Below are 229,978 nucleotides of genomic sequence, written 5' to 3'. Positions count from 1 at the left end.
AAGCGACTTGAATAAGGTCATAAAGAGAGAACATTACCCAATGCGAACAATCGAAGAGGTAGTCTCTGCAATGCCTGGTGCTAAAGTGTTCTCGGTCTTGGATGCAAAATCTGGTTTCCTACAAATAGAACTAGATGAAGCATCATCATTTTTGACAACCTTTAACACGCCCATTGGTAGATTTAGGTGGCTTAGGTTACCTTTTGGCCTAAAATGCGCACCGGAGATCTTTCAGCGTATTATGGATGAGATGCTTGAGGGTGTCAGCGGAGCAATAAGTGTCATGGACGACATTCTCATCGCAGCACCCTCAGTAAAGGAACATGATGAGACCCTCCGCAAAGTTATTCAGAGAGCAACAAGCTATAATCTGAGCCTCAATTTCGGCAAATGCCATATCAGGCAGTCTTCGGTGCCCTACGTAGGCCACCTAATAACATCAGAAGGTCTGAAGGCAGACCCAGCGAAAATAGAGGCTGTCAAGTCCATGCCAACACCGACGGACAAGGATGGTGTTCGTCGTTTCCTAGGTTTTGTCACCTATCTGTCAAAATTCCTGCCAAACCTCAGCGAAGTCGACGCTCCTCTAAGACAGCTCCTGAAAGCGGATGTTGAATTTGCATGGCAACCAGCACAACAGCAAGCGTTTGACAAACTCAAGGACTTGTGCACAAGGTCCCCCGTACTGCATTTTTTCGATCCATCCAAGCCTGTTGAGATATTCTGTGATGCCAGCAGCAATGGCCTCGGTGCTGTCTTACTTCAGGACAGCCATCCAGTGGCTTTCCCGTCCAGGTCTCTGACAGATACAGAAACGCGCTATGCGCAAATTGAGAAGGAAATGCTCTCCATAGTTCATGCATGTGTCAAGTTCCACAATTACATATTTGGAAACCACGTCACAGTGTACAACGACCATAAGCCCCTGGAAGATATTTTTAGAAAACCACTGCTCTCTACCCCCATGCGAATACAAAGAATGCGCCTCCGCCTGCAGTGGTATGATCTGTCTGTAAAGTACAGACGAGGAAAGGATATGGAACTGCCTGACACACTGTCTAGAGCTCAGTTGCCTGAAAACAAGCCAGAGATGGATGGCTTTGACTGTGTCTCCATGCTCAACTTTGTTTCGGTGAGTTAGCAGAAATATTCAGAGCTCCAGGACTGCACAAAGAAGGAGCTCAGCGGTCTTCAACACATAATCCGACAAGGTTGGCCAGACCACAGGCGTGATGTACCTACTGCAGTTCAGCCGTTTTGGGACTCACGAAGCCAACTTGTCGTTGCTGATGGTGTTGTCTATAAAGGCCTTCGTATAGTTGTACCTCCTTCCATGCGAGAACATATGCTGAAGCTTATACATCAGTCTCACTTAGGTATAGTGAAGAGCAAGCAGAGAGCTCGCGAGGTCCTATACTGGCCAGGCATGAGTTCGGATATTGAGCAAATGGTGAAGAACTGCGGCAAGTGTGCAGACTTTCAGAATCGGTTACCTAGACAACCGCTCAAACCAACAGAAACGCCTGATCTTCCATTCGAAGAAGTAGCTTCTGACCTGTTTGAGTTTGAAGGAAACCATTATGTTCTGTTGGTGGATTACTACTCAAAATTCATCGAAGTGGAGAAGCTGAAGGGCTTACACTGTCGTGCTGTAATAGAAAAGCTCAAGGCTCAATTCAGCAGACATGGAATCCCAATTATCCTTCGAACAGACAATGGGCCACAATATTCAGCGGATGAGTTTAAGGATTTCTGCCGAAGTTATGGAATCATTCACAAAACATCATCCCCACATACGCCACACTCTAATGGTGAGGCAGAGCGCGCAGTCCAGACTGTTAAAAAACTTTGGTGTAAGGCACCAGACAAGCATCTTGCACTGCTTGGCTACAGAACGACGCCACTGGAGTCAGTCGGCCTTTCACCAGCTCAGTTGCTGATGGCCAGGCGTCCCCGCAACAACCTGCCTGCTGCCCGTCTGCTGCTCACACCAACAGCGTACGACCCCCTTAAAGTCAAACGGCAACTAGACAAAAACAAAAGTGTTCAGAAGTTTTACTACGACCGAAAAAGGGCAAGCCGCCCTCGTGCTGCGCTGAGCCCTGGAGATGAAGTAAGGATGCAACCACATCCTGGCAGTCACACATGGTCTCCTGGAGTAGTTGTGAGATCACACTGTGCCCCAAGATCTTATGTTGTTGACTGTGGAAGCAGAGAGTTCCGTCGCAACATTCAGCATCTTCGCAAGAGCACAGCAGCTGCTAACGAGTCTCGTCACAGGCTTAACGGTGATCAGTGGACAGAGACACCAGAGTCAGTGAGTGTCGAGGAGCCAAAGTCTGTGGATCATCCTAATCCATCCCAAGCATCACCTGCAGAACTAAGGGCTGCTAAGCAGACATTGTCAACTGGGCAATATACTACTAGACGAGGCAGAGTGGTGAAGCTTCCAGACAGGCTCTGCTTGTAGTTAGGGAAAGGCGTGGTAAAGAGGCTTGTGGAAGTGATGTGCTAGCAACCTCTCCTTCCTAGTTACATCTGTTTGTGTTCAACAGTTCATTGTTTGATAGATTGTGTTTTGACGAGGATGTCTGCATGTTGTGTTAAAATCCCTTTTATATGTGAACATGCAAGTTTCAGATTTAAAGAGTAAACGCCGCAATGTCTAATTCTTGCGATGTCTGTGTATGTACACAAGTGATTATTTTAGCATGGTTTTGTTTCATGCTTAGGAGGGGAGATGTAATGTATTGTCATTTTGGCAGTGTTTCTTTAAGTGCTACTTAGGCCTCCGTAGTTGATGTTATGACTCCTCCTACTTTTGCATATGCGCGGCAGTACTGAATAAAGAACCAAACACGTCTTATTACTGAAACTGCGTGTCAGTAGCATTACTTTACATTCATAAACTGTAAATCGATTTATTTACCGTGGGAATTCTCATTCATTCTGATCAGAGTTTACATCACACCACAGGCCAACGTGCGTTATGCACTTCAAAACCTGCCACACCAAATATTTGGCTTGGAACAAAATAATCCGTATTCTCTTTTTATTATTTAACTGGGCAAAACTAACACTTGAACTTCCATAATACAGACAGCATATAAATTGTCCCACAAGGGAGAAAAATACACTGGATCTGTTACACAATTCTTAAGGACGCATATCTCTCTGTACCCAGGGCAGCTTTGAGGAACTCTGATCACTGTTTGGTCCATCTTATTCCAACATACAGGCAGAAACTAAAATATACTAAGCCTGTAGTCAAAACAGTGAAGAGATGGACCAGTGAGGCAAAGCATGAATTGTTTTGACTGCACCAATTGGAGTATCTTTCAGGCTGGAACTGACAGCCTGGATGAACTGACTGACACTGTGACATCGTACATCAGTTTTTGTGGAGACGTTTGTGTACCAACCAAAACCTTCTGCAAATACAGTAACAGCTGGTTCACAGCCAAACTGAAAAAACTTCGACAAGCCAAGGAAGATGCCTACAGAGGGGAGGACAAGATACATTTTGGGTGCTGTGGCATTATAAATATATGATAAATAGTAAGTTTTTCTGCGTGGCAAATGTGTGGCGGGAGTGCGTGACAAAAGACCCAAATGAGTGTCTGTCACACTCAATGCGTGATACTTGAGAGCTCTGCTCCCTCTAAAAGTGTAGAAATAAACACAATTATTTAAGAGTTATTTTTTTTTTTATTTGTTATTTTTAAGTGAGAATGATGTTATTCTAGAAAATATCTTTTAAGTGGACAGAAACAACCAGACAATACTGAAATCAAAGCTTTATCCTAGTTATGAATTGTGACATGTTTAGAAATACTCGTCACTGTGTATCAAAAGCTGACTTAACTAACACTTACCTAAGAAATGTAAGTCAAAACCTGTTGCTTTAGGACTTTGGATCATCATTCAATCCAGGTTTCAGGATCTCCACTGTACGGCAAATGTTAATTCCGTGATCTCAACACCTGCACCTCAAAATAGGTTAAACATTTTATTCAATTAACTTTACCAGTCAAATCTTCTTCTACTTTCGGCTTTTCCCTTTCATCAGCAAATCATCTGTTTCCGCCTGTCTGTTCTTTGCATCCTCTAATCTCACACCAATTACCTTCATGTCTTTATTTAACACATCCACATATCTCCTCTTTGGCCTTCTTCTTGACCTCTTACCTGGCAGATCCATCTCCAACATCCTTCTACCTATATAATTTCCCTTCATCGTCTGCACATGTCCAAATCATCTCAATCTAGGCTCTCTGACCTTGTCAATGCCAACCTGAAAAGCTCTGCATATAGACTCTCTGGAGAGAAAAGCGGTCAGGGGAAAAAGAGAAGAGAAAAAAGAAGGTACAGATAGAGACTAAGACAAAACAGCCTTTTGACCCACAGACTGTCTACATTAAACTAAGATAGTCATGGGAAACAGTAAATCTAATAGCAAACTCAGTAAAAACACTGAGAGTGTCACTGGACCTAATGTGAATTTTATGAGAAATAATTATGGTCCTGATTCTGTATCACAACTTATGTGGTGGGTGACGGAGTGTGGCTTTGGTGTCGCTAAAAGGTAATCTAGCCCAAATTGAAAAAGGTAGTCGCAGGAAGAACAAGAAGCACAGGTTAAATGTAAACTGGACAGCTTTTCATATGTGGAAATTGGAGGCAGAGAAAAGGTCAAGAAAAGCACAATCTACTCCAAAGAGGTTATCTACACAATATGTACAGAATACCCCCGGCAGCATCTGTACCATCTGAGACGCTAACAGCACCATGCAGGACAGACGAGCCCTCCAGAGAGTGGTGCAGTCAGCTGAACGTACCATCCACAAACAGCTGCCTGACCTGTAGGACATCTACAGCACACGGTGCTGGACCAGGGCCAGGAAGATTGCAAATGACCTCAGCCATCCCTGGTACACAGGTATTCATGGACAGGCTTTAAGTTGGTTTAGATCCTACCTGTCTGATCGATACCATTTTGTTGAATTAAATGGTGAATCCGCCAGTTTATTACCAGTTAATCATGGGGTCCCTCAAGGATCAGTTCTAGGACCTCTACTTTTCGCAATATACATGCTTCCATTAGGGAACATTATTAGAAGACATGGGATTAGTTTCCACTGCTATGCTGACGATACACAGTTATATATCTCATCAAAACCAGATGAAATAGCCAAAGTGTCCAAATTAACTAAATGCCTTAGAGAGATAAAAGACTGGATGAGCTGCAATTTTCTGTTGTTAAACTCTGATAACACAGAAATACTACTTATAGGTCCAAAAACCAGTACACAGAAACTCTCACAATTTAACTTTCACTTAGAGGGATGTACTGTTACTAGTAGCTCCACAGTGAAAGACCTGGGTGTCATACTAGACAGCAACCTGTCTTTTGAAAATCATATCGCCCATACTACCAAAACAGCCTTCTTCCACCTTAGAAATATTGCCAAGCTGAGAAACATCCTGTCTGTATCTGATGCCGAGAAGCTAGTTCATGCATTCATGACCTCTAGACTGGACTATTGTAATGCATTACTAGGTGGTTGTCCTGCATCTTTAATAAGTAGGTTACAGTTAGTCCAAAATGCAGCTGCCAGAGTTCTCACTAGGACAAGAAAGTATGATCTTATAACCCCAATTTTATCATCTCTACACTGGCTACCTGTTAAGTTTAGAATTGATTACAAACTGCTGCTACTTACGTACAAGGCTCTTAATGGTTTAGCTCCCATGTATCTAACTAGTCTTCTAACACGTTACAATCCTTCATGCTATCTGAGATCACAAAACTCAGGACTTCTGGTAGTTCCCAGAATATCTAAGTCTACTAAAGGTGGTAGAGCATTTTCTTATTTGGCTCCCAAACTTTGGAATAGTCGTCCTGATAGTGTTCGGGGCTCAGACACACTTTCCCAGTTCAAAAGCAGATTAAAATCTCACCTCTTTAGTCAGGCGTACACACACATAATACATCCCATAAAATTATACACCAATACTTTTTCACCTTTTTTATGAACAGCAGATATGTTAATCCCTCTACACTGCTTTTCTCTTTCTACCCATCCCGAGGCATCCAGACATTGTACCAGCTCCGATCGTCTTCCGTGCGATGAAGATTTTGGACCGCCACTGAGATGAGGCTGACTCTATGAGAATCCTGAGACATCTACAGATCTACCAGCTCCAGTTGGACTCTGACACCAAGAAAAGATCTGAACTCTATGTGATCTTTACACCAATTCAACACTTGTTTGACTGTATACTTGTAATCACACCACCAGTGCCACCCATATGAGGTTGGGTTCCCCTTTGAGTCTGGTTCCTCTCAAGGTTTCTTCCTTACCAATTTAAGGGAGTTTTTCCTTGCCACTGCTGCCTGAGTCTCCTCAGACTTGCTCATTGGGGATAAATACATACATACATACATACATACATACATAAATACATATACACTGTGAACTATATATCTTAATTTTTTACTATTTTAATTCTTTGCTTTGACTGCTGCCCCCGCGACCCGGCCCCGGATAAGCGGTAGAAAATGGATGGATGGATGGATGTATTTCTCCTTATGTTTAACTTCTGTTCTATGTTTTTGTTCTGTAAAGCTGCTTTGAGACAAAGCTCATTGTAAAAAGCGCTATACAAATAAACTTGAATTGAATTGAATTGAATCCCAAAAGTGGACTCTTTTCTTTGGGAAATGCTTCTGCTCCCTGAAAGCAAACACAGAGAGAATGAGGAGAAGCTTCTTCCAGCAGGCCATTCGGTGGTTAAACCAGAAAAACACCCTAGTACTGGTGTTAGTGGTGTGGTGTGGTCTAGTACTGGACCTCTCCCCTTCAATGTTTTTCTGCACACCTTTTTTTGCACTGACACTTTAACTCTGGACTGTCACTTTAACTCTAGACTTGCACAGCACAGTATCACTTTACACACTTTATACACACCATACTGCACATGGACACTTTAAGGACAATAATTAAAACCATAGGCATTTATGTATATTTATGTATATATATATACATCATTTTTCACTTATATTTTCATATTTTATATATATATTTTTTAAATAGCTTATACCTTTTTATTTATCTACCCCCTTTTGGTTTTATATATAAAGGAATTTAAGTCATACTCTGTATGTATGTGTATGTGACCAAATAAAATTTGATTTGATACACAGAGTATAATGAGAAGCTCACAAAGTCTCCAGTGTCTTAAGTCTTTTTCAGATGATCCTGGCCTCTTCGACTCCGTCTGGGAGCAGCTGTGCCATGTCGACAGGTGTTCATGGTTACAGAGCCAACGCAAAAGAGTCCGTCCTCCCCACCAATCATGGATCTTACATTCCAGAGGGAAAAGCAAAAGAAGAATTCTGATTTTTAACCTGTCAAAGAAGAGGCTTCAAACTCAGACGACATCAGAGCGTGGATACAATGCTCATGGTGGAAGTAGCAGGGCCGGATGGGGAGCCCATGCTAGTACACCATCCCTGGACACTAAAGGACACTGAGCATGCCCATGAGCACCTCCCTGACCTGAGATAATTCGGGGCGAAAAAGGTTTGGCATGGAGTTTGAACGTTTTTTTGCAATGAATTTTGTCCCACCTCACTGAACTGTGAAACTGCTCACATATGTCTGCAGCAGGAAAAAGAGATTCACAAAGTTCATCAGCACCTCAGGTCGGGGTCGAGAAGGGCAGTCTTGAAGCGATGAGTGAGTCAAAATTTTTAATGTTTTGCAATGAAGAAATGCTTCAACTAACCCCTGATTCAGACTTAAATGGTTTTGAATGCTATTGATTTCATATAGAAGAAATACATTTGCCAAAAAGACACATGTGCAAAGTACAGTTTAGATGCCTATAAGCACATTGTTGTAAGAATAGGTGAGGATGGAGTTGTAGGATTCATAAATTCCCCTCGACCCAAAGCTAAAACTCAACCCAAATACACTTTAGGAGACATTCCTGGCCAAAAGCAAAGTGAACAAAAACAAATGAGAGAGGTAAAAAAGAAGAAGCTTAGAGAAGCTAAACGGGATAAGAAAGAGGAACAAAAGCAACTGATGTTTGCTAAAAAAAACTTCTGAAAGTAGAAAACTTGGTTACAGAAATGAAACAATATGTATTAAATACAATTTCAATTACAATTGCCATAAATGCTACTACAAGATTGCAGACGTACCTAGAAAGCTGGAAGAAGATTTCAAATGACTAAGAAGATTTATGCGATACGACGTTTTACTTATCAGAAGTTCAAGAGAGCTCTGATTGCTTTTTATTTACATTTATATGTATAATTTTTTCTATAATTGAAATATATATTTTAAATGTTGAATGTGGAAAGAAGAAAATATAACAAGCTGTTCCATATAACTACAGGATTTTGTGAGCCTGGCTCATGTAAATCTTTGATGTGACGCGTTGCATAGGCACTGCAGGGGCATATGTGTTGCATGAACAAGGGAGATTTAAGTAAGTCAACCACAAAATGATGTAACCAAATGATTTCCTAATAGACACTGGGGTCTTTCATTCTTTTTCAAGAGACAAATGCAAGGGAAGTGCAGGGCAGATGCTTCGTAAGTGCCCAGCCCTAAAAAGATTATAAAAAGCTTGCTGTATTGATTAATGGGTGTGCATTCTACTTTAGGCAAGCTTATGCTTAGTTACTGTACTACATTTGCATTGCATTGTATTGTGCATCGGAGAACAAACACAGGATAACACTTGGATAGTATCTTAGCATTTTAATTACTTTTACTTATGCTAGAATTGTTTGATTATTTGAAGGTTTCATTTGTAATTTTATTTTATTTTATTTACATATGCAGTGATATAAAACAAATGATAAATGGTGTCCAAATATATATCTGTACATTGTGGTGTGCATTTGTATTCAGCCCCAATGAGTCAATAATTTCTAGAACCACCTTTTGCTGCAATTACAGCTATGTCTCTACCAGCTTTGCACATCTAGAGAGTGAAATTTTTGCCGAGTCTTCTTTGCAAAATAGCTCAAGCTCAGTCAGATTGGATGGCGAGTGTCTGTGAACAGCGATTTTCAAGTCTCGCCACTGATTCTCAATCTTATTTAGGTCTGGACTTGACTGGGCCATTCTAACACATGAATATGCTTTGATCTAAACCACTCCATTGTAGCTCTGGCTGTATGTTTAGGGTCATTGTCTTGCTGGAAGGTGAACCTCCACCCCAGTCTCAAGTCTTTTGCAGACTCTAACAGGTTTTCATCTAAGATTGCCCTGTATTTGGCTCCATCCATCTTCCCATCAACTCTAACCAGCTTCTTTGTCCATGCTGAAGAAAAGCATCCCCACAACATGATGCTGCCACAACCATGTTTCACGGTGGGGATGGTGTGTTCAGGGTGATGTGCAGTGTTGGGTTTCTGCCACACATAACGTTTTGAATTTTGGCCAAAAAGTTCAATTTTGGTCTCATCTGACCAGAGCAACTTCTTCCACATGCTTTCTTTGTCCCCCACATGGCTTGTCGCAAACTGCAAACGGGATTTCTTATGGCTTTCTTTCAACAATGGCTTTTTTCTTGCCAGTCTTCCATAAAGACCAGATTTGTGGAGTGCACGACTAATAGTTGTCCTGTGGACAGATTCTCCCACCTGGATCTCTGTAGCTTCTCCAGAATTACCATGGGCCTCTTGGCTTCTTTGATTAATACTCTCCTTGCAAGGCCTGTCAGTTTAGGTGGACGGCCATGTCTTGGTAGGCTTGCAGGTGTGCCATACTCTTTCCATTTCCGGATGATGGATTGTACAGTGCTCTGTGAGATTTTCAAGGCTTGGGATATTAAATCATAACCTAACCCTGCTTTAAAACTTCATAACCTAACCCTGCTTTAAAACTTCAACTTTATCCCTGACCTGTCTGGTGTGTTCTTTGGTCTTCATGATGTTGTTTGTTCATTAATGTTCTCTAACACACTTCTGAGGGCTTCATGGAACAGCTGTATTTATACTGAGATTAAATTACACACAGGTGCACTCTATTTACTAATTAGGTGACTTCTGTAGGCAGTTGGTTTCACTGGATTTTAGTTAGGGGTATCAGAGTAAAGGGGGCTGAATACAAATGCACACAACACTTTTCAGATATTTATTTGTTAAAAAAATTAGACACCATTTGTAATTTTCACTCCACTTCACAATTATGTGCCACCTTCTTTCAGTCTATTTCATAAAATCTCAATAAAATACATTTTTCTTTGTGGTTGTAACATGTCAAAATGTGGAAAAGTTCAGTGGGTATGAATACTTTTACAAGGTACTGTATTAAATACACCTATTTGAATTACATTGCTTTAAATAAAAACAAGGCCTTCCATTGTGAGGACCCTGAAAAGGCAAGAAGGTCTAAGTCTGACTCCTTCATCTAAAATTTAGACTAGGTAGAAGAACTTGAAGAGGATCCTTTGAAGACACTGAGGCTTTAAAGGACAACCCACTCCAAGGTAAGACCAGTCTTGATTTATACTGTCTTCCGTGATAGTAGCTTACTCGTGCAAAACATAGGACGCACTCCTTAGTGGGTCTGTCGAAGCTTTGTTTAGGCAGGCCAGGAACATTTGTCACTAAGGGACATGCAGGTCAGCACAATTACTTTAACATGCAAGTACACACATTAAATGTAGAAGGGAAATACATTGTGTTTTTAGGGAACTCTGTGATGAATAAGTTTAATGAGGTGCCAAAAATGAGTGGCAGATCCCTGATTTCAGTAAGAGCACCTGGGACTCTTTATGGCACCCTTAAGGTGTGTTGGGAATGATCAGTGGTCATTCAAATGTTAATTTCTGCTATCTGGATGTTGCCTCATTAACCTGATGAGCAGAGATTTTATTTGGAAATTGGGAATAAGCCTGAATGGATTGAACCCTGAATGGATTAAAAGTGTGTACAAGTCAAATAGTGGAATTTCAGCTTGTTAATTGGGACCCATGACTACTGTATGTGTATGAGTGGGAACTCAGCACCTCTGCTGTGAATTTAGTGAATCGAGCACTCATAGATAAGGCCCATGCCAAGAGTTCTCTTTCCTCAGGTTAGAAGATGCCAATGAAAGACAGAGAGAAAGCAGAAGTGGGGCAAGCAAGCCGGCTTTTGTGTGAGACTGAACATGGACCTGTATAGACCAAGTCGAAGGTCTATCGAAGTCGATTACAAATTAATGAGTTTCAAAGTGAGGACTGTGCATCACTGTGTAAACATTGTAACACAGACCTGGTTCGACAATAACATCTCCATCACAGCCAGTAAGCTGGAGGACTCTGGAATGAGCAGAGGAGATGGCAGGGGAGTGTGTTTGTAAACAACAGCTGGTGCACAGTCACAAACATTGTAAACAAATCTAAGGCAAAGCTAGCACTGGAGAAGATGAGATGAGACCATTAACACAGTTTAATGGTGCACATACTGTAGACAGCATGCAAATTGTAGCAGGAGACTTCAACCAAACCGATCTCAGACTGGTCATGCCTAAGCTACACAAAAATGTAAAATTACTGTACTCGAGCAAGTCTATAAACATCCTAGTAGCATTTATAGCAACTACATCTCTGATAACAGCTTACAAACCACTGGTCCAGGAAGATAAAACCAACTATCAGGACAATAAACTTGTGGACTGAGGAAGCCATCTTAATGGTAAGATGGCTTATATATCATTGTATATATCAATGATGTGTATATATCATATATATCATATATGATATATGTATATATCATTGTACACAGTTTTAATATTGCTAACAAAAAAGGTACTAGGCGTTCTTCTGAATATCCAGTTAACTGTGTGAGTTGGAATGTTAAATCCCTCAACAGTCCCTTAAAATTTAGAAAAGTTATAGCGCATTTAAAAGAGCTTGATACAGACATTGCATTTGTACAGTAGACCCATGTATGTTTAGTGGATAGTCTACGTCTAGGTAAAAAAATGGTCTGGTCAGGTGTTTCAATCAAATTTTCACTCTTGATCAAGAGGAGTGGCCATCATGATTGGTAAACACACACAATTCACAGCTTCTAGTGTACATACGGACGATATGTTCTTGTAGTAGGGACATTGTACACACTTCCAGTTGTCTTAGTCTCAGTTTATGCACAAAACTGGGATGACCTTTTTTAACACATTATTTTCAAATATGCCAGATAATGTCAACACACAGGCCATTAATTGGTGGAGATACTAATTGTGTACCCTCATCTCTAGATGGGAGTGCAGCTGGAAAAACAACCCTTACTAAGTCTGCTCAGTCATTCAAATTATTTCTGGAAACGGATGGTGTGGCTGATGTGTGGTGCTTTTGCAATCCTACCTCGAGGGCATATTCATTCTTCTCCTCTTTTCATAAGACTTACTCCCGAGTTGATTATTTTTTCATCGACAATCGAAGTCTACACTTGGTGAGTGTGTGACTATGGCGTCATAGTCATTTCAGACCATGGGCCCCTCTGTGTTTTTCAGATTCTCAATCAATATACCGCCCATGGCGATTTAACAGAAGATTTTTTCAGAAGAGAATTTGAGAAATTCTCCGAAAGAGAAATTCTTCCTTGAAGTTGATAACGTTCACTAGAATTAGAATCCAAATAGTTTGACACCCTAGCAGTGGTGCAGCTGTTCTCTTCTGAATGATGAGAAACTGTCAGGGTCGTTTTTAAAAGTAAGGAATGTGACTGGATGCCACCTTTGAGTGATTATTGATTGCAGATGGTAGCCAAATTTTAGTGTTCATAAGTGCTAGGAATACACATTTGGATACAGTGATGAAATGCTAAAGGCATTGCTCTGAATTAAATTAATCCTGCATTTGTCAATTTAAAATTACTGACATACCTAAACGAATGAGTAAAAAATCCAGATCAATTCAGTGAATCCATGCACTCCAAATCATTTGTGAAAAAAGGGGTTTCATTTGAGAAACCAAACACAGTAAAAAGATTCTGTATGATAAGTGAGTTTTACACAATTCTCTTACAACTCTCCTTTATAGGCATTAAGACTGTGTGTGTGTGTGCGTGTGTGTGTGTGTGTGTGTGTGTGTGTGTGTGTGTGTGTGTGTGTATAGTTTATTAAGGGGTCAAGCCCCGAAGGGGCGAAGACACCTATTGTTATTGTCGGTTTTTTGGGGTCAAGCCCTGAAGGGGCGTAGACACCTATTGTTATTGTCGGTTTTCTTATTATTAGGGGTCAAGCCCCGAAGGGGCGTAGACACCTATTGTTATTGTTGGTTTTCTTCTTCGTATTATTAGGGGTCAAGCCCCGAAGGGGCGTAGACACCTATTGTTATTGTCGGTTTTCTTATTATTAGGGGTCAAGCCCCGAAGGGGCGTAGATACCTATTGTTATTGTCGGTTTTCTTCTTCTTATTATTATTATTAGGGGTCAAGCCCCGAAGGGGCGAAGACACCTATTGTTATTGTCGGTTTTCTTACTAGGGTCAAGCCCTGAAGGGGCGTAGACACGTATTGTTATTGTCGATTTTCTTCTTCTTATTATTATTATTATTAGGGGTCAAGCCCCGAAGGGGCGTAGGCACCTATTGTTATTGTCGGTTTTCTTATTAGGGGTCAAGCCCCGAAGGGGCGTAGACACCTATTGTTATTGTCGGTTTTCTTCTTCTTATTATTATTATTAGAGGTCAAGCCCTGAAGGGGCGTAGACACCTATTGTTATTGTCAGTTTTCTTCTTAATATTATTATTATTAGGGGTCAAGCCCCGAAGGGGCGTAGACACCTATTGTTATTGTCGGTTTTCTTATTATTAGGTGTCAAGCCTCGAAGGGGCGAAGACACCTATTGTTATTGTCGGTTTTCTTATTATTATTAGGGGTCAAGCCCAGAAGGGGAGAAGACACCTATTGTTATTGTCGGTTTTCTTATTATTAGGGGTCAAGCCCCGAAGGGGCGAAGACACCTATTGTTCTTATCGGTTTTCTTATTATTAGGGGACAAGCCCCGAAGGGGCATAGACACCTATTGTTATTGTCGGTTTTCTTCTTATTATTATTAGGGGTAAAGCCCCGAAGGGGCGTAGACACCTATTGTTATTGTCGGTTTTCTTATTATTATTATTAGGGGTCAAGCCCCGAAGGGGCGTAGACACCTAATGTTATTGTCAGTTTTCTTATTATTAGGGGTCAAGCCCTGAAGGGGCGAAGACACCTATTATTGTCGGTTTTCTTATTGGGGTCAAGCCCCGAAGGGGCATAGACACCTATTGTTATTGTCGGTTTTCTTATTATTATTATTAGCAGTCAAGCCCCGAAGGGGCGTAGACACCTATTGTTATTGTCGGTTTTCTTATTATTAGGGGTCAAGCCCCGAAGGGGCGAAGACACCTATTATTATTGTCGGTTTTCTTCTTATTAGGGGTCAAGCCCCGAAGGGGCGTAGACACCTATTGTTATTGTCGGTTTTCTTATTATTATTATTATTAGGGGTCAAGCCCCGAAGGGGCGTAGACACCTATTGTTATTGTCGGTTTTCTTCTTCTTCTTCTTCTTCTTCTTCTTATTAATGTGCTTGCAAAGCACATTCTTATTCTCATGCATTCTTATTATGTTGGCTTTGTAGAACATGTATTATTATTATTATTATTATTATTATTATTATTATTATTATTATTATTATTATGTTGGCTTTGTAGAATGCACCAAATTCGGATATGTCGTAGACCCTGGTCTGAAGTTTGTTGCTTCTATTTTTCTAAGCGATCGGAATTCCGGCATTCCCGGTACGGAAGCTCAAAGTGGCCTTTTTTCCCTTAGACTTCCATTATAAACTTTTGAGGTTCATAACTCGGCAAGTTTTCGAGCGATTTACACCGAACTCGGACAGGTTCTTTAGGACCTTACTCTGGACCAAATTTTTATTCCGGAGTTACACACACACAATACATCCAACATTAAGAATTGCATGTACTGTTCTATGCAGTATAATAAGTAGAATCCCATAATGACTGCAGTATTGACATGAAATGTCCAAACCCTCAGTAGCCACTTTTTGCCAAAAGTATTGGCACCCCACCGGGTATTCAGGTGATGTCACTCGACACCACATGACGTCACGTGTAGCCCCGCCCCCAAAACAAGCAAAATCTAAAATTTGCACAACATGGACATGTGACATATCAAAACACTCAGCACAATGTGGGGAACTGCCCCATGGGTATTCTGGTCACGTCACGTGACGTCACGTGTAGCCCCGCCCCAAAAACAAGCAAAATCAAAAATTTACCAACATGGACATGTGACATATCAAAACACTCAGCACAATGAAGGGAACTGCCCCAAGGGTATTCGGATCACGTCACATGCTCATGGCAGATCACCTCCAAAAGTATTGGCACCCTAGCGGTCCAGTAGCTTTCACAATCTTTCTGTCCACTCACCTCCAAAATGCACCGGCCTTTGCGAATACTTGCACAGTCAAAGCCAACATCAAAGTTTGTCGCGACGAACTTTACAAATCTAGTTATTATGTTGGCTTTGTAGAAGCCAACATTCTGATTTCCGTTATAAGCTTATTATTATTATTATTATTATTATTATTATTATTATTATTATTATTATTAGACAAAAATTTATTAAAAAATTCTGTATTTTGTGTAGCTTAGGCATGACCAGTCTGAGATCGGTTTGGTTGAAGTCTCCTGCTACAATTTGCATGCTGTCTACAGTATGTGCACCATTAAACTGTGTTAATGGTCTCATCTCATCTTCTTCAGTGCTAGCTTTGCCTTAGATTTGTTTACAATGTTTGTGACTGTGCACCAGCTGTTGTTCACAAACACACTCCCCTGCCATCTTCTCTGCTCATTCCAGAGTCCTCCAGCTTACTGGCTGTGATGGAGATGTTATTGTCGAACCAGGTCTGTGTTACAATGTTTACACAGTGATGCACAGTCCTCACTTTGAAACTCATTAATTTGTAATCGACTTCGATAGACCTTCGACTTGGTCTATACAGGTCCATGTTCAGTCTCACACAAAAGCCGGCTTGCTTGCCCCACTTCTGCTTTCTCTCTGTCTTTCATTGGCATCTTCTAACCTGAGGAAAGAGAACTCTTGGCATGGGCCTTATCTATGAGTGCTCGATTCACTAAATTCACAGCAGAGGTGCTGAGTTCCCACTCATACACATACAGTAGTCTTGGGTCCCAATTAACAAGCTGAAATTCCACTATTTGACTTGTACACACTTTTAATCCATTCAGGGTGCTAATGAGGCTTATTCCCAATTTCCAAATAAAATCTCTGCTCATCAGGTTAATGAGGCAACATCCAGATAGCAGAAATTAACATTTGAATGACCACTGATCATTCCCAACACACCTTAAGGGTGCCATAAAGAGTCCCAGGTGCTCTTACTGAATTCAGGGATCTGCCACTCATTTTTGGCACCTTCGCAAAACTTATGCGTGTCAACATGAAACTTGGTATATGTCATTATAGTCAGGACCTGAGGGTGCATGCAACGTTTCGTGACAGCGCCACCTAGTGGTCACGAGATTTTTAAAACAGCTATTTTCGCTTATAACTACTGCAAACTTTAGTCTAAAATCATGAAGGAGGTGTTGTTAGTCTCCTAGAGGCATGCTGAGTCAAACAATACCAAACCGTGGCAACATACATGGCGGCGAGCACGCCAAAACAGACGTGAGGCTGTATGTTCGCAAAAATTATGCGTGTCGACACAAAACTTATGTCATTATAGTCATGACCTGAGGGTGCATGCAACGTTTTGTAACAGCGCCACATAGTGGAAACGAGATTTTTAAAACAATGCCATATCGCTACAAAACTTGGTTTGGTTCATCAGCGACATATTCTGAGTGCATGTGATCGGCTTGACCCCGGAATGGCTGCTTGCAGCTATATTTAGGGGTCAAGCCCCGAAGGGGCGTAGACACCTATTGTTATTGTCGGTTTTCTTCTTCTTCTTCTTCTTCTTCTTATTATTATTATTATTATTATTAATGTGCTTGCAAAGCACATTCTTATTCTGTTGCATACTTATTATTATTATTATTATTATTATTATTATTATTATTATTATTATTATTAATGTGCTTGCTAAAGCACATTCTTATTCTCTTGCATACTTCTTCTTCTTCTTCTTCTTCTTCTTCTTCTTCTTCTTCTTCTTCTTCTTCTTCTTCTTCTTCCGGACACTTTTTCGGCGCGTAACTTGTCCCGCAGCTTGTCCTAGACCCATAAATGAGGTGTCAAATCGACCGGCTCATTGAGGAGAGGTGTGCTATCTATTTTGTAAGCGATCAGAATTCCCAGTATGGAAGTTCAAAGGGGTGTTTTTTCCCCATAAACTTGAATGGGGAATCTCTCTGTAGATGTGCTAACATCCAAAAGAGGGCAGCAGACACCAGTGAATCTGTCAGATCACACAACGTTGGAAGAAAAAGATCAAGGACGGAAGTACATTTTTTGGTCAGAAACGCGTTTTGGATTAAAGCGTTTTGGGTTAAAAGACTTACATATTCCAGTTCCTTAGACTCTTGGGGATTTTTTACAAGCATTTGTTTTGGAAAATAAAGTGAGAGCCGAAAACAAAGGACGGACGTGGATTGTTGTTTACACATTTCGGCCAGAAACGCGTTTTGGATTAAAGCGTTTTGGATTAAAAGGCTTACATATTCCAGTTCCTTAGACTCTTGGGGATTTTTTTACAAGCATTTGTTTTGGAAAATATGGCGGTCACATATGTTGTTGTTTCTCGACGGTCACATATGTTGTTGTTTCTCGGCGGTCACTATGTTGTTGTTTCTGCCATTTGTATAACTTTTTGTTGTTTTCAACTATCAGTGTAGTTTTTATAATTTTTTATTTCACTTTAAACTAATATCCTTTTAAGAACAGTAACGGCTCTTTTAAGAGCCACCCATTAATTAAAATTAAGCGCATTTTTTCTTTGTCTCCTCACATTACATAATTATTTTTTAAACATATGACACGTATATCACAAAGAATGATAAGAATGACTTTAATATAATAAAGCTTGGGTATTGTTAGACGCGCCATTCTTCACATTAGTGAATTAATATATAAAACCGCAAGGGCTCTCTCGTGTTCTTAGATGGCGTTTAGCAAGCAGAGATTTGGGGCTCGAATCTACCGTTGGACAGTTTTTTTTTTCTAAAACTTTATAATAAAGGTTCATTAGTTGACATTAGTTACCACATTACTTAACATGAACTAATAATGAACTGCACTTCTACAGCATTTATTCATTTTGTTCATGTTAATTTCAACATTTACTAATACATTATTAACACCGTGTTAACATTACTTAATATACTGTTAACTAACATGAACAAAGAATAACTGACGTCACGTGTAGCCCCGCCCCCCAAAATAAGCGAAATCAAAAATTTAGCACAACATGGACATGTCATATATCAAAACACTCAGCACGATGAGGGGAACTGACGTCACGTGCAAGCACATTCACATTTTCTTTAGGAAATGTACCGTTCTAGTTATTATTCATCCTCTTCGGGGAAAACACAGACAGACACATTACAGAGCCCCCCCCCCCCCTACGAGCGGCTTCCAGACGCTCCCAAGTCCACAAAACCCAGTTCAGGCGGGTGGAGCGAAGGCGCAACCAGGGTGGGAGGGCGGGTAGGGTTTCTTGTAGTGGTGGCGCCCGCATGTGCAGGAGGCCGGGTTGGCGCCAGCCGAGCCGGAGGCCAGGGCGGCGCCGGCAGAGCAGGAGGCCAGGGCGGCGCCGGCAGAGCAGGAGGCCAGGGCGGCGCCGGCAGAGCAGGAGGCCAGGGTGGCGCCGGGTGAACAGGAGGCCAGGGCGGCGCCGGGAGAACAGGAGGCCAGGGCGGCGCCGGGAGAACAGGAGGCCAGGGCGGAGCCGGGGGCAGAGCCAGAGACCAGAGCAGGACCGGAGACCAGGGCGGTGCCGGAGGAGGAGCCAGAGACCAGAGCAGGACCAGAGACCAGGGTGGTGCCGAAGGAGGAGCCAGAGACCAGAGCAGGACCAGAGACCAGGGTGGTGCTGGAGGCGGAGCCAGAGACCAGAGCAGGACCGGCGACCAGGGTGGTGCTGGAGGCGGAGCCAGAGACCAGAGCAGGACCGGGGACCAGGGTGGTGCTGGAGGCGGAGCCAGAGACTAGAGCAGGACCGGAGACCAGGGTGGTGCTGGAGGCGGAGCCAGAGACCAGAACGGAGTTGGCAGCCAGGGTGGTGCTCTGGGCCTGTGAACAGGGACAGGAGGTAGAAGGGCTGGCAAGTCGACCTGGTTGGTTCGGCAGGTTCCATCGACCCGGCAGGTTCCGTCGACCCGGTCGGTTCCGTCGACCCGGTCGGTTCAGCAGGTTCCGTCGACCCGGTCGGTTCTGGCGACCCGGCTGGTTCCGGCGACCCGGCTGGTCCAGCTGACGGCTTAGGGATTCCGGCCGCCCGAGCCGACCTCATCGGGGTATCCGCCAGTTTGGAGACCAGCCGGTCAGCACGGACCTCAGCCGAGCTCGTCGGTACGGTAGCCATGGGAACTGGCTCAATCACGGGTGTGCACGGGACTGGTCTGGGCGGAGGCACTGTGGAGCATTCGGGCGTCCGTGGCTGATTCCACTCTGTGGCCCACGGACCCCGATGCTTGCTGCCCCCCCAAAAAAAATACTTACGGCCGGCTTCCGTCTCTACACTGCTCACGCTCAGCGTGGACCCGTCCAGGAGCAACGCCAAGTTCACGAACTCTGAGAATGTTTTTATCTCTCGAGTAGATGGCATCAGATACCGCAGGATGTCCCTTAGTCCGTACTTAAAAATGTCCTTGAGAGCCTTCTCCCCAAAGTTGACCTCGTTGCACAGGTCCAAGAATACCTCCGTGTATTCCTCAACTGGGGCGTCCTCCTGACGTAGACAAAACAGGATTTCTGCTGGATCCATGTGGTTGGTCGTTCTGTCACGCTGTGACACGCTGAGACAAAGGCGATTGAGGATCCAAGTGCAGTTTAAGGATTTAATAAACAAAACACAAACAAACAGTAGGCAGGCAAAACAGATCGGGACACTGAACAGGAACAGAGAACGACACAGACCAAATACAAGCACAAGCACAAACACAAACACAAACAACGACCAACAACAGGGAAGTGAACAGACAGAGTAGATATAGTGGACAGGAGCCAATAACAAAGCAGAGACGATTAGAGACAAAGACAAGACACCTGGGGAAGAGATGGAATGTGATTAGTGTCCATGGTGAGCAATGAGTGGGCGGAGCAAAACAATTAATACCAGGGAGAGACGGCAGACAGAAACAAGGGGAAAACACAGACAGACACATTACAGGTAAGGCATAGAGACACAGTTCTTGCATATTTTGGATCCTTTGCTCATGCCGATTCGAATGCACCATATGACATCATTTCCGTCATGGATACCTTTCCGCTATTTTGAATTTTCCGTTAAACCTAATTTTTCAAACTCCTCCTAGACCATTTGTCCGATTTGCATGTCCTTTGGTATCTAGCATCTAGAGACACCCTAGACAAATAGTTATCAAAAGTTTTTTGATAGACCCATGCCTTCTCATATACCGAGGCAACATACATGGTGGCGAGCACGCCAAAACGGACGTGAGGCCGTATCTTCGCAAAACTTATGCGTGTCGACACGAAACTTGGTATATGTCATTATAGTCATGACCTGAGGGTGCATGCAACGTTTTGTGACAGCACCACCTAGTGGCATCGAGATTTTAAAAACAATGCCATATCGCTACGAAACTTGGTATGTTTCATCAGCGACATGTTTTGAGCGCATGTGATCGGCTTGACCCTGGAATGGCTGCTTGCAGCTATATTTATTATTATTATTATTCTTTCTCTTCTTCCATTGAAGTCAATGGCAGCCCATAGAACCGTATGTAGGAAAGTTATGTAATTTGGCACACATGTAGAGGCTAGTCATAGAAGTTATTCTAGCAACTTTGGTGTGTCTAGCTCAAACCCTTTAGCGCCACCAACAGTCCAAACATCCAATTATGTTCATGTTCATAACTGCTGACTCATAAGGCCTAGAGACACAGTTCTTGCATATTTTGGATCCTTTGCTCATGCCGAATCGAATGCACCACATGACATCATTTCTGTCATGAATACCTTTCCGCCATTTTGAATTTTTCGTGATACATATTTTGGTCGAACTCCTCCTAGACCGTTTGTCCGATTTGCATGTCCTTTGGTATCTAGCATCTAGAGACACCCTAGACAAAAAGTTATCAAAAGTTTTTTGATAGACCAATGCCTTCTCGTATACAGTGGCAACATACATGGTGGCGAGCACGCCAAAACAGACGTGAGGCCATATCTTCGCAAAACTTATGTGTGTTGACACAAAATTTGGTATATGTCATTATAGTCATGACCTGAGGGTGTATGCAACGTTTCGTGACAGCACCACCTAGTGGCCACGAGATTTTAAAAACAGCTATTTTTGCTTATAACTACTGCAAACGTGAGTCTAAAATCATGAAGGATGTGTTGTTAGACTTCTTGAGGCATGTGCATGCATTATTTCGTGACAGCACCACCTAGTGGTGACGAGATTTTAAAAACAATGCCATATCGCTACGAAACTTGGTATGGTTCATCAGCGACATGTTCTGAGCGCATGTGATCGGCTTGACCCCGGAATGGCTGCTTGCAGCTATATTTATTATTATTCCTCTTCTTCCATTGAAGTCAATAGCAGCCCATAGAACCGTATGTAGGAAAGTTATGTAATTTGGCACACATGTAGAGGCAAGTCTTAGAAGTTATTCTAGCAACTTTGGTGTGTCTAGCTCAAACCCTTTAGCGCCAACAACAGTCCAAACATCCAATTATGTTCATGTTCATAACTGCTGACTGGTAAGGCATAGAGACACAGTTCTTGCATATTTTGGATCAACGCCAAGTTCACGAACTCTGAGAATGTTTTTATCTCTCGAGTAGACGGCATCAGATACCGCAGGATGTCCCTTAGTCCGTACTTAAAAATGTCCTTGAGAGACTTCTCCCCAAAGTTGACCTCGTTGCACAGGTCCAAGAATACCTCCGTGTATTCCTCAGCTGGGGCGTCCTCCTGACGTAGACAAAACAGGATTTCTGCTGGATCCATGTGGTTGGTCGTTCTGTCACGCTGTGACACGCTGAGACAAAGGCGATTGAGGATCCAAGTGCAGTTTAAGGATTTAATAAACAAAACACAAACAAACAGTAGGCAGGCAAAACAGATCTGTTTGTCGACTCTGTTTGTCGACTCGAAACTTGCTATATGTCATTATAGTCATGACCTGAGGGTGCATGCAACGTTTCGTGACAGCACCACCTAGTGGCCACGAGATTTGAAAAATAGCTATTTTCACTTATAACTACTGCAAACTTGAGTCTAAAATGATGAAGGGAGTGTTGTTAGACTACTTGAGGCATGCTGAGTCAAAGGATACCAAATGGTTTTCGGACAGCCTTTTTGTGTGGTGGCGAGCACGCCAAAACAGACGTGAGCCTGTATCTTCGCAAAACTTATGCGTGTTGACACGAAACTTGGTATATGTCATTATAGTCATGACCTGAGGGTGCATGCAACGTTTCGTGACAGCCCCACGTAGTGGTCACAAGATTTTAAAATAGGCTATTTTCGCTTATAACTACTTCAATCTTTAGTCTAAAATCATGAAGGAGGTTTTGTTAGACTCCTTGAGGCATGCTGAGTCAAACAATACCAAACCGTCGCAACATACATGGCGGCGAGCACACAAAAACAGACGTGAGGCTGTATGTTCTCAAAACTTATGCGTGTTGACACGAAACTTGGGATATGTCATTATAGTCATGACCTGAGGGTGCATGCAACGTTTTGTGACAGTGCCACTTGGTATGAAACTTGGTAACTTGGTATGGTTCATCAGCGACATGTTCTGAGCCCATGTGATCGGCTTGACCCCGGAATGGCTGCTTGCAGCTATATTTAGGGTTCAAGCCCCAAAGGGGCGTAGACACCTATTGATATTGTCGTTTTTTTCTTCTTCTTCTTCTTCTTCTTCTTCTTCTTCTTCTTCTTATTATTATTATTATTATTATTATTATTATTATTATTAGGGGTCAAGCCCCGAAGGGGCATAGACACCTATTGTTATTGTCGGTTTTCTTATTATTATTAGGGGTCAAGCCCCGAAGGGGCGTAGACACCTATTGTTATTGTCGGTTTTCTTATTATTATTATTATTATTAGGGGTCAAGCCCCGAAGGGGCGTAGACACATATTGTTATTGTCGGTTTTCTTCTGTTTCTTCTTCTTCTTATTATTATTATTCTTCCTCTTCTTCCATTGAAGTCAATGGCAGCCCATAGAACCGTATGTAGGAAAGTTATGTAATTTGGCACACATGTATAGGCCAGTCTAAGAAGTTACTATAGCAAATTTGGTGGGTCTAGCTCAAACCCTTTAGCGCCACCAACAGTCCAAACATCCAATTATGTTCATGTTCATAACTGCTGACTGGTAAGGCCTAGAGACACAGTTCTTGCATATTTTGGATCCTATGCTCATGCCGAATCGAATGTACCACATGACATCATTTCTGTCATGAATACCTTTCCGCCATTTTGAATTTTCCGTAATACCTACTTTGTTGAACTCCTCCTAGACCGTTTGTCCGATTTGCATGTCCTTTGGTATCTAGCATCTAGAGACACCCTAGACAAAAAGTTATCAAAAGCTTTTTGATAGACCTATGCCTTCTCGTATACCGTGGCAACATACATGGTGGCGAGCACGCCAAAACAGATGTGAGGCTGTATCTTCGCAAAACTTATGCGTGTCGACACAAAACTTGGTATATGTCATTATAGTCATGACCTGAGGGTGTATGCAACGTTTCGTGACAGCGCCACCTAGTGGCCACGAGATTTTAAAAACAGCTATTTTCGCTTATAACTACTGCAAACGTGAGTCTAAAATCATGAAGGGAGTGTTGTTAGACTCCTTGAGGCATGCCGACTCAAACGATACCAAACGGTTTTCGGACGGCCATTTTGTGTGTTGGCGAGGACGCCAAAACAGACGTGAGGCTGTATCTTCGCAAAACTTATGCGTGTTGACACGAAACTTGGTGTATGTCATTATAGTCATGACCTGATGGTGCATGCAACGTTTCGTGACAACGCCACCTAGTGGTCACAAGATTTTAAAAACAGCTATTTTCGCTTATAACTACTGCAAACTTTAGTCTAAAAGCATGAAGGAGGTGTCGTTAGACTCCTTGAGGCATGCTGAGTTAAACGATACCAAACCGTCGCAACTTACATGGTGGCGAGCACACCAAAACAGACATGAGGCTGTATCTTCGCAAAACTTATGCGTGTTGACACGAAACTTGGTATATGTCATTATAGTCAGGACCTGAGGGTGCATGCAACGTTTCGTGACAGCACCACCTAGTGGCCACAAGATTTTAAAAACAGCTATTTTCGCTTATAACTACTGCAAACTTGAGTCTAAAATCATGAAGGAGGTGTTGTTAGGCTACTTGAGGCATGCCCAGTCAAACCAGACCAAACCTTGGCAACATACATGGTGGCGAGCTCGCCAAAACAGACGTGAGGCTGTATGTTCCCAAAACTTATGCGTGTCGACATGAAACTTGGTATATGTCATTATAGTCATGACCTGACGGTACATGCAATGTTTCGTGACAGCGCCACCTAGTGGCAACGAGATTTTAAAAACAATGCCATATCGCTCTTAAATCATGAAGGTGGTGTTGTTAGACTCCTTGAGGCATGCTGAGTCAAACGATACCAAACCGCATCATACGTGGCGGCGAGCACGCCAAAACAGACGTGAGGCTGTATGTTTGGAAAACTTATGCGTGTCGACACGAAACTTGGGACATGTCATTATAGTCATGACCTGAGAGTGCATGCAACGTTTTGTGACAGCGCCACCTAGTGACAATGAGATTTTAAAAACAATGCCATATCGCTACGAAACTTGGTATGGTTCATCAGCGACATGTTCTGAGCTCAAATGATCGGCTTGACCCCGGAATGGCTGCTTGCAGCTATATTTATCATTATTATTATTATTCCTCTTCTTCCCCTGAAGTCAATGGCAGCCCATAGAACCGTATGTGGGAAAGTTATGTAATTTGGCACACATGTAGAGGTCTGTCTTAGAAGTTACTCTAGCACCTTTGGTGTGTCTACCTCAAACCCTTTGGCGCCACCAACAGTCCAAACTTCCAATTATGTCCATGTTCATAACTGCTGACTCGTAAGGCCTAGAGACACAGTTCTTGCATGATTTGGATCCTTTGCTCATGCCGATTCGAATGCACCATATAACATAATTTCTGTCATGAATACCTCTCCGCCATTTTAAATTTTCCGTAATACCTACTTTTTGAACTCCTCCTAGACCGTATATTATAAATAATTTAGATATATTAGAAATATTAGGTATGCTTGTAATCATGTGATGGCTAAATATAGTGACAAAATATAGACAAAATATAGTGTTTTATAATCAATGTGATATTTAACTAGGAGACAATGAAGTGTGGATAGGATAGGAATGATGTGTTCATATCTTCATAAAAAGAGAGGTGTTGAGTATTTTTAGAATGAAATTGGGATTTCCTTTCTTCTGATTCATTTTAATCCTCACATTGACGGCATTCAGTCTGAAAAAAAGCACTGAGCTGGGGATCGGGTAAATATGCACAATTGTGAGTTTAGTATTTCTTGAGTTGTGTGCTCAGCAGACAGGTGACATTTTTACAGAAAAATATTTATTTTACAATTCTGCCAAGCAACACATTTTCTGTCAACATGAACTGTAAAAATTGGACTCAGATATAGTTCTACTGCAGTCATCAAAACTTGTAATGCCTTTAAATGCTGGAGTTCTCAAAGTGCCAGAATAACAATCTTAAAATGCTGCAGCAATAAACAAGCGGAGTTTCAACAAATGCGCTAGAGCAATCAAGTATTAAAATTGTTAAAAACAAAACATGAAAGTCATAAAACCTTACACTACAACTCAAAACTGACTTTGGCATATGTTGCACTGTTATACAGCTCCTAGACCGTTTCTTGTATACCGTGGCAACATACATGGTGGCGAGCACACCAGAATGGACGTGAGGCCGTATCTTCCCAAAACTTATGCGGGTCAACACGAAATTTGGTATATGTCATTATGGTCATGACCTGAGGGTGCATGCAACGTTTCATGACAGCACCACCTAGTGGCCACAAGATTTTAAAAACAGCTATTTTCGCTTATAACTACTGCAAACTTGAGTCTAAAATCATGAAGGAGGTGTTGTTAGACTACTTGAGGCATGCCCAGTCAAACCAGACCAAACCTTGACAACATACATGGTGGCGAGCTCGCCAAAACAGACGTGAGGCTGTATGTTCCCAAAACTTATGCGTGTCGACATGAAACTTGGTATATGTCATTATAGTCATGACCTGACGGTACATGCAATGTTTCGTGACAGCGCCACCTAGTGGCAATGAGATTTTAAAAACAATGCCATATCGCTCTAAAATCATGAAGGTGGTGTTGTTAGACTCCTTGAGGCATGCTGAGTCAAACGATACCAAACCGTCGCATCATACGTGGCGGCGAGATTTTAAAAACAATGCCATATCACTACGAAACTTGGTATGGTTCATCAGCGACATGTTCTGAGCGCATATGATCGGCTTGACCCTGGAATTGCTGCTTGCAGCTATATATTTTTTTTGTTTCTGTTGTTTTGATTTATTCATGGAAAATATTAATGTGGCTGCTTTTGATGCCAGGATGCAACTACTGTTTTCAAAACAAAACAAACTTATTGGTAATTGACTACAATGGAATCTGTCAGTAAAAATGCAAAGTACAAAAATATATCCATCATTGATCAGTATCAGTATGAGATAAATAATGCTCAGAAAGCTGCACAAAAACCAACTGCATGGGTCTTTTTAAAAACCCTAGAGACAAATTAGACATCAGTGTAATACGCAAATATATCCAGTTAACAGCATTCCCTTTTTATTGAATGTTTCCAAGATCCACCGCATCTTTGTTGACCTGAAAGCACAAACAACCGAAGAACTCCATCTCTGGTCAAGGTTGTTTCCACAAGAAAAACCTTCTGTGTACGCTCTGAAAAAGAAGAGAAAACTTTAAAGTATTGTTAACAGTGTATTTGACTTTAAATATCCCTCCCTTTGTTGCCAACAATACATAGGTGTAACCCTAGTCGAAGCGAATGATGAAACAGTACAAAGATTTAAAAAAAAACAAATAAAGGGGATCAAACTTTTTGTGGATGAACGAGCATATGTAGAAACAAAAGAAAACTTATTAAGCAATCTGGAAGATTTTTCTTTCCTTTACTCATGGCCGTTCCTTTTATAAGTAGCTTAACTGTGTGCCGTAACAATGAACATGGAGACTGCTGAGAAAATGTATTTATTTGCTCAACACCAGCTTGTTAAACTCCAATAAATCACCACAAATAAATTAAGTTCAAGAAAGACTGCTGAAAACAATATGACACATTTTGTCAAGGACTGATCTGAATGATTATGAGAAGGCAAAAACGTACACATCAACCCTGCAAACGGTTTTAAACTTGGTTAAATTAGAAATTATTTGTTAACTAAATTTTTTCTGCCTAATTAACCTGAATGCAACCGTGACTGAAGGTGAACCGTAACTAATCCCATGGGTCATGCACTGTCTGTGCAGATCTATCACAGCAGAGTTCACCACTAAGCACTAACCCTGTCCTATAGGGGATCAAGATGGATCAGGCAGGTACAGAAAGAAGCGTTGGTCACACTGGGAACTCCTTTGTGGCTTGTTTAGCAGAGAAAGAGAGAGAAAGAAATATTAGGTATGCTTGTAATCATGTGATGGCTAAATATAGTGACAAAATATAGACAAAATATAGTGTTTTATAATCAATGTGATATTTAACTAGGAGACAATGAAGTGTGGATAGGATAGGAATGATGTGTTCATATAAAAAGAGAGGTGTTGAGTATTTTTAGAATGAAATTGGGATTTCCTTTCTTCTGATTCATTTTAATCCTCACATTGACGGCATTCAGTCTGAAAAAAATCGGGTAAATCGGGTAAAGCTGGGGATCGGGTAAATATGCACAATTGTGAGTTTAGTATTTCTTGAGTTGTGTGCTCAGCAGACAGGTGACATTTTTACAGAAAAATATTTATTTTACAATTCTGCCAAGCAACACATTTTCTGTCAACATGAACTGTAAAAATTGGACTCAGATATAGTTCTACTGCAGTCATCAAAACTTGTAATGCCTTTAAATGCTGGAGTTCTCAAAGTGCCAGAATAACAATCTTAAAATGCTGCAGCAATAAACAAAACAAACATGAACAAATCAGAACTTGCATTTTTGATTGGCCATATGAACTGCAGCAAATTTAACAATTTGTTTTAGAAGGACTGGACTTTTTGGATATACTCCATGTTGCCAAAAGTATTGGGACACCCCCTTCTAATGAACAGGTTTGACTACTTTAGTAATTTCCATGAATAAAAATCTTAATATTTAAGCATATAATAATATTTGATCGAATTGTGTGCTTCTAATTTTATAGGAAGTGTTTGAACAGGACCCTTTTCTATTCTAAAATAGCAATGCCGCTTTGTGTAAGGAAAGATTTAAAAAGAAATTACCGATTCAGTCAGTGTGGGAGAACTTGACTGGTCTGCAGAAAGCAAAGGCTTAATCCCAGCTGAATACCTCTGGTGGGAATTTAAATGCAGACCTTGAGCCAAAAACATCACCAAACACCAATGACTTAATGCGCAGTGACAGGAAATGAAACGCTTGAATTAAGAAATCAAAATATTACGTTTTCCCAATTTAATTGTTTATTTTCATTGGACGAAATTGCAGTAAACATGCAGTTAAATCTTTTTTATGAGTAAACTCAACACTGTGCTCGAACATTTGTCCACCTAACTATAATTTTAAAGTGAATTAACAATTTGCAAGTTGGATATTTTACAGTGTATGTAAATGAAAGAAATAAAGACAGTGCATTAGTTCTCCAGAGTTTTGTCCACTTACCTTCTTCTGGCTGCTGAGCTTTGTTCTCCGCTGTGTTTCCCAGCCGAATGGTGAGTGACACAGCAGCAGTTTTTGCCAGGAATTTGGCCGCCCTGCCTTGCACGCTATAACAGTGGTGCTGATTGTGGTGCTGAAGTCTTTGTGCACGTTGTCATCGGCACTGTCCGTGGTGCTGAACCGCACCTTTTTCCCCCTCCGGTATCAGTTTTCTGAGAGTGAAGAACGGTTTTCTTACTGCAACACTCAGAGGCCATTTCCATCCTGACTGACATAATCTAATGTTCTACCGCTGCCTAGAGTCTTGTCACCTTGCCAGGGATTGATCGGCATGATCAGCCAGGTCTCATGGGTTTGTTGTGTATTAAGCCGCCTGGAGACTGTCATGCATTCTTTTGAACCAATCATGTGTCAGTCAGCTGTATGGTCTGGTCTTTATCAGGTCTGTGCTGAACTCAGAGTTTACAATGACCCATTAGTTCCTTAGGAGCTCCCGGTTTCACTATTATAAACTGTTGTAGAAAGGACATTATTTAAATGTACACTTTTCACTGTAGAGTGTCACCCAAATGAGAATGGGTTCCCTTCTATACCTGGATCCTCTCAAGATTTCTTTTATGTATGTACAGTGGGAAAATGTGCAAATCAAAATATAAATGTGCAAATTGAAATATAGATGTGCAAATTGAAATATAAATAAGTAAGTATTTGCAAATATTGTAAGAATAGAGTTTGTTCTGTGTATGTTAAGAGTTCATCAGATGGATTTGCCTGAGGGAAGAAACTGTTCCTATGTCTGGTCGTTTTGGTGCTCAGGGCTCTGTAGTGTTGACCAGATGGCAACAGTTCGAAGACAGTTCGAAGAGTGAAATTTTAGCTTATGAACTAACAATAAAATTCTTATTTTGGCAAGTCTTATCAGAGAGATAGAGTCTACACAGCAGCATTAATTGTTCCTCTTTTAAAGTTGAAGTTAGTGTCAAGGTCAGGTAGATTGCTCAGAGCAGTGTTGTTCCTGTGGACACCTGCAGCTGAAGTCTAAAAGAATCCATTTATTTCTGAAGCACCCCAGGTCAAAGCTAAAATTGTAATTCAAAATGCATTAATTAGCCATGAGTTTAGAATAATTAACATGGAAAAGGAATGGTGACTCTGACATACCTATTGTTGTAAACCTTTTCCAGAGAAGACCAGGAGACTTGGATATCCTTGTGCAGTAGTCTTTATTGTAGATACAAGATGAAATGAGTCTGCAAGTCAGAGCGTACTGGCACGGGCACTGCAGTCATCAAGTCTGACTTAAAGTTGTATTACATTGTAAATATACACATTTTAGGGGGCAGTCCCATCAGATAGAGGCAAAACACTCAGGTGACAATCGAAGCATGAAAGGATGTAACAGCCCCCACACCAGATCCTGGACTTTCACCCTTAACCCCATTAACATTAACAGTCTTTCTCAGACCCCTTCATTAACATAGAAACGAGTTCACCTCTAATGCTTGGCATTCCTTCTTGACTCGGACCTTGAATCAAATGGCCTACTTAAACAACGGGACAAATGGCACAAAAAGACAAATGATAACCTGAGTTACCTTGCCCCTTTCCTTTCATATTAATGAGATACAGGAACCACAAGTCTAATGTAAAGTTTGAATTTAACTAGCATTGTAACTTGATTTGGCTTCTACATGATCCACAAAAATATGCTAGAACTAAAAGGAAATAAAACAATGACTTAAAATTATTTTCCCACAATTCCCCCTTTGAGAGTTCTAATAACTCTCACAATAGAGAAGTCAATAATAAAAAATAAATTAAAGTCATGCTCAATTTTCTATTTACATAAAATATATCTGGCCTGAGTGCTTTAACATAGAGCCAGTATTCTTGCAACTCTAAGATGCAGGCAAAAGAAAACATTTTAAGGGTAATAGTTCTTTGTTGTTTTCTGGAGTCCAAAGCTTCTGCAGTGCAAATTGTAGCTTCATATATGATTTCCCTTTTGTCATCAGGTAAGTGAAGACAGTAAGAATTTATGTTGCCTGCCAGTCCTAAGCAGTTGTTCTGCAGATGTTTTCAGATGTCAGTGCTTTGGTGCTTCTGTTGCCTTGGTTGTCGCAGTGCTTTTCAGTCCTTGTATCTGTAAGACAAACATAAGAAGGCGAGCAAGAGAGAAGCAGGAGAGCAATATTTCCATACTACAGTTTATATTCAGAATATATGTGATCGTATATATATATATATATATATTGTAGCGTCTGGTACCAGTCATTTTAGATTTCATGTCCCAGGCACCCTAAATTTCAACATCTACTCCTCAATTAACCGATGACCACTCCGTTTTATGATTTTATTGAGGCCTACACTCCACAGCGTCACACACCCCACCTGGCTCAAGAATGTCTGGAGCCTCCACAAAGACCAGATAACCCCATGCGGCTCATTGGGGCCCGCAAACAGAACACACACACACACACACACACACAACACAATGAGACATTCCTTTTACTAATAAAACCCGAAGATAAGGTACTCTAAGGTTCTCATTCTTATAACCCTTTTTGTAATGTGTTTCTTCTTGGCTTGCCTGACTTAAAATTATTTGCTCCTTAATTTCCTGACAAGGGTGTATTTTATTCATGTGTCAGAAAACAACATTGTATTTTAAAATCCGTTGTACTCTATCATCATATCTTACTGATCATGGCATGTTAATGTATACCTGTTCTAATGCCGTATGCCCCTTTAAGGTCTGATGTCAGAATGTATACGTAGCTATAGTTTTCTTTTTACTTCCCTAATGAAAGTGCATCTTGTTTTATGTTTCATTTTTGTTTCTTTGCCTTTATAAGAACACATCGTATTAACCTCAGTTACCCTTTGATTAATGATCTATGTATGTAATGTACCGCTGCCTTCATACCGTCATTACCCTTCATGTTTAGTATCCAAATGACCACAAAATTATCGGTTACTCATTTTTCAAGCACTGGTGTATTTTATTTGAGCACGAAAGGCGCCATACCATCTTAATACACCCTGGATCAAACTTTAAAGTCATCTAAAAGTTTGATAGCTAAACCACGCCCACAGACACCTGAAACAAAGGGAGTTTTTCCCTCCAAAATCCTGACCGAAGTATTGGTCATCTCCCCAAAGATGGGTGGAGTTTGCAACCTTTAAATTGTCACAAACACCACTAATCCATGGTCAGACTTCTGGAACAGCTTCAAGACGACTCCATCTTCCTTCAAAGAAGTTCCAGCAAGCTTCACTTCCAAGAACGACAACTGCTCTGATCTTCAGGAGAACTTGGAAGAACGTCTGACCCCACCCTAACTGACTTTTCAGAGATTTCTCTGTTGCATCCGGACTCTTGTGCAGTAAGCCAATGCAAGTAACCGTTTCCTTTACCAACCAATTTAGATGCGTAATTTTAAGTAGGAATCTTTCATTGAATCTTAAGGTGAATTTAAGTTTCTGTGACGATTTCCCAGTTAGGGTTTGATTAATTTTTGAGTCTAAGCTTGCCATTCCTTTCCTTCCTTTCTCTAGTTTCTTCTTTCCAGTCTCTTCCTCCCTTTCCCCAATTTTAATTTCTTTTGTTTTATTTTATTTTCATTTTCATTTCCCTATTTCTTTTGTTTGTTTGTGTAGTTAGTTTTATGTTGTGTTTGTCTCATTCATTAAATGTCATAATTTTGAGCCACAGGTGATTTGTCTCTGAGTATCGCTCACAAATTAAGGTACCTGCAATATCTGGTCTGAACTACATGCTCTATTAAGTTAATTTAATTTAAATTACGGTATACAGTAAAAGGAGAGCGAATCTTTCTTGGCCGGGAAGATACCGCCTTCATAGAATTAATAAAGGTTACACGGCCTGTTCAGCGGACGAACAGACCAAATAAGCGTAACGTTAATTCCAGTACCGTCAATTTCAACTTAGGTTAAAATATTTAGAAGTCACTATAACACGTTATAGTTGCTTATAAATATTTACCTTGCTTCGCGAGCCAAAATTGCTACTATATATATATATATATATATATATATATATATATATATATATATATATATATATAGTTTGTTTACTTGCCCTAAGCTGTAGTATTATGACACCTAAGGACCAGTAAGGTGGGGATAAAAAGGGGAATTCTATGAGAAAGTCTTCACCACCGGGTTGATCCCCGAGGACTATTGCCTTCGGTTCCTCCGTGGGCTCCTCACTGGTCTATGTGTCCTAGTCTATCACTGCAGGTGGTGGAACGACTTTACAGTGTGATACATGAGTCCAAGTTCTTTTTCCTTTACACAGAACTGCAGCATCAGTCACTACTAATACTTGATATGGTCCCTGCCACCTAGGTTCTAAGGGTTTGCTTTTGAGTGATTGTATCATTACCAATTGTCCTGGGATTATATAATTCTGCTGGCAGCGCTTCAACCCATGGTACACTCTCCTGGTGCATTTTTCTGAGCCTTGTCTTAATTGTCTGGTTTGCTCTTTCTACTTGACCTGAAGCTTGTGGCCTATATGGGCAATGAAGTTTCCACTTAATTTTAAGCATTCTGGCAACTTCCTTTACTACTTCTCCTGTAAAATGCGTACCTTGATCTGAGTCAATTGAATCAGGCAAACCCCATCTAGGGATAAAATCATTAATCAGACATTTGGCTGTGTGTGAGGCAGTGGCTCGTCCTGTAGGATAGGCTTCTATCCATCTAGAGAATTTATCTACAATTACCAAGACATCAGTCTTTCCCTTACATGGTGGCATTGAGATGTAATCTACCAGTAAGTGTCGAAAAGGCCCTGGTGGGGCTGGGGTATGTGCTGCTGCTGTGACAGTTGACGGGATATTATTATTCTGTTGGCATATGACACAACGCTTGGCTGTCTCTGTAGCTATGCCTCTAAAAGCCAGATTCCACCACTGATTTGAAAAATGGTGGATCATTGCTGCTGAACTAATGTGACCTAAGTTATGTAGCGGCTGGGCCAAATACGGCAGAAGTGATTCGGGTGCCACATATTTTCCCCCTTTGGTCCAGCAGCTGATGAATAAGGCCTGATGAATTAACTACAGCTCCCTTATCTAACCATTCCCATGCTTCATACAGTGGAACATCTTTGTACAGATCAGTAAGGGACTCTGGAGTCTTAATAACATCGGTTGTTGTCATACCAGCACACACATGCACCATACTGTATGAACAGGCTTTTTTTGCAGCTATGTCTGCAAGAGCATTACCCTGAGATTATGCAGTGTTAGGTTTAAGATGTGCTTTGACCTTCATCACTGCTAACTGTTTTGGAAGAGTCATGGCAAACATTAGGTCTCTCACTAATTCAACATGTTTAATAGGGGATCCTGATGATGTTAGGAACTGACGACTCTGACATATTACACCAAAATCATGAATAACTCCAAAAGCATATCTAGAGTCTGTGTAAATGTTCGCAGTTGAACCTGATGCCAGTGTACATGCTCGCCTTAATGCAATTAGTTCTGCTGCTTGTGCCGAGAGGTGATCTGGGAGATGTCCAGAAGCTACATCGGATGCAGGTGTCACTGCATATCCTGCTCGCCTATTCCCTTCAATGACTTGAGCTGAACCGTCAATAAACAATTCAAAATCAGCATTCTCTAGTGGAGTCTCTGCAATAGCACTTGAAGATGAGTGCGTAAGGATAAAACAGTCATGAGTCATTTCTTCATCCTCTAAAGAAACAACAGTCATTGCAGACATCATACACAAGGATGGGTTAGTGACGGGGGCACGCTGCAAAACAATGTTGAGGGCTGTGAGCGTGGTTAACCAATTTCCCCAACAGGAGGAGGTGATTTTAGCTTGATTCTTTGATGTGGATACTGAATTTGGGCACCTGACTTTTATTGTTTGGCCTAAAACTGCATTTGTACAGGCCTGAACAAGCTGTCCTATGGTTTCACTAGAAAGAGGATGGACTGCCTCTGGGTTATAAGCAGGCTGGGTGGGTGAGGGGTTATGTTGTAAATTTCTTCTGCTATCTTGCTGCATTTTCCTACAATCTTTTACCCAGTGCCCTGATTTTCCACAATAGTTACATGTTCCCTCTCTCTTAGGGACCCTGGATTCTTGCCTAGTCTCTGCATAGGAATTATTTAACGATTCTGCGGCTGTTCTGACTTTTATCTTAACATCAGAATCCCTTTCCCAGATGGCTAACCTGTCCAAGTTGCTTATCAGTGTTTGAATAGACCAAGTAAGGTCTAAGAAAGGCAGAGCATTCCTGTACTCTGATGAAAGGCCATCAAACCATGCCCTGACTAATGGTCCCTTATCATTTAATACATCATCTAGACTGTTCGCTATTCCACTGTATGGAACAGCTGATTGACAAACTCTTTCTGTGTATTCACTTACAGTTTCTTCCTTTTTCTGCACACAGCTAGTGACTCTGGCCCAGTCAATCTTTGGCCCAATAATATCCTTCAGTATCCTAAGGACTCCTTCAAAATGGTGATTCTCAAAATTTCTCAAAAATAGAATGTGCTGATGGCAAACTTTGAGAAAGTCTCTCTATTGCTCCAGGCCCTAAAGCTTTAATGACAGTTTGCACTTGTAATACTGGAGATAGGCAAGGAGTATTTTCTACCTCTTCTATTCTACTTTGAACCCTTTTTCGAGCTCCACACACAAGGGCATTGACTGGCTGATCAGTAAGGTCATTTAAGGACACATTATCTCCCTCTTGGTTAGACAAGGAATGCAAGTCAGGATATACATTAATGATGGAAGATACTCGTGCACGTAATTCTTTGTTTTGCTCTTCTAGCTCTGCAATACACTGGGCATGCTCTTGTGCTGAGGTAACACAAAATTCCATGTGGCAACAGATAATTCCTTTGACATTTTTCTTTCTGATACAAGCACCTAGCACATTTTTGCACTCTTCAATAGACCACACTTCATCTGGATGAATGCCATATTTCTTTGTCAAATTCTGTTTGACTGAGTCTGTCACTATAACATTCATTTGCTCATCTAACACCGATTTGAACTCTCCACTAGTCCACAAAGGGGTAGCTAATCCACCTTTTTCAGTAGTGGGGATCAGTCTTGCATTCTTTTTAAACATTTTGATTGCTATGGGATTTCTCTTTTTAGACAATCTACTGCTAGTTTCTCTAAATTAGGGAATAGCCCATAAACTGTTTCTGATTTCTAGATGATAACACACAATTCTTCCCTGGTGTACAGGGGATAAACCAAAACTCTTCCCCGATAAACAGAGGGTAACGTTGGGTTACTTAACGTAATCCCTGGTTCTTTGATAACAGAGTGAGGTGTTTCACTATGGGAATCGCTTTGGGCGTGACCAACTACGGAAGCTCTTATGACACCACGTCTGTCTTTGACAGACAGGTCGACCTGCGACCAGACTCCCCCCTGTCTTTATCAGCCAGTTTGATCCCTGTCTACGTCATTAACGAGATTTCTTCCCGTCCAAGTGCAAGGAGGGAAGTGCTGGTGAAACACCTCACTCTGTTATCAATGAACCGGGGATTACGTTAAGTAACCCAACGTTCTTTTTCTAACTTTGCTCGGTGTTTCACTATGGGAGATATAGACAGCTCCCGGATTGCACCCACATTACTGTTTCCAAACGGGTACAGTAGTCCCGGCACCCAGCACTGCGTGTGCTAAGGACGGTTCCGCAAGGTCTAGCCTATAGAACCGCACAAATGTATGCGGCGTTGCCCAACTCGCCGCCGAGCAAATGTCCGAAACGGAAACCCCTCTGAGTAAAGCCCACGACGTGGCCATACCCCTAGTGGAGTGGGCTCTCAACCCCTCAGGGGGCTGAAGACCCCTGCAACCATAAGCCACAGATATCGCCTCCACAATCCAGTGGGATAGCCGCTGTCGAGATAACGGCTTCCCTGTGTGAGGAGTAGCCCAAGACACAAACAGCTGTTCACAAGTTCTGAAACCAGCTGTCCTGTTCACATACGCATGAAGAGCCCGCACCGGGCATAATGTATGAAGTCTCCGCTCCTCCGGAGAACAAAACGGTGGAGGCTGAAAAGCCGCCAGTTCGGTAGACGGACACCTATATGTCGGCTCCAAAACCTTGAGCACAAAAGCAGGGTTAGGACGAAAAGTAACTTTAGTGAGCCCCGGAGCGAATTGTAAGCAAGACGGGCTAACCGACAAAGCATGTAAATCACTCACACGCTTGGCTGTCACCAAAGCCAGGAGCAGTGCCATCTTAAGAGAGAGATACTTAAGACTCACTGCCTCTATTGGCTCGAAAGGATGTCGAGACAAGGCTTCTAAGACGATGGGAAAATCCCACAAAGGAACCAACCGCCTAGACACCGGCCGTAAGCGGCGCGCCCCCTTCATTAAAGGGTGCTGGCCTGCCGACTTTGTCACCAAAACCTACATGGCAGGCTGAAATAGCTGCCAGGTACACCTTAATGGTGGAGAAAGCCTTCCTTTTATCAAGCAGATCTTGGAGGAAGCATAATATATCCCTAACAGAGCACTGAAAAGGGATAATCACTCTCCGCCCACACCATTCTTCAACACACGCCATTTATTGCTATAAAGAGCGCGGGTAGAGGAGGCTCTCGCACTCTGTATAGTATGTATAATTGACGAGGGCAAGCCCGCCGCATTCAGATTCCACCTCTCACGGGCCAAGCGCAGAGGGCTAACAAGTCCGGATGAGGATGGTAAATCTCCCCTCCCGCCTGAGACAGAAGGTCCCATCGTTGGGGGAGGGGTCACGGCCGCCCCGACAATAGTTGGACTATCTCCGCCACCCAATGTCGGGATGGCCAGCGTGGGGCTATCAGAATCAATGACAGGCACTGCTTCCTCACTCTGGCTAAAGTGGGGGAGATTAAGCTCAGAGGGGGAAATGCATACAGAAGCACGTCCGGCCACCGATGGGCCAGAGCATCCACACCCAACGGTGCATTTTCGTCCACCAGAGAGAAATACAGAGGGCAATGACCGTTTTCTCGTGAGGCGAAGAGATCGACGGCAGCCTGACCGTACCTCTGCCATACCTGGCTCACCACCTGAGGATGGAGTTTCCACTCCCCGTAAAGGGGATTTCCCCTGGACAGTAAGTCTGCCCCTCTGTTCAAGATCCCCGGAACGTGAGTCGCCCGGAGAGACAGAAGCCGTGTGTCGCTCCACACGGTCAGCTTTGTCGCCAACCGATGCAGCCGAAGGGAGCGTGTGCCCCCCTGACGGTTGATGTAAGCAACCACTGTGGTGTCTGTTTTCACTAAAACATGCCAACCACTGAGGAAACTCAGAAAATGTTTCCGTGCCAGCCACACCGCCAATAGCTCCAAATAATTTACATGTTCCTGCATCAGCTGTGGCGGCCACACGCCGTTCACAGCCCTGCCCATTAGGGTTGCTTCCCAACCCTTTAAGGACGCGTCCGTTGTCATAGTTACTCTCGATGACACCACCCCCAAGGGAATCCCCAATCTGAGCGTCACAGGGGCTTTCCAGTGTCTGAGCACTTCGACACACGCATGATTTACCCTCACCGGTCGGCTGAGATGCCGGCGAGAGCACAGACGCAAGCGCGCAATCCAGCGCTGAAAATCCCTCATTTTGAGTAGCCCCAAACGCACCACCGCGACCACCGAAGCCATAAGCCCCAGCATTCGTAAGCACAGCTTGTACGGGACCACTCGTCCCCTCTGAAAACGAGCGAGACATTGTGTGAAAGACGCTACTCTCTCTTCCGCCAATGTGACTCGATACGACAGGGAGTCCAAGTTGAGCCCTAAATACTCTGTATGTTGAGAGGGCACCAGCCGGCTCTTCATCATATTTATCCTGAAACCCAGGTCTCTGAGGTGATTTAGGACAATTTCTGCGTCTTTTATGGCTTGCCCCCTCGACGACGAGCATATCAGATAATCGTCTATGTAAGATAATATCCTTATGCCCTTGTCCCTCAACGGGAACAGGGCTGCCTCCACACATTTGGTAAAAACCCTCAGAGCTAACGACAGCCCGAACGGTATAGTCTGAAATTCATATGCTGTGCCCCGGTATGCAAACCTGAGGAATTTCCTGTGAGAGGGATAAATATCTATGTGAAAATACGCGTCCGCCAGATCTATCGTCACAAACCAATCGCCCGGACGAATCGATCGACACAGCACCTTGTGTGTCAGCATCTTGAATGAATACTTTCTGAGGTGCCTGTTTAATACACGCAGATCAAAAATGGGACGGAGGGCTGCGCCGCCCTTCTTTGGAACTACGAAATAACAGGAATAGAAGCCCTGACGGCTCTCCCCCCCGTGTACCACTCTGATTGCCTGCTTGTGCAGGAGGGTTTCTATTTTGGCCGTCAACACACGAGCCGATTCTCCCTCGGCCACCGACATGATCAGCCCGTTGAAACGAGGCGGTTTCATGGCAAATTGGAGCCTGTATCCCCGTGAAACTGTTGCTAAAACCCACCGGTGAACCACGCAGCTGGCTACGTGGGTCGAGAGAAGGCCCCCGTACACTTCCGCCCCACTATCGTCGCGCAGTGATGACGTCATCACATGCGCCGAGTGGGCTCCCTTTGACGGGGAAGTGAGCACTGCCCCAGTGGTGGGACTGGGGGAGCGCCTTTCATGTCTTTGCATTTTCCGGGATTTTTTAAACATATCGCCCTCGGCTGTTTGCCTGGCTGCGATAGTGCGACATTTATTGTCATGTGTCTTGAACTTGGGGAGCATATCGCCCTCAGCCCGTGGCTTGGCTGTGATAATGCATGTTTTAATGTCAATTCCCCTGTGTGTGTGAGGGCTTGGTGACACTGCACATGGCTCTGACCTCCCTCTCTTCGCTGAACTGGAGGAGAGCGAACATAATGAGCCCCTAACAAACTCAGAACAGAAGGGCTGAACTCCCGCCTTCTTCTCTTCGCCGGGGGAGAGAAAAGGACCGGGGAAAAACTGTGCGTCAGGTCGCACGCTTCTTCTTCCTTTCCTCGGGGTGGGGCGGACGGTTCCTAGCCGCCGCGGCCGCAAAAGAATGCTTTCCCCAAGGTCCGGAGCCATCCGGACGCGGTCTCTGACCGACCTGTCCGCTGTGAGCAGGTCTCACAGCTCTCGCGGTCATCGGCCTCCCTCTCGATGCTGCGGCTGCTGCGAAGCTCTGCCGCGTAGGCTGAGAGGGTGGTCGCGCCGCCTGCTTGCGTGGCAAACAGAGGTGAAAAGCCTCATCCTCCTGTTTCCTGAGGGTGCTGGTTTCTCTCATTTTCTCGAGAGCGGGCCCGAATAAGCCCTTAGTCGGGTCGTAAGGGGCATCCATCACCTCCGCCTTCTGAGTGTCGCCCAGGCCTGACAGGTTTAACCACAGCGCTCTCTCACCTGACACGGCCAGGCCCATGACGTGGCCGCAGCCCTGAACCGCACCGCGTGAGGAGCGCAAAATCAGGTCGTTCACAACACAGATTTCGTCCCAGAGTGCCGGGTTCGGTACACCTGAGTCCAACTGCCGCCCCATCTCCTCCAAAATCTCCGCTTGATATGCCGACAGTAAAGTCACAGCATTCAGCGAACATACGGACTGCCCCGCGTACTTGTACATCCTCTGAAAAGTCGCAGCGGTCAAACGGTCCTTCTTGCTTGGCAGTGAAAACTGCGATGAGGAGGAAACAGATGGTCGATTCAGGTGGAGGTGATACACCACCGAAGGCTCCACTGCTGGGGGTCCGGCCAACCCCAGCTCCTCCATCCCCTGAATCTCCAACATCGAGTGTCCCTTAGTGGGGAGCTTACTCTTAAAGGGGCTAGACCAATATCGAGACATCTCTTTCATGCACGGAGGCACGGCAGGCAAGAGCTGTCTCGCTGCCGAGTGGGTCGGCAGCAGCCTTTTCCCATCGTAGAGGTCTCTCACGGCACCCTCAGCAGCTTTGGCGGCTGGCCAGGCCAGACCCAGCTTCGTCGCGGCCCGTTTGCACACTTCGTGCAGGCTGCTGTAAGCATGAAAGGATGTAACAGCCCCCACACCAGATCCTGGACTTTCACCCTTAATCCCATTAACATTAACAGTCTTTCTCAGACCCCTTCATTAACATAGAAACGAGTTCACCTCTAATGCTTGGCATTCCTTCTTGACTTGGACCTTGAATCAAATGGCTACAACGGGACAAATGGCACAAAGAGACAAATGATAACCTGAGTTACCTTGCCCTTTTCCTTTCATATTAATGAGATACAGGAATCACAAGTCTAATGTAAAGTTTGAATTTAACTAGCATTGTAACTTGATTTGGCTTCTACATGATCCACAAAAATATGCTAGATCTAAAAGGAAATAAAACAGTGACTTAAAATTATTTTCCCACACTATGATGTCTTCTCAATACAAATTAAGAATGTTTCACTGTGCATTTTTTTTAAATATATGTTTTATATTAAAGAATTTATATTAGAGATTTCTGTTGTGGATGGAGTCTGTGTGGTGAGTCATGTCTATTGTTAGAATGCACATCTAACCAACCTATCTAACCAACCTATCTATCTATCTATCTATCTATCTATCTATCTATCTATCTATCTATCTATCTATCTATCTATCTATCTATGGTGTGGGTATTGCATCATACTTTTTTGTTTTGGTATTGTTTGTTTGTTATTTCCTCTTTCTTCTCTCCACCTATTTTGTTCATTTCTAATTAGTTAGGTCATGGCTGCCACCTGACAAGAATGATTGAACCTCAGCTCTGATTGGAAGAAGAGAGGAAGCAGATAATATCTAAACTGCATTGTCCTGCTAGAACAGTTTGTGTTATTGTGTGTGGAAGCTGTGCTCTCTTTTCTTGGAGGCTTTTGTTAGAATTTTTGCTGCTGGTGTGGGAAATGTTCTTGAAAGAATGAAGTAGGGAGAAGGAAAGGAAAGGCATATGGTATAGGGTAGTTAAACATTATAAGGTAAGCAAGCCATTAAGTTTGTGGAGGCTCCAGAAGAACATAGGTAAAGTCATGAATATGGAAATGTAAAATACACTTACACACATTTAGGAATAAAAACACATACATACACAGGAATAAGACTCAATGCTGAGCATAAATACAGCATTTTACATTTAGTACATTCATTGATAACTGTTAGCAACAGCACTAAAGGCTATCTTAAGAAACAGGACAGTGGAAGGAAGGAGAACTATATAGGAAAGAATGTTGGTAATCATAAAACTTCCAAAGTTCAAGGGAGAACATAAATACCCATGGCAGAATGAGAGTTGTGTTGGAAAAAGGCTCAGAGAAAGAATAATGATTACAGCACAAAAGATGACTTATAAACACCATGGCCTGATGATGTAGAAATGAGCCTTTAGCCTGATGATGGGCCTATAATTTGAAAGATAATAGAAAATATAGGTATATTTAGGTATAACAAGGTATACAGGTAAAGCAGAGACCATTTAGAGACAATGGAAAATTTCTGAATGCCACTGGAATGAGTACATAAGCTGAATTTTAGTAAGGAGAAGGTGGGAGTGGAAAAAAGGAGGAATGTCTAAACTGTATATAAGACCAGAGAAGCCAGCGGTATTTCAGTTCAAGTAACGTCTACTGGAAAAACTTGTATCTCTGTTACTAGCTGGTTAGTCTGCTGTCTTTGTAACTGGAAATAAATCTACCTCAACTGAATCCAGTCTTCCTGAGTTTGGCTGATTGGATCATTTCTTCTGTGATCTTCAACTTAGAATTATTGTTTAAACTTATAGTCAGATTGCAGAGCTAGCCTGGGTAAATGTAGGTTGGAGACAAGTTTCTCCTACACTGGATTTGATAACCATGCAACAGGATATTTTTTCTTTTTGATTTTAAGTAAATATTTGTAATACCTATTTTTCATTCTTTGTGTTTGAGTTCTACTCTTAATTTGGAAAGGGGTTGGTAGAGAGGGGGTGCTGGGGTTTTTTTTTGGGTCATGTTTTCTCTTGTTTGTTAGTAAGGGAGTTTGTGTATTTTGTTGTAATTCTTCTTTCATTTGTGTGTGTGTGTGTGTGTGTGTGTGTGTGTGTGTGTGTGTGTGTGTGTGTAGCTTCTTTAGTTCATTTGTAATTAGTTAGATGGGTTATGTTTATTGTTTTAGCCTGAGCCCCTCTTAAAGTTCTCAAACTCAGATTTCTTTTTTTAATTCTGGGAATGTATCAAGGCCAAAGCTTGCCAACTTTATAAACCTCCAAAATTTGAATGAATTCTATGAAAAAAACAAAGCCAATTTTGAGCTTCCGTACCAGGAAAACCGTAGTTCTGATCACTTAGAAACGTAAAAAGCAGCAAACAACAAACAAGGAGGAACAAATTCTAGGGGAAGTAGCATTTAATAATAATAATAAGTATAATAATAATTTATATATAGTTTGTACAATGAATGCTGAAACATATGGACAATGATAATGCTAAGGAGCTACTGGGGCTGTTATATTTGACTTGTAAGCCTACCTAATTCCTTTTTTATGAAACATACAGAGAAATCAAAACAGACAGTAATAGACAGAAATGTGTTTTATTTGAAATAAATGGTAGAAACAATTAAAAAAAAGGTTGACCGTTCATACACCATAGCTAATTGTGAAATTGTAAGTCCATCTAAACAGATTCCCCCATTTGTAAGTATATTTATGTCAGTTGAAAAGATGAAAAAATATGTCTAAAAATATTAAATATACAATGACAGTAAGCACCAGGCACCAATCCATTAGGGAATTCAATACCAAACCAGTGCTTTTCAATCTTAATCTATAACAATAATTAATCTATCAACAATTAGCTACGTCTAAAATAGCAATTTGTATAAACTACCAAAATTGTAATTACATTCAACATTTTCTAAAAACAGAAGAATCTAACTAACAAAATCAACAACAACAACAAAAAACAACCAACCAAAAAAATCTAGCAGCATCCAAATGTTGGAATAGAAAAAAAGAAAAAAATATACTCAACACAGCCCTGATGAAACATCCACATTTCACTCCAGCCTTATCAGAGCCTCTTCAATTCCAAGTTCAATAGCAAATATATCTTTATAAATGAAATAAACAAAATTAGATATTAAATAACCACAAATAGCTGTTAGACACAAGCCAGTTCAACTGAGGCACAAATATAATACACATTTTGGCATTGTGAGTTTGGTTCACTGTCTCACAGAGTAATGAAAATTCTATAAAAACCACTGAAATAACAAAAAAAAAAAATAAAATACACAAAGACCCAGACAGGCACACACTGGAATTTAGTGAGCCATAGACAGGTTCATATTCATATGCACACTGCAGATAATGATAAATCAAATAAGAGATAAATAATTTATATAAACACGCCTAGCCTTTTTTAGGCATAAGAATTAAATACTAAACATTTGCAACTGTAATAGGAACTACATCACTTCTACTACATCATTGCTTGGATGTATCTCATATCTGTGGTTATAAACTTTTTTCTTGAAAAATGCCTATAAAATTCTGATCCAAATTTATGACAGTGCTAGTGCCATAACAGCAGCACTTCATCTTACAATGCTGAATGTCAACAAAAAAAAACAAAAAAAAAAACAAAGAAAATAAAGGGTCAGATATATGAATAATCTGGCAAGGAAAAGTAGGTCTTGAGTGAATTACATTCATTTTCTTTTTCATTTAAATTTCCAAGCATTCACCTTTACTAATTGAACAGTATTAATAATGTTTCTTTCAAAACCCTCATTCCATTTTCCATTTCCAGAAAATCCAGCAGTCTGTTAGAATAGACACAAAGTGCTCAACTTCAGCTTAACTACCCTGCCAACAGGTTCTCTTTAACATTTGAACAGTCACACTTATACACACACTTATAGGGTCACCTATTTACTTAGCTAAGACAATAGGCTCAGTTGTTCTCAGGGGTCTTTTCAATAGTATTAAAGAACCATTCTGTGAATTTCCTGAGTTGGGTAGCTGCTGTTTGACTTGCCTCCTGCAGACGGATATTATCTTGTCGAAGATGTTGTACCTCCACCTGCAAGACGGCTTTATCCTCTTTCTCCTAAGTTAAATCAGCAAGATACATTCATGAAAACCAAGAATAAGTCTAGAGAATGTAAAGTACATTTAAGCAATAATTGTGTAGAAACAATAAAATTTCTCACATGCAACACACTACACCATGATCATAATTAGATTTTAAAAAAAGGTTAAATGGTTGCAAAGCTACTTTAAAATGCTTGGGGAATCCAGCAAACCTTTGTGAGAGCCATTTTTCCCAAAGGAGGGAACTGTGAACATTCATACTGTGCATACAGGAAGTCACAAAAGAAAGATACACTATATGGCCAGATTTTTGCGAACATTTCCCCCATTCCACATTTAGTTCCCAACCGGTCTGCAACAACATCATTAGTCTGATGTTCAACGAAGAACCTGGAGGTGAACTAAGCCATTTAATGACTCTATAATATCCTATACATCTTTGTGGCAACATTTTGAGAAACATTAGACATGGCTTCTGCTAAAAAAAATTTCTGCAATATTTTTCTGAGTCATGTCTGTAATCAATGTCTATAGATCCTCAGAATTTCACGATTTATCTTGAACTTTTGTGTCAGTAAGCATTTCTTTTTTATCTTGGCAGGGTTGGATGTGCATGACCTCTGAATTCACTGAACTGTCAAAATGTTTCCATAGGCATAGTCTCCAACATAACTGTTATGTTTCTTAATTGGTTCAAAACAAATACATTGAGCATACAAATCTTGTTTGTTGTGTTTGGCTGTAGGAGATTCAGGCACTGGCTGCAAGAGCATAGGGCCATGTCAGGCCAAGCAAACACCTGAGGATAAATGTGAGTCCTCAAACCAAATACAGAGTATGAGTTGTTTCTTGTTTGGTAATAAGTTGTTTCCTGGACAATAAGGTAATGATTTGACTTTCTTCTGACATATGAACATTATTAGCAGTAATTATGTGAGGGGGGAAAAGCAAGCAAGCAGCATTTTAAAACCAGTATAGCCAAATTGGCAATTTGATTCATAATAAACTAGCATTAGGCAAGGGGGGGAGCACATGCCATGCACAATGCCAATAGTTTAGAATGGTAGGTTGAAGTCACAAGCTGCAAATGATAAATCTGAACGTTAAAATATCCCAGGCACCGACTAGTCAAGTAGAGAAAATCAACAGTTCCTGATATTTCTCAATAGTACCAAAACAGTGACTTTTCTCACCTTTCTTAAGTCATGTTGGAGCTGCTTCAAGATGTCTTCTAGTTGGTTGACTTTACCAGTCAGAGTGGCAGATGAACCATTTCTAAAGAATAGCATATCAATCATAACCCCATTCTCAGAAAAAAATGCTTGCAGGAGCATGCCAGACAACAAACAATATTCTTCTGAATAAAAGCTAACGGCTATAAAGTAAAATTTTATTTCTTCTTTTACATAGTATTTATTTGCCATTCTATTAATTTTTTTTCTATTTACAGCTTTTGTAAATGGTAAGGTTTTTCAACATATATGTTTATATAACTTCCATTTATTAATTATTACATTTAATGCATACAGAAAACCTGTAGTGAAAAACTCACCCAGGCTGTAGCATAGCTCCTTCCATTACAGTGAGGGGCTCTTGAGTGATCTTTACAGGTTTAGCTCCTTGCCTGTCAGTCATGTTGTAAACAGAAGCCATATTCTGATCTATCAGCAAAATACACAAATAATGTGCTTTTTGTGTTTTATAATTGAAAACAGCAGTCTTATATTTGTCACAGTCTATACTTTTCGACTTTGGGATATTTGCTGTCACTATTTGATCACTTGCTAGAGAAACAGATGAAGGATGATTTCTTATCCTTATTTGGTTACGTTGCCTCAAACAAAGAAATGTTCTAATGCAATATATAGGTGACTGTGATTCCAGCTTCTTTCAGCAAGCACAGTGGGAAAATATGAGTTAAAAATATTGAATATCTAAGCTTAACACAGCTCAAATCTGTTAAAAATCAGATTTTACATATAGATTTTGCAGTTTAGAACTCTAGTTTCTGAATCTTGTCATTTTCCAGAAATAGATGACTATACCAACTGTTTATTACTTGTTATTACTATAACTATTACTAACCAGTAGTGTTTAACAGAAATGTGGATTAAACCAAATGAGTAGCTAGCATTCAATTCAGTTAAATTTTATTTGTAAAGCATTTTTTACAGTGGATGTTGTCTTTAAGAACCATTAGACAAATATTAATATATAAAATGAAAATGACAAAAATTAAATTTAATGTACAAAAAATATATGAAAAATGTAATTAACATGCATGGGCATGGTGGCTTAGTATTTAGCACGTTTGCCTCACACCTCCAGGGTTGGGGGCTCGATTCCCACCTCCGCCTTGTGTGTGTGGAGGTTGCATGTTCTCCCCGTGCCTCGGGGGTTTCCTCCATGTACTCCGGTTTCCTCCCCCTGTCCAAAGACATGCATGGTAGGTAGACTGGGAGCCTGTGCTTATCTCAGGAGTCATCGGGCATCGAGGCAGGATACACCCTGGACGGAGTGCCAACCCATCGCAGTGCACACACACTCTCGTTCACACACTCACACACTACGGACAATTTTCCAGAGATGCCAATCAACCTACCATGCATGTCTTTGGACTGGGGAAGGAAACCAGAGTACCTGGAGGAAACCCCCGAGGCACGCGGAGAACATGCAAACTCCACACACACAAGGCGGAGGCAGGAATCAAACCCCCAACCCTGGAAGTGTGAGACAAACGTGCTAACCACTAAGCCACCATGCCCCCCGGTGTACAGAGTCAATTTATATAATTTTTATTTACATATCTTCAAGGCCTTGTCCTCTGTGAACTTGCAGATTTCAAACCTAACTGTTTCTCTAGACTAATCATTAATTGTTGGAAACTTTAATAATAATTTTGATCATTCAAAAACCATCTGAGAGCAATAGTTTTGTACATCCTAGATTCAGTAGTCGTTTAACATAATATAATAGGACCTATATATAAATGTGGTGAAATTCTTGATCTCTTTCTAAGACCTCATAAGTGTTAGGTGATCTAAAAATCTCATTTGTATAATCAAGCATTTTAAGAATAGTTTTTCTTAGGTAAAGAAGTAGATCTGGAGGGTTCATGGACATAAACTGTTTTGGTGAAATGGGAGGTTTGGATGTTATGTAAATAATACATAGAAATTGTGCAGTACCACCAAGTAAGGTACAAAACAGTACCAATAATTATGTAGTCTAAGTATTTTAGCACATTTCAAAATGTTATGTATAGAGTCATATTGCAGTTGTGGTCTGCAGAAAGTTTGTATTACAGTTAGGTAGAAACTATTCTTAAGAATATTGGTTCTTGATTGGATACTCTGGTACCCCCCGTCAGACAGCATTTTGTTGAATTGGTTGCATGTTGGTTTGTAGCAGAGCCACATAAGGTGACAATGGCTTAATGCCGAAATGTTGTATAAAGTAAGCATTACCTGATTGTGTACACCGTTAATATATTCTGTTGCATTTGTCTTGCCCCGTTTACCGCTTTTATGAGACCGCGCCAATGATGTCACGCGACATCGCTTCACTCCCCCCCCCCCCCCCATAAGGAAGCGGGCCGACGGCGTTCGGGGTGGCGAGGTTAATGGCGATTGGTGCACCAGCTGATACTGTAAGGAGGGTTCGCGGTTTCGGTGTGGATTATTCGGGGGGTTGTTTAGCGCGGAGAGACTCATTGTGGAATATTCCTCCCTTTATCGGATTATTCACCGATGAGGACGCTAGTACACCCATCCACAAGCCGTACTTCCTATCACGTCACTACATCCGGTGAGTTTGCGCCATATAAGGACATTTATACTCACCGAGGCCTTAAAGGACACTACACACCTACGCGCACACGCACACACCTCATTGCTTTGGTTTTTTGTGTGTATATATTTGTTTTTGTATATATGGGTAGATATAAATTTTGTATAATACACTTGGGTTGGTTTATATTGGTCTATATCCGTTACATAGTGGTGGCCCGTACAGGGCGCTCCATTTATTTAGCATTTTTTTGTAATATTTTGTTTATTATTACTATTATTGCTATTATTATTTGTAATGTTATTTTTTTACTATGGATTCAGAACAGACCACACCACTCACTGGTATAGATGCTGACGTGGTTAGTGCTAACAACACTCCTGTTAATGAACAAAACACGGCTAATGCCATTCCTGATGCAGATTTTACTGCAGGCCCATTTGTAACTAGACGTAATCCAACAGCTGAAATAACATCTATGTTTAGTTCTTTGTATATTTCTGATGGTGATGAGTCGGAGGATAATAATGAGGAAAGCTGTGTGATGAATGTTGAGTTGATACAAACAATGCAAACTGATATTGCGCAGCTTAAGGTGGATTTATTGGCCCTTAGCTCACAGGTACACTCATTGAATCACGATTTCAAGCAGTCTGTTGAGAGTACCCTAAATCGGGAAACCAGTTTCAGGGAGGCAGTGGACGCTGGCTTAGCAGAGTTGCAGGAGGGTTTCCAGATGTCCCTGGAGAAGCTGGAAAGAGCGGTGACAGACTGTTTTCTAAGGAGGGATGCAAAATGGGAAAGTCAGATGAAGAAATTGCGACTGACAAGCACTCCCACTCTCGCCAGACTACAGGCCTACACTCCAGCTAGTTCTCCCGTTACGCCCACCTTCCCAAGACACCGGTTCCAGCTACCAGAGCTAAAGTGCCTCCACCCAAGCCTACCAATACCACCTATAGCATTGCGACTCCTACTGCCACGCAACCCTCTAGTGAGCTTACCCCTCCGGCAGCAGCCAATATATCGTCCTTCTGTGCTCGTCCTCCCATCCGCCTGGAATTTCCCACATTTGGTGATGCCTGTGAAACGGCAGATGTATTAAACTTCATCAAGCAATGTGAAAACTATTTGGACATCAGACCAGTGTGGAACTAATTGGTACTCTGAGCACTGTATTGAGAGGATCGGCTTTGAGCTGGTGGAAGGCTGAAAAAACAAAGGTCACGGACTGGCAGTCTTTCAAAGAGGCTTTTATGGCGGCGTTCCTACCAGATGACTACCTCACGGAGGTGGAAGACAAACTCCGATCACTGGTACAGCAACCCCGACAACGCCTGAGAGACTTCGCCTATGACTACAGAGCCCTCTGCCTCAAGTGGAAGCCCGACATCACAGAGGACGAATTAGTGACTCGTATCCTCAACAACATCAACCCGAGAGTTGCAGGCTGCCTGAGGGGAACGATAACCACCGTGGAACAACTGGTGAAGGTTGGGTCCATGGTGGAGAAGGATTGCCTTGGGGCGAAAGACTACTGGCAGAAGGTGGGGCAGAACGGGAAGGAAAGGAGCAGCAAGAGGCCGACTGATCGCTCTTCCCCCAAAAACCTGGCAGGGGTCTCCATCGCTCAACCCCAGGTGCTGTCATCACTTCTGCTGGTACCAGTAACGGTGAAAGGGAAAGAGGTGAGAGCTGTACTGGACACAGGGAGCACTTATACTTTAATGCAAGAGAATCTCTGGCTACAACTAACCGGAGAGACCCCCACAAGCACCTCCACACCGAGATTCATCATGGCGGATGGAAAGATACACCAAGCTGTGGAGAAAAGGACGGTCAGCTATAAATGGCATGAAAAAGAGTGTGGAGTGGACACTTACATAATGAAGGATGCCCACCTGGCCTTCCCACTTATAGCGGGGTTGGACTTTCTAACGGCTACCGGAGCCATCCTAGAGGTGGGACGATGCCGGTATGCTCTCAACACAGAAAAGGGTTACATATACCACCCCTTCCTTCCATCCCATGGCATTCCCGGGCCGAACACCACGACCGCCCCTACGCAGTCTGATCCAACAGCTGTACTGAGTCTGTACTACGCCTTACCTCCCACGTTGATCCACCCAGCATTAGCTCCCCTGCATCCTGTTATTAACCCTACCTGGGACACTGGAAATCAGGAAGAGCTACAAAGGTTGATGTCCAACTGGCCTCACACCACCTCCGGTAACCTGGGAAAAACAGCAGTGCTTCGACACAACATTCACATGACCGACAACATCCCCATTAAGTCCAGAGCATACAGAGTCTCTCCTTTCAAGAAACAGATCATTGAAGACCAAGTCGACCAGATGCTCAAAGACCACATTATCGAGCCTTCTTTCTCTCCATGGTCGTCCCCAGTCGTCCTCGTGCCTAAACCTGATGGTTCCCACAGGTTCTGTGTGGACTATCGCCGGCTAAACAGCAAGACCATTCCTGATGCCTATCCAATGCCGCTCATCCACGACATCTTGGAATCCATGGAAGGCGCCTCCTGGTTCAGTACTTTGGATTTGCAATCAGGTTACTGGCAAGTGGAAATGGAGAAGGAGAGCAAAGAAAAAACTGCTTTTATCACCACCAAGGGGCTGTACCAATTCCGCTCCATGCCATTTGGGCTTAAGAACGCGACTGCCACATTCCAGAGGCTCATGGAGAAGGTCCTGGCTGATCTGAGGGGGAAGATCTGCTTCGTATACATTGATGACATCATAGTATACTCGCCGTCCTTGAAACACCATTCTCAACATCTAAATGCCATATTACAAAGACTGAGTCAAGCTAACCTTACATTGAATATGAAGAAATGTCATTTCTTCAAACGACAGCTGAAATTTCTGGGCCATATCGTCTCTGAGAGGGGAGTGGAGGTCGACCCAGAAAAAACGCAGGCCGTTGCACACTATCCCTCCCTTGCTGACCTCAAGGCACTGCAACGTTTTCTGGGTTTGGCTGGCTGGTACCATAAATTCATCCCTCACTTTGCAGACATCACTCCTCCATTGAATCGACTAAAAAAGAAAGGAGTGAAGTGGGAATGGACCCCTGAATGCCAGAAAGCTATGGATGACTTGAAACAGGCCTTACAAAACCCACCCGTTCTGGTGCAGCCTGACCTCAACCTGCCATTCCAAGTCCATACAGATGCCAGCGACGTTGGCCTGGGAGCTATACTTAGCCAGAGTTCAGCGGAAGGAGAGAAGGTGGTGGCCTATGCCTCGAGGACCCTGAGAGGAGCAGAGTTGAATTACTCCACCTCAGAAAAAGAATGTTTAGCCGTGGTCTGGGCCGTGGAAAAATGGAGACATTACCTGGAAGGAAGGCAGTGTGACATTTTTACAGATCATGCAGCTCTGGCTTGGGCCTTCAACTGCCCCAAGACCTCCTCACGTCTGACCCGCTGGACGCTCCGCCTACAACAGTTCTGCTTCCAGGTACACCACAGGAAAGGCTGTCTTAACCTAGGGCCTGATGCATTGTCCAGAGCTTTCCTACCTGGAAAGGGTAAAGAGGTACCCTGTCTAGTCATGTCACCTCTCAGATATACCTCCGACATCCCTCACACCCTAGACGAAATAGCTACTGCACAAGGCAGCGACAGTAACATCACCCATCTACAAGCAGATAGCAAAGACAGAAAGGTCCAGGGTAAGCAAATCAACTTTGAGGTCCACCAGGGGGTGTTATACCGCCGGATTCCTTTGAAGAACCAGGGGGAGAAGTTCCAGTTGGTGGTCCCTCAATCATTAGTACCTGGTTTCCTGCATTACTTCCATGACAACCCTTTAGGAGGACACCTGGGTAGGCTGAAAACTCTGCTAAGGCTGTTGGATGTAGCTTGGTGGCCTTCTGTCCGGAAAGACGTCTGGCAGTACGTCAAGGGCTGTGAGGTGTGTCAGAAATACAAGCCAGAAAACTCAAAACCCAGCGGCTTTCTGCAAAGCACCCAGGTCCAAGAACCAGGCCACATGCTGGGGATGGATTTAATGGGGCCCTTCCCAGTGAGCAAGAAGCAGAATACTTACCTCCTGGTAATAGTGGACTATTTCAATAAGTGGGTAGAGATGTTTCCCCTTAGAAATGGTAAAACTCAGAAATTAATCAAAATTCTCAGGGAAGACATATTTACCCGTTGGGGGGTTCCCAAATATCTGGTATCGGACCGAGGCCCTCAATTCACCTCCGGTGTCCTCTCTGAACTCTGTAAGGCCTGGGGAAGCATCCAGAAACTCACCACCAGCTATCACCCACAAACTAATCTAACTGAGAGGATAAACCGGACATTAAAAACAATGATTGCCTCCTATGTGGGAATATACCACCAAAACTGGGACCAGTGGTTACCTGAGTTCCGCTTTGCCCTTAACACGGCCCATCAAGAGACCACCGGCAAAACACCAGCAGAGCTCATGATTGGCCGGCAGTTACAAGGTCCGCTGGAACGGCTTATCCATAAACCACCTTCACCCGACCAAGCCGCATACAACATGATTGAAAGGCAAACCATCATGGCAGAGGAGGTAAAGCGTAGAGTGGCAGCACAACAATCTAGACACGCTAGATATTATAATGCTCGACGGAAGGATGCGCAGTTCCAGCCGGGCGATTTAGTCTGGATTAAAACGCACCCACTCTCTTCGGCCTCAAATAAATTCTCTGCTAAGCTAGCGCCCAAGTGGGAGGGACCAGCTGAAATTAAAAAAGAATGGGGCCAGTAAATTACACAGTCTGTTGCGGAAACCCACCTAAAAATGAAATTGTAAATGTGGTTAACCTAAAACGTTGGTATGGACGCTCTCCTTCGACGCCGATGGCTGGGGGGGGGGTCTATGTAGCAGAGCCACATAAGGTGACAATGGCTTAATGCCGAAATGTTGTATAGAGTAAGCATTACCTGATTGTGTACACCGGTAATATATTCTGTTGCATTTGTGTTGCCCCGTTTACCGCTTTTATGAGACCGCGCCGATGACGTCACGCGACATCGCTTCACTTCCCGGTCCCCCCCTCCCCCATATAAGGAAGCGGGCCGACGGCGTTCGGGGTGGCGAGGTTAATGGCGATTGGTGCACCAGCTGATACTGTAAGGAGGGTTCGCGGTTTCGGTGTGGATTATTTGGGGGGTTGTTTAGCACGGAGAGACTCATTGTGGAATACTCACAGAGGCCTTAAAGGACACTACACACCTACGCGCACACGCACACACCTCATTGCTTTGGTTTTTTGTGTGTATAAATTTGTTTTTGTATATATGGATAAATATACATTTTGTATAATACACTTGGGTTGGTTTATATTGGTGTGTCTGTCTGTTTTCTGGTATAACACCTGTATTAGGGAGTGGTGCCCCATTTAATCGTGTACGGTTTAGGTGTGACTTACACGTGAACCGTTACAGGTTGACTGTGGTCAATTGTGATTTTTCAAGCATTGGAAGGAATTTTGCAGGCTGGACTAATGTCCATGGTGATCTCTTTGTTCTTGCTAATGTTGTGGCTGTATATATGTATAAATATGACCCTGAATTACAGACATCAGATTTTATTACAGTACAGAAATTGTGCAACAACAAGAACCTGCAGCGGATAGTCAGGACAGCAGAGAATATCATTGGAGTCTCTCTCGCCTATATCACAGACATTTATGCCACATGCTGTAACTGCAAAGCCAACACAAACTTTTCGTCCTCTTGCCATTTAGAAAAAGGTGAGGAAGCATTCGGGCCCACACGACCAGACTGTGTATCAGCTTCTTTCCACAATCCATCAGACTTCTCAACAACTGAACTGTACTGAGCAAACACAGACAGACTCAACTGTGTGCATTGCACTGATCTGCACCAAATAAACAATCATTTAATATATATCCATGTCAACATCTCTGTTTAAGTCCTTAGCTCTGTCTTTTTCTATGTAGCTCGGTTTTTGTTCTATGTAGCAGCATGGTCTTGGAGACACATCGTCTCATTGCACTGTGCACTGCATCAGCTATATATGGTTGAAATGAAAATAAAAGCTTCTTGACTTGACTTGACTTGACTTGAACACCATCAGGACCTGGCCTCCCCTGAGCAAACTGAGCACAAGTTCTTTCCATCGGTGGTTTGACTGCAGTGTAGGTGTTTCTGTCCTCAGACTGAACATAGAATGTGTTCAATTCTTCAAGTAGAGAGGCTGATATACCCATATCAAAGATTTTTTCAAACTTTTGAAAAATTACGTAATCATTGTCTTTGATTGTGTATTCATTCATGACTGTGTCTGATGCATCGAGGAAAAGCTGCCAGCCTATGGTTTTAAAGGAATCCTGAAATATGAAGATGGCATCCTCAATACATTGATAGATTGTCCTTATAGCAGGCTTTCCCTGCTTTAACTTTTCTTTGTATGCAGGCAGAAGGAGAATCAGCTTTGGAGGTGTGATCAGCTTTGCGGAAAGCAGAGTGGGGAAGGTGTTTGTAGCTTTCCTTGAGTGCAGAGAAGCAGTGATCAAAAGTATGCTTAGCTTGAGTAGAAAAAGTTATGTGCGATAAAAAATTGGAAAGACCCTTTTTCAGATTTGCCTGATTAAAGTCTACAACAATAAAAACCATCTGAATATGTTTTTTTAAAACATGCAGAATGTCCAGTGCAAAGTGTTTATTTGCCTTGGGGGCTATGAAGGCCACAGTTCAAATGACAGCTGAATCATGTGGAAGAAAAATGAATGCTGTCATAACAGCAGTGCTTAGCAACATCTGAAACATCTGTTCCCAAAGAGAATTAAACAAAATGTGAACTCTGCTACCTTTGCACTTATGATAGTGAAACTGTGAGATGAAACTCCCAGTTCATAATGGTAGTGTCTAGCCATGTCTCAGTGAAGGCAAAAACACAGCAGTTCCTGATGTCTTGCTGAAGTGTAATCTGAATATCAAATTGTCAATTTTGTTAACCAGTTATTGAATATTTGCTAGACAAATACTCTGAAGAGGTCTTTTAAACCTCCTCTTCCGAGTATTTGTCTAGCAAATGTTCAATCACTGGTTATTCACAGAATCCTGGCATGTTTCCCTCTCTTGCTCTTCTTTCTCTTACTCCAGCACGGATGTACACATAGAGACAGATGCTGGCCAACAAGGCTGCGGACACTCAAGTTTGCATGTGAGTTGTGTGAGTAATTCGCAAAGTCCATTTATAAAGATTCATAATGAGATATTTACAAAAAGAATTACAATAATAACATGGAAAGAGCACAAAAAGGTGTAGAGACTGCGAAGAGCTCTTCTGCAGCATGCAGAAACTCAGCTCTAATTTTATTTAGACTTGAATGAGTTGCTGCTTGCACTCTGCACACAATGTATAGTGTTCTTCAGCATAATGTGATCACAAGCATGCCTCATATTTTGTCTATTTGTCTATCTCTAGCTGTCAAGCTACACATCCTACTCCTGAACAACAATATCCAGTGTCACCCAACTAAAAATATGTTCCCTTTTGAGACTGATTCCTATCAAGGCATTTTAATTTTGGGTACTCAAAAGTTTTAGGCTGTGAGTATGGATATAAATTTTGTGATAATCATCTAGTATTTTGTATATATAGTATATATATAGTATATAGTATTTTGAGGTAATGTATTGTGAGAAATACATTTAGGAGCCCATAGCAGAACTGATTAGTGGTTAAGAAGGCTCATAGGAGATGGGGTTTGTGTTGAAATCTGAAGAAAATACATTCAGGCTGAACACAGGATAAGTCAGATTACATACTTTTCTGTAGATCCTGACTACCCCATCGTTAAAGGTCTGACTATACTCCAGGAAACTAGCAAAAATCAGTTTCAGTATGCACATTTCTGATTTGCAGTAAAGGCTATACACTAAAGACATTCATTCATTCATTCATTTTCTACCGCTTTATCCGAACTTCTCGGGTCACGGGGAGCCTGTGCCTCAGGCGTCATCGGGCATCAAGGCAGGATACACCCTGGATGGAGTGCCAACCCATCACAGGGCACACACACACTCTCATTCACACACACACACTCACACTACACTAAAGACATTTGGGTTCAAAAATACAAGATGAAACAGAAGATACACCAGAATGTCAGCATTAATTTCTAGATGTGTTAAATAAACAGCAGACCACTCAAGTATATACAATTATAAAATTTAGCATTATGTTTTAAATAAAGCATTAATTTATAAAACCTAAATATTTTCAAGTTAAATAAAACACTGATAGATTTTAGATTTATTACACATGAATTGAAATATTTCAAGCCTTTTCTGTTTTAATTTAGATCATTTTGGCTCACAACTCAAAATCAAAAATCCAGTATCTCAAAGTATTACAATATTTCATAAGACAATCAAAGAAATTATTTATAATAAAGAAAGGCCTAACTTCTGAGTTAAGAAAGTTTATTTATGCAATTAGTAATTGGTTGGGGTTCCTTTTGCACAAATTACAGAATCAAAGCTGTGTGGCATGGAAGTAATCAGCCTGTGGCACTGCTGAGATGTAATGGAAGCCCAGGTTGCTTTGATAGTGGCCTTCAGCTCATCTGTATTGCAGGGTCTGGTGTCATTCATCTTCCTCTTGACAATACCACATACATCCTCTATATGGTTCAGGTCAGGTGAAATGGCTGGCCTGTCAAGCACATAATAACCACAGCAAGAACCATGGTCACAAAACCAGTTCAGAGTAGTTTTGGCACTGTGGTCAGGGGGCAAGTTGGCCTCCTGGAAAAGGAAATCAGCATCTCTATAAAGTAGATATCAGCAGATGGAAGCATGAAGTGCTCTAAAATCGCTTTGTATACAGCTGCATTGACTTTGGATTTAATAAACACAGTGGACGCAGCAGATGACGTCACTGACTGTGGACGCTTCACACTGGAATCCAAGCAGCTTGGGTTCTGTAACTAATCTTTTTCTCCAGACTATGGGACCTTGAGTTGAAAATGGAACGCAAAATTCACCTTCATCCGAAAAAGTCTCCTTAGCCCAGGTAAGACACTTCTGACATTGTCTCTGGTTCAGGATTGGCTTGACACTATTGTAGCGGCTATCTTGCGTTGTTAAAAGGCTGAGAGGCTGAAGCAGGAACTCAATGCATTTGCGACGCATATGCACTATCAGTGAGGCAAACAGCTGTTAATAGTCCCTTTTTATTGCACAGACAGATATTTCTTCATGTTTGAAAGTGTATATATGTGTATATGGTCAACAAAGAATACATTGTCCTGACTCACCCCCTCTATCCACCAAACTAAGTGAACAGGTGACTAATATTCCTATTCCCAGGTAATCCTGTGACCCTCCACCATGATCACATAACATTAATTTAACTCTTTCATGTCCCTTTCAACTATGTAGCCACTGAATTTGACACTTGTAGCCCATTCCTGGACACGTCTGTGTGGTCGCTCTCAATGTACTGACTCCAGCCTCAGTCCACTTCTTGAAGTTCTCCCCCAAATTATTGAATCGGCTTCACTTGACAATATTCTGAAGGCTAAAATCATCCCTGTTGCTTGTGCACCTTTTCCTACCACACCTTGCACTTTCCATGAATATGCTTTGATACAGCATTCTGTGAATGCTAACCATTCTTATGGAGAGTGTCAATGATTTTCTTCTAGACAACTGTCAAGTCAGCAGTCTTCCCCAAGATTGTGTTAGTGTGTACTGAACCTGACTGGGAGAGTCATACAAAATGATATTTTCAAAGTGGAAATTGACATATTTCAATGTTTTGAGATATGGTTTTTCAATGCTTTTGAGCTGTAGGCCACAATTTTCAAAATGAAAATATCGATAATCACACACACACACACACACACACACACACACACACACACACACACACACACACACACACACACACACATATAGTATATAATTATAGTGTTATATATATTATAACACTTCTTTGAACTTTATATTTACATACAATAACCAGAGTATCAATTCATATGGGAGGAGCTAATATAGGTTAGGAAAGAAAATTCACAGAATGTGGTTTTAATGTGTGATTCTAGAATAGGTTTGCCCTTCCATATTTGAGTTCCTTCCATATGGATTGATACTCTGATCATTGTATGTAAATGTAAATTTCAAAGACGTGTGAGAGGAGAAAACGTGAAGATCTTGCGTAAGACACCTTTACCATCTGATCTCATTTGATCCATCTGCATCCTATGCCAGATGTCACTTAACTGACCCCGAAACTCTGTACACATTTTACTATCTGTGTCTCTTGTATTTTCCGTGTATAATTACTATATATAGGCAAAAATTTGAGACACTACACAGGATTGAAACTGACCGCTGACAAGCCACAATTAAAAGACTAATACTTTTTTTAAATTTTGTTTTATTAAAAGTAAATAAATGTCAGTAAAAACCCTTGAACTTACAGTTATTCTGTTAGTTCAAGGGGTTTTACTGGCAGTCATTCTGTCAGTAAAAAGTTTAGGTTCTATGTATATATAAATGCTGAAATTTTATCCTTTTACTACCTTAATTAAATGTTTGTTAAGCAAAATAGTATTATATCAGATAATTTGTTGAATATTAGAGTGAGATACAAGGTCAGTTACATGCACATAACCTTTGACTTATAATTAGCTAAGACTACCGGATTACTGATCAATAAAGGTCATGAGTTCAAATACCACCACTGCCAAGTTGCCACTGTTGGGTTATTGACCCTCAACACTGTAAAAGATAAATGGAAGTCGCTCTCGATAAGGGCATCTGCCTGTAAATTTAAGTAGTGCAATCTTACACGTGGTCCTACAGTCTCAATAATTTAGAAGCATATGACAGCATTTGCTGGCAAATAAATGTTGGCAGCTTTTATTTTCTTTTTTCACTGTTAGGTGACTATTTTAACAAAAATTGCTCATAATTGCTCATAATTCCTAAATTGCTCAAAATAATACAGTTTCTAATCACATAATTTCTATTAGCTGACTATCTTATATATACTGAATATATATATATATATATAAACAGTGATTACAAAGTACTAGTACTATGCTGTAAATTTTTAACACCACCACATTTATTTAGAATGCTGCTGTTGCATTCTAGATTTTTCTACACACATTTAGACTTCCACACCTACCTTCAAAGGCACGTGCAACATCAACAAGATGGGACCAGTCCAGCCCTTTTGCAGTGTCAGGAAGGGGCAGAAGTCCTGGATCACTAAGCTTTGACCTGTCTGCCAAGGAGCCATCAGAAAACCAGATCTCATCTAAGAAAACACACACACACACACACACACACACACACACACACACACACACACACACACACACACACACACACACACACACAAACACTCAGCTCAATGACTTTCATTTACTACACACTTACAGTACAAGGACGTATCACTGCCACTCTACCTCACAGCATAGGCCTCTCTTTATCACTTATCAGTTATAAGATGAACTGCTCAGAGGCAGCAATGGCAGACATGACTTACCTGCTAAAGAAATGTTAAAATGTGAAATATGTTGACAAATAAATGAAGGTTGTGCAACTGAAGTGATCCCATAAGGAGCCACAAATGTTTCTGCAGTACAAATATAATAACTAGAAGACTTACAAGACATACATACAAAGTTTGATGTTAGCTTGACAAAGCCTGCTAAACATGCTAAAAGTGTTAAATAAAAAAATCACAATATTTTCATGTCACTGATTTCAAAGTTTTGAAATGGAATTGATACAAATGAGTTATATATATATATACGTAATATTTAATAAAAACGTAATGTCAAATATTCGGTTGCTAAGAAATTATGTTATCAGAGGCGTTAATATGCTAAAACCCTGCTAATAATTGGAGTAAGGCTGGCCTGTTAAAGCAAGGTGGTATCCCACCTAGGAAGGTGCTGCTCACAATTCTTGCAGCATAATAAATAGTCTTAGACTGCTAACTATTAGATCTCTTATATCTAATTTGCTTATTGTTAATAATTGATTATTGACCAGGGCCAGTTTTCATAAAGATTCTTAGTGCAAAGTGTTTCTCCTAGTGATATAATTTAAAAAAAAATCTTAGAAATGTGGGCATTTCCCCTTAAAATTAGAACATCTTAGTAAAGATAAAAGTTATTCATATAAAGCATCTTAACCCTTAAAATAGCTCTTGAGGTCAAAAAGAGTCAGGAGTATTGAGGAGGTTTTTTTTAAGAGGCTTAGCTTTGTTTCTTTAGCAGTAGTAATAGTTTCTTTAGCAGTAGTAATAGTTTCTTTAGCAGAGGACAAAATGGCTGAAAGGTGAAGAGGGAGAAGAAAAGTATTGCATACAATATTAATTATGATAGTGAGTTTAAAAAATTCTACAGATGAGATCTTGTATGGATTATATTTGTGATCAATTGTATTAAATATAATTAGAGATATCTCTGACACATCACATAAATTAAATAATTTGGGGCTACGACATTTCTGCGATGTGCCAAATTACACTATATAATTTCTGACGCTCTAGAATTTCATCTGTGTTTTGGAGATGTTAGCATATATATATATAAATGTGGCAGAAATATATAAATAGTAGCAGAAATAATATAACGGCACTGACTGTCAGCACTGTGGGGTAAAAACAGACCCAAATGCAGGATAGCATAAAAATAATCTGATTTAATAAATAAACAAAAACAGGGACACAGACAAAATCAGACATGAGAAAGGACGTGACACAAGACGAGGAATAAATACACAAGACAATCAACACATCAGGAACAGGTGTGCAGAGGAGGGAGGAATAAACAAGGGTGGAGCAGACACGTGACACAGAACATAAACAAACGCACATGGCCAAAGTCAACGCTGGATTCTGACATTTCTGTTTTGTGTCAGAGATGCTTACATTTACATTAGTTACATTTGTAACATACTGTACAGATTAGCACATCTCTAATATGTCCAGTCACATACGTAATCCTTACACAATATAGCCTCAAATATCTTAACATAGAACGAATGTGAAAGCTTTTAAATAGAATATATTTTAAAAGCACCCTTTTATCAAAAGCACATTTTTTTAATGGACAACCAGACGCCGACCTCAAAAGAATGTTATACCTGGCAACGGGGTCAGCCCCACCACCTCCCTAAGAAAAATGTTTTTGTATTTTCCTTGATCAGAGTTGCCCTGAGATTCATCCTGATTCACTCTTAAGATACGATTCCTAGTTTTTAATTCATTAATTAATTACATTTCATTTTAATTTAATTTAATTTTAAGTTAGAAACTCTAAGATAATTCTCAGAATTTTTATAAATTGAGTTTAATATGTTTAAGAAAAACATGTATTAAACCAAATGTGTATGTTTTTTTAACTCACTATCATTATTAAATATTTTATGCAATACTTTTTTCTAACTCTTTAAATTTCTGCCATTTTGTCCTCTGCTAAAGAAACTATTAAGCCTGGGTTTGGTGGTTGCCAGGAGAACAGTATTTGCCTGAATGCATTGTGCCAAGTGTAAAGTTTGGTGGAGGTGGGATTAAGATGTGTGGGGTGGTTTTTCAGGGGTTGTGCTTGGCCCCTTAGTTCCAGTGAAAGACACTCTTAATGCTTTAGCATGCCAAATTGTATTTTAAACAATTTCATGCTTCCAACATTGTGAGATCAGTTTGGCGATGGCCTCTTCCTGTTCCAACATGACTGCGCATCAGTTAACGAGAGGTTAACCGGGAGCTGAGAGACGTCACCTAAAGCTGCACCAATACCACGCATGCACAAACTTTCGTCATCTCGGGCCGGGTTTAGGTGACATCTGGAGCTGAGCAGCTGCAAGCGTCAGTCGCGGTTGTAGCTTTGGTGTAGAGAAGTTGTGTATCGCTCTTCTCTCTGTTCACCAGTACTTTCTCATGTTTAACAGTGCTTGGTGTACGTGTATATTTTGTTTGCTCAAATTTAACCCACAAATTAGCAAAAATGAATATGAAACAGTCTTCGTTAGAAAGTTAGAAACTCTGCCGGTGTTCTGGATTAAAGTCATGGCGGAATACCCTGAGATTGCCACCACAGCACTTAAATCCCTATTGCCATTTCCGACATGCTATCTGTGTGAAGCGGGGTTTTCTGCAGTGACAGCAACCAAAACAAAACAACGGAATAAACTGGACATAAGCAACACACTTCGGGTATCATTGTCTCCTATTACCCCACACTCTAAAAAATTATTCGTTGGCTGAACAACCATTACTTATAAAAATAAATAAACTAAACACAAATAACAGTCATTTTAACTTTTCAACCTCTACTTAGCATATATAGTGTCTGTAACATTGATATATAAGTTACAAGGTGAACCTAAGTGTATGCCTAAATATAATGAAAAAACATAAGTCACGTCAACTAGTATTAAAATTGCATCAAAACTAAGTAATTATAACATAATATTTTACGTATATGACTGGGCCACGTGATATGCTAAGCAAAATATATAAATACTCAGTGTATATAAAATAAGCAAAATATTTGATTTTGAGGTTTTGACATTAATAAACACTTGTTTGTAGTGTTAGGTACATTTTCTGAAATGCAAAGAGGCGAAGACGCTGAAAAGAGGTAAGATTTGTCGTTTTAATGTACATTCGTTTATTTGTGTTAATGCGTTTGTGGTCAAGAAAGAAACTTTTTTAAATTGAATTTCTGAATTGCTACGAATTTAGCTTCAACAATTAGAAATGTGTTACTTAAATACTTATGAGAGTCTAGTTTGTACAAATATGCTATTTGTACAAATAAGGACGAACGAGTGTGCACGCGATTGTGCGACTAGCAAAAACAGTGTGACTCCATCGAATGAATGGTCTAGTGGTTAATTTCAGAGGAATATGACCATGCATCGCGTTGGCACGTTTGCTTTAAGATAATTCTGTTCCCGCCCTGGTCCGTGTAATATTAGGTCATTTTAGTATATACAATCCTTTACTGAAAAGATCTATGTTAGTAAGACACTGCAATGTCTAGCCTATTCATACTAAATATAAAACTGTTTTTGTCTCCTTCTAGTTCAGAGCAAGAAAGTGTTGCAAAGGGGGCAGCATGAAGGAAGTGTCCTGTTGGAAGTGATCTTTCATTTGTTAATGTGACACATTTGTTGTACATTCATGATGTGTGGTTTTAGGCTTCACCATTGCATTGCAGCCTGTTTCAAAAAATAAAGTTAAATGCTTTACTTTGTGTGATTTGCATGTGTAATTTATTTTAGTGAAGTGACATATGGTGACCCATACCTGTACTAGGAATTTGTGCTCTGTGTTTAACCCATTAAAGCAGCAGTGCAATATGCAGACCAATAGCTGATAGTCTACAATAAGTTAAAATTTTACATTGGTTCAACTGAATTAATTGTCTTTTTTAACATAAATGAGCTTAAATTTTAAGATAACTTAACTTGCAATTACTTAGTAGATTCTATCATGCTACATATATTTTTAAATAAACAATGTTGTGTGTACCCAAAAATTTAAGTACATATAACAACGGTTTTCTGGTTAATTTTAAGTAATTTTTTTCCAAGTTGGGTTTACTTAAAAAGTGTGATGCAAAAATGGTGCATACATATTTTAAGTATATCCAACACATCATTTTTTCTCATTGAGTTAGCGTTGTATTGAGTTAAAAAGGCATGTTTAAATACAATTAAATTAAAATTATTAATTTTAATTTAATTGTATAGCCGCCACCCCCAATGCTCTAAAATAATTCCTCTAATAATTATTTACAGACACACCTGAGCTTATTCAGAATTACACTGTGAATTTTTGGATTACAACTTAAACCTGGTTTGTTAGACCAAGCAATAGTTGTTAGAAACTTTCATATTCATTTTGATATTCAGCAGGGGTTAATCAGAATGTAATATGACTCACTGATAATTGTGATCACAATCTTGATAAACATAAAACATACATTCCCATTCAATTATCTAAGTGATTTAAAGATTACTATTTAATAATCCCACCTGACTTCAGATCTTGGCCAGGCAACTGTTAATCAGTTGATGCAACTGTTAATTAGTTGTTAATATGTTCTGCTACATCCTAGATAATGTAGCTCCACTTAAATGAAAAATAATTAGAAAAAAAGCACTCCATTATAACAATCATAAAAACAGTCCATTCAGAAATTAGAAAATAAATGGCATCACACTACATTGTAAAACATAAAAACAGAGCGAAAACCTCCTGAGCTAGAGAAAATCTCTAAGTGCTGCTTGATCAGTGTATCTTTCCACCCTAACAGAAAAAACAAAAATAATCATTGATTCTTATTCAATATACAGTGTTCAATAAGAAACAATGATTATTTTTGTTCTTTGTGCAAAAAACTAGTAAGTAGACCACCACAGTAACATGTACACCAGTCATACATGAAGATGTCATGAATATTTTCAATAATAGACTATAATTTGAAAAACAAATTGCTAACTAACACTTTAGACAACAATATAATTATGTAAAATCAACCATTTCTCTCCTTTGTTAATTAATTCCTCATCAAAATTAACATTTGTAATACATCCCTTCACTACATGTTTCTTCAAACAGATTATACTAGAAACTGGTATGTATATAGCCTCTAAAAATAATCAGTTGTCCCCCTAGCCTAGCTGTGTACATAAATCTTTTAAACTAGCAGATTACTGAAAAAGCTCTTATCAAATGCTTTTTCTCTGACGCTGTCAGCTGTCCAATATCAATATCTTTATCTCCAAGATCCTAAAAAAAGGAGGTTGTAGCACAGTAGTCATGCTTAAGATAGCACTGGTTAAAGCGATAAATAACCTACTATTGACTTCTGATAAGGTCTGTGTCTCATTGACTGTGTTGACACTATTAATCATAGTATTCCCCTCGATAATATAAAATGTTGGAGTAAAAGGAATGGACCTCTACTGGCTCAAGTCTTATTTGACTGGTTGTTATCAGTTTGTAGATGTAAACGGTGACCTATCTATGCATACTATGGTGTGTGTTAAGTTTATTTACTTACTTCTATTTAATTCTAACAAGACAGAAGTGCTTGTACTAGGATCACATACAAATAAAATTAAGCTTTCTGGATGGACTACCTATTTCATCATGTACAGCAATAAACCCCAGTATTTACCCCAGTAAATTGAAGCTCATGTAAATAATATTATTAGGATGGCATTCTATCATATCATAAATATTGCTAAGATATGAAATATAATGTCACTACAGAGATGTTACTATGCAGAAAATATAGTTAATAATGTTGACACCATTTATGCCTTACTGTTTGTAAGATCCAGTAGGTGCTACATGAACAGGGACCACAGTTTACCTCTAGGGTGTTGGCCGGTTTCATGGAAAAGTTGGGGGTGAATGTCAGCCTTATCTCCAGGTACCACCCCAAGTCCAATGTCCAAGTCGAGTGGGACAACCAGGAGATAAGCCACTTCATCAACTCATTCTGTAGTAGCAACCCAGGGGAATGGTCCCAGTTCCTGCCCTGGGCAGAGTATGCACAGAACTCCCTGCATCACTCAGCTACACAGCTCACCCCTTTTCAATCTGTTTTGCGTTATCAACCACCTCTGTTTCCCTGGGACACCAACCGAACTGACACTAATCTGAGTTTCACACAAACCACCCAAAATGCCCTGGTCCTCAGTCTAGGACGCCTTTTGGGTTTAACCAAACACGACACTACTTCCCATCACACATCACACAGTAATTGAAAGACAATGCACATAAGTATATTTTGCATAGAAAAACAAGCGTATATTTTAGAAAATAAGGAATGTGGTTTAACCTCTTTTTCCTATGATTTGTCACCTTACCCCAGCTTTTTGTACTAACACACAAGGAAATTGTTTTAGTGTCATAGTCTTCCAGTACACAGAAGCAACAAGATGAGAATACAAAAGATAAATATATGTAAAAAAAAATTATTAAATAAATGTAATTGATTTATTTGCTTATTTAGTTCCACCAAAATTTTATACTTTTATAAACTCAACATGTTGGAATGGCAAAATCCAAGCCTCAAACCCAATGAGTTATTGTTGTGTGAACTTGAAAAAGCTGCACATAAAATGAATGCACTCAAGCATCAAAGAACTGAAGTGCCTCCAAAGACATGTGAATGGCTGAAAGCATCTTAAGAAATCATTAAATCAAGTTACAGTATTTAAATGTGTTTCTACATATTACTGAATTATAGTCTGTAGTTCAGGTTTTCCACCTGCTTTTCTGAATGTTGGATTACTTTTGAGATAAAATGACTACACAATGAAACATTTATTTCTTGTTAGTTGAGGCTACTTGTTTATTTATATAAATTGGTCAGGAAAACAAAATTTTGATCCAGCCCCTGATATATGTATATAAACCTAAAACTGGAGAAGACTGTAGTTTCTTTTTTTCATATCTGTACATTACTAGGAAAACTAAGAGATAGGAATCTATATCACACTGTGGTCACTTTAAATGGGGTGAATTGGCCCCCTCCTTATTGTGGTGGAGGGGTTTGCGTGCCTGAATCTGTCCAAGGAGCTGTTGTCTGGGGCTTTCTGCCCCTGGTAGGGTCTTCCAAGGCAAACAGGACCTGGGTGATGGGCCAGACAAAGAGCGGTTCAAATCACCCCTATGAAGAGCTCAAGATCAAGGTCCGGTATGGTGCAACCAGGGCCTCACCATGGAGCCAGGGTTGGGGCTCACATGCAAGCGCCTGGTGGCCCGGTCTTACCCCATGAGGCCCGGCCGGGCTCAGCCCGATCTCCCGTGGGCCCACCACCTGCAGGAGGAACCGTAAGGGGCCGGTGCCATGTGGATTGGGTGGCAGTCGAAGGTGGGGGCCTCGGCGACCCAATCCACGGACACGGAATCTAGCTATAGGGACATGGAATGGGTGCTGGAAAGTGCTCCGACCGGGGACTCCGTCGTTCTACGGGGGGACTTCAACGCTCACGTGGGCAGCCACAGTGACACCTGGAGGGGCGTGACTGGGAGGAACGGCCCCCCGACCTGAACCTGAGTGGTGTTCTGTTATTGGACTTCTGTGCTAGGCAGCTTGTCCATAACAAACACCATGTTCAAGCATAAGGGTGTCCATCAGTACACGTGGCACCAGGACACCCTAGGTCGGAGGTCGATGATCGACTTTGTTTCAGCTGACCTCCGGCAATATGTCTTGGACAATCGGGGAAAAAAGAGAGGGGTGGAGCTGTCAACTGATCACCACCTGGTGGTGAGTTGGATCCAATGGCGGGGGAGGAAGTTGGACAGACTTGGCAGACCCAAACGTACTGTGAGGGTCTGCTGGGAACGTTTGGCAGAGTCTCCAAGTCACAGAGATCTTCAACTCTGGCAGAGCTTCAACCAGATCCTGAGGGAGGAGACATTGAGTCCGAGTGAACCATGTTCTCCACCTCCATTGTCGTCGCAACCGCTCGGAGCTGTGGCCGTAAGGTCTCTGGTGCCTGTTGTTGCGGCAATCCCCGAACCCGGTGGTGGACCCCGGAAGTAAGGAATGCCGTCAAGTTGAAGAAGGAGTCCTATCGAGCCTGGTTGGCTCGGGGGACTCCGGAGGCAGCTGATAGTTACCGGAGGGCCAAGCAAGCTTCAGCCTGGGTGGTTGCGGAGGCAAAAACTCGGGTCTGGGAGGAGTTTGGTGAGGCCATGGAGAAGGACTATCATTCGGCCTCAAAGAAATTCTGGCAAACTGTCCGGTGCATCAGGAGGGGGAAGCAGTGCCCTGCACACACTGTTTACAGTGGGAGTGGGAATCTGCTGACTTCGACTGGGGACATCCTCGGACAGTGGAAGGAGTACTTCGAGGACCTCCTCAACCCCACTGACTTGTCTTCCACTGAGGAAGCAGAGGCAGAGGGCTCAGTTGTGGACTCCTCAATCCCCCAAGCTGAGGTCACTAAGGTAGTTGAGAAGATCCTCAGTGGCAAGGCACCGGGGGTGGATGAGATCTGCCCTGAGTACCTCAAGTCCCTGGATGTTGTGGGGCTGTCTTGGTTGACACGCCTCTGCAACATCGTGTGGTGGCAGGGGACAGTGCCTCTGGACTGGCAGACTGGGGTGGTGGTCCCTCTGTTTAAGAAGGGGGACAGGAGGGTGTGTTCCAACTACAGGGGGATCCACCGTAGGGTGGCTGGGCACTCCCTTAGAGATAGGGTGAGGAGCTCGGTCACTTGGGAGGAGCTCAGAGTAGAACCGCTGCTCCTCCACATTGAGAGGAGTCAGCTGAGGTGGCTCGGGCAGCTGTTCCAGATGCCTCCTGGACGCCTCATTAGGGAGGTGTTCCGGGCATGTCCAACTGGGAGGAGGCCCCGGGGAAGACCTAGGACATGCTGGAGGGACTATGTCTCTCGACTGGCCTGGGAACACCTCAGTATTCCCTGGAAGAGCTGGAGGAAGTGTCTGGGGAGAAGAAAGTCTAGGCATCCCTGCTTGGACTGCTGTCCCTGCGACCCGGTCCCGGATAAGCGGTAGAAGATGGATGGATGAATTGTCTGATCAGAGTGTACCATTCACAAGCAAAAAAGGCCTTTACTTATACTAATGATACTAATGTGAAAGTCCATGTTTTGTGAATAGCAAAATGCAAAATAAAATGTACACATTTTAGCCCTGCCATTTTTACACCGTTTTTACAGCCTGTTAAAATTTCTGACATTTACTAGGGTCATATATTTTTCATATCTGTTTTAAATTCTATTTGACACCCATTTCATTTACCAATTGAATCTTGTGCTCCTTCAGTGAAATCAACCAAGGAACAGGCCTGCACAGGTTTGAAGCAGAACAATGGGAAGGTAGAATAGGCTCTAGAATAGAGTAGGCTCTTAGGGAGTTTAAAACGGATGGTTACTGGGTTGAGTATCCTGGAGATGAGAAACGGAGGCGCATCGAGGCGCGAGCTTGCGGCAAGACCCCTTGATAGGAAGGTCCTTGGTGGATAGCCATACCTTTTAGACGACGTCAAGAGTCAAGTCAAGAAGCTTTTATTGTCATTTCAACCATATATAGCTGTTGCAGTACATAGTGAAACTAGAACGGTACATTTCCTAAAGAAAATGTGTATGTGCTTGCACGTGACGTCAGTTTCCTTCATCGTGCTGAGTGTTTTATGTTGTGTAACTGAGATATGGCTTCTTTATATTGCAATATGGTTCGTAAGGTGCACTACATGGTTGCTAGGGTATGGCTGCACAGTTACTATGGTTATATTTGCAGACTAGTTTCTCACCTGCAACAAAAGAGCACACCTGAAAATCCATTTATCTTTTCCTGAAACAAGCGCCATGAAGATCTTGAACTAAAGCATCAATCAGTGATTTTAATGGGAAAAAATATAATCACGTTACAATAAGGATCATTAGTTCAAATGTAATGTATTAACTAACATTAACTAACCATGAGCAATAAATTATTGTATTTAGTAATCTTTGTTAAAATAAAGTTTATTCTTTGTTCATGTTAGTTCACAGTATATTAACTACTGGGAAAAAATATAATCACATTACAATAAGGATCATTAGTTCAAATGTAATGTATTAACGAACATTTACTGACCATGGGTAATAAATTATTGTATTTAGTAATCTTGTTAAAATAAAGTTTATTCTTTGTTCATGTTAGTTCACAGTATATTAAGTAATGTTAACATGGTGTTAATAATGTATTAGTAAATGTTGAAATTAACATGAACAAAATGAATAAATGCTGTAGAAGGGCAGTTCATTATTAGTTCATGTTAAGTAATGTGGTAACTAATGTCAACTAATGAACCTTTATTATAAAGTTTTAGAAAAAAAAAACTGTCCGAGGGTGGATTCGAACCCCGAATCTCTGCATGTGAAGAATGGCGCGTCTAACAATACCCAAGCTTTATTATATTAAAGTCATTCTTATCATTTTTTGTGATATACATGTCATATCATGTCAAAAAAAATTATGTAATGTGAGGAGACAAAGAAAAAATGCGCTTAATTTTAATTAATGGGTGGCTCTTAAAAGAGCCGTTGCTGCTCTTAAAAGGACATTAGTTTAAAGTGAAATAAAAAATTATAAAAACTACACTGATTGTTGAAAACAACAAAAAGTTATACAAATGGCAGAAACAACAACATATGTGACCGCCGTGCTGTCCAAGGCACGCAACACTAGTTTTAAACATCAAATACACGGTTAAATGTTATATTGTTTGAAAGCTTAGACGCTCAGGATTTTATTAAGCCCACACACAAAGCATAATATGATTTATAACCATCATACTAATTTAATCCAAGTTGATAGTCACCGGAAATAGGCGGCGCTTACCTTTCTTCACTGGGGTAATATTTTCCAAAACAAATGCTTGTAAAAAATCCCCAAGAGTCTAAGGAACTGGAATATGTAAGCCTTTTAATCCAAAACGCTTTAATCCAAAATGCGTTTCTGACCGAAACACACAGCACTTCCGTCCTTTGTTTTCGGCTCTCACTTGTCCTAGGAGGCTTAAAAAAATACACTGAGCCGTCAGATTTGTAGTCCAGGGCCTAACGAATCAAACGAAAATCATGAAAATAGGGGGCGATCCCACAATATATATATATATATGAAATGAAACTGAAGCTCACTGTGAAATATAGCAACAAGCTTTAAAGACCTTTACACAGATTCACTGGTGTCTGCTGCCCTCTTTTGGATGTTAGCACATTTACAGAGAGATTGCCCATTCAAGTCTATGGGGGAAAAACACCCCTTTGAGCTTCCATACTGGGAATTCTGGAATTCTGATCGTTTATAAAATACATAGCACACCTCTCCTCAATGAGCCGGTCGATTTGACACCTCATTTATGGGTCTAGGACAAAAGCTGCGGGACAAGTTACGCGCCGAAAAAGTGTCTGGAAGAAGAAGTATTATTATAATAATAATAAGTATGCAAGAATAGGAATGTGCTTTGCAAGCACATTAATGATAATAATAAGTATGCAAGAGAATAAGAATGTGCTTTAGCAAGCATATTAATAATAATAAGTATGCAAGAGAGTAAGAATGTGCTTTAGCAAGCACATTAATAATAATAAGTATGCAAGAGAATAAGAATGTGCTTTAGCAAGCACATTAATAATAATAATAATAATAATAAGTATGCAAGAGAATAAGAATGTGCTTTGCAAGCACATTAATAATAATAATAATAATAATAATAATAATAATAATAATAATAATAAGTATGCAAGAGAATAAGAATGTGCTTTGCAAGCACATTAATGAGACAACGTTTCTCCAGGATCATGGTGCTACATAAAACAAAGACAGGGCAAAGGACATGTAAGTAGTCAGCCACATAAAGTGTAACTGTGCAACTTAGTGCAAACAGTGCAGGACAAGACAAACAAGACAGACAAGACAGTGCCGGACAAAAGACAGTTACAAGACAAGACAACTAGGTAACTAGGTGCCGAGTGCTGCTTGTTGTTGGCCAAACTGGCATAGTTCTGGGAGGACTTAAGAAGAACCTCATGGGCTCTTTTCCAGGTGCGACAACAAAGCTTGACTAGGGCAAGAGCACAGCGGACAGAAGCCTTGAATTCTTGGGAAGAAAAAAGGAATGGTTGGTATCCATAAGCGGCTTATAACGGAAACATGCCTGTGGCTAAGGAGGGCAGGGAAACATGCCTGTGGCTAAGGAGATGGCGGCGCGGCAGTAGCACGCAACAGCCTCTCCAGATTCAATACGGTGCTATTTACGTTTTTTAAGTTTTTATTTACGGTTTTTAGCCCGACCATTGCTTCTACATGGATGCCAGAGACAGCGGTGTTCATGTATACAACCACCAGGACCTAACAAAGTACAGAAATCATGTAACAACCAACCTGCACGATGATGTACTGATGTACAGCTTGCTGCGGAGACCAGGCCTCCAGTCCCCGGTGTCGCCTGATACCAGAGACCAGGAGAGGGGACGCCAAAAGCGGTGCGCGAGGAAGCGGAAGCGCGGTAAGCGAGCGGGTGTCCGTGCTAGGCTAAAAACAAACCCTAGCCGGCCGGCTCTCCCATCCATTCTACTAGCCAGCGTTTGCTCCCTGGACAATAAAATGGACTACACCCGACTCGAACGCTCTACACGGAGAGAGGTTAGAAACTGCTGCGTGTTTTCATGGAGACGTGGCTCAGCGACAGAGTTTCGGACGCCGCCATTCAGCTGGACGGGCTAACTTCATTTAGAGCCGACAGAAATGCAGCTCTGTGCGGTAAGACTCGTGGTGGTGGTGTGTGTGTTTATATCAACACAGAATAGTGCAAGAACTCTGTGCTTGTTTCTACTTACTGCTCATCTAACAGTTTGTGACTGTTAGATGCAGACCATTTTATTTACCACGGGAATTTACTACTGTTTACATTGTCGGAGTTTACATTCCTCCTAGCACTAATGCTAAAGAGGCGCTAAGTGAGCTATACGGAGCTATTAGCGACCTACAGAATGCTCACCCTGATGGACTTTTTATCATCGCCGTAGATTTCAACCATGCAAATCTTAAGTCAGTGCTCCCTAAATTCCATCAACATGTGGACTTTGCTATGAGAGGTGAAAACATGCTGGATCTTGTTTACACAAACATTCCTGGCGAGTACCGTGCAGAGCCCCGCCCCCACCTCGGCTACTCAGACCACATCACTGTTATCTAATTCCAGCATACAGACCACTCGTCAGACGCTCAAAACCGGTTCTGAAGCAGGTGAAAATCTGGCCAGCAGGAGCCACCTCTGCTCTTCAGGACTGCTTTGAGTGCACTGACTGGAATATCTTCAGGGAGGCTGCAAACAACGGCGACTCCGTCAACTTGGAGGAGTACACGTCAGCAGTGACCAGTTACATCGGCAAGTGCATTGATGACGTGACCGTCTCCAAGACCATCACTACACGCTCCAGAAGCCGTGGATGACTGCTAATGTGCGTGCTCTACTGAGGACTAGGGACCTAGCCTTCAGAACAGGGGACAGGGTGGCCCTAAGAACAGCAAGGGCCAAACTGTCCTGAGCCATCAGAGAGGCAAAGCGACAATCCAGACAATCCACAGCCACTTCCAGGACAGCAGAGACACCCGGCGCATGTGGCAGGGCATACAGGCGATCACAAACTACAAGACAGCTTCACCTGCTTGTGATAGCGACGCCTCCCTCCCAGACGTGTTGAACGAGTTCTATGCTCGGTTCGAGGAACAGAACAACGTAACGCCAAGGAAGACCATCCCTCGTCTTGACGACCAGGTACTCTGTCTATCCAAGGCTGACATGAGGAGATCTCTATGCAGAGTTAACCCACGGAAAGCTGCTGGACCAGACAACATTCCTGGCAGGGTGCTCAGAGAGTGTGCAGAACAGCTAGCGGATGTCGTTATGGACATCTTCAACATTTCGCTGAGCAGCGCCGTTGTTCCTACGTGCCTCAAAACTACCACCATTGTTCCTGTCCCAAAGAAGTTTTCAGTGTCCTGCCTCAATGACTACTGTCCCGTTGCACTCACACCCATAGTTATGAAGTGCTTCGAGAAGCTCGTCCTGAGGCACATCAAGACCCAGCTACCACCCTCACTGGACCCCCTACAGTTCGCGTATCGTCCAAACTGCTCCACAGACGATGCCATTACCACAGCCCTCCACTTAGCCCTCACCCTTCTGGACAATAAAGACACTTATGTACGAATGCTGTTCATAGACTTTAGTTCAGCATTCAATACAATCATTCCTCAGCACCTGATTAGGAAGCTGAGCCTGCTGGGACTAAACACCTCCCTCTGCAACTGGATCCTGGACTTCCTGACTGTCAGTCCGGAGTGGGAACTGCATCTCCAGCACCACCACACTGAACACTGGAGCTCCTCAAGGCACTATGTGCTCAGTCCATTGCTGTTCACTCTGCTGACTCACGACTGTGCAGCAATGCACAGATCGAATCATATTATTAAGTTCGCCGATGACACGACCATGGTGAGTCTCATCAACAAGAATGACGAGTCAGCATACAGGGAGGAGGTGCAACAACTAACTGCCCGGTGTAGAGCCAACAACCTTTCTCTGAATGTGGACAAAACTAAAGAGATGGTTGTGGACTTCAGGAGAGCACAGAGTGAACACTCTCCGCTGAACATCGACGGATCATCTGTAGAGATCGTCAAGAGCACCAAATTTCTTGGTGTTCATCTAGCGGAGAACCTCACCTGGTCACTCAACACCAGCGCCATCACCAAGAAAGCCCAGCAGCGTCTCTACTTCCAACGAAGGCTGAGAAAGGCACATCCCCCCCCCCCCCATCCTGACCATGTTCTACAGAGGGACCATTGAGAGCATCCTGAGCAGCTGCATCACTGTCTGGTTTGGGAACTGTACGAACTCGGATCGCAAAACCCTGCAGCGGATAGTGATAGGGTCTCTCTTCCCTCTATCATGGACACTTACACCACACGCTGCATCCGCAAAGCCAACAGCATTGTCGATGACCCCACACACACTCTTCACCCTCCTGCCGTCTGGAAAAAGGTACCGAAGCATTCGGGCCCTCACGACCAGACTTTGTAACAGTTTCTTCCCACAAGCCGTCAGACTTCGCAATAACTGAACTGTACTATACTGAGCACAACATACACACACATCATCTGTATGGACTGCATAGACCCTCACAAAACACACACACTGTTTTTCACACTTTTCTGCTGTTTTTGCACATACTGTCCAACATTTCAGCTGTTTTTGCACATATTGTACAATATCTCAGCCATTACGCACATACTATACAATAGTTCAGTCATTTGCTGTTTTTTGCACAACTCTATATATTATCCAAAGGACCTGCTGCTAAGAAACTGTGTTCATTCTAATGTTACTGCACGAAATATTGTTTGAACATTCAGTATTTACACTGGTCGGTCTGCGCTGTTTCTGTTACTGTTTATTGTCTTTTGTGTATTGCATTTCTTTGTACTTTTTGTATTGTCTTGTAACTTTATGTCTGTACTGTTTTTTGTCCTGCACTGTCTTGTTTGTCTTGTCCTGCACTTTTTGCACCAGGTTGCACAGTTGCACTTTATGTGGCTAAGACTACTTACATGTCCTTAGCCCTGTCTTTGTTTTATGTAGCACCTTGATCCTGGAGAAACGTTGTCTCATTTCACTGTGTACTGCAACAGCTATATATGGTTGAAATGACAATAAAAGCTTCTTGACTTGACTTCAGTTGTGGGCTTACTCCACTTATTCCAAATTGGAAGACCAGGACTCAGGTTGCTTGGCACAAAAGATGCGAAAACTTGCCTCCAAATCTTGATATACTTTGAGACAATGTGAATTGTTAAAAGTGCTATTTATATAATTTAAATTTGAATTTGAAATTGCTGCACTCGACCTGACCATTGGTCTGGGTGTGGAATGCAGATTTCAGGCTGACTTAAGCTCCCAGTAGTCAGCAAATCTCTCACCAAAATCCAGATGCCCTTGATCAGAGACGATGTCCCTAGGAAAGCCACACTGTCAAAAGACATGCTGGAGGAGGAACTGGGCAGTCTCCTTTGGTGGAGAGAGCTTATTCAAGGAAATGAGGTGCGCCAGCTTAGAAAAACAATCCATCACCGAGAGAATGGTGGTCTGGCTGGCTGAGGAGGGTAGTCCAGTAATAAAATCACGAGCCAAGGTGCTTGAAACAGTGCATGACACACCGGGGTGAAAACACAGAGGTGAACTGTAACATCCCTGGAGAACCTGGGAGCGCAGATTGTTAGGAAAGAAAAGTCAGTTTTCAGGCCAATTGCTGGAAGTGGGTTGCATAAATGTGGCCTGTCTCTCCAGTTGGAGGATACGAACAGTAACTGAAGTGGGAAGGAGATTTTTGGTGCTAAATTCATCTTCATCTGGGGAGTGTAGGCTTGAGAGGGCATCAGGTTTACCACACGTGGACCCTGGGCAATAGGTCAAGGAACAAGTTAAAACTACTGAAGAAGAGACCCTAGCGAGCTTGCCATGCGTTCACGCTAGGAACTGCTTTTGGCTGTTCTGAGGTATTCCAGGTTGCAATGAGTTGGATAGCTTTGGTTTTCTGTTTTTTGAATACCATCCAGGTTAGTAACTGGACATTCATTTCAGACAGTTCTGGACTACTTGTGTTATTCACAAGACAAATTTAAACTAATTTGGCTGTAAAAGCTGCCTCTATACCATTGTCCTTGTCCATCCCCAGTGTGTATACATATATAAAATAGTAAAAGGGATAAAATAAAATTAATTAATCTCATTACATGTATGTGATAAAATCTATGCCCAAGTTCTAAGTTTACTTTGATTGGAGGAGACATTTTAGTGTTGGCCTAGACTGAAAGGGTTAAAACCCTATGTCACCAATGACTAAGGTGAGTCAAACTGAGTCGACTGAGTCACCAGATTATCTGCATCAAAACTGGTTCACACAAAGGCTTTGATGCCAGCCATGCTGCCACCATGAACCAAAACTTCACAATATACCACTGGGCATGCCTACACTTCATTCAACCTTCTCTGTCACTCCAAACTCTATCAAAACTCCAGCAAATCAACACAGCCAGGAAACTTCTGTTAAGAAATAACAACAAGCGATTCCTCATCCAAAAGAAAATACAAATGCAATTATAGTACCTCCATATTATCAGTGAACTGGTGTAATGCAAAGCTTAAATGATTTCTTTAAAAAAGGAAGATGGTTAAATCGTCAACAGATAAACTGAAAGTTGTTAAAGCCATAGTCTGAAAATACAGTGTTCGAAGCTTTCATTAATCCTATGTATGAAATCCTCTAATGTTGACCTGTGTGATTGCATGTGTTTTTTTGTTTATATGTAAGATTAGATTCGGCTTATTAGATTAGTATTGTCTTGATGGAAATTGTGATGTTTCATGCTTACAAATGAGTGTTTTAAGGTGACAATCTTATTAACATGCTTTTAAAATAGTTTTTTTGGCTATATTTAAGATATTATTGCTGTTGCTCACAGAGATAATATCCCATGCACAACTAATATATGCACAGTTCAACTTATGACTAGACAAATAGTTGATCAGCTGTGGCAGAAATAAGTCTGCAAAATTTCCCACAGTTCAATCTAGCTAAAAGGTAGGTGATAATAGGCAAAAAGAGATAAAGAGAGTACTCACTCCGAAGGTTGGAAACAGTCTGGCTGCGGCCAATCCGAGAGGGGAGAGTGCTGTGGTAAGGTGGAGTGCTGCTGAACAATATATCATTTGGTAGAACCTGGTCAAGCACTGAACTACGGGAGCTGGCATAGGATGAGCTTTTGCGATTACTGCACAGACTCTCTTCTGACAGAGTGCGGTAGAGTACATGGCAAGGAAGTGGAATTTCAGAGACCAAAGCCTGATTAGAGACAGACAGATATAACATACATAAGAAGTTGAATTAACTACACAGAAAGAGGTCATGGAAAAAATATTAATTCTGCCCTTTGCTGATGCCTACAATGGTAGCTGGCCAGTCAGACATAATAATAATACAAGCAGCTGATTTATGAACCAGACTGTGATTGATGGTGATGGTGGAATGTAAAAGTGATGTGTAGGCAGTGGTACATATGAAACTTGTCATCCAAAATTGAGAGGGCTGCATTGAGGGCTATAAGTGCTTATGATCATAATGTAAGGATGAATCAAGCATCAAGTTAGTTCTGGCAGGCCACGTCGTCAAGCATGCATCAGCTGTTAATCAGCTGTCCACTACGCGCACCAATCCGGTGACGACATCCATATTACCCGACCATTTAAATTCCCATTCGTTGAGCCGCTTTCTAGCGCTTCGCTGCTGCTGGGATTTAAACTCCCTCCTGCAACCCCGACTCCACCATGTGTTAGTGTACCAGTTTATGTCATAAATCTCCACATACTTCTCTCTCTCTCTCTCTCTCTCTCTCTCTCTCTCTCTCTAATTATTTAATTATTTATTTATCCGTTTATTTATTTATTTATTATTTAAAAAAAAAAAAAGAACGCTATGCATGATTAACGGTTCTATTATCGGGGGTCTATTCTATTTTCTGGTTGCTGCTCTCCTCGCTCTGTCCATGCATGCGCCATGTATAAATAGGGAACTGTCTTACATCCAACAAATTCACTGTTCAGACTTAGGTTGGGACAGACTGACTTCACACTTGCAAATGTATTGAATAATGAAGTTTGATATTCCACAGGATTCTGCTGCATTCTTCTCTGCAACTTAGGGAAAAGTTCACTTGAACTATTATGTCTGATTAATAGAATAGAATTTCCCTGACACTTCCAACAAATCCACCCACAATTCCCCTTGCCCTAATAGACACTGGGTACGCCATCAAACTGATCCACCATCAGCTCATGGAAGATCTCAACCTCCTTACCATGATTAAGGTGGTGGATAACCAACCCATCAGTGACAAATACATCACACACCAGACCTTTTTGAATAAATAATACTATCATTTTTAAGTGAAAAAGCATTGATAAGCAATATATCTCAGGAATGTAGGCCTTAATTTTATGGCTCAGCCACTACCATGGATAAAAATGTGACCTGAGTGAAAATCTGAGTTAACATTTTATGAATCACGGTTACAAAAGGTTATTATTGGCAAGGACATGGCACTGAAAATAGAAATAGTCATGTCTGAAAATATCCCAAACCAGAAGAATATCTGGTAAAGTGGCCAGATAAATTTAATTCCAGGGTTCTGACTAAAAAAGTATATATGATACCTATAATCATTAAATGATTAATAGTTATGATTCTTTGTGACTCTTCCAAGCAATGTGTCAATCTACATTTACTTTAATAACAAGATCTCTCACTATACTATTAAATTTACCAAACCAATCGATTTGATAGGAGACTGTGAAGTGCCACTTTCAGAGGTTCAATATATCCATAGTTGGCACTCATTATCAGTGTGACTCTCTCAGTCTCCTTCTTTCAAAACAATGAGACTGAGACTCTCTCAGTCTCATTGTTTTGAAAGAAGGAACTAGAGTTCCTTAAATATTTTCTTAAATACCAGAAAAAAAAAGCCAAAAATTTGTAAATATTTCACACTTTTGAAATGCCTTTGCCTAGCAGAGGGCAAAATATGATCTACCGAAATTATGCTATACACACGAACACACACAAGCATTGGGCATTGCAATTCATTAGGCCTCCAGAAAAAACAAAAGCTACTCATTTGTAAATATTTCACACTTGTTATTATATTATATATTAATAATTAATTTTATAAGCAGTCAAAACAGACAAGGTCAAGTTGACTCGATGCTCGTAATTTGCATAGGAAGAAAATACAAGGGTTAAGTCATCAATTACCAATAACTTTTTTTTTGGGAGGAAATAGTTCATCACACAAAAAATCAGGGACTCCTTAAAGAAAATTTATATTTATTCTCGACAAAGATTCAAAAGACCTCTTTACATTTTCCATGACTATTGTTCAAATCAACGGAAACAAAAAAAAGAAACTACATACATACACAATACACTTTATACTCATAAAGAAGAGTTGTGAAATCAGGCAATAAAACTTGCTTATCAAAGACAACCCTGAATCCTTTTAACTGTTTTTGGTTTATCAAATAAGACTCCCATTTATTGCTTGTGATTTAGTCATGCTTGGTTATTAGTTGACTGGATTGATCCAGATTTTTCACTCATTTGTCCAACAGCTGTCAGTGATTTTAAATGAACAACTTCAGAATTGATGTAATTTTGAGTAATGACTTTAGCTTTCATTGTTATTTTGCTTTTTATAGTTTTGTGTCTGTATGTTTTAAGGCCAGCACTTGTATCAAATCAAACCAAATAAAATGTTATTTGTCACATACACATACAGTACATACAGAGTACGACATGCAGTGAAATGCTTTTTACGTCTGTCCAGTATTCAAGCCTAAAAAGGAATCGAATTAAAGATATAAATAAAACCAAAAGAAGGTAGATAAATAAAAAGTATAAACTATATAAAAACTATATAAAATATGAAAATGTATGAGAAAAAAAAGTGTATACATAAATGCGTATGGTTTTAATGATTGTCCTTAAAGTGTCCATATATAGTACGGTGTGTATAAAGTGGCACTGTGCTGTGCAAGTCCATATTTAAAGTAATAGTCCAGAGTTAAAGTGTCATAGTACAAAAAAAATGATTGTGCAGAAAAAAGTGAATATAAAGGGAGAGGTCTTCTTCCCACAGGCTATTCAGAGTTTAAACCAGGAAACATCCAGGATCTAAACTCTGAATAGCCTGTGGGAAGAAGCTTCTCCTCATTCTCTCTGTGTTTACTTTCAAGGATGCAACAAATAAAAGAGTCCATTGTTGGGATGGCTGAGATCCTGGCCCTGGTCCTGGCTGCAGGTGTCCTGCAGGTCAGGGAGCTCAGTGTGGATGGTACCTTCAGCTGACCGCACCACCCACTGGAGGGCTCGCCTCATGCATGGTGCTGTTCCCAAACCAGGAAGTGATGCTACCTGTCAGGATGCTCTCATTGGTGCAGGTGTGGAAAGTCTTTAGCATCTGAGAGGGTAGTTTGAAGTCCCTTAAGCGTCTAAGATGGTACAGATGCCGTTGGGCCTTCTTCACCAGGGTGTTGATGTGACAGGACCAAGAGAGGTCCTGTGTGATGTTAACACCTAAGTACCGGACACTGTACACTCTCTCCACTGGAGTCCCGTTGATGTTTAGCGGTTGGTATGATCGCTCCTGCTTCGTGCTGAAGTCCACTATCAACTCCTTAGTCTTGCTGACGTTCAGGAGAAGATTGTTCTCCTGGCACTATCTCTCCAGGTTTTTAGTCTCCTGTAGGTAGGCCGTCTCATCGTTGTTGGAGATCAGGCTCACCACAACAGTGTCGTCAGCAAACTTGATGATGGTGGTGGAGTTGGAAGTGGCCACACAGTCATATGTGGACAGTGCACAGGGGGCTCAGTACACAACCCTGGGGAGCTCCAGCGCTGAGGCTGAGGGTGCATGAGATGTGGTTGCCCACCTGTACGGTTTGTGGTCTGTCAGGAAGCTGGAGATCCATTGACACAGCGGCAGGCTCCCAGGACCTCCAACTTAGAGGTGAGTGTGGAGGGAATTATGGTGCTGAATGCTGAATTGTAGTCCACAAACATATTTTTTGCATAATTCCCTTCTGCAGTCCAGGAGGCTCATTGTAGTGTGGAGATGATGAGCAATGGCGTCCTCAGTAGAGCAAAAGTCTCTGACCAGTCTTTCAAAGTACTTCATCACTACTGAGGTCAGGGCTACAGGGTGGTTATCTTTGAGGCAGGTGGGCTGGGGTTTCTTCTGGACAGGAACAATGGTGGACTGTTTAAAGCATGAGGGGACAACAGACTGTTCCAGGGAGAGGTTGAATATCTCAGTGAACACTGGTGCTAGCTGGTCAGCACAGGCTTTTAGAACCTGACCTGTGATGCCATCAGGTCCTGCCGCCTTTCTGGTATTCACTTGTGTGTGTGAATTTTGCATGTTCTCGCCTTGCCTCTTGGGTTTCCTCCAGGTACTCCGTTTTTTTCCCCCGGTCCAAAGAAAATTGTCCGCAGTGTGTGATTGCATGAGTTAATGAGAGTGTGTGTGTGCCCTGCGATGGGTTGGAACTCCATCCAGGGTGTATCCTGCCTTGATGATCGATGACGCCTGAGATAGGTACAGGCTCCCCGCTTATCCCCGGATAAGCGGTAGAAAATGAATGAATGAATGATTTTTAATGGTAGGTTTATTTTAACAGAGAAAGTTGTCTTTTATACAGGTACCGAGCTGAGATTAGGAGCAGCTTGGTGAGAAGGTGACAACAGTATATAGTCGCTGTAGTGGAAATTTTAAATATCATGAGCATTTATATGTGCTTTCATAGTAAATTCTGTCAGACTAGGGAGAGAGAACAGGAGGCCCTTGTTCCTGCCATAAACATTGTACGTGCTTAAAGGATGGGAACTTTACGGGAGTGTGTGTGTGCATGTGCTTGATAAGATCTGACCTTGCTGAGGTGATAACTGAAAAGGGGAAACTCAAGAGGGTAAATCTTCAGTGACATTGAAGGTCACAAACACAGAAGTTTCAATGATCATAAGAATGGTCAGGAATGAGCCCAGAACTACATGGTAGGATCTTGTCAATGATCTCGAGGCAGCTACAGGATGTGGTAGCTCAGTGGTTAAGGTGTTGGGCTACTGATCGGAAGGTCATGGGTTCGAACCCCAGGTCCACCAAGCTGCCACTGCTGGGCCCCTGAGCAAGGCCCTTAAACCTCAGTTGTAAGTCACTCTGAATAAGGGTGTCTGCTAAATGCCGTAAATGTAAAATGTAAATCTTGCAGCACCCAAATGTCAATTGTTAAAAGTACTATGTAAAAATGTAATTAAATAAAACAATTTAACTTAACAATGCACTGTTTGTTTTTCAGATCACTTTCAGAAAACTGTGCAAAGACAAACCACAAATGTCGGACAAATACCTTGATGCTGTTCTGTTTAATATTAGAACCAAAAAAACAACTAATGCAGTTTTCTCCATTTTATTTAATGTTTTGGAGAGAAGCATGCTACTTTTCAGCACCGCCTGAAAGTTTCAATGTCTTTTTCTAAAACATTTTAGTGACAATGTTTATATCATATGCACATATTTATTCATATTTCATTTTCTAAATATACATATACACACACATATATTATACATATATAGACTAATATTTCTTTTTATAGCATGCATAGGTTTATGAAAGAGTGGAAGGTGGAAGATGTGCTCCAGGAAAAATAATCAAATTGCAGTACCGGGTGTATGAGGCCAAAACTCAATGGACAATATTAAAGCAAAAAAACATGAATCCAGGGTTGTACCTCATAAATTAGTTATTGGTGAAAAGGTGATCTGGAGAAATATCCATAGTCAGCAGAGGAAAGTTAGACAGAGATTTGCTGGGACCCTTTAGAATTTCTTCACAGCAAGGCAAAAGTGCAGATTTAATTAATGAAGATGGTATAAAAATGGTATTCCACACAGGATTCAAATGTCTGACTCTGTACAGAAAAGTGCAGCACCTCCAGAACTGGTCTCCCACAGAAAGCACCTATTGACCTAATTCCAGTAGTACCTCTGGTCCCAAAAACAGCACCTCCCAAACCAAGCACAACACCTGTTTACCTAACCCCAGTAGTACCACTGGTCCCAGACGCATCTTCTGACACAAATTACTGTGCTCTTGAGAACAGTAAACAGTAATTATTATTGTAAACAGCAATTATCTTTGTTTACATATCTATGAAGTTTTTATCATGGGTTATACTATATTCTGTAAATGTTTTAAAATTATTCCTGTCCTCATAAATGCTGTTAACCCTCCTGCAGACCTCGTCTGAATTCCTATGCAAATTAGGAGCGCCGAGTCAACTTGACCTCGTCTGTTTTGACTGCTTATAAAAAATTAAGTATATATGATAGACAAAAAAAAGGCTATCTTGTTTACAACATGTTTACAACATATTTTGCAAAAAATGTTGTAATATTTGGTATAATAAACCTCATTAATATGCAAAAATATTTTCTAGTAAAAAAAACACAAATTTTTAATTATTTTCACTCTAGAGGCACAAAAGTTAATGCACAATTACAGGCTGGTATATTTGATATGAAGTCATTTTTGGTGTTAAATAAACATCATCACTGGACCATTGCTGCGAGTATCCATAAATACATCTCAGACAGAGATATTTTATCATAGGAAGTAAGAATCAAATCTGATTAAACAAGTTTTTATTGTATGTCTTTACAATGTTTAGGAAAGTATAAAATTAAGTAGAAACTATTAAATCTATGTATAACAGTGATATACTTGTTGTTGTGGATTATTAAATCTATAGGTCATTTATCCATCCCAAAAGAAAAAAAAATTGGATCCCATGGGAGAGTCAAAAACAAAGGAGAAGTAGTGCCTGGAAATCACAAGGTAACAACTGTTAAGGGTATCTATAGGTATAATGTGAAGGTTACATATAATCAAATACAGAGAAGGCAATAAATCATTTGAGAAAAGAAATGGCAGTGACCCTTGTTCAGGAATCAGATAAGAGCTGCCAAAGGAATTTGTTAAATTACACACTGCCAAAAGGTTCATTTTCTAATTAGAACTTAACCCTAACTCCAACCCTAACCCATATCTCTCTCCAGCATCTACAAAGTTTAAAAGAAACAAGATTTTTTAAAATAAAAAATAAATCAAGGAAAATGACAAGCTGGTTTAGCTGATATGAGCAATGTGTCAGAGTATTGACAGTTTTATTTTGTCCTCTACTGATTTTGTACATTTGCCCATTGAAACAATCTGTAACTTTAATGGTAGGTTTATTTTAACAGTGAGAAACAGAATAAAAAATGCATTTCAAAAAAGTAATAAATTGATTTTCATTTTAATAAGTGAAATAAGTATTTGACCAATTCACAAAAAATTATTTAGTACCAGCTAGGCCTGGTATGGCTTCAAATCCACCATGGTGTGCTTGCAGAGCTGTGCTTGCCTGACCTATTTCAGTGTATGCTTTATTTATGAGAGCCGAAGTGGTTTTGCATGGCTTTGATGACAGCACAGGCTGTCTCCATGCAGCCACAGAAGGCAAGAGATAACTAGCTGAACAAATCTATTCAGCCCTCGGTATTGTCACATTCCTGTGCTACATACATGCAAGCCGAGTACAAGCTTTTCCACAACCTCGACCCCTTGGTGTGGAGGTCTGGAAAAGAGGAGAGCTTAATGCATGGTGACAGTACATGGCATGATGTTAGGTAGAAGTCTTCAAATTTAGAGCAGCCAATGCCAGTCAGGCCAATCCAATCTGAGCTGTGACAGCACATACAAATACCTCATACCTACCTCCTTAGGTAGCAATTCACTATCGTCCGTAATGATGCACACAGCTATTGAATTGTTTGATCACCATATCTCCTAGTCTTTTTATATAATATATTTAATTCTCTAGAATAGACAGACAAGACAGACAATGACACCAAATCAAACATAGAGCACTTCCTGAAGATAAAGAACCTGGAGTGATGTTACTGAAGTGCTCATTTATGGTCTTGCTTGTTGGGTCTGCTTTATCACATGGTCTTCTTAAGCATTTGGAGAGTTTTACCACTTATGCAAACTGGTGTACGCATACTGTCAAACAGTGATGCAGCGTTGACACTATGCGATCTTATGTACCGTACTATCAATTACAATTTTACTCTCACACTTACAGGATTCATTGTTTGACCTTTTTTACCCTTAAAAAATAAACATCAAACCATTACATATCAAAAAAATAAAAACAGCTTGATGGATATGACAACTGGAAAATTCGTCTGGAAAGACAAACATGGTCTGCTCAGAGTGCACAGGAACCCATACAAGCTAACTGACCTCAGCTGCAACCAGAGTGCAAACAAGATGATAAGATTCCTGAATAATGCCTCGAATCAGCTGAAGAGGCTTGATGAAATTGAATCATTAAGCATTGCATCTTGGTCAGTCCCATTATCTCCATCAGCTTTACACATTAATGATTCGGCTTACAATGATTGGTGCATATTTGTGGACCAATAATTGGCTCTGCAATCAGTCGTCTTTGAGGAAGGATCTGTACTAGATTTAAAAATGTTGGTAGAAAGCAAATTTTTTTACTTGTCTCGGTAAAATGACAAGGAATGTACATTAGAGAGACACTGTGCTGTGATATAAATCTGGCAACATACATTTGTATAATTGAATCAATATTACATAGTGAACAACAAGGTGAATTAAACAGTCTTACACAGAAATGTAGAAAAATACCTAATTCTGTGTAACATCATACTAAGTCTCTGTGGGTAGATTCTCAAGCTATTCTGCAGCCACCAACATGCTCTTTTCATAGCCACTAAGTCCTGTGCTGGTAATCAGTACTGACACCTGCCATCTGTGCACACTGTTATATAAGCCCCCGTGTTTTCTTTAGTTGGATTGTTTTATTAAGGTTCAGTACAACAGTTAGGTCTATTTTGCTCTGGTTTAGTGAGTAACATTCCTTGCTGGACTATTAAATAAGCCATGACGGGTAGGTCCCTTCAGCTCATCTTCACTGTGTGCATTTCATGCCAGTGACACCCCTCTCATGAAGATCATGACTGGTTCACTGCTGAACTGTTTCACAGGAATAAGAGTGTGAGCCAGAGTGGTTTTTGATACGTTGCCAGTCCCACTTTTGCCATCATTCCCATATCTCACATTTTTATTATTGCCAAATGGGTTCCCTTCTGAGCCTGGTTCCTCTCAAGGCTTCTTCCTTTATATCACCTCAGGGAGTTTTTCCTTGCCACCGTCACCTCCAGCTTGCTCATTAGGAATAATATAGTATTTGAAATTTTATTTAAATATTTTTAAATAATTTTAAACTTTAAATGAATGTATTCATTTATTTATATTATCTTTTATTTTATTATTATTAGATATGCTTATTTGGTGTCTTGTTGTCCAGTGTGCACTCTGCCAGGATTCATCTACATGGTCAGCCAGTGATGGTGATTGCTTTGGATGGGGCTGCCGGTCATACCTTCTTTGAACCATTGTTGCGTCAGTCAGCGGTATGGTCTGGTATTTTTCAGAAACCGTTGAACTATAAACTGTTATAGAAAGAACATAATTTACATTCAAATTATTTACAGTCCAGTGCCAACCGAATGAGGATGGGTTCCCTTCTGAGTTCTTCTCAAGGTTTCTTCCTCATATCAGCTTGGGGAGTTTTTCCTTGCCACAGCCGCCTCCAGCTTCCTCATTAGGGATAGGAATAGATGTTAAAGATATATACTGACTTAATTTTATACTTCAATTTTTTTTCTTCTCTTTCTATACTTCTTTAATGCTGCTTTGAGACTTGTTAAAAGTGCTTTACAAATAGAATCGAATTTAATTGCTGCAGCCCCAGGAAGCTTATGCTTTGGTTATTGATTTCAAGAACTAGTAAGAACCACAGTTTCTGAGACATGTTTCCCTAACTCATTTTGAACCAATGCAGTTTGGTGCTGCAGAGCTATCACACCTATTCTGGTATTCTGACCCACTTACATCTCAGGGCTATGCACATTTGGGCCCTGGGAAACCGTTAAGTTAGAGGGGCTTCAGTTGGCCCCTGAAACTTCTGGCCTTTTCTTATTGGCCACCCTCCTTTGAGAAAAAACAATCCCCAGCCCATAATTCCATCTTCCAAAGTAGTAGCACCTCTGTTCTGGGGTTTAAAATATGTGATCTGCTGGGCACTCCAGCAGGAGCCACATCCATTTGGTGGCCCCTAAGATAGACTGTATGCCCCTCTGACCACAGGTTCTTTCCTGCACCAACACCTCACCTTTTGCTGGGCACCCTGATGAGGTCAGAACTTCAAAGTGTTTCCAGCATCGATTCTGGAAGCCCACTATGGATAATACCACAAGACCCATGTCACAGCCTGCCAGACCTGTGCCCAAAACAAGAAGCCTTGAACCCATTCACTTGGCCTACTTCAACCCCTTCCTCATACTGTATGTTCATGGTCACACCTTTCCCCAGAATTTGTCACTACCTTTCTAGTGTCTTCAGTGATACTTGTGGTGGTGGACCAGTTCTCAAAAGCCTGTAAAAATGTTTTACTGCCCAAACTCCCCTCAGCCAAGGAGACTGCTGAGCTTCTGCTGCACCATGTAGTAAAAACACCTGGCTTTCTATCTGACTCGATCTCTGATTAAGGCCCTAAATTTGCTATTCAGTTCTCAAAGGTCTTTTGACATCTAGTAGATGCTATGGCGAGCCTTTTGTCAGTTTTTCATCCGCAGTCAAATGGCCAGGCCTCCAATCCCTTAATTTTGGTCAAAACATCTAATGTGGATTGGTATGCCTATAACACACTGTGGCAGCTTTGGGCATGTTACCTTTTGAATGGCAGTTTTTCAACCCTCCTTCAGTGTTTGCCAAGCAGGGGTCCGGCAGAAGGCCAGAACAGCCATGCAGACTGCTACTCAGTTGAGTTACAGACCAGAGTTACAGGAGAGTACACTTCCTGGACCAAGAGCATATCAGGGACTACTGGTGGAACCAGGCGTTTGGCTTTGAAATGTCAGGAATTGTTAATAGGGGTGGGGTTACTGTAACTTTGTGGGTGTATTCTCAGGCAGATCTGTGGCCACCTGCACACTCTATTATAGCTCCTTAATCCCATGTAAGCAATCAGCACTGACACGTGGAACCTGTGCATGTTGCTATGTAAACCCCCAGGGTTTCTTCAGTTGGTGTGCAGACATAGTCTGTGCCATGTATCAGAATGGTAATTCTGTGTGCCCTTCATATTATGGCTTCCATGTATGTGTAGCATAGTGGGTAGCAAAGTTGGTCACTGATTTGGGTATGACCTCTGTGATTCGAGTCAGCGCTTGCCTAGTGCCATTTTCCCTTGTCTGTGCCAGCCTATTGATCCAGCTTCCTGTATTCTGTTTCCCACCTCTTTATCCAATCAGATAACCCACTCCCATTCAGTAATGAGCCCTCTCGCATAACTCTCTGAATGAATGATAAAGTAGATGTCACAAGTAGCATTATGAATTTCTGAGTGCATACATGTTGATAGATGGTGGATGAGAATTAAAACATTAATTAATGGGGCTTTTTAGGAAAACAAATCAACCTTAATGTTAATGAAACAGAAATTAATAGAAGGATTCATGCTTCAGCTGATGAATATGGTCACTGCTACAAAAATATAGAAATATGTATATCAAGTCATTATTGTGCTGTTTACCTTCCTGCAGATCTCCTCTCCAGGCAGGCTGTCTGTAAGTATAACCTTCGTCGCGTATTCCTGTTTCATGTCTGACTGCTCCCTTTTTCCCCTCTCTATTTCTCCTTCTTGGATATGACATGCTGCCTCCACCAAGTACAGCTGTCTGTAGAGTACATAGAGCCAAATGAAGCCTAAGATGAAGCTGCAACTTCAATTACAAAGCCATAAACACAAACAGAAGTGATGCAGGTCAAAAAAAAAAAATATAGTTCTATCTCAAAAAATACTAAGTGGGTTATTTGACCTCAATATGGTACATACATTTATTTCTTTTAGTGTTTTTTACAATGGAAAATGTTTTTGACTTTGATCCTGGTCAGCTGTTATAAGTATAGCTGAAGCAGCAGCTTTTCAGACTTTTCAGACATCATTAAATAAAAAAATCTATTAAATGCAATATGATCATAGTAAATGAAAATATTCTAGAAACATGCCTTAGATATTATATGCCAAATATACACAACCTTCAGCAGATATATTCTTTTCCCCAGAAGCATATGCAAATGTATCATCATATTCAAATAAAACATAGCTATATTGAACGAAATCTAATTAATGCTTCTTTCACCTATTGTGTGAGGAAAGATCTCTCAGGTTTAACATGCTGCCTTCCATGCTTTTGTGTCTCGTCATGATATAACTCTGAGACGGGTACAGCTGTACAGGTCTCTCATCTCTGTTCACTGGGTGCTCCCGAGCCCAAGTGTGTCCCCAGACCACTGCTGCCTGGTCTTCTACCACCACATGTGCCATGATTGAAAGGGGATTTCCCGTGGGTAGAACTGCTGCACAGCAGGGTGTTGTATCTATTCCACTGTCAGTGGAGGCTCCTTTGATACAAGTGATGCCCAACAATTCTTGGTCGATCAGGTCACCTGAACCAAAGTGATTTTCATCACTATTGCTGCTCGAGGCACTGCTCGACAGTGTGTTGCTGCTTGAGTGGCTGGAGGTCCTATCTCCAACCTGTTAAACACACAAATAATATATATTAGTTAATTAATTATAAATATATTATTTGTGATATTAAATTTCCTGTATGAATATCCATCTCCATAAATTAAAAGAAAGCGTTTGAATTTAGTTTTTTCTTGGGTTAAGAGTCAGGGACCAGGGGACCTCAAATTACTTATACATCACTTTGGATATCTTTATCTGGACAAATTAAATATCAAAGTAAATTAAATATTTTAAATTATCTTAATTGAGGACCAATCGATTACTGTTATACAGCTATAACTTTTATATTTGATCTCCGTGATCATTGTGATTGTGGCATGGTTGTTGGTACCAGATGGTCCTTTTTTTTAGAAATTCTTGACATTTTGTTAATTCCAAGTCCCTAAAAAAAAAAACAAATACAATGAGTGATTCAAAGGAAAATACCCAGATTGATTTGAGCTGCCAGAAAGAACATAAACTAATGTAATATCTGACAATAACTAATATTATCACAATTGACAGCTGACATGCTGTAGCCCATCTACAGAAGTGTACATACTGTATGTTTACAATCCACTTACTGTTTACTAATCTCTATTTGATGTGTTTTTGTCTATTTGTCCTGTAGCATATTGTATTGTGTTTACTGTCTGATTTGCACTGTTTGCACTAGGTTTGCACTTTTTTTTTAAAACTTGTTTCAACTTGTTTTAACATGAGGCAGGATCATCAAATAAATAAACATGCTGCTTTCAACACTGCTGCATCTTTATCAGATGAACTTAATACTTTTTATGTTTGCTTTGAGGCAAAAACCTATGAGAGCTACAGTGGCCTACGTATACTTGACTTCAACTTCTGGTTCAGCAGCCATTTGCAGAGCAGGCAAAAACAGTAGTAAACAGTCCAATAATGGTACACAGGCAGACAGGGCAATACAGGGCAGGCAGAAAATCAGAAACCAGAAACAATCAGGAACAAAGGAAGGTGACTTCACAGAAGCACTAGTCAACTGAGGAGACCATCTGGCAAAGGACCATGATAGGCAGTGTGCTTATATAGTGCCTGGTCACAAAAAAGGTTGTATTTAAACAGATGATACAATTCTATAAGTTAATCTGGATAAGGGCACCTGCCAAATACTATAACATTCAGGGCATCTGTAAATATTTAAGTAGTTAATGTGCTTGCAAAGCACATTCTTATTCTCTTGCATACTTATTATTATTATTCTTATTATTCTTCTTCTTCCGGACACTTTTTCGGCGCGTAACTTGTCCCGCAGCTTTTGTCCTAGACCCATAAATGAGGTGTCAAATCGACCAGCTCGTTGAAGAGAGGTGTGCTATCTATTTTGTAAGCGATCAGAATTCCAGAATTCCCAGTATGGAAGCTCAAAGGGGTGTTTTTTCCCCATAGACTTGAATGGGGAATCTCTCTGTAGATGTGCTAACATCCAATAGAGGGCAGCAGACATGAATGAAAAATCCCATAGAAATGAATGGGCTGACGTCACGTGTAGCCCCGGCCCCAAAATTAGCAAAATCAAAAATTTTGCACAACATGGACATGTGACATATCAAAACACTCAGCATGATGAGGGGAACTTGCCACGTGCAAGCACATTCACATTTTCTATAGGAAATGTACTGTTCTAGTTATTATTCTGCTTCTTCTTCCGGACACTTTTTTCGGCGCGTAACTTGTCCCGTAGCTTTTGTCCTAGACCCATAAATGAGGTGTCAAATTGACCGGCTCATTGAGGAGAGGTGTGCTATGGATTTTATAAGCGATCAGAATTCCAGAATTCCCAGTATGGAAGCTCAAAGGGGTGTTTTTTCCCCATAGACTTGAATGGGGAATTCTTAAAATCTCTCTGTAGATGTGCTAACATCCAAAAGAGGGCAGCAGACACCAGTGAATCTGTGTAAAAGGTCTTTAAAGCTTGTTGCTATATTTCACAGTGAGCTTCAGTTTCATTTCATTTCATATATATATATATATATATATATATATATATATATATATATATAGTGGGATCGCCCCCTATTTCCATGATTTTTGTTTGATTCGTTATGTCCTGGACTACAAATCTGACGGCTCAGTGTAGTTTTTTAAGCCTCCTAGGACAAGTGAGAGCCGAAAACAAAGGATGGAAGTGAACTGTTGTGTGTTTCGGTCAGAAACGCATTTTGGATTAAATCGTTTTGGATTAAAAGGCTTACATTTTCCAGTTCCTTAGACTCTTGGGGATTTTTTACAAGCATTTGTTTTGGAAAATAAAGTGAGAGCCGAAAACAAAGGACGGAAGTGGATTGTTGTTTACTCATTTCGGCCAGAAACGCGTTTTGGATTAACTTGTTACCTGTCACCCCCCCATTTTCATGATTTTCGCCTAGATGACATACCCACATAAAAAGTGGTACAGCTCCCATATACTTTGACACAGAGGTTTCTGACACAGGTGTCAGCTTGATTCTAAGCCTTACTGACACAGAGTTATAGAGGCTAGAATGGTGAATTTTTATTTCCGTCTGAGTTGTTTACCTGATAAACTGATTGCATACATTGCTGTATTTAATGATGGTTGGTAAACAACAACTGAGGGTCATAGCCACATGTCTTGGCTTTCACCAAAAAAAAATGATGTCAAAAGACTCAAAAATGGATTTTATATGAATATTTTTCTACGGACATGTCCGTCTGTTCAGGTTTTTCTTGTTTATTTTTTTTACTGTATAACTTTGTATAAAAGGACTGCATGCTTAGTTCAAAAGTCCTAGAACCCCTCTGCCTAGAATTCTGTTTTGAAAAAATGCCTGTAAACTGACACCCTGAGGTGTGAGTGTGAAACGTTCAAGAATTGCGCAATAAAGCTGAAAAAAATTTATATGCGCACGCTCATTGCACAGCCCGCCCTCACCAGATGTATCATGTTGCATCTCATTGGAATCGTCTCCTTATTGGGTAAAGCGCTATGATGATAGCGAAACATCAAATCGCTACTGGACGGAGCAAATGTCAGTCAAAGGGAGGGTCACCCACATAGCATGGAGAGACCTCATTGGCTTCTTAGCTGCCTATCTCGGCCGCACAGGCACTGGTTGGCTCATGCGAGGGCTTGTTTGATTCGTCAGATCCTCGACTACAAATCTGACGTGTTTTGAAATTTTGGTATGCGTCCAATGAGATGTAGGAGTCCAACAAAAGGCGGAAGTGAAGCGGCATGTTCAGTTTCCGGTCAAACACATAATTCTTGTGAAGCGAGCAAAGCGTTTTGGATTAAAAGGATTACATTTTCAAGTTTTTTGGACTCTCGGGGATTATTACAAGCATTTGTTTTGGAAAATACATTAACATTAGTGACAATGTGAAGAAAGGGAAATTTAAAGACCAGCGTTAAAGGTGAGTAAACAGATCAAACTAGCGCCACCTAGTTCAATTTTCTATCAAATGGTTAAATTACTATAAATCATATTATGCTTTGTGTGTGCGCTTAATAAAATCCTGAGAGTCTAAGCTTTCAAACAGTATATAATTTAACCGTGTATTTGGAGGATTTAATGCTTAAAAGTTACAATGAAGTTACAATGAATTTGATGCAGTCTCGCCTCCTAGCGGTGGTGGCTCGGTAACGAGACGTAGACTTGTAACAAGTTAAAGCGTTTTGGATTAAAAGGCTTACATATTCCAGTTCCTTAGACTCTTGGGGATTTTTTTTACAAGCATTTGTTTTGGAAAATATTCCAGAATTCCCAGTATGGAAGCTCAAAGGGGTGTTTTTTCCCCATAGACTTGAATGGGGAATCTCTCTGTAGATGTGCTAACATCCAATAGAGGGCAGCAGACATGAATGAAAAGTCCCATAGAAATGAATGGGCTGACGTCACGTGTAGCCCCACCCCCAAAATTAGCAAAATCAAAAATTTAGCACAACATGGACATGTGACGTATCAAAACATTCAGCAGGATGAGGGGAACTTGCCATGTGCAAGCACATTCACATTTTCTTTAGGAAATGTACCGTTCTAGTTTATAGTACTGTTCAGAATGAAACTCACCCTGGCCAGTCTGTTAGGTGAGTCCTGGCCTCTCTCATTCACAGAGTTGAAGATCTTTGTACATGAAGTGTGCCACTTGGCTTCTAGATGGGGAAGAACACAAAAACACCCCACTAAGAAACACTCACTTATTATCTATGATACATTAGACATGAATCAATAATATCTATCTACTGTATATACATTTTCTTCAGTATTAGCTGTCATTTCTAGAAGAATGGTTCTGGCTCTGTGGCATTTTTTACTGCAACAATTTCTATATCATATCATCCATAGTATGGCCAAACAGATAGAAGTTTAAGATTCGCATCTTACCTGCAGAGCATACCCTGTCTGGGTGCTTCTCTTTCATGCTTTCACCACCTCCTGTGCCTTGAGCAGAAGCGTTAGAGGACTGCTCATGCAAAACAGGCGAATGACACCTGAAAAAAGTAAACACTCAGCAGGGTTAGTGCCCATTAAAACTGCTTGTAATATGTAATATTTTAATACATGTAATATATAATATGCTTTGGCCTGTGTCATTACTGATATTGGTATTTGGTATCCGTCTGATTCCCAATTATTTTGTACATTTAGTCATACTTGCATTTCCAAAAATACTATAGGCAATACCAAAAATATGGATATGAACTCAATGCTGTACTTGAAAATAGCCACAAATTATGCTTACATTGTCAAATCAAAAACAAAAACATCAAAAACAGCGACAGCACACAAAGATGCAGGGCCAAGAGACACAGGAAGAGCCCACTACTTTGGCTAAGGAGCAACCCCACATGAATGGTCTCAGGATGCTTTACTGTTGGCATGATACCTGTCTTAATGAGAGAATCACTGACAATGTCAGCTGGTCCTTTTGCAGTGGAAATGGATTTTTTGTTGGGATTATGTTAATTTTCACTTAAAAAGTGGGACTTTGCAATTAGCAATTCATCTGATCACTCCACAATTTTCTGGAGTATATGCATCTTAAAAACTAAGGCAGCAGAATTTGTGAAAATTAATATTTGTGTCATTTTCAAAACTTTTGGACATGGCTTTGGAAAAGCCCAGTTACAATATGTCAGACAACATCTTGACATGCCTCACACCCTCTTGCACAGTAGTTTGAAGTGACAAAACTAAAAGAGAGCTCTACGGTCACAACCATAATGTTTTGAAAGGCAAAAAAGGCCTAATATGAATACTACCTGTGAAGCATGGTGGTGGACCACTGATATGGGAGTGTGTGCTCTAAAGGGACAGGGAACTCAGAAAATTTATTTTGAAAATGCTGGCAGACAATTTAAAATTAATCTGCACAAGGGACCCTCTTGAACTTCCCAGCATGACAATGACAAGGCCAAATTGACCCTCCAGTGGTAAAAGCAGGAAAAGGAGAAGCTTCCTGAATGGCCATAATCACAGTCTGCTGACCTAAAAATCCCACAATCTAGGTGTGCAAAGCTTGTCTCATACCCAAAAAAACTTAAAGCCGTAATTGCTGTCAAATGTGCTTCAACCAAATATTACTATTTCAGTCTTTTTCTTTTTAATCAATTTACAGACATTCAGAGTTACTGATTAATGAGAAAGAAAATGTATTTAAAGGATTGTAGTACCAGTTTGTAACATGAAAATGAAGGGAGCATAAAATTGTCCAAAATGTCTTGGTATATTGAAGAATTAAGAGTTCCTTTCACTGGTAAGGGCCAAACCCTGCCCCTGAAAAACAATCCCACACCATAATCCCCCCTCCACCAAACGTGACACATTCGGCACAATACAGTCAGGCAACTACCATTCACCTGGCAACTACCAAACCCAGAATCTAGAGTCCAGTAGTGGTGTGCTTTACAGCACTGCATTCTACACTTGGCAGTGTGCAATGCAAGGAGGTTTGGTGGTGTGGTCTGTAGTTATTGACACTGCAAAAAGTTGGAAAACTGCAAAAACTTTTGCACACTGTGTGCCTCAGCGTGTGCGGACCCTGGTCTGTGATTTTACATGGCCTACCACTTTGTGGCTGAATTACTGTTTCCAATTGCTTCCACTTGTGAAATATTTAGTAGGGAGAAAATTTTATATATTTATACACACACACACACACACACACACACACACACACACACACACACACACACACACACACACACATACCAAATTATACACTGCCACAAAAGGACCAACTGACATCATGTCAGTGATGTCTCTCAATAGCACTGGTTAGAATAACAGACTGGAAAAAGGAGGGTGGTGCATAAAAAGATTGTTCTTCACCTGTTAACTATGGTTACCTTCAAGGAAACATGTACAGTCATTATTGCTTTGGCAATGGCAGCAGGCAGGTGGGAGTACATCTGCACGCACAGTGAGGTGAAGACTTTTGAATGAAAGAAGCAAAGAAGCCACTTCTCTCTAGGAAAAACCTCAGGGACAGACTGATTATTTGTAAAAAGTAAATTGATTGGACTGCTGAGGACTGGGGTAAAGTCATTATCTCTAACAAATGCCCTTTAGACCCAATTGGGCATCCGGAAAAAGCTTGCCTGGAGAAGAAAAATTAAGCACTACCATCAGTCCTGTGTCATGCCAACAGTAAAGCATCCAGAGACCATTCATCTCTGAAGTTGATTCTCAGCCAAGTCGGCTCAGTCACAATTTTGCCTAAGAACAAGTCAAGTAGCTTTTATTGTTATTTCAACCATATATAGCTGTTGCAGTATACAGTGAAATGAGACAATGTTTCTTCAGGACCATGGTGCTATATAGAACAAAGGCAGAGCTAAGGACTTAAGTTAGTTAGTCCTAGCCACATAAAGTGCATCTCTGCAACCTGGTGCAAACAGTGCAAGACAAAAAGACAGTGCAGGACAAAAGACAGTGCAAACAAAAAATACAAGTGCTGACCAGTGTAAATACTGTGTGTTCTATATTGCATGTATTGCAGAGAGGTAATGTATTAAAAATGTGAAAGACAGCACGTGCAAAGAGAATGACGACTAAAATGTGAAAGACAGCATGTGCAAAGAGCATGACATGAATAAATGATGGCACAAAAACATTCTTCGAGAGCAACTTCTCCCAACCATCCAAGAACAGATTGGTAAACAATGTGTTTTCCGACATGATGAAGCACCTTGACTTAAGGCAAAAGTGATAACTAAGTGGCTTGCAGTAAAAAAACCATTTTGGGTCCATGGCCAGAAAACTCCCCAGACCTTAATCCCACTGAGAACTTGGTCAATCCCCAAAAGGTGAGTGGACAAAGAAAAACATACAAATTCTAACAAACTCCAATGATCTGCCATCAGTCAGTATGTGGTCCAGAAGTTGATTGCCTGTCAAAGAATGGTGTGGAGGTGATGGAGAGGAACCCAAATGCAGGACATACATCCAATAAAAAGTGATTTTAATAATAATCTTATCTGAGGAACCATTCAGGCACAAATCTACAAAGAATAAAAAAAATAAGCAGGGGAATATAACAGCAAAAACCCATAGGGTAAACATGATAGCAACAGGTAGCCAAAATGCAATAATAGTCCACCGGAACAGGTCCTAATCCATATAAGAAATAATCCACACGCAGGAAATAATTGACACAAGGAGTGTCACAAGCAGGAAGTAATCCATATGGAAAAAGGAAAGCAAAAATAGAAAGAGGCTCAAATAATCATAATCACATAATCCACTCTGCCAAAACGTGCCAGAGCACAATAGCCAAAAACAGCAATAGCTAGCAAAATGAACAGAAGACGCAAAGGGGAAAAAGGACAACTCTGACCTGGTGAAAGGTCCAAACGAATGGCAGACCTGAACAGGTTTGAGTCTTGAAACATGGAAGCTGGGGTGGTCCCTTGGTAGCCTGAGATGAACCGCCAACGGATTGATGACCTCGGAGATAAGAAACTGGCTGACAAACTGGTAAACTAGGGTCCTCAGCCCATGATTATGTTTCAGGGAATGCTATGCATTCGGAAAACATGCTGAAGGAGGAGCTGGGCCGACAGAAGTTTGGGCATGGGGACAAAGTGGACAAGCTTAGAAAAGCCGTCAACCACAGAGAGAATGGTGGAGCAGCGGAAAGAGGAAGACTGGTGAGGAAATCGGCATGGAACTGGCAAGGGCCGCAGGATACCGGATGACGGAGTTTAAGGGCTCTTGTGTTGAGCACATACTGGGCAGGCAGCAACAAAGTCACGAGCATCCCATCTGAGTGAGGGCCACCAGAAATGTTGCTGGAGAACCAAAGAAAACCAGGGTTGCAGAAGAGACAGGAAGTGACACCACTGCAGAACACAGTGAAATGAGACAACGTTTCTCCAGGATCAAGGTGCTACATAAAACAAAAGACAGGGCTAAGGACATGTAAGTAGTCTTAGCCACATAAAGTGCAACTGTGCAACCTGGTGCAAAAAGTGCAGGACAAGACAAACAAGACAGTGCAGGACAAAAAACAGTGCAGACAAATTTACAAGACAATACAAAAAGTACAAAAAATACAAACAATAACAGAAACAGCGCCGACCGACCAGTGTAAATACTGAATGTTCAAACAATATTTCGTGCAGTAACATTAGAATGAACACAGTTTCTTAGCAGCAGGTCCTTTGGATAATATATAGAGTTGTGCAAAAAACAGCAAATGACTGAAATATTGTATAGTATGTGCGTAATGGCTGAGATATTGGACAGTATGTGCAAAAACAGCAGAAAAGTGTGCAAAACAGTGTGTGTGTTTTGTGAGAGTCTATGCAGTCCATACAGATGATGTGTGTTTATGTTGTGCTCAGTATAGTACAGTTCAGTTATTGAGAAGTCTGATGGCTTGTGGGAAGAAACTGTTACGCAGTCTGATCGCGAGGGCCCGAATGCTTCGGTACCTTTTTCCAGACGGCAGGAAGGTGAAGAGTGTGTGTGAGGGGTGTGTGGGGTCATCGACAATGCTGTTGGCTTTGCGGATGCAGCGTGTGGTGTAAGTGTCCATGATAGAGGGAAGAGAGACCCCAATGATCTTCTCCGCTGTATTTGGTCTCAACCTTCCGTTGATGCACTAATTCTTCAGACCCCTGAGTCTAGGAAGACAGCCAGTTCGTGGGTCCTGCTCTTTAATAAAAAATCTGGAGTTGAAGTGTCTTGGGGAGTCTGAGCACCAGAGGTTCGCCACTGGCTCCTTCTTCAATGGCAAGCCCCGTCTTTTGCTAGACAGGAAATGGTGAAGTGCCCTGCTTCGCCACAGTACAGACAGAGATTGTTGGCCTTGCGTCTCTCCTTCTCGGCCGAAGACAGGTGGCAATGACCTATCTCCATGGGTTGGGGAATGTAGGTGTGCCCTTGAGCAAGGCACCGAACCCCGCCAACTGCTCCCCGAGTGCCACAGCATAAATGGCTGCCCACTGCTCTGGGTGTGTGTTCACGGTGTGTGTGTGTTCACTGCACTTTGGATGGGTTAAACACAGAGAACAAATTCTAAGTATGGGTCATCATACTTAGCCGTATGTCACATCACTTTCACTTCACTTTTTACTTTTTTAGTGTATGTGAGTAACTGTAAACTGCACAATGGACATCAACAAAGTCCCAAGTTTGCTCTACTTTTCCTGCTTTTTTGGACTTTGTTTACAGTCGCGGCTGGAAACTCTGTCCACAGCCGCGGTAATATTGTTTACACCAGGGATCAGCTGTTAGCATTCCGCAACACGGCGATGCTACTACAGGAAAAAACGGTTATTCCCCAGGTGGTAAGAAGGAGACGCCGGGGGAACCATGCTGGGGCTCTGTGTCGGACTAAAAGGAGACCAACTCTCCCGTCCATCATTATGGGAACTGTGAGATCTTTACCAAACAAGATGGACAAGCTACCGGCTCTTACCCGGATTCAGAGGGAATTCCGGGAGTGTAGCATCAGGCTGTTCACAGAGTCATAGCTAACTACGCTAACACCGGATACGACCATGGCTCTGGATGGATTTCAACTACTGCGTGTGGACAGAACGATGGAGAGTGGTAATAGAGAAAGGGAGGAGAACTGGTAGTTTTTGTGAATAGTAGATGGTGTAAATCTGGTCACATCACTATTAAAGAACAGATCTGCTGTAAGGACATTGAGCCGATAGCATGAGGCCATGCTATCGGCCCAGGGAATTCTCACGTTATCGCGATAGCAGCGTATATTCCACCCTCTGCTGATGGTGAATCGGCATGCAATGTCCTGCATTCTGTTGTCAACAGACTTAACACAGAGCCCAAATGCCCTTCTCATTATCTCTGGAGATTTCAATCATGCCCTTCCATCCTCCACTCTGCCCACTTTCACCCAGTATGTTTCATGCTACATCAAAAACAATAAAACGTTGGATGTATTTTATGCAAACTCAAAAGAGGCTTACATTTCAGCTCCCCTCTCCCCCTTGGGAAGATCGGATCACAACCTGGTTTATCTCCAAAATGTGTACAAACACCTTGTATGCAGGCAACCAGCTGCCTCCCGCACAATGAGAACATGGTCTGATGAGACAAGTGAGGCTCTGAAGGACTGTTTTAAATAAAAAACTATGTGGGAGGAATCTAACAGACTGTATTACGGATTATATCAACTTCTGTGTGGAGAATACTGTACCTACCAGGACTGTACAGTGTTTTCCCAACAACAAACCATGGATCATCCCTGATATAAAGAATCTTCTTAAAGAGAAGAAGAGGGCTTTTAAAATCATGAAACAAGGAAGGGCTGAAAACTGAGAAAGAAGATCAGATACAGCAGAGGAAGATGGAGGTTCAGTTGCAGCAGAACATGTTTTTTGACTTCTCCAGTGCTTTTAACACCATCCATCCTGTGCTCCTGAGGGATAAGATGGTGTACATGGGAGTGGACCATCATCTGTGTGCTTGGATAATGGACTAACTCACAGACCAACCACAGTATGTGAGGACTCGTGACTGTGAGTCTGACATGGTTGTCTGCAACACTGGAGCCCCGCAGGGAACAGTTCTGGCCCCATTCCACCGTCTACACTGCAGACTACATGTTCAGCTCAGCAACCTGTCACCTACAGAAGTTCTTTGATGACTCTGCCATCATCGGTCTGATCACAGATGATGACAGGGAGTACAGAGGACTGATACAGAACTTTGTGGACTGGTGCCAAACGAGCTCCAGTTAAATGCGGGGAAAACCAAAGAATTGGTAGTAGATTTCCATAGACACAAACAAACTTCTTTACCACCAGTGAACATTCAGGGAAAGGACCTCGTGAAAGTGCACTCTTTCAAAGTTCATCTGAACAGCAAACTGGACTAGACAGACAACACTGAGGCAATCTACAAGAAAGGGCAGAGCAGACACTTTCTGCTGAGAAGACTAAGGTCTTTTGGAGTGCAGGGAGAGCTACTGAAGACCTTTTTTGACTCTGTGGTGGCCTCAGCCATATTCTATGGTGCGGTATGCTGGTGTAGCAGCATATCTACTGCAGAAAGGAAAAGACTGGACAAGCTGATCAGGAAGGCCAGCTCAGTCCTGGGGATTCGTCTGAACACTGTACAGGAGGTGGGAGAAAGGAGGATGGTAGCAAAACTATCATCATTGCTGCAGAATGACTCTCACCCCCTGTATGAAATGGTTACAGCTCTGAGCAGCTCCTTCAGTGACAGACTGCTACATCCTAAGTGTCTGAAAGAGTCTTGGATACTGCTCCCTGCTGCTATTAGACTTAACAATCAAAGCTGCTCCCAGTGAACCAGTCACCATAATACGCACTGTTACTGTTTTTAACTGCAATAATAAATAATAACAAAGTAACAAAGTATTTTAAACATGTGCAATAAAAATTTTGAAAAACATGCTAACAGAAATTTTGAAAAATGTGCAACATTACCTATGTGCAATATACATCTTTTTATACATTTTGTTTATTACATACTGTATATTATGTCTCCATTCTTTTTATATATTTACATTTTATTACTCTTGGCTGCTGTAACAGTGAAATTTCCCCATTGTGGGACGAATAAAGGTATATCATGTCTTATCTTATCTTAGATCGCAACGCAACTGGAGAGATCATCTGGTGAAAACCTTGCACAAAAGACATGCTTAATTAGCGTAGAAGGCATTAAAAATCTGCCGACCCAAAAGTGGTCACCAATGAGTGCCGCAAACTGGCGAATTCCAAAAAATTCCGGAGGAATGCGCTGACATTGACAGCATGCCAGGGCGAATTGTAAAGGACTTGAAAAAGAAGGGCAAGCACTGCAAATATTGACTTTTTGCATAGACTTCATACTTATTAAACTAATTATAATTACAGTACATCATAGTAACATCTGATAAAAAAGATCTAACACTCTGAAGCAGCAGATCAATTTTAGGTCATTCTTAATCTTGCCTCATTAGATTATCAGTTTTCAGAAAATAGAATAGGCTGTAGAGTGAAACAAAATTCATAGATTCAAAATGCTAATTTTTCCTTGCTGGGTGTAAGTTCTAATAAACAATAAATGAGTAGTATTTCAGTATAACAGTCTCAGCTACTTTGCACTGTTCATGCTATATTAATTACAAGGGGGGAATCATTTCTTTTGTTGTTTGCATCATTTGTATTCAACATATTTATGTTTAACATACCCACATCCCATAATTTGTCAAGCCACACAAATATATACATACATACAACTTTAAGCTTCCATGAGCTATATATACCCAACAGGCATTAAGTCCATTACAAGTGAGATCAAAGGATAGTCCAGTAAACAGTCTTATCTGTAGATGACAAGAAGGCGTTGGAGGTTAAGATCTGTGATCAGAATCCCAAATAAAGTTTCTTCAGCCGAGTAAGCAATACATCTGTCCATACCAATCCCACATAGTCATAGTCATAAATGAACAAAATAATCCTCTTGGAGCAGGAAGACAATCAAGCTTCTCAAAGCACGGGTGAGATGGCCCTCACCACAGAGCATGAGGTAACTCGAAACAGGATCTCTCTTTTTACTCTTCAACTTCCTGTTTTATCCCCTACAGGACCTATGTGTCCCCCTAGTGGCCAGGATTAATTATTAACAAAAACCGTGTTAAACCCTGTGACAGGCAGTGACTGTTACATATCAGTCTCCTCATTTTGGGACTTTTATACATTGCCAAAATAAGGTTTTAAATTCTGTACATGAAAAGAATCTACATGTTCAGGTTGATCAATAAAAGACACAGAGTAATTAACAGGACCCAAACATTTAACTACTTTGGCAGGACCTTTCCATTTTGCGGCCAGTTTTGCCATAAAACCTTCATCAGCACGTGACAGGGGATGTGCACGAACCCATACTAAATCTCCAATTTGTAAGTGCACTTGTCTCCTACGTAGATTATAGTACTTGCGTTGTTTATTCTGGGCGTGGTCCACATTCCTTCTCACAACTTGAATCAGTTCCTCTGACTTTTCCAGAACATGGTAGGCTGGACTGTTGGGATCAGATGGTCTTAAGATAGCCCTTTCTAGGGGTCCTTTCAACTTGCGACCCAACATAACTTCGGCTGGTGTGAACCCCGTACTTTCCTGCCATGCTGTATTAATAGCAAACCAGAATTCTGCTAGCCACCGGTCCCAATGGCGATGATGGTCCTGCACATAAGAGGCAATCATGGTTTTAAGTGTTCGATTTATCCGCTCGGTTAGGTTGGTTTGCGGATGAGCCGCTGTGGTGAGTTTCTGCATGACATTCCATCGTTTGCAGATTAGACCAATGAGTTGAGAGGTGAATTGTGTTCCTCTGTCGGATACCAAATACATCGGACTGCCCCATCTGGTAAAAATTTCTTCAACAAGGATGCGTGAAATTTGAGGAGCTTTGGCTACTCGCAGCGGGAACAACTCAACCCATTTTGAGCAGTAATCCACAATCACCAAGAGATGTTCATTCTGTTTAGGACTTTTAGGGAATGGTCCCATTAGGTCGATTCCCAGCATGTGCCCAGGTTCCACTACCGGGGTCGATTGCATATAGCCAGCTAACTTCGAAACTGTTGGTTTATACTTTTGGCATACCTGGCATTCCTTACAATGCTTCCATACATCCGAGCGTATTGTTGGCCAATAGCATATATCCACCAGTCTCAACAATGTCTTAAGTCTGCCGAGGTGTCCACTTAATGGGTTGTCATGAGCATATTTCAGAAAGTCATCTCTCAAAGAGGTTGGCACCACAAGTTGCAATTTTTCTCCTTTCTGTCCTTGATTTATGTTTCTGAAGAGAAAACCATTCTTCATAACATAGTGAATATGATTTCGGGCTGGTTCAGAACTTGATTGCACTTCAGCAATGATTTCCTGGATTTCTGCATCCTTTTGTTGAGCCTTGGCAATGTCTGACCATTCTATGGGGAAGGTTGAGAAAGCAGTTGACGCATCCTTGGATTTTGCCATCGCGAGTAGGTTGAGTGCAGAAGATTCAGGGAAACTACGAGAAAGTGTGTCTGGAACACTATTACATTGACCTTTTCTATATGAAACTGTAAACTCAAACTCTTGGAGACGAATACCCCACCGTATCAGTCGAGAAGAGGGTTTTGGATGGTTAAAGACCCAGGCAAGAGCGGAATGATCAGTGATCACTTCAAATGGTCTCCCTTCCAGGTAAGGTCTCCATCTTTCTAACGCCCATACTACAGCACAGCATCCCTTTTCCGAAACTGAGTATGACTTCTCAGCACCTTTTAAAAGACGTGAAGCATAGGCCACTACATGTTCCACTCCTGCTATTTCTTGGGTTAAGACAGCTCCTAGTCCAAGGTCACTTGCATCAGTTTGGACTTTAAACGCTGCATTAAGATCAGGAGCAATAAGAATTGGTGCACTAACCATCTCACGCTTAATCAAATCAAAAGAATTCTGACATTCTTCTGTCCACATCCAAGTAGCTCCTTTTCTTTTCAAGGCATGTAAGGAAGGAGCTTTCTCAGAAAACCTTGGAATAAATCTCTGATACCAGCCTGCCATACCTAAAAATCGTTGTATGTCTTTGAGCGACTTTGGCACAGGGAAGTTGGTAACAGCATTTACTTTGTCTTGATCTGTCCGTATTCACATGTCCGAGAAACTTCAATGATTTCTGAATCAAGTTACACTTTTGAAGATTTAAAGTTAAGCCAGCATTATGTAGACACTGCAACACTGCTCTGAGGTGGTTAAGATGTTCTTCTTCAGACTTTGAATACACCTCAATATCATCAATGTACACAAAGCAACATTTTCCTTTTCGATCTTTTAGCACAAACTCCATAAGACGTTGAAATGAGGCTGCTGAGTTCTTAAGGCCAAAAGGTAACCGTAAAAATTCATATAGCCCTGACTGTGTCACAAAAGCAGTTTTATGAACGCTTTCAGGATCCATCTCAACTTGCCAATATCCACTTTTAAGATCAAGGGTACTGAAAACTGCTGTTCCATGCACTGACTCAAGGATATCATGGACCTGAGGCATGGGGTACCCGTCCAGATACGTCTTTGCATTCAGACTTCTGAAATCAATACAAAACCTTTGTCCACCCCCCTTCTTAGGCACTATTACTACCGGAGCAGCCCAAGAAGAAAATGAAGGTTGGATGATCTTCTTATCCAACATGACCCTGATTTCATGGTCAATAAAGGCTTGTTTTTGCTGTGATACACGGTAAGCTTTCTTGCGAACAGGAACCTCATTGGTGGTGATAATACGATGTCTAACCACACTAGTGTGGCCGATTTCATTTGTACATACTCTTGGCCACTCTTGAAGTAGCAGTCGAAGTTGTGACCTAAAGATGGAAGATGTATCCGAGTTTGCGACCAGCTGTTGAATACACTGATGGGTTTCTGACGTTTCCTCTGAAATGGGCAGAGCAATAAAAAGTGACAGCAGTGCATCTGAAGCAGAAGGGGTTAAGAATGAAAAAGCTTCTTCTTGCTGATTAGTGGTAGCAGGCAAGGTATACAAAGCATTGCCAATATGCAAACTAATTCCAGTCACTACTAGAAAATCCAATCCTAGCACAATGGGTATGGTGAGATCATCATCTTTCATTACAAACAGTTCAAGTGCATATCTTCTTCCATGTAGATCACAATCACTACTCCATACACCCATAGCAGGTAATACCACACCATTGGCTTGCTTGAAAGTTTGACCACAGCTTGATTTTAACGGTTCACTTCGTCCCAACTGTTCCTAGCATGACTCTTGTATCAGAGTAAGGGAACTTCCAGTATCAACCAGAACTTGAAAGTATCTCCCTCTGATCAACACAGGTATGGTCAGAATCTTTAATTTGGACTCCTTGTTCAAAGATTGTAACATACGAGTTGAGGACTGATTTGACTTTGGATGATAATCTCGTTCAGACGGAGACTTCCTTTTCTGTGTTTCTGCATTTACCTGACTCCAATATCGTTTGGATTCTTCAAAATCTCTCTCTATTTGTGTTCCAGTTCTCACCAACTCACTCACTTCCTTCACTGTTCCTCTCAATAGGCTGGCAAGTCTAGGATTACAATTCCTCAGGATAGCTTGAACAATCTCTTTCTCCTACATGTCTTTCTTCCATTTTAGACAAAGTGCTCGGTAGTGGTAAGCAAAATCACGAATGGATTCTCTGGGTCCTTGTTTCCTTTCCAAAAGATGCTTGGTTGCTTCAGCTTCATAATCATCTGTGAGGAAAGCATGCAAAAATTCTTGTTTAAACTCCTCCCAATTAAGTAGATGTCTTCTTTCGGCTAACCACCAATCTTTTGCTGTCCCCTTTAATACTGATGTAAGAGAGGCTAGGATTTCAGAATTTGATAGAGGTCTAATTGCAAAATATTCCTCACACCGTTCGATGAAGGAGACAGGATCATCAGAATCAAACTGGGGAAATTCAGTTTTTACAGGTGGACAATAAAATACATCATTCATATTGTCTGAAAAATTTAGCAAGGGTTTTCTAGGACATATAGGTGTAGGTAACGGAGGAGAAGCTGGAGTGGATACATTAAGAATATAACTCTTAAACTTAGCATCAAGTTGGGCATCTCTCCTCTTCAGACAATCTACCATTGACTTCCCCATATCTTGCATGCTTAATTCGAGACCCTGCCTAACTCTTTGACATTCTCTTTCAATCTTATAAATCAATTTCTCCTCCAGGAGCTTACACTGGCTACTAAACTCAGTTTGGGAACAGCATTGACTTAACTTTTGTAGACAAGATTGTACATCCTCTTCTAAAGTTGTAAGTCGCAAAGTCAGGGCTTGAACATGCTTCTCAAAAGAGCTGCTATCAAAGACTATGTCATCTGGAGGAGGAGGAAGAAGATTAATATCAGACTGAACATTAGGTTCCTCTTCGTCATCCAAGATAAGGTACAGCTCACTGAAAGTATTTATAAGATCTTTTATTGGAATTGGATCTCTTCTAGTGGTAAAATGCCCGGTAGAAAAATCAACTGGAGGGTCATGTGCATCCCCTGCATTGTGCAATGTTGTCGAAATTTTTATTACAGAATACCCGTTCTAGAGAAAACAAACACCCATAGACTCTTTCTTTAACAAATCAACAAAAGAATGTCCCTGTTCGGGCACCAATCTATAACAGTCTCAGCTACTTTGCACTGTTCATGCTATATTAATTACAAGGGGGGAATCATTTCTTTTGTTGTTTGCATCATTTGTATTCAACATATTTATGTTTAACATACCCACATCCCATAATTTGTCAAGCCACACAAATATATACATACATACATACAACTTTTTTAAGCTTATTCATCTGTCCATTGTCAGGAAGACAATCAAGCTTCTCTAAGCACGGGTAAGATGGCCCTCACCACAGAGCATGAGGTAACTCGAAACAGGATCTCTCTTTTTACTCTTCAACTTCCTGTTTTATCCCCTACAGAACATATCCCTATGTGTCCCCCTAGTGGCCAGGATGAATTATTGACAAAAACTGTGTTAAACCCTGTGACAGGCAGTGACTGTTACATCAGTATGCATTCATGTTTGTATGACATACCCATTATATCCTGCTTGATGAATCCAAGTTGTGCTGCCACCTGGCCCTGGGTCACTCGATGCAGACTGATTGCTGGGAGAGCTACGGCAGTGTTGGTTGGCCTGTGTCTTATTACAGGATAACTGTGAGTTTTCCAGATCATGTATCATCCTGCAGAGAGCAAGTGATTCTAGTAAACTGTTTAAGCTGTTCTCAGGTGCTTAGTGCTGTAACAGTATAATTATAAAAACCTATAATGTGATTAAAAAAATAACAGAAAATGAATCAACTATTCAATTAATGCTACCAGAGTGGGAGGTCACAAAAAACTTCTTTCTATGTGCTGACATCTCAATAAATTTTTAGGCAGATTATAACTGCCAAATCTATTGATCACATATCAAAATTTAAATGTAAACCAAATGTTTTTATTTTTCTGGTGTTCAGTGGCATTCTGTCAGAACCCTGGAAGGAGGTGGATTGGAGACCCATATGCAGGATAGCTTCAGATGAAAGGGGTTTAATACATGAGGAAGACAAACACATCCACAATACACGGGGAACTGACGAGATTAAGTACAACACGTAACTATATTATTAATGAATCATCGAGACTGAACATAAAACACAACTACATCAGTTCAGGGTCCAATATTATTATATATACAGTATTTTCTGCACTATAAGGTGCACCTAAAAGCCTTAAATTTTCTCAAAAATCGGCCGTGTTATTTATTCCTAACCATTATGCGCTCCACACTCCAGTCCAGTAGGTGGCAGTAATGCACCTTAAGTTGGTTTGCCATCCGCCAATAAAAATGCTTACGAGGCACAATTCAAACTACAGGATATCAGTTACGCGGTTGTAAATGGGAATAGAGCAGCTGCGAAAGTATTCAATCTATGGTTCGAAAGTGGAGGAAGCAAGAAAAAGTATTGTGCCAAGTTCAGAAAACACAGTAGATGAGGACTTTGATGGATTTGTGGGAGAAGATTGATTAAAAAATAATGTGTGTGTATTGTTAAATAGTCGAATAAAGTGTTCTGTGCACTGTGCACTGTTTTGCTTCTGTTACCGTTTTTGTAGACCGTATGTTTTAGCATGCGCCTTATAATACAGTGCGCCTTATGTATGGTTTAAGTACAGAAATAGACCCGTAATTGACAGTGCGCCTTATAATCCGGTGCGCCTTATAGTGCGGAAAATACTGTACACACACAAACACACAAAATAATAATGTATTAAAATATAGTATAAAACTATCAACAGTAGTTAGGTTTGTAGACTTGATCCACTTCTTGAAAGTATGTTTGCTCTGCTCACCTTTCTGCAGCAGTTATGAAATTGTTCCAGTTTTGTACTTTTCAGCAAATGGTGTTATTGTTCTGGAAATGTCTTTCTACATTAGAATATTTTCAGCAATGAAGGCAAATTAATTTGTTCATGAAGGATTAAATGTGCTATTTTCTTCCAAGTTTTTAATTTTTTTTTTTTTGGATTTATTCATAGTTAGCTTACACGGCTTTAAAAAATCAGTTATTCTACTGAAAAAATAAAATTAAATAAAAATAACTTATTTCCATATAGCCAATGCCCCCTGCATCTACAGGGAGCCAATACCCCCCTGCATTGGCTCCCTGTAGCTTTGAAAAAACATATGGTAATAGAAAAAATATTTAAATAAAAACTTATGGATAAAAGAGCCACATGCAAATCTGGAGCCATGGGTTGTCAACTCCTGCTCTAGAATGATAAAGAACATTGCTTTTTGAGCAGACATCAGTCTTTTTGGATAAGAGTCTACCCACTCAGCTGATCTATCAAATTGGGCTCAGATTGCAAGGGGATCAGATTGTAAGAGAATCTCCTGTGCACAGCTCTCTTCAAGACAGACACCATCTGAGTGTGGCGGGGGGCATGTGCTCTGCTCATGGGCACATTTGTTCATGTGTACACTGTATTGAAGAAAGAAGATAGGTGGCCATACATCCTAGTATGTTGTACAGGAGAACAATACTGAAAAAAGTAATCCTTAAACAAAAAGTATAGTGGTGTTTTCAATGACAACACATGCATGGATGATCAGCAATCAAAACAATAATATTTTTGATAAAATTTCCAAAAAAACTTTTTTAAATTTTTATTTACATAAACAAAGATCACTGGCTGAGTGAGTGTGTTAGTAAGCATAGAATGAAATCACATGCAAAGATGGAGGGATTCCCCATTTTTACAAAATGCTAAACTTAATGGTAATGTACATGTTACATTTAAAATAAAAATAATACTTTGAGTTGTTTTCCCTATATAGCAAGTACATGAGGGATGCAACTTGTGCATATGAAGCTTGAAACATTGTACTTTGATGTACTTTTTTCAAACTCAGTAGGGAGTTGAAAAAGGAGGGAGCCCTAATCTCAGTTTTTGTTAGAATAAGTATCCCTCTGACATAGGAGAAAGAGTTGTGGATAAGTTACCTTTTGCTCTTTGGTCCTACTTTTCTTTTGCCTATTTGTGCACTTCTGGAATTAAGTTTAAAAATAACTACACACTTAGCCACAAGCAACACATGAGGTATAGCAACAAAGTGCACAGAAAAACATTCTGTGATGTCTGCACAGCGTTAAACTATGTAAGTAAAACACTGTTTGCAGTGGTGAACAGGAATCAGTGTGTTAATTTAACAACAATAAAGATGATCTGTTGCCTGTTTTAAATAAACTGCTGACTTAACTTTGTCTTAACCAGGAATAAGACTAGATACTGTTAATTTACAAATATATATTTTTCTTCATACATGTGTACACGTTCTGGGGTCTCATTTATAAAACTGTGCATAGGATCCCTGCTAAAAGTTTACGTACGCCCAAAAGCCAAAAACCTGTAAAGTGAAAAAGTGAAAGTGACATACGGCTAAGTACAGTGACCCATACTCAGAATTCGTTCTCTGCATTTGACCCATCCAAAGTGCACACACACAGCAGTGAACACACACAAACCATGAACACACACCTGGAGCAGTGGGCAGCCATTATTGCTGCGGCGCCCGGGGAGCAGTTGGGGGTTCAGTGCCTAAAATCCTGCACACAGACACTAGACATGCCATACATTCACTAATGAACCACTCAGGGTCACTCAGGGTGAATTATTGGTGCTACTTCAGCTCCCTGTCCTTATTTTCAGACCTGCTGGTGCCATCTTGACAGAATCCTTATTTTATGGTCCAGATGTGATTAAAGTGTTTGGCAGCCACCAAAGGAATTTATGATTTTATGTCCCTGTTATGTCCCAGCACAGTTCTAATATCACCATCACTGTCTTGTTTGCCATGAAGCCCAACACTAATAAAGTGAGTGCATACACTGACCTACACATTAAAACATTAAAACCAATTTCACCTTGAAACAAATCAGTCAAAAAATGTAAAATGTACATAACATAAGAGTATTTCAAAGAGCATGGAAGGAGAACCTCCTCACCTACAGAGAATCAGAATTTTTTATAAAATAACAAACACAGTCCTAGATTCAAACACAGTCCTAGACACTTTCTGATTACTTTCTGTTTCATCATGTGCAGCAGTAAAAGTTCCTCTCAGAAATATTGCTAATACACTAAATATAATGTAACTAAACTAAACTGCAAACCAGGTTTGTGCATTTGTTAGCACTAGGTTAGAATATTATAATTCCTTTGTGTCTGTATGGTCCAGTAGTTGCATAAACAAGCTCCAGTTAGTCCAGAATACAGCAGCTAGAGTCCTATCTAAAAACAGATTGAATAATCCATACTACTGTACATTGGCTTTGAATCAATTTTGCATTAATTATGAAATACTACAACTAACTTATAAAGCACTAAATGGACTTGCCCTGCTGTACCTGAGCAAACTTTTTTTTTTTTTGTGATCCACCTCCCCTACTTTGTTGTCGCCCCAAACAGTACACAGTTAAGGAAAGTATTTTATAATCATAAATTATAAATCATAAATCATAGTGTAACAGAAATAAGGATGCATTTCCTTTCGGGTCGGCTTCCTCTCATGGTTAGTTCCTAAAATCATAATGTGGTCACATGCATTCTAGATAACCTTCAAATATAATCTGAATGTGCAAACCAAGACACATTTGATACTGTTCAGACCTCTATTTAGCTATGTTGACTTGTGATACAATCACCCAAAATGGATGTTTACTTCCAGTTTACTTCCATTAGTCTGGGGGACATGTGCCAGCCTAAAATATAATCTCAGTCAAGCTTAGGGGCATGATTGTAATTGGATAAGAGAGAGGGGCCTGAGTGAATTCTACAGTTTATTCTACACATGTCTAAAACTTTTAACCTGGAGTTTCTATTAATTAACTAATAAAAAACAACCCCCTCACCACTACCCCAATCCAAATGCTTCTAAATTTAATTTTGCTTCTATTATATAGTTTTTTTTTTTGTTTTCAACTGGTAACAATGTGCAAAATCTATTTTTGTATTCTTAAAGAAAACATGCACATCCAGTACCACAAATTTCATAACTGTATAGGTTTATACTATTCATAAAAGGACTCAAATGTAGTAAAGGAGTCGATTATAGCAGGTACAATGGCACTGCCTAAACAATTACAGCAAACAAACCCCCTCTAACCTGCAAATTACAAAAAAAATTCTGGAAGGTTTCTACAAGCACTTAACAAAATAATATTGTACATCAGTAACAAAGTTAAAATTCACAATAATCTCAACTCTTCAACGTGCAACATTTCAAATATGTAAAATAAGTCTTTTTGCAGTGTGTGTGCCCTGCGATGGGTTGGCACTCCTTCTAGGGTGTATCCTGCCTTGATGCCTGAGATAGGCACAGGCTCCCCGGAGGTAGTTCGGATACGTGGGAGAAAATGAGTGAGTGAGTGAGAGAAGTCTTTTTGCAAGTATCATACAAAATTAGATGGTCTGTGTTTGATATCCATTACAAAGAGCATCTGCTGTTCCCAGAAGTCCAACGTAAGGTTCAGTATCCAAATTGATAAAGTATGCTTCAAATGTAAATTTGAATATACTGTACATTCCCAGAACAATTGAAAAGATATCATATCAGATTTTTTCTGCAATTAAAATTAACAGTGCTTTAAGCTTTTTTGTGACTATTATACCTAAATATTTAAAGAAATTGTTCACAATTTTAAATTTAGTTCTATCTAAAAATTCTTGATCTAGATCATCAGAAATATGCATTAATTTGTTTTTCCCCCTAATTTATCGTAAATCCAAAAATGCTACCAGATTTAAAGTAATGGCGGAATGCACACAGTTGGAATGGATTTGAAAGGTCTTGATTTCTAATAACTGGAGCTAGTAGACGTACATAAATAATTTTATTTATTTGATAAATTCTGGATCAAATATAAATTTCCATTCTAACTGAAATAAAAAGGCTGAGCAACTAGTTAAATTATATATGCCTTGTAACACGTCTTGTTATAAATTATGTTAAACAGCCATAATAAAATAAAATAAAACAAAATACATGTGCCTATTGGGCATAAAACTAGTCTTGATGGACAATTAAACATATTTACTTTTTTAGACTATTAGCTAGAATTTTACTTATAATCTAAGTTTCAGTAAGAACACAAGAAATTGGATGATAGTAACCTGCAGTTCACTAAATACATTGTTGTTGGAAATTTACCATTGTTGGAAAATTACCATTTACCAAATTTACAGTTGTTGCACTTTTAATCAAACGATGAATAATTTCTGCAAAATGATTCCTGAATTTCTTATAAAATTCAGCACTAAACCATCATGACCCGCAGATTTATCAGTAGATTTATTTATGGTCAGCAAAACACCAGATTTAACTTCTGCATATAGTGGTCAGATGATCTTCTGGTTATGGTTCGACAAGGATGTGAGTCTAACCTTGCATTTAGCACCCAATTATAGTGTTATAGTGAATCATGCTTGCCATGTGCATCATGCTTGGGAGTGAATTCACAAAGTCTGATATGATTTTGACACTCAAAATTAAGGGTCATCAAAAATAGGTCCATACACATTCAATTAATTGATGAATAATACAAATATTTCCCCCACTTATGACTAAAAAACTGCCATTCCTATACTTAATTGTTTATTTACTCTATGTACTGTATAAAGGGAACAGACTTATTACTCTGGCTTTGGTAGAAAAGCTTACTTGGTATATTTGAGACATATATGGGGCTTTAATACTAAACCTCACTGTTGTTTTAACGTGTTTTTTGGAGAAAGCTCTGCACCTAATTTCTTGAGATGTGCATAGACATTTCTACTTTTGATTGTACTATTAACTCAGTGCACATTCTACAGTATCTTAACAGATTTATTGTGCTGCAATTGTGAAAGTTCACTCTGTTAGTGTATAAAGTAAAACATGTTCTGCCTGATCTCTTGAAACAAAAACTGTGGATTGATGGGAATATACCATTCCCATCAACAGTACAAACCTTGTGAGTTCTACTCCCAACTCTCTTCATCAGTCACTCCATTCCATGCAACCATTGTGGATGCGTCACGTCCCACAATTAACATTTACATCTATCGACTCACCCTGGATGCCACTTGGCATTCTTCTATTTAAATAGCACACCAATAATCACAAAAAATACAACAGAAATGATACCTTACAGTTAGGGCTGGGCAATAAATAGATTTTATCAATTTTCTCAAATGTGTAGTTTATGTCGACTTTTTGAATGAAAATCGTTTTTCGCTTTAACATCCGCTGACGCTCCACTCTGGGATCCCGTAGTTTCAAATAGGCTCGAAATAGGGAAAAACGATTTCAATATGGAAAATCGATTTGAATCGTAAATCTGATTTTTTGTGAAAAAATCAGGGATTTTTATTTTAGGCCATATCGCCCAGCTCTACTTACAGTACTTAAAATGTCAAACAGATTGATATACAGATTCCTTCCTTTCTTCTGATCCATTTGTCAAACTCTACAATTTCTTAATTTCACCTATTTTTCTCAAGACAAACAGATCTGAAAAGGTATGTATTGCTTTACCATCATATTGCAGGTCTTTCGATTTTGCCAAGCACAGTATGTCTTCTTTCACTTGATAATAATGAACTCATTATCATTACTCATTTATCCTTTAATTAACAATAAAGGATAAAAGGCAAGATTGTGGGAATACCTGGAGATGTTTGGTAGTTTTCTGTCAAAGGACGTGCTGCGTGGGATGGATATCTCAATCTGTTGAGAGATGGATTGGCATTGCACTTGTTCAGGACCCTGACTGTGTGAGCCTTGATGCAGGGGCTGGCCCCCTGGAGTAGTTGACACTCGATGCCAGGTGGTGTTCCTCTTGAATGGGGTCTTATACTCACAGGGTGTGCCTTCACCATCCAGCTTGTATTCCACCATGGGAAGGCGGTATAACTCCGAACAACCTCTGAAACAACAGTTACTAACTTCCAAATTTTTGACAATGAATAAGTTTTACCAGTTAATTTGGTGCACTACCTTTTTTACTACAACAGCATGAATGCTGGTCTCATAGCCACATAGACAAAGATTATACTGTTTAGAAAGAATAGAATAGAATAGAATAGAATAGAATGGACAGACACGGTAGGGGATACAGGGATTGCATTGAGTATATTAACGGTGAAAGATATAGGAAATCTCATATGATCAAGACAAAGAACTATGTTATAATATAACCTTGTGCCCACAGAAGTTACACAGCAAAAGATAAAAAAAGATTACCCAAGATAGTGGCATGGTAGCACACACAGGGTAAGCTTTAACTTTAGCACATGGATTCTACAGTATATTTGTATTCAAGTGTAGCAAAAAAATTGTTGGAAATTTTTGTTTAAAAAAATTCAATTCAATTCAATTCAATTTATTTGTATAGCGCTTTTAACAATTCCTTTTGTCTCAAAGTAGCTTTACAGAAGTATAGAAACAGAAGAGAGAAAAAACAAATAAATATATAATAATAATAAGAAAAAAAGGATAAAAATAAATAAATGAATACATACAATTAAACTTTAAAATTAATTTAAAAAATATTTTACTTAAAATTTAAAATACTATATATCTATCCCTATCCTTAATGAGCAAGCCAGAGGCAACAGCAGCAATGAAAATCTCCCTGAGATATTATGATGAAGAAACCTTAAGAGGAACCAGGCTCAGAAGGGAACCCATCCTCATTTAGGTGACACTTGACAGGAAATGATGTAAATGTATTACAGTTTATAATAGTGCAACGTAGAGCTCCAGAGAAACTATAGGTCATCGCAAACTCTGAGTTCAGCACAGACCTGATTGCTGCAACATTGTTTCAAAGAAGGCATGACAGTCTCTGGGCGGCTCCATCTACAAAAATCCCATGAGTCACTGGCTGACCGTGCAGATCAACCCCTGGCAGGGTGACCACCAGACGACGAGACATTCATGCAAAACAAATGTCATCATGAAAAGTGCCATCATCAGCAAATGCCTGGAGAACAGTAAATGGCTGTGATTAATGCAATCACCCATCTGTCAGGGGAAATATTTGCATGCCATTTCGCTCATCATACGCCTGTGGCACAAGGAATTATGGTATGTAATCTCATTGGTCTATGTTACATTCAGCAGCCAGATTTAAAAGTGCATTACTATTGATATGAACAGTTTTAATGCACAGTCATTTTGCTAACCCTGAAATTTCCCCCTCTATTCTGTATTGTTACACATAAACATGTTGATGGCACTCTGCTTTTGGAAACAGTAGCCACTTTCAACCTGTGAAGTCAATATTAGTTCTACATATTCTACCTTTCCCATGTTGTTCTAAAATGATTACTCAGAACCAATTTTCTCAATGTTCTCTCCATTTTAACAAAATGGACATGTTGGACATGAAATTTACAAACTTTGCAATATACACAAAATTGTGCATGAAAATGGCTAAGGATACAATTTCTGTTGTGATACATCAAAACGTATTTCGGCAATCAGTTATTTTAATCCAAGAAAATCTGCTTGTCCTGACTATGCACCAAGCTGAGTGCCCAGGGAATGTGCTGACAAGCTTAGGGATGTTCTAACAGCAACTTAACAAAATATCCCTGAGGCAGGGAAGCGAACTGCACAGCTTCCAGGTTTCTCTGGGAAGAGAACTGCATAGCTTCAGACCACAAAGTCCTACAGCAGATTGTGAGAAAAGCTGATCATCAGTGTCTCTCAAACCACAACTGATGGATCTTATCACAAATGCTGCATCCTCAAGGGAAAGGCATTTTAAGTGTGGTTTGATATTTTGCCCCATTCACAGCTTTAGTTCTCACTTACATTTAGTTCCAAAAGTAATGTTTAACAGATTTTTTTTTTGTTTTTGTTTTGTCTTGTTTTATTACATTACAAAGAAAGCTTGAAATTACAAAAACAGTCTCTTGAAAAGTGATGTTAGCTAATACAAAGTGCGTAAGAATGAGTAACCATGACCCAAGGCTATTTATTAATCCCAGTCTTTTACTGCAATTACTGGAAATAATTACTTTGGTATTGGAATTGTGTTCCGTGGTACCTGCAGTTAGATTTCACACCAGCTCTTTACCAAACGGCCTCTACTTTTGCAAATAAAAAAGGTACAAATAATGAAGATTTATAAAGATTTACAAAGATTAGCATGGTTGAATAGGACTGGCTAAAGTGAGAAAACTAAAAAGAGACTGAAAGAGAAACACAGAGAGAGAAAGTGAGAGAGAGCAAAAAATGGTCTGACAAAAGACAGTAGAAGAATAGAATACCTTCTGGGAGTACCATCCTCATGAGGCTGAATAATCACCACCTTGACTGTGATGGAAGTGCGTAGCAAGTCGATCATTTGCTCATGAGTAAGTGTGGCTATGGCCACCTTGCAAATCTCCACTAGGCGGCTTCCCTGGCGCAGACCTGCTTTCCATGCAAATCCAAAGGCCTCAACATCAGCCACAATGCCTTCAAAGTTGACATGAAACCCCAGCTGTCCCAAGCCATTCCGGCGAAGTGCCATTTGTGTGGTCTCACAGCCATGGGTGGTTATCTGATTCCATGCACAGATTGGGAGAGGGGAGAATTTTGCAGAATTTTGGCAATAAACAAATGTTTTCATACAAAATTAAAGCACTGCAGAACATATATACATATTTGTATACTCTACTGTATGTCTTTCTAGAAAAAATAAGTAAACTTTAACAAAATAACCTTTAAATATAAGGTCAACTATAAATATGTTTCAACCTTAAGTAAAAGAAGTCAAGCTTAAAACTAATGGCATCAAATCTAAATAGAAAGTCTCAAATTAAAATAAAATAATTAAAATTTGAATAACAAATAAATTTTATACAATATAACTTTACTTTTCAAGTAAAAAACTCAACCTTAAACAAAAGATGTCAACTTAATGGAGTAAATTTTAAATAAATAGAAACAACCTTAAATACAACTCTAAAAGTAATGAGTACATTTTAAATAAAAAGTGTCAATTTTAAAATATAATAATATTATTTAATAAAAGAAGAGAACTTGAAAATAAAATAAAACAGGTTACAAAATAAACAAATAAATAAAAAAAATATATGTTCTTTTTTTCAGATAAATTGCAAGGTAAAAGATCTATGTGATCTCAAGGTACTCTGGCATTATGGGCTAGAAAGAGTAAATGCCACAACAAACATAGTTGGCATTAGGTGCAGACTTGGAATCTACAGCATAGAATCTATTAGATTTCAATGTTATTACATTGTATTTTCCACTAAATATGCAACTTGATGCAACTTAAGAGTATTAGTATTTTGGATACTGTACAATAATACTACATTGCATTATAGGGTAATTATAAAGTGTTCTAATTTTTATGACTGACTTTACATCACTTAGAAGGTGAGATATAAAGATATAAAGACTCATATTCATATATAGTTGTGAGTTATAGTTTAAATATTTGTGGTCAAACATCCAGTGTGAGGGGGAGTGTGGAAAAGAGGTGAATAGGCAAGTGCGGAGTGCTTGTGTGTGCGGAGTTTGCATGTTCTCCCCGTGCCCTTGGGTTTCCTCCGGGTATTCCGGTTTCCTCCCCCGGTCCAAAGACATGCATGGTAGGTTGATTGGCATCTCTGGAAAAAATTGTCCGTAGAGTGTGTGAGTGAATGAGAGTGTGTGTGTGCCCTGTGATGGGTTGGCACTCCGTCCAGCGTGTAACCTGCATCACTGCCCGATGACGCCTGAGATAGGCACAGGCTCCACGTGACCCGAGGTAGTTCGGATAAGTGGTAGAAAATGAGTAAGTGAGTGATATACAAAAACAGGCTGCTAAAAAAATATAGCTTTGCACAATTTCCTCCTTTAACCCAGCATCTTGTAGGATGTAAAGCCAGTTATAGAAATCAGATGACAGGGAAGTTGATGAAGTATTCTCAAAGGTAAGTAGATGAAGTATTCTTATAATAAGGTGTTTTAAAGCTCCATTAGCACTGCTCGGCCTGATTATATCAGTGTCAGATTGATCCATAATGATAGCTATTTAGTGGTGGTCTTATAGCTGTCATTTAGACTAATAAACAGGTCAACTATCCTTACACAGGGTTCTGGTGCTGTAAAACAACTTGTCTGTGATCAACTTTTGGCTTATGAGATTAGCTTTTTATTTCTAGCTTTAGCTTTTGGGGGTGAACTTACTATCAAAAAAATATTTAGTGCTTAGAAAGAACACTGATGTAGAGTAAAAGATGTAGAGTAATAAATGACATATATGAACAGCATATAGCAAGAAGCCCCTGCTTGTGAGTCAAAGACCGTTCCTTTCACTAATTGTGTCAGTGTCTGTCTTGTGCTGTACAGTATTTAAGTGCTCACCTCAAGCCGCTGGACTATTTGCCTGATGTCTTCTTCAAAGCCTTCCTGGGTTGAGAACATTATACATTCACCACGTTCATAGTATACCTTAATGCTCATGATGGTGGATGTCCATCCTATTACATCACGGCATGAACAGTTAAAGACCACATTCTTTGAGTCCTCCTCGATCAGCACAATGAACTCACTGGATATGCCCAGCAGGCAATGAACATCAACTGACTGGTTAAAATCCCATGCCACCACACGCCACATGATGGCTCCTATGCTGTGGAGGTGGGCATCCCTACGTGGTATGACTCGCTCTTTTTTCTTTGCACCTAATGTGATGAAGCTGAACTTCAGAGCTGAGTCCACATTAGCTGTGCTCACAAAGTTCTCAGCTAAGTCTTTAAGGTACTCTTGGCGGGTTCGGGTAGCCATAGCATAGAACTTTTCTGACTTGTGCGCTGCATTCTCACCATTGATTACTTTGGCAAGAAGGAAGTCCCTAAAAACAGATGACTTTGGGAAGGTCACACCTTTAGGAATTGGTGGACCAAAGAGAGGCACATCTTTTGATCTTGATACAGCAACACTGCAAAGGTGAAAAGGGAAAAGGAAAAAAGAAATCAAATATTTTTGAACCAATGTGGCATGGCATTAAAAATTCTAAAAATGCAATTGTATCAATACAACAACATTTACAATTTAAGTAAGTTTTATCATCAATCATAAACAAATGGTGAAAAAAGAGACTTTGCTACCAGTCCATGATAAATGAGGGTCACAACAGAATGTTAATGGCTGAAAAGTATTCTCCAGTCTCTGTAGGACCAATAGCTTTTGCTTTTACCACTATGGGTAAAAAGTGAATATAAATAGCTTACCTGTAGCAAACATTTTCACTGCATGGATTGTGGACTTTAACAATAACAAAAACATGCTGGAAGTGAGATCTAATGTTTTTAGGTGTGAAGGGCAGAGCTCCTGGCTCTTGAAACACAATGGTGACGATGTCATTTCCAATGTGTCTCTTTCTGAGTAGCTGGAAGGAAAAAAAACAAGGCGGTAAAGAAGAATGTAAGCATCATTAAACTTTACATATTAAGGGTTTCAGAGTGTTATGCAAAATATCCAGTGAATGCTGTCGCACTTGTCTCCAATAGGGGTTAAAGTGAAGCACATTACCCTTGCAATCAGCTTACAAAATAAAAACCTGTTTCCTAAACCTATTTTGTTTACATGTATACAAATCAATTTTCCTGTTTATCTTTGCTTTTAATTAGAGCAGATGGGGATGAGGCACATACTGTATACACCATTCACACAATTTGGATGTTAATACTTTTACCATTATACTATTCTTATATCCTTTTTTGCTCTTGTTGATATACATATTGTGGAGTGCACCCCACTAATTGCAAGTGAGGAGAAATGAGATGGAAAATATAAAGAACACAAATGCAGAAGAAAGCAGCGAGTTTAGTTAGTGTTACCTTTACGGCTTAGATGAGTGTTTGTACAGGTAGTTAGAACAACAAGATTTGTACAGGTTTTATAAGTGGTTAAGTTAACATGCAGCATAATAATAATTCATTCTAACCTGGCTGAAAGTGCAAACAGAAAAAAGAGTCATGTAAACACCTCACTGCATATGTGTACTTGCAAAGGGTTTTTACCAAATCCTTATTTATTTTTAATACATATTTTGAACTGTTTATATGTTTCACATATAGATGCTTAATAAAAAAAGTCATTTCATAATAAAGGCACATAGCAACAAAATGCTGTTTAGCATCTACAAGAAGTACAAACTAAAGAATTTTGTGTGTGTACAATATTTATGGGATATGTGTATTGTTTATACATCAGTAAATATTTATAGAAATACAGTGAAGAAATAATAATACTAATACTAATAATAATAATAATCATCATCATCATCATCATCATCATCAAAAAGGGGGTTGCATCAGGAAGGGCATCCGGTGTAAAACGTGCCAAATTTAGTCATGTGGATAGTCAGTAGGAATTTTATTATTATTCATACATTCATTCATTTTCTACCCCTTATCTGAACTTCTCGGGTCATGGGGAGCCTGTGCTTATCTCAGGCGTCATCGGGCATCGAGTCAGGATACACCCTGGACGGAGTGCCAAGCCATCGTAGGGCACACACACACTCTCATTCACTCACACACTATGGACAATTTTTCCAGAGATGCCAATCAACCTACCATGCATGTCTTTGGACCAGGGGAGGAAACTGGAGTACCCAAAGAAAATCCCCGAAGCACGGGGAGAACATGCAAACTCCACACACACAAGGCGGCAGCATGAAGCAATCCTGGAGATGTGAGGCAAACGTGCTAACCGCTAAGCCACCGTGCCCCCAATTTTTATTATTATTATTATTATTATTATTATTATTATTATTATTATTATGTAGAAATAAAACATAATGTACATTTACAGCATTTAACAGACTTATCCAGAGCAGCTTACATATATCATTGTAGTATAGAGTTCAGTAGAGTGACATTAAGGAAAAAAAATGGCCCTGGGTCTAGTTGTTCTGGTGTGAATGGCCTGTATCTCCTCCTAGATGGAAGGAGGTTGCACAGTTTATTACTGGGATGAGAGTGTAAAGAATTAGTAGCAGAATCCATGTTTTCCTTTGTGACCTACTAACTCCTGATGTTGTGCTATATGCGCTGTGAAATATCTTTATCGGGGCCGGGTCGCAGGGGCAGGTTGGACATGCCCGGAACACCTCCCCAGGGAGGCGTCCAGGAGGCATCTGAAACAGATGCCCGAGCCACCTCAGCTGACCCCTCTCGATGTTGAGGAGCAACGGCTCTACTCTGAGCTCCTCCCGAGTGACCGAGCTCTTCACCCTCTTCTCTAAGGGAGCGCCCAGCCACCCTACAGAGGAAACTCATTTCGGCCACCTGTATCTGGGATCTTGTCCTTTCGGTTATGACCCAAAGCTCATGACCATAGGTGAGGGTAGGAATGTAAAACGAATGGTAAACAGAGGACTTTGCCTTGCGGCTCAGCTCTCTCTTCAAGACCCCAAGATACTTAAATTCCTCCACTTGAGGCAGGAGCTCTCCGCCAACCTGAAGGGGACAAGCCACCCTTTTCTGGCTGAGAACCATGGCGACGGACTTGGAGGTGCAGATTCTCATCCCCGCCGCTTGACACTCGGCTGCAAACCATCCCAGTGCACACTGAAGGTCCTGATTTGAGGAAGCCAACAGGACAACATCATCTGCAAAAAGCAGAGATGAAATCCTGTGGTCCCCAAAACGGACTCCCTCCAGTTCCCGACTGTGCTTAGAAATCCTGTCCATATAAATAATGAACAGGACCGGTGACAAAGGGCAGCCCTGTCGGAGTCCAACATGCACTTGGAACAAGTCTGACTTACTGCCGGCTATGCGAACCAAACTCCTGCTCCTGGCATATAGGGACCGGACAGCCCTTAGCAGAGGGCCCCGGACGCCATACTCCCAGAGCACCCCCCACAGGTCACCATGAGGGACACAGTCGAATGCATTCTCCAAATGTCATCCAAGACAGCCCCACAACATCCAGAGACTTGAGGTACTCGGGGGCGGATCTCATCCACCCCCGTGCCTTGCCACTGAGGAGCTTCTCAACTACCTCAGTGACCTCAGCTTGGGGGATCGACGAGTCCACAACCGAGCCCTCGGCCTCTGCTTCCTCAGTGGAATACATGTCGGTGGGGTTGAGGAGATCCTCAAAGTACTCCTTCCACCATTCAAGAATGTCCCCAGTCGAAGTCAGCAGATTCCCACTCCCACTGTAAACAGTGTGTGCAGGGCACTGCTTCCCCTCCTGAGGCACCGGACAGTTTGCTAGAATTTCTTCGAGGCCAACCGATAGTCCTTCTCCATGGCCTCACCGAACTCCTCCCAGACCCGAGTTTTCGCCTCTGCAACCACCCGGTCTGAAGCTCGCTTGGCCCTCCGGTACCTATCAGCTGCCTCCGGAGTCCCCCGAGCCAGCCAGGCTCGATACGACTCCTTCTTCAGCTTGACGGCATCCCTTACTTCCGGGGTCCACCACCGGGTACGGGGATTGCTGCCATGACAGGCACCGGAGACCTTACAGCCACAGCTCTGAGGGGGTGGGGCCCCGGTTGTGCCATACCGGGCGACATCATGGACCTTGATTTTGAATTCTTCATGAGGGGCTTTCTGAACCACTCTTTGTCTGGCCTGTCACCCAGGACCTGTTTGCCTTGGGAGACCCTACCAGGGGCAGAAAGCCCCAGACAACATAGCTCCTAGGATCATTCAGGCACGCAAACCCCTCCACCACAATAAGGTGGCGGTTCAAGGAGGGGTGCAAGATACAATGAAACTTTAATAAGAGTAAACAGGCAGAACAAATCCAATGCAGCAGGCAAATAACATAGTTGAGGTGCACAAGCAGAGAAGTCAAGACAACCAAGAGAGGCAGTCAGTGAGACAAACAATTGCAGGCAAGGGCAAGGCAAAAATCGCAAAAATCCATGAAACAAAACAATGGTACATACACAGTGCCAAACAATGGCAAGAATGCAAATGGCTCGGAACTCAGAGAAATACTGATGATACTTCACGCGGTGTATGGCATTGGTGACGCTTATTTGTTGTACCCGGAATTGGGATTTTTCTTGGGCTGGGGTTTTGTACTCTGGAGAAGATTCACTCTGGTGAGCTGGAGAGGGGGTTACTGCTGATGGTCTCACAGGGCGGAGTCTCTGATGATGTTGTGTGCTCTGTGCAGACATCTAACATAATGAAGATAAATATAGATTTAATTTTAATTATCATTTTTACCTTTTGTTTCTATATTTCTGTAAAGCTACTTTGAGACAATGTCCATTGTTAAAAGCATCATACAAATGAATTTCATTGAATTAAAGAGGATCAGTGGCTTGTAGTTGGGTGGCAATGATGCAAGGCTTTCCTTTCACACACTGTGGAGCTGCCATACCACACTGGGGTGGAGTTAGTCAGGGTGCTATCAATGATGCAGTGGTAAACATTAAATTTACAGGAGACAGATGAACTTTCTTAAGCCTTCTCAGGAAGTATAGATGCTGTTGTGCCTTTGATCTGAAATAGATCTGAAATGTTCTGATGCCAGGAAAGATCCTCAGAGATGTGTACACCCAGAAAGTTAAAGCTGGTGATATATTTTACTTTAGCCTTATTTACGTAGATAGGAGGTCCACAACAAATGCCCACAATGAGCTCTTTGGTCTTCATGGCATTGAGTATAAGGTTGCTGATGGAACACCATGCTGATAAGTTTGGATCTCCTCTCTGTAGGCAGATTTGTTGTAACTGATCTGACCAACCACTGTGCTATCATCTGTATACTTTCAGATATTGGATTTATAAAGAAAAACATAGTCATGGGTAAACACATGGCAGCCCAGTGAGACACCAGTGTTCAAGATGAGAGTTGAGGACATGTGATTGCATAACCTGAATCTCTTAGTGAGAAAGAACAGAATCCTTGTGTATATGGTTGTGCAGATACCCAGACCACTAACACCCCAGATATTGTAAATCGATTTAAAAGGAAAGTAATTAAAGAGAAACTTGCACCCTGGTACAATGAGTTCAAAACAATCAGCTAGGAAATTAGAACATAAATGGCATCAAACTAAATTATCAGTATTTAGGTATACAGGAAAGCCTTCAAAGCTACAAAAGAATCTCTAAGTGCTGCTAGATCAATGCATTTCTCCAGCAAATTGAATATAACAAAAATAATCCTAAATTTACTAATAATAAAAAGCACACAGCATCTATTTGTAGCAGTAATGACTTCATAAATTATTTCAATGGAAATATTGATAAAATCAGGCAGTAAATTCAGACCATTCATTTAATTCCAAACAATTTGATAGATAATGCCCTAGATATTTCTGTTTTACTCCCCTTCAAGAGACAAACTTAATTTCACTGATTTCTTTTTCAAAATGATCAACCTGCAGAAACACTAGTTCATGCATTTGTTACCTCTAGGTTGGATCATTGTAATGCATTACTGTCAGGATGTTCCAGTAGGAGCATAACCCTCGCAAGTCGCTCAGTTTTGCAGACTGTGGAGTGGTGGGATGCATTACATTCCAGGAAGCCTGTGTCACCTTCTGGCTCTAGTCTTTTAGATACGCTGTCATAGCTAGTCTTGTCAGCAAAGTCCCTGTTGCACATAATTTACATTGTCCATCACCTTATTACAATCATACCTAACAATGTGTCTCTCTCTCTCTCTCTCTCTCTCTCTCTCTCTCTCTCTCTGCAGAGTTATATATGCCACTCCCGAGCTCCCAGTGTTCCAGTTCCTAGTCTGATTGTCTCTTCTTACGGAGCTACCTGATGGTCTACCCATGGGGTTGGAGTCTTGTCGCCTGGTAGTCACCCTGCCAGGGATTGATCTGCATGGTCAGCCAGTGACTCATGGGATTGTTATGGATGGGGCTGGCCAGAGACTGTCATTCCTTCTTTGAAAAAATGTTGCATCAGTCAGCTATGTAGTCTGTCCTTTATCAGCAATCATTTGAAGACTTTGACAGGAAGGAATTATTGTCGGTTCCATGGTGAACTCAGAGATGTGCTGGCCCATTGTTTACTCACTAATTCCTCACTCACAAAGTTAAACTATTATAAACTGTTGTAGAAATTACATTATTTACTGTCTAGTGTCACCCAAATGAGTATTGGTTCCCTTCTGAGCCTGGTTTTTCTCAAAGTTTCTTACTCATATCATCTCAGGGAGTTTATATATGTGTGTATGTATATGTATGTATATGTATGTATATATATATATATATATATATATATATATATATATATATATATATATATATATATATATATATACGTATATGTACATATATATACGTATGTATTTCTCCTCTTCTTAAATTTTTTTACTTTTTAATGATGGCCTAAATTTTGTTTTTTATTGACTTCAGTACTTATGCACTCTATACATGTATAATGCCATAAAAGTGAAGTGTCTCAGTCACAGTTGACTGGTTGTACTGTCCAGGTGAATTTAATTAGTGTTTATTAATATTGTGTCCGTTTTACCTCAGGTTGCTAAGAATCCCCTGCTGAAAGAAGCAAGGCCAAAAAAAGGCCAAATTCGATTGTTGCTGACTGGAGAAATGTCTTGTAGTCTAATGAACCAAAATTTCATATTTTTTTCTTTTTACATTTGTTGTAGAACTGATGAGAAGATGACACCAGACTGTGTAATACCAACTGTCAAGCAAAGAGATGGAAGTGTTGTAGTATGGGGATTTTTGCAGGTTTTAGAGGTGACTGCTAAATGGAGGTAAAGGGGTTGTCGGGCTGTCTCCCTCTGTGCCTGCTCTTCCGTGTCCAATTCCTTGGAGTGCCCTACAATTCTCTCCTGAAGTTAACAACCATCTATTTAGTTTTATTAATGTTTAGATATAGATTGTTGGCTCTACACCAGGCAGTTAGCTGTTGCGCCTCCTCTCTGTATTCTGACTCAACATTCTTACTAATGAGTCCGACCATGTTTATGTCATCAGTAAACTTGATGATGTGGTTGGAGAAGTGCATTGCTACACAAGAAGAAGAAGAAGAAAGACCTGAGTCAGCAGAATAAACAGCAGTGGACTAAGCAAACAGCCCTGAGTGGCCCAGTGATCAGTGTATCGGTGCTGTGGATGCTGTTCTTGATCCGGACAGACTAAGGTCTCCGATTCTGGAATTCATGGATGCAGTTGCAGAGGGGGGAGTTCAGGCAAAACAGGTTCAAATTTTCGTTCAGGTGCTGAGGGATGATTGTGATGAATGCTGAAGAGCATTCGTATGAATGTATCTTTATTGTCCAAGTGGGTGAGGGTCAGATGGATGCAATGGCATCGTCCATGGAGCTGTTTGGAGAATACACAAACTGCAGGGGATCCAGTGAAAGTGGTAGCTGATAATGTTCCTCATGACAAGCCTCTCAAAGCACCTCATCATAATGGGTGTACAACGGGATATGAACTTCTTCGGCAGGATGACAATGATGGTTGTCTTGAGGCACGTATGTTTAAGATGTTAGTAAAGACATCCGCTAAATTCCAGTCAGGAGCGGCTTCAAACTTTTCACCCTATGGTAGTAGGCATGCTAAAGAAGGCTGGCTCAGCACTGTGAGAGGTAACTTAAGGTATTTTATCTGTGTAAAACTACTGGTGTTTTTTTTTCTCCGTCACTGGGTTTGAAATGCCTGTTTCAGAATCTGTGATTATATTTATAAACAAATTTAGGGAATAGTAAATATCAGTAACAGTAAGTGATTTTGAATACAGGTAAAACATCTGAACAGTTGCTCAGTGAAGTCTGTTACAAAGACTAAAAACAGAACTTATAATATTGTAAGTAATTGTAATAAATAGATAAGGTTGTTTCACAACTGTGTCATGGAAGGGAAGTTCAGGGAAGGGAACCACAATTGGAAGGTGAAAAGAAATGAACTTATCTGCTTCTCCAAAACAGATGAATGCCTTTGGTCCATCTTTTAAATCCATAAAATCCATAAAAACACTGCAGTTACTACTAAAATTCCAAGTACTGTATACTCTTTGTAGAATATATTTAATCAAAGCTTAATTGTATTGAAAAGTGATCAGTAATTATGTGCAGCTGACAATTAACTAATATTTAATATAAATTAATTAATAACAATTAATTACAATTATTATTTTTTGTTTATGTTTCCTTAGGATCCATTTACACATTAGTGCACAGTATGTAGTATATGAGATGTCAGTTTGAGGTGACTGTCAAAGACTTATCCCATGTAAGCTTCACCCCATGTTGATCACACACCAAACATTGTGTATGTCCTCAGAATCTTCAATTCAATTCAATTCAATTCAAGTTTATTTGTATAGCGCTTTTTACAATAGACATTGTCTCAAAGCAGCTTTACAGAACATAAACACAGAGCAGAAGGTAAACATAATTAATGATAAAGGAATTAACGAATAATAAAAGAAATAAGAATTAACAGAATAAAAATTCTAGATTATTATTAGATGTATATAGTTCACAGTGTGTATGTATTTATTCCCCTATGAGCAAGTCTGAGATGACTCAGGCAGCAGTGGCAAAGAAAAACTCCCTTAAATTGGTAAAGGAAGAAACCTTGAGAGGAACCAGACTCAAGGGGGAACCCATCCTCATATGGGTGACACTGGGGGTGTGATTGTAATATACAGTCAGTTAAATGTGGTATTGGTGTAAGGATCATGGACTTCTGATCTCCTGAGTACCACAGAGTCTAACTGGAGATGTCTCAGGATTCTTAAAGTCGGCCTCGGCTTAGTGGACGTCCAAAGGCTTCGTCCCACAGAGGACGTTGGGAGCTGGTACAGTGTCTGGATGCCTCGGGATGGGTACAAAGAGAGAAGCAGTGGAAAGGGATTAACATATCTGCTGTTCATAAAAATGTGCTGGTCTGATGTACTGGTGCATGATATTATGGAATGTATTATGTGTACGCCTGACTGAAGAGATGAGTTTTTAATCTACATTTAAACTGGGAAAGTGTGTCTGCGCACCCGAACACTATCAGGAAGACTATTCCAAAGTTTGGGAGCTAAATAAGAAAATGCTCTACCACCTTTAGTAGACTTAGATATTCTGGGAACTACCAGAAGCCCTGAGTTTTGTGATCTCAGAGAGCGTGAAGGATTGTAACGTGTTAGAAGACTAGTTAGATACATGGGAGCTAAACCATTAAGAGCCTTGTACGTAAGTACCAGCAGTTTGTAGTCAATTCTATACTTAACAGGTAGCCAGTGTAGAGATGATAAAATTGGGGTTATATGGTCATACTTTCTTGTCCTAGTGAGAACTCTGGCAGCTGCATTTTGGACTAACTGTAACCTATTTATTAAAGATGCAGGACAACCACCTAGTAATGCATTACAATAGTCCAGTCTAGAGGTCATGAAGGCATGAACTAGCTTCTCAGCATCAGATACAGACAGGATGTTTCTCAGCTTGGCAATGTTTCTAAGGTGGAAGAAGGCGGTTTTGGTAGTATGGGCGATATGATTTTTAAAAGACAAGTTACTGTCTAATATAACACCGAGGTCTTTCACTGTCGAGCTACTAGTAACAGTACATCCCTCTAAATGGGAGTTAAGTTGTGAGAGTTTATGTGCACTGGTTTTTGGACCTATGAGTAGTATTTCAGTCTTATCGGAGTTTAACAATAGAAAGTTGCAGCTTTTATCTCTCTAAGACACTGAGTTAATTTGGACACTGTGGCTATTTCATCTGGTTTTGATGAGATATATAACTGTGTGTCATCAGCATAACAATGGAAACTAATCCCATGTCTTCTAATAATGTTCCCTAATGGAAGCATGTATATAGAGAAAAGCAGAGGTCCTAGAACTGATCCTTGAGGGACCCCATAATTAACGGGTAGTAAACTGGAGAATTCACCATTTAACTCTACAAAATGGTATCGGTCAGACAGGTAGGATCTAAACCAGCTTAAAGCCTGACCATGAATACCTGTGTAATATTGTAAGCGATCTAGAAGAATGTTGTGATCTATAGTGTCGAATGCAGCACTAAGGTCAAGTAGAACTAATAGTGACATACAGTCTTGGTCCGAAGCTAAGAACAAGTCGTTTGTAACTTTAACAAGTGCAGTTTCTGTGCTATGATGGGGCCTGAAACCTGACTGAAACTCTTCAAGGATGTTGCTCTCCTGTAAGAAGGAGCTCAGTTGAACAGACACAACCTTTTCAAGTATTTTAGACATAAACGGGAGGTGTGAGATAGGTCTGTAATTTGATAGTTCATTAGGGTCTAAGTTAGGTTTTTTGATGAGTGGCCTAATAACTGCCAACTTAAAAGACTTCGGGACGTAACCTAAAGATAACGAGGAGTTAATGATATTAAGAAGAGGCTCACCAGCTTTATGTAACACTTCTTTCAGTAGTTTAGTTGGGATGGGGTCTAGTGAACATGTTGTTGATTTAGCTGTAGTAATAAGTTTATCTAACTCTTCCTGTCCTGTACTTGTAAAGCTGTGCAAAGCCTTAGGTGAGATTGTGTCACTGGTTGCTCTCATATGTTGAGCGTCACCTATTTTATTCCTGATACTTTCGATTTTATCAGTGAAGAATCTCATAAAGTCCTCACTACTGAAATGTGATGGAATAGTGTGTTCAGATTTCTGATTTTTTGTTAAACTAGCCACTGTGCTAAATAAAAACCTGGGATTGTTCTGGTTATTTTCTATGAGTTTGCTCAGGTGCTCAGCCCTAGCAGCTTTTAGAGCCTGTCTGTAGCTGGACATACTGTCCTTATACGCAATTCTAAACACCTCTAATTTAGTTTTTCTCCATTTCCGTTCGAGTTTACGGGTCTCCCTCTTGAGTGTGTGAGTATGACTATTATACCATGGTGCAAGTGTTTTATCTCTAACCTTCTGTAATCTGACTGGGGCAACAGTGTCTAATGTGCTAGTGAATATAGCGTCTATGCTGTTAGTCATTGCATCTAGGTCGTTTGAGTTTGAGGGTACATTAAGAAGTCCAGACAGATCAGGCAGGTTATTTGTGAATCTGTCTTTGGTGGTCGAAATAATGGTTCTACCGAGTCGATAACGTGGTGAGACACAGTTAGTCTGTTCTATAGGTAGTGTGTACATTATGAGGTAATGGTCTGTGATGTCATCACTTTGAGGTATGATATCTATATCAGTGACTTCTATTCTGTGTGATATTATTAAATCTAGTGTGTGGTTACGTCGATGAGTTGCACTAGTGATGTTTTGTTTGAGCCCAAGTGAGTTTAGTAAGTCCATAAATGTGAGTCCTAAAGCGTCGTTTGTGTCGTCAACATGAATGTTAAAGTCTCCTACAATTAATGCTTTGTCAAAGTTAACTAATAGGTCTGAGAGAAAATCTGTGAATTCTCTAAGAAAAACTGTGTAGGGCCCTGGGGGTCTGTACACGGTCGCTAGAGCAAGAGACATCAGGGATTTCTTCGTGTGCACGTGCGATAGTGTAACATTAAGGACGAGCACTTCAAAAGAACTAAATCTAGGCTGTGTTCTCTGGGTAACAGTGAGGTAATCACTAAGGATAGAGGCGACACCACCTCCAGAATCTTGCATTATATATTTCATATAAATCCATGCAAGCACTATGAGTTGCATGAGTTCATGTAAATAAGGGTCTCGCTCTTAAATTATGTTATGCAAATAATATTAAATTGGACTGTGTTAGGCTAAATAGTACAAAAGGCAAATCTTTGTGTCCAATCTGTTACAAGGAGGTCCCAACAAAAACCTACCTTTCATACTTTGTGACAATAACTCAACGATGGTGGCCATTTTTTTCAGGATCAAATAACAAATTAGCACATAGTAGCATACCAAATATAGTTGAATCTCGCCTTAGTGTAACCCCAACATATGACCACATACCTAACTATGTTTTTTGACCTCAGACTCCTAATTTATATTTGACTTTCAAGAATTATGTGAATAGATTGAGGTTTTTATAAGGTATAGCTGTTGAAAAAAAATGTTTTGGATAAAAGTCACAGTTTTCTGAATAATTTGCCACAAATATTTTTCAGATTGGTGATAATGTTTTTTAACTATCTGTGTAATCATCAAACATTTATTTAAGGTTTTTTTGCACATAGATGACATTCAATTTGACCTGACTCTCTTAGAATTGACTCTCTTAACTATATAATTTATGTCCCCAATATATATATTTTTTTGACCACTGAATCGTATATGACTGGGATGTTTGGATGCTCTTTTAAGTGAGGTTTCTTCCTCATTTTGTGTCAAGACGTTTTTCCTTGCCATTGCGGCCTCATACATATAAATTTAAATTTTAAACCCTGACATTTTTATTCTATTAATTTCTAAAACTGCTTTGAGACAATGTTCATTGTTACAAGCGCTATACAAATAAAAATTTTACAATTTATTGAATCAGAACTATCCGGTATGTGTAGCGTCTGGTACAGGTCATTTAGATTCCAGGTCCCAGGCACCCTAAACTTCTGCATCTAATCTTCAATCAACCGATGAGCAACCCAGTTTCACACACACACAACTGGCTCCAAAATGACTGGAGCCTACACAAAGACCAGATAACCCCATGCGGCTTCTCTGATTGAACTCAAAGGGGCCCTCAACCAGGACACACACACACACACACAAAACACAATGAGACATTCCTTTAACTAATAAAACAAGTAGATAAGATACTCTAAGATTCTTATTCTTATAACCCTGTTGTAATGTGTTTCTTCTGTTAAGGCTTGCCTGACTTAACATTATTTGCTCCTTACTTTCCTGACAAGGGTGTATTTTATTCATGTGTCAGAAAACAACATTGTATTTAACATCAGTTATACTCTAATTACTGATCATGGCATGTTAATGTATACCTGTTCTAATGCTGTATGCCCCTTTAAGGTCTGATGTCAGAATGTATACGAAGCTATCGTTTTCTTTTTACTTCCCTAATGAAAGTGCATTTTGTTTTGTGTTTTATTTTGTTTATTTGCCTTTATAAGAACACAATATCGTATTAACATCAGTTACCCTTCGATTACAGATCTGTGTATGTAATGTACCGCTGCCTTTATACCGTCATTACCCTTCATCAATCCAAATGACCACAAAATTATCGGTTACTCATTTTTCAAACAATGGTGTATTTTATTTGAGCACGAAAGGTGCCATACCGTCTTAATACACCTTGGATAAAACTTTAAAGTCATCTTTAGGTGATCTTTCCAAGAAAAATGAGTAACCGATAATTTTGTGGTCATTTGGATTGATGAAGGGTAATGAAATCTTGGCCGTAGTATTGGCCATCTCCCCAAAGATGGGTGGAGTTCACGACCTTTAAATTGTCACAAACACCACCAATCCGTGGTCAGACTTTCGGAACAGCTTGGAGACGACTCCATCTTCCTTCAAAGAAGTTCCAGCAAGCTTCACTTCCAAGAACGACAACTATTCTGATCTTCAGGAGAACTTGGAAGAACGTCTTACCCCACCCTAACTGAGTTTTCAGAGATTTCTCTGTTGCATCCGGACTCTTGTGTTCTAAGTTTCATGTGAATCCATTCATGCATTCATGAGTTACAGCTGTAAATTAGTAAGTGATTAAATTATGTTTTGCCTTATTACATACTGACCTGTCACTGCTACATTCTTTGCATATTTCAAAATGATTTGAGTTTTAATGTTCCAGTTCGTTTGAATATGATACATTTTTTTTGCAGATTTGGTTAAAGACCTAGGAAGAGTAGATTTTACATATTAACTATTATGCTGTGGGTAGGGTTAAACTTTTCTGAAGGCAACTTAATGCATCAAGAGAAAAAAAAAATGTCTTAAAAAAGTAAAAAAAATAAAAATAAAAAAAAAGCTAATTATAGGGATCAAACACACTTCTCGTGACACCACTATTTTTTCCTCCCTGAAAACATGGTCCTCAAAACAGTTACCAAATTCTGGTTTGATAAAATAAATCACTACAGTGAAATAACCTCGCTTTTTATGGCTAAAGGTAAGGAGAATGACTTCAAATTGGATTTGCAGTGATAAAGAGAGATGGATCAAAGATTATACCCAAGCTATGAAAGTTTAATTTCAAGTAAAAAAAAAAAAAAAGATGTATTTAGAGCTTTAATTTTACTGGGCTTCACTCTTATAAAGTTAGAATGAATCCAATGTTTGATATCACAAAGGCAGAATATTACTTAGGTTAGGAAGTGGAAGAGTGAAAACAGTTTTATTCTAGCATAACTCTGAGTATCATCAGAAGAAGAGGGAAATAAAGACTATGGTGGTGAATGATCTGACCAAGAGGCAACCAGGGCAGTAACTAAGGAATACTGTTACAAGGTGGGGAAACAGGAGAAACAGTGTCAGTAGAAGACATTACACATTGTTCTTACACAAAAGAACATTACAGTAGAAGACATTTCCAAGATGAGATCCAAACTGAGATCTATTACTAATATAGCTGATGACAAACATAAAACCTGAGCATGTTAATGGCAATAGCAAGCAGATAGGAAACGAGTGTGTGAAGGACAAAAAAAATACTTAAAGAGAAAGAGATAGTCAATAACACCTAAGAAGGCAGGTCTCAATACTGTGTATAAAACCAGATGATATTAATAATCGATTGCACCAAAGCATTACGGCTTTACTCTCTAATACAAGAGTATTCTGGTATTTTGCAGAGCTTCAATGTATATAACACAATAATTCTTGAATGCATTGTCTATAATCAACTGTCTGTCTATCTCTCACAGAACAACCTCCAAGATCCCAACCAGTCTGGCTTTAAAGCAGCTCATTCCACAGAGACAGCCCTTTTGGATGTCTCTGAGAAACTACATGCTTCTAGATCAGCCAAACTGTCATCCATCCTTATCCTCCTTGACCTTTCAGCAGCGTTTGATACGGTCAACCACAAGACTCCCTTATCCACCCTCAGGAGTCTTGGGATTTGCGGATCAGCTTGGGAATGGTTCGCTTCCTACCTGGAAGGAGGCTCATTTCAGGTAACATGGAGGGGAGTGACATCTGCTCCACGCAGACTCTCCACTGGCATCCCACAGGGCTCAGTACTTGGTCCTCTTCTTTTCTCCCTGTATACTCACTCTCCTGGTGAAGTTATTTCCTCACATGGGTTCTCTTACCACTGCTATGCTGATGATACACAACTTATCTTCTCTTTCCCACCCTCAGATACCACAGCTTCTTATCGGATCTCAGCATGTCTGGCAGAAATTTCATCATGGATGACTGCTCATCAGTTAAAGCTCAATCCTAGCAAAACTAGATGAAATTCTGATCATCCCATGTGATTCATCCCCAGGTCACGATCTTGCTATATCCTTGCACAACAATCTGATCTCCCCTTCAGCCACAGCTCGCAACCTTGGGGGAACCATGGACAATCAACTGTCCTTTTCTCTCATGTTGCTAATGTGACTCGCTCATGTCGGTTTCTTCTCTACAACATTAGAAGGATTCGGCCATTTTTGTCCAGACAGGCTGCTCAGGTACTTGTTCAGTCTCTTGTCATTTCTAGACTGGATTACTGCAATGCACTGCTAGCAGGTCTACCTATGAATGCAATCCGTAATCTGCAAATCATCCAAAATGCAGCTGCCTGGCTTGTTTCCACCATCTCTCAGGGTAAGAGGCAAGTATAATACAAGACTCTTCTCTGTTCTGTCACCAAGGTGGTGGAATGAACTTCCCCTAGAGGTCCGGACAGCTGACTCACTGGCTATTTTCAAGCGGCGGTTGAAGACCTACTTATTCAGGAAACACTTCAACTACCTCTTCTTTCCCTATCTTTTGCATTAAAAAAACACAACCTTTTACACTTTTTCATTGTAACTTTGAACAAATGTTTTAAACTCATGGTATCTTATGTAACCTAGTGAGCCAGCATTAATGTATTCAATGCTAGAGATTTTAGCACTTATGTACATCGCTCTGGATAAGGGCGTCTGCCAAATGCTGTAAATGTAAATGTAAATAATATTCCTACACTGAACAATCCTACTCTGCAAACACAAATATCTTGTTTTTATCTATTTATCTATCTATTTATTTATTTATTTGTTTATTGTCTTAAAAATCAGAATGAAATGATTAATGAATATATTTAATAAATTAATTAACAGATAAATTAATACAACCAGGAAAAACAAGATAGCACACCAGAGCCTCCAGGAACACCAGAATCACAGCTGATGTCGTCACACTCTCTCTCCCTCTCTTCAACATCACCACTTCTGTGCTTTTCAGAGAAAATGGAGAAACTGGTATCTGCTGGAACTAAGCTTTCCCACTCTATAGCTGCGAGTCCCCAAATACCAACCAAGAAACGGCGGGCTCCACAACCACCAAAGCCTAAGAGCCCAGCCTGCCCTCCCCCTCCATCTGAGAGGGCACTCCGACCTCTGCCTCAACGTCAGGGATCACACCAGCCCTCATCTGCAAACAGTACTGGTAACTGATATGTGTTGGGTCCCTGCTATGACAGCAGTAACAATCAGAAGTGTTTTCAGAACAAGCGGGAGCCCAATGTCCCTTTATCTTTCCCTGTCTCTGTCCTGATATGTGATAGAAAGACGATGGCCCTCTCCAGCCGCACAACAACTCTATCTAATCTACTGCCTTTAGGACGTCATTCTGAGATGGATACAGGGCCAAAACCAGTTACTGTTAATTTAGCACTTCTGAACATCCGTTCATTAAAGAACAAATCATTTTTAGTTAATGCCCTTATCACCACTAACAACCTGGACTTCGTGTTTCTAAATGAAAGCTGGTTAGATGATAGCTGCAGCGCTACAGTCCTCAATGAATCAGCCCCACCCAACTTTACTTTTATAAGTGTCTGTAGAGCTGTTAGAAGAGGTGGAGGAATAGCTGCTTTATTCAAAGATGCCTTTCAATGCAAGCAAGTATTACTTAGTGATTACCAGTCTTTTGAATATTTGTGTATTGCTCTAAAAGGTACACCACACATTCTGTTTACAATTATTTATAGGCCTCCCAAATACACCCCAAATTTTGTTCATGAATTCACAGGACTTTTATCAACAATCTCCTCTGAATTTGATTATTTTGTTATTGCTGGAGATTTCAACATTCATATAGACAATGCAGAAAACAATACTGCAATTGAACTGTTAAATGTTTTAAACACTTTTGATCTGACCCAGCACGTGCAAGGTCCTACACACAATAGGGGACACACTCTTGATCTGCTCATTAGCAAGGGTCTAAACATTCCATCCACTGTTATCAAGGATGAAGCGCTATCTGACCATTTCTGTGTTTACTTTGATTTATTGATCTGTCCTGCCACTGATGCTAGATCTGTCTATGTCAAAAAAAGGTTCATAAATGAAGACACCAGTGAGGTATTTATGAATGCTATATCAATGTTGCCAAACATATCAGCAGACTCTGTTGATGTTCTCCTTGAAAATTTTAACTTAAAAGTTAAAGATGTTATTGATGGTATAGCTCCAGTAAAGGTCAGGATGATCACTGGCAGACGTAAAGCACCTTGGAGAAACACAACAGCGGTACAGAGCATGAAAAGAACATGCAGAAAAGCTGAACGTATGTGGCGGAAAACAAAACTTGAAGTACTTTATAGCATCTATAAGGACAGTCATCGTGCTTTCAATGTAGAACTAGGCACAGCTAGACAGATCTTCTTCTCAAACATTATAAACAACAACATAAACAACACTCGCACTCTTTTTGCTACTGTAAAGACACTAACAAACCCCCCAAATCAAGTTCCTAGTGAAATGCTCTCTGACAACAAATGCAATGAGTTTGCAACCTTTTTATCTGAGAAAATCAGTAATATCAGAATGGCAATCAATACGGCCTCATATTGTAATGTGGTCAGTCAGACCTCACTACAACAACCTCAAACATTTGTCATTTTCTCAAAATTTGACATAATTGATATAAAAACCCTGGAAGAAACAGTACAACATCTTAAAGCATCCCTTGCATCTTAAAGCATAAACTTGCACCCTTGACACCCTCCACACATCCTTTCTCAAAAAGGTACTTAACTGCTTAGAAACTGACCTCTTAAAAATAGTAAATACCTCTCTGTTCACAGGCATTTTTCCAGAGTCCCTAAAAACGGCAGTTTTTTAAGCCTCTCCTAAAAAAGAGTAACCTAGACAAAACCATACTTAGCAACTACAGACCAATCTCTAATCTTCCTATTATAGGCAAGATCATTGAAAAGGTTGTTTTCAATCAGCTGAACAAATTCTTAGACTCAAATGGCTATCTGGACAATTTTCAATCTGGATTACACCAGCATCACAGCACAGAGACAGTGCTCATAAAGATAAGAAATGATATTCGCTTAAACTCTGATTCGGGTAAAATATCAGTGCTGGTGCTACTAGATCTTAGTGCTGCCTTTGACACGGTAGATCACACCATACTCTTACATAGACTGGAAAACTGGGTAGGGCTTTCTGGGATGGTCCTCAAATGGTTTAAATCATACCTAAAAGGGAGAGGTTACTATGTGAACATAGGTAACCATAAATCTGAGTGGACATCCATGACATGTGGAGTCCCACAGGGCTCAATTCTTGCACCGCTTCTCTTTAATTTATATATGCTCCCAATTGGTCAAATAATGAAAAAGAACCAAATTGCTTACCATGAAAATTAACAGATGGATGCGTCAAAACTTCCTCCAGTTAAACAAAAACAAAACCGAAGTCATTGTATTCGGAAATAAAGATGAAACTCTCAAGGTTAACACACACCTTGACTCTAGGGGTCTAAAGACAAAAAATAAAGTCAGAAATCTTGGTGTACGCTGCTGCCAGAATTCTGGCCAGAACGCTGCTGCCAGAATTCTGACCAGAACCAAAAAATCTGTGCACATCACTCCAGTCCTCAGGTCCTTACACTGGCTTCCAGTTACGTTTAGAATAGATTTTAAAGTATTGTTAATCGTTTATAAATCACTTCATGGCTTAGGACCGAAATACATTACAGATATGCTAATTGAATATAAACCAAGCAGACTACTCAGATCATTAGGATCAGGTCAGTTAGAGATACCAAGGGTTCACTCAAAACAAGGTGTGTCAGCATTTAGTTATTATGCCACCTATAGCTGGAATCAGCTTCCAGAAGAGATCAGATGTGCTTCAAACTTTTAAATCAAGATTAAAAACACATCTGTTTAACTCTGCATTTACTGAATGAGCGCTGTGCTGCTTCACACTGATTGCACTTTTAATCTAAATCACTTTTACTCTTGTTTTTTACACTCTCTTTTTAACATATTTTAAACTGTTTTTATTAAAATCACATTTATTTTCTTGTTATTAAATTGTTATTTGTTTTTGTTATGATTTTATCATGTTTCTTATTTTTCATATACATTTCTTTTTCTCTTTTATAAACTGTTTTCTAATTTCTATGTAAAGCACTTTGAATGACCTCTGTGTATGAAATGTGCTATACAAATAAACTTGCCTTGCCTTGCCGAATAGATTTTCACAAAAAAATGAAAATGTGAAAATACAGTGTGTCTATGAAGTACAAAATCATTTCAACTGTAAGATGTAAATGCAAGTGTAGATGCAAATATTTTAAAAAAGAAAGGAGGATTATGAGGTGGATAATATCCATACACCAGAAATGTCTTTGATATGCTCCTTTACCCAACAAATGCTGAAAAATAGTAGAAAATTTCTTTCTTTTCCAATACCCATTATTGAAGTTTAGGATTTATACTTTGACTAGAATTTTTGCTGAAATATGTTAACTCTGGATATTAATATTAACGATAACCAAAAAAGAAAATAAGTAACCAAATTCGGCAGCTTATATGCTGTATGTCTATATGTTTTTGACCCTCAAATGTTTGTGTATATGTGTGAGAAAAAAAGACTGTGTGCTAACATGCATGTTAAAAAGGCAAAATATACACAATATAGCCAAATATCTGTAAAAATAAACCTGAATAAAAGTTGTAGTGTGTTTTCTATGCATAAACCAATCCACTTACACTCCCTTTCAGTACAAGACATACACAGCTTTCCTTCAAAAAATGATGCTTTCCTTCAAAAAAAAAATGTCTTCAGTGGAATTATTAAAAAATAACTGACCTGTTGTCTGTTGTTAGGTGTGTAGGGTAGAAGAGTGGACACATGAAACATTAGTTCATGGTCCTTGTAGGTAGTGTAGAGTGAGTGGGTCCCTGTTGAGTCCACTGTAACACAGATAGGCCAATAAGACAAAGACATTCAGACAAGACATAACACAAATATGACTAGTCCTAACAATAATTTCTCCTATATCAAACACCTATGTAGAACATGGCAAAAAGGGCTGCTCTGTAGCTAGTGGTGACTACTTATAAGTTTACAGAGATGTAATAATTGTCCTTGATTACAAAGAACATTACTATTTTGAGAAATACTATATATATAAGTTGAAAAACAGACATGATCCATCTACAGCCATGTATTAATCCCCAATCAGAAAAAAACAGGTTTTGTAGAAAGTGCAATTCACAAATTTGATTTGCCAAGCAATTACCCCAATCAGCCATAACATTAAATTTAGTGTATAATACTGCCAAAACAGCTCTGACCCATCAAGGCATGGGCCCCATAAGAGCTCTGAAGGCATGCTGTGGTATTTGACATTAATAATTTGGCAGCAGATCCTTTAAGTCCTGTAAATTACAAGGTGAACCCATGGATGGATTGGACTTGGTTGTGCAGTACATCCCAGAGATGCTTTGGTTGGACTGAGATCTGTCAACTCTGTTTTCAAGTTGTACAAGCCATTCCTGCACAATTTTTTCAGTGTGGCAGGGCACATTGTACTGAAGAGGTGTACTTGTTCTGCTACAATATTTAGGTAGGTGGTACATGTCAAAATAATATCCACATGAATGCCAGTACTCATGGTTTCTTAGCAGAACATTACTCAGAGCATCAAATCTGATGCTCACATGCTCATTCGTAAGCATGTGGATAGGGTTCAGAACTCTCAGCAGTCTGTGGCAATTCAGTCTCATAAGCAGCAAGCCATGATTTAGTTAAATTTTCGATTAAATTTATTTGTACTATGCTTTTAACAATTGTTTGTGGAGAAGCATAGAAACAGAATAAATTGTTTAAAATTAAATTACTATTTATCTCTAACATCTAACTCATTTTTTGTCAGGGTAATTTCTAAGTCAGTAAGTTCATTACTGTCTTAAATGTTCACTGATGAAATTGAACAATGTACTGTGTGTTCTGACACTTTTCTATCATGACCAATTTTAGCGTTTTCAGCAATCTACATGTGCACATTAGCTATTTTGTACTGGAGAAGAGAGGGTAGCTTTTGCTCCCCATATGCATCAGTGAGCCACTAGTTGTCCTTCCTTGGACCAAACTTTGGTAAGTCCTAGCTACTGCATGCTGTGAACACCCCTGAAGGCCTACCATTTTGGAAATATTCTGACCCAGTTGTCTTACCATCACAAAAAACACATCAACTTTAAAAAGTGACTTCCTTCCCAATGTATCCCAAAATATTAACAAGTTCTAATGTAGCAAGATAATTAATGTTATTCACATCACCTGTAAGTGGTTTTAATGTTATGGTTGATGAGAAATCATAATGTGTAATTGCATAACTGCATACACCACTAGCAAATAATATAGGTACATGCAAAGGAGACAGACATGTATACATGTGCATTGTGAGCATACTCTTATTATCTAGCTGTGCTTTGTATTTATTGAAGCCTTTTAGTTGCACTCTCTGTCCGAGCTGGTCCAGGAATTCCTCCAGTGCCGGTCCAGCACTCTCATTATTGTACATCTCTTCCTCTGTGCTCTGACCTGCCTTGCAGTACAACACACCCACCTTGTGCTGGAAACTTAGCTGAAAAACATACAAACAGACATACAGTATGTAATTCTTACTAGTTAATACAAGCAAATAAATAAATAAACCAAATTAATAAGAGTCTAATTATATGGCAGTTCTGCCAAACCCAAAAAGGAATAATGCATGGTAATATTGGATTTACTGTTCAACTTTCTGAATATATCCACAATGACTAGTTCAAACAAGCAAAGCAAACACACAATATTTATAATCACAGTCCAATTATTTATAAAGTATTAGATTTTACTAGACTTGTTTAGGACCTATTTACTCCTATTTTCCAGTCAAGAACTAAGAGTACTAGACATTTTTGACTAATATTTACAGTGTCATCCCATTTGGTGTCAACTAATTTGTATACAGTACATAATAATAGTTTAAACACAGTTCATGGTTTTAATCTCATTCAAAATATTCTCCATTTACCCTGACAGAAAGCAAGGGCATCATGTTTTTGCATATATACCACAAAAACTCAAAAAGTCGAAACAAGTGACCAGCCTAAAAAATTATAATGGTAGAGGTTGTTGTCTTCAAAAATATTGTTAACTTTATTATATACTGCTCTTTAATGGAGTCGCAGTAATACAGTATGATTGTAATGAGCCTGTCTGTGTTGTCCTGTTTCTGTCTGCTGTCTTGCCCTGCAGTTGATTGTTTTGCTCCGCCCACTTGTTGGTTACCATGGACACTAACACTCAATCTCTCCCTCAGGTGTGTTGTCTCTGTCTCACATTGTCTCTGCTTGATGATTGGTTCATGTCACACATATATTCACTGTTTGTTCACTTCCCTGTCGCAAGTTGTTATACGTATATGCATATGCGTGTCTTTCTGGTTGCTTTCAGCCCAGTGTTTTTGCCTAGTCCTGCCTACCTGTCTGTGTTCCTGTGTCGTTCATTAAAAGGATTAACTGCATTTGGATCCTCATTCGCCTTTGTCTAACCGTGACAATGATATAGATCACAGTAAAGTTATGAAATACATGCATCAAATTTATTCTTTATAATTTAATTCTGTTTGGATTAGGCAAAAGCTTATTTCCTTAGGGGAGCTTTTACTTGAAATTAATTTTTTTTAACTTACTTGTTTTGATACTATGTTCTTATTTGGTTTTTATATCTTACTTTTATTTTAACGTATTATTTGTATAATTGTATGTTTCCTTTTTGTTCTGTGAAGCACTTTGAGATGCTACTTTTAAAGGTGCTATAGAAAATAAAGTTTATTATTATTACTATTTATTAATTAAAATAAATACTAGAAAGAAATCACTCTTATTAGCAAATACAATAATGTAAAAACCTCAAACAACCCATCTGTAAAATAGTAATCATTCACAGGGCTGTTTATCATTAGTAATCAAAATAGTAATCATTCACAGGGCATTTATTTTTAGTTACTACTTTAGTTTCTGGCAGAGGTGGGAAGTAACGGAGTAAAAATACTCCGTTACTGTACTTAAGTAAATTCTTCTGGTATCGGTACTTTACTCCACTATTTATTTTTCGGACAACTTTTTACTTTTACTCATTACATTTTTACACAAATATCTGTACTTTTTACTTCTTACATTTTCAAAACGGACTCGTTACTTTTAGTATTATTTCTTCTCATTGAGCGCTGTTTCCAGCCCATCATCCTATAATTGTGCGGCTTTTTCACCATGTGACTGGTGTACTGTATTATTTACTGGCTATCAGACATAGACTAAGGATAGCGGAGCTAACAATGAGCAGCACGCCTACAAAAGGAATGGCTAATGTTAATTCAGAGGGAGTCACCGATGTTAAAATAACTAACAACGAGGACATTCCTGAACACCCATGGCCATTTATGAGGGAGATGTTTGAAATAATCGGCGTCAAAAAGGATTCCTGGCGAATGCGTTGCAAATTGTGTCAACCAGGGGCGGTTCTAGCCCTTTTTTAGGGTGGCGTCATGCAGCCCCCCTGTCTGTGATCTCAACCCCCCTAAACTATAAGGATAATTTTTACTTTCATAAATAAACAATAAAAATTACGTTAAAATGCAGGACATGTCGTCGATGGGAAAGAAAATTATTTATCAGTTTGATCCAAGAGCGATATTTTTTTTTTACTTTGCTTTTACACGCGTGTGTTGTAATCTTTCAAAAGTGCGTCTTCAGCTGTCTGCTTTATTTGAACGGAGAAGCACAGGTACGCGCAGCGTGCACGCGCAGTCAGAGCTGGAGGAGTTTATCTATAACGTTAATCGGCGGAAAGACGCAAAGACGGCAACCAAAAGCAGTGAAATTTCACTATTCTTATTACCAGAGTTGTCATATGTAATATTTAACTCTCCTTGTTTTAAATTCTCACTGAGGGCTAAAACCCCTAAAGATGAAATCCTAGAACCGCCCCTGGTGTCAACCCAAAAAACACGAAGTGCTTAATTTAATTAACATTAATTTTGTCATTTGTAAAACATCACAATAATTTTGAGTTGTTTTCAAGGACAGAGCTGGAATCTCCCTACAGTTTGGGATATGGCCTTGGTGATACACTTGGTATACATTATATTTCCAAAAGTATTGGGTCACCTGACCTTTCCAGCTATATGTGGTTGTTTTCTGATCTCATCCCTACTGATCACCTTTGGGATGAATGTGAACGCTGACTCCACCCTACCTCACCTACATCAGTGCCTGCCTTTCGTAACAATCTTGTGGCTGATGAACACAAATATCCATCAGCACACTCCAAAATTATATACACACACACACACACACACACACACACACACACACACACACACACACACACACACACATATATATATAACATCCAGTTACCAGCATGACACTAAACAGGTAGCAGTATCGGCGACTTTTTACTTAAGTACAGTAAATGTCAGAGCCCATACTTCTTTACTTTAACTTGAGTAAATGAGTGTAGTCACTACTTCTACTTTTACTGGAGTCTTAAAAACTGAGTATCTGTACTTCTGCTTGAGTAAAGGATGTGTGTACTTTTGCCACCTCTGGTTTATGGTCAGGGTTGTATTGAATCTGGAGCATATCCTAGGAACACTGGGCATGAAGCAGGAATAACACTTTACTGGATGCAGTACAGTGCACATCATGCACATTCTTATAATCATACTGTCAGGATTACACCCAGACTTTTTACCTGGTGGAACATTATGGGCATTCCACAAGAGTTGTCTCTTGTGTCATGGCTTTTTGTTTACAGGAGTAAGTGTAAAAGTTTAAAATTAAATACTTCAGCACATCCACGGCTACAGAACATCAGTAGTTTCTCACACTGCTCTAATCTCTTCCACAGATCAGCAACTGTTGTGGCTTTATTTTCCAAAGATTGGAAATCAGGATTCAGATCAGATTTCATTATTTCAGTGTTCTTAGCTTCAAGGAGTGGTTTTACCCATTTTGTAGCATAACAAGGGGCCTTGTCTTGCATGAAAATTGTGGGCTGAATAGAGAATGCTCACAGAGAAAGAACAACTATTCCAAAGGAGGATCTGATTAACATTTGCATTTACCCTGCCATGTAGCTGTAAAGTGGCCCAACTACAGCTGCAAAAAGCATTCACCAAACAATGACACTTCATCCTCCACCTTTCACTTTACAGTAATACCACATATTTAACAGTAATACCATAAAATGTTTGTTTAAACAAAGGATGGCTATTAATTTTAGAAAAAAAAGGGTAGGAAACATAAGGAATTTCATGTTTTGGTCTACTGGTACTGTTAAAGGGAAGGAACACTGGAAAGGCCCTTAACCCTCAATTGCTCAGCTGTATAATTGAGATAAATGTAAGTCGCTCTGGAGAAGAGCGTCTGCCAAAAATGTAAATGTTTTTCATTTATTCAATATTTTGAATGGTTTCATATTGAGCTTAGTATAAAGAATAAAGCACACTCCAAATCACAGAATTCAGGTGTTACAATCACTTCCTTGGCCAGCGGTGTTCTACAAATATTTCTGAAAAAATGGGTCACTCTCAGAAACTCAGTAAATTCAAGCATGGTACCGTGATAGGTTGCCAACTGTGCAAAAAATCCATTCGTGAAATTTCCTCACTACTAAATATTCCACAGTCAACTGTTAGTGGTATTATAACAAAGTCAAAGCAATTGGGAACAACAGCAACTGATAGATTGATAGAGCGGGGTCAGTGCATGCTGAGGTACCCAGTGCATAGAAGTCACCAATGTTCTGCAGAGTCAATAACTACAGACCTCCAAACTTCATGTGGCCTTGAAATTAGCTCAAGAACAGTGCAAAGAGAGCTTCATGAAATAGGTTTCCATGGCTAGGCAGCTGCAGCCAAGCCTGTGTCAAGTGTAAAGTTTGGTGCAGGGGGATTATGGTGTGGGGTTGTTTTTCAGGGGTTGGGCTTGGCAACTAAGATCCAGTGAAAGTAACTCTTAATGCTTCAGCATACCAAGATATTTTGGACAAGTTCATGCTCCCAACTTAGTGGGAACAGTTTGGGGATAGCACCATCCTGTTCCAACATGACTGTGCACCAGTGCGCGATGCAAGGTCCATATAGACATAGACAAGCAAGTTTGGTATGGAGGATCTTGATCTCATCCAGCATGGTGAATGGTCAAAAATTCCCATAAACACACCTAAACATCATGTGCATGTAAAGGCAGTCATCCCAAAACATTTGCCAATATAATGTAGCACAACTAGTACTGAATAAAGATGAACTAGTGATATTCATAGGAACAATCTGCTTATTAAGTATTACGTATCAACCATAGATCAGAATCTTCAATGAAAATAATGGTATTTATAATCCTTAGTGTTCACTAAGGTCCAAATGGGTCATATTGTCAGTGACGTGGGGATAAAAGAAACCCAAATGCAGGACAGCTAAAATAAACAGGATTTATTAACCAAAAAAAAAAAAAACACGAAACATAGACACAGACTTGAGACAGGACGACAACAACAGGACAAAACAAAGAATTCCACGCTGCTCAATGCAACGTGGCTCAACTAAATACTAAAAACCATCAGACACATAAGGAACAGGTGTGCAGAGACGGGGAGGAAGAGACAAGGGCGGGGCAGACACGTGACACCAAAGTACGGGCAGAGTCCTGACAGATATGTTAATATGGAAGGCCATACACATTACAATGATTGGTGAAATAAGTCATGAAATACTTACCCCCTGCTCATCCAGCTTCAGAAGCTGTTCAGGGACTTTGGGGGAATTGAGAGCCAATCGGAGGCATTGAATGTTGAGCTCAGGAATTACATACTCCATCACCTCCTTCATTGGGAGGCCACGGGCTGTGCCATGCCTTGCTGTAGAAGGCACTGCATCTTCCAGAATTGCTCCTCGAAGAGTAGTCAGCTAACAGGTAAGACAATAAATATAACACAATGTGAGCAGATGAAATTTAAAATTCAAATAAAAAAAATCTAAATTATTACAGGCCCATCTCAGTTGGTCTCCTGAAACACCACTAAAAATCAGACTAGACCACCACTCTATATGGTGTAAAACTACAATGTGCAGAAAAATACATATGAAACATACCTTGCATTTATTAACTATTTGGCACCATGAGACTGGTATTTACATTCCTGACAAATTTGTAATGGTGAAACAAGAATTTTATTAGGGGCAGCATCCCATCCATATGTACCACAAAAATGTAAAAGAAATAAAACTATAAAACAGGTAGTGAATACTCTACCATGCACAAACAGGGAACAGGTATGTTTCCCCTACTTGAAAAGTTTTTTTGCCCGACTCTAGGGCAATAAGTGGACACATAATTTTAAACAGTATTATCTAATTACTAATTAGGTAAATTCTTTTGAAACAGTAAATTGATCAATGTGGGGTTGTGAGAAATAACCATTTTCAGAAATTATACTTTCATATTACCTGCTGCATATACATAATGTATTTCTTAATGTGACTCAAAAGGAACACTGGACTAAAGCCAAGGTGGCAATATGTATTTTTTATACATTATAGTGTGCCTGGCAATACACAGGGTTGCTTAAGATGAAGAGAAGTAAAAACCTTGATAGATCAACAGGCAGAACTCACAGTACACACCCAGGAGATGTGTGCATGAAATATTGATAAGAAGGGAAGTGGAGAAAGCACCAACAAAGCCTAATCTGGTGCAGTCTCATCAGCCTTGTTTGCTTTAGAAAACGTAAAAGGCAGTGGATGATCTAAAGGTATGGAGAAACATCAAGTGGCAGTAAAGAGTTAGTGATTAAGACAAATTAGAACAAGCCAACAAGAGAAGACACATTAGTCCTACCCTTTAAACTTTAAGATCATGCACTATGGTCAGCTCTTTAGTGTTTCCTCTAGAGACCAAACACATTTATTTCTTAGGTTTTCAATTTTGAGAAATCAGTGTTTTATTTCTGGCTTATACTCAAACCTACATTTGAGATGGGAAAGAATTCTCTGTGACAATAACAAGCATAAAATAATGTTTAAATATTATCTCTAAGAACTCACATAACCCTTGAGATCTCTTCAGTGCAATGCATAATGTACATAACCCTGATGTGTAATGAAACCTCTGAAACTTGTGAGGATTCTTACTTAGCTTGTCACCAAAATACCTTGTAAGTCAGACAACTGAGTTATGCACTGAGGTTCTAGCATTTTATCCATTGTAAAAAGCAGTTTAGAAGGTATGGTGTCCTCTTGCTTTAAGTATGTAGTATTCCAGCCCATTATCAAAAGACAACCCTTGAAAATTCAGTTTTAGTTCTATATTAAAGTTGACATTGCTTTGTAAAGTTGTGGAGAAAGCTGTTATACAAGTGATGTGACAAACACATCTCGTCTGTTATTGGGTCTAGCTTTTACAAACTACGGATTCTCTCCAAAATTAAACACCTTCTTACCCCTAAGACTTTAAAAATGGTTGTTCATGCGTTTATAACCTCTCGCTTAGATTACTGTAACTCTTTATATTGCGGCATATCTAAACCTCAGATTACGCGTCTACAGCTCGTTCAAAATGCTGCTGCCAGATTTCTCTCTAGTTGTCGCAAACATGAACACATCACACCCATTCACAAATCTCTACACTGGCTGCCCGATTTCTCAGAGAATAGATTTTAAGATTTTACTCTTTGTCTATAAGTCTCTCCATAATACTGCTCCTCTCTACTTATCTGAACTTCTTCATCCCTACATCCCTACCTATTAGAAGTCTTCGTTCAACTGACCAGGCTATGTTGGTGGTCCCTCGTGTACGGCTCAAGCGTTTCTGTGGCCGGTCATAGACTATGGAACTCCCTGCCACTAGAGATTAGGATGGCACCCACCATTTCTAGTTTTAAATCCATGCTAAAGACCCACTTATTTTCTCTAGCCTTTTCATGATTGCCCAGGGTTTTATGTCTGTTTATATCTTATGGTTTATATCTATATTACTTTCTTTTAAAATGGTTAATTTAATTTTTTTAATAATTCTTATTTAAGTTTCTTGAACTATCTTATTGTGTATGTGTGTATTTTTAAGTGTATGTGCAAAAACACAAAAAAATGCACTGTGAAGCACTTTGGTCAGCTGTTTGTAAATGTGCTATACAAATAATGTTGAACTTGAACTTGTGTGTTGGAGCATCACTTGTGGATGGAAAGAGTTGAATTAAATCAGCTAATGATTTTTTCTGTTCACTTACCTTTTTTGAGAGAGTATTTGAAAGTGTGTTGAAAAGCATGCTGAAAATTACAAGCTCTGCTGTTATTTCCTGCCTTCTAATTACTTCCACACATAGACACACCTGGTTTCTTTGAATTTCATTCAGGTTGTAGTGCACATCACAGACCTCATTAAAGTTACCAGTGACTTTTGTGTATTCAAAACATTAGTTTTGCTGGACTTGAGGAGCTGCATTTCACACTGCTCCACACTAGTTTTACCTGAATTAATTAATTAATGAAGTTAGTTTCTTACATGGAAAATTAACTTGCAAATGGTGTTATTTCATTTTATTGTTCATTTTGGAAATCAAATTGTCAATGTGCATTACCATTAAAAGATTTTTATGTTAATTTAAAGGATTACATAATTTGCAAAAATTAAAAAAAGAAAATAATAAATGATTCTGGAGACAAATAGAACAGTGTGTCTACAATTTTTATATATCTGTTTTCCCATTAAGTTCTAACTCATGTTATTCAAATGCCTAGATATTTGATTATTCTTTATGATTATAGGTAAATACTCTTATTCTTCTAACAAATGAAAGACCTGTATTTATATTTTAGACAAGAATAGTCATAAATAGGGGGGCACGGTGGCTTAGTGGGTAGCACGTTCGCCTCACACCTCCAGGGTCGGGGTTCAATTCCCGCCTCCGCCTTGTGTGTGCGGAGTTTGCATGTTCTCCCCGTGCCTCGTGGGTTTCCTCCGGGTACTCTGGTTTCCTTCCCTGGTCCAAAGACATGCATGGTAGGTTGATTGGCATCTCTGGAAAATTGTCCATAGTGTGTGTGTGTGTGTGTGTGTGTGTGAGTGAATGAGAGTGTGTATGTGCCCTGCGATGGGTTGGCACTCCGTCCAGGGTGTATCCTGCCTTGATGCCCGACGACACCTGAGATAGGCACAGGCTCCCCGTGACCCGAGGTAGTTCGGATAAAGCGGTAGAAAATGAGATGAGTAGTCATAAATAAGAATAAGTATACTTTCTATTGAGGACAGATAAGTGGGCTGGATGACATGGTGGTATACTCAGACATATATTCGGGTAGATGGGGCTCATAAACCTTGTGTGGTAGCTCATCTAGGAAGCTCAAACCTCCGCTGCCTTGTGGCTATACCCACTCATGGGGAAGGCTAAGGGAGTAAACCCCAACAGAAAATCTGGAGACGGAGTCCCTAAAGTCGCTACAAACTCTGCACCAGGCAAGATACAAAGAAGAAAAAAGAAGACTCCAGCTCTTCGTTTTGCAAGCTGGAATGTCAGAACCTTGTGTCCTTGACTCACCACTGACCTTCTGCAGGTAAACGATGCAAGGAAGACTGCCGTCATTGACAGGGAACTCTCTCGACTGAATGTCGATATTGCCTGTCTTCAAGAGACCTGACTGGCTGGCAGCGGCACCATCAGGGAAGCCAATTACATTTTCTTCTGGCAAGGAAAGCATTCCGATGAACCTAGGCAGCACGGTGTCGGCTTCGCTGTAAAGAACACACTCGTCGCCTTCATCGAGCCTCTGTCATCGGGCACTGAGAGGATCCTTGCTCTCCGGCTGTCAGCAGCTCTCCGGCTGCCAACATCCTCAGCGTGTATGCCCCAACCCACTGCTCAAACCCAGAAGAAAAAAATCTGTTCTACGAGGCTCTGGATGATGCAATATCCAATATCCCCAGTACCGAGGGCCTCTACCTACTAGGAGACTTCTTGGGCCACTTGTCTCGGCTCGCACAGAAGGGGTAAGATCAACGAGAATGGCCAGCGACTGCTGGGGATGTGCTGCTCCCACAGCCTATGTGTGACTAACACCTTCTTCAAATGCAAGGAGATCCACCAGGTGTCATGGAGACATCCTCGTTCCCACCACTGGCACCAGCTAGATCTTGTCATCACAAGGCGTGTGGAACTAGCCAGCGTCCTTCTCACCCGCAGCTACCACAGTGCCGACTGCGATATGGACCACTCCCTTGTGGCCAGCAAGGTACGAATAATACCCAAGAAACTGCACCACGCCAAAAAGAAGGGTCGCTCATGCATCAACACCTGCTGTACAAGCAACCCAGAAAAGACACAGCAGTTCATCTGCAAGCTCCATGAGGCTCTTACCAAAGAGACACCTGATGACACCATTGACTCCAAGTGGTCCCACCTCTGAAATGCTGTGTACAACTCAGCCATTACTGCCTACGGGAAGAAGGAGAGCAAAAACACAGATTGGTATGAGGCCAACTGGGAGGTGATGGAGCCTGTGACTGAGGCAAAGAGGAAAGCCCTCCTGGCTTACAAGGCTGTGTCTAGCCCTGGTACATTACAAGCCCTCAGGTCTGCCAGGAAAAATGCACAGCAGACCACCCACCACTGCGCTAACACCTACTGGCTGAACCTCTGCACCAGTATACAGACAGCTGCCAAAACCGGGGATGCAAGGGGCATGTATGAGGGTATAAAGAAGGCAATAGGCCCACCCACCTCTAAGATCGTCCCACTTAAGATCGTCCCACTTAGACGCCATCCCAGACCTGCCAGTCATGGAGGAACTGGACACATCACCCACCCTGGAATAGCTCAGAAAATCTATCGACTGCCTCGCTTATGGGAAAGCCCCTGGGAGTGACGGTATCCCACCTGAAATCCTTAAGATCGGGAAACCAGCACTACTCCAACCCCTGCATGAACTCCTCTGCCTCTGCTGGGGACAAGGACACATCCCCCAGGACATGTGAGATGCAAACATTGTCACTTTGTACAAGAACAAAGGAGACCACAGTGACTGCAACAACTACCGAGGCATATCCCTCCTCAGCATCGTAGGAAAGGCTTTCACCCGTGTCGTCCTGGCGGGCCTGCAGACCCTAGCTACCCAGAGTACCAGTGTGGTTTCCGAGCCAACCGGTCAACTGTAGACATGATCTTCTCACTACAACAGCTGCAGGAGAAGTGTCATGAGCAGCAGATGTCCCTCTACATTGCCTTCACAGACCTGACCAAGGCGTTCGGCCTGGTCAGCCGGAGTGGACTCTTCAGGCTCCTCCCCGGCTGCCCCTCATGACTGCTGGCTATTATAAGATCATTCCACGAGAACATGCACAGCACAGTGTGCTTCAACGGCGCAACATCGGAGGCCTTCCCATTCAGCAGTGGAGTGAAGCAAGACTGTGTCCTTGCACCGACGCTTTTTGACATCTTCTTCTCCATGCTCCTCCAGTATGCCTTCAAGGACTGCAGCAAGGGCGTGTACATCCACACCAGAACTGATGGCAAGCTGTTCAACATCGCCCGTCTCCGTGCTAAGACCAAAGTCACAGAGGTTCTCATCCATGAATTGCTCTTCGCCGACGATGCAGCGTTGACATCACACACAGAATATGGACTGCAGAAATTGGTATGTCGCTTCTCCCACGCCTGCAAGGAGTTCGGACTGACCATCGGTCTGAAGAAGACTAACATAATGGTGCAGGACGCAGACTCCCCTCCCACCATTGCCATCGAGGGGTACAACTTGGAAGTCGTTGAGAACTATACATACCTTGGGTCCACCATCTCCAATTCGCTCTCTGTTGATACTGATGTGAATGGCCGAATTGCCAAAGCATCAGCAGTTATGGCCAGACTGAACCAGAGGGTCTGGAATAACCACAACCTCACTAAGAAGACCAAACTGCGCATCTACCAGGCCTGCGTGCTCAGCACACTCCTCTACAGCAGTGAGGCATGGACCACCTTCGTGAGTCACGAGGTAAAACTCAACAGCTTCCACCTGAGATGCTTGCGGCGCATTCTGCGTATACAATGGCAGGACAAAGTACCCAACACAGAGGTTCTGGAACGCACCGGCATGAACAGCATGTTCACCATTCTCAGCGAGAGGCGCCTTCGCTGGCTCGGCCATGTTAGGAGAATGGACCCAGGCCGCATACCCAAGGACCTGCTGTACGGCGAGCTAGCAGAAGGTGCACGACTGACCGGGCGGCCATGTCTGCGGTACAAAGATGTCTGCAAAAAGGACATGAAGATGGCCAACATCAACGTAAACAACTAGGAGAGCTGTGCTGACGACCGCCCCGCCTGGCGTCTTGCTGTCAGACAGGGCGCTCAGAAAGCCGAGGAGGTGAGAAACACAAACCTCGCTGCAAAGAGAGCCAAGAGGAAGGCAAACCAACAACAGCCTCAGCAAGCATCAGCATTTACCTGCAGCAAGTGCAACTGAGACTGTCACTTCAGGATTGGACTTTTCAGCCACTCGCGAAGGTGCAGATAGGACACCCAAACTGGAAGCTACACCATCGACAGACGGGTGCCGAAGAGATACTCAGACATGGATGCTGATGGAATGTGCAAAAGTGTTTTGTGAGGAAATTGGTAGTTCTGGGTGAGATGAACCATGATGATGTTTATAATCATTATTAACTGTTGTACAAAATAAAAAAATCCTGCCTATGCAAGAAGCTATAATTCATGAATTAGTTCTCAGGGTTTGCTCATATAATACATGCAAATCCTATGAATATGGGATGTGTTACCTGACTAGTCCTGAAGATAATACGGTAATTGTACAGTGACCCCTCCTTCTCCTTCTTCTCTTCAAGCTTTTCTCGTCGCAGACTGATAGCCACAGGACCCAGGTTCTCATCCATGCCAAAGTAGTTCTGCTGGTCTGAAAGAAGAGCAACTTGCATGTTAAAGTGGCAAAGTAAATTTACTTTCTATGGTGGTTCATAATTTTATTTTATTTTTTTACTTAATTATGCTCTAGTTCAAACGCACTTCATATTTTACCATTAAGGAGACAAATTACAGGGTTACTCATATATAAATGAGATATGCCTTAACTTTCTTTTTGGTTAACAGTCACTGTCACTGTTGTTAGTGATTTATGGACAAATTGCAATCATCAAACGTCTGAGAAGCAAGCTTTACTCAAATTGGTCTCTTGATGTTTGTTTCCAAATTCCAGGGTGTTTGGCCACAATTTAAAGGAGAAGAAGCAAAGAAGCTTTTTCATCAGCTGTTATGCCTTTAAAATATTCAGAACAAGTTCGTGGCTTCGCGCTGTTGCTCGTTACAGGTCTCATACGCCTGTGGCTGCAACACGAAACTGCTGAATAATTGTATTGCTTCCGCTAAAGAAAATAGTGCGCTCCGTCTCTACGGTTAGAATCCTGTGTGTCCATGGCAACGCTCTGTTTTTCATGGCAATGGTGTGTTATAGTTAGCAGCGGTCTGTTACCAAGAAATAAAATAGTGTGTGCGTAGAAAAAATTCGTCTACACGCCGCTCAAAAAATAAATAAATAAATAAATAATTTCCACTGTCTAGGAGGCTTTTTGTGTTAAATGATATTTCCTGTATTGTACAGGACAGCTTATGTCCTGATGACCGGTCTTTGCATTATGATTAAAAGAGCTATCAATAAAGTAAATACAAAAAAATGTGCTGTGCAGTCAAGTTCGAGTGTATGCACTGTTTAAACGAGTGTTCTCAACTTCTCACTGATACTTTTGTGATTCGCTGAGTTTTGACAAGTTTTATAGCCTTGACATTGTTTCTTATTCAAAAGTGGTGACAGAAAAAACACAGCCCCCCCAACCTGAAACCTCTTCCCCTGTCACAATCACATCATAATCAAAATTAATAATTAGGCTTAAAAGCAAATGTATATGTACTGTAAGGGAATCAAGTTCAACAATTACATGTAATATTGCTCCAAATATCATCAATAATGGTGTGTGCAATACCATGTATAACTTGCATTAAGTTGGTAATTTACTTTATATACTGTACACCTACAGTTTTGATCTTAGGCTTTTCATTAATCAGCATTAATATGTTATTTTATATTTTAATTTGAAAACATTTTGCATTTGTTTGTTGTTGTTGATAGTTTGAGTTTTTGAAATACAAATTTCAGCATTATCAGTAATCTGTGTGTGCATTTTCCTTGAGAACAAAGCAAGTTGACTCATGATACTATTTGTTTATTATATCGCAATATATTGACCTCAATAATAGCAATATGACATTTTCCCTAAATCGTGCAGCCCTAATTTGAAGGCTTCAGCATGAAGGAGTTGGTGTTGAATCTATAATGAACTCAGATAATCAGCTAATTTATGAGTTGCTCAGAAGTGCCTGGTTACACAACTCCAATCAACTGTATATAAATGAAAAAATGGCATAATGTATGTATGTATGTATAGAAAGAAAGAAAGAAAGAAAGAAAGAAAGAAAGAAAGAAAGTGTTGTATACAATGAATCAAGAAAAAGAAAGAAACATTGCAAAAATGACACCAAACAATATTTTTAATCTAGTCAAATGTGTCAACAATATTTCATTTATTTTGTTATTAATATTTTATTATTTTTTAAGATTCCTTTTACATGAGATGCTTCCTGCCCACCCAGCCTTTTTAGAGAGCGTTCTTCTACCCAGCTGGCTAAGGGTGTCGTTCAGCCTGTTTGGCTTGGTTCTGGACTCCGCTGGGCCTTCTGCAACAGATGTCACTTGGGACACTTTGGCCTTGCCGGACAGTCAGGCATAGTGTTTGTCACGTGTTTTTCACCTGGATTCACCTGTTCCTAATTTCCTGTTTAAAGGAATCTTGTTTATTTATTTCCTCTGCTTTGCATCTAGCAATCTGCATGACAAAATAATGACTAAATTGAGATATTTTCATCAAAAGACAAATATTATGACTAAAATATTACTGTCTAAATGAGTGAAACATAATAAAGCTGCATCCTACAGTAACACACAAACAGTATTTGCCATTAAAGAGTAAATTTCAAATTAAATGAATGCTCTGCTGCTTAGTGCAAAAACAGTTCACAGAGAGGTTCACAGATCCACTGGCCAAGCACAAGTAGACCATCAGCTTCAGTAAAAGAAACAGCACTGTTTGTGCATCACCTCTATTAGCCCACCTGACCTCATAGTTGATTTCTCCTACTTGTTGTGTGATCTGAAAAGGCTTGCAAATGTGTGTATAATATAGAGCCAGTCTATTCAATTGGCTGCCTGCAAGGTAATTTGTTCTGACCATTCATGTAGCCTACTGTGGAAAAGTTTTCTCTAATAAATTTAGTTCAGTCGGACAACAGACCCTACAGTTCTTAAGTAATGTGTGTTTCATTCAGGACAAGCTGCATTCGCAGCACAGAGCTGGTGTCACGTGATATTAACCAAGTGGTACGAGCAGCCTCTCCTGTGAGATGCGATGACTGACAGGACGAAGACAGATGAGAACTTTTGTTAGTATCATTTGTTCTGTTCATTTTTTAGTTCAGTTTTATTCTCACACACACACACACACACACACACACACACACACACACACACACACACACACACAAAAAACAACAACATTAATCCTCCTTTACTACCCTGGCTGTGCCTACATGTGAATATCGTCACTCTCACACATGAATGTTATTAAAACAAGTAATCACGGGGGGTGCTAGTGGGACCTCGCTGAAGATGGCCGCTTAATTCGGTAGCTCTGTGCTGGTTCCCTTTTCTTTTTTATTTATCTTTGGTTAATCCAAATTATGCTCAAAGTGTGTTGTACCAACATCGAACATTGTCAAAGAACGAATAAATGCGTGATTTTCCACTTTTCACGTCCTCCCGGCCCTTCAGAAGCGTTAAGAAAAAAAACAGCTGAGCAGGAGGAGGCAATATTGACGGTAGACTAAGTACAATTGACAACCGTTTGGACAATATTTCTACCTCAGTTACCTCAATACAGGAAGCCCTTTCTAATTTGTCCGGCAGTGTATTGAAATGCAAAAACTTCCTTGCTCGGTTCTACACATGTTTCAGATTTAATACAGTCTTAAGTGTTCAGTTTTTATTACTTTTGGTTATTCTATGACTATGCACAATACAGCCAGGTTTGTCACATGGAATGTTAAAGGGTTAGGACATGTGATTAAGAGGAGAAAGATACTAACTTATCTTAAAAAGCAGAAAACTACAATTGTTATGCTTCAAGAGACACATTTATCTGATTCAGAACATTTAAAACTAAAACAAGATTGGTAGGACAGATATTTTTTTCATCCTGTAAAGCAAATTCCAGGAAGAGGGGCACAATTATTTTAATTAGTAAACACTTCCCCTTTATTTTAGATCAATAGATCAATGACCCGGACAGAAGATATGTTTTAATTACAGGCACAGTGTATAGTCAACCTATTGTCATACTGAATGTATACGCTCCGAATGAAGACTCACCTGAATTCTTGTCTAAAACCATACTTTTGTTTAACCAGCACTGTAAGGGCTTGGGAGTTTGCGCCGGTGATTTTAACTGTGTTATGGACCAAAAAATGGATAATTCTACCTTAGACTCAGCCACTAATCTTACATCATCCCTGGTCCTTAGAGAACTTTGCAATGAGTCTGGCATTATCGATGTCTGGCGAGAATTTAACAGGGGGAGTAAAGAATACACTTTTTACTCTAACGCCCACGGATCCTGTTCAAGATTAGACTACATTCTGATTCATACCCAATATCTTCACACAGTGTCTGCCTGCCAAATTGGTCCAATTGTTCTGTCCGATCATGCTCCAGTCCAGCTGGATATGACGCTAAGCGAACACAGGACTACAAAGTTCTGGAGATTAAATTCCTCCACACTGAACGATTTGGCATTTTGTGAATTAGTTCGGGATGGATTAAAAAACTATTGGACAGATAATGAGAACTCACCTGTATCATCTGCAACTATTTGGGACGCTGCAAAGGCTACAATTAGAGGGCATATTATATCTTATAATTCGGCACGCAGACAGGCTTGGTCCAAAAAAAGACAGAACCTTGAAAGAGAAGTAAAAAGATAGGAGTGTCTACACAGTACAGTCCCTACTCAGACAAATTGGGCCCAACTATGTCGAGTCAGAGCTGAACTTAATCTGGATCACACAAATCATATTAAAAAGCTTATATTCCTTTCTAAACAAAAATATTATGAATATGCAAATAAACCTAACAGATTACTGGCCCACCAAATAAAAAAAAAACACAAAGTGAAAGAACAATTAAGTCAATGAAGTCCCCGGATGGCTCAATCACACACAATGCTACTTCGATTAACGATTTATTTAGAGATTTCTACAAAACGTTATATAAATCGCAAGTCATGGCTAAACAATTTGATATTATCAAATTTTTAGAAGGAATCCCTCTTATGACTATTTCTGAAGATGATATAGTATTTTTTTAATTCACCCCTGTCATCGGTAGAAATCTTCAGTGCAATCCAATCTATGCCTGCCAACAAATCTCCAGGCCCTGACGGATTTCCCTGTGAGTTTTACAAAAAGTTTTGGCCAGAACTCTCTCCTATCTTAATGCCCGCTCTCCAAGATTTACTAGACCATTGAGTGGCCCCCGAGTCGTGGAAAACGTCATCAATTTGTTTAATTCCAAAAAAGGAAAAGACCTTCAAGAATGTGCCTCTTACAGGCCAATAAGTCTCCTGAATACCGATTATAAAATACTTGCTAAGGTCATTGCTCGCAGGCTCGAAACAGTATTGCCATATATCATTAAGCCGGACCAGACGGGATTCATAAAATCAAGTTTTGGCACAGATAATATTCGCAGACTCTTGATCATCATAGATTCAATACAAGCACGTAAACTCCCAGCCCTTATTATCTCCCTGGATGCAGAAAAAGCCTTCAATAGAGTCGAATGGGAATTTCTTTTTGCCACTCTCAAGAAATTTAATTTAGGTCCTGCCACAGGATTTGCTGAAACAGTTTTACACTGCCATCATCGAATCCATCCTCTGCACCTCGGTAACTGTTTGGTTCAGCTCAGCCACCAAATTCGACCTCAGAAGACTACAGAGGGTAGTCCGGACTGCTGAGCAAATCATTGGCACAACTCTCCCCACTCTTCAAGACCTGTACTCCTCCAGAGTGTGCAAAAGAGCAAAGAAAATCACCCTGGACCCCTCACATCCAGCACACTCCCTCTGAACTGTTGCCATCTGGTCGGCGCTAGAGACCCCTGAGCTCCAGAACGACCAGACATAGGAAGTTTCTTCCCTCAAGCAATCAACCTGATGAACAATTAACACCATGGAACACACAACACATAATATTTGCACTATGTATACCTCAATTGCACATTTCATACTTGCACACTGTACATACATGCATACATATTGTCAGAATGTTTGTTTACTTCAACTGAACATTTCACAATTGCACATGTGTACATACAAATTGTATATATTGTATACTTATTTGCATATGTATATTTCATATGTTTATTTAAACTGCACATTTCACACCTGTAAATGTGTACATACAATTTCATGTATACTACATATGTCATTCTGTTACACTGTGGTGATTATGTCACTAAAACAAATTCCTCGCATGTGAAAACATGCCTGGCAATAAAGCTGATTCTGATTCTGAAATTCATCGATTTGATAAAATTGCTTTATACTAATCCACGAGCTACAGTCACTATGAATGGTTTGATCTCAAAACCCTTTGTCATACAAAGAGGTACGAGTTAGGGGTGTCCTCTTTCATCCCTGCTTTTCACCCTCGTAATCGAACCACTCGCTGAATCTATAAGGCAGTGCCAACACCTTTCTGGTATAATGGTGGGAGATGAGGAACATCGGATTTCTTTATATGCAGATGACATACTGCTGTATATTTCTGAACCAGAGAAGTCCGTTCCAGCAATATTAAAGTGTATTTCAGAATATAGTAGCTTATCTGGATATAAAATTAATTTGTCAAAATTCATGGCGCTTTCTCTTAAAATTTCTGCTCCAAATGATCTTACATCTCTCTCACCCTTCAAAATAACTACTTTTAAATATCCCGGCATATTCGTCACACCACTATTTACAGATTTATTTAGAACAAATTATGCCCCTCTTCTAGATTCCATTAAAAAAGACCCTAACACCTGGCGGACACTCCCTATTTCTTTTCTGAGCAGGATTAACGTGATCAGAATGAATATTCTAACTAAGTTTCTATATTTATTTCAATCCCTAACTTGTCATTTACCAAATGTTTTCTTTAAAAACATCAATAAGCACTTTTCTAAATTCATCTGGAACCACAAAATGCCTCAAATTAGTTTCAACAAATTAATGAAAAAACCAAAGGATAAAGGAGGAGTCGCCTTACCGAACTTTCGTCTGTACTATTGGTCAGCACAGGTGAAGCATATGGTTAGTTGGTACAATGAAAGGACCGATTCTAGATGGCTTAATCTGGGAGCAAGGGCTTGTGCTCCTCTCCCAATAAAATTTCTGCCTTTTATTGCAAATACCAAAAAGCTTAAATGTGCCTCAACAAGTTTCACCATTTCAAACACCCTTTGGATATGGAGAGACGTTAAACTGTATCTTAAGATTCCAGCTGAACTCATACTTTTGTCACCTATTGCTTTTAATCCTGACTTCCCTATATCTCTGCAAAATATCGGCCTTTCAGTCTGGTCTAAGTTAGGGATCTCGCAATTATCTTGTCTCTTTTCAGGCGAGGCATTAAAATCCTTCCAAGAAATATGGCACCAATATAGTATCCCATAGTCCCATTTCTTCAAATACCTTCAATTGCGTCATTTCATAAAACCTCTGTCTGATAATGGTAAGCTGAGACGTGATCTTACTGACATAGAACAAGTTATAATAAAAAAATCTCTCTAAGGGGTTAATATCTAAAATATATAATGCCTTGGTTGATTCGTGTACTTCCTCCTTAGAGAGCTTGGAAAAATGTGGGAAAAAGACCTAGGCCACGGAATTACCGATATGGACCACCATATGTAACAATGTGTTCCCTAAATGTACTTCTTTGGGGATTCACGAACTCAACTACAGATTTTTTAACAGAGTTTACCTTACACCTTCACATCTAAGAAAGATTTACAAAGACTCCTCCGATCTCTGTTTTAATTGCAAGAAACACAAAGGAACATTCCTTCAATGCTTCTGGTATTGTGACAAAATCTTTTCTTTTTGGACTAAAGTATTATAAACTAAAACTATTTTTTACAAAGGCTCCTTAAGTTTAAATTTTGTTTCTCGTTGGGATTGTATCTGCTGTATAATGGAATTGAGACTGTGTTTGACTTCCACACAAGGCAACTGTTTTTAAATTTGGTGTACCTGGCAAAGAAATGTATTTTGTTATTGTGGTCTTCTCCTCAGGCACCTTCTGTTAAAATGTGGTTGTCTCAAATGTCCATATTACATCCTCTTGAGAAGCTCACTTATGACTTACACCCAAGGTCTAAGGACTTTTGGCAGATATGGACACCTCTCTGGTGCCACATTAACAACCTCTCTTGATCTTCTGTGTTACAGTGTACATTTCGTTATTTGCCTGAATGTGCTATCTTTTTCCATTGATTGTCCACTTTTAATTGTTTTTTATTGTATACTTGAGAATGTATCACTATGTTTATGTACATCTGAGTAACCGACCAATAAAAATAAAAAAAACAAATAAAAAAAACAACAACAAAAAAACAAGTAATCACGGATCACAGCCCAGTACAAGCACCACTGTATGTATTGTGCTGACAAATTACATCTGATTTCACTACTTTTAGATTTCATGGGAAATCTAAAAATGTCATTTCTTTCATTAGAAGGCAGACTTCTATTATTGCCTATTATTGATGTCTATATAGATAATAGATGGCTGTTGTAGTTTAAATAGAAATACAAAAATAATTCTGACAAAAATACGATGAAACAATGTTATTTTCCATATTATGAACTATTTTATTATGTATGTTTAAGTTTCAGTTAATTTAGTTAAATTCTAAATGAGTGCAATATGGCTCTCTGATTTACCGATTTTAATGTAGAAAAAAGCCTACTTGGGTATCTTATAATGCCCTGTTTTTGTTGCTATGCAGTTCCTAAATACAACACAAGCATGTTCAAATGTAGGAAAAGAAAGCTTACATGGATGTTTTACGGTGCAAAAATACAACATATGGACTCCTATGTTGTTGTTTTATCATCGCTCACATTGCAAACCATATCACTCTGGGCCCCTCATTTGTGATGCTTTTCATGAATTGGCCCCCATGAGAAACTAATTGAATAGCCCTGATATAGAGTTTGGGTGGGTAGCAAAGTGAGTGCTTTATCTCCCACTTATACAGTAGCATTCTCAAAGCTGAGTATCCCATTCTTGTGCCTGAAGCAAATGATGGCCCTACACACCCCTCACACACACTCTTCACCCTCCTGCCGTCTGGAAAAAGGTACCGAAGCATTCGGGCCCTCACGACCAGACTGTGTAACAGTTTCTTCCCACAAGCCATCAGACTTCTTAATAACTGAACTGAACTGTACTGAGCACAACATACACACACATCATCTGTATGGACTGCACAGACCCAGACAAAACACACAGACTGACACATCAAAATGTTTACATGCTGTTTTGCACACTTTTTTGCTCTTTTGCACAAACTGTCCAACATTTCAGTCGTTTTGCACATACTATACAATATTTAGGTCATTTGCTGTTTTTGCACAATTCTATATATTATCTCAAGGACCCGCTGCTAAGAAACTGTGTTCATTCTAATGTTACTGCAAGAAATATTGTTTGAACATTCAGTATTCACATACAGTATATCAGAGGTGGCAAAAGTACACACATCCTTTACTCAAGTAGAAGTACAGATACTCATTTTTTAAAAGACTCCAGTAAAAGTATCACCATGGCCATATCCCAAACTGTAGGTAGATTCCAGCTCTGTCCTTGAAAACAACTCAAAATTATTGTGATGATTTACAAATGAAAAAATTAATGTTAATTAAATTAAGCACTTCATGTTTTTTGGGTTGACACCAGGGGCGGTTCTAGGATTTCATCTTTAGGGGGTTTAGCCCTCAGTGAGAATTTAAAACAAGAAGAGTTCTATATTATATATTATATGACAACTCTGGTAATAAGAATAGTGACATTTCACTGCTTTGGTTGCCGTCTTTGTAATGAGTAAAAGTAAGAAGTTGTCTGAAAAATAAATAGTGGAGTAAAGTACTGATACCAGAAAAATGTATTAAGTACAGTAACGAAGTATTTTTACTCCGTTACTTCCCACATCTGCTAGGTTGCACAGTTGCAGTTTATGTGGCTAAGACTATTTACAAGTCCTCAGTCCTGGCTTTGCTTTATGTAGCACCATGATCCTTGAGAAATGGTTTCACCAGAGAGAAAAAAGGGGGCTTTAAATCAGGAAACACAAAAGAACTGAGTGCTATACAGCAGTGGTCCCCAACCTCCGGGCCGCCGACCGGTACCGGTCCGTGGACCAAATGGTAGCGGGTCGCCCAAGGAACATTAAATGATTTCCATTTTATTTACTGTGGTGTATTTCTCTCGGGTTTGTGCGACTTTCCATGGATGAGAGGTTAACCAGGAGCTGCGAGACGTCACCTAAAGCCGCACCAATACCACGCATGCGCAAAATATCATGATATCGAGCCGGTTTTAGGTGACGTCTGGAGCTGAGCGGCTTCAAGTGGCAGTGGCGTGTAGCTTTGGTGGCGAGATCGTTGTAGCTTTGGTGTATATCGCTCTTCTCTCTGTTCACCTGTACTTTGTCATGTTTAAAAGTGCTTGGTGTACGTGTATATTGTGTTTGCTCAAATTTAACTCACAAATTAGCAAAAATGAGTACGAAACAGATGGAACCGTCTCGTGGCAAGCTCATGGTTCTCATCGATTAAGCGTTGTAGTGAGTTAAAAAGGCATGTTTAAATACAATTAAATTAAAATTATTCATTTAAATTTAATTGTATAGCCATCACCCCCCACCCCCAGCGGGCCGCGGTAAAATGATCAAACATTGACCAGTCCGCGGCGAAAAAAAGGTTGGGGACCACTGCTATACAGGATGACCAGGGAGGGCAAAGCCTGCTACAGGAGGAGGATGGAGAATCAGCTGCAAGAGAATAATATTAGTGAAGTGTGAAAAGGCCTAAACGCCCCAAAAGGCCAGAGGAATGCTGACTCCCAGGCCATGGAGAATCCGAAATGGGTGAATGAACTGAAAATTTTCTTCAATGATCTGTCACATGCTCCTTCCCCTACCCAGTCATCTGTGAGAAATCGCATGAACTGTTGTCATTGTTGAGTATGATAGAGGAAAGCTTATTAGAACTGGACAAGGGAATAGAGGAGGCAACACCAACAGACGAACTCGAGGACGAGGTTGATAGCGCGCAGGAATATCAAGACCGTATTGTGTTGTGGAAAAGACATACCACCCGACTGATTCAAGGCAGCAGAGATTCAACTGCTTGTCAAAGTGACGTAAGTGCTGACAGATCACATAATAGCCAGTCAGTTAAATTATCGAAGTTGATAATTGACAAATTTGATGGAAAAATAAGTGCTTGGCAAGAATTTTGGAACCAATCTGAGACTGCCATTCACTTAAATGATGCACTGTGCAAGAGAGAAAAGTTCACCTACATGAAATCCTACTTAACTGGAGCTTCAGCTAAGGGAGTGGCAGGCCTTACATTGAGTGATAGTAATTATGATGCTGAAATTACATTGCTTAGTGACAGATTTGGAAGGAAGGACCTTGTAATGAATGCACATATGTCAAAACTGCTAAACCTGATTCCCTTGAAGAAATCATATGACATCACAGCATTAAGACAGCTGTATGATGAATTTGAGATACAGATTTGCAGTTTAGAGTCGGCAGGCATTCACTGTGATACTTATGGCAGCCTTCTTTGTCCAATACTAATGCAGCCGATTCCAAATGACATTGCATTCAGTTATACAAGAAAGGCTGGCACAAATGAGGTATGGAGTGTACCTGAGTTCATGGCATTTTTACAGCTTGAAGTTCAGAGTAGAGAAAGAGCACAGCAGCTCACAAGATCCAAATGCGTACAAAGGGAAACTGTTCAGAAACTATTTACCAAAGCAGTGCCAGGTAGTGAATCATGACCCAAAAGACTGAATGCTCCATCAGCTGCTGCGTAGCACACAGCTTGTCCAACAGTTGCAACAAACTGTGTATTCTATGACAGCGGACAGTCAGAGAGTAGCGAACACAGTGTTGCTGCAGACAGCAAAGGCATGGACTGAGGGTCCAGGAGGGAGAAAAATTGTACGGTGTTTGATAGATGAAAGTAGTCAACGAAGCTTCATTCTTGAAAAGCTGGTCAGAAGTTTGCATCTACCAGTACTAAGACAAGAGACATTGATCCTCCACACCTTTAGTTCCACCAATCCAGTCATGACCAAGCGTAACACTGTAAAAATTATATTAGAAAATGTGTGGAACACACAGCAGAAAATTGAGATTGATGCTATTGAGACCCCGCAAGTGTCTTCAGCTTTCATGAAGGTACCTGATGATCAAATTCAAAGACTGATGAAAGAGAAGGGACTGAAGCTCACAGATTTTCTGCTTGAGGGTGTTGATCCAGAACTTCTAGTGCTCATTGGAGCAGATTTCTACTGGAAGATGTATCTGGGAAGATTGAGAGGTTAACAGATTCCCTTGTGGCTCTGGACAGCGCCTTTGGCTGGACCATTCAAGGTATTGCTTCAAACTCAAGCGAGATGGAAACCACATTTATGCACATTAGCGTGGCAGAAGACAATCAGATCTAAAGGCAGTTACATGCGTTTTGGGAAACTGAATCTCTCGGCATCGTCCATGACAAATCCCCAAGTGCAAAAGAAGCTGAAGTGCTAGAGACATTTGAACAGACGGTATGCTTTAAAACAGATGGAGACATATCAAAGCTTAAAGACAATGGCAAACAATGTTGCAAGAAAGAGGTTTGAAGCTCTCATGATTTAGAAGATTTAGAACTGACAATGTGCTCTATGAGAGATACAGTGATGTGATTCAAGAATATCTGCAGCAAGAGATATGTGAGGAAATACAGGACACACAAGTAGCAGAGCAGACCAGCACAGCAAAGTATTACATGCCACACCATCCAGTAATCCGAGATGATAAGGTAACAACCAAATTGAGAAGTGTTTGATGCACAATGAGGGGTCACCCTCCCTCAGTGACTGTTTGCTTATCGGGCCTAACTTAAATCCAGACTTACTCCATGTGCTTATCAAGTTCCACCTTCACAAGGTTGCCTCACAGCTGATATTGCAATGGCTTTTCTGCAGATTGGACTGAAAGAGAGGGACAGAGATTAGTGAGGTTCTTATATAATTCTGAAAAGGAGCTCTGCACTATGAGAATGAGAATTTTCTGTTGGCGACAATTAGAACCCATCTCAAACAGTATGAGTCTTAACAGCCAGAAACTGTGGCAATACTCCGAGAGTCACTATATGTGGATGACCTCATTGCAAGCTCACCTAATGTAAAAAAGGCCTGTTCTATAACAGCACAAGCAAAGGCCATCTTGGCTGCTGCAGGAATGGAGCTGCGGAAATAGACAACCAACTCCTCTGACCTAAGATGGATGAACGACCAGATTGAAAGCCCAGCAGATTCAGAACGACCAGATTGAAAGCCCAGCAAATTCAGAGATGCACAACGTTACATTGACAGTATTGGGATTAATATGGAGGCAAGACCATGATGACTTTGAGTTCAACTTGCAGCAAGTGCTGGATGTTTTGAAAAGGAAAAAGAGTAATAAGCAGAGTGTTCTTCAGATATCATCCCGTATCGTTGATCCAATAGGTTTCCTAACACCCTATACCATCCGTGTAAAATGCCTCTTCCAGGAAATGTGGGAGCGAGGTCTCAAGTGGGATGAGGAACTACCCCAAGATTTAACCACAAATTGAAGCAATGGTGTGACGAGTTGCCACAGCTACACCTTGTGGCCATCGCAAGATGGTATCACATCTTGACAAATCAGCAAAGTGAGACAGTCAGGCTCCATGTCTTTTGCAATGCAAGTAAAAAGGCTTACTGTGCAGTTGGATATCTGCAAGGTAAGAGTGAGACTGCATAAATGATTTCAACAATGGTAGCCTCAAAGAGTTGCGCCTCTAAAGAAAATGATTCTTCCTGGAGCTAATGGGAGCCTTGATAGGTGCCAGGCTAGCTCATAACCTGTCAAAAGCTCTTAAAATCAGAGAAAGCCAGCTCCATATGTGGACAGACTCAATGATAGTCTTGAGCTGGAGCAGTTCAGCGCAAAAATGGAAGCCCTTTGTGGAAAATTGAGTGACTGAGATTCAGACTCTCACTAAACCAGAGGCAGTCACACAGCAATGGAAAACATAATCCAGCAGATCTGCCAACAAGAGGACAATCTGTAGGCAAGTAGATTGATAATCACTTGTGGTGGAATGGACCTGATTTTCTATAGTCAGTGAACTCTAAATTCCAAGTTGCAGTGCAATTTAGCAGCACAGACAAAAGAGAGATGCTGCTTGAACTAAAGGGGGGGAGGGGGGGGGAGGTGTTGCAATTATTATTTGCTGAATTATTGACAATGAACAAAGCTAAATATAAAGTTAAAATAATCATCATTGCTTTAATGTTTATATTCATTTTGTTGCTTACCTTCACAACATTTTCTTTAAAACATTTCCCATGAGCAGCAGCCCGAGAGACAATCTTTTACAACCTATGACATTTTACAACCTATGCTGCTGAGAGACAAACTGGAGTAGACACCATTACCTTACTAACCGTCCACAGTAATTGAGGGCTCAGAACTGTGTGTCTGATAATCTTCAGTATAGGGCAGGGGTGGGCAAACTTTTTGATTCGTAGGCCACAATGGTTTCTAAAATTTGACAGAGGCCGGGCCAGAATAGGGGATTGGTGTGTTTGTGACCTAATATAAATTAAATGTAAAAACCATTACATGAAAAGATTTGGCCTTTAACAGGCAGCAAAACACCATTGTGCTTAGTTTATTGTAAAAATTGTTTTACAAATTTATTAATTTAATAACGTAGTAATAAACTCCCATTCAGTTTCAGTGGGAACAGTGTTGTTGGTCTCCTTTTTTTGCAAGTGCATCAATGTCTGGTGTTGTATTTGTTGTGACAATTCTCAAAATAGATCCGAGGTGTTGGTCAGTTAACTTGGATCTGTGACGGGCTTTGTTGATGTTCATGACTCTGAATGTCTGTTCACACACATAGGTTGAACCAAACAACGTCAGCATCTTCTGTGCCATCCTCTGGAGGTTTGGAAACGTGGATTCGTTAAGTGAAGCATAAAAGTTTGCCTTTGCTCTCCGGACACAAGAGACCTGCTGTCTCAACCATGAATTCTTTTAAAAATTCGCCTTCGGAGAAAGGCTTACTGGCCTTTGCCAATTTGAATGCCAGCAAAAAACTTGCCTTAGTACTTGACTCTTGAATCGCAGTTTGTCTGTGAAAAAGATTTTTCTGAGTCTGTAAATTAGTCGTCAATCACTGAGCTGTGGCCGCCCATTCTTGTGGAGACTGTTTACTAGCGTATTTAGCATGTTTTGTGGGAAAATGATGGCTGATGTTGTATTCTTTAAAAACTGCTACAGTTTCTTGGCATATCAGACATACAGCTGTTGATCGGACTTCAGTGAAAAAATATTTTGTTGTCCACTCTTTACTGAACAATTGGCACTCACTGTCTACTTTTTTTTTTCTTCGGTCCGCTCATTTTTACTGAAGTGCTGAAAGTGCAAAGCGACAAAATGAAGTAGAGACTAAGCGTAATGCATCATACTCAAGGGTCAATGTCTTCGGGGTGCGCCAATTTACTCTTCCATGTCAAATAAATAACCAAACGCAACGTTTGGTTATTTATTTGACATGGAAGAGTAAATTGGTTACTTTAATTTAATTTCTGATAACCTTAGACCTATACAATTGTATTCACAACATACTTAATTATCACAACATACATAATTAGCACTTACGAGGATGAGAAAAGCTCAAGAACTGAATGATCTGAATGATTTGTGCTTCATGCAAATAAAAGGCTTTGGAACACTGAAAAAAAAAGTTTTGAAATTGTTTACTCTTTTCATAACTGGAAAATGATGACCCTTTTTTAATTCACCTTTCCAAATAATATAAATATATTTCTATTACATGTCAATTACAAATTTTACAAAATAATAATTTATTGTAGTAATAACATTTGTGCCGCCTGTAATAGACACTCATATTTCATTATTTACAAACAACTCTAACAATTCGTTTTCTACTGTATGGCCAATTGTACATGGCCAATGGCCAAGTTTTATTATTCCTATTTTTTACTTTCAGCTTTTCACGTTTGGGGTTGCCACAGCAAATCGCCTGTTTGGAATCCTCTGCTCTTATATATTTATGTTCTCATTTAACACATATATATCTCCTTTTCGGCCTTTCTCTTGACCTCTTACCTGGCAACTCTAACTCCAATATGACCAACCATCTCAATCTAGCCACTCATACCTTGTCCCCAATACCGCCAACCTGAGCTGTTCCTCGGATATGCTCATTCCTAATCCTGTCAATCCTCATCACTCCTAAAGATAACCTGAACATCCTCATCTCTGCTACCTTGATCTCTACCTCTACAGGTGGTCAGTAACTTTCTACCTATATCTTTAATCACCCTTATCTGTTGTACATCCTTCAAAACTCTATCTCACTAACTTGTACAAGTCCTTGTCACCTTCCAAGCAACCTGGCATACAACTCATAGTATGGTTCCTGTTTGGCCTTTGCCACGTCCCTGCTCCAATTCCTCGTAACCCTGTCTACTGTCTTCAGTCCTTTCTACGTCCCACTTGACTTTAGCTAGCCTCTTCCACTGAATGATGTCCTGTATTTCCTTGTTTCACCACCATGTTTCCTTATCTTCTTTATTCCTTCCAGATTACACACCTAGCATTCTCCTACCTGTCTCCCTGATTACTTCTGCTTTCATGTCCCAGTCATCTGGAAGCTCTTCGAGATCACCTAAATCCTGTGTCAGCTTCTGTCCGAATTACTCCTGACATTGTTCATTCAAATTTCACCAATTGGTCTTCTTTTCAATCTTTCCTCTCCTCTATGTATTCCCCTGACCCCTTAAATTTCTAACTTCAAACTCTGACACTCTTTTCACCTCTAAAACATTCCTCACAAACTCATCCTTCAGGATCACTTCTACCCCATTTCTCTTCCTATCCACACCATAATAAATCTGTTTCTATTCCCCTCCAATACTATGTACTTTGCTCCCCTTCGACCTGGTCTCCTGCACAAACAGTAGTAATTAACGACGGTATATCTACCTTTCTTCTCTCCATCATGCCTGCCAACTCTTTTATTGTGCCAACGTTAAGAGTCCCTATTCTCAGTCCTATACTCCTGCCTTTCCTCTCGAACCCATCTCTCTCCTCTCCTTCCTCGACCAACAGTAGCCAATTTTCTGCCGGCACACTGTAGGTTGACAATGCCGGTGACCGTCGTTAATCCAGGCCTCGACCGATCCGGTATGGAACTCTCACTGAAGTTTTATTTTTCCTATTAAATAATAATAATAGCAATAATAATAAAAATAATAACAACAATAAATAAGAGCAAGCAGTGCTTACCTTTTCCATAGAAATATTTATGGTAATAGTATGCCCCCAAGTCAATGTGCTCAATTATGTATCGCTTCACTTTTTCACGATGGACTGGTTGGTTTTCACGAGGTACCTCCAGCACAGATACACCAGCATTGGTGCAGTGAGAGCTTAATGAAGACTCAAAGGAGCAGCTTTCTCCTGCACTGCAGTTGGCACTGTTTGCCCTAGACAGAGAAATCTTCCTTTCACCCTCACCACCAATCTCATTCCGGAAATGTGGGCAGCTTAACACTAGCTCATTGCTCTTTCCATCACCTTCATCTGTCTCAAGATTCTGTTTAGGGTTCAACTCTACATGACTGCCCAGTGAAGACTCAAACATTGGTGTAGTCCCACATACTGTATTTCCACAAGCTGTGGCAGTGAATGGGACTTGATACTGTGAAGCAGCCGAGGCACCAGTCGTAGTGTTCTTTCTATGACCAAGGCTGACTTGATTTGCCACTGCATCACTAACATTAAAGAGTGCACTCTGCACATCATAGTGAGAAAAGCATTTAGGGACTCCTAGAGACCGCCGTTCCTCTTGCTCTAATGTGAACCGGAGACTATCATGCTCGCTTTTAATAGTTCTCAACTTCCGGAAGAAAGATGTCTCAGATGACTCTGCCTTGAGCCGATGTGTGAAGGACTTGTCCCTTTCTTGACTGTAAAGAAGGGAACTGCCTATGTAGTTGTAGCCTGAGATACAAATTAACTCTCCACGTGCTATCTGAGCTGCAGTCTGCAAACTAGATGAGAAAGCACTATTGTAACGCAGATCTGGAAAACAAGTTGGGTGTGTGTTCAGATGATCCAATTTATCTACTCTGCAACCCTTTAACCGTGCAAGGAGTCCATCCCCACTTAGACCTTGTTGGTCAATAGAGGAAGTGCTGCCATACTCCCGATGCAAAGAGGCACCAGTGTTGGGGTTGACAGCTTTTTGATGTATAATGTCCTCAGCATCTATATCACTGATAGTCACATCACTGTTGCTTCGCTGTCGAATAGGATAAAGTCCCTCTAAAGAAGACTGATTCAATATGTCACTCAGTGAATATTTCATGTCAGGGTGATCAAGTTCCAACCGTGCTTCATTCCCATCAGTGATCTCTGTGCTTTGGTGTGTTTGTCCATTTTGAAAGGCCTTAATATCTCTCTCATAGTTTGATCCACATAGATTCTCACACCCCTTTTTCGGTGGCCAGTGTGATATCCTGGCATGCACCCCCATTTTAGGCATACTAAATGTGCTGTTGACTTCTCCTTCCCCATTAGGCTTGCACTGCAGGCTGGTAGCTGGAGTTTCTTTGTTTGCAGTCAAAGATCTCGGTTTCCTGTTGAACAACTCCTCTGAAGACTGCATAACTTTAGAGGAGACCTGAAGGCCTCCAGTCACTGCGTTCAGAATTGTATTGTCTATACCAGATCCTTGCTTAGCATGAAACCATGTTTGCAGCTGGTGGGGAAAGCAGGAACACAAGTACCCTAATAATTACATTGTAATAGGTCTTAATGGCTAGATCTTCTTTCTAAGTTTCAAAGATAGCAAAGGACAAATGAGAAGCTTCGATGTAGTAAAGGGCCAACCATTAGCTTAAGTCCATATTGTCTAGGTCAATGACAGACTGTGGGTAATATGAATGGCTGATGAGGCTTAGACAGGCAGTGCTCTTTGCAGAAAGATGAGCTAATACAGGGCATAACCTGGTGAGGTTGAATCTGCAAAATATAGAAAAAAGATAAGTGCATTAATATTTAGAAACAGTGTAACAGTTTCCATAAAATATAAAAACAATTTCCATAAAACAAATCAGATGAACAGTTATAAGATACAGTATGTTATTGAACAGGCCAAAGTAATGTCTGAAAACATTGAGGGCACTAAGCAGACTTGTGCAATTTTAGCTGCAAAGGGCCAGTGTGAGTGCAGACTTTTATTTCAATCAAGCAGGGGATAAATTTCAACAGACTATCATGTGTGGCTTGTGTAGATAAAATTATGACCTGCACACATTAATCCAGGAACTGAAAATCAATTACTTGGTTGCTTAATTCATTAACAAAGAACAACAAATTTATGTTAAAGAAAATGCAAAGATGAAAGTTACAGTTTTTTATAAACACATATCAGGATAAAACAACAAAACGTGAAATGGATATTGAATGTGTCATCTGTTCTAACACCACAGTGACAACACTAAAATGATCCATTTCCAGGTGTACAAGTAGTCTAGTGTAACCCACAATCTAGGCCTTGTTTATCTGATTAAGCTGTAATGCCTAGCCCCCAGTTTTTACTCTGTAAATCCCCAGATTGTAGATTTTGAGGTATGTTTACTATTTTTTCAAAGCTGACAATCAATTTGAAATCTAGGCACTCCTCTCAATCCAACGGGTATTTTTTCTTGCTACAGGGAAGTGCTCAGAACAGAGTGAAATTGAGTACTAACTATCCAATGGGATAAAAAGGTTGAAAACTATGGGCAGAAAGCCAGACGAATAATCTGGAGTGGTCAGGAAGGAATGTAACCAGCCCAAAAGCATCCTAAATAATAATCATACGAACTGAGTAGATCTTGCTCATACTCAGAGCCACAACATGCTGTCTGCTATGCCCTGCCAAAGCAACAATTCAGAGAGTGCATGGAAGTGGAACTATGGCCCACGCTCTCAACGGCAAGACATAAAACAATCTCCACAAAAGGTGAATTGCCCCCTGATCAGAATAATGTCATTACGTTCATTAGTTTATACAATTCTATATTCTATTCTCTATAAACACCTCTACAGTATTACTATAAAGGCGTATATCATTCCTACATGGAAAAATACCGTAGAGAACCCTAAGATTACCTGCTATGTCCACCACCATGGCACCCAGACAACACCTAACCAGTGCTGCTGGAGCCCATAAAATCCTAGCTAACTGTGCTGCACGATTAATCATATCGCAATCGCAATCGCAATATCAAGCCTGTGCAATTATGTGATGCAAAATTATGTGATTTTATGACATAAATAAATACTAAATAAATGCATGTGTGGACATGACAACCCATTCTCTCTGAAAGCTGTTTGCCTATTTCATACACTACATCGCTATACGCTAATAAAAAAAAAGACCAGTGAGTTTCAGTTTAGGCAGTAGCACGTGTGGCGCGTATGGTTATGTCGTGACTTTTTCCGGTGTGCAGCGCAGAACGGGTGAAGATGGATGCCGAGCAGACGGACACTGAACTGGTGGCCAGAAAAAATGCTACCTCTGTTATATGTAGCGTTATTTTCGTCAGAAGAGACCAGACGAAATATGTTCGTCAACAACCATTTTTTTCATGACTAAGACGAGACGATGACAAGACTGCACCACTGTCCAAAAACGCTGACTAAGACTAAATTACCATGCATTATTGTTGACGAAAAAAGACGAGACGAAAATGTTTTGTATAAAATAAAAACTAAGATAAAATCTCTCTTCATTTTTGTCTACAATTGTCTCTGCTTTTTCATCAGCTGTTACGTCTTTGCATTACGATTAAAAGCAGTATCAATAAAGTAAAAAATGTGATGTGCAGTCAAGTTCGAGTGTATGCACTGATTAAGTGAAATTGAAAGTGAGGTGACATACAGCTAAGTATGGTGAACCATACTCAGAATTCGTTCTCTGCATTTGACCTATCCAAAGTGCACACACACAGACACCGTGAACACACACCCGGAGTAGTGGGCAGCCATTAATGCTGCGGAGCAGTTGGGGGGTTCGGTGCCTTGCTCAAGGACACCTCAGTCGTGGCCGACCCGAGAATCGAACCCACAACCTTAGGATTACATGTCAGACTCTCTAACCATTAGGCCACGACTTGCCCCAAACGAGTGTTCTCAACTTCTCACTGATACTTTTGTGATTCACAGAGTTTTGACAAGTTTTATATCCTTAATATTGTTTCTTATTCAAAAGTGGTGACAGAAAAATCTCTTTACCCCCAACCTGAAACATCTTCCCACGCCCGTCAGAATCACATCATAATCAAAATTAATAATTAGGCTAAAAAGCAATAATGTAATATTGCTCCAAATATCATCAATAATGGTGTGTGCAATACCATATATAACTTGCATTAAGTTGGTAATTTACACACACACACACACACACACACACATATATAGATATATATATATATATATATATATATATATATATATATATATATATATATATATAGAAGAAGATAAAGGAGATTAAGGAAGAAGAATTACTAAACATCCTGCAGCTCATACACTGCACAAGCTAAATGTTTACCATACTTAATGATTATGTACCATTGACTTGAATAAGATCAGGTCCTGCTGGAGTGGCGGATCGCTTCTTCCAAACCCCAGCACAGTGGTGCAACTATGGGCTGGAGATTGGGGTCCTCTGCCAGGGGGTACAAGTGGCATGAAAATGCATTTGATTTAAGATTGTTTGAGTCAGATTTAAAGAACACGATGGATTGGATTTCAACCAGTTGAAAAACAGGGGCCATTTGGGAAATTTTCTTGAAAAATTATATGAAGTAGGAAAAAATTCTACAGCATTATACAGTAAGCAGGCCATTAAGTTTGTGGATAGTGATAAATATGGATAAGTCATAAATATGGAAAGGTAAAAGACACCTACACACACAATTAGGAATAAGACTCAATGCTGGGCATTAACCTTAATAAGAATAATGTATCAAAATTATTTCTTTATTTAATAAGGTTTAACAACACATTGCTTAGGATGTTGCATTCTTCTGTTGCCTTCAAGCAGCTCAAGCAATGGTTCATCTCTGCACCATTCCTATGGCACCCTTTCATTGTCAAGGTAGATGGTTCCTGCTGTGGGATAGGGGCCAAACTGTCACAGAGACACAGAAACCCAGGGTTGTGTTCTGAGCCCCCTGCTGTACTCACTGTACACATATGACTGTGTGGCCACTTTCAACTCCACCACCATCATCAAGTTTGCTGACGACACTGTTGTGGTGGGCCTGATCTCCAACGATGAGACGGCCTACCTATAGGAAACTAAAAACCTGGAGAGATGGTGCCAGGAGAACAATCTTCTCCTGAACGTCAGCAAGACTAAGGAGTTGATAGTGGACTTCAGCACAAAGCAGGAGCGGTCATTCCAACCGCTAAACATCAACGGGACTCCAGTGAAGAGAGTGGACAGTTTCCGATACCTAGGTGCAGAGGTGTCAAGTAACGAAGTACAAATACTTTGTTACCTTACTTAAGTAGAAATTTTGGATATCTATACTTTAATGGAGTAATTATTTTTTAGCAGACTTTTTATTTCTATTCCTTACATTTTCACGCAATTATCTGTACTTTCTACTCCTTACATTTTAATAATTGCCTCGTTACTCCTATTTCATTCCGGCTTGTCATCGTTCAAAAAACCTATCAAGATAAATTGCACCATCCGGATAGAGTGAATGTGATTGTGCTTGGATGATATACATATATATATATGTATAAACATTTAACATTCCGACACCCTATTGGTTTGTACATGATCCGTCGCACCTGCACATGACACAAATCACGTCACACTTTAGTTACCCAACGCTGGACATAGCAAACGGAGCCAACTACGAAGATGTCTGTGACAAAGGCTCAAAACTCAAATCAAATGTGTAAACAACCAGCACCAGCCTCAGTGAGGAAGTTGGTAGCCAGGAAGACCAACCAACCCCAACCCTTATACATTCCTGGCCGTGCCTGGAAGAAGTTTTTGAAATGGTTGTCATGTGCTGTAAGCTATGCGCACATAATACCATGAGCTAATGGCTTTCAAAACCTTGCTGTCTAATTTAAAAAAGCATAGTGAACTGAGCTGAAATTTTGTTATCAGTCAATTATTCACAAATTCGAAATTCGACTTTTGCCAAATGTTATCTGAGCTTAAATTATTGCTATTTTTGTAAGTTAATTGTGCAAAGCTATATTTTTTTTTATTATCAGTCGATTATTGACAATATTGTAGTTATCTAGTAACGTACAAATAATGATAAATTTGCAATGTTTGCTATGGCGAACTTGGGTACATGTCAATGGTTTGCTTGCTACCAGTAGGCTATGATTCAACATTGCAAACTAGTTTGGTGACACTTTAACCAAATGTTATCTGAGCTTATATTGGTACTATATGCAATATTTGTAAGTTAATTGTGCAAAGCTATAATCCACAGCTGGTTGATAAGTTATGTGCTAAGGATAGTCATGATCCTGTCTGTGTATGAGAGTGCACACGCACGCCTGTATGGGGCCCTATGGGTCCTGGTAATAGAGTTAATAGGCCCAACTATTAGCCAAATGCTGTTTGCCAATATTCAGTCATGTCAGCAGCTGCTTGTGGTCCTAAAACAGCTTTAAAGTGATAGTTCACCCAAAAAGAAAAATCCTGTAATTATTTTCTCATCCTCATATTGTTTTAAATCTGTATGAATTTCTTTATTCTGATGAATTTCTTTTCCTCCTTGAAGAAGACCAGCCCTCTTGAAACAACCCAGCAGTTGGATGCGTACCTGCGGTGCCCAGGAGACACAGTAGAGCTACTGAAGTCCTTCCCAGCTGTGTGCCAGCTATCACTTAAGCTTAATACGGCACTCCCTGCCTCAGCAGCCTGTGAAAGACTGTTTAGTGTTGCAAGGCTGATCTTCAGGCCAAGAAGAGCATGCATTGGCTCAAAGAACTTTAAGGAACCAGCTGCTTTTGCGGCCGAACAAAGCCTATTGGTAACACTTTGTCGCATGTTCAATGTGTTTGTTTCAATAAAGGTTATTGATGACATGCCTCTGAAGTTTGACTTTTTGCACCATTACAATACTTATAGCCATCTAGTCATAAACGAAATTTTATTTCAGCAGGCAAACAAAAATATTTTGAACAGTTTGAATTAACCTTAACAAAAAAGATGCTGGGTTGAAGGTTACTTTCAAATAAAATGGTCAATGTCTAATTGAGTCTTCTTCGTATTCATGGCCAGGGCCATGTGATTTTTTTTAAATGGCATCTAAACATTTTCCTATGACATTATTTTTTGGTGGAAAAATAATGTTTTTGTATATATAATAGGCCATAGGAAAAAAGCATATAAAGTATAGTAAAATTGTGACCATCTGAAAAATTTTCAGGATCATTTTAGATGGCTTTCTTAATTTCAAAATTGACAATAAAAGTAATTCTAACTGGTAACAAAAGCTAAGTGGCTGTTGTCCAAAGGCGTTTCAGAGAATTCAGCAGTACATCCAACCGGCCTCACAACCACTGACCACGTGTAACCACACCAACCCAGGACCTCCACATCCAGCATCTTCACCAACTTTATTTTATATGATATTTTGAATTATATGCATTACATATTTATTAAATTCTAAGAAAGTACTTTTAAGAATGAGCTCACTGATGATTAAAGGTAGGGTCTCAGATTTTTGAAAGGCAGTTGATATTTGAAATCACCAAAACAAACAGTCCCTAGCCCAAATGGGTCCCACCCCTGTATTGATTGCTCCGCCCACACATACATATGTAACCCAGGTGACTAATGGAAAGAAATGTGTTTTTATCATAGATGAAGGGAAGAACAATACGACTGCAGATAAACAAAGAAGATAAAATGACACACAAGCATAATCATTCAAAGGACAGCATATATGAGTTCTGTGAAACAAAGCAAAACCAACGTTACTCACTTTTTGAGAAGGAAAAAAGCAACCTTGGCGTCTTAAGTAAGGTTGGCCGCATATTCACAGATTCTAGTTTCCAGAGTCAATAACTCCTGAGCTAAATGCTGTTACTAGCAAAACATGGTTGTAGCTGCCTCTCTACATTACTACGATAGAAAAGAGGTGTTATTTGTGTAGTAACAGCGTTTAGCTCAGGAATTATTGACCCGGGAAACTTCCCACTCCTTCAGTTCTCTCCAGCGCTGGAAAGCTGATCCTATATTAACACGGGTCCTGCTTCTTGCCTTACCGTAAGCCTTCGCTTTCTTTCTTTGTTTTTATCCATCATGTCAATGTTAAAACCGCTTTCTGCTAATGTCACACATGCACACTGAACACTCTCTCCGCTGCATATTGATAAGACCCGCCCCATTCTGCTCATTGGCTACAAGTTTGTTTTTATTTTTGTTTAGTATTCGGCCCGACTCCGTTTTCTGAAGCATTTCTCAAAAATCGGAGACCCTACCTTTAAGTTGGCAATAAGATATCAGGCACAGTTTTCAGTTGAATTCTGCTGTTAACAAGTACCTCAGAGTTTACAACAGAAGAAATGTATTTTATAAAGTATATATATATGTATGTGTATATATATATATATATATATATATATATATATATATATATATATATATATATATATATATATATATATATATATATATATATATAGCTAGCAATGGCTACATTTACATCCCAAACAACAAAGTACTGTCAGCTAAATTAGTCTACATGACAACATGCTTATAGGAGCGTTATGTTTCATTTCTTACGCTATACACAACATAGCGTATAATTTTTTTGATGCGTATATCAGGAATTCACTGCATCCGTGATCGCTTTCCAAAGGGCCCCCATTCTTATCATACTGGATACAGTTTGTAAATGTTTTTAAGACGGTAGGTTGTTGCAGGTGTGCTTGTGCTGCCGCTGTCTTTTTCATTTCACAGGACGCAACATCTCTACCACTCAACAGCATGGCTCTGTTTAAGGTGCTGCAATAAATTAGTCGTACTGCTACCTTTGCTAGAAAGAGACTTTAAACACACTTTGCACTTAACTCAATATCAGATTAAGAACTAAATATTAATATATTAATTAAAAGGAATGTAATGCCATGATTTTTACAGAAACATGGCTTAACAACAACATTCGCAGCAGTGCCACTGAGCTAGAAGACCACACCTTTTACAGGAAGATAAATGCATAGACCTCTACCTTTGTACTTACGGTTTTATGTTAACAAATCATGGTGCACAGTCTCAACAGTAATTAAAAGTCATTGCTCAGCTCATCTGGATTTGATGATCAAATGCAGACCCTTTTATTACCAAACTGGCCACTCCTCCTTTACCAAACTGGCTGCTCCTCCATAATGTATGCTACCGCATACATTATGAGCCTTACATTCACACACAACGTCCTGCCAATTAGTCTTATCACCACAGTAGATGTCTGTGCAAACAAAATCATCCAGGAAGAGATACAGGACCATTTGTACCAGAACGAGCAGATTCAAGGCCAGAATTTTCTCCACATCCATAAACATAATGAACTCTATACTACTAGTTTGTTGACCAGCATGGCTAATATGATCATGCTGAAAGCCAAACCTTAGTCTTTGAGTAGCAACATTACATACTTTCTATGTACATATATTTCTTCTTTCTTTTTTGATTGGGGTTTCAATCTTCAGAACTCGTCCTTATTAACATATTTGCAGAGGAGGTTGATGAGGTTGGTGCAGAGGAGGTGGGGGAGGCTTAAGCTGGGAAATACTGGTAAAAAAAAAAAAGCTAGCTAGCCGGTAAATCAGATATCTAAATTTAAGCTAGCACTATTTCATTAAATTTATGAGGCTAGCTATCATGTAGCTAGCTCAAGCTGTGATGCTCTTTCTGCCTGTTTTCTGTTACCTAATAAGCTTGAGGAAAAATGCTTCATTTTACATTTTGAATGGGACTTTTTTAGAAGGGCAAGGGTGGGGAATGCTTTCATTTTACAGCAATCATAGGGAAATATGTTTATTACAATTATTAAGTTCATTATGTTTATTAGGAGCATAATAATGTTTATTATGCTTTTGTGTTACTCAATTAATGTTCTACTTACAATTAAATCAGTCAAGACATCATTTTTAAAATTACCTTGCATGCATATCTGCTTATGACCAAACAAATATAGTTTATATAAATTTCCCTATATTTCCATAAATTCCCGTAAAGTTTCCAGTTTGGTATATCTGGTAGCAGCTCAGGAAAGGCTCAATCTTCCCAAACATCAGCTTGTCACAGAGTCACCCACCAGATGGGGCTCATGCCAGAAGATGGTCCCTTACTGGAGTTCATGGATTCCCTTTCTGGAGAGTCTTATGTGATATTGTCATATATGAAGCCTGTATAAGCCATATATGAAAATTCAGAATGTTAAGGAACAGGAAACTAAGTGTTTGACCAAAATCATGACATACCTTGATGAAAAATATCCAGATCAAGTCACTGATGACCCACTCAATATGGCTACTTTAGTTGAGCCAAGATTCAAGACTCAGGCTGGACAAGGTTGAAAACAAGGGCATTGGTTGAATTGATGCATGATGACCAAGGCCATCCCTAAGCAGGGGCTTTGCTTGAAACAGAAGCAACATGTGTTGAAGGAGGAGCTGCCGCTTAACTACAACCACCTCCACAGTTGCACATGAAGAAGCACTGTGAACCAACTTGTCTCCCTAGCTCACAATTTGTAATGAAGCCATATAGGTTGAATAGTTCAGATAAAGTGTTATTTTGTGTTAGTTATTATCTGTTAAAACAGCTCTCCTTCCTCCATCTCTGCCTCATGTCTTTTCCTTACTGCTATAGTCTTTAACCCATACAGCACAGCTGGTCTCACTTCTGCCTTCTACACATTTCCTTTGATTCTTGCTGACACTTTTCTGTCAGACAGCACTTAACACTTTTCTCCACCCACTTCCACAAGGAAAAAGTGCTAAAAGGAAGCCAAATTGGCTGCCATTTAACATGAGTAAAGCAGAAGCAGTAATGAAGGCCACTAATACCCCTTTTTCCACCGGAAAGAACCAGGTGCTGTTTCAGAGCTAGCACTGGTGCTGGTTCAAATTTTGTTCCACTGGCGAACCGAGGCTGACGTCAATGTATACTGAACGTGTCACGTTACACAGCAACGTTAGCGCAGCAGCGGCAAACACAAACACAACATCAACAATGGCAGATGTTGCTTTACTGTTAATGCTCATGGCTTTGTGAACCTACATTGGCATCCAAATGCGGCGAATCCAACGTGTACATGCAGCTCCATGTAATTTGTATAAACTGAGGTTGTAATCGACTAATATTATTTTATCATTAACACAGAAAAAAGGTAGCCTTAGCTTGTAGCTATCTACTATCATGTGTGCTGATAATTTATCATATTGCAGTAAAGTAAAAGTATACTTAAGGTACATTATCAAAGGCGCTAACAGTAGCCCCGCCCCCAGCCCTGCCCACAGCACCTGGCGATAGCGGTTCTTAAGTCTAGACCAGCAACGTTTTGGTGCTACGTAAGAACCACTTTTCCTGGTTCAGAGCCAGTTCTTTGGCTGTCGAAAAAGAAAGAACTGGTTTTAAATTAGGCTCTGGCTCCGAACCAGTACTCAAACTGCCTCGGTGGAAAAGGGGAATTAGTCCTGTGAGGTCAAGAACATAGAATTTACTCACAATTTTACTCTCTTCAGTGTTCTAAGTCTGTTTCAAAAGATCCTGACCTGGATGGGCCTACTCTCGAGCACGGCCACCCCAGCAGCAGAGTCAACAGCGCCAGCATCGGGCATTGGTGCCTCTCATGAAGGGCAAAGCCCCCATACCAACCCCCTTCTTCAACTATCACAGGGCGATGACTTCCTAGAATCCACTGGTTTCAAAGCGAGTGACCTACTTACAGATACAGAGACACAAATCTGACTCTACAATAAGCAGTGGGCCCCTGTCAAGCAGTGAACATAGGGCTGGGCGATATGGCTGAAAACTGTATCACGATATATTTCATATCGGTCGATATCAATAATTGATATAATTGATTTTTATGACCCCTTTAAAATAAGGACCAGGAGAAAATATATTAAATGTAAGCATTTTTATTAATGTGCTTGCTAAAGCACATTCTTATTCTCTTGCATACTTAATAATAATAATAATAATAATAATAATAATAATAATAATGGTGCTTGCAAAGCATCATTAATGTTATTCTGCATACTTATTATTAATGTGCTTGCAAATCTTCTTATTATCTTGCAATCTTCTTATTATCTTGCATACTTATTATTATTATTAATTTGCTTGCAAAGCACATTCTTATTTTCTTGCATACGTATTATTATTATTATTATTATTATTATTATTATTATTATTATTATTAATGTGCTTGCAAAGCACATTCTTATTCTCTTGCATACTTAATAATAATAATAATAATACTAATACTAATAATAATAATAATATTATTAATGTGCATGCAAAGCACATTCTTATTCTCTTGCATACTTATTATTATTAATGTGCTTGCAAAGCACATTCTTATTCTCTTGCATACTCATTATTATTATTAATAATAATAATAATAATAATGTGCTTGCAAAGCACATTCTTATGCTCTTGCATACTTATTATTAATGTGCTTGCAAAGCACATTCTTATTCTCTTGCATACTTATTATTATTATTATTATTATTATTATTATTATTAATGTGCTTGCAAAGCACATTCTTATTATCTTGCATACTTATTATTATTAATATTATTATTATTATTATTAATGTGCTTGCAAAGCACATTCTTATTCTCTTGCATACTTATTATTAATGTGCTTGCAAAGCACATTCTTATTCTCTTACATACTTATTATTAATGTGCTTGCAAAGCACATTCTTATTCTCTTGCATACTTATTATTATTATTAATGTGCTTGCAAAGCACATTATTATTCTCTTGCATACTTATTAATGTGCTTGCTAAAGCACATTCTTATTCTCTTGCATACTTATTAATGTGCTTGCTAAAGCACATTCTTATTCTCTTACATACTTATTATTATTATTAATGTGCTTGCAAAGCACATTCTTATTCTCTTGCATACTTATTAATGTGCGTGCTAAAGCACATTCTTATTCTCTTGCATACTTATTAATGTGCTTGCTAAAGCACATTCTTATTCTCTTGCATACTTATTATTATCAGTAATGTGCTTGCTAAAGCACATTCTTATTCTCTTGCATACTTATTCTTCTTCTTCTTCTTCTTCTTCTTCTTCCGGACACTTTTTCGGCGCGTAACTTGTCCCGCAGCTTTTGTCCTAGACCCATAAATGAGGTGTCAAATCGACCGGCTCATTGAGGAGAGGTGTGCTATCTATTTTGTAAGCGATCAGAATTCCCAGTATGGAAGTTCAAAGGGGTGTTTTTTCCCCATAAACTTGAATGGGGAATCTCTCTGTAGATGTGCTAACATCCAAAAGAGGGCAGCAGACACCAGTGAATCTGTCAGATCACACAACGTTGGAAGAAAAAGATCAAGGAGGAAGTACATTTTTCTGTCAGAAACGCGTTTTGGATTAAAGCGTTTTGGATTAAAAGGCTTACATATTCCAGTTCCTTAGACTCTTGGGGATTTTTTACAAGCATTTGTTTTGGAAAATAAAGTGAGAGCCGAAAACAAAGGACAGAAGTGGATTGTTGTTTACACATTTCGGTCAGAAACGCGTTTTGGATTAAAGCGTTTTGGATTAAAAGGCTTACATATTCCAGTTCCTTAGACTCTTGGGGATTTTTTACAAGCATTTGTTTTGGAAAATATTACCCCAGTGAAGAAAGGTAAGCGCCGCCTATTTCCGGTGACTATCAACTTGGATTAAATTAGTATGATGGCTATAAATCATATTATGCTTTGTGTGTGGGCTTAATAAAATCCTGAGAGTCTAAGCTTTCAAGACAATATAACATTTAACCATGTATTTAATGCTTAAACCTAGTGTTGCGTGCCTTGGACAGCACGGCAGTCACATATGTTGTTGTTTCTGCCATTTGTATAACTTTTTCAAATGGCAAAGGCTTTCTCGTGTTCCTCAATGGAGTAGGGGATAGCGATTCTGTTTAGCATGCAAGAGTTTTGCGATTCGAATCCACCCTTGGACAGTATTTTTTTTTTCTAACACTTTATAATAAAGGTTCATTAGTTGACATTAGTTACCACATTACTTAACATGAACTAATAATGAACTGCCCTTCTACAGCATTTATTAATTTTGTTCATGTTAATTTCAACATTTACTAATACATTATTAACACCGTGTTAACATTAGTTAATATACTGTGAACTAACATGAACAAAGAATAAACTTTATTTTAACAAAGATTACTACATACAATAATTTATTGCTCATGGTTAGTTAATGTTAGTTAATACATTACATTTGAACTAATGATCCTTATTGTAACGTGATTATATTTTTTCCCAGTAAAATCTCTGATTGATGCTTTAGTTCAAGATCTTCATGGAGCTTGTTTCAGGAAAAGATAAATGGATTTTCAGGTGTGCTCTTTTGTTGCAGGTGAGAAACTAGTCTGCAAATATAACCATAGTAACTGTGCAGCCGTACCCTAGCAACCATGTAGTGCACCTTACGAACCATATTGCAATATAAAGAAGCCATATCTCAGTTACACAACATAAAACACTCTGCACAATGAGGGGAACTGACGTCACGTCTAGCTCCACCCCCAAAATTAGCGAAATCAAAAATTTAGCACAACATGGACATGTGACATATCAAAACACTCAGCACGATGATGGGAACTTGCCACTTGCGAGCACATTCACATTTTCTTTAGGAAATGTACCGTTCTAGTCTTAAACTTAACCTTCCTCTGATCATAATAACCTCAGTTATTAAGACAGAAATGTCAATAACCATGAAAAACTCAAATAATTAAAATGTAAACATAGGTCTAAAGTCACAATGAATACTTAACAATTATCTCTTAACATTTAAGGTGCAAAATGAAAGAAAATGTAAGAAATGCTTAATAAAGTGTAATAAAATAGTGCAAAGTGTTAAATATAAACAGAGAAACCTGAGAATTTAGTGCAAGTTTAGTGCTTCAGTAGGAAGTTCACTAGCTGTTCACCTTCTGGTGAATAAAGTGTTTTAAAATATGTGCAGTGTTTTGTAAACAGAAATAAAACTGAGGTAGACTGAGATTAGGGCTGTAGCTATCGAATATTTTATTAATCGAGTATTCTTCTGACAATTTCATCAATTAATCGAGTAATCGGCTAAAATATATGGATAATGGATAAGGCGTCTGACTTGCATCTGGACAGACCAGGGACTTATGTGATGATCCTGTTTGTGGACTTCAGCTCTGCTTTCAACACCATCATCCCATCACTCCTACAGCCCAAATTAACCCAGCTCTCCATACCCTCCTCTGTCTGTCAGTGGATCACCAGCTTTCTGACAGACAGGCAGCAGCTAGTGCGACAGGGAAAACTAAAATCAAGCACCCGCTCCATCAGCACTGGCACCCCCCAGGGCTGTGTTCTCTCCCCACTGCTCTTCTCCCTCTACACAAATGACTGCACCTCTAATGACTCCTTTATCAAGCTCCTGACGTTTGCAGACGACACCACACTGACGGCCTCATCCAGGACATGACAAGTCTGCTTACAGACTGGAGGTTGAGCGGGTGGCTGTCTGGTGCAGCCTTAACAACCTGGAGCTGAACACGCTCAAGACAGTGGAGATGATAGTGGACTTCAGGAGAAACCCCCCTGCTCTCCCCCCACTAACCATCATGGACAGCATTGTCACAGCAGTGGAGTCATTCAGATTACTGGGAACCACAATCTCCCAGGACCTGAAGTGGGACACTCACATAGACTCCATTGTGAAAAAGGCTCAGCAGAGGTTGTACTTCCTTCGTCAGCTGAAGAAGTTCAACCTGCCACAGGATTTGCTGAAACAGTTTTACACTGCCATCATTGAATCCATCCTCTGCACCTCAGTAACTGTTTGGTTCAGCCCAGCCACCAAATTCGACCTCAGAAGAGTACAGAGTTTAGTCCGGACTGCGGAACAAATCATTGGCACAACTCTCCCCACTCTCCAAGACCTGTACTCCTCCAGAGTGAGCAAAAGGGCAAAGTCAATCACTCTGGACCCATCACATCCAGCACACTCCCTCTTTGAACTGTTGCCATCTGGTCGGCGCTACAGAGCCCTCAGCTCCAGAACGACCAGACATAGGAACAGTTTCTTCCCTCAAGCAATCCATCTGATGAACAATTAACACCATGGAACACACAACACCTAATATTTGTACTATGTATACCTCAATTGCACATTTCATACTTGCACATGTGTACATAAAAATTGTATATATTGTATACTACAATTGCACATTTCTCACACTTGCAAATTTGTACATACAAATTGTCTATATTTGCATATGTATATTTTGAATGCACATTTCACACCTGTAAATGTGTACATACAATTTCGTCTATACTGTATATGTCATTCTGTTAGACTGTGGAGCTTCTGACTGAGAAGAATTAAGTACATTTAAGTGCCAAAAATTCTGAGCTTTAAATGAACCCTTTTCTAAGATGCAAAAACAAAAAAAAAAATTCAAATTACTTTTTTAAAGTATCAAAACTGAGGCATACATTTAAATAAATAGATAGATAGATAGATAGATAGATAGATAGATAGATAGATAGATAGATAGATAGATAGATAGATAGATAGATAAATAAATAAATAAATAAATAAATAAAACAAAAATACTGCCTTTAAGTCATGCAACTTAACTTCAGAATTAAAAGATTCTAAATCTACAGCTCAGGCATAGCATAAGCCTTTACTTTCTTCTTGGATTGCTTTGTGGTATTTAAGAGGCAAAAAACATGGACAGGAACTTGGAACTAGAGACCATGCATGGTTTCACACCGAGTGCTTTAAGCATATATAAGCATAGACGATGTGCTGTTGTGGTATGCCAGCTCGATCTTGCAATGGACACACGCCACTGCATTTTCTTTACTTTTGGATTTGAAATGATGCCAAACCTTGAACATTTTCTGTCGTTTTCTCCTGTTTGTTTCTTCTCTTTGCTCATTGACATTGTTATCGTGCCTTACATTTAGCAGCCTGCACTAGCACGCGTATGCGCCCTCAAATCAAAAGACCACTAACTGCTTCCGCTTTGACATAAGTGCGCTGTCACACACACACACACATGCACGCGAGCTTTAAAATGAATTAAAAGAGGCTCCGAGGCAGAGGAATTTGCCTCGATAAATTTTTGTAATCGAGTTACTCGAGGAATCGTTTCAGCCCTAACTGAGATACATCTGTAATATAAAGGATAAAAGGATAAAACGACAAAGGATAAAAAATATCGAACGTTTTAACGAGCACATTTTTTATCGCTATCGTTCACGTGTCATATTGTTATCGTTTTATCGCCCAGCCCTAAATAAACACCAATGTTTTACCTGATTTTAACTGCGCCAATTTTAGAAGTAGTAGCGCCAGAGAGAGCACCTGTACTAGTACATTGGCTTTGGACAATGAAGGATATTGAACAAGCTCATAAATATCACCCAGACCAAAAAGGATGGTGGACAAAGGTTCAACTTAGAACTTAGAAGTTTTTTAGAGAATTTTACCCCACATCACATGAACTAAGGCATTTGATGGGAACAAAACTAGAAACAGACATTTTGAGGATAAAAAATAATTGTCCTAAAACAAGCATGGCAATGCTCCATGTGAGAGCTGATCATGCAGACAACACTGACTACAACACGTTTGTGACTCAACTAAGTGAGTCAGGTGTTGAAGCCTTACCGGTAAGAAAGGATAGGACTAAGATTGCTATGTGATTGCGACTCAGTATTTAAACTGAGCATGGACCTGATGGAGGTCCATGATGCTCACAGTGGACTAGATAAACGTGCAGATATGACAGTTGATCACATTACAGCCTACGAAGCACATCTAAGAAACAGCTTCCCGAATGGACCTAAACCAGAAATAGCTGCTATGGTGAAGCAAGTGTGCATCACCTGGGACACTAGAAAGCTAACTCTCATTGAGCAACATGCAATTCATTCATGGAAACTGCTATCACAAGCTGCAAGGCAGTCACGCCACCACAAAGCCACTTCTCTTCAGGAAAAACATCAGGGGCAGGCTGATATTCTGCAAAAGGTACAGGGATTTCACTGCTGAGGACTGTGAAGTCATTTTCTCTGGTGAATCCCCTTTCAGATTCATCCAGAAAAAAAAGCTTGTCAAGAGAAGAAAAGATGAGTGCTATTGTCAGTCCCTTGTCAAGCTAAAAGTAAAGCATCTTGAGATCATTCATGTGTGGGGTCACTTCTCAGCTGAGGGAGTGGACTCACTGAAAATTTTGCCTAAAAACACAGCTATGAATAAAGGATGGTACAAAAACATACTCCAAGAGCAACTTCTCCCAACAATGCAAAAACAGTCTGGTGGGAGAAAATGCTTTTTCAAGCATGATGGAGCACCATGCCATAAGGCAAAAGTGATAACTAAGTGGCTTGGGGAACAAAACATTAAAATATTGGGTCCATGGCCAGAAAACTCCCCATCCTCAAGACGCAGGCGGACAAACAAATACCCACAAATTCTGACAATCGCGAAGCATTGATTATGCAAGGATAGGCTGCCATCAGTCAGGATGTGGTCAAGAAGTTAAAAAGAAAAAGATTTACAAAAAGACAAAAAGATTTAAAAACACTGAAGCAACAGTCTTTGTGAAAATGAATATTCGTGTCATTTGTGTGCAAGCACTACAGGCAGTAAAAAATTCAGTAGAGCATCTAATGTAACTAACCTATACACAAATAATTCCAAGATGGGAAATTCCAGACAAAATCAGCAGGGACAATGGTAACCCCTTTGTCAACAATGCATAATAACAAGTAGGTGATTAAAACAATTATTTCCAAACGATTCTGAAAAACTGCCCCGAAAACTCTACTCTGCACTCTATTTGGTGAAACAAGACATTGCTCTCGTTGTAGTGGCACAAGAGAGGCCTCCCAACCTCTGATAAGAGGTTAAGAAAGATTGCCTTCTTATTCAAGGTGACGAGAGTCAAAGCAGTTGAAATCCGAACTGTCGTGCTTACGGAGGGAACCTATGGCACTGTGGAATGTCAAACAGGATACATTGTGTTGGGATATTCTTGGCCCATCAGTTAATTCTCATAGGATGTAACCATTTACCAGGAATCCTAGTTTTTTAAAACTAGTAGGTAAGAAGGACTTGCCCAGTTTTACAGTGCTGTTCTCTCTAAACGTGCACAATTCATCACACAGTTCCAAGAGAAAGGCTCTTGAAAATCTGAATCAGCTCATTATGCAGTCAACAGCAGCAAAAATATCTTCATAGTCTCTAAGCACATGCTATCACCTGAATTGTTAGTTTGCATGGTCTTCTTAAAATGGCATATACAAAGCACCATTCTATAACCAATTCAAAGATATGTGAATTTGTGAAATTACCTCACAGCTGTTTTAAATCTGTAATTGCCAACAATTAATAGACGCTCACTAATTTGTATTGTGAGAGAATGACAAATTTGGAAGAATAATTATCAATATGTTTAAATGGGCAGAGAATTTTATGCCAGGAAATAACTAAATAATATAGAAAAACAGAACTATACTAGTATGTTTTTAATACTGTCCAGGTAGAATATATGATTAACTCTCAGTGCTGGTCCCAAGCCCGGATAAAATGAGAGGTTTGTGTCAGGACAGGCATCCGGCATAAAAACTCTGCCAAAAACAAATATGCAGATCAACAATCTGTTGTGGTGACCCTGTGAAGGGATCAGCCGAAGGACAACTACAATGTGATTTGCACACTTAGCTGTACTAACATATTATCTGGCTGTCCTTAGTTCCTCTATTTATTTTCACAAATTGTATTTACAGCCACATTTTCTATTTGTAGATACATATACGTATTGTGACATAATTCAAATGAAAATGCAAATCACGTATGTTTGCAATACATGTACGTAATTATATGTAATAATTTGTTGATACACATGTAATACACTTTACTTTTTTTTTCAATTGCATGAAAATATAATGTCCACAAAATTTCAAACAGACAAGGTCTGTTTACAATGGCATATGATATGTCTTATGACCTACAACCCTGTCAGCAATTACCCCTCTCAGTTCCAATGACCAATTTCATTTCCTCTATAGTGCACACAGAGCAATCAAAGCATTTGCACACTAAGGTGTGTTTGTATTCAGGGGCACTGTCATTCACAGTCAATGTCGAAGAAGGAAAATGTGCTGGACAATTATATATATCTTGAAGAGTAATTAGAGCTGGGCGATAAAACGATGACGATATGTATCACGAAAGACACGTGATCGATATCAATAAAAAATGTGTTCGATAAAATGTTCGATATTTTTTATTCTTTTTTTTTGTGGAAAAAAATATAATGTAATTTTTAGGGAGTGACATGCTAACAGCCAATCATGTAACAGGATCAAGTTTGGTTGCGCCATATCGTTGTCTCGTGCTGGTCTGCTGGATTCCTCTTCAGTAACCGGCGACTGATAATGAGAAATGAGCGCCACAGCGAGCTCAGAAATTGTAAATAAAAGAGGAAAAGTCAGCTACTTTTTCATATTTCTGCAGGTTTTATGTTTCAAACAATGTTACTGTACTGTGTCAGGTTTGTTTTTTATATTACAGATGTATCTCCGTCTACCTCAGTTTTATTTCTGTTTACAAAACACTGCACATATTTTAAAACACTTTATTCACCAGAAGGTGAACAGCTAGTGAACCTCCTAGCACTAAACTTGCACTAAATTCTCAGGTATCTCTATGTTTATATTTAACACTTTGCACTATTTTATTACACTTTATTAAGCATTTCTTACATTTTCTTTAATTTTGCAACTTAATTGTAAGAGATAATTGTTAACTGTTCATATTTTTTTCATGGTTGTTGACATTTCTGTCTTAATAACTGAGGAGATTATGATCAGAGGAAGGTTAAGTTTAAAATAAAAATGTTTAGATGTAATATATTTTTCTCCTGATCCTTATTTTAAATGGGTCATAAAAAATATCAATAATTATTGATATCAACCAATATGAAACACTGATATCGTGATACAGTTTTCAGCCATATCGTCCAGCCCCAAGAGTAATACACAAATACAAATATAAAATGCATCCCTAACCCTAGATTTGAAAATAGTCTAGAAAATAATTCTACATGGATAGGTTAAAGCATAAATACACACTCAATTTCCATACATGAATTCTTTAAATATTTTTTTTCTCCATTTGAGGCTGTGCATACATGTTTCATAGATTTAAAATATACAGAGTGCACACTGGTCATGTGATCGCATTCCTGCAAGATCTGCACTTGTGACAGCCTGATAACTCATTGCAAACACTAACCCAAAGTATACATCAGAAAAATGTGGTTAAATACAACATAACACTAAAAAAGATCAGACGTTCTCTCATTTGAAAGAATGTATACACATATTTATTTATTTTTAAGATACAGAACCTAATGTATATTTTTGCACCCTTTGTTTAAATAATCTTTGCATTATACAAACAAAATGCTCGTTGTTTTGCAGTGTTTATGGTGCAGAAATATGTTTTGTTTTTAATCCTAATGTTTCTTCAATTAAATTTTGTTCAAAATGTTGTGAGAATTGAATTATTACCGAGTGAATTGTTACATTCCTACATTCATTGACTGATGAATGTAGGAATGTAACAATGCACTCGGTAATAAATCGATTCTCACAACATTTTGAACAAAATTTAAACTACTATAGAAATGCTTAATAAAGACTACTGCCTCTAATGAGAAGTGGCCCCACACATGGATGATCTCAAGATGTTTTACTTTAAGCTTGATACAATGATCAAGTAAAGCATCTTGATGATCTCAAGATGCTTTACTTTAAGCTTAAAGTAAAGCATCTTGAGACCATCCATGTGTGGGGCCGCTTCTCATTAGAGGCAGTAGTCTCACACAATTTTTCCTAAAAACACAGACATGAATAAAGGATGGTACAAAAACATACTCTAAAAGTAAATTTGCCCAACAATCCAAAAACTGACAGGTGGAGTAAATGCTTTCTGAACCAACAATACTACAGCCAATGTAACAGAAATACTACAGCCAAGAAATACTACAGCCAATGTAACAGAAATACAACAGTCAATGTAACAAATACTACAGCCAATGTAACAGAAATACTACAGCCAATGTAACAGAAATACTACAGTCAATGTAACAAATACTACAGCCAATGTAACAGAAATACTACAGTCAATGTAACAAATACTACAGCCAATGTAACAGAAATACTACAGTCAATGTAACAAAAATACTACAGTCAATGTAACAGAAATACTACAGTCAATGTAACAGAAATACTACAGTCAATGTAACAAAGGTTACGTCAACCGCCCCAGAGAGATAGATGTAATAATTATATTTTTCCAGTTCGGAAAAAAAAAAACAATTCCTTAAATCCATGTGGCTGTATTTGGCCTGGCTGGATGTTATCGCATAAATCATGAGTGAAAGAATATTTTTAGAACAGGAGCACACAAAACAATAAGGTGAAAGGCCTGTAGTTTCTTTATTTTAGCCCACAAAAGACTGAGCTAGTCTAGTACGTCCGCTCGTATCTGAACTCGGTCATAAGCACAGTAATTCATTTTTATTGCTTGTCAGAAATGCTACTAAAGCACAAACACAATGGTCTTCTCGTTTCTAGAAAAAAAAAGACCAAATCAAACAACGTAGCCTACTTAGAGCATCACAAAAAGTAGGCTAACCTGTACAGCAGTTAATATTAGGCAAAAGAGGGAAGGATGAAACACAACAATAACAGTTTCTCAACCGCGTTATCGTTCTCTCCACTTGTATTTTCTTGTTTCATCAAACACGACATTTCTACATTGAAAGCAACAGAAAACATTGACGACAGAAAGCTAATTTAAACACTTGCTCGTAGCAGGATGCTGCTGCCTCTAGCTAGAATTCTGTTAAATGAAAAATGTCCTTACCGTCAACATTAGTAGAGTAAGTCCAAGTTGTATACTAGCGTAGAAACTTTTGTTCGTTATGATTCATTTTGAACAAGAGGCAATCAAATCCGTCCACAATCCCGACAAATTTCAGTCCAGCCGACTAGTGATACCGCTTTCCCATAACATTCCAAGTACCTCTGAAAGCTCCACCTCCTCCAGTCCCGTTTACGCGAACGTGATTTTATGAAACGCTCTTATCAGTTTACATGAAAGGATAATAATAATAATAATAATAATAATAATAATAATAATAATAATAATAATAATAATAATATTTTTTTAATTAAAAGTGTATTAAATTGTCATTTACGTTAATTTATCGAAGTTGAAATTTCTCGATTTATTTGGTCCTTTCAGATTTAAATTAGAAGCCTTTATTTGTCACATAATAAAATACATAATAACACAGTGAAATTATTTTCTTCGCATATCCAGGTTGTTAGAGAGCTGGGGTAAGAACGCATGGTCAGCCATGTTCTTTTGTACATTGTAAATAAATTGTGTAGCACTTGTTACAATTGACATTGTATCAAAGCAGCTTTACAGAACATAAACACATAAACACAAGGTTATTATAAGTCTGAGGTGACTCAGGAAGCAGTGGGGAGGAAAAACTCCCTTAGATGGTAAAGGAAGAAAATTTGAGAGGAACCAGACTCAAAGGCAAACTTCATCCTCATATAGGTGACACCAGAGGGTGTGATTATAAATATACTGTCTGATAAATGTATTGATGCAAAAGATCACATGGAGTTCACATTTAGTAGGAGTCCAACTGGAGCTGGTACTGTAGATCTCTAGCCTCAGGAATATATATATATATATATATATATATATATATATATATATATATATATATATATATATATATATATATATATATATATATAATTTTCATACTACATTTTCTTTAGAATAATAACATGTTAGGATTAGTTTTAATGATACAAATTGAGCGAAGGAATTTACTAACATGAGTGATTATAAAATTATGTGCAAATAAAAAATAAAAATTGACATTAAACATCTTCTTAGACTGTTACCCCAATAACAAACAAAACCTTATGACGTTTTTGTTTTTTTTTTGTTTTTTTTTACAAAATATTTTTAAATTTATGGTATAAAGTAGGTGGTATATGTGTTTATTCATAAAATTCCAAGCTCTAGTTCAAAATGTTGTCCTTTTTGAGGCCCAAATGGCCTGTTGGTAGAAGCTCCTCTTCATTCTCTGTGTTGGCCTTTAGGGAGTGTAGGTGCTTCAGTGACAATGACAGAGACAAAAGTCTATTGTTTAGATGGCTGAGCTCCTTCGTTATCTTTCTGGCCTCGGTCCAGCAACGTTTATTGGTGATGCATGTTTATTGGTGACCCGTACTGCTTGTAATTTGCCTGTCAGAAAGCTGGAGATCCTCTGACATAAGGACAGTATGAGGCTTGAACTGGAACGAAGAAACACAAATTATAGTTTGCGTTTCCCCATCATAAAAAAATTTCCATTTGCGCTTTGGAAGCTGACCACCAGTAACGTGAAACCTTGAAGGAAGGAGCTATACTTGAGTGTGCAGGAAGTTCAGTTTGTAGTTAATTTTGATATGGAGCTTGAATGGACTGATGAGGCTCATGGCTGGTTAGCCATTTTCTGTCCCACAGATGACATCAAGGGGTCAGTCTTTGTCATAATGTTTCTTTAACATTTTGAAGACAAATTGCTTTTGCAGAAGGAATGTCACAGTCGGCAAACAGCAACTGAGTTTTTTATGTTGCTTATATACAGTAACATCTTTTATTATGAGAGTTAAGAGTTGGCTCTATAGCTAGCATAGCTGTATTTCTGGTGACAAACTTGAGGAAATTTTAAGAGGAAAGCAGGATCTCAGGAATGGGAAAGCCTTGCAAGAAATACTCATGCAGACAAATAGCCTAGTTCCAAAGACATTGGAACTGTTTCAAAACCATTTTCCCATATTTTAAAAATATTACCCGTTAAGAAGAAGCTCAAAGAAAATGTTTTAGAAGGACACTAAAAAAATATACAAACTAGCCCCAAGTGGCAGCATAAAAATGGTTCCATTTTTAAAAATACCATTAATAGCAAAGCTAAAAAAACAAAGAAAACAGGCTTAACAAAAAATTATTACAACAGTCAAAGAAAACAGGCTTCACAAAAATGTAAAGAAAACAGTAAAGGTAGCAACAGGCTAAAAGAGCAGAAAATATAGCAAAGCAGAGGTAAAAGAGTACACCAGATTAGAGACCTAGCCTTCAGAACAGGGGACAGGGCGTCCCTGAGAACAGCAAGGGTCAAACTGTCCCGAGGCATCAGAGAAGCAAAGATACATGCCCAGATAATCCACAGCCACTTCCAGGAGAGAGTTAGTTCAAGCTCACGGGAGAGGTTATTAGCACGTCACCATGTGATTTTAATCATGTCTGTTGTGATTTTAGTCATGTCTATTTTTGCTATCAGTTCTTTGACATGCATCTCGCAGTTGAGTTATGAGATTATTGTAAGGGGCATTTCTCCCCCTTGTCATGTTTTGAGTGTCCTGTACACACATTTTCAATAGGCCAGTCGTACTTGATTGGTGCAATTTCAGCACCTAATTTCTTCCAAGTAGTGACCTCAGTTCAGGCAGGGTGAAACTCTTTGCAGGTCTCACTGTTGGTGCTAGTGTATCATACACCGGTGTTGTTTCTGGCTGTTGTGCAGAAAAGGACTTGAGACTGAAGACACTGGAGATTTTGTGAGCTTTGAGATACATTCTGTACATTTTGTGCAGATAATCATTTTGGATTAGATTGTGGTTTTCTTTACCTTTTTTGTCATGCTTCCGATTCTTCCGGCTGTCCACATCACCATTTCTTTTTTCTTTTTTTCTCTTTGCTTTTTTTCTTTTCTTTTCTTCCGGTCAATATCTTTTTCTGTGTGCACTAATTTTAAGAAAGCCACACTGCTCCGGGTGTGTGTTCACAGTGAGTGTGTGTTCACTGCTGTGTGTGTGCTCTTTGGATGGGTTAAATGCAGAGAACAAATTCTGAGTATGGGTCACCATACTTAGCCATATGTCACTTCACTTCACTTCACTTCACTTCACTTCACTTCACTTCACTTCACTTCACTTCACTTTATTACCACTTATAACACAGACTCAGGACCATAATTAGCCTGCTCACATCATGACTACCACGCCAGAGCCTGCTCACGTCATGACTACCACGCCAGAGCCTGCTCACATCATGCCTGCTACGCCAGAGCCTGCTCATGCCAAGATGGCCACTGTGCCTGAGCCCTCTGCCAAGATGTCCGCCACCCCAGAGCAATCTGCCAAGATGGTCGACGCCCCAGAGCCCTCTGCCAAAATTATACATAGATGAATTATACAACTCTTATTACAATATGGTTATTATTTTTATTATTCAAATTTGATACAAATCTAATTATTATCATTAGTAATCTTAACTACCATTTTCTTAAAATAAAACTCTACAATTTATTTATTACTTAAACCACATTTCACATTATCTCATCTTCCTCACGACCAATTGTACGGAATCCGGCAATGAGGCTGCTTACAGTGAACCCTCTTGTCCTCTCATGCTCGGAGCCAATTGTGCGGTCGAGGTGAAGTTAACAGTCTTGTCATGTTTCATGTATTGTTTTAAGTGTTATGCTTCGTAATTAAACAAGGACATGGTTTCAATCTTGCGCATGGGTCTGAGTTGCTGAAACTGCCATATGAAAAACACACACAAAGACCTGAATGAGCACAAACACATACACACAAAATATCCTTCCTCACTAATGCACCTTGTCAGCATTTCTCCCCACACTTCTACTCTTTTCAAAACAATTTGAAGACTTTTGGGCTTCAAAGGGTTTCCAGCTGCTGAAGAGGTTGTGGTCATCATTCTGGACCATGTTCACATATGGCTTCCTTTTTCCATCCTTTACCTGGCATCTGCAGATGACATGGCAGGTTGTGTTTATCAACAGTGGTTTCTGGAAGTATTCCTGGGCCCATATAATGTCATAGACACAATCAAGCCGATGAGAGATGAAGTGTTGTCTGAGGCCCGAAGAAGTTAAGTTACATCTGAAGTTAAGGAACATTGATTTTAAAGTATTCCACAATCTTTTTACCCACTCTTTCACAGATTGGAAAGCCACTGCCCATCTTTACTTCTAAGAGATTCTGCCTCTCTAAGAGATAATTTTTATAGCTAATCATGTTACAGACCTCAATTAACTTACTTAGTTGTTAGATTTTCCCCCAGCAAATATTTAAAGCATTTCTTGCATTTTCAGCCATTTATTGCCCCCGTGCCAACTTTTTTGAGACCTGTAGCAGCCATCAAATTAGAAATGAGCTCATTTAGTGGATAAAAGTGTAAAATGTCTCAGTTTAAACATGTGTTATGTTATCTATGTTCTTTTGTGAATAAAATATCGGCTCATGTGATTTAAAAGTCTTTTAGTTTTTATTTTATTCAAATTTAAAAAACATCCCAACATTTCCGCAATTCGGGTTGGAATTGCGTAAACCAAGTTTGCTGTCTGACTGAGTTGACAAATAAGGCATCTATCACACAAACCTTTAATTTTAGTAACATTAGGTGGCTGAATTGTATGGCTTTTATGGACTTGCATAAAGGATGCTGGTGCATGTGCATACAGTATTTAGTGGTATCACCTGTGATAGGGGCTGTGGTAACAACAGAGTCAATAGTGCTTCCGAGTTGATTCTCATTGATTCTAATTCTGAGCTTCTGCATAAAGCTCGGTTAACGAACAAGTCATATAGTCAAAATCCTAGTCTGGGTCACCTTATTGATCATTAAACAAAAGTTTAGCTGTAGACAGATCATCGTTATCAAAAGATTCCTCTCCCCAATAGGGTCATCACTGTGTGGATTTCTGGTCCACTACCTCAAATTCTCAATAAAAAAGTTAAAATAACGATAATACTTGTTATACATCCAATCATTAGATTTTAATTTGGATCAATGATTTCCACATTATTTTAACACAAAAAGGCACACCCAGCATGCAACTAAGTATATACATAAGTATAAAAATTCACTCCTAGGTCCAATTTGAAGATTGTTGTGTTCTCTTCCTATGTTGTGTCATCACTTACATTTACATTTACATATACAGCATTTGGCAGACGCCCTTATCCAGAGTGACGTACATAAGTGCTTAAATCTCTAACACTGAATACATTAATGCTGCTTCACTAGGTTACATACTTAAGATACCATGAGTTTAAAACATTTGTTCAAAGTTACAATGAAAAAGTGTCAGTTTTTTTTTTTTAAATGCAAAAGATAAGGAAAGAAGTGCTAGTTGAAGTGCTTCCTGAATAAGTAGGTCTTCAACCGCGCTTGAAAATAGCCAGTGACTCAGCTGTCCGGACCTCTATGGGAAGTTCATTCCACCACCTTGGTGCCAGTACAGAGAAGAGTCTTGTAGTATACTTGCCTCTTACCCTGAGAAATGGTGGAACCAGTCGAGCAGTGCTGGTAGATCGGAGGTTGCGGGGTGCAGTACGAGGAATGATGAGGGCTTTGAGGTAAGAGGGAGCTGGTCCATTTTTGGCTTTGTAGGCCAGCATCAGTGTTTTGAAACGGATGCGTGCAGCTACCGGAAGCCAGTGGAGGGATCGCAGCAGCGGGCTGGTATGCGAGAACTTTGGCAGGTTGAAAACAAGCCGGGCAGCTGCATTTTGGATCATTTGCAGAGGACGGATTGCGTTCATAGGTAGACCTGCCAGCAGTGCATTGCAGTAATCCAGTCTAGAAATGACAAGAGACTGAACAAGTACAGTCTGTGTGGACTGAACAGTCTGTGTGGACAAAAATGGCCGAATCCTTCTAATGTTGTAGAGAAGAAACCGACATGAGCAAGTCACATTTGCAACATGAGAGGAAAAGGACAGTTGATTGTCCATGGTTACCCCAAGGTTGCGAGCTGTGGCTGAAGGGGAGATCAGATCGTTGTGCAAGGATATAGAAAGATCATGACCTTGGGATGAATCACCTGGGATGAACAGCAGTTCAGTTTTGCTAGGATTGAGCTTTAACTGATGAGCAGTCATCCATGATGAAATTTCTGCCAGACATGCTGAGATTCGGTTAGAAGCTGTGGCATCTGAGGGTGGGAAAGAGAAGATAAGTTGTGTATCATCAGCATGGTAGTGGTAAGAGAACCCATGTGATGAAATAACTTCACCAAGAGAGTGAATATACAGGGAGAAAAGAAGAGGACCAAGTACTGAGCCCTGTGGGACGCCAGTGGAGAGTCTGCGTGGAGCAGATGTCACTCCCCTCCATGTTACCTGATATGAGCGTCCTTCCAGGTAGGAGGCAAACCATTCCCAAGCTGATCTGCAAATCCCAAGACTCTTGAGGGAGGATAAGAGAGTCTTGTGGTTGACCGTATCAAACGCTGCTGAAAGGTCAAGGAAGATAAGGACGGATGATAGTTTGGCTGATCTAGCAGTATGTAGCTTCTCAGAGACATCCAAAAGGGCTGTCTCTGTAGAGTGAGCTGCTTTAAAGCCAGACTGTTTGGGATCTTGGAGGTTGTTCTGTGAGAGATAGACAGACAGTTGATTATAGACAATGCGTTCAAGAATTTTTGAAAGAAATGAGAGAAGTGATACCGGTCTGTAGTTACTGATGTCTGATGGATCCAGAGCAGGTTTCTTTAGGATGGGAATAACCCTTGCTCTCTTGAAAGTAGTTGGTAGCTGACCAGATGCTATGGATCTATTGACGATAGTGGAAATGAAGGGCAAGAGGTCTTGTGAGATGGTCTGGAGCATAGTGGTAGGGAGTGGATCCAATGGGCAGGTGGTAGGATTGCAGGACTGGATGAGTTGTAAAATCTCTTCTGCTGCCACAGTTGAGAAATGTGACAACGAAGGTGTAGGGGAATCCATACTCTGAGATGTAAGTGCAGTCGGGGCTGAAGTGAAGGTCCGGCAGATTTCCTCAATCTTCTCCTGGTAGAAAGAAGCAAAGTCTTCTGCAGTCAGGGAGGATGAAGAAGGTGGAGCCAGGGGGTTGAGCAGAGAAGAGATGATGTTGTGGAATTTCCGAGGGTCATGTGAGGAAGCTTCAAGCTTTTCCTTGTAGAAGGAAGTCTTGGCAGAAGTCACATCTGAGGAGAACTTGACAAGAAGTGTTCTGTAAAAATCAAGATCTGCATCAAGTTGTGATTTCTTCCACTTTCTCTCTGATGATCTTAGCTCTCTTCGATTGTTGCGCAGCACATCTGAAAGCCAAGGAGCAGAACAAGAAGTTTTCTTGGGTTTAGTGAACATAGGGCAGAGGAAGTCCATAGTTGAGGAAAGAGATGAGAGGAAAGTATCTGTGGCTGAGTCTAAGGGTAGTGAGGAAAAAGACTTAGCATCAGGAAGGGAAGAAAGAGTGCCAGAAGCTACAGATGAAGGGGAGACAGAGTGAAGGTTGCGGCGAGTAAGAGCGAGGGGGTGAGAGGTAGTTTTAGGTAAGATGGGTAGAGTGATGGTGAAGGATACCAGGTGAGGATCAGAGACGTGGAGTGGGGTAGGAGTCACGTCTGTAGCTGGAGAAGGACGGGTGAAAACCAGGTCCAGGACATTGCCTCCTTTGTGTGTGGGGATGTAGCTGTTGAGTGTGAGGGAGAAAGAGTCGAGAAGAGACAGGAGGGAAGAAGAATGTAGCTTGTCAGAGAGGGAGGTTGAACTTCCTCTGTTTGGAGTGCTTGCTATGAGTTTCGTGCCTGTTTCTGCATTTATATTAAAGTTTTTAATTTTCTATTTTTCCTCGATATTTTGCACTGTTACTTTCTTTTAGTTAGCTCTCTGACAGAGAGGATATTAAATCCAGATGATAGAGAGGTTTAGCAATTAGCGATTTTGTAGGTGATAATCTGAATGCCTTAGGCAAAGTTGGTAACCCCCCAACTCCTGCATTAGAGCCCTTACAGCAGGGCAAATGGGTGACAACTCGATGGCATCGGCACAAGGCCAAAGATAATTCTAAGGCTTTCCCATGGAAGCATCTACTTTCTGCATCACATGTCTAACAGGTTGGCTCTTCTCAGTAAACCACCTTTTGTGAAACCTGAAAGAGCTCTGGTTATATGAGACACTATCTTATGGCATGTGAAATTAGTTAGGCCTTTTGTGGCTCCAGCAGCACTGGTTATTTGTATTCTGGAAATGGTGGAATGGAATCAGAAAGTTGTCTTTACCCTTTAGTATCTCTTTACCCTAACTGAAGAGAAGGAAAAAAAAACATTTTTTTTATTTAATACTGTAGCAAAATTTACTAGGAATAAACTAGTAGTGCACACCAAAAAGTGCACACCATCTATTGCAACAGCAGTGACATAAAAAAAGAATAATATCAGGCAGATCATTCAGATTATCCCCCAGTCCAAAGACATGCATGGTAGGTTGATTGGCATCTCTGGAAAATTGTCCGTAGTGTGTGAATGTGTGAGTGAATGTGTGTGTGTGCCCTGCGATGGGTTGGCACTCCGTCCAGTGTGTATCCTGCCTTGATGCCCGATGACGCCTGGGATAGGCACAGGCTCCCCGTGACCCGAGGTAGTTCGGATAAAGCGGTAGAAAATGAATGAATGAATGAATGAATTTAAACTTTACATTTTTTATTTTGTTTTATACTTATGTAAAGCTGTTTTGAGACACTATACAAATACTTTGAGTTGAATTTAATACTGTTGGTCTGTACCTTCTTAACCCCAGGATACTCCTTGGTTAAGGAATTAATCCCAAGATTGGGTATGCCCTCTCACAGCCTCCAGGGGAGATGCACTTGATTCCTGCTCAGTTCCATAGAGACAGACTGATACAATTTGGCATATTAAATATATGATAAATAGTCAAAAAGTTTTTCTTCGTGAGAAATATGATGTGTGGCGGGAGAACATGACAAAAGACCCAAATGTGTGACTGTCACTCTCAATGCGTGACACTTGACAGCCCTGTGTCCTCTGCTTTTGTGGATTCGATCACCACTATGAACAATGGAACACCTCCTCCATGGCACACTCCTCTGACTCTGATTGGCCATGATTCACGGCCCGTAACCCTAAAACAAACCAATCAAAGCAACGATGGCAACGAGTATTACCCAATCAGGGGCAGAATAGGACGCGTCTCCACACAATGCGGGTGGGGTGATTTGCATGGGATGCTGTATAATGTAAAATACGGAACAAATCGCGTCCCGTATTGATTTGATACAGGACGCGTCATTTTGCCTGTAAATACGGGACAATTCCGTATTTCACGGGACGGGTGGCAACCCTACTCACAACCTTCTGATTGGTAGCTTTTGACATACATTCATTCATTCATTTTCTACCGCTTATCCGAACTTCTCAGGTGTCATCGGGCATCAAGGCAACCAACCCATCGCAGGGCACACACAATCACACACTACAGACAATTTTCCAGAGATACCAATCAACCTACCATGCATGTCTTTGGACCGGGGGAGGAAACCGGAGTACACAGAGGAAACCCCCAAGGCACGGGGAGAACATGCAAACTCCACACACACAAGGCGGAGGTGGGAATCGAACCCCCAAACCTGGAGGTGTGAGGCAAATGTGCTAACCACTAAGCCACCATGCCCCCCAGCAGCAACTAAATAATCTTAAGCATAGTGGTTCAGATCAGTATAAAATACACAAAACATGAGTATGATATCTAAATACAGTCGGACTGTGTGTTCCACGCTGCAGCCAGTAGGTGGCGGATATGCATCTTCTACGTTTGTTTGCCAACTGCCATCAAACGCCACAAGCAGCAGAAGAAGAAGCAGAAGACGAAGAAGAAGAAGAGGAGAAACAATAACAACAAGAATGTCAGCGGAGGAAGATGATTATATGTCTGATGCTTTTCTTAACCCATTGTGAGTATGATCTCCACGTTTTTAATGATTTTAGATATTTGTAGAGATTCTAGAGGAAACATTCGCCTCCTGTCATGATGTGATCCGATGCACGATACTATCTCCATGTTTCAAGCTACTCCCACCACACTCAGCACAGTCCTTAAGGCTATTCAGCTGTACATTATCTAACTAAATCCCATTCACCAACAAAGGCTGATGCTCTTAAAGCAACCCTGTTTTTCTTTTCTAAAAACTGCCCATTACAACTTGTTTTTCCAAATTTCAGCATGGCTTTGTCAAAGCAAGATAAAAGTTTGTCATGACTTTTATCTACTTACCTATTTAGATTGAGAGATTATGTTCATTTGTATTGTTGATTATACTGCAAGAAGTCTATTCTATTCTAAGGTTATATAGATAGACATTTTTTAAAAAAAAATAGAGATTTGTTGTCGGCCATTGATTTGTCCATTCACAATTTTAGAAAGGTTTGGGTAAATATTGGAAATAAATTGGGAAAATAATGGCAGTTGACTTTGTGAATCATTTTATTGTTTTTTCAGAATGAAATAAATTAATAGAATGTTACTTAGGTTTCTTCTGAACCAATGAAAGTATGTTTATTTATTTATCAGACATTATTAAAATAATATTCAGTCTAGTTTGACAAAAGTGTAAGCCTTGCATTTTTCAGAATATAATTTAGGCATTTTCCCAGGCTTTTCCTTTGATCGTTTTTACAATGATATTACCCTAGCCATATTAAAAGAGATTTAAAAAAAAATGGCATTTTTATGTTTTGGCCTTAATAGTGTCAGGTCATTTCTTTAATGTTTTAATGTATTGAACCAGTAAAATTAGTTATGTTCATTACTGTTGTTTCAGAATGGATGTTCGGCCTGGCATGCCAAAGGTGAAACGTTTAAAGGAGTCTCTAAGACGAGAGACTTTGCACAAAGAGAAAAATATTCTTAACCAGCAAAAAAGCTACAAGGAAAAAGAGCAGACCAGACGAGATGCTGCTTTGCAGAACTCTCTAAGCAGTGAAAATAAAGGGTTTGCTTTGCTGCAGAAAATGGGCTATACAGCAGGACAAGGTCTGGGAAAAGAAGGTCAGTACTGATCAAAAAAGAGTGAAAACAAATGAATAGTAATACTATTACATTAAAAGTAATAATATTAATACTGGAACAGTCACAATATATTGTTCAGAATATTTCTTCATCTTTTGTAGAAAATACTTAAATACCTTATGGTGGACACTCATTTGTATGTGGTGTTATGTGTTTATTGATCAATACCAAAATAAAATTGAGAACCTTGAATCAATTGAGTGCCTCAAATCAAATGACACTTGATACAATGCCCTGAATCTTGCTACTGATTTAAATGCTACTGATTTAAAGTGTACAGTAGCTTAGAAGATAATATAAGACACATAAATGTGAGGTAGCTTACGTCCCTCGACACGCTACACCCAAGGCATGAGAATGTGTAGCACTGCTCTGATTGGCAATATATTATATGTAAGACTTCTTAATATATATTTTAGTTGTTTATTTTTACTAATTTATGAAATGAACAGCCTTAAGCCACTTTGTAACTAATTTGGTGGTATTCTTAGGGTCAGTGTCTATTTTGAAGACCCATTTGTGCCCAAGCCGATGTCTTCAGATGTTGCTTTAATATTTCTACATAAATGTTCTTTCCTCATGATGCCATCTATTTCATAAAGTGCACCAGTCCCTTCTGCAGCAAAACACCCCACAATGCTCACCTAGTTGTTCACCTAGGTGAGGCTACCACCCCAGTACGCCACAGTAAGAATGGTGTTCTCAGGCTTGCAAGCTTCCACTTTTTCTACCAAATGAAACACAAGGGTTTATATATATATGGACACATCAAAGGAGAAAACAGAGCAGGTGAGCATGGAACCAGCAAGGACAGAGACAAGACATGAATCAAAGCAAACACATTGCAAAATAAACAAACAAGAGTACAAAGCAGAATTGAACAGAAAACATGTGGGCATGAACTCACTGCTATGCGCGTGAGTGTTCCACACAGGAGAACAAGGAAGGAAATTGTCACACACACACACATATGTTGTGTTCCTCTCTCTTAATTATTTTTTCTTTTTTCTTTGTCTGTATTCTAATTTTAGAATTAGGTTCATAGTTAATTGGCATTTTATTTCAACTTTATTTCAATAAATAACATCTTATTGTGTTGTTGTGGCTGTCAGTTTAATAATGCGAGAAGTAAGACTTTCTTCTTCTTTGATTAGGAACTGAGCCTTCAGAATCCATTGATTATTACTGGTCCAATTAAAATTGAGGTTTTATTAATTTTTTACTTATTTTAGAGGTTGGTTATTTAAATGTCTCATTGGAATTCTAAATTTAAAAAAATGGGATATTCTAGGAGATTGATTTAATGACACTGATCAATTTTGTGTATGATTTATTGTATAGGTTCTTCTTGTGCCAACAATTAGCTTTGACCTGTCAAAAGGCATGGACTTCACAATACTAGCACCTAGATATTAGCAGCAGATACTTTAAGTCTTGTAAGTTGGAGGTCGGAGCTCCTAGAACTGACTGGCTTGTCATACACATTCCACAGATGCACAAAGAGATCTGTGGTATTTGGAGGCCAAGTATACCCTGTGAAGTCCTTGTTTAGGAATGTTTGAGGAACAGGGACATTTTTGCAGTGTGGCAGAGCACATTATCCTGCCGAAATAGGCCGGTGCCATGAAGGGTGGACCAGGACCTAAGGTTACCCAGCAAAACATTACTCAGAGCATCACAGTGCCACCACTGGCTTTCCCTATTCCCATAGTGGAGTTCATTACTCAGTTGTTCAGTACCTGATGTTAATATACATATTGTGGGCACTTTCAGTGGTAGCCAAGTGGTCAGCATGGACACTCTAGTCTGTGCCTACAAAAGACTAGTCTGTGCCTACAAAGCCCCATATGCAGCAAGCAGTGATGAACTTAGTGTTTAACACCTTTCTCTCATAGAAAGCATGAACTTTTTCAGCAATTTGTGTTACAAAAGCTCTTTTGATTGATCACAGCCAATAGGCTAGTCTTTGCTCCCTATGCATATGACTGGTTCAAATTCTTCTTCTTCTTCTTCTTCTTCTTCTTATTATTATTATTATTATTATTATTATTATTATTATTATTATTATTATTATTATTATTATTATTTCTGGTATGTACCTTGCATTTTTCAGGGTTTCTGTATAAATAGTATGTTTCCCATTTTTCCAACACTGTCTATTCTTTCAGCACTAAAAGATGATTTCTGTCTCTTAGGTACTGGACGAGTTGAACCACTTCCCCTTAACATAAAAACTGGTTAGTGCATTTTATGTCTAGTTCGTAATGATGACTACAGTTCATTGGTTTACATAGATAAACTGTGTTTTGACAAATTATAATGTAATATGTTAGACAGGGGGGGAATTGGAATGGAAGAACAAAAGAAAAGGAAAGCAGAAGAGAAGTTAAGAAATGAGAGAAAAAGATTGCAAGTGAAGCAGCATATGGAGAAGAAGTCTCTTGAGGATTTCAGGTTTGCAAATAGATATTAACATGTTTTTTTTTGTTTGCACAATTATGTTAAATAATGTCTCATTATTTCTGAACTAGTTATAATAGATTTTTTAGATATTGGTGATGCTTTTTACACTGCTTCTTTGGTGTTGTTTTTATTGATACATTAAGAAATATAAAAGGAAAAACATAAATCACAATGCACATTGCTATTAAAAAGTTTTTATTAAGGCTAAATACATTTTTTTGCATTCAGGACTGTCATAATGTTCCTAATTCTTGAACTATCTGGAAACAAGTAGAACTATTTTATTAGGTATGCAATGGTCTCTTAATATCCATAGTAAAATATGAGATAATACCACTTCTATGTTTTTTGTTGAGGATGCAAACACAGTGTTTTATAGGAGCTGGCCAAAGCACATTGGAGCCTTAGCTTGCCAAATGGGCCACAATGTGCTTAATGTAATCTAAGTTAATATAATTTACTATTTTAATTACAGAGAGCGCAAAAGAACTGAAAGAGAACACCGTGAAACTGAAGGAGACCTGAGGAAAAGTCAGTGGGCCTGTGAACAGCTGGACAAACAAAAGGTCTCCTCAAAAAAAGAAAAATAATATATGTTGCCCTCCTCCTTCATGCCCCCTTACTTACAGTGCATTCGGGAAGTACTCTCAGTGCTTCACTTTTTCCACATTTTGCTATGTTACAGCCTTATTCCAAAAATGAATTCATACATTTCTTCCCCAAAATTGTACAAACAATACCCCATAATGACAAAATGAAAGATGTTTGTTTGAAATCTTTGCAAAATTATTTAAAAAAAAAATCACAAGAATTCACTGCCTTTGCCATGACACTCAAAATTCCATTGTTCATCCTTGAGATGTTTCTTCAACTTGATTGGAGTCCACCTGTGGTAAATTCAGCTGATTGGCCAGAGTCCAGACTTGATCTCTGGAGAGAACTATAAAGTGGCTTGGCACGGACACTCCCCATCAAACCTGATGGAGCTTGAAAGGTCCTGCAAAGAAGAATGGGAGAAGCTGCCAAAAATTGGTGTGCCAAGCCTGTATCATCATACTCAACAAAACTTGTGGCTGTAATTTCTGCCAAAGGTGCTTCAACAAAGTACCAAGCAAAGAATGTGAATAATTATGTACGTGATTTTTTTGTTTGTTTGTTTGTTTTTCAATTTGCAAAGATTTCAAACAAACTTCTTTTACCCTGTCATTATGGAGTATTGTTTGTAGAATTTTGAGGAAAATAAGTAATTCATTAAGGCTGTAACATAAAAAAAAATGTGGAAAAAGTAAAGAGCTATGAATACTTTCCGGATGCACTGTATGTTTCTTGGTATAGACAAGTGATTTTTTGTTTTTCTCGCTAGGGAATAATTGTACCAAAGGACAGCTGGTACTGGGCCGAAGAAGTTAAGAATCAAGAGGCAGAGCAGGATGAACCCAACACTGAAGGAAGTAAAGACGATACGGAATTAACGGTAAATAAATTATAATAATTATGACTGATTATTATTCTGTCAAACAGTTTTTTTATATTGTGTCATTGCATATTCAGTCATTAGTGAAGCTGGAGTTTATAACGTCATACCTGAGGAGTGTGCATTTCTACTGCATATGGTGTGGGACAGCATATAGAGGTAGGTAATACAGTTCCTTGTCGTGTTTCTTGTTTTGGAAACAAATCATACAACAATATAACTGACGTTTCTCACTTCACAGATGAGGAGGATATAAACACGAACTGTCCTGGTTGTACAGCATCAAATCACAATGAGTAAAGGAAGAATCATAATATGAATGCCTATGTCACCTCTCTTATTTTAAATACAGATCTTTAATTGGCCAGGTACATTTTATCTTTTGTTAGTTTAATTTTTAGGATTTTTTTTGTTTGTTTGTTTGTTTCCCTTCTGTAGATTTTTTAAATTTGTGATTCTAAGAACACCTGTAATGTTGTAATGGTGTCAGTTCATTTAATCTTATTAAATTGCCTTCTGAATTTAATCGTTTTTTCATCTATTTCTACTGTTTATGGCTAGTGCACTATATGACACATATGAGCCCACATTTTCTATCACTCTAGAGTAACAAAGCTCCACTAGTCCCAATAACTGGGATGTTTTAATGCCAGGAATTAGAATAAATAGCTTAACCACAGTTATAAGTAACATGAAGCGTTGTGAGCTGGATAAGTCTGTAGAAATTTCTCTCTGTGTCTTTTTGGTGAAGCAGATGACTCATGAGTTGACTTGTTAAAGTCTTTTTTTTTGCCATGTATGACTTTGGATTTGATGTGGTTGAGGGTGAAATGAGGTTATATGATCATAGAATCATTATAACATGATTTTATACACCATTCACAGAATCAGTTTCCCAAGCATTAAGCTTATTTGTTGGGGTAATAAATATCAGTTTCAGTTTATCAGTTTTTTCAGTTTTTTTTTTATCAGGCAGCACGATACAAAAAAAAAATGCATGCACTTGTCAAGAGCCTCAGTCAATGTTCATGTCAAATATCTGAATAAAAAAGTGTAATCTATTTGACTTTGATTTTGGCATGCAAAAGAAACAACTAATTGTGTGAGTGACAATTCTTTGGGTGGATGCTTTTTTGAAGAATGGTGTCAGAAAAAACTGATTGGATTGTGCGAACAGGCAAACTATTGTATAGGAGAGAATAAATAATCAAAAACTGTTTTGCAAATTTTTTTAATTTGAGGTTCCTGTTCTATATTCCAGTCTTGAAATTGTGGGGCAGTTTTCCTGATCCTATTATTTCAACCCCTTTATTAGTGACCCTGCTTTGCTGGCCTTTCAAGACCCTGACTCGGTAGATGGTCCTCTGTGAAAATTATATGGCCACCACAGTATCTGGGAGTAAGGGCTTGCCCAGGAGAGTGACAAGGATCTGCATGCCTTTTTCACTTGCAGGATGCAACCAGAAGCAGTGGACAGAATGGAAACAAATCAGCATCAGGAACAGGCTAAGGTACCCAACATCCAGGTTCTGGAGAACAAACTTGATGTCACGGTCAGGGTTAAGTTCCAGAGGGACTGTGATCTATGCCATACAGCATACACAGTCAAGGGGGAGATGTTTAGTGATGTTTAACAGCAGCTGGTGCGACATTGCAATCATTGTTCCTTTTACACTGCCTTACTACATGAGGCTGCAACTCAACACTGGACTTATCACCAGGACACTGCTCTTTTTGTGGTGGGGCTTTTTCCACAGCTCAACTTGAAACGCAGTGACAAACTTCCATTAACATATGTCCTGGACCACTGCATTGCTACCTACATTGTGGAGCTTACTACTTGGAATCTCGACAAATGCAACGTTGTGTCCTATGACATGTGAGTGTTGAAGGACATGAAGAGAGCTAGGGGAGGAAAAATTTCTATTGGGTGGCAGGTCCAAGTCCCTGGGACTATATTAGGAAGAAACTGTGTAATATTAACTCAGTAAGTGCAATTAGATAACCAGGAAATTCAGTCTAGTTTTAGCATGATCTGTTTTATTAAAGATGTTAACTATTCACTAAGACCGAAGTTCAAATATGTTTGTGTCAGTTGAAAGCAATTGGCATGGTTTCTTGTGGTACCACAGTAATCTCAACAACACAAGGAAGATTTATTGTATCTCTTTTCATTTTGATTCCATTGTTTTTTGTTTATTTTTGTTGTTGTTTTCAGTTCATTGATACAGAAGACTGAAATATGATTTTGTTTCTGAGTAACAATAGCAGTCTTTGTAAGTAAAGTGTTTTTTTTGTTGTTGTTGTTGTTGTTGCTTGTTTGCTTTTTTCCCTTTTTATTACATTGAGTGTTTCTTTAAATTTAAATCCATACCTGTTTTCTGTGCAGGACCATTGGGCTTTATCTTTGACAAATATCAGCAGAACACTGATGTTACAGACTTTACTCATTTAAAATCTCTGTGATTGGACTGATAAATTGATGGATGTCAAACTGACATTTTGATGTTGGTAATGTATGTGGATTATGTAGTATGTGGTTATAATTTTCGACAGATATTTGCCGAGGATAGGTAGTTTAACTGGAGGCTAAAGGTTAACCCTATCTGACTGGCTATCTCCCATCATTATTACTGGCTAATGTGCAATAAAATGGATGACCTCAGACCTCAGCTTTGTGCTTATCTTTATTGAAATATGGCTGCAGCTACATGTTTAGCTATCTAGCTACATGTGTATCAATACTACGATAGTCATTACCCACTCCTCACTGCAGCTGGTAGTTCACATAATAGTAGCAGTGTACAATCCTCAGTGAATATGCTAGTTCTAATGCTAACGAAGCTCTGCAACAGCTGCACGATTCTATCATTGAGCAACATATGGCCCTCCCGCATACGTTTTTCACAGTTACTGGGGATTTTAACCTCTCAAAACTGAAAACACTTGCACAGAGGTTTTACCAGCACATCAACTTTGCCAACTTCAGTGTAGTTCACGCTTAAATCCTTTGTTATTCTGGCTGTGTGCATAGGGTCGTTGTCCTGTTCAAAAAGATGAACCTTTGCGCCAGTCTGAGGTCCAGTATGCTCTGGAGCAGGTTTTCATTATTTCATTCATCTTTCCCCTGATAATGACTAGTCTCCTAATTCCTGCCACTGTAAAACATACCCACAGTAGACCCTGCCCTAAGGTCTGCCTCATAACCCACTGACTCTTCTCAATATTTTCTCCTTAATCAAAGTTGCCCTAGTGCATACTTCTTTCCAAATCATGTCGCTGTCAAATCACCTGCACTGATGCATCACAAACTTTAAGTTTAGTGCATTTACCAAAATAATTGCGCTGTTCTCCTCTATGTTTTGAAATACATAGATCTTTACACAGTTTGACCTTTTGTCTTAAAACTTTTATCATTTGCCCTTTTAACAATGGGTATTGCCTCAAAACAGCATCATACTAATATAAATTCAAAATAAAAATGAGCACATTATTTCAGGTGCCATTGTGAGGTGGCCTGGTGTGGAATAGCGTTTTTTTTTAATTCAATTTATTTGAATTAATTTCACAGGGGCTATATTACCATGAAAGTTTCAAATCTTTAAATAGTTAAAAAAATATATTTGGACAACACACAGTATAAACATTACACTACAGGCAACCATGCGCTTGAACTGACATTTGAATGCACTACTTTTGAATTGAACTGACAGATCATATGTCGATTTACTACGCCTGTCTTGCACATCCAAAGGCATCCAAAAACATTGAACTGCATATTGATGTCGAAGTTGAGTCATAGTCAGATGTCCGGATTCTCAACTTGAATTGCACGTCATGCAACCCATCAGCAGAGGAAAACTTGAATTGCTCAGTATGTACTGAAAAATAAAATAAAACACTTGCATATGCACATTTACACACACAAAAAAAATCACTTTTATTATGTCACTATTTAGTTTTTCTATAATGTTATTGATATTTATGATTGAATATTTGGAGGTTTGTTCTGCATTTTGTTGGATTTATTTATTGTATATGTTTGAATATTTGTTGTCTAAATATAATTGTATTTCATTTAAATATAATTACATTTCTCAATTAAACATGCTGTTTGTCTTTAGTGGGGGGGGGGGGCAGATTTATCTGGTTTCCAAGAAATACTGTTCCTCCTGTGATTTTAGTGAGACTGTTAGTGTAACAATATTAACCCTCACAGTGTAATATACAGGGGGTAACAGATTTCTCTTGGTTCCAGGAAATAAGGTTCCCCCTGTGATATAATGAATTATTTACAGTTTTTATACAGAATTGCCTTTTTGCTTCGACAATTACACAAAACAGAACAATAAAGCTTGAAATAATTTTTAAAGCAAAGAAAATTTGATTTGGAGTCAGACCATTTCATTTTATGAATTTTAAATTTTCCCATTAATATCAACAATTGTATGAAATATGCCTTCTCTTTTTCAATCCCATGATCATTAAAGTGTATCATTATATGGAGTCCACTCAACTGCAATTCAATATTCATTTTTTTTCTTAATTAAATTGTCCACCAATCCAAAATATTTTTGTATGTATGCAATGGAAAAACAAATTTCAAATCGTTTCCTTTTCACCTTTACAGAAATTACAGGTTTTACTGGGTATATATTCTATGCATTATTTTAAAAGAGACTTCTTTTACTTTACTATTAACATAGAATTTATTCATACAAAATTCATACAAAATTATTAAGCATATTTCTATTGAATTCTCCACAACACCTGAACTGGAGTAAAGTAAAATATTAAGTTGTCTTATATATTAAATCAATTTTGTTTGCTAATAGATTAAATGGCCATTTTATGGGTCCGGATTCTCGTTAGACGGATGCTATTTAATTTACTATGACAGAAGCAATGCAGCTGCATAACACACCTTTATAGTAAAGCGCTATCGTTTCCATAGTAACATCTGATTCACAGGGACTTGTAGAGACACGTTGTCCCAAGTCTATCAATGAATGGGTTTTAAAAGTGTTCTTTTCCTATTTCTATCTATCTATCTATCTATCTATCTATCTATCTATCTATCTATCTATCTATCTATCTATCTATCTATCTATCTATCTATCTATTTATTTATTACATTTATGGAGAATGTTTAACATTAATGTTGAATTTACCTCTATCAGATGTAAAGCTTTGCTTTGCTTTTTACTTTCGCCCCTTCTTATAGTATACGTCAATTTTTGTGACTTTTATTTTGCAAGATTTGTTTTCGTTTTATGGCCGGCCATTTCATTCTCAACGCTCGTACACGCTTTTCCATTTTATACCTGTGAGCTTTGTGTATCACGCCTAATTAATCTTGCCGTCCTGCACATGATATTCCTTAAGCGTGCATAAACATAAACAGCTAGATTAGCATTAAAAAAACAAAACAAAACAAAAAAACAGTTTAAAAACCGAGAAGAGAAATCTCTTTTACTTACTTCCCAAGAGAAATGAGTAAAAGAGAAGGTAGGTTTTTTCATCTTTTTTAAGCATAGTGGAATAATAATATATCTGTATTTACCTTGAAATGTGTATTATAACAAACTGTGATTTTAATATCTGTCAGGAGAAGGATGTGGACGAAAAAAGAAGACAGAATCCGCGCAGAAAACAGAGGAATATGTGGATAGGTCATCTCCTGTGATTGAGGCATTCAAATGTAAAGCTATTTAACATGACCAAACTTTTAATTAGAAATACATGAATAAGTTCAACTATGATATGTTACCAGTTATTGGTCTGGGGTTAGTGTCAGGTTTAACAAGCACCAATAGTTTTAAGATATTAACAAGATTTACTGTATGATATATGATGTAATTGATTTCAGGAAATAAAATTGTGTTGTGTTTTTTTTAACCTCAGTGTTTCAACAAGAACTTGACACCAAGCACGACAAATATGAGCGTCTGGTTAAACTGAGCCGAGACATTACTATTGAGAGCAAGAGAACAATATTCCTGCTGCACAGAGTAACAAGGTAAAAGGTCGGATTTTTGGAAATACATCAAATTATCTAATAATCTTTAAAGGTTAATCAGAATTAGGATTAAGAAAGTCAGATACCAAAAACATTTGTTTAACTCATATCATACATTTCGAACAGTTTGCCTGTTTGTCAACTTGGAATTCTAATTATTGTTTGACTTTGTGTTGCATTTAAATACTTTATATATTACATTTTTTTAAAATATAGATCCGTAACGTCTTTGGTGAGTGATAGTTTAGTGCATGTTTAATGTGAACATAATGTAAATGAAATATTTGTTGACCAACAGTGTACCTAATGTTGAAGAGGTTTTAAATGAGGCAAACAACAGACTAGATGCTGTGAGGCAGAAGATTGGCCATATAGCTGAGGAGCTTGGAGAAGATGATCTCTATCAGTTCCACAAAGCCTTCATGCCAGGTGAGTTTCACATTATGGAATCAAAAAGACCTTAATAGCCCCATAGTTCACATAGAAACTCTTTAGCATTAGCTCTGGGGGAAATGTACACTCTAACAATGAAAACCGTGGTGAATTCTCGTGGTAAATAAAATGAATGAAAATCCTGTGCTAAATAAAACTCCACTAGTGATGAGCAGTAACTAGAAACATGCACAGAGTTCTTGCACCATTCCATGTTGATGTATACACACACCACCACCGCGAGCCTTACTGCACAGAGCTGCAAATCTGTTGCCACAAAACAAGGTCAGCCCTTCTAGCTGAATGGTGGCATCCAGAACTCTGTCGCCGAGCCACGTCTCCAAAGAGACACAGTAGTCTCTAAACCCTCACAGTGTTGTCCGCTCAAGTCGGATGTAGTCCAGTTTATTATCAAAAAGCAAAAATAAATTATGGTGGTAGTGGCAGAATTTATTCAGAAAATGTATTACAGATAAATGCATCTAATCGAAATGGAAGGAATTTCATCATGCAAGAGCACACTGCCAATTTAACAACAGATTTCTGATTTAGATCAAATCAGTCACCAGACCTTATCCAAAATGAACATACATTTCACTTCCAGTTATTGCAGGGTCATGCACCCAAATATCAAGAGATCTTCATATATATCTGTGAGAGGCAAAAGTATGTGAACCTCTAGGATTGGTATTTAATTTCAAGGTAAAATTAGAGTCCATCTGATTTCAGTCAACGGGTTGACAATTATGTCTCTGTGAGTGCCCTAATTTATTTAAATAACAGAGATATATCAGTCTGATGTTCTTGACGTGTTTGTGGATTATGGCAAAAACAAGGGAGATTACTGAGGACTTAAGAAAATGAGTTATTGTTGCTCATTGGGCTGGAAAAGGTTACAAAATCATATCCAAAGTGGTTGGATCCCAAAAATCTATAGTCAGGAAGATTTTGTACAAATGGGGGAAATTTAAGACCATTGGTACCCTCCCCAGATGTGGTCAACCAACAAAGATAACTCCAAAAGCAAGATATGTAAGTCTGTTGGATTAGAAAGGAATACAGGGTAACATGCTAACATAAAAGAAACATGGTAGACAGCTAAAGGTTTATTTAACTTTGGCTAATGTTTATGTTTGTGAGTGTGCCACGAGGTGAACACTTGGTGTGCATTATTTGCTAAAGGTCATGTGGTCAAGCCAAAGGACTATTGGAAAAATAATTTGTGGAGGCATGAGACCAAAATAGAACTTTTTGGTTTAAAATGAGAAGCGTTATTTTTGGAGAAAGGAAACTGAATTCCTCCATAAGACACCTTCTGTGAATGAAATACCTACTGTTAATGATACTATTACTATCATCATGCAACTGTACTACTATGCACATAACTTCTGTTAGAGCAGGTAACTCTGCTGCTTGTTCAGATAGGTGCCCATGTAATGGCTTAGCTTTCACTATTCCATGTTGTGTGACTACTACATACCCTACACAGCTTCTGTGAAAAGAAGGGTTGCAGGGTTTAGTACAGTACTGCAGTTCACTTTGACATTTGCCATTTCAAGTAAGAATGCATTGTATCTCAACCATTTGTGATGGTTGCTGACATATGTGCTGTTTTCTTTTCAAGGAGAAGAAATGGTAATGCATGTGGAACTATAGGGTAAGTTCACTGTATTCTAGGCACTGAGCTTCCACTCATGCACATAAAGATGGTGTCTGGGGTCAAGCATAAGGCTCTGAAAATCAATTGGCAGGTTTGTACACACTTTTAATCATTTGGAGTGCTAATTAGGATTTTTCCTAATTTGCAAAATAATTCTCTGCCCATCAAATTAATAAAACAGCACTCAGTCAGCAAAAGGGAAAGTTTGAATGATCTTTGAATTTTCTCCCACACACCTAAAGGGTGCCGTAGATTTTCTTTCACTGTCATCCCAGACACTCCTACTGAAATCAAAAACCTATCACTAATTTTTATCGTCTGTTTAAATTTTTTTTTGTAGAAAGTCAATAACATTTAGAATTTTAGCATTTAAGTCAGAATCAGCGGCATTTATGTCAGAATCAGTGGTATGCATTTCTTTATTGCAAATCATTAAAAGCCCTTCCCTTCAGGACTGCCCTTCTCGACCTGAGGCGCTGATATTCATTCCCCTTCTTGGAAATCCTCTCTAACCTAGGTTCTCTTAGGACAGCCTTTTGCCCAGTATCTTTCTCTCATTTTTACATAATTGTGTGTTATAGTTTGTGAGCTTGTGCTTCTCTCTTTTCTTCCTCTGCTTCAGCCTGCTCACACCAAGCCTGCTTTTCATTCAGGCTTATTTTCATGGTGTCCCAAGCGATGCAAAGACTTTTCACTTTTTCAGATATTTCTGAGTTCAGTCCTTTCAAGAAGGTGTTTCTCCTGTGCATATCATATGTTGTCGGCTGTGCTCATTTGTGCATTTCTTAATGGTGGTGAAAGAAAACATTTCTCTCTCTTGTTTGGCTTGCACATTGTGATTTTAATCATGTTCATTTTTGCTAGGAAGGCTTTGATACATGCATCTCTCAGTTTAGTTATGAGTCATCTCTCCTCCAACCTCTCTTGGATGAGGTGACCGTGAGCGTGTTCAGTGTCCTTTATTATTCATGGGCAGTGTACTTCGGTGCACCGGCAGGTCCCGCTACTTCCACTATGGGCATTGTGATCGTAATGTGAACGTCTTCATTGTCATCCCTGGACATAGGATCGCTGCTGATAGGAGAAGGGCCCCGATAATTCGTAAAAACAGAACCCCAACCTCTAACATTTTTCATCATAAAGTATTTCTACAATGTTATTTAGCTTTGAGAACACAGTCTCAATATTGTGGAACCTGAATGAGAACTGTCACAACTGTTCTTGACTGAAAAATTTATCCATATCTGATTTACACTGTGTGTTAGGGAACTCAAGAATAACATAGGACGGCAATTAGTGTCATCCTGTCTTGCAAATATCCTGTCATCCTAGCTGAGCAAATATTTGATTGTAGTGTAACATAGAATACTAGCTGAGATCTCAGCTGCTGAGCATGAAAAGAGGGAATTTATTAAACCCCAATGTTAGTTTCGACCCCAACACACAACTTTGGTTAAGATCCGACAACATAAACGTTTTGCTCAAAAATCAAACACTAAAACTTAGAAATTATTTAAACCACAATGTTGACCCCAACCCATAGGGTAAATTTGTTGGAAGATCAGACAACAAAAAGGCTAAACGAGCAGGTTTGTGTGTTTTTGGCCAAAAAATTCACCCAGAAGGTAGTGTGTTACACTTAATACAGAACACTAGCTGAGAATAAAAGGCTAAACCAGCAGGTTTGCATGTTTTTTGGCTAAACAATTAATTTGAATCCTATTATGACCGAATTCACACTGCACATTAAGGAACTGAAAATTAACATGGCTTTTACGTTATAAGCAAATGGTCTGTTTGTCTGTTTCCTGGCCTTGGCTCAGGATTGTCACAGATTAACTTAGGCCTGTTCTGAGATTATAGGTATTCTACAAGAGTGAGCAGCATCTTCCTGACTGGGATGGATACCATCTTGCCTTAACCATCCAGCCTCAATTGTTAATAGTACTCATATTATTGATAAAGCCCACATACTTTTTACATTGTCATTGTTACATTACATTACCTTGTTCTGTTGGAATGGGGCCAGCTCATACTATTACATTGGACGTGGTCTTGGCCTTTGTCCTGGATCCTAGCTCCTGATAAACACCAAACTAATGCAGCTGGTGCCCCCAAAGGCCTAGCTAATTACATGTGTCTTATCTGTAAATATACAGTCATGTGAAAAAATTAGGATGCCCCATGAAAGCCTGTGGTTCTTTTTTTAAAATAGTTTTTTAAACAGGAAATTAGGTTTTTGTAAAATGACATTTTCCAGATCATTTAACAGAGTTTTCTTTTGTTTAATGATCTGGAAAATGTCATTTAAAAAAATGTAATTTCCTGTGAGCAAAAAGTAAGGACACCCCCACAATTATTTGTACTTAAACTGGATCAAATTTCCATTTTAAAATTAAGGTACATCACATCAGGTGCAACTTATTATAAAATTATTACAGAGCTTTTTGAAGGAGGCTTGCCTTATTTAAACCTCAGACATTTAGTTTGGTTTGCTCTAAATTGTTGAAGTGAGAGCCATCACCATGGTGAGATCTAAAGAGCTCTTTGAGACTTTCAGAAAAAGGTTTGACGATGATTACGAGTCTGGTACGGGATATAAAAACATCTCAAAATAATTTGTAATCAGCAATTCCACTGTCAGAAATTTATTTACAAGTGTAGATCATTTAAAACAACTGCCAATATGGCCAAGTCAGTCCATCCAAGCAAATTCACCCCAAGAGCAGACAGCAAGAAGTCTCCAAAAACCCTAAAATTTCATTACAGAACCTACAGCAAGCTCTTGCTAAAGTTGATGTCAAAGTGCATGCATCTACAATCATAAAGAGACTGTACAACTTTAATTATCATGGGAGGTGTGCAAGGAGGAAATTTTTACTGTCTAAGAAAAACATGAGCGCAAGACTTAAATTTGCCAAAGAACACAGAGACAAAAGCCATGCCTTCTGGAATAATGTGCTTTAGAGTAATGAGTCTTAAATTTAATTATTTGGACAGCATAAGAGAGTTATGGTTTGACATAAACCCAATTGAGCATTTAAGCAAAAGAACTTCATATCAGCTGTGAAACATGAAGGTGAAGTGTTGTGGTTTTGGGATGCACTGTGAATTCCTACAGGAGTCATCTCCTTTGTCTCTGTTCTCTTTTTTATTCTGATTCAAAAAATGTAAGCTGAAGTCGAACTGGACCTTGCAACATGACAATGACCCAAAACATATCAGAAAAAGGGACTGGATGAAAAGTAAAAAATGGAGAATCCTTGAATGGTCAAGGCCAACATTGAGGAGACATATTTTTTACATGACTAGTTCTTGTAGTTGGTGTGTTGGAAGCAGGAATAATGGGCAAGCATAAGTATCCAAACAAATCTGATATGGGCCAAATTTCTAGATGGCCAGACATCTGGGTGAGAGCATCTGGAAAATGTATGCAGTGATTAGTACGGTCTACCAAAAGTTGTCTGATGTTTAACAGAGTCATCCTTATTATTATTTTTTTTACCTTGAGAGCTCTTTTATGGGTTAAGATGCTTTGTGAATAACTTTTATCTTTACTAGAATGTTTTCTTTAATAATAATGGAAAATGCTTTTGTTAAATATATTTTATGTGGCCTATGAATAATGGTTGAGCAGTTAAGCAGGGCAGCAGGTAGTCAACATTTAAAAAACAGGTTAATATTGAATGTGTTTATTTGTTATCTTTGACTAACATTTTAAATTTGTTTGATGATCTGAAACAGTAAATTGTGACAAACGTAAAAAAAAAAACAGGAAGGGGGCCAACACCTTTTCACATCACTTTACCTCTTTTGTTGATAAACTCTTACTTATTTTCAAAAGACATGTTTATTATTACCCCATTTTGATAGTAGCTGAATTGTTCAGTTTAATTACCATGAAATAATCATGCAAAAATAAGCAAAATTTATAATCTCTTTTTCTCTGTAAGGTATTCAGGAGTATGTAGAGGCAGTGTCCTTCCATCATTTCATTAAGCACCGTACCCTGATCAGTCTGGAGGAGATAAATGCCTGTCTTGTGTTCGTGAGAGATGAGAAGACAAAAACAAAGGTATTTGATTACTCAAAATGAAAGTGACATGCAAAAGAATAGGAAAAAAAACCTTGAGCTTAATGTCAAAATGTAATAATGCAAGCCCATGTTATTGCTCTCTCAGAGGTTTGCACACTTTACTTCTCATTAAATATTTTTATCAGTTAAAATAACTGTTTGGACAAGACTTAAGAGTTTACTGCCCAGGAATCTTGTGATTGATGTCTTGTAAAATTCAAGGTCAGCAGAGCTTTACAAATAAATTTATGCTTTACAAACAAATTTAAGTGCAACACTAGGGATACATTGGTCTTAATTAAACAGACCATAAGTCTGATCAAGCTGAAATTTGGTATAGTGCACAATTATCCTTCTCCATAATTTGAAATTTAATGACGGCCGAAGAATTCTGAAGTGAGATCCAAAGTTTATATTAGAACCATTGAAAAGCGGTGGTAAGTTACTCTTGTGTATTATGTAAGCTTGTGCTGAAATTTCATTTGCTGCATCAATTTTTTTAATATTTAAATTACTTTTTGTCTTGACTTTAAATGACTTTATTTCAATTGACCATTTAATTCAGCTTACAGCAGGCATTTCACACAAGCAATTATCTGTCATCACAAAACTTAAAAGTTTTTTTTATGGTCTAAGTATGTTTTCTAAGAAATTCAAAGAGGTCCAGTTACGAAAATTTACTCCCAGCAAAGGTCCGAATCTTATATTGTCACTTATTATAGTGTACCCTCATGTTAATAAAATCAATAAAGCACATACATTTCTATATAATTTATTGTTAATTGTGTATTGTAAATATTGTTAGTGTTTTCAAAGTCTGAACTTGTATGGCACTTGAATGGAAAACAATCCTGTAGTTCTTCTTTACTACATGTCAAGTAACAGACAACAGACACTGAATTTCTTCTGAATAAAATAAATAAAAAGTGCAAACACAGCTTTGAGCAGCCTGAACTTAGGGCTTATATTTCAAGTAATGTAAAACATTCAGAATCTTTTGAATAAAATAAAAGTGCTTTTTAAATTAAACAAAAGACTTTTGAGCTGCCCTTTTTTAAACATTAACTACATTAATAACACAGGAACCTTAGGCAAAAAAACATTTCAAGTAAAATAGAACAGGGCAGAATTTACTGAATAAAAGAAAAGTGCAGAGCTTTGAGCAGCTCCCTTTTTCCTCTCTCCTTTCCACCTCTCCTTACTCCCTTTCCATCTTCTGCTCCTAGTGAGAGAAATGGGCATGTAACTGTCCTGCCAGCAGGTTGAATCTTAATTGTCCTGCCAGTGTAATTAGGTGCATTATTGCCACCTTCTGCTCTGGAGTATGGAACAGAAACAATCTGTTTTTGGCTTGGCTTTTGATAACGCTCCTGTCGTAATAACTAGATTAACTGCGCATAAATGAAATATTTATCTTTTTAGCTTATATAATCTTATAATATTAGATTGTAATAAGGAGATGCTTAATATGATAATATTAGAATTTTAACGGGTCCGGGCAGACCCGTCACTCGGTCCGGATCCAGACCGCGGTCCACCATTTGGTGATGCCCGGCTTAGACCATTCAGCCTGCTTCTTGTGGATTTATTATTATTATTATTATTATTATTATTATTATTATTATTATTATTATTATTATTATTATTATTATTATCATCATGTTGTTGTTGTTGTTATTTTTTATTTATTTCTGTTTTTAATATTTGTTTGTCCTAATCCTTTTTGAATTGTTTTTAAAACTACTTCTTCTTCTTCAGTCAGTATTTTCATATAAATACATAAATTAAAATAAATTAAATAAAATAAATTCATGGGTGTCAAGATTTTTTGTGAAACCCCAATGGGCTAAACATTAAGAAAACAAATTTTGGAGTAATTTTTAGTACAGCTATTGCTGATCAACTAACTGCTTTACACCTAGACTGTGCACCAGAACCCCTAATTGTTGCTTCTAATACATAAACACTTCTCTGCCCCCTCTTCCTATCTGAGCCTGCTTATCTGCTGCAAATGCAGATTTACAGCTTGAGGTAGTTGGGTGGCTTAATGTGTAAGACTTTAATTTTGTGCAGCTTATCTTATTTATAAACATATTATTTTCTAAATTTCAAAAATCACCTTTTTTACATTGAGTTCAACATCATCTTATGCATTTTCTCTAAAAAGTTCTGCCAGCTTGAATTTCACCCCTTAATTTTACTTTCTTGATCACCTCCATGTTTGATGTTATTAGGTACTATTCATTGTAAAGATGCTCATTATGTAACCTACAATTTGGTTCAGGTTTGTGGCAGGGGTTTGTGTCCAGGAGCATGCGTATTAACATTCCAAGTTACGCCGACCGACTACCTTCTGGGTGTGGCTGATTTGACTGGTGAGCTGATGCGTATGTGCATCAGCAGTGTTGGAAATGGTGATGTGGATACACCCTTTGAGCTCAGCAACTTCCTGCGACAGATCCATGATGGCTTTTCTTATATTGGCAATGTGGGTCCCTATGAGGTCTCTAAAAAGCTGCATACTCTCCGACAGAGCCTTGGTAAGGTGGAGGATGCCTGCTATACACTTAGAGTGCGTGGTTCAGAAATTCCCAAACATATGTTAGCTGATGTTTTTTCGAACAGGGCAGCAGTGTTGGAGGAAGATGAAGGAGCAGTATAGGGGGCCTATTGCTCTTTTGTCTGAAATATGCATGATAATTTGAACTTCATCTGTTATTATTGTTATATAATTATATAATTGTTGCTTTATGTTATGGGTAAAATTTGCCTCTATAATTGATTTTAGAGGTCCTTGATTGTAGCATGATGTAATTCAACCATTAATCCTGGGTTTCTAGCATGTCAGAACACATCGTTGAAATGTTTTAGTCTCCATGTTAATATATGAAGAGATGCAAATAAAGCTTGTTTTTGTTATTAACAGGTGTCTAAGCTGTCCCTCACTTTTCATTGCATTAAAAATAAAAAATTGTATGCTAGTTCAAATGCTTATTTAGTCTCTTTCACATTGTTAAAGACTGTTCTGCATATGATGCCTATGAATTGCTTGAATATGCATTGACTTTCTTGTGATAGATTGCATCTCAAATATGATTCAGGATTAATATTTGTTATACATATATTGTAAATAAATATAAATATGTAGTATCCCATATGCTGAAGAGGCTTCTGTAACACTTGGTTCAATACATCATTTGAGCTGCCCCGTGATGAATATAAAATGCAGGTTCTGGTTCTTATCTCCTTATTCCTCCTTGCACTCCTTGTACCGTCCGGCTGTTTGTGATGTAAAGCCTATTTTAAAAATCTATTGAAAATATGCTTAATGAAGAACAGCTGTATGGAAAACCCCACTTGGTGATGGATCCACACAAAAGCTCCAAGCTCTAACCTAAGGGACATGAGAAAGTGTTTATCAACTTTAGTGCTGACCATATTTACAATCTATTATGAAAGACAAAACCAAGCGACACACAGCTACGAGCTACAACATACTGACACAAGGTACACGAGCACAAGAAAGTATCCATGTGTTAAATACAATCCCCTAAGATAGGAAGATGAAACTTTTTTACAATTGAAACAAACAATTTGTCCCTCAGCCAAGGGTGGCAAAACGTTTGGCATAATGAAAAAAAACATTGTCACTGCAAAGAGCCCTGCAACACATGTTCAAACAGCAGTGTTTCACAATAACATACAGTTTTTATGGATTTGAACATTTGTATCTAATTTGGTACTAGACTCAGTTGGACACCTGGCAATCCTTGGTTTCCACATGCCTTCTGTGGTCTGGCTTGCATTCAGTTGTAGCTACTCTTAGTAACTTACACACACACACACACACACACAGACACACACACACACACACACACACACACACACACACACACACACACACACACACACACACACACACACACACACACACACACACACACACACACACACACACACACACACACACACACACACACACACACGGTGGCTTAGTGGGTAGCACGTTCGCCTCACACCTCCAGGGTCGGGGTTCGATTCCCGCCTCCGCCTTGTGTGTGCGGAGTTTGCATGTTCTCCCCGGGCCTCGGGGGTTTCCTCCGGGTACTCCGGTTTCCTCCCCCAGTCCAAAGACATGCATGGTAGGTTAATTGGCATCTCTGGAAAATTGTCCGTAGTGTGTGAATGCGTGAGTGAATGAGAGTGTGTGTGTGCCCTGCGATGGGTTGGCACTCCGTCCAGGGAGTATCCTGCTTTGATGCCCGATGACGCCTGAGATAGGCACAGGCTCCCCGTGACCCGAGAAGTTCGGATAAAGCGGTAGAAAATGAATGAATATATATATATATATTGTAAATTTTATTATTTATTTTATTTATGACACCAGATGTTGGTAACAACCCATTCAATCCACACAAGAAATCAAACCATAGATGTCCGTAAATTAAGTTATGTTTAATAATGTTAAATGACACAGGGTAAAAGTATTGAACACATGAAGAAAGGGAGTAATTAGAAGGCAATCCTGCCCCTTGTCAATGCAAATTAATATCAGCTGGTTTTGTCCAAACTGATGGCCTATAAAAAGGTCTCATTACCAAGGTATCACACAAGAAACATCTTATGATGGGTAAAAGCAAAGAACTCTCTTAAGACCTTCACAACCTTATTGTTGCAAAACATTCTGATTGCATTGGTTACAGAAGGATTTCAAAACTTCTGAATGTTCCAGTGAGCACTGTTGGGGCCATAATCAAGTGGAAAGAACATCATTTCACCATAAACAGGCCACGACCAGGTGTTCCTCACAAGATTTCTGACAGAGGAGTGAAAAGAATTATCAGACGTGTTGTCCAAGAGCCAATGATCACTCGTGGACAGCTTCAGAAAGACCTGGAATCAGCAGGTACAGTTGTTTCAAAGAAAACAATAAGTAATGCACTCAACCGCCATGGCCTGTATGCACGCTCACCATACAAGACTCCACTGCTGAAGAAAAGACACGTTGAAGCTCATTTAAAGTTTGCTGCACAACATTTGGACAAGCCTGTGAAATACTGGGAGAATATAGTCTAGTCAAAATGCCAAAATTGAACTCTTTGGATGCCATAATACACACCATGTTTGGAGGAGAATTGGCACATCACATTTACAACAGTAAAGTTTGGAGGTGGGAACATCATGGTGTGGGGCTGTTTCAGCATACGGTACATGCAAACTTCATTTAATTGAAGGAAGTATGAATGGGAAAATGTACAGAGACATTCTTGATAAAAATCTGCTGCCATCTACCAGGATGATGACGATGAAACGAGGGTGGACATTTCAGCAAGACAATGATCCCAAACACACAGCCAAGGAAACTCTCAACTGGTTTCAGAGAAAGAAAATAAAGCTGCTAGAATGGCCCAGACAATCACCTGACTTGAATCCAATTGAAAATCTATGGAAAGAACTAAAGATCAGAGTTCATAGAAGAGGCCCACGGAACCTTCAGGATTTGAAGGCTGTTTGTGTGGAAGAATGGGCCAAAATCACACCTCAGCAATGCATGCAACTCGTTTCTCCATACAGGAGGTGTCCTGAAGCTGTCATTACCCACAAATGCTTTTGTACAAAGTATTAAATATGTTTCAGTAAGAATGTTCAATACTTTTTCCCTGTGTCAATTAACATTATTAAACATAACTTAATTTACGGACATCTATGGTTTGATTTCTTTGCATGTGTGGATTGAATGGGTTGTTACCAACATCTGATGAAAATTTCATGTCAATAGCACCTTTAGAAATAAATGTACTGAGAAAGATGGTGATGTGTTCAATAAGTATTTTACCATATATATATATCAATATGATATGTATATATCAATAGAACAGTGCAATGATTTTGTTGCCTTGTTGATTTTGTTGCCTTTTCAGTGTAAAAAAAGAAAAAAAAATTATGTAAACCCAAACTTAGTGCAGCCCGTTTTACATATCTCACCATGGGAACAATCATACAAAATGCCAAAGTTCCCTTTCAAACAGTCTGAAAGAGCAGCGAAAAGGTTTATGAGAAATGTAATCTGTGGCTCTTTTTTCAGTGTAGTTCAATCTGTCCTTAAAACTCTGCTGGAGATTTTCAATCAGTGTGGCATACTGTACCATGCAGTCTTGCACTTTTGTATTGTCTGCTGCTTCTCTTGTCATTAACAAGTAGGCAATTCAGGCTTCATCTTTAATTTCCATGTATAGTAATCCAAAAATGAATGCAAAATCCCACTAGGGATCATGCAGTTCAAGATAGTCCTTATTTTTCTCTGCAAGAAACAGATTCACCTGACTACCTCTTGAAAGCCATCTTACAGTGCAATGAAGAAACAGATCATTTGGACGATTTGGATATAGTTTACCTAGAAGTTCACCTATAACTGTCTGTGATTGTGAGCATGGGTGTGCAGAAATTTGACAAGTTACAGCACAGATTTCATGATGTGGTCCAAGTTGAGCTTTTTAGAGATCAAGTGATTTTGATGGATCTACAGTGAAATCTCCAAAAATCTGGAAAATGGCCATTAGCTTTACACAGATCTACAGTATGAGGTCATTCTCAGATCCAAGTAAGGCATGCACTTTGTTTGTGGCTTTTGCAGTTAGGTTTAATAATTAGTGCTTGATTTCAGATCAAATTTTCAACTGTAAAATGTCCAGCAGTTTTTAACTGGGGTTAACTGAGATTTCAACTGTAAAATGTCCAGCAGTTTTTAACTGGGGTATTCTAACACAGACAGGCTTGAACATAACAAGAATTATTTAAAACAATACTGAAATACCAGCATTTCTCAAGATCTGACTATATATGTGTTTCAATTTGAGTTGTTAATGTCCAACATTTTCTGATTAGCAGTGTGACATGACGGCTGAATGGCTGAAATGTCACAAATTTTACTTTTAGGAAAAAGGATAGCAAACATCACTGTAGCACTTTTAACAAATTCTTCTTCTCTGTATTACTACTTTGTACAAGCAATGTTACATGGAATATGTAACATTGTAACTCTTCATTACGTGACAAGGCAAAACAACAATCTTAGGCATTTTCAGAAATATATACCTATCCGCTAGCATAATAATATATGGACTATAGAATTATGGCAGATGAGGAAATAAAAATGGTTTATTACACAATAAAAAAACAATGTAAATGACCACCATACAATATTA

At 39.7% G+C, this 229,978-nt stretch overlaps 4 protein-coding genes and 1 pseudogene across 12 annotated transcripts in view; 2 read left to right on the top strand and 3 right to left on the bottom strand.

Moving 5' to 3' along the window:
- Positions 1-36,793: 36,793 nt before the first annotated feature.
- On the bottom strand, positions 36,794-39,960 carry LOC113655250 (annotated as a pseudogene).
- A 3,777-nt stretch (positions 39,961-43,737) lies between these two features.
- On the bottom strand, positions 43,738-195,728 carry LOC113655237 (signal-induced proliferation-associated 1-like protein 2). 6 transcript variants are annotated; one of them, XM_047812116.1, is made up of 20 exons: positions 195,579-195,728; positions 172,624-174,363; positions 155,600-155,733; positions 148,555-148,743; positions 143,199-143,373; positions 141,594-141,697; positions 121,709-121,866; positions 120,840-121,416; positions 118,754-119,028; positions 116,143-116,400; positions 108,982-109,131; positions 95,289-95,395; positions 94,974-95,056; positions 90,539-90,936; positions 89,929-90,073; positions 78,273-78,492; positions 60,215-60,346; positions 46,810-46,918; positions 46,451-46,532; positions 43,738-45,273 (listed from the first exon to the last, which is right to left on the bottom strand). In XM_047812116.1, the coding sequence occupies exons 2-20, from the start codon at positions 174,005-174,007 to the stop codon at positions 45,118-45,120; spliced, it is 4,836 nt and encodes a 1,611-aa protein (XP_047668072.1). In that variant the 5' UTR covers positions 174,008-174,363; positions 195,579-195,728; the 3' UTR covers positions 43,738-45,117. The 6 variants fall into 6 exon arrangements, 5 of the variants coding, with proteins under 5 accessions (XP_047668072.1, XP_047668073.1, XP_047668075.1 ...); XR_007140347.1 differs by lacking the exon at positions 78,273-78,492; XM_047812117.1 differs by lacking the exon at positions 108,982-109,131.
- A 9,652-nt stretch (positions 195,729-205,380) lies between these two features.
- On the top strand, positions 205,381-213,252 carry gpatch11 (G patch domain containing 11). 2 transcript variants are annotated; one of them, XR_003443706.2, is made up of 9 exons: positions 205,381-205,535; positions 206,403-206,629; positions 208,846-208,887; positions 208,984-209,104; positions 209,589-209,679; positions 210,477-210,587; positions 210,665-210,746; positions 210,829-210,955; positions 212,041-213,252. XR_003443706.2 is itself a non-coding variant. In XM_027165915.2 (8 exons), exons 1-8 carry the CDS (start codon positions 205,486-205,488, stop codon positions 210,885-210,887), a joined length of 783 nt encoding a protein of 260 aa, XP_027021716.1. In that variant the 5' UTR covers positions 205,381-205,485; the 3' UTR covers positions 210,888-211,113. The 2 variants fall into 2 exon arrangements, 1 of the variants encoding a protein (XP_027021716.1); XM_027165915.2 differs by lacking the exon at positions 212,041-213,252 and having other exon boundaries at positions 210,829-211,113.
- Positions 213,253-215,846: 2,594 nt separating this feature from the next.
- Positions 215,847-225,696, top strand: tsnax (translin-associated factor X). Of its 2 annotated transcripts, XM_027165846.2 has the most exons (7): positions 215,847-216,095; positions 216,196-216,288; positions 216,492-216,606; positions 216,905-217,035; positions 222,652-222,773; positions 225,058-225,313; positions 225,399-225,696. In XM_027165846.2, the coding sequence occupies exons 1-7, from the start codon at positions 216,080-216,082 to the stop codon at positions 225,476-225,478; spliced, it is 813 nt and encodes a 270-aa protein (XP_027021647.1). In that variant the 5' UTR covers positions 215,847-216,079; the 3' UTR covers positions 225,479-225,696. The 2 variants fall into 2 exon arrangements, with proteins under 2 accessions (XP_027021647.1, XP_027021646.1); XM_027165845.2 differs by having other exon boundaries at positions 215,848-216,095; positions 225,058-225,696.
- Positions 225,697-229,913: 4,217 nt separating this feature from the next.
- The window catches only part of dnajc12 (DnaJ (Hsp40) homolog, subfamily C, member 12), a 12,590-nt gene continuing 12,525 nt past the window's right edge, over positions 229,914-229,978 (bottom strand). For both annotated transcript variants that reach the window (XM_027165894.2, XM_027165895.2), the window contains exon 6: positions 229,914-229,978. This exon is cut by the window's right edge and continues 270 nt beyond it. The gene's annotated coding sequence lies outside the window, so the exon portion shown is untranslated.

The sequence above is a fragment of the Tachysurus fulvidraco genome, chromosome 4 (genome assembly GCF_022655615.1).
Source record: "Tachysurus fulvidraco isolate hzauxx_2018 chromosome 4, HZAU_PFXX_2.0, whole genome shotgun sequence".
NCBI classification, from domain to species: domain Eukaryota; kingdom Metazoa; phylum Chordata; class Actinopteri; order Siluriformes; family Bagridae; genus Tachysurus; species Tachysurus fulvidraco.
This window is presented reverse-complemented; position numbering and strand designations above follow the sequence as displayed.

Bases quoted from the DNA above. Each gene is read 5' to 3' on its own strand.
- gpatch11 (XM_027165915.2), top strand. From the start codon at position 205,486: ATGTCAGCGGAGGAAGATGATTATATGTCTGATGCTTTTCTTAACCCA. The intron at 206,630-208,845 runs GTCAGTACTGAT...TCTGTCTCTTAG, and splicing joins ACAAGGTCTGGGAAAAGAAG to GTACTGGACGAGTTGAACCA. The intron at 209,680-210,476 runs GTCTCCTCAAAA...TTTTCTCGCTAG, and splicing joins AACAGCTGGACAAACAAAAG to GGAATAATTGTACCAAAGGA.
- tsnax (XM_027165845.2), top strand. The intron at 217,036-222,651 runs GTGAGTTTCACA...TTTCTCTGTAAG, and splicing joins CCACAAAGCCTTCATGCCAG to GTATTCAGGAGTATGTAGAG. The intron at 222,774-225,057 runs GTATTTGATTAC...AATTTGGTTCAG, and splicing joins ATGAGAAGACAAAAACAAAG to GTTTGTGGCAGGGGTTTGTG.
- LOC113655237 (XM_047812116.1), bottom strand. From the start codon at position 174,007: ATGCAGTCTTCAGAGGAGTTGTTCAACAGGAAACCGAGATCTTTGACT. The intron at 148,744-155,599 runs GTAACACATCCC...CTTACCTGTTAG, and splicing joins TTATCTTCAGGACTAGTCAG to CTGACTACTCTTCGAGGAGC. The intron at 46,919-60,214 runs GTAGGTGTGGAA...TTTTGCTGATAG, and splicing joins TGTTGCACGTGCCTTTGAAG to ATCAGAATATGGCTTCTGTT.